Source organism: Podarcis bocagei, assembly GCF_964188305.1.
Source record: "Podarcis bocagei genome assembly, chromosome: 9".
Lineage (NCBI taxonomy): Eukaryota > Metazoa > Chordata > Lepidosauria > Squamata > Lacertidae > Podarcis > Podarcis bocagei.
The window spans coordinates 27,530,735-27,774,527 of NC_138134.1; the positions used below are offsets into that span (position 1 = coordinate 27,530,735).

At 43.7% G+C, this 243,793-nt stretch overlaps 7 protein-coding genes and 1 long non-coding RNA gene across 12 annotated transcripts; 1 reads left to right on the forward strand and 7 right to left on the reverse strand.

Annotated features, from left to right (window-relative positions):
* Positions 1 to 10,293: 10,293 nt before the first annotated feature.
* Positions 10,294 to 30,916, reverse strand: LOC308595063 (plasma kallikrein-like). The gene is made up of 15 exons (XM_081208948.1): positions 30,848 to 30,916; positions 30,225 to 30,283; positions 28,403 to 28,562; positions 27,876 to 27,979; positions 26,766 to 26,925; positions 24,649 to 24,758; positions 23,866 to 24,022; positions 23,369 to 23,475; positions 23,088 to 23,247; positions 22,853 to 22,968; positions 20,304 to 20,478; positions 12,921 to 13,096; positions 12,597 to 12,692; positions 11,804 to 11,943; positions 10,294 to 10,642 (listed from the first exon to the last, which is right to left on the reverse strand). The coding sequence occupies exons 2-15, from the start codon at positions 30,280 to 30,282 to the stop codon at positions 10,487 to 10,489; spliced, it is 1,875 nt and encodes a 624-aa protein (XP_081065074.1). The 5' UTR covers position 30,283; positions 30,848 to 30,916; the 3' UTR covers positions 10,294 to 10,486.
* A 1,485-nt stretch (positions 30,917 to 32,401) lies between these two features.
* On the reverse strand, positions 32,402 to 47,298 carry LOC308595053 (cytochrome P450 4V2-like). Of its 2 annotated transcripts, none has more exons than XM_081208923.1 (11): positions 47,031 to 47,298; positions 44,870 to 44,982; positions 43,241 to 43,326; positions 41,777 to 41,967; positions 41,092 to 41,161; positions 40,365 to 40,491; positions 39,541 to 39,732; positions 37,486 to 37,588; positions 36,039 to 36,173; positions 35,772 to 35,951; positions 32,402 to 35,152 (listed from the first exon to the last, which is right to left on the reverse strand). In XM_081208923.1, the coding sequence occupies exons 1-11, from the start codon at positions 47,239 to 47,241 to the stop codon at positions 34,992 to 34,994; spliced, it is 1,569 nt and encodes a 522-aa protein (XP_081065049.1). In that variant the 5' UTR covers positions 47,242 to 47,298; the 3' UTR covers positions 32,402 to 34,991. The 2 variants fall into 2 exon arrangements, with proteins under 2 accessions (XP_081065049.1, XP_081065050.1); XM_081208924.1 differs by lacking the exon at positions 47,031 to 47,298 and adding an exon at positions 46,862 to 47,022.
* A 4,335-nt stretch (positions 47,299 to 51,633) lies between these two features.
* On the reverse strand, positions 51,634 to 68,078 carry LOC308595161 (cytochrome P450 4V2-like). The gene is made up of 11 exons (XM_081209192.1): positions 67,330 to 68,078; positions 62,525 to 62,637; positions 60,326 to 60,411; positions 58,721 to 58,911; positions 58,361 to 58,430; positions 57,269 to 57,395; positions 56,262 to 56,453; positions 54,143 to 54,245; positions 53,023 to 53,157; positions 52,426 to 52,605; positions 51,634 to 51,997 (listed from the first exon to the last, which is right to left on the reverse strand). The coding sequence occupies exons 1-11, from the start codon at positions 67,655 to 67,657 to the stop codon at positions 51,825 to 51,827; spliced, it is 1,698 nt and encodes a 565-aa protein (XP_081065318.1). The 5' UTR covers positions 67,658 to 68,078; the 3' UTR covers positions 51,634 to 51,824.
* A 3,874-nt stretch (positions 68,079 to 71,952) lies between these two features.
* Positions 71,953 to 80,074, reverse strand: LOC308595050 (cytochrome P450 4V2-like). The gene is made up of 11 exons (XM_081208920.1): positions 79,843 to 80,074; positions 78,857 to 78,969; positions 78,262 to 78,347; positions 77,221 to 77,411; positions 76,801 to 76,870; positions 76,139 to 76,265; positions 75,388 to 75,579; positions 73,704 to 73,806; positions 73,207 to 73,341; positions 72,923 to 73,102; positions 71,953 to 72,523 (listed from the first exon to the last, which is right to left on the reverse strand). Exons 1-11 carry the CDS (start codon positions 80,051 to 80,053, stop codon positions 72,351 to 72,353), a joined length of 1,581 nt encoding a protein of 526 aa, XP_081065046.1. The 5' UTR covers positions 80,054 to 80,074; the 3' UTR covers positions 71,953 to 72,350.
* A 6,108-nt stretch (positions 80,075 to 86,182) lies between these two features.
* Positions 86,183 to 107,707, reverse strand: LOC308595052 (cytochrome P450 4V2-like). Its single transcript, XM_081208922.1, has 11 exons — positions 107,463 to 107,707; positions 103,527 to 103,639; positions 101,021 to 101,106; positions 100,320 to 100,510; positions 99,042 to 99,111; positions 98,385 to 98,511; positions 97,986 to 98,177; positions 90,215 to 90,317; positions 88,888 to 89,022; positions 88,598 to 88,777; positions 86,183 to 86,745 (listed from the first exon to the last, which is right to left on the reverse strand). Exons 1-11 carry the CDS (start codon positions 107,671 to 107,673, stop codon positions 86,573 to 86,575), a joined length of 1,581 nt encoding a protein of 526 aa, XP_081065048.1. The 5' UTR covers positions 107,674 to 107,707; the 3' UTR covers positions 86,183 to 86,572.
* A 12,159-nt stretch (positions 107,708 to 119,866) lies between these two features.
* On the reverse strand, positions 119,867 to 158,453 carry FAM149A (family with sequence similarity 149 member A). Its single transcript, XM_081209191.1, has 14 exons — positions 157,552 to 158,453; positions 139,857 to 139,967; positions 138,381 to 138,513; positions 136,402 to 136,544; positions 135,648 to 135,773; positions 134,917 to 135,093; positions 133,400 to 133,590; positions 131,885 to 132,039; positions 129,070 to 129,173; positions 128,555 to 128,776; positions 127,579 to 127,699; positions 126,423 to 126,551; positions 125,476 to 125,554; positions 119,867 to 122,253 (listed from the first exon to the last, which is right to left on the reverse strand). The coding sequence occupies exons 1-14, from the start codon at positions 157,971 to 157,973 to the stop codon at positions 122,180 to 122,182; spliced, it is 2,187 nt and encodes a 728-aa protein (XP_081065317.1). The 5' UTR covers positions 157,974 to 158,453; the 3' UTR covers positions 119,867 to 122,179.
* A 6,556-nt stretch (positions 158,454 to 165,009) lies between these two features.
* TLR3 (toll like receptor 3) lies at positions 165,010 to 242,843 on the reverse strand. Of its 3 annotated transcripts, none has more exons than XM_081208790.1 (6): positions 242,738 to 242,843; positions 176,797 to 176,953; positions 172,824 to 173,268; positions 171,438 to 171,629; positions 168,562 to 170,378; positions 165,010 to 166,728 (listed from the first exon to the last, which is right to left on the reverse strand). In XM_081208790.1, the coding sequence occupies exons 3-6, from the start codon at positions 173,262 to 173,264 to the stop codon at positions 166,500 to 166,502; spliced, it is 2,679 nt and encodes an 892-aa protein (XP_081064916.1). In that variant the 5' UTR covers positions 173,265 to 173,268; positions 176,797 to 176,953; positions 242,738 to 242,843; the 3' UTR covers positions 165,010 to 166,499. The 3 variants fall into 3 exon arrangements, with proteins under 3 accessions (XP_081064916.1, XP_081064915.1, XP_081064914.1); XM_081208789.1 differs by lacking the exon at positions 242,738 to 242,843 and adding an exon at positions 177,622 to 178,030; XM_081208788.1 differs by lacking the exons at positions 176,797 to 176,953; positions 242,738 to 242,843 and having other exon boundaries at positions 172,824 to 173,303.
* LOC308595177 lies at positions 166,302 to 188,578 on the forward strand. Of its 2 annotated transcripts, XR_014011859.1 has the most exons (5): positions 166,302 to 166,395; positions 176,922 to 177,175; positions 178,054 to 178,194; positions 178,981 to 180,000; positions 188,519 to 188,578. It is a non-coding gene; the product is annotated as an uncharacterized lncRNA (long non-coding RNA). The 2 variants fall into 2 exon arrangements; XR_014011860.1 differs by lacking the exons at positions 178,981 to 180,000; positions 188,519 to 188,578 and having other exon boundaries at positions 178,054 to 178,731.
* Positions 242,844 to 243,793: the final 950 nt, after the last annotated feature.

Sequence of the window (243,793 nt, forward strand, 5' to 3'; positions counted from 1 at the left end):
TTTTGTCATACCATAGATATGCATGCCAACCGAAAGCATTATTAAAACCTTCCAGATCCAAAATGTCTGTATTCTCGAGGAGCATCCATTCTTTCAGCCAGCAAAAAGCTGCTGCCTCATAATACAATTTTAAGTCCGGCAGGGCAAAACCCCCTCTTTCTTTAGTGTCTGTCAATATTTTAAATTTAATTCTGGGCTTTTTGCCCTGCCAGACAAATTTCGAAATATCTTTCTGCCACCTCTTGAAACATTCCATCTTGTCAAGAATCTGCAAGGTCTGAAACAAAAATAACATTCTAGGCAATACATTCATTTTGATCACTGCAATTCGGCCTAACATTGACAATTTCAAATTTGACCATATTTCTAGATCTTTTTTGATCTCTGACCAACATTTTTCATAATTATCCTTATACAAATTCACATTTTTAGATGTCAAATAAACCCCTAGGTATTTCACCTTCTTGACCACCATCAACCCTGTCTCCTCTTGGAATTTCTCCTTTTCCATATCTGTTAATTTTTTTCCTAAAACTTTGGTTTTTTGTTTATTCAACTTAAATCCAGCTACCTGGCCAAACTGTTGGATTATTTCTAGGACCTTTTTCGTACTAGTGTTTGGCTCTTGCAAAGTCAATACTAGGTCATCTGCAAATGCTCTTAACTTATAATGTTTAGCTCCGACCTGCACTCCTTTAACCTGCTGGTCATTCCTAATCATATTCAGCAACACCTCCAGAACTGAAATGAAAAGTAATGGGGAAATTGGGCACCCCTGTCGTGTTCCTTTTTCTATCTTAAGTTCCTCAGTTACTACATTATTTACAATCAATTTAGCTTTTTGTTCAGAATATATTGCAGCCATGCCATTCTCAAAACCTTGGCCTACCCCCATCCCGTGAAGATTCTTTGTCATAAAGCTCCAAGAAATATTGTCAAAGGCTTTCTCCGCGTCCACAAAAATCAGTACTGCTTTAGTATTTATATTCACCTCTAGCTTTTCCAAAATATCTATTATATTCCTTACATTGTCTGCTAGGTGTCTTTTTGGGAGGAAGCCTGCTTGGTTCTTATGAATCTTTTCCATCAGCACTTTTTTAAATCTTTTTGCCAAAATGTCTGCAAAAATTTTGTAATCCACATTAAGTAATGATATTGGGCGGTAGTTCTTCAGTTGAGTCTTTTCAGTCTCTGTCTTTGGTATGAGTGAAATATATGCTTCTTTCCACGATTCAGGTGCCTTTTTTCCCTCAAGGATCTCATTACAGACTTCTTTTAGTGGTTGAATCATCCATTCCTTCAACGATTTGTAGTATCTGGAAGTCAGTCCATCTGGTCCTGGAGATTTGCCCAATTGCATATTCTGAATGGCCGCCTCTATCTCTTGTTCTGTTATTCTCTGGTTCAGATCCATCTTACTTTGATGAGAGATTTTTTGTAATCCATATTTATCAAGGAATCTGTCTATATCTTCTTCATTTTGCGGGCCTTGAGTATAAAGTTTTTTAAAGTAACTCAAAAAGCAATTTCTAATTTCGTTAGGTTTAGATATATTCTTTCCATCCACTTCTAGACTTGTAACTGTATTTAATTTCTGCCTTTTCTTCAATTGCCATGCCAGAAGTTTGCCACATTTATTTGCTGATTCGAATGTCTTTTGTTTCATTTGCTTTATCTTCCATTCAATCTCTTGATTCATCAATTCCATATATTGTGTTTGATATAACTTAATCTCTCTTAAAATCTCCTGGGACTTTGGTTTTACTCTTAATTTTTTCTCTCCTTCCTTTATCTTTTCCAAAATCTTTTCTTTTTTCTCATTTTGTTTTTTCCTCTTTATTGAGTTTTGTTGAATCAAGAAACCTCGCATCACCGCTTTGCTTGCGTCCCAGATCACTCTTTTTTCCACATCAGCCCTCAAATTTATTTCAAAATAGTCTTTTAAAGTTTTTTGGGCCTTCATAAGGATCTCCTTATCTCGAAAGAGGGAGTCATTCATTCTCCATCTAAATTGACCAGTTGTTGTAAGTTTCATTTCCATCTTCACAGCGTTATGGTCGGAGCAAGTTTTTGGGCAGATTTCTACCTTCTTAATCTTTGGAGCCATGCCACTAGTAATCCAAATTTGATCAATTCTGGTCCAGGTCATCATTGCTTGGGAGAAAAAGGTTCCCTCTCTCTCCAGAGGGTTCCTTGTTCTCCATATATCTATCAAGTCCATGTTTTCCGTCATTTCAAAAAAGGTCTTAGGAAGTCTCCCTTCCTTAGAAACTGTTAGTCTTTGTGCCTTGTCCATGTTAGTGGAGACCACACCATTCATGTCTCCCATGATTATCATATTGTAATCCAAATAGTCCGTCAGAGTTTCATGAAGTCTCTTGAAAAAGTCAGATTTACCTTCATTTGGTGCGTAAATTCCAACAATCAAAAGTTTTTCTCCTTGTACTTGTATCTCCACTGCCAAATATCTCCCCTGCTCATCTTTAAACATCATTTTTGGGGCCCATTTCTCTTTTGCATATATCACAACTCCTCTTTTTTTAACTTTGTCTGATGAGATAAATTCTTGTCCTAGTCTTTTGTTTGTAAGTAATCTCCTGTGAGCTCTGGTTATGTGGGTTTCTTGTAGACATATCAAATCCAATTGTTCTCTGTTCAAAATGTGAAATACTTGTCTTCTCTTCAAAGGCCCATTGAGCCCATTACAATTCCAGCTAAGGAATTGCAGAGCCATCTTGTTATTTTTCTGACACTCCTCCAACAGCTCCAAGTTGTTGCTCTTCCTCTGATGGTGGTGGTTTGTGTCTGAGCGAGAGATTCAGAATGTCTAATGCTCTCCTCTGTTCTGCAATTGGGTCCACAGTCCCCTTCTGCAGGTCCTCTTGATTTCTTCCCAAAAATTTGTCTTTGTCTTGAATTGTCTTTATTTTCTCCTTCTTTCCCTTGTAATCAAAAGACAGTCCCTGTGGGAATTCCCACCTGAAGCGGATGGAGTTTTTCTTTAACAGAAGAGCTAAATCCTTGTAAAAGTTTCTTAAATCCAAGATATATTTTGGAATGTCTTTAAAAATCTGTACAGCTGAGTTTCCAATTTGCAAGGCCTTTTCAAAGTGTAGTCCTAATATTTTGTCTCTTTCTTCCTTAGATCTAAGTGTAATCAGGCAGTCTCTCGGGGTCTTTCTGTCCTGCTTTTTGCCCAGTCTAAAAGCTGTTGTAATTTTGAATTCGTCTTCCTCCAGATCCCAGCAGTCAGCAAACTCCCGTGTTAAATACTCCGCAAGGTTGTCACTTTCGTTCTCTGGGATCAGTCTCAATTTCAAATTTCTCTCTTTTCTCTGTAATTCCCACAGAGCCAAAGTTGCATCGTGCTCATGGACCTTCTTGGCAATCGGTTCTAAATTCTCTTGTGTCACTCCAGCGATAGCTCTCGCTTCTTCAGCAATTTTACGTGTAGTAGAATTTTCCTCAACCAATTTGTTTATAGATTCTGTGTTCTGGTCTAATCTTGCCGATATTTCTGTTAATTTTTGTGTGTTTTCTGAAGTCTGTTTTGTCAGAGACTCCAGGGATTGATTTATCTTAAGCAGGGCTTCTGTCACGGCTTCCATAGAGACAGCTGTCACTTTTTCTTGTCCTGTTGTTCCTGCAAGTCCGGCAGTTACGCCTGTGATTGAGCCTCTTTTCTTTGACTGTTGTTGCTGCAGCTGTTGCTGTTGTTGTTGCTTGGTCTTGGCTCTTGTGACTATCTCTTCTTGTGAGCCACTCATGTCAAGGTCGTTTCCCACGAGAGCTGTTCCCCACTGGAAAATTCCACTGTCTTAAGCCGTGCCAACCTTTACTTTACCCTCTAGGGGGAGCAAATCAAAATGGCCAAATGTAAAATGTCCAAATACAAAGGCAAAGAGAATATCCAAATACGTAGGAAAGGGAGACAGAGAAAAATTAAAGCAAGTGCAGCTGGAGGCTTGTAGCTGCAAATTGCCACAATTTCCCAGTAGATACTGTCTCGGCTTATTCTGATGTACTGTAGCCAGACAATGCAAAAACTTTGTATCACAGTGTAACTTTCACAGGGAAAAGTCAGTTCAGTGTCCTATTGTCCTAAAAGGCAGACCGTTTCATGCTCTTAGACAGCTGAGGCAGCAGAGGATTTTTCTTTTAAATAGATCATGCAGTTACCAAAGTCTCTTTTACCTCCCCTCTGCCCTGCTAGCTAGAGGGGAGATCTAAAGTCCAAATGTCAGGTTTGATTAAATAAGAACAAAGTCTTTAACGGATGCAGCTTTAGAGTTCCGTTGCTTTCACTTTCATGCAGTCGGGGGGAGGCAGACTTCCTTGATTTTAACCTCCCCGCTTTCAACCAAATCTCCAAATTTTAGATCCAAATAAAAGTTCCGTTTTACTCACGGGTTTTTTCTGTCCGTAATTTACAGGAAGGAATCGGCGCTCTCCACTAATGGCGACGCGGCTTCACCCTGCGGGCTGGGTAGCGATTCTCAGCACCGCGCTCCCCCGATGTCGTTCCAGAGCCTTTAAAAAGGCTCTTTCTGCGGTAAAGGGGGGGCGCTTTTGGTGCCCACCGAATCTCCTCGTTCACAGGCTTCCGCGCCTGTGATTTTAGGGGTCCCCCGCTTGCCGTAGCGGGACAGACCCGAACTCGCAGGGCAGTCCTTCTCCGGAGCTCGGAAAAAGGACCGCCATTAGCGCTGGCGCCGACCGGAAGTCTCTCAGAGGTTCTCCTTTTCAGAAGCCCTATCTATATTTTACAAACATGTGAAGGCATTCTCAAGGGTCATCAGTACAGCCTTGCTCCTAGATACAAATGCGCACGCTAGCTATGCTCCTGGGCAATGTGTCCCTGGTATAAGTTTGAAGCAGGCCTGCATACGTATGTAAGGACAGGAAGCATCATCTATCAGTCAGGGGCCCAGGACCCTTTCAGGTTGGGGGAGCCCTACACAGACACAGGCACTCTGCAAACTGATGCCAGTCGTACACCAGCAGGAGTGGAACAGTACTTGCTCACTCACTGCTGAGAGCCTCTTCACACATCTGTAATGAGTGCCTCCACTGGCGCTTAATTCTCAAATATGTAAAGACTTCTCATACTTGAGGAGGAAAAAGTGGAGGGTGTTGCCTTGGTAGTAGCAGGAGGGGAAATTGTAGGAAAAGAAGGGTATAGTGCTACAGTATTAAAGGTATAACAATAATTTAATGTTGTGAATTAAGCCGAATCTCTAAACTTTGTGTTTTAAAGATCACATTTGCCATACAAAATGTTTTATATTTTCCAATTATAGAGTTCTCCCCATAATTAATTTGTCCTTTCCAAGCAGCGGAAGTGGAAGAGAAAGGAAAAACACTTATTAGCAGCCTCTTAAGTGGATGAATCTATGGTGACAAAATACTCTGCCTAGCAGTGTTCCCCCCTCCCCCACAAATGCACAATGAGAGGCATCACCTCATCTGCCAGCTGTGGGGAAAATGAGATGCAATTAAGAACATTAATCACAGCTCTGGAAAAGGGACTCTCTTCATAAGGCACACTGCTCTTGCAGATGCGCATCTGCTGGTTACAATATTTCCCCACAAGACGCTGCATATTAAGCTTGCAAAGTGTTCCACACCTTGAAAAATATACACCCCACTAACATCACCAAGGCATACAGAGGAGGGTGGGTGTTTTCTCTATTCCCTCTCTATAATAAAAATGTAAAGATGACATTGCACAGCCCACGTTGGAGGATTTGCATTGCCTCATCATAATCCTGGATTTGCACAAAGTCGGCGGGGCAGGGGGGGCATAGAGGAGCAAAAGAGAAGGCAGGTTTCACAATAGCAATGACCGTGGCATGGGAGCAAGAAGGGAGGAACACAGAGAGGGGGAAGTGGTGGTCGAGGAGTGTATTATGAGTCTGTGGCCAGGTCTATAGCCTTTAAAAGTTGAAATAGTTTCTAAAATACCCTATCATTATTTTCTGAAATCTCCCACATTTCATAATGCCTGTGGCTGCATACACACCTTTCAGTCACCTTCAAAGCATATGGCTTTCCCCAAAGAATGCTGGGAAGTACAGATTACGCCTCACAAAGCTACAGTTCCCAGCACCCTCAACAAACTACATCATTAAGTCTTTGTTTTAAAGGTGCTTTAAATGTATAGTGTGTGTGCTGTCTCTGTCTCCAAAACAGAGGAATGTGAGGCTTAAACTTATGAATGCATTAAAATTTTGAGAAAGGCTGTTACTACCCATACTGTTTAATTGCACTCTTTCCACATGAAAAAAGGGTTCATGCAGCTGTTTCAGCAATTTTTGTGCAAAAAGAAAATTGCTCAAAAGACATTTTAATGACTTTTAAGATTTGATCTCTCTTAAAGAAAAGTTCTTTTGATGGCAAGGAAAGGTAAGCTTCTTTATTGGGAGAGAAACAATTTTGCTAGATTGGAAGAGACAAGCTAATTTAAAAGCCAAAATACTTTGAACAAAGGTTTGTTTTAGGCATGGATAGATTGGGGGGGGGGTGGAATGTAAAACAGTATTTTAGCACTCTCCATGGTACAGGTGTCAGACAAAATGTGCCTTTGAAGTCTAGTCAGTATCCTGTTATAAATCTGATTTCCTACACCACAATAATATATTCTCACTTGCCAGTATTAGAACATTTAGTTTTCTTTTTTGAAGTCTTTCTAGACTTTTAGGTTTGGTCCAAAGAACTGCACAAGTATGTCTGCACACCAAAGTGAGCGTTGGACTTCCTTTCTTGAATGGCAGCCTACCTTAATGGGTGGTATTTGATATGCAGAATAGGGGCAAAAGCAGTTTCCAAAATGGCAAGGTGGTCTTTCATTCAGCGATAGATTGGAACAAATAACAATCCAAGGGAAACCCTAGTTGCTGTATGCTCCAACTGAGCACTAGATAGAAGTTTTCCCCAGAAGAATGCAAAGTGTGGATAAGCCCTCAGAGGAAAAAGTCATCAATTCTGCTTGGCATGTCCAAGCACTTGGGGGCTCCTGGAGTCAATTTTGTGTACCCAAAATAGCTCTTTGCATCTCAGATAGAAAACAGGATTACAAATGCAAAATAATTAAAACAGTGACAGCCACTTAAGGCTGCAATCCTATGGCCCCTGGGAAGGTATCCTATGGGCCAAGGGGTACGTTGGAGCTCCCACACTGATGTAGAAGATGAGATTCACTGTCAGATCTCTCCATCCTGTAGCTGTGGAAACATGTGATGCCCTAAAGCTCTACCCTATAGCATGTATAAAACACATTTTCTTTACTAATGTACCTGAGTCCCTAGTTTCGTCATGTGTTTAGATTTTCTGGATGACTTTGTTGGTCGTGGTGCTGGCTGGCAATGAACTATATCTCTCATCTGCTGCCTCCATTATGAAATACTTTTGAAGAATAGAGACAAAAAATAGGCTTCTTCTCAGAACAGTGATCGAGCAAAGGTCCACACAAGGCAACAGGTTGCATACAAGGAAAACTGCAGGGGGTGTGTCTGAAAGCTACAGACAGCTCAATCAGCTTTCGAGTTATAGTATCACCAGAAGCAAGCAGCCTCACATCTCATCACAAAATGTGCCAGATAAATCCCCATAATGGGGAAACGAGGGCATTGTTAGTCCGTATCTGTAGTCTGCTACTAGCAGACTTGTTCAGAATACAGGTTTCTTTCATATAAAGGTAAAGCCGTGGTCCAGCCGTGGCCAACTCTGAGGTTGCGACACTCATCTCGCTTTACTGGCCGAGGGAGCCAGTGTACAGCTTCTGGGTCATGTGGCCAGCATGACTAAGCCGCTTCTGGCGAACTAGAGCAGCACACGGAAATGACGTTTACCTTCCCGCCGAAGCGGTACCTGTTTATCTACTTGCACTTTGACATGCTTTCAAACTGGTAGGTTGGCAGGAGCAAGGACCAAGTAACGGGAGCTCACCCCGTCGTGGGGATTCGAACCGCCGACCTTCTGATCGGCAAGCCCTAGGCTCTGTGGTTTAGACCAGTGTTTCCCAACCGGTGTTCCGCGGCACACTACTGTGCCGTGAGACACCGGCTGGTGTGCCGTGGGAGGGAGGCGGGCGAGAGGCGGCGGCGAGAGGCGGCGGTGGCGAGGATCCGCGTCGAGCCGGGGCGGCTCCGCGGTGGTCGTGCCGAGCGGCGGGGCAGCGCGCGCAAAAGGGAGGAGCACGAGACAGCGGAGGAGGAGGAGGCCGGCATGTCCGGGCAGCAGCAGCAACAGCAGCAGCAGCAACTCCCGGCGACGGCTCCTCCTCCGCCCGCTATCGCAGCCGCCGCCGCCTCAGCTGCCGCCGCCGCCTCAGCTGCCCTCGCTCTGCTGCCTCCTCCCACCCTGGCAAGGGGGAGGGAAAAAACGTTCATTTTTGTGCGTCCCTCCCGGCGTGACGCTGCGCGCTGACGTCACGGGGCGGGGCTTTAATGGTGGTGTGCCGCGAGATTTTTTTCCGGTAAGCAGGTGTGCCGTTGCCCAAAAACGTTTGGGAAACACTGGTTTAGACCACAGTGCCACCCACATCCCTTTCATATACTCAACACCAATTCCTTGTGCCTTTCTACATGATCATTCCCCCCCCCCTTATTTATATTATTTGTTTTTTGAATGGGATCTGAACAACTTTCCTCAAGATCAGGTGGGATGCAATACTTTCCCAATACCACCATATTTTATAACTGGAGAAATAGAATTTTTCACCTGCCAGTTTTTCCATTTCTGCAGCGTAGAAGTACTTCAGTAAGTATTGTTCACACCCCAGTCATCCACCAATAAAACCACCCTCCTCTCATCACAGGCTCAATTTAGATTTTTCCCCTCTTTAAATTTATTTGTAGGATTTCTCACCTGCTGGTCAAAGCTGGTTATTATTATTTATTTTCATTTTATTTCTTACCTGCCTTCACCATAAGGTCTGAGATCAGGTTACAGCAATGTAAAAATACAATTCTAAAAGCAACGAAAACAATTTACAATCAAAAGAATAGCATGAGCCCTAAAAACATATATCTCAGGTGTCAAAGGCCTGGGTAAAAAGTTGTGTCTTCAGCGTAGGACAAGAACTATGCAATGGAGAGGGAATTTCATAACTTAGGGGCTGCCACAGAGATTGCCCTTTTCTGGGGCACCAACAGCACCCCTAAACATATGAGGGTGTGGAACTACCCAAAGTGGTCTTTTACATACTAATGAAAAGCAACAGCTTCAGGAAGGAAGAAAGAGGAGACCTATGCTTGGCATACATTTCCCCCCTCCCATGAAAGTTCTGAACAAAACAAAGCTGAGTCTCATGCAAAATCCGATGGTCCACCTTTTGGTTAGTTATTTCTTATATAAATCAGTGCTTGGCTGTTGTTTTCCCCTCCCTCTGTAACTGCAGTTAGTGAGAGACAGCTTAGCTTGGAAAGGTAATTTAACAGTATCAAGAAAAATGAGTGGTTGCAGTGGATAATTTTTTAGGAATCTAGTGCAGTCCAGGGGAAATGTAATGCACCTATGGAACAGCTTCCCCAATGAAACTCACAGAGCACCTTTTGTGTGTGCCCCTTATTGGCACCAGGCAAATAACTTTTAATTCAACCAGGCTTTTAAATTGTGCCTTAAATCCAGGCTGTAGGTTGTTTTATGCTGCCTCAATGTAAGAACTTTTCTTTTCTGTATTTTGTCACTGATTTGATTCTCACCCTATATTGTGTGTTTAGGATTTTGTTGCAAGCCACCCAGGAGAAATGAGGCGGCGATATAGATCCAACAGAGCAGTCAACATCAGCATCATGGTGAAATCCATGAGTCTTAAATATTGCATTTATGGCTGAAATCATACTCTACTTTGTAGAGTTATGCTTGAAAAAACTCACTGAAATGCTTAGGTGTGGACAATATCCATGTAGGATATGTCCCAGAAGAAGAAGAAGAGGAGGAGGAGGAGGAGTTTGGATTTGATATCCCGCTTTATCACTACCCGAAGGAGTCTCAAAGTGGCTAACATTCTCCTTTCCCTTCCTCCCCCACAACAAACACTCTGTGAGGTGAGTGGGGCTGAGAGACTTCAAAGAAGTGTGACTGGCCCAAGGTCTCCCAGCAGCTGCATGTGGAGGAGTGGAGACACGAACCCGGTTCCCCAGATTACGAGTCTACCACTCTTAAGCACTACACCACACCACACTACATTTGTCAAGCAGTGATTGGCTCAAGTACATTCATTCCCATTTGTAATTTGAATACGCATCGGTCAGTTCCAATATGAGCACCAGGGTGAAAGGCATTTGCCACTTTGGGGGTTATTATTTTTATTGCATGCAACAGGTCAAATGAGTTCAGTCTTTGTTTCAACCCTGCTAATTAGCCTTTTCAAAAACCACAAGTTCACAGAACCTCTCAGAGATTTCTCAGAGAATTCTAGACCTGCTTGTCTGACATCATCTTCTGTCGTCTTCCATACGTTTAGGTCACTGGACATTTTTTTTTACAAGGCTTTTTCATGAATCCAGTCTACAAACTCAATTACATTAGTGTAAACTCCCGGGTGACCTGGACGAGCGCATCCCTCACCCCAGCTGGTAACACCAACCAAATACCAGCTTCCCTGATGTTCACATGAGAGAGGACCACCTGAATCTCCCTAGAGAGAGAGAGAGAGAGAGAAAAGAAACACACATATTGTCAGTATTTTGGCCATGTGAGAGTCCTGGTCTTGAATGGGACATCCAAATTAACAACTGCAATAGCAGCTCTTTTCCTGAGTATAAACAAACCACAACAGGGGCAGAAACATACTCATTAGAGTAACGTCACCAGAACTCAAAAATAATCTGTTCGTAATCTGTTTAAATGTAAAATGGTGGTAAATCTCAAATGCATTACATGTGCTGATTTCAATCCAATAAACTTTAATATTTTTGCAATTCAAACCAAGGGTAAATAAGAGTTAATTTATGTGTGGTCTGCAGAATTGGCATTAGCTAAGCACCCAAACCCATGTCATTTCTTCACATGTTCATTGTTTGATGCTACCTTTAATTTTTCAAAGGAAATGAAAATGACCTTCTTGCCAGGCAAAGGTACATGGAATGATTTTACTTTAACCCTTTAGTCAGTGCCAGCAAGTCTGCTCACTGCACCATATGTGTAATGGAGCCTTTTTGTCCCGGCTCATCTACAGAGAACAATATAAATCAGGACCCACCATATTTAATAGTTACACTGATTTCCTGAAAAGTGGGACAGAAATGGCCAGTTCCACTTACACTGCTACCAGCCAAAGCAGATGTTAAAGATTAGATTTCTCAAGTCATAAGTTAGCTTGCAAAGTAAATGGAGAGAGAATAGATGGTGCAGATTGGCACATGCTTATTTCTTTAACTATTCCCAGGGAACCATGGGAGAAGAAGAAGAGAAGAGTTTGGATTTGATATCCCGCTTTATCACTACCCGAAGGAGTCTCAAAGCAGCTAACAATCTCCTTTCCCTTCCTCCCCCACAACAAACACTCTGTGAGGTGAGTGGGGCTGAGAGACTTCAGAGAAGTGTGACTAGCCCAAGGTCACCCAGCAGCTGTGTGTGGAGGAGCAGGGAATCAAACCCGGTTCACCAGATTACGATTCCACCGCTCTTAAGCACTACACCATGCTGGGAGCTGTAGTAGGAGAAACAGCAAGGGATTTCTAGCAGGATCCTCATCACCTTCATTCACCAAACTACAATTCCCAGGATACTTTGGCAATTAAACTGGTCAACATTTGTAAATTACGTAAATCCTAGGTAACACAAAGGAGGCTGTTACCTTACAAGCGTCCCTGCCACCTTCTCTGTAGCCAGCACACATCATCTTGTCAGTTATCCTGTGTTCTTGGTATCGTGACTGGCATTCTAAATTGGATATTAGGGGGATGCGGACTTTTTGCAGGGTATCTTGTATCTCACCTACAGTGTTACAAATGATGGAAACAGGACACAAAGCAGGAAGGGGAGAGAGATGTCAACAATGTTGCCAATTCCTCCTAGCTCAATAATTTCCAGACTGTGTGTCGGGACTCACTAAATTGTCACAAGAAACTAGAAGCTCCCAGGAGCCTGAAATATCCACCCACCCACTATGTAGGTTGTCTGCTTTATCTGTACACATGCAGAGAATGACCGTAGATCAAGCATGCTGCATTGGCAGATGGTTGCCTTAGATGACCTTTGAGGTCCCTTCCATATCTATGATTCTATGCACATCTCTCGCATGTTTCTTTTCATGCAACTTCCACTGGTTACAGAACTGCTCAGCCTACACATCACTGGTGTGACTCCTTTGGGGAAATCAATTTGAAAACACTAAGTGCATCATTTCTAATATCAAATTAAGGCCCCACGTATATTACACATTTAAAAGATTTATATATTTGTAGGCAGTGCAAATTTGAAAGCTTCTAGATTGTGTATCAGTGCAATTGCTACCCTATTGGTCACAGGAAACCCTCCCCTCCAGAGCATCTGAGTTTTTCCCTGGCATGACTTCATCTTTTATGGATTCAGTATGATCATTTCCAAAGATAAGTATTTCACATTTCTTAGTTTTATTTTTTCAATACCTCTCTCTTTTGTGTAACCCCATCCAGTCACCCAGCAGTTGGCGAATTTTGTATTCATTCTGTCTTCAGATGGTAAGCATATAGGTTGCTGTAAAGCTGAATTTCCATTTAAAGGAAAAGTAAATAGTTAAAAGTGGAGGAAAGAGAATTCATTTAAAACTACATCGCATTCCTGTAAGAATGCCAATCGTAATTTTTACTTGGTTGGAACAATAGCTGGTTAAAAGCTACTGCAGTCAAGTTACTTTAGCTTTAGTGGTAGCAATGCTGAGTTCCTTAAGATAACATTTAGGATTTTGCAGTAAACTTAAAAGTTTCACGTACCACTGAAGTTCATCGGCCTGTCCAGTTTCATTAAAGCGATGTCGTATCCTGTCTCTGAATACTCATACTTAGGGTGGGCAATAATCTCTTGAACTCTGAAGAAGGGGGTATCTTCATTTATTTCTGACTGCTTCAAAATGCCCGCATAAACACGCCAAACATCTGTTACCAGAAGGCTAAGCAGAGAAACAATTTTAAAAGATCAGGCTTATTTAAAGCTTTGAATATGAGGCTGTTTTCCATTGATTTAGAAAGGCTAACCTAAGATCCATGCCACACAGAAATCCAGCTATTTCTTTGTGCTTTAAAGCACTGTATTGTATTGCATTCTTTTCATTTCTATTCTTGTAGCAGCTAATTCTCCCCAATACTCTTTGTGCTTTTTTTTGTGCCTCATAACATCTGGAAGCCATTTATAACATGCCCATGCCTTTCTTGAAGCCTCAGTAGTCTTCTTCTCATAACACATAAGAGCATGGCAGCACATAGCTCTGCTGGATCAGCCCCAGGATCTATCTAATCTAATCATTATAGTGGGGTAGCAGAGATAAAAATAATGCCTATATATTTCACATCTGGCAACCAATGCACCTATTGAAGTGCATACTCAATTCTGACCAAACTAAGCCTTCTATTTTTTAAAAAAATTTTAAAACCTTTATTTTTATTCCAACAAATAAAAACATCATCCATAAAAACAAAACAAGAAAAAAAGAGAAAAATAAACAAAACCGAAATCAGATTCCATACTGTTTAGATACTAGATACTAGAGCTGTAACTCAGTAATATATTCAGCAGTGTCTTTTGCTAACCGTTATTTCTACCTCACAGTTTTTATATTATACCTACTGTGATTTTGATGTTTCCTAAAATCGTCTCCATGTATGAGAGAAATTTATTCCAATCATTAATGAATTTGGTGTTTTTCTGTTGCCTGATCTTCTGTGTCATCATTGCTAAGTCAATATACTCAATTAACTTGGTTTGCCAGTCTCTGATTGTTGGGACGTTAGGTGTTTTCCAATTCTGTGCTAACAGTATCCTAGCGGCTACTGTTGCATACTGGAATAGGGTTTGGTCGTCTTTCTTGATTTCATCCCCCACCATTCCTAGAAGGAATGCCTCAGGCTTTTTAGGGAAGGTGTACTTTAGAATCTTTTTTAATTCGTCATAAACAAAGCCCCAGAACCTCTTTACTTCCTCGCAGGTCCACCACATATGGAGAAAATCTCCCTCTTTCTTCTTACATTTCCAACAGGTCTTATCCCCGGTTTTATACATTTTAGCTAATTTTGTTGGAGTGATATACCAACGGTACATCATCTTTTCCATGTTTTCTCGGAGTCCGACACAAGCTGAGAATTTCATATCCTTGTTCCATAGTTTTATCCATCTTTCATAGTCTAGGGGGGTATCCTAAGTCTATGGCCCACTTAATCATAACCTCTTTGACCTCCTCGTCCATAGTGTCCCAGTCTAGTAGTTGGTTGTACATTTTGGTTAAGAGTTTAGACTTCCCTTCTATTATTTCTAGCTGGAACTTAGACTTGTTCTTACTCATTCCGGCTTTTTTATGTTCATTCCATAAGGCATTAATTTGATGGAATTGTAGCCACCCCATTAATTTATCTTTTAGCTCTTCGTAGGGCCTGATTTCCCATCCTTTATCAGATCTCCTCAGAAGATCAGCATATGTCCACCTTTTACCTTCCATGTTTAATTTCTTAATTACTAGGATGTCGATGGGTGACAGCCACCATGGGGTGTCCTTTTCTACCAGTCTCTTGCATCTATTCCATACTTCCAGCAACGCCCCTCTTATAATATGGTTGGAGAATCCTTTATGCACTCTCCCCTTATCGTGCCATAAGTATGCATGCCACCCAAACCTGGCATCAAAGCCCTCCAAGTCCAACAGGTCGGTGTTATCTAAAACTATCCATTCTTTAATCCAGCAAAGGCATGAGGCCTCGTAGTATAGTTGCAAATTCGGGACTGCAAACCCTCCTCTATCTCTTCTGTCAGTGAGCAGCTTATATTTAATTCTGGCCCTTTTACCCTGCCAGATGAATCTAGACAGGGTTCTCTGCCAGTCCTTGAACATTGTTGTGCCCCTGACTACTGGGATGTTTTGAAATAAGAATATCATTTTTGGGAGGATACTCATTTTGATGGCAGCCATTCTCCCCTCCCAAGAGAGCTGTAGTCTACTCCAGCTGTCTAGGTCTTTTTTGCACTCTCTCCAAGTTCTATTATAATTGTCTTCCACCAGATTTATATTTTTTGGGGAGACCCAAATACCCAAATATTTAACCTTTTTCGATGTCTTTATCCCGGATTCCAGCTCGATTTTGTTTTTTGATTGTTCATCTACGTTTTTTATCAACATCTTTGTTTTAACTTTGTTTAGTTTGAACCCAGATAACCTTCCAAATTCCTCCATTAACTCAATGACTGTATTTATCCCTTTTGTGGGGTCTTCTATTGAGATTACTAGGTCATCGGCATAAGCCTTTACTTTATATTCTTTTGTACCAATTTTGATCCCTCTTATTTCCGATGTTTCTCTTATTTTGTTCAGTATAACTTCCAGGACCATGATAAATAACAGGGGTGATAGAGGACACCCCTGCCTTGTGCCTTTTGTGATCGTAAATGAGTTTGTCAAGTTACTATTAATGATTAGTTTCGCTCTTTGGTCTGAGTAAATCGCCCTTATGCCTTCTAGGAATGGCCCTCTTATTCCTGCCTTCTCCATGCATTTTATAAGGAAGTGCCAAGATACGTTGTCAAAAGCCTTTTCGGCGTCTATAAAAATTAAGGCAGCAGGGATATCGATCCTGAGTTCCAAGTATTCAATTATATTAACTACATGTCTTACATTGTCCTTTATCTGCCTGCCGGGCAGGAATCCGGCTTGATCTTTATGGATCGCTCTATTCAGATATTTCTTTAATCTATTCGCCATTATTCCTGCAAAGATCTTATAGTCGTTATTGAGCAATGATATTGGTCTGTAGTTTTTTATATCGAGTGTATCTGAATCTGCTTTAGGTATTACTGTAATATGCGCCTCTCTCCACGAATCAGGTATTTCCCCTCCTTGCAAAATGTTGTTAATTACGTTACAAAGTACCGGGGCCAAATATTCCTCTAAAGTTTTATAGTATTTTTGAGAGAGGCCGTCTGGGCCTGGGGCCTTCCCAGGTTTCATTTTCTTGATTAGGTCCCTGACCTCTTCCACCGTTATTGGTTCATTTAGGAGTGCCTTTTCTTCCTCTGACAGTTGTTCCCCTCCATTCCTTTCCAGATACCTTCCTATCTCATTTATATCTTCGTCCTCCTTCTTTTTGTACAAGGTTTCATAGTACTGGAGGAACTTTCCCTTTATCTCACTGGGATCTTCTATTATTTGGTCTTCCAATTTAATTTTATTAATCACACTTTGTTTTTTCCTTTTTCTCAGTTGCCACGCTAGCAACTTACCCGTTTTATTTGCCGACTCAAAATACTTTTGTTTCATCATTTTTATTCCCCATTCTATTTCTTGATTTAGCAATGTTGTGTATTGGGTTTGTAATAATTTGCAGATTTGTTTGGTCCTCACATCCCCAGGGTTTATTATTAATTTCCCCTCTGCTTCTTTTAATTGCTTAACTATTTCTTCCTTCTTTGCCTCTCTCAAATTCTTTCTATATTTATTCTGTTGAATCAGGAAGCCTCTAAGTACTGCCTTGCTTGCGTCCCAGACCACATCAATTTTGGTTTCTTTATTCAGGTTTAGGTCAAAATACTCTTTCAAGATGTTCTTTGCCTTACCAATAATCTCATCCTGTTCCAATAAGTAGTCGTTCATTCTCCATCTATATGGTCCTAATGGCTTACACTTTATTTCCAGAAAGATTGGGTTGTGGTCCGAGAGTGTTCTGGGCTCTATTTCACATTTCACCGATCTTATCGAGAGCTCTCTGGAGACCCAGATCTGGTCTATTCTTCCCCAACTCTGGTGTACTCCTGAGAAGTGCGTAAACTGTTTTCCTGTTGGGTTTTTAAACCTCCAGATGTCAATCAGGTCTAAGTTTTCTTGGAGATCATAAAAGGTTTTTGGGAGTTTCCCTTGCTTCCCTTTCCTTCTTTTTTCGCTTCTATCTATCTCAGGTTCAGGGACTCCATTCAGATCACCTAGTAAGATTAATTTATAATTTTCTAGTTCTAGTAATACTTGTTCCAATTTTTTAAAGAACTCAGTTTTGTTTGTATTGGGGGCATAGACTGATACTACATTAAATCTTTCCCCTTGATGGGTAATTTGGATCCCCAAGATCCTCCCCTCCTCATCTTTGCAGATTATTTTGGGTTCCAATTTCTCTTTAACGTAGATCACCAACCCTCTCTTTTTATTCACCTCTGAGTTAATAAACTCCATTCCCAACTTTTTATTAACCAATATATGTTTGTGTTTTTTAGATACATGGGTCTCTTGGCAGCAAACCACGTCACATTTTTTGTTTCTCAAAACTTTCTCTATTTTATTCCTTTTTAATTTCTCATTTAGACCGTTAACATTCCAGGTTAGAAAAGTTAAAGACATTATTAAAATTGAATATCAGGTTTATATCTGACTTTCAATTCCTTGTTTCTTCCTCTTCCTCTGTTTCCTCCTCTTCCACCACACCTTCCTCCTCTTCCACCCCTCCATCTCCCTCCCCCTCTCCCCTTCGCAGCCTCGCCTTCCCCCCTTCCTCGCCTCTCCCATCCCCAGCTTCCTTTCTGTCTATTACTCTGTCCTCCTTTTTACCGAGCTCCCTCTCGTATCTCCTCAGGAACTTTTCTACCTCTAATGGGCTAATCAGTTTAAATCTCTTGTCCTTGAAGAAGAAAGCAATTCCTTCGGGGAATTCCCATCTAAATTGAATGTTATTCCTTCTCAAGACGCCTATTATATGTCTGTATCCCTCCCTCTTACGTAGCAGTCTGACCGGAATCTCTTTCAGGACAATTATTGGTCTACCGCCTATTATTAATTTTTTATGATAGCTCATTTTAAGTATCAAGTTCCTCATTCCTATTGAATTAAACACTACTAAGCAGTCTCCGAGGGGTTTCTTAGTCTTGTTCTGGTATGTTCTCATTTTAATTCTAAAGGCGTTTTCTATCGTGTATGCAACCTCCTCCTCTTTCACCTCTAACCAATTTGCTAATTCCTTAATTATTTTCTCCTTAATATTCTCTTTCATTTCTTCTTCTATACCTCTGAATTTTAGGTGCATTTGCCTTTGTCGCATTTCCGTCATCGCAATATTGTCCCAGATCTGCTCCTGTGTCTTATTTAACTCTCGTATCTCCTCCTTCACTTTTTCTGTCTCCCTTTTCTGTTCTCTCATGTCTTTTTGAATTCTTTTGTTGGATTCCTCGAATGTCTTTGCTTTGACCGTTAACTCTTGAACTTTATTCGCAAGCTCCCCTATTGCTCCCTCTATTCTCCTATCTATCCTCTCCTGCATTTCCTCTAATTTATTTTCTATGTGATTTTCATTCTGTTTAAGTTCCTCCTTAATTTTTAGCCACAAAAAATCTAAATCTTTAATTTCTTCCTGTCTAGATACTTTCCTTTCACCTGGGGTCCCCCCTCCCCTTTTCCCATTCTTCCCCTGCATTTTAATCCTGGTTGCCCGTTATGTTTTTTTGGAGCTAATTCTCTCCCCTTGAGGGCTCACAATCTCCTTATTCCCGCTCTGTGAGTCCTTTCCGAGTAGTCTAACTGGTTATACCAAATGTGTAGTCCGAGGCCGGACCAAACTAAGCCTTCTAGAGCACAATATACTCCAGGTAGGTTAGTTTGGTCAGAATTAAGTATACACTTCCAGAGTTAACACTAAATACCAGGGGTCAGCAAACTTTTTCAGCAGGGGGCCGGTCCACTGTCCCTCAGACCTTGTGGGCGGCTGGACTATTTTTTTGGGGGGGGGACAAATTCCTATGCCCCACAAATAACCCAGAGATGCATTTTAAATAAAAGAACACATTCTACTCACGTAAAAACACGCTGATTCCCGGACCATCCGTGGGCCAGATTTAGAAGGCAATGGGCCGGATCCGGTCCCTGGGCCTTAGTTTGCCTACCCATGCTAATTAGATTACTTCTGGTAAATGAGACACCATAGCTGCTAGAGGACCATGAAAACTTGTGTCCCAGGCTTTTTAGACTTCTCTACCCATGTACTATCTGAAAACAAAGGGGTGCATTGGTTGCCAGGTGTGACTTTTTTCCCCCAGCCCTCCTACCCTACTATTAAGTTTTCCCACTAGCAGTCCAGTAATGATGCTCCACTGTCATGTTTTACTCCTATAAAAAGAGGGTTTTATCTCACATGCATTCAAGCTCATGAGAAGAAAAGCCAGGCCTACTGTGCATGCACTTACTTGGCTAGTTCATTTGCAGTTTAGGAGAAGGTGCCACCAGCTCCACACATCCATAGCCAAAAATGCCCTCACAGTTTACTAACCTAAGTGCAACACCCCACACAATGGTGAGAGAGGGAGAGCAAGCAAGCACAAGAGCAAGGCTAACACACACAAAGGGAAGCAGTTCACCTCACTCCTTGCATCCTGGATTAATGGGGAGGCACTCACTCAAACTACATGAGAGCAGGACTACCAACAGAAAGTGGGGAAAGCCACTCATTCCCACTTTTTCTGGAACAAGCAGCCAGAGAACAGTGGGAGTGCAGGGCAGCGACTCCATGCCATTCAACGGGCAAGAAAGGTGGAAGACGGAGGCTTGAGGCAAAGGCAGAGGCTCAGACAAAAGTGCCACCTCAGCTGGCTTGGAGGAAGCCCGGTGGGGGTGGGGCAGGGAAGGAGGGCAGGCAGCATCGCTAGGGGTTTGTGAGGCGTTGAAAGGGGTGCACAATGGCCAGCCACTGCATGGACACTCTATGGCCTCAGCTGTTTCTAGACTTGCTGCTGCTGCTGCTGCTGCCACCCATTCCTGGGTCTCTTCACATGGTTTTTCCCAGGCATCAGATGCCTGCAGAATTCAGCACAGAGCCGCTATTTGTGGGAAATGTGCCTTGTTGCTAGGCCACTGGTGCGACTGAGAAACATCAAACATAGCATGAGGGGCCATCCATTAGCATAATGGGACTTCTCCATCCTCCCCTCACAAACATGCATGTAGCAAACCTACTCCAGGAGGTTGGGGAACCTTCCGGAACAGATGGAGGGGTGGAAGGGAGAAACCAGAAGTCCCATTGGACTAGAGGAGTTCTTCTTGCATTGGACATAACTGGATCTCACCCACTGTTTTCAAGACTCATCCCTTGCAACTTAGAAACATTTAAACAATTCGGTTTTGCTTACTTCACAGAGGTTTTACTCACTCTTCTGTACAATGGGCTGCAGTCACTATCCATTGGTCACTGATGATTGCACCACCACATAGATGACTCTGAAGAGATAACTTTGCGTGCAAACTGACTTGCCAGGGCCATTCTCCAGAAGACGAATTTGTTCCTCCAACAATCCGTCCCATTGTCACAGATTGCTTCACACATTCTAAGAAAATACTTAAATCTCAACAATGTTTTTCTAGCACAAATAGTTTTTATCTCATAGTTTTTGTTTATTGCAACAGATCACATAGGTTGATTAAAATGATAAAACTTTGAAGTTTTTTAAAATAAATTTAATGATTTTTTAAAAAAATAAAAACTTTCTTTTATGCCCTCTCTCAAGGACTATATGTGGGCTTTTACCACAACAGGCATGCAAGTTCAGTTACACTGAGGCAAATGAATTGACCCAAACCTCCCAATGGTCTTCTAGAATTTTGTCACCACTATATTTCATCACTGATACTCTGAATTAAGATTATCCAAACTCCTAACGATTCTAGTTCTCCTTGTATCCACTAGGTGCAATCTTGTGTATTTCTCAGGCCTTTGTGGGATACATTATTAAGACAAAAGGACTCTGTGGCCTGTAACTTACAGGCAGAAGACCAATTCAATCCACCATGGAGTCCTTTCCCTTGTTTTCAAAGTCAAACTGGATGTGACTTTAGGAAATCAAATGCTAACCAGACATGACTTGGGACAGCCGGTCACTGACATCCTGATGCTTTCATTTTAACCAAGCAGCAGGTGTGGGACTGTCCCTTCCCACAAGGATTGGAGCAGTAGTGCAAAAGCAGAGGAGTGTTTAGTTCTTTCCCTGTTTTGTTTTTCCCGAATCCAAACTTAAACAAAGCTGCTGTCAACTCCAGTAAGGAAAGTGATACTTTTTGAAGGTGGTCTCCCTCACCAAACAGTAAGCTTCCCTATCAGAGCTAAGAGTTAAATGAAGAAACTGGAAAGGGTGAAATTTCTACTCCAGTGCAGGTATTCTCAATCAAGTTCACATATATTAGTGAAAATAAGTTATGAACGTGCATTGTGTTAGGAAAACAGCTTGCAAAAAAAATGTGCATTTGAATCAAAACTGAATGCAACATTCATATATTAGGAGAAATGTCACCTAAATGTTGATGAATTTCTATGAGGGGTTATAAATAAATAAGTGGCAAAACTGCTTTGGAAATGTGAAGAACTAAATTTCAAAATGGAAAAATAAGAAACTAAGAGAAATGGAAATGGAAAGATTTGTCCAAGCACAAATTAAGCTCTAAGAGGCCTTTTCTATGCAATCCCTTTTAAGAAGAAGAGTAAACACAAACCAGCAAACAGAAGCTGATGGGCACTTGATAGCTAGACAGAACTACCCCAGAAATGTTTGTACAGAAATGTTTGTGCAGAATGACCACAGAAGGTTCAGGGACATGAGCAGCATTTTGAACAGACAGACTCTGGTACATTAAACAGAGGAAGTATGCTTTACAAAGTTAGAAGAGATATCAGGGTATCTATCAAAAGTTGTTAATTCTTTGTTCCTGAACTGGGCCACAGTCTGTTTATATAGCCTTATGTTATTCTATATTGCTGTATATAAACTTACAGCAGAGCCTTGCAGATTAGAGACCTCAGAGGAGACAATATTGGGCAGATGAACAAAAATTCGTAGTGTTATAGACTTGGTTGTCTCAATGGTTACTTCAGTTGGCACCAAATAGGAATTATTATGTTATGCTTACCTGTCAAATTTGCTCATATGATAAACCATTGTGTGTCAGCCATCTGTTATAATGAAATACTAAGCACTACTGCATGAAAGCCCTTGTCAAATACTATTGCATGTCAGCTTGCAAATACCATTACAGTAATTACTGATATTTCAAACATAATAGGAGGCCAAGAAGGTGTAGCAAATTTCAATAAATATTCAGCAATCATTAAAGCAACAAAACAATATATGGGGAATAGCGAATATACAATAACGGAGAAGATAATTTTAAGACGGCATTTTGAAAGCAAATCTGTTTTGCCTCTGGTGAGCACCCAATAACTATGAAATGTGCCTAGACTAAAATTTAATTAATTAACTGGGAACTTTAATGGCTCTTATATAGGACAAAACCTTCAACGAAGCACATAAGAGGCCTGATGGAACATACCAAAGATATCCCAAGAGAAGTGGCTGGCAGGGTGGAATAGTGCTGCACTGCTATCATCCCAACAGCAGTGCTGCCAAAATTTAGCTGGATGGGGGGGTAGGGCAGGGTGGCAGCAAGGCTGGGTGTGCATGGGCACACTGGCAGATGTGCTTGATTGGTTCCACCAGAGCACCCACACAGGTCTGCCTCAGCACTACCCTCAGCACCATTCTGGTAAGCAGCAGCCATGCCACTGCAACACTTTGCCACCAGGCCGCCTGCCCCTGCTAACCTGTCTAGCATCTAGACACCCGTCTAGCTTCCACAGCCAGCCAGCCAGCCAGATGCTTTAAGAAGCCCACCTACAGAAACCTTAACCACATACTTCCAACTTTGACTCACCAAGTCTGTCTTTAACTTGACACAATCTTAAAGAATAGCCAGAAACCTTTCCCGTCTCAGTCACAATTTTATTCGGTGCCCCATTGGCAGTCATTCTTAGGTAGCACTTACATTTGCTATCAAGAAAAGAAAGGAAGGCGGATTCAATTTTCGAATATTGCTCAGCAAGGAAAAGTTTATGGGTAAATCTTAATATTGTGGGATGTTCGTTTGTTGATTTATTTCAGAAACTTACCCTTCTCGGTTGCACAATGTTGGGTCTGAATCGTATGTAAAAAACTGGCAGCGGACCGTGTCTGTGCAAAGTTGTTGGCATTCCTTGCTTCCTTTGGCATAGTCTGCCTTCACTTGCTCCCCCAGAAAGTTTAAATTGTTGTGAGCCATAACATGACAGGCTGCCATTTTGTTTGTAACCATTGCAAACAAAATAAAATAAAAACAGTGCGTTATCATGATAAGGGCAAGGAATTCATCAATCATGAAATTGTTTTGTGGACAGCATAACTTATGCATTACCTGGTGTAGCTGTCCGGCAGCTTAGGAGACTGAAACCTGACTTAACTCGTCTTTCTACAAAACTCTCCGGTGTGCCATTTATTGATTTCATCATTTGGCAAGTAAATCTAAAGCCAAAACACAAACACAAACTCATCAGTGATAGTAATGATTGCATACTGAAAGTGCTTCTAGGCCTCTTCAGCTGCATTCTGAATACATCATATCCTCTGATTCTGTAAACCAGGGTTTCCCAAACATGGGTTTCCAGCTGTTTTTGTACTACAATTCCCATCATCCCCAGCTAACACAGTCAGAGGTCAGGAATGATGGGAATTGTAGTGCTAAACAATCAGGTGAGTGGAGAAACAGGAGGCAGGCTGCCACATGCACACACCCCAGATATTCATTGACTCATCCACAAGGGCTAAGGATAAATATTTCAAAGAGATTGTTACAATTTTAAACATGTTATTAGGAAGCATGATGTCTTCAGACTACTTGATAGTAATACTCACTTTGGGTGTTTTACATCTCCATCACTATCATAAAAGGTAAAGAATAAGCAGACTGGGTTGTAAGTGCAAATTGTTCTGCATACAAAGGCATCAGGTGTCAGAACTCTTGCAACCGTAACACCAGAAAATTCCTCCTGAAAAATGTCCATCCGACACTCTGCACAGAAAATGAATGTGTATAGTCAAACACATCCATGAAATCAAGAAATACACACACATATAATATCACTTTGGTCTGAGAGTTATGGAGTCAAATTCTCCAGAATTTGTGTATTGTGACACTGTTTGACCCTTCATTCCCTGAATCCATATTCTCAACTCAGCAACAAAGCTCATTCAATGGCTTGTGCAAGTCATTATCTCTTAGCATAACTACTTCACAAGATTGTTGTGAGAATAAATTAGCAAAACAGGATAAGATTTGACTATGTTATAACTCAAATATGTTATTGGCACAATGGATAATAAATAACCTTTACTATAACCATTCTTTTTCATAGTCACATCCAAGTCATCATCTTGTGCGTGTCAGAGCCCTGCAATATTTGGGGCTCAAACTGGTGCCCTCCCAATATTGTTGGACTACAACTCCCATCATCTATGACCATTGGCCATGTTGGTTGAGGCTGATGAAAGCTTGAGCCCAACAACATCTAGAGGTCACCAGGTTGAAAATGGCTGCTGTATGGAATATATATTTATTTACACCTATGGCATTGTATCAAAACACCCGACAATATACTCTCCCTACTGTTTTCTTTTAATATATACATATTTATTTACCTGTATCGGCACCTTGACATGCCTTTAATGAGAATCCTGACATAACACCACTTAGATACCTTATACTGGTTGGTGTTCCCTTGGCACTATGCTTCAAGTAGCATTTATTGCTGAATGAGAAAGGAGATTTAAACTGTTAGCATGAAATAGGAACCCAGTCAAAGGAAAGGAAATAATTATCTAGCCTCAGATTGATTGTTTTCCAAATTTGTTGCCTTCCTCTATGTCAGGCATAGGTACCCTTTTTCAGCCTGAGGGCCATGTCCCCTCAAGAACAAACTTTAGGGGTCTGCATGCCAATGGTGGGTGGGACCAGAGAAAAAGGCATTCGACGCAATTGATGTGACTCTTACCTTTGTACAATCAGCTACATTCCAACCAAACAAAAAATGAGATTTTTCTACACAGAGAGACACAGGCACATCTCTCAGTCCTCAATCCAGAGAAACAAAGGCATAGTTCAGGGATATAGTCTAGTCAGGAAAAAACAGGCCAGGAAGCTGTAGAATGAAGCCAGGAGGGGCATGGTCAAGTGAGAGGGGCAAGCCCTGAGGAGAGCGCCAGATAGAGAGGCCTGCATTAAAGAAGCAAAATCCAGATAGTTGTATGTTTTGTTTGGTTAAATGCTTTACTAAAGGAAATGATCTAGAACCTGATCCATCTCCTGAAGTGTGGGAAATAGAGGGCAACTTTAAAAAAGACCAAAGCAGGTACTAATTTTGATTGTGTGCTTCTGGATTTTAATTGTTATTAGAATAGCAATCCACAAGCATCATCCAATTAATCACACTGACAGTGCTCTGAAGGTAGATAGGTATCAGAACAATGCTGCTATAAAATATTTCAGCATGTGAAGTCACTAAGAAACAGAGATAAATAAATGTACAAAATAAATGTATGGGGGTTCATCGTTAAGTTTTGAACAAGGAGGAGAAAAAGCACAAGGACTTGCCATTCTCTGTAAGGTATCTTGCAAACCGATTTGAGCAAGATATTTTTTCATTTCATTAAGATTAGTGAGTAATGCAATTCCACTGCGAACAATCTGTATTTGACTCCCAAAGTGCTGGGTCATTAGCACATTTAAATCCACAGTAGAGAATACTGAAACTGACTGTTCTGAAATAGATTAATTCAGCTTGTGCTATTGCAGACAATTTAATACCATTTTATGACAACAGAAAGTACTGTTAGCTACTGCAAGAAGGATGGATTTAGGCAGCAAACACTACTGCTAATGCAATCCTATGCATGTCTACCCAGTAGTAAGTCCAAATGAGATCAAAGGGGCTTGCTCACAGGTATACGGTTAAAGGATTGCAGCCTTAGGGTCTATACACCATGAGCCAGAGACCATAACTAATTTATATAATCTCAACATGGCCAGCACAATTTTATAAAAACTGACAAAAATACATGATCTGTACAGGAGAGCTTGGGGAATTTTCAGCAGATCTCTAAACTCAGAGTGCAGAAATGTGAGAATTGTCTTTAAATACTTCCTTTCATTGAAATTTTCTGGTTCATTGTGTTTTATCTGGATTGAATAGTATGCCATTCTCTGGTGTGATGGTTGGCAAGCCAACAACAGGTAGGCCATTGATTGTAGCTTGTTAAGGAGCAACAAACCCACAACCCCTGGTTCCATTGGAACCTGAGAACTAATTCAAGTCATAGCAGTTTCAGAACCAACTTTAACTAGATGGGGGCAGAGGGCATGAATATCACAGCCTAATGACCACGTTTATTACCCCAGAAGTAACATAAGAAACAGTATTTATACCCTCACACTAGTACAGGGACCTGAATCCAGGCCAAGGGCTGGCATAGCAGAAGGCTTTGATGCCATTATGTGGGGTGGGAAAATTTATGCAGCCTAAAGACCACATTGCATGGTGGCCAAATGCCAGGGGTGGGTAAGTGACAATTTGTTACCTTTAATTCTATGGGCAGATGATTGATCCTGGAGCAAACAGTCTGTGGTCCCTGTTTTCCTGCCTGGCAAAGGCATCAGAGTCATTGTAGTCCACTTGCCATATACAGAAAAACGAACTATCTGATCCATAGTACTGAGAAGTCCATTGGGTCCAATTAAAAAGCATATTGGCATTATTTACCGGAAATGTGCATTGTGAAATGAAGCTGTGGTGTATGTGAAAAAATGACAGTGATTCTCATTGGTGCATCTTTTTTGGCAGTGGTCATAGCTTTCTTCAGTGGTTATATTGTAGTTTTCTCCTCGCATATCCAACCCTTCATGGACTTCCTTGCTGCAAGCTGGAGAGGGGCAGAAGGACAACAGCAATCTGCAAATGCAGATGAACACCAATAGCAAGGCATCTAGAGGCATCTCTCTCTCCCAGCAACCAGGCATCAGTGCCGTACCCCAAGGCCCACACTGCTCTGTTTCAACAGTAAGCTTGAGAGGCAGAGGTCCAGACTTCAAGGGCAACTTCTAGATGCCAGTACTAGTCCCAAGGGCCAATCCCAATGCATCACACCTTATAAAGCCCAGGACCCAGATCCAACTTCTTAGTTACGTGGTCTTCCACTGAGCTGACAGCCTGTTCCCCCTAGATCTCAGAACTTGACAGCCTGGGAAGTAGATCCTACTCAGGTAGGGCAGCAATTCACATGTATAGCAGTAGTAGTAGTATTTCACAGTGGGATTTCCTTCTGAGTAAAGATGCATAGGAGCAGATCCTTATTTCCCCCACCCCACCAGGGGCCAAAGTTGAGAAGTAGGTGGTCCTAGCTATTTGTCAATCACCTGATGTCTCATTGATGTCAAGATTTTGCTTGCATGGTTTGAAATCATACCATGAAAGCAAAGGCATGGTGCTTTGCAAGCCCATTCGTCTGGTCATTGGCTCTTGTATGGGCCAGTGCATAGTGCTTTGCAAGCCCAGGGATCAAATGATTGTTGACACTTGCAGACCCCAGTGCACAGGACTTTGCAGACACCACTGATTAGCTGCCACTGCCTGAAAACCCCCTTTCAGCCAAGCCATGTCCCTACCTGCCCCATGTGTGACATCAGATATAGGGTACCAGGTGTAGGGCAGATGGGGAGGCCTGGAGGGGGGAATTGGGCCTTCAAGCTGGAGGTTCCCCACCACTGATGTAGACAACACTGAGCTTGATGGCTCAATAGTCTGACTTGGTATAAGGCTGCTTCCTATGTCCCTTTGGCTGCTTTGTAGGGTCTCCGAACCAGCAGACCTTACCAGTGACTCCAGGGCATTGTTTCCGGGAATGTCCAGAGATTACCCCTTTGGTGGGTATCCTTGGCAACGCTTGAGTATCAGTCTCTTTCAGGAAGCATGCAAACCTGACATTAAAGAAAGGAGAAGAGAAACAGATTATAGAATCATAGAACCAAAGAATTGGAAAGGACCCCTTCATTTATAGCGTGCATTTATTTTTCTTCCCCTTTATCTAGCTATTTATTTATGGTGTGGATTTCTGAACTATGCAAAAAGAAAAAAAGAAACCCCCTCCCTGGGTAAAAACAAACAAAATGAACCACCAACCGTCTCCTCCTAAAACTGTCCCCTACCGTTGAAATTCAATTACACCCAGCTTGGGATAGGAGGTACCTGTCTTGTTCGAGTATATTATTTCATTTTATAATGTATACAAATCAGAAAGAGCAATTATAAAAGCAGACAAAGGTTAATGTCACTTGTATATAGATGCCACTAAATGAATGAACAAATAAACAAACAAATCAGAGATGTAATGTGAATGTTACCTTCCAATATCATTCACCCAGTCTCCTGGAAAGTAGGAAAATAATAGACACTTTGGGTGATACGTGCACACCATTTGGCAGTAGTCTGCATTGGGAGCATAAACCTTAGAGATATCTCCTCCTTGAAAATATGTGTTTTCGTAGATTTCAGACACACATTCTGAGGCACAAAAATGCAAAATGTTAGCGTATGTTCATGGTACATAGTTGTTGCTGTTTTCCAAAGCAGGGGTAGATAGGCAGAAGATGGCTGATGTTAGGCTTCTAGTTGCTATTAAAAGCTTTTGCCATAGTCCTTTTTGCAATATTTTGCTTATTTCTGGTTGCATTTTATGTGTGTGTTTTTAAAAAACGAGTGAGGGTATTTTGTGCATTTTGTGCATTTTCTGAGCTCATTTTCAAATTGCAAGGTTTGGAGAATGGCAAAATCCAGCGGACTGTTTTGTTACGTTTCTGTACAGTGGGCCAGGGAATGCAAACCGGTTTTGTCAGCATCAAAGTGTGGAACAAATGAAATCCGCAAGCATCCCTACTTCAGCCACCCAGCCACTTTCAACCCCTGCACTTCAAGTTCTTTCCGTCCCATTGACCCTTTTCATTTATAAACCAGCTTTACATTCATGAGTTCCTATGAAGAACACAGGAAGTTAAAAACCATAGTCCCACTGAGCAAACAGAAACCCTTGCACCAATGGGATGCATCACACTGTGCTATTTTTAACACAACCCTATTTGTTAACCTCTACAAAACTACAGTTCCTGTTGCTCCTTTCTGAGTTTTTATATCAGGAAAAGTAGCCATGCCTTTATAGGTGGCCAGAGCAGGTGTAAGTAGACCATTATGTTGTGGCTGGAGTAGATGGAAGCTCATTGCTCCACCTCATTATTTATGAGTTGTAACAAATCCCCACCCCCAGTCAGCTCCAAGGCTAGCCCAAGACATTTTGCTGCCTGATACAAAAATAATATTTTTTAAAAAATGGCACCCTCCTCTATTTCATGCACAAAGACCTACTGAACTGGCAGTTAAATTTTTTTCAATGCTGGCAACAGAACAGCATCTGCCCCCACAGTTGAAAAGTTAACTTACTGGTGCGTACCCTCCAAGTGTCCAGACTTTCCTGGGGCATTCCCAGAATTGCCAAAACCATTTCAGCTTCTGATTTGATCCTGGAATGTCCCATTTTCCCCTCCAGCACTGTCACTGTTGGAAACTTTCCTAATCACAAAAGGCCTGTTTCTTTTTTTTCTTTTTTAAGTAGAGGGCAATTGAGTGTTTTAATCTACTGTAATTGCTCAAACCTAAATTCTCCAGTACAGTGGTACCTCGGGTTACATACGCTTCAGATTACAGACTCCGCTAACCCAGAAATAGTACCTCAGGTTAAGGACTTTGCTTTAGGATGAGAACAGAAATCATGCTCTGGCCGTGCGGCAGCAGCGGGAGGCCCCATTAGCTAAAGTGGTGCTTCAGGTTAAGAACAGTTTTAGGTTAAGAACAGACCTCCGGAACGAATTAAGTACTTAACCCAAGGTACCACTGTATAAATTTAACACTGTCCAGCAAAATTGTGAGAGAGGCACCATTAGTCACCACTGAAACCCCCAGCTTCCTCTGGAAAAAAGCATTGGAGGATGAAAAATACTTTGAAATTTGGCTACCCTAGAATTAATAATTCAGAGTATTTGGATTTCCTCCAGTATTATTTGTTAGATAAACTATTACCGTTCCACATTTTATTTTCTGAGCTTGGTCCGATGAAGTCATTTAGGTATATCTTTACAAATATTCACATACAAGAAGCAATCTAGAGGTACTTACTGCTAGAGACTGAAGAAATTAACAGAATGAAAGAACATGTTTGTGAAATCCATGCCATCCTAAAAAATAAATGCAATAAAATATTCAATGTCCATTTTAAAAGTGTGCTATAAGGAGGGATTTCTCAAAAGCTCACATTTCCAAGGTCTCAGAAGGAGTTTAACCAAATGGGCATCAAAAGTTGTCATTAACATTGCTCAGTAATTTCAAAAAGTATAGTGCTTTTATTATATAAAGATGAATAATTTTTGTTCCCATCTGTTTAAACTATCAGCTAAGATTTATTATAATGAGTTACTGCAGTTAGTGCTGTACTTTTATATCAGCCCATTGGTTGATTAAATACCGCAGCTTTAGTTAGATTTTTTTCTTAAGCATGCGTCTAACATTAACAAAGCCTTATTTCTGACAATTTTTTAAACAATTTTTAATATACGTTGTAAGCTATCCAGACTGCCTAGGGAAACCCAGCCAGAGGTATGGGGTTTCTTTTTATTTTTATTACTACTACTACTACTACTACTACTACTACTACTACTACTTTTGATTTGCTCCCAGCTATCTAATATAAGCCCTGAAGTAGATGTATATTTTATTTGAAAGCAATAAAGGAAATTCATTACCTGGAGATAGTTGCTGCACTTGTAACTTTTCTTTCTGAACAAATGCAATTTGCAGTACCCAAAAATGGGGTGGAGAGGGGGAAATGTACACATTCCACTTGTGATAAGTTGTGCTGCCTCTGCCAATGTTTACCTGCCTGTGATATTTACTTTTGAGGAAAGCTCACACAGTAAATACTGCTTCTGCCTTCTTGAAAGTGATTCTCAGCTGACGTAAGCTGACCGGTGACACTGGAGGGTTTTTTTTCTTTTCTGAAAAATGTCATTTTCTCTCCTTTGTATGAGCTAAGCCATCTGGTGTTTACTATGGGTACTACATTGCATTGGAGCAGGAACCAGCAAGCCACTCTAGTATCCCTGCCAAGAAAACACCATGAACAAAGACAACAGGCATATGAGTGCCTGGCGTGCTCTGGTCCATGGGGTCACGAAGAGTTGGACACGACTAAACGACTAAACAACAACTACATTGCATAGAAAAGGAATGCATCAAAATCTACAACATGGCTAGGCAAACTACGGCTGGATCCGGCCCAATCACCTTCTAAATCCAGCTCGTGGATGGTCCGGGAATCAGCATGTTTTTACATGAGTAGAATGTGTCCTATTATTTAAAATGCATCTCTGGGTTATTTGTGGGGTATAGGAATTCATTCATTTATTTTTTTCAAAATATAGTCCGGCCCCCAACAAGGTCTGAGGGACAGTGGACCGGCCCCCCTGTTGAAAAAGTTTGCTGACCTACAAGAACATTCAATATACATTTCTCACATATCCTCCTAATGGCACCTGCCTCAGACCCGCCAGTTTTGGCTCTCATGAAAGGGCAGCACAATTTCAGTCCTGTTCTCTCCAGACTGATCAATACAGTGGCACCTCTGGTTGTGAATAGGATCCATTCCGGAGGCCCGTTCGCAACATGAAAAGAGCACAACCCGCAGTGGCATGTCTGCACACACGTGGGTTGCGATTCGCTGCTTCTGCGCATGTGCGTGATGTCATTTTGTGCTTCTGTGAATGCATGAGCGACGAAACCTGGAAGTAACCCTTTCCAGTACTTCTGGGTCTCCGTGAGACGTAACCTGAAAGAACGTAACATGAAGCAAACGTAACATGAGGTATGACTGTATTTATCTGTATTCTGTTTAAGCTCCTCAGGTCTGCATTTTCTAATAATAATAATTTATTATTTATACCCCACCCATCTGGCTGCACTTCCCCAGCCACTCTGGGCAGCTTCCAACAAAATATTAAAATACAGTAATCCATCAAACATTAACAGCTTCCCTAAACAGGGCTGCCTTCAGATGTCTTCTAAAAGTCAGATAGTTGTTTATTTCCTTGACATCTGATGGGAGGGCGTTCCACAGGGCGGGCGCCACTACCAAGAAGGCCCTCTGCCTGGTTCCCTGTAACTTGGCTTCTCGCAATGAGCGTGTGGTGATCACACAGGGTCCCCGGACGTTTCACCATCTATTGATCCCTGTGCCACCACTTTATTTCTAGCTGCCACCACCCAGGCCCTACCTGGTACAATATTGAGTCCAATCAGGGTTAAATTGGAACATAAACTTCTGTTTATTTATTGCAGTTTAACAAGCGTGTGGTTTCAGAAATGGTATCAGTCAATTACAATCATGGGGTTGCCTATCCAGACCTATAACTTCCACTACCTGCTCTCACTCATTAAACCACCTCCCAGATATTTACTTGTCTTCCTAGTTTCTAACTGTTCCTGACTCAGCTTATTTCGCTACACTAACTCAACCTACCCACAGACTCTATCCCAATTCACTCCCACTCCAACCAACCACCCAACTCCCAATGAACTCCCCCCTTCGCCCCTCCCAGAGCTGGTTTTATAGTCCCTCTGACTCCACCCCCCTGGGTTCTGATTGGGTAACCTGTTTAACTATTTCACCTCCAGCATTCTCATATGTTACAGTCACATATGAGGGAACCGCCAGAAGGACGCTGGACCTCAGTGTCAGGGTAGAAGGATGGAGGTGGAGATGCTCCTTCAGCAGTCCCCATGTTTTGCATGGGAAGATTTATGATTGATTAAATTTTGGCCCAGTTCTTTGCAGAATCACCTCCCTCCACATCAGCCTGCTTATGCACCAAGGCTTTTTTTCAGCTGAAACTTGGTTCTGGCACCTCTGAGGTGGGAGCCTTTTGAGAAACAAAAATAGAGGCTATAAGCAGAGATGCCAAGGAGAAAGAAACTGAGTGACTCTTGCCCACTGGTATTTAAAAAAAAAATGCATAAATGTGTCGCTCATCTATTTCAGGGATGACCAGCTTCTTTATTCTCAGGGACCACTTTTACCTCCAGACATAGGAGTCTGAACAACCCAACCCCTGTCACAGGATAGTATTGTAAAGCTAGTCATCTTCTACAACAAAGATGGAGAGACTGCCTCCAGATGCTGCTCCCATCATCCATCACCACCAGTGATGGTATCTAGGACAGATGGGAGTTGGGAGTCCAATGGCATCCATGTGGTCCGGGGCTCCTCAACCCATTCTAGAGGAAAAGCCTTGGAAGTAGGACTGTAAGAAGGCATCGCTTTCCATTCAACCATCTTTGTCAAATGCAAGGCTGTTTCCATTCTACTGCAGTTCGCCTTCTGCCAAAACCTTTTATTCACCGTGCTATCTGCTGTGGCAAAATTATGTAACAAGCATAATTTATGTGACTATGTAATGTACATAAATTACGCTGTCATGATGTTATTCCATCCCCTTCATTTCAGTGCAAAGGACACAATGCAAATGGGGGGGGGAGGGGTGTAATGAATTCTGTATTGTTTGCAGACTGAAAGCAACAAGAACAACAAAACTGATCATATTCACTAGATGATTTCCATAATTTAACGCTGGCAATTTCCACTGTTTTCATCAGTATTTATTTATTTTTAGTGTCATATTCAGTTTTATTAAACTGATTTCAGATTTGAAATGTTCAGGAGGTAGGCAGCAAAGCAGTTGAATTTACACAGGTAACAAACAGCAATAAAACGAGTAATGGGTAAGAAATGGAAGCAGACACACAATGTAAACTTGTAAATAACTGTTAACTAGAGCTGGGTAATAGCTGTATAATGCAGCATGTATATGTGTATACATTTATGAACACTTTGGCCTACTGGCCATTTCTACCTTAGTTCCCTTAGCATTAAAGGTTCAGTCTCTTTTCTGGAACACTCCATGTTTCTGACATTCTTGGCCAGGTCACTTGCACTAAAATAAAAGTGTGTGTGTGTGTGTGTGAGAGAGAGAGAGAGAGAGAGAGAGAGAGAGAGAGAGAGAGAGAAGTGGACAACAGACCACCATGTATAACGATGCATATGTGTAAAATCCATTAACATTCACTTGGAAACATTGCTCAAGTAAAGTCTTGTGTGCTTTTTGAACAATTTACTTAGATACCATCTTCAGGCAAAATCACCATAGGATATAACACTTGATCTAGACTGCAAGGGACCTTATAATGTAATTGGGCAGGGGCAAACCAGAGGCTAAGCAGGAGCAGATCCTCCATCCTTTCTGTATGCTTACAAAACATAGGTCTAATTTTTCTCATATATTCAAGGTCTTTAAATATTGAAATGAATGAGGTTTTTTTAAAAAAAAAATTAAGCATACAGTGGTACCTCAGGTTAAGTACTTAATTCATTCCGGAGGTCTGTTCTTAACCTGAAACTGAGCTTAACCTGAAGCACCACTTTAGCTAATGGGGCCTCCTGCTGCTGCTGCTGCCGCGCCGCTGGAGCACCATTTCTGTTCTCATCCTGAAGCAAAGTTCTTAACCCGAGGTACTATTTCTGGCTTAGCGGAGTCTTTAACCTGAAGTGTATGTAACCTGAAGCGTATACAACCCAAGGTACCACTGTATTGCTCATCTTCTTTAGGATTAAGGAAAGTCAGCTAGTGGCAACCTAGGCTGAAGCCTACAAATTGCAAAGACAATTGGAATAACCCATCATTTGAATAATCATGTGCTTCTAAAATGCAGCTGTTGGCCTGTAATAAGCAACAACACAATCTTGGTTAAAACAATGAAGTCCAGGAAGGGTTAGGCAGCCTGAAACAGTTCTAATGCAAGGTGGTAAGGAATTTCCCTGAGGGTTCTTATTTTAACTTATTTTCTCTTTTTCAACTGAATCCAGATGCCTTTATCAGGACGAAGAATCAGTTCTCCTACAAGGTCAAGTTGATCACGTCGCTGTGCACTTTCAACAGAGAAGCGCCGTAGGATGGTGGCTAAAATAGTCTTTTCTTCCATCTGTGCAAAGCGCTGACCTGCAGAGGAATTGGAAAGCAATGACAATATACAATTAACTAGAGCAATAATACATATTTATTATTATTCAACATGAGTCATGTGACATTGAGGTCAGGTTCTCAGATTCATTTTTAAATCCTTAAACACTTTTCTGTAATTGTACAAAACCACCAAACAAACACAGAGAGGGTGAGGCAGTGGAATTGCAGCCATTGGAAGGAGTAAGTGAAAAATTGGAAGGGAAGGACTGATAATATTGATGTAGAAATAACTTTAGACTGAGGTGCATTCACACTATACATTTAAAGCACTATGATAGTGTTAACAAATCATGGCACACACACACCCAAAGAATCCTGGGAACTGTAGTTTGTTAAGGATGCTGAGAGTTATTGGGAGATGTTGATTCCCCTCACAGAGCTACAATTCCCAGAATTCTCTAAACAACTCGTAGCACCCTTAAACTACAGCTCCTAGGATGCTTTGGAGGAAGCCAGACTCTTTAAATGGATATGACACTGCTTTAAATGCCTAATGCCAATGTCTAAATAATCATCCCCTTTAAACACTCCCTGCCACTGACTGATGGCCCCTTTTTTTCTTTTCCAGATACAGATTTTTGACTCTCATATGTACCAATACAGTTCCTAGGCCCAGCGGAGAAAGGCACGTATGCATATGGGTGCCGTCCAGCCGCGTTCTCAGGGAAAAACCGCTCAGGTCTGAATTCCTCAGGCTCTGGGAAGACATCAGGGTCTCTGTGCAGCGCAAAAGGCAGAATTAGGGCATCCACCCCCTTTGGTACCCTGAATCCTCCTGCGAAAGAAGAGCAGATATTCATGAAATTAGCCCTGAGCTTATAGCCATAGCTCATCAAGCCAGAAACCCACTTGGACTACTTACTAATATAACATTCTTCACTCAGTTTGCGAGCAAAAAGTGGAACAGAAGGGAAAAGGCGAAGAGCTTCTTTAATAACACAATCCAGATACCGTAGTTGCTTCATGTCGTCCATTGTGACATGACGATCAGAGTTCCCTTATAAAACCAGTGGCAGCGAGACAAACATGTGTTATTTATAACCAGCAAAACATGCATCCTAACACTGAAGTTCTTACAGCTATTTTACATGGTGATGGACTAGGGGGCAATTTTAAGTCTAGATCAGTTACTTCCATAATTCATTTCTGTGCTTATTCTCAAGAAGTTAGCCTGGATAGCTTTAAGTCAGCACACTTTCCTAAGCCATGGGTTATAATAAAACAATACACTGACTCATCAAGACTTCCTTTTTGCTAACAGACACTGAAGCTGTGAAGACCACAGCACATCTTATATAGGAATCATAGAATCATAGAATTCAAAGGGACCCTGAGGATCATCTAGTTCAAACCCCTGCATTGCAGGAATATGCAGCTGTCCCATACAGGGATCAAACCTGCAATCTTGGCATTACCAGTGTCATGCTAAACAACTGAGCTAACCAAGGCTGGGCTAACTGAGCTGCCCAAGGAGATCTGGTTAAGAGAGCTACACCAATGGATGGCCATTACTGGGTGAATAGACAGGATCATATGCATCATGGATTCTATCTGCAGAATGATGAGTAAGCCAAGTCAGTGTAGGCCCCTCCAGAGAGGTTTCTTGTTTAAAGCTGTCCTCTGAGAGCTGGAATGGGGAGACTGTGGCCCTCCAGAAGAAGTTAGTGGAGTATATATCCCATCTTTCCTAAGCACTGGCCATTCTGGCTGAGGCTAAAGCAAGTTGGGGGTCCAGGAATGTCTTCAGGACCATAGGTTCGCCACCTGATTTAGAACAGTGGTGGGGAACAGGAACTGACCAGGGGACCAGACCCTTAATCTTCTCCATACAGATCAATTTTGAAAGTCAGTGGGGCTGCCCACCATTCAAAGCTCACAGGATCTTGCTGTAACTCCCAACCAGCCAATTGGCAATTAAAGAAATCTCCTTTGATGCCTGTTTGCAGATGCTGCATGGTTTCAAAAACTACATCTGCAAGCAGACATTCCCCCCCTGTAGACAGCATTGCTCTCTAGGAACTTCTTAGGGCAACCAATCCCAGCATTCATTCTCACTTTAAGCTCCCTCTGTAACCACAGCCTCACCTACTCCAGACTCTAAGTCACATAGGACATCAAATGTGCAGCAGGTGGGTGTGGTTTGAGGAAAAACAGCCTCATGGGCCTAAATGGGGTCTGTGCTGGGCCAAATTAGGCCCACAGGCCAGAGAGTCCCCATCTCTGCAATAGAGGAATCAGCATGAGCACATACCTAGAAGTAGCCCTGCATTCTAAACTTGCCCAGGCTTATACCCACAGGAAAGACTCACCAAAAATTTCATCTAATTCATGGTGAACCTTCCTTTGGGCTTCCGGATGACGTGCAAGCAAGTAAATACACCAGTTCATGGCAGCAGTGGTAGTATCATGACCCTTGGAAGAAAGAATTTAAGAGGTCTAACATGTTCTCACAAAAAATAGAATTCTTAACCATTATAATGATGGTCCAATCTAGGGCCCAAACAAGCTAGTTCAAATCCAAAATTGAAAGACACCAGTCCCATGCACAATAGTAAGTCTTTCAAAATTTAAAGTACTGTATATTGGGAATACCAGGTGCCAGGGGATCTGCCAGGCCTGGTCACTTCCCACGTTGCAAAGGCAAAATGACACTCCTGAGTCACTCCCGTAATCTGAAAAGATCTTGTTTGAACAGCTAATAATACTATCTAGCAATAAGACAGACATATAAACTGAAGCTTTGCTTCTAAGGTGCTACTTCATTCTATTTATATCCTGCCTTTCCTGCTTTCACACAATTCCAGAAAATGTCATAAAATTAACAATAGAAAATTTCATATGAAAACAATTTGTTGTATAAAAGCATGCTTCCTTTGTTGCTGATTACTCCATTGTAACTCACTCCAACTTCCCAGGTCTTAAAGAACAACAACGTTTGGAGATGCCTCCCACAAGACAACAGGCAGATCCCTCTTGTCTTTTGGGTGCCCAGTGAAGACCTTCCTTTCTCAACAAGCATTTTAAGTGGGGATCATTGATCCCGGTCTACATATGGATTTGTAACTGTTTTATATGTGATTTTTTAAATTGTTTGTATTGTTAAACAGTTCCAAGATATTTTAAAGGAAGGACTTCATAAATGGAATTGAATAATTAGTAAATAAGCAAGCATGCTTCAGTGCCTTTATAACCACCAGAGGGCAAATACACAACAATACTGCTAATTTTTTACCAGTGGATAAAGTCACAGTTTAATTACCGTATTTTTCGCCCCATAGGACGCACCTAGTTTTTTTTGGGGGGGGGGAATAAAGAAAAAAAATTATTTCCCCCCCAGGCACGGGGCTGGCGCGGGGGAAGCCCGAGCTTCCCCCGACCCCAGCCCCCAGAACAGCCTGCTATCCGCAAGCCTAGGGAGCCGCGCCAGTCTCCCCAGGCTTGCGGAGAGCTACGCGAAGCCCTGGAGCACTCTTTAGCGTGCCCCAGGCTTCGGAGTGCAGGCAGCTCTGCGCGCCCTTTGGGAGTGCAGGCAGCTCTGTGCAGCCCTCCGGAGCCCGGTGCGAAGCCGCGCCAAGCTCCCAAAGGTTGTGCAGAGTTGCGCATGAAGCCGCGCCGGGCTCCCGAGGGTTGCACAGAGCTTCATGAAGCCTGGAGAGCAAGAGGGGTCAGTGCGCACCAACCCCTCTCGCTTTCCAGGCTTCAGCGAAAGCCTGTATTCGCCCCATAGGACGCACACACATTTCCCCTTCATTTTTGAAGGGGGGAAAGTGTGTCCTATAGGGCGAAAAATACAGTATATGCACTGAACTACCATTAACAATCTGTCTGGCAACTGTGTGAGAGTTGCAACCAAACCAGCCACGCTCCCCTAAATCTGCCTCTGCATTGGCAGACCAACTCTGCACAACAAAAACATCTGCAAACATGGCATGAAGGCTGGCAATATCTGCTCTTGCAGATGACTGCAGTGCCTGGAGACAGACAGACAGGTTGTGCAACCACAGCAGTGACCAGAGGAGGAATGACCGCTGGGAGAAGCATAGAGAGAAGAAACACCATGGTGCATCTGCAGCAGCACAACCGGATGCCTTCACGTGCCCCAGCTGCAACAAAACATGTCTCTCCCATATCGGTCTCTACAGCCAGCACAGGCGCTGCGACCTTCCAACAGTTTGACTTCACCCCCAAAGGGACACACCTCCAATGTCTCCTGAGACAGATGGATGACCACCAAACTACCAAGTCATCTGATAAAAAGACCCTTGACGTCTTGTCTTTGTTCAAAGACCTTCACATACATTAGCTTGTTGTGATCCTTTAAATAGGGAAGGACAACCAGCACTCTTATACAGGGAATTCTGTACCTCAAACATGAATGTATCCACTTCCTCTCGAATGTCCAGGTAGTTCATCTTATTCCCATCATCATCAGTGGCATTCAGAAGCATATCAAGGAAAGCTCTCCTGACTTTGCGTCTGCTTTGCTCACCATTGCTGACAACATCACTTCCATGCTTCTCCTGGTTTTTTAATTCATGAGCTTTTTCTGCAATAACCTTAGACAGTCAAAACAAAACAAAAGTCATTCATTTCTCAGGTTGCATAATCCAATGTGGGTACTCCCTGCAGTGTCATATAAAGTGATAAGCTATCTCTGTTGCACCCTGGACCTAGCAAAGTGCATTGTGCTGACAAGGAAAAAATGAATATATCCAATTGCACCCAACTTGTCTAAAGCGCCCTATGGACACTGCCATGGGCAAAAACCTACTTCTGGGTAATAAAATCAGGATACAAGGCATTTCAAATATCTCTGTAAAAGCTGTATGGATGTAAATGCACTGCATGAAAATGGATGCCTGACTGAGTAAATCTAATGAAGGTCATCTTATCCCTTGTATCAAAAGAATTCTAAGTGACAACTCCTCACAGAGACAGTGATTTTAAGCTGAACTTACCTGTATTCTGAATTGGAAAAAAACCCACTAGGGAGAAATCGGTTTCTTAGCAGACCCTACCTTATAGGCATGTGGTGAAGATAAAATGGGAGGCCCCACATACACCTTGTGAACAGGCCCTGAACAGGACTCTTGAGCTGGGAGAGCCACAATTGTGAATATTAGCAGAAATCACTTTGATATTGGGGTCTATGAAACATCATGCATAAAGAGAAAATGCAACAGCTTACATTATCAGTAAAGTTATGAAGTATCTTCAGGGTCCTGTAATGTTCTCTTCCTTGTCGGAACATGAGGTACGAAAGGTCAGACCAGAACCAAGGAGACCTCTGTCTTTTATGAATCAGATCGGTCATCCTAGGGTAACAAGCAACAACACTTTTTAGAAAAGTGCTGCAAAGTACAGCAAAGAGCCCAGATTTCTTGCAACTAGGCTGTCATGTAAAGAGGCAGAGAAACATAGTTTACATGTGAAACAGATATGCCATGGCATACAGTTGTCGCCCCTATCGCCTGCAGGGTTAATGTGGCTTCGACATCAGCATTCAACCCACAGAGAGGCCACCTGCAACCCACCTCCAGAAAAGAGGTGCAGGGAGGAAGCTCATACAAAGCAGATAATAATAATAATAATAATAATAATAATAATAATAATAATAATAATAATTTATATCCCGCCCTCCCCAGCCGAAGCCGAGCTCAGAGCGGCTAACAACAGTAAAAAAATAATACAACATTCTAAAATCATTTCCTTTGAAGGTTTATCATGCAGACAGTCAAGTTAAAGCTGAAGGTTGTCTGCATCATGGAAAGGAAAGAGACTTTTTCTCTTAGTATTTGCAGACCAAGGCTCCATTGAAGAGGGGGGCGGGACCTGCAGCCCTTGAAATGTGACTAGAGTCCAACTACCACCTTTAATTCCCTGCTGCTGGAATAGATCATCACATTGACACCTACCTGTAGACAGCTTGGACATACTCGGAATCCTTATTCTGTTGTGCTCCTATGTTCTTGCCCATAGCTGTTTCTAGGAACAGGAGAGAAAGAAATCAATTAGAGAATCATTTGCCTACAAACCAAAGAGTGAGACATAAAATGAACACAGGGAGCAACCATATATCAAGTCATACTGACTTCCAATGGTTTTCCAAGTTTCCCAACCAGGGTGTTTCCCAGCCAGGATTTGAACCCAAGATCTGCTGCACTCTACCACTGGTCAGTTCATAGTCAAGTGTGTCTTGTACTAACACAGCACCACTACTACAGTAACTGTATCCAGAACTTCTCATTTCCTCCCATAGTATTGTGTGTTTGTGTCCCAATCATGACCTGTATTCAGACTGATGGCAAATCAAGAATTATTCAAACTGATCGCAATCTGTTATTTTATTTTCCAACTCCATCAGTGTATATTTTAAATCCCCGTTCTCCACTGGATTATTCAATCAGCATTTAAATGGATAACAAGCTATTCGTATTATGTAAATGTGCCCAATTTAGGAAGCGAAATGTAAGTAATATTATTGCAAGGTGAACAACTCTTCTGGTCAGATCTCACAAAAATGTCCACTCGCCCAACAAATGAGCAAGGATCTTTAAACCTCATTCACTGCAACACTTTGACAGCAGCAACTGCATTTACCACAGATTACATCAAGGGCACACAATGTGATGTATAAAAAACAATCAAATGGCTCCTTGTCCACATGCTTTTCAAGTTTCTGAACAAGGATATTGGCTTGTTCATTCATCACTTCAAGAAAATCATCTAAGATGGTGAAATGGAAAGTGGGCGTTAACATTTTCCTTCGGGACCGCCATTTGCTTCCAGTGCTGCAAAACAAAGACTTAAATATTATTTTTCTCTACACAAACAAATTTCAAAACAAAATGCATGTAATGTCTTCAAGCAGAACCAGCCATACAATATTGCAGTGCTCTTGTTCAGGTTTCCAGTCACTTCATTCTGGCTTGCCTCCAACTGGTCATTTCTTTCTCTAACATTCAGCCAACATTCCACAGTCACTGAGCATGCTCAGTCCTCAATGAGCTGTTTTCCCTTGGTTTTTTTTCTCTGTTTCATCCACCACAAAAAGATTTGCTATTGCAAACCCTGGGGTTCCCCTGAACCTGCTGAGACCACCCTCATTTGGGCTACATAAAGGTGTCATTTTGACCACATAAGGACCAGTGCTCCGTGAAATGAGATCACTAGTATGATATATGATGATGTTCATGCACTCAAACCCCCAAGTCATGGCTGTAAAATGCCAATTCTGGATTTATCAGTTATGAAGGGTCCCCTCTTAAGGCTTTTTCCTCCCACACTCTTATCTCTTTCCTGTTCCAGATACCAGGCAGAACTTCCAGTTCACTACCTCAGTGCCATGGAAGACTTACATTTCCATACTTAATACAGTCCTGAACCTTACTGTTTCAGAAATTCCTTCCCGTCAAAACATCTGTTTCCAACTTGCAACATTGCCTATTTCTCAGCAATTGGTATTTTAGACAGATAGAATGACCTCAAACCATCTACCCCTTCAGGAAGCATGTGCAGATTCCCTCAACCAGTTTTATGCTCCTTAACACAGGGGTGAGGTTCCAATTTTGCCCATGAGGCCACTTCTCAAAAACCAGACTCATGTTGGACAACTAGAGACATGGCTATAAATGAACCATCAGGAGCCTAAAAGTCAGTATCAATCAGCTGCTTGGTGCTGCCTTCAAGCCCATATAATAAGCTACACTACTGTGTTCCCAGTGAGGAACTCCGCAGGGCAGTTGACCTCTGCCAAAAGCAGGTCTTGAAGTCAGCACCTATTGGCTCCTCAATACTTCTTTGCTTGATTAAAAATTAGTTAGGGCCTCCCATCTGCAATAAATACCTCTGTGTACAAGGAGAGACCCTTTTCACACAATCAGTGGGATGTTGTGGGTATGGCCTATGACCTCAGTCTAGCTTCCATCTTCATACATTTATTAAATGTGTGGGGCAGGCCTTCAGAACAGGACTAATAGCTCAACCAGTACCGCACTCCACTTACACAAGGCGTGACAAAAGGGTTCACTGCCTCACCCATGTTCTGGGTTGTTTGTGAATTACCTTGTTAGAAGTCCTGTGCCCAGCCAAGGATGCAAAAACTTGTAGGGATCGGATTTTGTAATATGCTTAGAGCTACTCAATACAACCTGCCAACAGAAGAGATCAAGGGCATAAATTATCGACTTCGCCCTTCTATGCTATCTATTCAATTCGACCTTCAAAGTAAGTCAACTATCTGAAATAGATTCTATTTGAGTTCAAAGTGACTTAGTGATTTCGTGGGCTTGCCTAAAGTGGTTTGCAAGGCAGGTTTGCTTTATCTTTATATTCCGATGTTGATTATGCCCTGAGGTATGACAAATCCTGAAATCAGAAACTATATTCTCTAATCTGAATGCAAGTTAAGTTTGTTAGAGACTAATGGAGCTTTATCCCAGATATGTGTGCATAGATTTGCAAAACACACACTAGCAATAAAGCCCCATGAGACTCAATGGAACCTATTTCTGAGGAAATATTCACAGGATTGCACTGATAGTACCAGGCTGAAAATGAACTTTACTTGGATACACGAGCAATGTGTACAGCTCCATCTATCACCATTTTGATGTCTGCTCAGACTATACCAGGACACCAGATGAATGTCAACATTCTTTCCCTATTTTCTCTCTCTCCGTGCAATAATCCAAGGCATGCATATGACAGATTTAGGATTTTTCTCGCAAAAGCCGTTCATGACATAATAATGCCAAGGGTCAACCTAGAAAACCGCTACACAACTTGCAGTCCACTAAGGTAAGGTAGCCAAGGTGATGGATGATGTGTGTGAGGAAATGTGTGGGTGGGTGTGTCTACAGTTTTAGCAGACACTCTGGCCCTATTCACCACCCATTCCAGCAGATGAAGGGGGTGTGGTGGGTGTAGTCTGCCCCGGGTGTCACCACTGAGGGGCGTGACAAAATGGCAGGCGGCACTCACCGTGGGGCCTGCAGTGCACCCAAGCCACACGTCTCTCCTGGGAAATACATGGTGGCTTGGCGCGTGCAGGCTCCGCGTTGCCCAAACAGTCCGCCCGCTGCCTCCCCCTCGCCCCCCCCCAGCTGTAGGGCAGCTGAGTGGGATAAGGCAGGCAGACTCCAGATCCCCCATGGTGCGCCCCGCCCCTATGGGTGGCTCACCCTGCCCCTGGGCGCGCCACCCCAGGAGCCCGAGCACAGTGGCGGAGCTACATGCTGCAGCCCCCAGAGCGGAGAACAGGTGGGGGCGTGGCTGGCGCGTGTCCTGGGGGCGTGGCGCACTGCCTGCGGGGGCGTGGTGCATGTCCCGGGGGCATGGCGCACCACCCATGGGGGTGTGGCACACAGCGCAGGGGTGTGGCCCACCGCCCGCGGGGGTACAGCATGCATCCCGGGGTTGCACGGTATGTGGTGTGTATCCCGGGAGGGCGCGGTGCACGACCTGGGGAGCGGTCGCGATGGCACCCCTTCCCCTAATGGCACCCGGTGTGGCCCACTCCCCCCACCCCCACCTTCGTCCGCCAGCGCCTGAGCGGCTTCCTCCACCACTGGCCCCACCCACTGCTGACATGTACCCATTGACAGTTGAATCCCCGCAAATGCAACCCTGGGTGGAGGGGGGTGGGAGAGACTTCTCCTGCCCTGCTATGAAGAGTAACAATGGGAGACTCACCTCTACAGTATCTGGATGATATAATATTAAAAAGGGCAATGGCCCTACCCAAAGGAGTAACAGTGGTATATTCCGCAACATTTCAGTGGAACGTATCACCTGAGAAAAGGCACCTGGAAAAAACATGGATGCAGTTTGAAAATGAGAAAGTGAATGATCCCACATCCATGCTACTTGTTCTCATGAGAACAGCACCCACTCTAAGCTAAGATTAATAGTTACATAGCAGGAGACCCCTCTACCCAAATTAAGATTGCAAGAGATGAGGGGCAGATTCCAGCCTCCCACCTCCTGATGTTCACAGAGAACAATTATGTGAAAGTCTAAGACTATAGTTTACATTTGCTTAGAATTCATTTTGACCGTATAAATGATCCCCATTTATGAGTGGTTCCATACAAAGGGATGATTCCACATGATTAATGGGTAGTGGGGCCCCATTCTAACATTGCACTGGGTTGCTTGGCTCTGTCCTCCAACCTCATAACATATTGGGAGAACATTTGAGGGGAGATCTCATGGAGGCCCCAAGGGCTTCCAGTTACATTGCAAAGCCAACCTTGCTCTTGATACAAGGCAAGGTGTTGTAGTCTTGGGAGCAGGCAGAGCAGCACAAACCTGTTTCCCTTGACTTAACCCTTGACTTAGCATTGTTGATAAAAAGCCTCCTGACAATGACACCTTGTGTTGGAAATACCTGAAGATCCTGTTCAAATGCTCTTCTTAACTAATTCATTCCTGTTTGTTTGGTTTTTTTAAAAAATAATAATAATAATCATGTGTAGAAAATCTAAGTAGGACAGGAAACTGCTGTAGTTTCTTGCTGCAATTATGTTTACTGTCCTTTTTGCGGAGTTTTAATTATTCCATTGTGTTTTGTCATAGTTTCATATTGTGACTGCCCTGGGGATATACAGTTTCATGAAGGGCATGCAAATGCCATAAACTGATTGTTCAAGAGATATCTAAAAGTTTTGCAGTTCAACTCCTATGGGTCATGCCACACTATCTTGTAGCTTGCCTGTAGCTCAGCCCAAACATGCAGCTGTGAATACAAATGAACAGGGAGGGCAGAGGTTGTCAATGTGGTGCCTGTGGGTGGCCATGTACCCACAAAGCCCTTCCTGGTGACACAAGGTCCCCTTCTCTTCCCCCCCCCCCATGAAATTGGAAAGGATTCTGCTGTATCCGATAAAATAGGGGGTGGCACGGAGGTGGTGCCCACAATAATCTCTCCATTCAGCAAATGTGCCCACGGGTCCGAAAAGGCTGGCAACCACTGAAATAGTGGCATGAAAATTGAGTACCCCCACCCCACTCACAGTTCATTATCTACACAGGGCTTGTGTTCAGTACTGTAATGGAGAAGGGGCAACCTTTTGAGATGTTTCCAACATGCCTTAAACAGGTTTCAGGCGTTCTTTTAGATTTGGTTGGGATGTGGAGGATAATTACTTCCAATATCACCAGAGCTGATTAAGCATGCTACAAAATATGGACTTCATCCTATAGAAGATAATTGGCTCCAGTATGACTTGCCTACATATAACGGAGTTCTGAGTACTTCCTCATTAGCATGTTTGCTTTAGGCTTAAGGATTTCTTTAAATCTAACATTTTAGCTCTTTGGGGAACCACCAAGGATCCTAAACAGAGTATTCAGAAAAACTTCCAAACTCATTTTATGCCGCCCACCAACACCTCCTGATGCTGCCTCATTCTTCAATCACATGAGAGTTTCATCCTTCTCTTTTATTTCCTCCTTATTTTTTGAGATTTTTTTCCTTGGGGGTGACCTGCCCCACCCCCGCTTTTCTGTGTAGTTTCATCTGGAACAACTGAAGATACAGTATTTTATTCGATAATAAATTAATTGACAGTTGTGCTTTTTAAAAATAAAAATCAACCTGCTAGCTTGCCTTTTTTAATTCACGTAATACACTCACACAACTGCGGTAAACAGACATTGCACAAAAGGAAATGACTGGAGTACGTGTCGGTCGGAAATCCTTATTGAAATAAAGAGCAAAAGAAAAGGCAGAACCTCGGAGTAGGAGATAAAGTGCAGCGGGGCGCGGGTTTTCTGGTTCAAAGCGCTGCCTTTTTGCGCTGCTTGCGCGCATCAGCTGCCCGGAGGAGAGAGAAGAAGAGGGCGCCTTTACCTTTCCGATCGCGGTCAAGGAGCAGCGCATTGCCCAGCAGCGGGTACCAGGGACGGATCCCCGGGATGTGCTTCAGCTCCCTGTATTTCCAGTACTGGGCGAGCACCAAGCGGGCGAGCAAGACAGCCAGCAGCGTGGCGAGCGCGGCGAGCAGGGCAAGCGCCCAGGAGAAGAGCCGCGCGCCCTCCGGAGCCATCGCCCAAAAGCCCATCGTCGCCGAGCGCGGACGGCGTCGCTCTGCTCCGGGAAGCGGGACGTTTTGCTGAGAAAAGAAGCCCCGGGGCGAGAGGAGGAGGCGGAGCCGGCGAGGGGCAGGACTGCGAGAGGGGAGAAGGAGGTCACGGGAGGGAGAAGCGGGCAGGGCAGAGAAGGGCGGGATGCGCTCCGTCTCCGTCGAAACAGGATAGTGGCATGGAGGTGATAGGCGAGTATAAAAGGAGCGGGCATTTCTCAATACAGTGGTACCTCGGGTTACATATGCTTCAGGTTACATACACTTCAGGTTACAGACTCCGCTAACCCAGAAATAGTACCTCGGGTTAAGAACTTTGCTTCAGGATGAGAACAGAAATCGCACAGTAGCGGCGCAGCGGCAGCGGGAGGCCCCATTAGCTAAAGTGATCTTCAGGTTAAGAACAGTTTCAGGTTAAGAACAGACCTCCGGAACGAATTAAGTTCTTAACCCGAGGTACCACTGTACTGGAAGTTCTTGTGGCCTCTTGCGAACCAAGAACTCAACACTGATAAAGGTGATACCTTCACATATGAGTGTCATCTTTCGGTCTTTGTTTTCTCTTTACATTTCACAATGCCTAAATGGTTGAATAAATTAAAACTGGAAAAGTCTTGGCATGCATGGTACCATAGTAGCCATGGGCGTAGCCAGGATTTATGTTGGAGGGGGGAAGTAGAACCGAGTTATCTGCAAGGCGATTGGTCAGCTAGTTACGTATTTTTATTTACTTACTTGATTTGGGGGAGGGGGCAGCTGCCATGGGCGTAGCCAAGATTTATTTATTTTTTGGAGGGGCAGGACCGATGTGAATGGTCAGTTAGTTAAGTATTTCTATTGTTTTACTTGATGGGGGGCAGCTGCCCACCTCCCACTATGCCCATGATAGTAGCTTAAAACCAGTGTTTCCCAACCACTGTTCCGCGGCACACTAGTGTGCCGCGAGATGTTGCCTGGTGTGCCGCGGGAAAAATTAAAAAATTCGAAAGATTTTTTTTTTTAAAGTCACATTTCCGATTGGGGCGCCGTCACTAGATGACCCCTGGGGTTCCCTCCCTCCCGCTCTGCGCCTCCCTTCTCCTCCTCCTCCTCCTCCGGGGAGACCCTTCCTGGCTCTCGGCCAAGGCTTGGCGGCTGCCACTCACTCACTCGCTCGCCCACCCGTCCCTCCATCCCTGCACCCGGCCTCTCCCCCTCCGTCCCCGGCGCGGGGGCTGCCGGGATACGTAGTCCCCTCGCCCTTGGGCTCCGTGCCCGCGCGGGGTGCGCGAACTATGTTTCCCAGCGTGGCCTGGCGGGCCGGGTGTTTTGTTTGAAGCGCTCTTCTCCCGGTCAGTTAGTTAAGTATTTCTATTGTTTTACTTGATGGGGGGCAGCTGCCCACCTCCCGCTATGCCCATGATAGTAGCTTAAAACCAGTGTTTCCCAACCACTGTTCCGCAGCACACTAGTGTGCCGCGAGATGTTGCCTGGTGTGCCACGGGAAAAATTAAAAAATTCGAAAGATTATTTTTTTTAAAGTCAAATTTCCGATTGGGGCGCCGTCACTAGATGACCCCTGGGGTTCCCTCCCTCCCGCTCTGCGCCTCCCTTCTCCTCCTCCTCCTCCTCCTCCGGGGAGGCCCTTCCTGGCTCTCGGCCAAGGCTTGGCGGCTGCCACTCACTCACTCGCTCGCCCACCCGTCCCTCCATCCCTGCACCCGGCCTCTCCCCCTCCGTCCCCGGCGCGGGGGCTGCCGGGATACGTAGTCCCCTCGCCCTTGGGCTCCATGCCCGCGCGGGGTGCGCGAACTACGTTTCCCAGCGTGGCCTGGCGGGCCGGGTGTTTTGTTTGAAGCGCTCTTCTCCCGGCCATGGAAACTTCGGCGTCGTTGCGCCGGGTGTTGGAAGCGGAGGCTGGCGGGGGCCCCTCACCTGCAAAACCTGGTCGCCTCTCATATATTTCGTGCATTGCATTCATCGCCCGCTTTCTCCTCCAAGGAGCTCCCGGGGGCGCGCATGGTTCTCCCCGTGTTATCCTCGCAACAACAGCCCTGCGAGGTGGGTCAGGCGAGTGGCCCAAGGGAGCACCCAGGGATTGTCCTGGCCAGGTGGGGTGATTTGAACCCTGCTCTCTGCCCGGTCTTCGTCCTCATTTAGCCCCCACATGTGCATGACTGTGCATGACTGAGGTTTTCCCCCCTCATCTTGGCTATGGTGTGAGTCTGTGCTGTTAATTAATGGGGTTCTGCCTTCAGAGAAGATGAGCCAGCCCTCAAGGAGGTGATTATGTAATTTGCTAGCAATTCATGTCCCTCCCGGCGTGACGCTGCGCGCTGACGTCACGGGGCTGTAATGGTGGTGTGCCTCGAGATTTTTTTCATGAAACAAATGTGCCTTTGCCCAAAAAAGGTTGGGAAACACTGGCTTAAAACTCTGCACTGTCCTGGGGCAGCCAAATAGCACAGGCGTCTGGTCCATCTGGCTCAGTATCATCTAAACAGACTGGCTGCAATTATGCAAGGTTTTGGGCAGGAACCTTTTCCAGACCTATCTGGAGATGCCAGGATTGCAGCTGGGACTCTCCCACTGAGCTACAGCCCTTCCTCAAGTTCCACATAGCTGATAGCCGGGTATTGCCCTCATTTTGCAGAAGTCCTAATCCCTTTACTACCTCACATAGATGCTGAGGCAGAAGATCTGTGGAGCAGTATGACCACATCCGCTTCTATACCTTCTCCTTGCACTTACACACCCATATACACAAGTCCAGTGTGACATGGCACTTTAATTCACAATTTAATGCAAAAAAAATTGAATTTCTGGTGTGCGCTTGAATCCCTCTCATCATATATAGCAACTGTCTGGAAGCAGCCTTTATCTTCATCCAAGAAAAAGAAAATGTTTCAGATGGAGCTTTTGCTCATATAAAGGTCAAGAGACTGGGAAGGCGCCATCTGTTAAATTTCCACCTGTCAGGCTGTTACTACGCAGAGAATCAGGCATAAAGGAAAAAAGAAAACAAAGCAATGCTATTATGGTCACAGTTTTCTTACCTCATTTGTCCAAAAGTTTCATGAAGCTTAAAAGACTGCTATGTAACTTATAAATCTCTACTTACACAAACAGTTGGGACAGATTGTAATCTTCACCCTAGATCCAAAAAGCCAGCAGAGTATTTACCCAGTGCCAGGAAATCTTGGATACATCCATGCTTCGGAACCCATTTAATCCTTATCTCTCCCCTCTCTCCATGTATTAAAAGTTATATAGGGTAGCCATAAAATGGTATTATCTCCATTTTCAGCTGCTATGTGTCATGGGTCCTGTAGCACCAACTAGGAGAGCGCAGGAATGGCATGCATGGTCAGAAGAGGGGAGCAGAGGCAGACTGGACAGTGACTCAGATGAGGAACCCATCCCAGCCATCCCAGGCATCCCAGAAGGGAAGGGAGAACCAGCAGTGCCCATTGCCACATCACCTCCAGAGCAAAATATTTCTATGGTAGTTGAGGAGCTGACCAGCCAATCTGTGGAGCTAGCTGGCTCAAAGGTGGGGAGATAGTTTGGGGGTTGGATTAGAGTCCTGCCCAGTGTCAGGAATGCTTGGATACAAACATCATGCTCTGGAATCAATTTAATGGATGATTCATGATTTCTACCTTAATCTCTTAACTTTAAAAAGTAAACTAAAAATATTGGCATACCTGCATTAAAGTGAGAGGGTTGATTATAGTCTGCAAACTTCTTCTTGATTGGATACTGCCATTTCTTTATCTAAAGCAATGAACCACAGAACAGACAAAAGGTGGCTTCTCAACACCACATCGTGTTGGATGATACTGAGGTCACTTCCAGAGGACTTCTTTAATAAGCATTCACCCTGATTTGTTTGCAGAGAGAATTCTGGCGAGACAATGAGAATTCATCCAGATTTGTTTTGAGGGACATATTGGGTCAATCAAGTGTTATTCCAGGCTTTCCAGTGTGCTTTCACCTTCCTTGTTTTTTAAAAAAATATATATTTTGAGGACGCAGGCCTGTTTTACAAGAGCTCCAAATCAGCTTTAATTGTTCAACCTGAATTTGCTGGTATGAGATTGAATTCCAATTCAAAATGCAGACAGTCTGGCAGCACCCTGATGATTTAGATCCATTCCAAATTTCTCTCCATCAGGACAGAGGGGTTCCCAAATTAATTTTTTTAAAATCTCTCTAAAGGCAGACTTCCACTACATGCTAAGAACAGGATTCCAATTCTGGAAATCCCAGAAGCACAAAGCACAAAGCAGCCTCTCTCACTCCTGAAGTCTTGAAGTCTCCCTCTTGAGAAGGGAAAGGCAAACCTGGACTGCAGCTGTTTGCTTTCAAAAAGAAACACCACCACCTTGGTTAGTAATAATAACAATTTTATTATTTGTACCATGCGCATCTGACTGGGCTGCCCCAGCCACCCTGGGCAGTTTAAAAAATAAGTCATAGTCACATCAGGCACTCTGAAAAATCCTGCTATGAAAATTGATAGTCTTTACTGAAGTAGTCCCAATGCAGTGTGGTAAGGAATTTCCCTGAGGTTTCTTATTTTAAGAGCAGGAAGTCAGTCTCCTTTTCAGCTGAATCCAGATGCCCTTATTTGGACGAAGAATCAGTTCTCCTACAGGGCAGAGCTGATCGCGTTGCTGTGTACTTTCAATAAAGAAGTGCCTCAGGATGGTAGCTAGAATCGCCATTTCTTCCATCTTTGCAAAGCGCTGACCTGCAGAGGAGTTTAAAAGCAATTACAAGATGCAATTAACCATAGCAGTAGTGCACATTTATTGTTATTCAACACATCACACTGTGGTCAGGTCCCCAAAACTCAATTTTAAATTCTTAAACACTTAAGCATTTTTCTATACAGATGTATAATCAAATCCACCCAAACAAACAGTGTGTGGGGAGGGGAAAGCCAATGGAAGGAAGGAAAAAGTGGGGGAAGTGGAAGGCAAGGGCTCATAGTATTGGTGCAGAAATGACCTTTAGACTTAGGTGTGTTTGCACTGTCCATTATAAAACTAACAGCCATGGCTTTCCTAAAGAACTCTGGAGACTATGATTTGTTAAGGATGCTGAGAATTGTTTTGAAAGATCAGTGATAGAAGCATATTGTGCTCTGGAGTTTTGACTTTTGACTCTCACACATACCGATACAGTTCCTTGGCCCTGCAGAGAAAGGCACATATGCATACGGGTGCCGCCCAGCTGCGTTCTCAGGGAAAAATCGCTCAGGTCTGAATTCCTCAGGCTCCGGGAAGACAACATGGTCTCTGTGCAGCAAGAAAGACCCAATTATGACATCCGTTCCTTTGGGTATCCTGAATCCTCCTGCCAAAGAACAATGGATAGTCGTGAAAACTTCTCCTTGTAAAACCAGCCATGCTAGCACTAAGCTTATAGCCACAGAGCATCAAGGCATCAAGCTGCGATGGCTCCGTATTTGTAGAATGCTCTCCCCAAGGAGATTCAGCTGGCACCTTCATTATACATCTTTAGGCGCCAGGCGAAAACATTCCTCTTTAACTAGCCCTTTGGTTGATTGACATCAGATGCCCCTTTAAATTGTGTTGTGGAAGGAGGGACGGATTATTGGGTTGTTTTCGTTTTTATTATGTATTTTTTATTTTGTAGTTTTATGCTGTGAATCTTCCCTGGCATCTACAGGGTATAGGTGCCAGCAATTTGCTGCCAGCAAAATTTAATAAATAACGTAAATAAATAAATAAACCCGCTTGAAATACTTACTAATATAACATTCCTCACTCAGTGTACGGCCAAAAAATGGAACAGAAGGGAAAAGGCGAAGAGCTTCTTTAACAGCACAATCCAGATACCGTAGTTGCTTCAAATCGTCCATTGTGATGTTACGATCCGAGTCCCCTGATATGATAACAAGAGGCGGTTAGAGAAACGTGTTATTGATTACCAGCAAAACATGCATCCTAACTTTGAAGTTCGGACACCTACTTTTAAAGGATGGTGGAACAGGGGACATTTGAGGGACTAGTTCAGTCACTGCCATAATTCATGCTTAGGCTTAGGATGCAAGTCAGCATGTCTTCCTAAGCCAGAGGTTGAGATAAAGCATAAAAAGCGTTAGGCCAGCTTCCTGACCCCAGAACGGTGTTTTGTCAGCTGCTGAGGCTACTAAAGGACAGAGCTTCCAAGCACTCATAGCCCCACTCTGCCAGCAAAATAACTAACTAACTAACTTCAGTCTCTTTTGTTTTAGGTATGAGACTAGCTGCCATCCTTTTAGAGGTGGTCCCTTTTAAGAGAGCTAAACCAGTGGAGCATCATTGTCTGGTGAAGGGAAAGGATGCTAAGCATCATTGATTGTATCTGCCGAATGTTATCTGGGAGACTTTGAGAAATATGCCAAGCCAGAGTAGATCCCACCTACAGAGTTTATTATTTAAATGTTTCCTGTTAGACATGGAGGGGCAAGTGGGTATGATTTGGTGAAAACAGCTTCATGGGCCAAACTGGGACTCATGCTGGGCCAAAGGTACTGGACTTATATGAGCAGAATTCTCTGATCTGGCCTCGTACAGAGTATGAATAAATGAGCTTTCCACACCAATAAAATGTTTCAAAGTTGTACTGCAAGCTGTCTTTAAACCTGTTACAAAATACAATGTAAATACAAATCAACACATTGCTCTTAAGCAACAGGCGATTTGCTACAATTCTCTGCAAACGGAAATCTCCACAAAATATTTTATGCCGTTAAGCCTCAATGTTTTACAAGAGGTCCTCCACCTCTGCATTAGAAGAATCAATAAATATTCATGAGTACCCAGAAGTATTCCTGCATACCATACTTACCCAGGTTTATACTCACAGAAAAGGAAAAGAAACTTACCAAAAACCTCGTCAAGTTCATGGTGAACTTTTCTTTGGGCTTCTGGATGACTTGCAAGCAAGTAAATGCACCACTTCATGGCAGAAGCGGAAGTATCATGACCCTTGAAGGGGAAAATGAAAGAGGCCTAACGTTTATCAGAAAAATAGGATCCTCAGCCATTATAATGATATCCCAATCCAAGGCCTAAACAAAGTATTTCACACCCTCTGAAACTCACAGCAGTTTTTCTTAGCACAAATCCAAAATTTGAAGGCACCAGCCACATACACAAGAGTACCGTATTTTTCGCCCTATAGGACACACTTTTTCCCCTCCAAAAATGAAGGGGAAATGTGTGCGCATCCTATGGGGCAAATGCAGGCTTTCGCTGAAGCCTGGAGAATGAGAGGGGTCGGTGCGCACCGACCCCTCTCGCTCTCCAGGCTTCAGGAAGCTCTGCGCAACCCTTGGGAGACCGGCGTGACTTCGCACTGGCCTCCCAAGGGTTGCACAGAGCTGCCTGCATTCTGAAGCCTGGGGCGCGCTGAAGAGCGCTCCCGGGCTTCGCACAGCTCTCTACAAGCCTGGGAAGACCGGCGCGACTTCCCGCTGGGCTCCCTAGGCTTGCGGATAGCAGGCTGTTCTGGGGGCTGGGGTCGGGGGAAGCTCAGGCTTCCCCCACGCCAGCCCCGCGCCTGGGGGGGAAATAAATTTTTTTTCTTTATTTCCCCCCAAAAAAACTAGGTGCACCCTATGGGGCGGTGCGCCCTATGGGGCGAAAAATACGGTAAGTCTTGTAAGTGTTTGGGAGAAATTAAAACTGACATTCCTGAGTCACTCTCATATCTGAAAAGATCTTGGTAGGATGGTTAACACACCTATCTAAATACGAAACAGACATATACACTGAAGCTTGGCTTTTAGGTACCTTCATTTTATTTTATTTTATTTTATATGATATATGACATGTGACATGTGATATTGTTTTATTTTTATCCCACCTTTCCTGCTTTCACACAATCCCAAAAGTGTCATGTATAAAACAATTGCATATTTCATAGAAAAACAATCTCTTGTATAAAAACATGCTTTCCTTTGTTTTTGCCCATTGCATTGTAACTGATCCCCACTTCCCATGTCTCAGTCAACTGAAAACAAGAGTTCCTTTGGAACTGCCTCCACTAGACAGCAGGCAGATAGATCCCTCTTGCCTCTTTGGTGCCCACCGAAGACCTTCCTTTCTCCACAAGCATTTTAAGTGGGGATTTTTTTTATCCCCATCTATATCTGGATTTGGAACTGTTTTATACATTGTATTCTTAAATTCTTTGTATTGTTAAAGCACTTCTGAGATATTTAAAAAGGAAGGAATTCATAAATGGAATTAAATGATTAATAAATAAACAACCATGCCTCAGTACCACTATAACCACCAGAGGGCAAACACACACAACAAAGTTATTGGTGAATCAAGTCAGGTTTTAATTATACTCACTGAACTACCATTAAGCAATCTGTCTGGCAGCTGTTTGTGTGCAAGTAGTTCTTTGTTTTCTTTATTAAAGCAAATTAATATCAGGCAATGATTTATTTCATGCCCATGTATTGTTAATGAAATAAGATGCATCACTGAGAATTTATGCTCCACTGGAAGAGAATACCAGACTAATCGGGTACGGCAAATGCAAGCTTACCATCTAGCTAAGGGCAGCTTCAGATACACATTTTCTACAGCAAAGTTTTACATGTGTTAAATTAGCAAACACATATCTGAAACAATTATTTACAATTATTTTCTCTTAACAAGCTCAAACCAAGCCTAGGTACTTTTTTTCAGCACTAAGCTGAAGTCCATATGCTATGGCAGGTCCCATGTGTAGACATTTGCCTATAGCCAGAGATTTCTTGACTTATAGAACAGCCTCTTAACACTTACACCTCTCTATTTGGAAGTAAACACCATTGAGTTCAATGGGGTTTACTCCCAGATATATGGGTACAGGATAGCATTCTTAACCACCATGCTATAACAGCACTCTTGTACTCAAGTAGGAACCACTCCCACTACTGAAATTTATATTGGCCAGAGTTCTTGGTGTGCTTTTTTCTTAGCACTCTTGTACTGGGCATTCTATACCTCAAACATGAATGTATCCACTTCCTCTCGTATGTCCAGGTAGCTCAACTTCTTCCCATCATCATCTGTGGCATTCAGAAGCATATCAAGAAAAGCTCTCCTGACTTTGTGCCTGCTTTGTTCACCGTTGCTGACAGCATTGCTTCTATGCTGCTCCTGGTTTTTTAGTTCTTGAGCTTTTTCTGCAATGACCTTAGATAATAAAAACAAAAAAAGTCATTCATTTCTCAGATTGCAGAATCCAGTGTGTGCACTCACTGCAGTACCAAATAACATGACTAGCTATCTCTGTTGTCCCCTGAACCCAGCAAGGTCCGTATACCCAGTTATGAAGATGCATTTGATGTCTTGGCAATAACAAACTGTTGCTGGTGAGGCACAGTGGATAGTGTTGAACTGAAGCTTGAGTTTGAATCTCAACTCAGCCATGAACCCCAATAGGTAGCCTGAAGGTTGAGTCATTCTCTCGTAGCACAGCCTGCCTTGCAGGAATGTGGTGAAGATAAAATGGGAATTGCCACATGCACACTGTTACCACAGGGAAAAATATAACTGTGATGGGTGGATGGATGGAATCACATAAACTCCAGAAAATAGTGCTCTTCATGGCATGTCATCCTGGACATTCAGGAGCCAAGGGGTTAGAAGAAAATGGGTGTCACTTTGGTCCTGCCCCCCAATGTCTCTAAGCTAACCTTCGTTCATTGAATGCAAACGTGTGAAGGGAGCTTGGGAGCACAATTGCCTGAATACACAACACTCTTTGCAATCTGGAACACTGATAATGTGGGGATCCAGATTTCAGAAGCCTTGTAAGCGAGTTCAGGAAAAAACACCCTCAAGCCATCATTAGATGTTTTCCCTAAAGACACAAAGGCTGGGAGTGGAGAGAGCAAACTTTTGCCCAGCCTGACATGCTGTGAGCAGGGCTCCAAAGTCTGGGAGGGTCACAATTGTGAATACCTTTTGGTATCTGTGCCTATGAAATAGAATATTCAGCGGCTTACATTATCAGTAAAGCTGTGAAGTATCTTCAGACTCCTGTAATGTTCTCTTCCATCTTGGAACATGAGGTACAGAAGGTCAGGCCAGAGCCAGGGAGACTTCTGTCTTTGTTGAATCAGAACACTCATCCTAGGGTAACAAGCAACAAAGCTGGGTATATCCCTAAGAAAATGCAAAAAGTACAGGAAAGAGCCCAGATGTATTGCTACTAATCTGAGCAAATTAGTGTCATGAAAGACATGTAAAGAGAAATATGGTATACATGTGAAATAGATACACAGAGCCCCAGCTCAGGACATACAGCTTGGGCCGTTTTCAGGCCCTCCACTGTGCAGGTCACCTCCAGTGTGGATGGGGCTTCTACATAATCATTCAACCCGGTTCGTGCAATCCACCTCCAAAAGGAGGGGGGGGAGATTGTACAAAGCAGGCCTTTGCAAGTTTTTCATGCAGACAGTCAAGTTCAGGTTAAAGACAGAAGGAGCATCTCCACCCCCATCGTTCTGCCCGGACACTGAGGTCCAGCTCCGAGGGCCTTCTGGCAGTTCCCTCACTGTGAGAAGTGAGGTTACAGGGAACCAGGCAGAGGGCCTTCTCGGTAGTGGCGCCCGCCCTGTGGAATGCCCTCCCATCAGATGTCAAGGAAATAAACAACTATCTGACTTTCAGAAGACATCTGAAGACAGCCCTGTTTAGTGAAGTTTTTAATGTTTGATCTTTTATCGCTATTCATATTCATATTCATATTCTGCTGGGAGCCGCCCACAGTGGCTGGGGAAACCCAGCCAGATGGGTAGGGTATAAATACAAAATTGTTGTTGTTATTATTAGTAGACGTGGTGGTGGTGGTGGTGGTAGTAGTATTAATATTATTATTATATCTGCATGGTGGAAGGGAAAGGGCCTTTTTCCCATGTAACCCCCCACCCCACCCCACCCCTGTAAGACACTGCGGATCAAGGCTCTGCTTCAGAGATGGAAACCTGTGGCCCTCCAGATGCTGTTGAGACTCCAACTATCAGCATCCCTGACCACTGACAGGCCACAGGTTCCAAATCCTTGCTACTGGAATGTGTCATCCCACTAACAACTACCTGTAGACAGCTTGGGCATATTCAGAATCCTTATTGTGTTGTGCTCCTATGTTCTTGCCCATAGCTGTTTCTAGGAACAGAAGAGAGAGAGAAATCAAATGAAGACCCGTTCTCCTAGAAAGCACGAATGGGACCTAATTGGAGCAGAGGGCCCATCAAGCTCAGTGTTGACAGAATTTAAATGAACAACAAGCGATTCACGTTATTTTAAAAATGGCATGTGTCTAATTTAGATAAATTGTTACAAGAAGAACAACTCTTCTGGTCAGATCTCACAAAAATGTCCATTCGTCCAACAAATGAGCAGGGATGTTTAAACCTTATTTACTGCAACGCATTGACAGCAGCAACTGCATTTACCACAGATTACATCAAGGGCACACAGAGTAATGTATAAAGTGCAATCGAACGGCTCCTTGTCCACATGTTTTTCAAGTTTCTGAACAAGGACATTGGCTTGTTCATTCATCACTTCGAGGAAATCTTCTAAGATGGTAAAATGGAAGGTGGGTGTTAACATTTTCCTTCGGGACCGCCATTTGCCTCCAGTGCTGCAAAACAAAGACTGAAACATCAATGCCTTCAAGCAGGACCTGGAACAAAACATGGCAGTGTGCAGTGCTCCTGTTCAGGTTTCCAGACACTCCCTTCTTCCTCACCCCCAACTGACCATTTTTTTCTCTAACAGTCAACAGCCCATAGTCACTGATCATGTTCAGTCTCCAATGTGTTTTTTACTGGTTTCTTTCCACGTTGTCTCCCCATCCCTGCAATAAAGATTTGGCACTGGAAACCTGGGGGTTTCCCTGAACCTGCTGGTGCCCCCTTGCCTAGGCTACATAAAAGGATGATTGACCACATAAAGACTAGCACCTAGCAGACTGAGGTCATTAGTATGGTGATGTTCAAGCAATACACCACTTTTCAAATCTCATGGATCTCAATGCCAATTCTGGATTGGCAATGAGTGGTCACCTCCTAAGGCTTTTTCTTCATAAACTATTAGCTCCAGCCAGCAGCTGAAAACTTCCAGCTCACTGCAGATTCTCCCAACTAGTTTTATGTTAATACAGGGGTGAGGTTTCAGTTTTGCCCATTAGGCCGTTTCATTTTTGCCCTCACATCAAATCATAGAATTGTAGAGCTGGAAGAGACCCTGAGTATCATCTAGTCCAGCTCCCTGCAATGCAGGAATATGCGGCTGCCCCATATAGGGATCAAACCTGATACCTTGGTGTTATCACCACTGTGCTCTAACCAACTGAGCTATGCAAGGATACATGATGCCATCTGTGTGTGACAGATAGAGATGTGTCTGCAAGTAAACCATCAGGAGCCTTAAAGTCAGTATCAATCAGCTGCTTGGCGCTGCCTACAAAGCCCAACCAGTGGAGAACTCCATAGAGAGCAGCTGACCTCTGCTAAAAGCAGGTCCTGAAGTCAGCAGTACTTCAGTACTTTTCTTGAGAATTGAGCAAGGCTACACCCACCAGCCCACCTCCACAGTCCGCACACTCAATAGGACATGTGCAGGTGTTGTGTGGCCAGTGGGCTGTCATGGGTGTGGCCTGTAACCCCAGTCCCACTTCCTCCTTCACACATTCATTATACAGTGGTACCTCAGGTTACATACGCTTCAGGTTACATACGCTTCAGGTTACAGACTCTGCTAACCCAGAAATAGTACCTCGGGTTAAGAACTTTGCTTCAGGATGAGAACATAAATCGTGCTCAGGCGGCGTGGCGGCAGCAGGAGGCCCCATTATCTAAAGTGGTGCTTCAGGTTAAGAACAGTTTCAGGTTAAGAACGGACCTCCGGAACGAATTAAGTATTTAACCTGAGGTACCACTGTACATGTGTGGCAGGACTGATAACCCAACCTGCTCTGAACACACCAGCTACAATGTATCCCAAAGGGTAGGACAAAAGGGTACAATTCCCACTTATGTTCTGGGTCCGTTTACCTCGTTAGGAGTCCTGTGCCCAGCCAAGGATGCAAAAACGTGTAGATAAAGGGTTTTGCAAGATGCTTAGAGCTCCTCAACACTACCTGACAACAGAAGCAAGGAAAAATGTAACTTCTTGACTTTGCCTTTCTATGAATCTAACTTGAATCCCACACTCTTTCTCCTGATTGCCTGATGGACTTACTAGCTCCCACTGGTTGCTGGGTCACCAGGAGGTAGACCCAGAGCCTGTCCGCCATAGGGCTCCCTTCTACAACTTGCGCTTTCATTCTTTTACTTTTTAGACTACAGAGTGAGGATGTGAGGACCTGTGAGTGCACAGCTCACGCACACATCTGTTCTGAAAGCTCAAGCAATGTGTGGAGGTCAAAGGGACATCCCAGGTCACCTGAACTTGGCTCAGCTCATTCCCCATCTAGCGTATACCGGGAATTACTCATGTACTTTCAAATGTTCTTTGATAATTGCAAAAGCAGTTGAGATTCTCAGAAAGGTGCATGTTGCACTGAAAACCACATTTGGCATCTGTTCTTGGCTCCTGCTGCGTGACAGGCAGCTAGGGGCATCGTGTCATTTTCCAAGTGGAAGGCCTGCCTCCATAGGGAGCTGCAGACAGCAGCACAATCTGTCTCCATCATCATTGTCAGATGCTTCTTTCCCTGTGTCAACTCTGTTTCCCTATCACCATGTCCACCTTTATTTGTAAGACCAGTTTTAGCAGGATAATGACTCTGCTATTAAGATCCTAGCAAAAGGGGCCTGATTCCAGCCTGCCTGAGGGCCCTTCCTTCTGCCAGGAGAACCTAGTCTGTAAGCAGGTTGGCTAGATGCAAAATGTGGCAGAACTCCAGCACCTTTAATAGCTGTGTTGAAGAAGGAACTTCAACAGGTGTCCTGCTGGAATTTTCTCTTCTGTCTCACTCTTGCAAGTGCTGGAGATCTGCCCACCCTTGAGGGCTGCTGTGAACCCATCTTCAAGGAACGGCTCTCAACACACGTACCCCCTCTTTATTATTTCTTCATGTATTCCAGAATGTGGATTATAGGGCTAAAGCCTAGAATTCCAAGGAACACAGCAGCCATATTTCTTGCTCCCACCCATTCAGCCCATCTGCTTCAATCTACCTCCTTTGTTTGCTGTGGCTGGGAGGGTGTCAGCTGTGCTTCAGAGAAAATGAGGTGGGGGGGACAGATGATGGGACTGGGAGAGCAAATGTGGCTGCCCTTCCTTTTGCTGCACTGCATCATTTAAATCGGGAGTGGAGAGAACCTGTAGCCTTCTGGACTTTGTTGACCCCAACTCCCATCAGCCCCATTCAACATGGCCTATAGTCAGGAATGGAGGGAGGAGGATCCAAAAACATCTGGAGGACCATCTGCTTTAAAGCTCTTTGTCCAGCCTAAGTGGCAGCAACCCTAGACCTATTCCATGCGGCTGGCAGTTGCAAGTGATTTCAGTCCCTTTTAACAGGATCCAGTAATTTGCATTAAAACAGCTGCACTTGTCAAAATCCTGCCAAAGGAAGGGGGGAGGGACTTTGCCCAGTTTTAAAATAAATAAATAAATAAATCAGAGCAGATATTATGGCATTTGCTTTTTGAAAAACACCACCTCCACACTGTTGATGAATAGCACTCAGCTAAGAGCCTCAGACAGAACATCTGCATTAAGCATAATCCTCATGCTCATCCTACAAAATGAAGTGCAAGGTTTTCTTGAGTGCATGCACTGGAAAAACTATTTCTCTCTCTCTCATGTTCTTGGATTACAGTAGTATTTTTCAGAAGGATCCCAAATCTGATCTGGCACCTTTCTTTATATTTCTTAGAAATTAAGCCCTAGCGGCTTCCACAGGACTTATTCCCAGGAGTCTTTAGACTGCAATCCCCTCTGAGTCTATACAGAAATAAGTTCCAATGAATCTAATGGAGCTTGCTCCCAAGAAAGTGAGCAAGCCCCATTAGACACAATGAGACTTATTTTTGAGTAAATATTCATAAGAGTGCACCAGTGTGTGAAAGAGAATGGACAACTCTACTCTCCCACCCCCATTTTTGGCTGACACTTTGGTCCTATTCATCATCCTCTCCAGGCATGCACTGTTTGGCAGATTATACTCAGGGGGAGGTGGGTTTTGGTAGTGCTGCAGGGGAGCTCCCCAGCCATGCAGTAAAGTCTAAGAATGACAACCTCACCTCTACAGTTTCTGGACGATATAAGAGCACAACGGGATGTGGTCCTATCCAAAGTTGCATCAGTGGGACATTCCGGAAGGGTTCCATGGATTTTATCATTTGTTGAAAGAAAGCTGGGAAAACATGCATCCAGTTTGAAATTGAGGAATTCAATGGCACCACCTCTACGCTACTTGTTCTCATTTCACGTACTCTAAGCTAAGATCAACAGCCACACAGTAAGAGAACCCTCTTCCCAAATTCAGATTGCGAGAGACAAGGAACTGATTCCAACCTCCCACTTTCACATAAAGTTCTAATTTATATAGCATGCTCAGCCATTCTCATCTAAGAGCATATTCAGATTTGCTTAGAAATCAATTTGACCATATAAAATGAGGCTCTTTTATGGGTGGGGCACTGCGTGATTGATGGGTAGTGTGCCCCACTCTGATATTGCATACAAAATAATCCATATTTGATTATTGTGACCATATAATTGGAGAAAGGGAGCCAGAAGTAACTGTAAAGCAGATGGATCAAGAAGCAATAGATATGTCCTGAACAGACAGCCTCGGTCCTAAGTGATTTAAGTACAGATTTAAGTACAGAAGGTGAGGCACAAAGAAGTCCTGCTATATATACGTTTGATGAAAGTCTATCTAACTGGTCAGTCAATGTAGCCATGATAGAAGAAACCTAAGCAAATACATTCCTATCATGAAAGTTTGTGTTTCACAAATTCCTGAATAAATCCTGATCTGGCTTAGCTAGGTAAGATTCTAGAAAGGAATTGCAGCTAATTAAGAACTCTAAATTTTCTCTTCTCTAAAACAAGCATTTTAGAGCCAGTTATTTAACTAAACTCAAGCCTGTTTCGCTAATAAAAGCTTTTATTCAAGTGATGCCAACTGCAATCCTGGACAGGTGCTATAACAGGGGCAGCCAACCTAAGGCCCATGGGCCACAAGTGACCCACAGGGGTCGTTAACCGACCCACAAGCCACCCCCGAACTGAGCTGCCTACTCGGTGAGTCCCCACGTGCTGCACTAAATCGGTGCAGCGTGGTGTGGAGACTCGCTTCTGTGGCGCTGGAAATTGCCTCTGTGCATGAGCACACGCAGACACCAGAAATCATATCTGCACAGATGCAGACACTGGAAATAGCAGGCGCACACGCTCACACACACACATGATCCAGCCCACGGAGGGATTTCCGCTGGAGTGAACCAGCCCAGGCGAGATAAACCTTGCCAACCCCTGTGCTATAACAAGGTCTATTATGAAGGCAGATTCTGTATCTGTGGCCACTATTAGGTGTAATTGTTAACCTGCCCTTTATATACTGATTCAAGAGAGATTTCTGAATATAACATATGGAAGTAGGAACACTGAGGTTTAAAGAAAAAAAAACACCATTTCTTTGGAATGATAGTAACAGCTTTGCAACTCTTCTCGCACTAGCAGCAAAGATTAGAAATACCTTTGCTGTACAGTGGTACCTCCAATCTTAACCTGAACTGTTCTTAACCTGAAGCACCACTTTAGCTAATGGGGCCTCCCGCTGCCACCGCGCGGTACTACTTCTGGGTTAGCGGAGTCTGTAACCTGAAGCATCTGTAACCTGAAGTGTATGTAACCCGTGGTACCACTATAATTGTTTTGGTGACTCTGAGGTTGTGTGGACTGATGGTACTGCTGATTCGTGATATTATTTCTGTGTATGGTATTATTACTACGTTGGTATTAAGGCACATTTTAATGAATGAACTCTGGACACTGCACCTATCTGCTTGGCCCTTCAGCCTGAAGGGCTCTCCTCACTAAGGAGAGCCTTCCAGCAGGCACGGACTTTGGTACTATGGAGCCCTGAGCAAGGAAAACATTTGACATCCCCACCTAAGTTGCGTACCCATATAAATATACCATTATTATTATTATTATTATTATTATTATTATTATTATTATTATTATTATTATTATTTTGCGCCCCCTCGGCTCAGAGCCCTCAATCCAGCGCTGCTTCCCGTTTCATTGCGGGCCAGCCTTGCCCTGGCCGAGCAAGGTGAGGCGATGATGATTCCCCATTGGAGGCAGGTGGAGCAGCTCCAATCTGCTGCCCTTGGCCGGCCTCTCCATGAGGCAAGCAGCTTGGGGGTGGCGCCTCGGTTTTGAAAATGGCACTGTTACAACTTCGCCCTGCTCCCAAGGCGCAAGAGGGCGGAGCTGCAAGGGGAACGGTTTCCATAATAGAGCACCTGCAGCGCAGCACTGAAACTCGCGCATGCCGCCTCCGTGTCGCTGCTGTGCCCCTCTTCCCCAAGAAAGGAAAAGGCGGCAATCTCGCAGCTGTGAGCCAAGCAAAGCCCTTCATAGAGAGGGGAGCGGGCTTGGTTGGTGTTATGTACGGAGTTGAATAGGATCCAAAAAGCAGCAGTCTGATTGGTCCTAAAACAATAGGATTCAGAATGCAGCAGTCTGATTGGTCCTAAAACAATAGGATTCAGAATGCAGCAGTCTGATTGGTCCACAGGAGCCACCCAATCCAGCTCCAGGTGGAAGTGAATCCGCAACCAGATTGGCCTACAGGTGAATCCCGGAATTAGCCAATCACGTGGGGCCCATCGTGTAAATAATGTATATAAAGCAGACATTCTGGGGGAACTTCAATTCCTCCTCACCACTGTGAGCTGAATAAAGAGCATGAAATCCACTCTCAACTCTGAGTATATGTCAGTTGGCGGCTTCCTTTCTCGAGGACAAAGTGGCGCAGTGAAACAGAGGCTGCAAACGTGGTGGGGAGGCAAGGAGGAGGAACCCCGAGAGGTTCCTGGGGAGACGCTTTCTGACGAGCAGCTCAACCCAGGCAGAGCTTAACGTGGACCCTCATTTTCTGAGCCGGGCGAGGGATGGTGAAGACGAGCTGCTGGAGGAAAGCTGACGTGTTGGCTCGAGGGAGGAGAGCGAGAAAGCCGGGCAGGGAGGGCGTCTGAGGTGGAGCTTGAGAGAGTGCTAGTGCCTGAATGGGCTCACAGTGGAAACCTAAATGGGTCTACTCCGAAATAAGCCTGAAATATACTCAGAGTCGCAAAGTGATTTCATGCTCTTTATTCAGCTCATAGTGGTGAGGAGGAATGAATGAATGTCCCCTCACAGTATCTGCTTTATATACATTATTTACACAATGGGCTGCACATGATTGGCTAATTCCGGAATTCTACTGTAAGCCAATCAGGTTGTGGATTCACTTCTATCTGGAGCAGGATCGGGTGGTTCCTGCCAACCAATCATACTGCTGCATTGTTCTAGGGCCAATCAGACTGCTGCATTCTGAATCCTATTGTTCTAGGACCAATCAGACTGCTGCATTTTGGATCCTATTGTTCTAGGACCAATCAGACTGCTGCAGTTTGGATCCTATTCAACTCAGTACATAACAAAGCCCCACCGATTTGCCGTGTTGAGGGCGTTTGTTTTATTATTCATTAAATTCCTGCGGCAGAAGAGCGTGTGCAAGCTCACTGTTGCAAGCCAAGCTATGTCTACTTTGGAGCAAATCCCCAGGCATTTTGGCACCTGAAACAAAACCCATAAATAAATTGATTCCCTTTCTTTAATGTTTTGAAATCTTATCTACAAATATTACAGTATCCCTTTTAAAAAAACTGCTAAGTCTTTAATCATGTATCACGGGACTTTTTTCATTTTTGTTTTCTGCTAAAGCATAACACTGCTACCCCATGGGATAATAAACTGATAATAATGATGATGATAATTATAAGGATGGGTGCGCTGGATTTTAGCAATACAGTGGTATCTCAGGTTACATACGCTTCAGGTTACATACGCTTCAGGTTACAGACTTCGCTAACCCAGAAATAGTGCTTCAGGTTAAGAACTTTGCTTCAGGATGAGAACAGAAATCGTGCTCCGGCAGCGCGGCAGCAACAGCGGGAGGCCCCATTAACTAAAGTGGTGCTTCAGGTTAAGAACAGTTTCAGGTTAAGTATGGACCTCCGGAATGAATTAAGTACTTAACCTGAGGTGCCACTGTAAATTGCACACTACAGTAAATCTATAAATCATACCTGTGATTCTTACATTACAGGGGTGTTGGACTAGGTGGCCCTTGGGTCGCTTCCAAATCTACAATTCTGTGAAGAGGAGGAAATAAAATGTGCATTTCCCAGTGGGGAAAACTTTCTGTTATCCAACTCTGGACATCTAGCATCTGGATGATGATGATGATGATGATGCTTCTAGATAAGCAGGGTATATACAGAAATTACCTACGACCCCATTTATGAATTTCCAATTTTTCCCAAATTATGCTGCGCACACAAGATCACACCCTGGAATCAATATTCTCAACTGATCTGGAGTCCGGACTTTCTGGCACTGGCGGGATGAGGAAAAAGCTCTTTCAACAGTGCAATGTGGAATATAAGAGTAGTTCAGAGAATATTAAAGAAAAAATTACTCACACATCTGCAGTATAAAAAAAAAGAGGGATCGCTACATCAAAATCATCCCGATATTGCATACATGGAAATGGTTAAGGTGCGTTTCCGAGCAGAGACGGGGCATCTCACCTTACTGAAATTAAGATACATGGAAAGGCAGAATTTCAGCCACCTCCAGGGAGAAGATGTGTTTGGAGGAGGCGCAGGGAGGCTATTTCTCAATGCCTCCTATTTGTACCTTTCCAGAATGTGTCACAGTGGGCAGGTGAAGATTGCCAAAACCTAGTAGCCTATTCGATTTCTTTCGCCCCAGCTGCCTGGGAAAACTCCGTGCGCGCTTTCTCTGCCTGCCTGCCTTTTACCTTCCCCATCGCGTTCAAAGAGCAGCGCGTTGCCCAGCAGCGGGTACCAGGGACTGAGCCCCGGGATGGGCTTCAGCTGCACGTATTTCCAACACTGGTCCAGCAGGAAGCGGGCGACCCAGACGGCCAGGAGCAAGGCGAGCGCCGCAGCCACCCAGGAAAAGAGTCGATCGCCCTCCGGAGCCATCCTTGGCGAGAGCAGCCGAGCACGGATGGCCGGCCTCCCTCGGCTCCAGGGAAGCGAGTTGCTTGGAGAAGAGGCTCCAAGGTAAGGCGAGGCGGAGTCCGGGGAGGGGGAGGACTGGGAGAGCGAAGGCATCGCCTCCATCTCTCTTAAACAGTGAAGACTTGAGGGAGGGGTGGAGCCAAATTGTCAAGGGGGTGGAGTAACCCCTCTCTGGGGAAAATGTTGTCTGCCCTGGGGGCTTGTTAGCTTAAGAGAAAAGGCGTGCAACAGGAGAAAAGGGTATGAAATCAGTCCAGGGCCAGACCTGGCGGAAAGTGGACCTAGAGAAAACATTTTTCTTCTTCTTATGCAGCACTGGAGCACATCAAGGGAAGCTAAATGATGCCGGATTTTGGAGAAGCAAAAGAAAGTACTTCATACAGCACATAGTTTATAAACTATGGCCGTTGCTCCTCCGGGAGCCAAGGCTGACCACCAACCTAGGCAGCTCTGCTCAGCAGGTGATCAGGTTGCGAACCACCCTGAGATGTATGGATGTATGGCGGTATACAAATTTTAACAGCAACAATAACAACCACCAGAGACAGTGCCAGATTTACATACGGACTGAGCTGCATAATCGCCGGGGGAGGAGCTGGGCCTCTTGCCAACTTTTTTGAAAAGAAAAATTATTCGAGGTTATAAATTTATAAACAATTTTTGTATCAATGCTAAAATTTCAGCAATGTTCTACTTTCATTGAGTAGAAAAAGGAGAGAACAATGTTTTGCTTCTCATGATCAGATGCTATTAAGTTTGGGCCTCCCAAGGTCCCCTATTCCAGGGTCTCCAGCTGCTTTAATCCAGGGTGCTGGGCTCCTGTTTGCCTGCCTCTCCCCCCCCCCCACCGCACCATGTCTTCTTTAAATGTACTGTACAGTCATACCTCGGGTTACAGACACTTCAGGTTGCTTTTTTTCAGGTTACGGACCGCCGAAACCCAGCAGTACCAGAACAGGTTACTTCTGGGTTTCGGCAGTTGCGCATGCTCAGAAGTGCTAAATCGCACTTTGCGCATGTGCAGAAGCTCCGAATCACAACCCATGCATGTGCAGACATGCAGACGCGGATTGCGAACACTGCAGGTTGTGAACGTGCATCCCACATGGATCATGTTCGCAACCCGAGCGTCCACTGTATTGTCCTTTACTGCTGCCACTAAAAGCAGAAAAATTGGGGGTGGGGGTTGCATCAGGTCCCTGAACTAGGGAGGCAGACACTCTAATATAAGATAATAAAGCCGGAAAGGATTTGGGAGGAATTGGTGGGTGGATTAAATAAGTTGGCATTTCTTTATTCTGGGAATTACCCGGTATTGTGGCCGCTTGTGAATGAAGAATATAAGATACAATAAGGTAATGCCTTGGCATATGACTGTCACCTGTTGGTCTTTAGCTTACTACTATACTACATTTCGCAGTGCCTCGACATTTAACGAAATACAGTGGTACCTCAGGTTACATGCACTTCAGGTTACATACGCTTCAGGTTACAGACTCCGCTAACCCAGAAATAGTGCTTCAGGTTAAGAACTTTGCTTCAGGGTGAGAACAGAAATTGTGCTCCGGAGGCGCAGCAGCAGCAGGAGGCCCCATTAGCTAAAGTGGTGCTTCAGGTTAAGAACAGTTTCAGGTTAAAAACGGACCTCCAGAACGAATTAAGTACCACTATATAGAACTGGAGAAGTCTTGACCTGCATGGTTTCCATAGTAGCTTTTAACTCTGCACTGTGGCCTGGGGCAGCCAAGGAGCAAAGAAATCCACAGGCAGCCTCACTTAATGTGCACCATGTCCAAAGGTTCTGAAATGTATGAATAAAAGAGTGAAAAGTATACATCTTCTCCAGTGTGAGCAAGTGTGGTGTAGTGGTTAAGAGCAGTGTACTCGTAATCTGGGGAACCAGGTTCGCGTCTCCGCTCCTCCACATGCAGCTGCTGACCTTGGGCTAGTCACACTTCTCTGAAGTCTCTCAGCCCCACTCACCTCACAGAGTGTTTGTTGTGGGGGAGGAAGGGAAAGGAGAATGTCAGCCGCTTTGAGACTCCTTTGGGTAGTGATAAAGTGGGATATCAAATCCAAACTCTTCTTCTCATCCACTTCCCTACAGATTTCTCTTGATGAATGCTTTAGCTGAGATTCCTCCATTGCAGGGAGTTGCACTTGATGACCCTTGGAGGTCCCTTTCAACTCTACAATTCTATAAATGGACTTGAGTTTCAGAAAGAATTCTTGCTTTATCTTCATGTTTTCATCACAACATGTCAAAAAAAACTGCCTTGCACCAAGTCAGGATACTGTTCCATCTAGGTCAATATTGTCTACACTGACTGGCAGCAACACACCAGTTTCAGGCAGGAATATTTCCCAGGCTTATCTGGGGATGATGGACATTGAACCTGGGATGTCATGCATGCAGCGTGGATGCTCTCCCACTAAGGTACAGCTCTTCATTATTCACATGGCTGATAGCCAGGTGACAGAAGCCCTTGAATCCCTTCATTACCCTACATTGGTGCTCAGGCAGAAGATTTGTGATACAGCGCAACCACATCCACTTGTATTGCTTCTCCTTGCACGCCCATGCCCACATGAACACAGATATTTTAGTCCACTGCGACAAGAGCTCCTTAATTCACGTAACTGCACAAACCTGAATTTCTGGTACACACTTGAATCCTTTCCATAAAATAGCAACAGTCTGGAGGTAGCCTTTATCTTCATGCCAGAAAAAGAAATCACTGCAGGTGACGCTTTTGCTCACATAAAGATCAAGAGGTAGGGAAAGCTTCATCTATTAAATTTCCATGTTCCGGACCACTGCTACGCACAGAATCAGGCCCAGTGAAAGAAAACACAACCATGCTATTGTGATCATAGTTAGGAAAACTCATCTGTCCAAAGGTTTCATAGGAATGCATAATTTAGGAATGTCTGCTTACATAAACAGTTGGGACAAGTTGTAATATTCACCCTAGCTCCAAGAAGCAAGCGGAGTGTGCTCAGTGCTGGGAACTCTTGGATACACACACCATGTTTTAGAATCCATTTAATGGATGATTTGCAATCTCTACCTCACTTTCTCAACATTTAAAATTAAACCAAAAATATTGACTTACCTCCATTAAAGTGAGAGGATTAAAAAATATAATCTGCAGAACTTTCTCTTGATTGCATACTGCCACTCCTTTATCCAAAGCAATCAAGCACAGAGCAGACAAAAGATGGCTTCTCAAATCCTAGTCGACATAGTGTTGGATGACACTGAGGTCGTTTCCAGAGGACCTCTTTAGTGAGGATTCATCCTGATTTGTTTGCAGAGAGATTAGGTGAGATAGTGAGAATTCATCTTGAATTTGTCCACAAAGAGATTCAGAGACATAATGAGAATGCATCCTGATTTGTTGTGGGGAGATCCAACAATTGTATCAAGCAAGTGGCAGTGGAAGACAGGAGTGCCTGGCATGCTCTAGTCCATGGGGTCACAAAGAGTCGGACACGACTAAATGGCTAAACAGCAACAAGCAAGCAAGTGTTAACCCAGACTTCCTAGTGCAGTGTTTTTCAACCTTTTTTGGGCAAAGGCGCACTTGTTTCATGAAAAAAATCATGAGGCACACCACCACTGTGTGCGGAGAGGGAGATGTCAGAGCCCCGCTGCTCTCTATGGGGAATCGGATGAGAGCGGACCCCCTGTCCGCTCTCATCTGATCCCATCCGATCTGATCCCCACCCAGGACGGATGGAAAATAGGGTGGACACAGTCCGGCGCCCGCCTAGTGGGCAAAAAATTGACTTTTTTTAAAAAAAAAAATCTTTCGAATTTTTCAATTTTTCCCACGGCACACCAGGCAACATCTCGCGGCACACTAGTGTGCCACGGAACAGTGGTTGAAAAACACTGTCCTAGTGCATTTTCCTGTCATTTTCTTATTGCAAAAAGCCTGGTCTTTGGGGGTTTTCTTTTGCAATAGCTCCAAAACAGCGATAATTGTACCACCTGAATTTGCTGGGGTTGTATTCTGCCCCAAAATAGGAAGCACTCTATTTAGATCCATTCCAAATTTCTCCCCCAAATTGCAATGTGGTATTATTCACGATTATTTCTCTGGTTTGCCAAACCAGATCAAGCAAACACAGTGATCAAGTCCATCAAATCATTATCAGCGGCCTGTGATGACACATAGGAATTTGCATAGGATGCCTATAATAGTCAGAAGTAAAATGGCAAATGCAGCCCTTCACACAGAAAAGCGCAATGAGAGCTCTGTGACGCGGGTGGCTTGTTAAATGTTCCTGTGAAGCAACTATAGTTCCTGTCTTCATGCACTAGGTGGTGCTAATTCACCCTGGATCCAGGACAGGTGGCCCTGAGATTGCTGTGATGCTCATGTCTAATCTCTACTTCCAAGGTCTTTTATTATATTCATACATCATTAAAATATATTATATATATTATCAATATTTCTTATGTGCATACATTTCAAAATACAGGAGTTTTAAAAATTAAAACACACTGCTTTTTTTTTTTTAGGATTAAGAAAAGTCATATAGTGGCAACCCTGATTGAAGCCTACAAATCCCATATCCATTTGCAATATCCCATCAATTGAACAGGCATCAGATTTTGGATTGCAGCTGCTGGCTTTTAAAAAGCAAAAACACAGGTTTGGTTAAGAAAGAAGTCCTAGTAGCATTGGGCAGTCTGAAATGTCCTGCACTGAAAACCAACAGTTTTTACCCAATAAAAAAAAGTCCTAATGTGGTGTGGTAAGGAATTTCCCTGAAGTTTCTTGTTTTAAGAGCCAGAAGACGATCTGTTTTTCAACTGAATCCAGATGCCTTTATTTGGACGAAGAATCAGTTCTCCTACAGTGCCGAGTTGATCGCGTTGCTGCGTACTTTCAACACGAAAGCGCCGTAGAATGGTGGCTAAAATGGCCTTTTCTTCCATCTGTGCAAAGCGCTGACCTGCAGAGGGGTTGGAAAGCAATGACAAGATACAATTAACCAGAGCGATAATACATATTTTTTATTATTCAGCATGAGCCATGTGACACAGAGGTCAGGTTCTCAGGTTCATTTTTAAATTCTTAAGCACTTTTATAGTTACACAGATGGTGGTGGACTTACAGCCACTGGTAGGATTGAGTGAAAAACTGGAGGGATGGATAAATGATGTACAAATAACCTTTAGTTCTAGGTACATCTGCACTATACATTTAAAACACTATAATATTGCTAACAGTCATGGCTTCCCCAAAGAATCCTGCAAACTGTGGTTCATTAAGGGTGTCGAGAGTTGATGTTTTTACTCTTTTTTATCCTTTTTTGCTCTCTTTTTTATTATTTATTTATTCTTGTACGTACCAACACAGTTCCTAGGCCCAGCAGAGAAAGGCACATATGCATATGGGTGCCTCCCAGCTGTGTTCTCAGGGAAAAATCGCTCAGGTCTGAATTCCTCAGGCTCTGGGAAGACATCGGGGTCTCTGTGCAGTACATAGGCCACAATGATGGCCTCAACCCCTTTTGGTATCCGAAATCCTCCTGCCAAAGAACAGATAGTCATGAAAGTTTCTTCTTGTAGAGCCACCCAACACTGAGCTTACAGCCACAGCGCATCAAGCCATCAAGCCACTTGGACTACTTACTAATATAACATTCCTCAAGCAGTGTACGAGCAAAAAATGGAACAGAAGGGAAAAGGCGAAGAGATTCTTTAATAGCACAGTCCAGATACCGTAGTTGCTTCAAATCGTCCATTGTGATGTTACGATCTGAGTCCCCTGATAAGATAACAAGAGGCGGTTAGAGAAACACAACTTATTTATAACTAGCAAAATATGCATCCTTAACTTGATGGTCTAACAACTATTTTATATGTTGATGGAGCTGGGAACAGTTTGGGTCCACTAATTCATTTCTGTGCTTTAGGCTTAGGATGTAAGTCAGCATGTCTTCCTTTCTGCTAGCACACGGTCTGACCACATTGGAGCTGCAAAGATCCAAACTGGGATCTGTATTTGTGGGCCTGAGGTTCCCCAACTTGGTGTTAGAAAAGCTATGTGATATTTATGAGCACTTGTCTAGAAATAAACCTGCATCCCACACTTGTCCAAGTTTATACCCACGGGAAAGGAAAACTCACCAAAAACATCATCCAGTTCACGGTGAACTTTTCTTTGGGCTTCTGGATAACAAGCAAGCAAGTAAATACACCAGTTCATTGCAGCAGCAGTGGTATCATGACCCTTGGAAGAAAGAATTAAAGAGACATAATGTTTTCTATGTGAGACAGGAAGCTACAGTTAGAAGTGGATATGGAACAACTGATTGGTTCAAAATTGGGAAAGGAGTATGACAAGGCTGGATATTGCCTCCCTGCTTATTTAACTTATATGCAGAATTCATCATGCGAAAGGCTGGGCTGGATGAATCCCAAGCTGGAATTAAGATTGCTGGAAGAAATATCAACAGCCTCAGATATGCAGATGACACAACCTTGATGGCAGAAGGTGAGGAGGAATTAAAGACCCTTTTATTGAGGGTGAAAGAGGAAAGCGCAAAATATGGTCTGAAGCTCAACATCAAAAAACGCAGATCATGGCCACTGGTCCCATCACCTCCTGGCAAATAGAAAGGGAAGAAATGGAGGCAGTGAGAGATTTTACTTTCTATGCTCCATGATCACTGCAGATGGTGGCAGCAGTCACGAAATTAAAAGACACCTGCTTCTTGGGAGAAAAGCAATGACAAACCTAGACAGCTTCCTAAAAGCAGAGACATCACCTTGCCAACAAAGGTCCATATAGTTAAAGCTATGGTTTTCCCAGTAGTGATGTATGGAAGTGAGAGCTGGACCATAAAGAAGACTGATTGCCGAAGAATTGATGCTTTTGAATTATGGTGCTGGTGAGACTCTTCAGAGTCCCATGGACTGCAAGAAGATCAAACCTATCCATTCTTAAGGAAATCAGCCCTGAGTGCTCACTAGAAGGACAGATCGTGAAGCTGAGGTTCCAATACTTTGGCCACCTCACGAGAAGAGAAGACTCCCTGGAAAAGACCCTGATGTTGGGAAAGATGGAGGGCACTAGGAGAAGGGGACAACAGAGGATAAGATGGTTGGACAGTGTTCTTGAAGCTACCAGCATGAATTTGACCAAACTGCAGGAGGCAGTGGAAGACAGGAGTGCCTGGCGTGCTCTGGTCCATGGGGTCATGAAGAGTCGGACACGACTAAACAACTAAACAACATCAACAACAATGTTTTCTTAACAACAACAACAAATTCTGGGCCATTATATTGATGACCCATTCAAGGGCCTGAAAAAAGTAGTTCCAATCCTCTGGCACCTGCAACTGTTTTTCATAGCAGAATTCCAAAATGCACCAGCCTCATACACAAGAATGAATACTTCAAATTTTTAAGTGCATTGCCAAGACTAGGTGCCTGGGTCACTTCCCCTGTGGCCAAATGCAAACTGACACTCCTGAGTCACTCCCATATCTGAAAAGTTCTTAGTAGAATGGTTAGTACACCTATCTAGTTATGAGACATATTTTCCCTAGCTTTGCTTCCAGGATACGACTTTAATTTATTTTGTAATCTACCACTGCTTCCCATTAATTAGCTGATGAAAAGCAAGAGTCTTTTTGGAAGTGCTTCCCTCTAGGCAGCAGGCAGGTTGTCTTGCCTTTGGGGCACCCATTGTAGGCCTTCCTTTCTCTTACAATGCAATCCTTCTAACATGTCTACTTGGAAATAAGGCTCATTCAGTTCAATGGGATTGCACCCTTAACCACCACTCTACTCCAGCACTCTTGTCTACCTCAAACATGAATGTATCCACTTCCTCTCGAATGTCCAGGTAGCTCAACTTCTTCCCATCGTCATCGGTGGCATTCAGAAGCATATCGAGAAAAGCCCTCCTGACTTTGCGCTTGCTTTGATCACTATTGCTGACAGCATCGCTTCTATGCTTCTCCTGGTTTTTTAGTTCTTGAGCTTTTTCTGCAATGACCTTAGATAATAAAAACAAAAAAAGCCATTCATTTCTCAGGTTGCATAATCCAATGTGTGCAGTCCCTGCAGTGCCAAATAAAACAATCAGCTATCTCTGTTGGACTTAGCTATGTCCCTGGCTATGACCCTGGCTATGAAGACACACTTGATGTACCGGCAATAACAAAATGGTGACAGTGAGGCATTGTAGTTAGTGTTGGACTCAGGCTTGAGTTTGAATCCTGATTCAGCCATGAGATCCATTAGGTAGCCTGAATGTGGAATTCCAAATTCCAGGAGTCTTGAAAGTGAGTTTAGGAAAATACACCTGCAAGCCTTCATTAGATCTTTGCTCTAAATGTACGAAGATTGGGAATGGAGGGGGTACTGTCAGCAATGTTGGGGGCTGGCCCAACATGTCCCTTTGCAAACTTTTGCCCACACATGCCCAGGCTAACAAGCCTTGAACAGGGCTCTGGAGTCCAGGGCAAGGGGCACCATTGTGAATCTTAGCAGAACACACTTTAGTATCTGTGTCTATGAAATATAACGCAAAAAGAGAAAACTCAGCAGCTTACATTATCAGTAAAGCTGTGGAGTATCTTCAGGTTCCTGTAATGTTCTCTTCCATCTCTGGACATATGATACAGAAAGTCAGGCCAGAGCCAAGGAGACTTCTGTCTTTCTTGAATCAGAACACTCATCCTAGGGTAACAAGCAACAAGGCTGGGTCTATCTCCAGGAAAGTGATGAGAAGTACAGCAAAGAGCCCAGATTTCTTGCTACTAGGCTGAGCAAAGTTGAGTGCCGTGTAGAAAGGCAGAGAAAAATGGATGGCACGTGAAACAGATAATCAGAGTTCCAGTTCATGACATAGAACTGGGGCAGTACTCAGCTCCTCCACTGAGCAGGGCGTCTACATAATCCCATATAGAGATCTGATTGTGCAATCTGTTTCCAAAAAGGTGGGTGGGGATGAAGATCATGCAAAGCAGGCCTTTGCAAATTTATCATGCAGACAGTCAAGTTCAAGCTAAAGGCTATCTGCATTGTGGAAGGGAAAGAGTCTTTTTCTCCATCTAGCCCCTTGTAAAAGTATTTGTGGATCAAGGCTGTGCTGCAGAGATGGGGAACCTGTGGCTCTCCTGATGCTGTTTGACTCTGGCCACCAGTATCTCAGACCTTTGGCAGACTACAGGTTCCCCGTCCCTGCTGCTAGAATAATCACATTGGCACCTACCTGTAGACAGCTCTGACATACTCCGAATCCTTATTGTGTTGTGCTCCTATGCTCTTGCCCATAGCTGTTTCTAGGAACAAAGGAAATAAAAATCAGTTAAAGAATCCTGCTCCTACAATCCATGAAAGGTTGTGAAGGTTGTGGACTTTTCTTCACTGGCGGTTGGGTGGCCATCTGCCAATGATTCTTTAGCTGTGATTCCTTCATTGCAGGGGATTGGACTAGATGACAGTTGGGGTATCTGCCAACTCTCCAGTTCTATGAATTTATGATTTTTTTAAAAATAAAAAAAATGGAATGTGCTCAATATAGATGACAAACAACTCTTCTGTTCAGGCCTCACAAAAAAGTAAGTTCTTCCCGAAATTGAGAGGGAAACCTCATTTATTGCAACACTTTGACAGCAACCACAGCACTTACCACAGATTACATCAAGGGCACACAATGTGATGTAGAAAAAGCAATTAAACGGCTCCTTGTCCACATGCTTTTCAAGTTTCTGAACAAGGATATTGGCTTGTTCATTCATCACCTCGAGGAAATCTTCTAAAATGGTGAAATGGAAGGTGGGCGTTAACATTTTCCTTCGGGACCGCCATTTGCCCCCAGTGCTGTGGAAGAAAAACTTAAACATTATCTTTCTCTACACAAACAAATCTCAGAGCAAAATACATGCAATGCTTTCAAGCAGGACCTGGAACAGCTTTCCAGACACTCCATCCCACCCCCGTTTGCCCCCAGCTGGCCATTTTATTAGGTTACAGAGGTACTGAACAGGAGAAATAGAGCAGGATTGCACCCAAAGTCCACACACACAGCTGTGTATCTGAAAGGGGCCGCCCATCTACAATAGACGCCTCTGTACACAAGGAATGGCTCTTTTCAGTAACACACATGCAGGTAGAGAGTGGGTAGTGGGATGGATTTCAGGTGTGCCTGACTTGGGACGCAGGTGGTGCTGTGGGTTAAACCATAGAGCCTAGGATTTGCCAATCAGAAGGTTGGCGGTTCGAATCCCCGTGACGAGGTGAGCTCCCATTGCTCGGTCCCTGGGGCTCCTGCCAACCTAGCAGTTCGAAAGCACGTCAAAGTGCAAGTAGATAAATAGGTACCGCTCCGGCAGGAAGGTAAACAGCGTTTCTGTGTGCTGCTCTGGTTCGCCAGAAGTGGCTTAGTCATGCTGGCCACATGACCCGGAAGCTGTACGCCGGCTCCCTTGGCCAATAAAGCGAGATGAGCACCACAACCCCAGAGTTGGTCACGACTGGACCTAATGGTCAGGGGTCCCTTTACCTTTACCTATGACTTCATCTCCACTTCCTCCTTCACTCATCCATTATACGTGTATGGTGAAACTTGTGAACAAGATTCATTGTTCATCCCAGTACTGGACATGCCACCTATGCTGTGTTCCAAAAGGGTACACTCCCAACCACATTCCAGGGTTGCTTTTTCCTTTACCTTGTTAGAAGTCCTTTGCCTAGCCAAGGATGCAGAAACTCGTAAGGGCGGGATTTAGTAATATGCTTAGAGCTACTCAAAACAACCTGCCAAAGAGAGAGAAAATTTAAAATCTATTTGAGTTCAAAGTGATGGCTAGTGTTTTAGCAGACTTGACCACAAATCCCCCTAAGCTGTTTGCAATGTAGGTAGCAGCTCATTTGCTTTCTGTTTAGTTTCCCCAAGTTTGATTATGCCCCAAGGTATGCCAGATCCTGACATCAAAATGGTAAGGACCTCTACAGGGCCCTGAAGCCCTGCACTCTGACCATGGGAAATCATATTGACCAAAGCACTGTGCACCACACACACAAAATAGCAGGGAGCGGAGTGACTCCCACTGTGACCCCACCTCTTGATGGCCACATATTGATTCAAAACTACGACCCATATTTTGGGTTGGCTCTGTTCCTCCTACATTTTTGACTTACACTTTACCCCTGTTCACCACCTGCTACAGCACCACCCACTAGGCATTCTAAACCCAAGAGAACGGGGCCTTTGGTGGTGGTGAGTTCTCCAGCCCTGCAGAGAAAACTAAGCATGAGAGACTCACCTCTATAGTGTCTGGATGATATAAGATGACATAGGGCAGTGGTCCTACCCAAAGCTGTAGCAGTGGGACATTCCGGAAGTCTTCAAAGTAATTCATCATCTGCCGAAAGAAGGCTGAGAAGACATGCATCTGGTTTGAACAGGATAAATTCAGTGATCCCACCTCTAGGCTACTTGTTCTAATAAATTTATTGCAGAGTCTAAACTAAGATCAAAAGCCACACCACAATAGACCCCTCTTCCAAAATTCAGACAAGGAGCTGGTTTCAGCCTCCCACTTTCAAGTAAAGTTTTAATTTATGTAGCATGCTCAATCATTCCCATCTAAGAGTATATTTAGATTTGCTTAGAACTCAGTCTGACCATGTAAATGAGCCCCTTTAATAGGTGATTCCATACAAAGGGGCTCCACATGATTGATGGGTAGTGAGAGATTGATTATTAGATTAACCTTTTATTGGGGGCACAGGTCCCGCTACACCTCTGAAAAAGTGGCCAGTTTTGTCTTTAGAGAGGTAGTTTTAGTTTGTCGGGGTGATAAGTTAAATTCTTCAGGGGAGCAAACTCTTATCTGACAAAATGTCTGTTTCTGATCATCATTTTAACTGTGAATATATATATTTTTTTAAAAAATGTGTTGTACTCATCTTATCTTCTGTAACGCCTCTCGCTAAACAAATAAATAATGTTTGTATTGTACAGTGCTGAAATGGGGCGATAAAACGAAAAGCAAGGTCCCAAAACAACCACCGCAAGCGAGGAGATCCGTCTGGGAGGCGGAGGGCGGCTGCTTCACAACGCCTCCTATTTGTGCCTGTCCCAGAAGCGTCGCGTTGGGCAGGTGACGTCTGCCAAATCTCAAGAGAAGGGAGCTGGTTGCTCTCTCTCTGTCCCCACCCGCCTGGAAAAACTGCGCGCGCGTTTCGCGCGCTTGCCTTTGGCAGCAGGAGGGAGAGGGCGCCTCACCACCTGGCACCAGCCTTTTACCTTCCCCATCGCGTTCAAAGAGAAGCGCGTTGCCCAGCAGCGGGTACCAGGGACTGAATCCCGGGATGGACTTCAGCTCCATGTATTTCCAGTACTGGTCGAGCAGCAAGCGGGCGAGCAAGACGGCCAGCAGCGTGGCGAGCAGGGCGAACAGGGCGAGCGCCCACGAGAAGAGCCGCGCGCCCTCCGGAGCCATTGCCCAAAGGACCATCGTTGCCGAGCGCGGACGGCGTCGCTCTGATCCGGTAAGCGCTTTGCTCACAGCAGAAACCTCAAGGCGAGAGGAGGCGGAGCCCGGGAGGAGCAGGAGTGCGAGAGGGAAGAAGGAGGTCACGGCAAAGCAGAAACCGGCGGGATGGGTTCATTTCCCATTCACACAGGGCGGAGTGCACTCTGAAGAAAGGTGGCTGCCTTGCGGGCTTGTTAGCTTAGCGAAAAGGCCACGTGAGGTATAGACTCGTGCGAGGCCTGATATAGAGAAAGGTTTTTCTTCCCCTCTCATATAACACGAGAACTCGTGAATTTTGGACTGGCAAAAGAAAGGATTTCACACAGCGCGCAATTTAAACCGTGGAATTGGCTCCAACAGGAGCCATGGCTGTCCACCAACCTGGATGGCTTTAAAGGAGGACTGTGGGTTAAACCACAGAGCCTAGGATTTGCCAATCAGAAGGTCGGTGGTTCGAATCCCCGCGATGGGGTGAGCTCCCGTTGCTCGGTCCCTGCTCCTGCCAACCTAGCAGTTCGAAAGCACATTAAAGTGCAAGTAGATAAATAGGTACCACTCCAGCAGGAAGGTAAATGGCGTTTCCGTACTCTGCTCTAGTTCGCCAGAAGCCCCTTAGTCATGCTGGCCACATGACCCGGAAGCTGTACGCCTGCTCCCTCGGCCAATAAAGCGAGATGAGCGTCGCAACCCCAGAGTTGGTCACGACTGGTCCTAATGGTCAGGGGTCCCTTTACCTTTACCTTAGACAAATTCAAGGCTATCAGTGGCTACTAGCCATGATGGAGGCTGTGTTCGGCCGCCGTGGCTGGAGGCAGCATGCTTTTGAATATCATCTGGAGCAGCATATGCTTTTGGGTCCTGCTTGCAGGTTTCCCACAGCCATCTGGCTGCCCACTGTGACCAGAGGCAGAAGCATAGGCGTAGGCAGGGGAACAGGAGGGCAGTTGCCCCCCAAATAAAGTAAATAAATAAAAACACAACCAGCTGACCAATTGCATCACAGATAACTCTCTTCTGCTTCCCTAACATAAAGCCTGCCCCCCCCCAATAAATCCTGGCTATGCCCATGGGCAGGATGTACAGCGGATGCAATGAACCCTGCTTCCTCTCTCTCCCACTGAGACAGCCTGGTGAAATGGCTGCTTCCCAGGTGATAGTTGGGGGGAGAGGAGACCTGAAGAAGCTGGCCTGTTGCAGCAGAGCCAATGGAGTGAGCCCTTGTTCTTCTCATTTTCATAAGAACATGTAGAATATTCAGAGTCAGACCACTGGTTCATCCACCTCAGTGTCTACACTACTGGCAGCAACTCACCAGAGTTTCAGGCAGGAATCTTTATACTATCTGGAGATGACAGGCATTGAAGCTGGGATGTTGCACATGCAAAGCAGATTGGAATTGAGCTACAGCCCTTTTTTGTATTTCACATGGCTAACAGCCAGGTGACCTCTTCATCTTGCAGAAGCTCTGAACCCTACCTCGATGCTTAAGCAGATCTGTGGAGCAATGCAACCACATCCACTTTAATTGCTTCTCCTTGCACCCCCACAAACACTCTCCATTGTGACAGAGCTCCTTAATTCATTTACCGCAACTGCACAAACCTGAATTTGTGGTATGCAATTGAATGCCTCCCACAAAGCTTCTGCAGTCTGGAGGTAGCCTTTATCTTCATGCTAGGAAAAAAAGTAAACATTGCAGATGAAGCTTTTGCTCACATAAAGATCAAGAGATGGGGAAGGCTATTCAATTTCTACATCCGAGGCAGCGGCTGCACACAGAATCAGGTCCAGTGAAAGAAAACATGCTCATAGTTAAGAAATCTCATCTGTCCAAAGGTTTCATAGGGCTTAAAAGACTATTGTGTGACTTAGAAATATCTACTTATGTAAACATTTGGGATAGATAGTAACCTTTACCCTAGCTCCAAAAAGCTAGCAGAGTACGCCCAGTGCCAGGAACATCATGCACCAGAATCCATTTAATCTCCCATCTCTCTACAGATATTAAAAATTACTTAGGCTAGGTATGAAGATGGTATCTCCAGTTTCGGCTGCCATGTGTCATGGGTGCTACTGCACTAACTAGGGCAGGGCAAGAGTGGCAGTGGATCATCTCCGACCAAGGAACTCTTGTTCATTGCCCAGCTCTGGAAGGCACTCATACAGCAGTGAGATGTGGAGCTGTGTATGATGAATCTTTCTATCTTTGTGCATATAAAAGTCTCACCACTGTGGTCATGTGTTGAAATAACGTTCCATAGTCCTTTTCTAACTGTATATCCATTATTCTTAGCAGGAAAAGTTCCGGTTTCAGTTGAATGTTAACTTTTAAAATCTTCTGTATCAATGTATGTATTTGCATCCAATATTTCTTAGGGTGTTGTTTTTTTTACAATTCCACCAGGCATGATAAAATGTCCCTTCATATTCTTCCCACAAATAATTGCAACACCTTTGCACATTCTAAACAAATTCACCTGAGTTAGAAAGCGTCAATACATCTATCTATATCTATATCATCTCTATCTCTATCTCTATCTCTATCTCTATCTCTATCTCTATCTCTATCTCTATCTCTATCTCTATCTCTATCTCTATATCATCTATATCATCTATATCTATATCTATATCTATATCTATATTTATATCTATATCTATATCTATATCTATATCTATATCTATATCATCTATATACCATAGCACAATGTAAATCTTAGCCCTTTCATCCAACTTTGATCTCTCTGCTAGTTGTAAATGAGATAACCACTGGAATCTATAACCTTCCATTGTTAACCATTCCCTTGTTTTAATTTTACAGTCTTATTGACTCCACTCTAATAGCTCTTGATAAGTCAACCCCAAGGGTCAGCAAACTTTTTCAGCAGGGGGCTGGTCCACTGTCCCTCAGACCTTATGGGGGGGCCAGACTATATTTTTTTTGGGGGGGAATAAGAACTGATTCCTGTGCCCCACAAATAACCTAGAGATGCATTTTTAATAAAAGCACACATTCTACTCATATAAAAACATGCTGATTCCTGGACCATCTGCTGGCCGGATTTAGAATGTGATTGGGCTGGATCCAGCCCCTGGGGCTTAGTTTGCCTACCCATGGTCAACTGTTTCCCTATCGCCTCTTTTCTATATCGGCTCTGGATCCATTCCATTCCGGCTTCCGCTCTGGTCATGGGACCGAGACAGCTCTGGTCGCCCTAACAGATGATCTCCGCAGGCAGCTGGATCAAGGTGGGTCGGGGCTGCTGATTCTTTTAGAGCTGTCGGCAGCCTTTGACATGGTCGATCACAAACTCCTGGACCACTGCCTCACTGACATGGGGATCCAGGGCACAGTCCTTCAATGGCTGCACTCGTTTCTCTCTGGTCGGGGACAGAGGGTGGCACTTGGGGGGGGGGACCTGTCGTCAAGCCAGTCCTTGCTGTGTGGAGTGCCACAGAGTGCAATACTCTTCCCAATGCTTTTCAACATCTTTATGTGCCCCCTTGCCCAGCTTGTCCAGAGTTTTGGTTTGGGCTGTCATCAGTATGCTGATGACACCCAACTCTATCTGTTGATGAATGGCCGTCCTGACACACTGATCAGATTTTTGGAAGCTGTGGCTGGATGGTTACGTGGGAGCCGGTTGAAGTTAAATCCTTTGAAGACAGAGGTCCTTTGGCTGGGTCGGGACGATATGGGATTGGGGGGCAACTCCCATCTCTTGCGGGGGTGCAGTTAGTGCCAGCACCATCCATTAAGAGTTTGGGTGTAATCTTCGACACCTCCCTTTCCATGGAGGTGCAGATTGCAGCTATAATAAAGGCGGTGTTTTTTCATCTCCGCCAAGCTAAGCAGTTGGCTCCTTACCTCTCTTGCCCTGACCTAGCCACTGTGATCCACGTGACGGTCACCTCCAGACTTGATTATTGTAACTCACTCTACGTAGGGCTGCCCTTGAGACTGACCCAGAAACTCCAGCGGGTGCAGAATGCTGCGGCGAGACTCCGTACGTGGTATGTCCCACGAAGGACTTTGTGGTCTTCATACAAAAACATCTTGGAGGTCCCAGGCCACAGGGAGGTTAGGCTGGCCTCAACCAGAGCCAGGGCTTTTTTGGCTGCGGCCCCGATCTGGTGGAACGCTCTGTCACAAGAGACTACGGCCCTGCGGAACTTGATATCTTTCCGCAGGGCCCGCAAGACAGAGCTGTTCCACCAGGCCTTTGGCCAAGGTACAGTCTGACCCCCTCCTTTGGTAATCCTCATAGAATTCTAGCCCAGTAGTTGTCATTACTTTGATTCTGAATTGATTTTAGAATGTATTGCAATTAATAGATTGTGATTTTATGTAAACTGTGTTACTTTTACTGTTGTTAGTCGCTCTGAGCCCGGCTTTGGCTGGGGAGGGCAGGATATAAAAAAAATATTTATTTATTTATTATTATTATTTAAGAAGCTTATTGTGGTGAAATCCATGAAGGTGTCTTTGTACATAACCTAGATTCATATCTATTCCAGATTCTTAATACGGCACATTTAATGAAGTGATTTTTGAGATTCACATTAAGTTTATCATACCACAAATACCCATGCCAATCAAACGTTAAATCATGTCCTCCCAGTTCCAAGTGTGTTTTATTTTTCAGTGTCACCCAATACTTTATCCACACTAAGCAACAAGCGGCAAAACACAAATTCAACTCAGGTATGCCTAATCCTCCCCTTTCCTTTGCATCTTGCAATACAGTCCTACCTGGGTTGACCAACGCTTTGTGACTCAAATGTTTTGGCTCCCAAACTTTCTGCAGCCAATCGGAAGCTGTGCCTTGGTTTCCAAACATTTTGGAAGTCGAACGGATTTCCGGAACAGATTCCGTTTGACTTCCAAGGTACCACTGTACTTTAATTTTAACCCGTGGTTTCTTCCTGTGCCATAAAAACAAATAAAAACTTTTTGCCATTGTTTAAATGATAAATCATTAGTCAAAAATTTTGAAATAAAAACCTCATTCTAGGCAAAACATTCATCTTTATCACTGAGATTCTACTCAATGACAATTTTATCAGCTCCCATCTTGACCTGTGTTTTTTTTATTTCAGTCCATGTCTTAACATAATTATTTTGAAACAACATACAATTCATATTTGTCATAGTAATACCCAAATATTTTACTCCGCCCCCAATTTGAAACCCTTTCTTCTTCATCAAAACCTTCTGATCGTCTGTTGACATGTTCCTTGTCAATATTTTCATTTTCTGGTGAGTAACCTATAAGCCTGCTAACATACCAAATTCATTTAGCTCAACCATAAGAATATTCATTCCCTGTCGCAGATTTTCCAAAACTAACATGACACTTGAAGACATCTGAAGGCAGCCTTGTTTAGGGAAGTTTTTATTGTTTTATTTTGCTTTTAATTCTGTTGGGAGCCACCCAGAGTGGCTGGGGAAACCCAGCCAGATGGGCAGGGTATAAATATATTATTAGTATTATTACATGAAGTCATCATTATAAGTTTCTTTTCTTATCTTTACTCCCATAATTCTCTCATCTTATCTAATGTCTCTAAGCAAGACTTCCAAGACCAGGATGAAAAGTAGCAAGGGAAATGGACACCCTTGCCTTGTCCCCTTCTGTGTCTCAAAGGGTTTTTATCAGGTCCCTATTAACATTTATCTAGACTATCTGGAAGTATAAATCGATTTTACCCATTTAATAAAGTTATCTCCAAAGTTCATATCTTGCAATACTCTAAACAAAACAAAAATACCCATTTCAAAGGCTTTCTCTGCATCCAAAAATACCGAAACAGCTTGCCTCTCACTATGAAAATTCAGATATTCCAAAATATCAAACACATTTCTGGCATTATCTTTTAGGCAGAAATCCACATTGATTATGATGATTGAGAACCTGTAAAACCGTTCTTAATATTTTGGACAAAATTAATAACTTATAATCACTGTTCAATAAACAAATAAGTTGATAGTTTTTCACTAATGTCAAATCTTGAGCTTCTTTAGTTAAATGTTTCTGTGAAGCCTTTGAGTACTAGGTGGTCCTAATCCCATCTTGGTCCATGACAGCCAATAAGAAAAGATTGCTCTGGTGCTCAGGAGTAATTTCATTCATACTTTCAATTTTTATTATTATAGTCATACATCCTTAAAATATATACTTCAGTATCTATATTTCCCTACTTATGTGCATAAATAATGAATAAAGGAGTTTTAAAGAATAAAACAAATTGCTCATTTTCTTTAGGATAAGAAAAATCAGCTAGTGCAACCTAGGTCGAAGCCTAAGAATTACAAAGTCATTTGGAATATCCTATCAATTGAACAAGCATCACTTTCTGCATTGCAGTTGCTGACTTTTTTAAAGGCAACAGCAGAATTTTGGTTAACAAAAAGAAGTCCTAGTAGGGTTGGGCAGTCTGAAATGTCCTGCTGTGAAAATCAAGTGTTTCTTCTCAAGTAGTCCAAATGCAGTGTTTCTTATTTTAAGAGCCAGAAGACGATCTCCTTTTCAACTGAATCCAGATGCCTTTATTTGGACGAAGAATCAGTTCTCCTACAGGGCCGAGTTGATCACGTTGCTGTGTACTTTTAACACTAAAGCGCCGTAGAATGGTGGCTAAAATAGCCTTTTCTTCCATCTGTGCAAAGCGCTGACCTGCAGAGGGGTTGCAAAGCAATGACAAGATACAATTAGCCAGAGAAATACAGTAGTACCTCAGGTTACAGCCGCTTCAGGTTACAGACTCCACTAACCCAGAAATAGTACCTCGGGTTAAGAACTTTGCTTCAGGATGAGAACAGAAAATGTGCAGCGGCGGCACAGCGGCAGCAGGAGGCCCCCTTAGCTAAAGTATTGTCTCAGGTTTAGAACAATTTCAGGTTAAGAACGTTCCTCCAGAATGAATTAAGTTCTTAACCCGAAGTACCACTGTAATATTGTACATATTTATTATTATTCAGTATGAGCCATGTGACACTGAGGTCAGTTTCATTAAAAATAATTGAACACTTTTCTATACTTATACAGATGGTGATGGATTTACAGCCACTGGCGGGAGTGAGTGAAAAACTGGAAGGGGTGGATTAATAGTGTAGAAATAACCTTTAGATCCAGGTACAACTGTGCTATACATTGGAAAGTGAAGACAAGATAGAGTTAACTAGAGCAATAATATGTATTTATTATGATGTTTTAGCACATTTTTAATATTATGTTGGAAGCCGCCCAGGGTGGGCGGGGTATAAATAAATTTAGTAGTAGTAGTAGTAGTAGTAGTAGTAGTAGTAGTATTGCCACATGACACTGAGGTCAGGCTGTCAAATTAATTTAAGAATTATTAAACACTTTTCTATAATTATTCAGATGTTTACTCAAAATTACCAAGAAGGTAGTATGGGGGGGTGTATATAAAGCCACTGGAAGGAGTGTGTGAAATGCTTGAAGAGGTTTAGCATCATAAAATCATAGAATTGTAGAGTTGGAAGGGACCCTGATGGTCATCGAGTCCAACCCCCTGCAATGCAGGGATGTCAGCTAAAGCATCCATGACAGAAGGCCATCCAATCTCTGCTAAAAAACGAAACTCCAAGGAAGACGATTCCACTCCCTCTTGTGGGGAGTCTGTTCCACTGCCAAACAGCTCTTACTGTTCTTCCTTATGGATAGACATAATCTCCATTCATATAACTTAAACTCAGGTACATTCACTTCAGTCACTTACTGTTCTCAAGAGTGGTTTAACAATTTGTCGCTCTGCCTAGGGAACTTGGAACTATAGCTCTCTGGTGGAAACAGAGGTTTCCTGACAACTCTTAGACTCCTTAACAAAGTACAGCTCCCAGGATTCTTTGGGAGAAGCCATCACCATTTAAGATGGTGTAACATTGCTTTAGATGTGCAGTGTTGCTGGGGCTTTAGTAGATTACATAATCTTTCAGCTTTGCTGTTGGATAATCATCCCCTTTAGACAGCTTCTGCTACTGACTCATTACCCGCCCCCTTTTCCTTTCTAGAGCAATGGAGAAGGTGGAAGGCCTCACTGGGCAATAGCAGGACCACAGCTGGTCAAAGGGCACCGATTTGCCATCCTCTAGGACTGTCTGCCTGAGGCAATTACCTCAGGTTGTCTAAAGCTAGGGCCAGCCCTGACAACAACAATACATTTGTAGGCCTTGCTCTAAGTACAGTGGTACCTTGGGTTAAGAACTTAATTCGTTCTGGAGGTCCGTTCTTAACCTGAAACTGTTCTTAACCTGAGGTACCACTTTAGCTAATGGGGCCTCCCACCACGCGATTTCTGTTCTCATCTTGAAGCAAAGTTCTTAACCCAAGGTACTACTTCTGGGTTAGCGGAGTCTGTAACCCGAAGCATCTTTAGCGTGAAGAGTCGGTAACCTGAGGTACCACTGTACTATGACAAAAATCTCCCTTTGAAAGTTCAGTAATGGAAACATACTGTGCTCTGGAGTTCTGAAGAGATAGAAATTTTCTTTATTCTCATACATACCAATACAATTCCTGGGCCCAGCAGAGAAAGGTACATATGCATATGGGTGCCTCCCAGCTGTGTTCTCAGGGAAAAATCGCTCAGGTCTGAATTCCTCAGGGTCTGGGAAGACTTCAGGGTCTCTATGCAGTGCATAGGGCACAATTATGACATCAACCCCTTTTGGTGCCTTAAACCCTCCTGCCAAAGAAGAAGAGATATTTGTTAGTCTCTTCTTCCAGAAGCACCCCCAATAGTACTAAGCTTATAGTCACAGTGCATCAAAGCATTAACCAACCTGAATTACTTACTTATGTAACATTCCTCACTCAGTGTACGGGCAAAAAATGGAACAGAAGGAAAGAGGCGAAGAGCTTCTTTAATAACACAATCCAGATACCGTAGTTGCTTCAAATCGTCCATGGTAACATAACGATCGGAGTCCCCTGAGAATAAACGTGTGTTATTCAGACACCTATTTTAAATTATGGTGGAGCAGGAGGCATTGTGGGGTCTAACCCACTAACCGCCATAAATCATTTCTGTGCTTATGCTTAGAACCAGCTCATCAGGGCTTCCTTTTTGCTGGCATAAGGTCTGACCACACTAGAGCTGCAAAGACCACAGCACAAAAAAGCATGAGGTCTGGCTCCTGACTCCAGAATAGCTTTTTTGTCAGCAGAAGACATTGCTAGCCTCTGAGAGGCCACTAGAGGACAGCACTTCCAAGCATTCATAACTCTCCTTAGCCAGCAAAATAAAAACCATATTTTTGTTTTAAGCTTCAATTCTTTCCTAGGTGGTCCCTTTTAAGAGAGTTAAAGCAGTGCAGCATCATTGTCCAGTAAAGTGACAGGATGCAATGCATCAAAGATTGAACCTGCAGAATGTTACCTGGGAGCCCTTGATGTGCAGGCCAAGACAGTGCAGCCAATACCTAAAAGGTGTAATGTTTGGAGCTGGAGAGGAGATTGGCCTAAGCACTGGACCTTCTGGCTGAGGTTGAAGGGAACTGGAGTTCTAGGAAAGTCTGCAGGACCATAGTTTCCCAACCTGATTTAGAACAGGGATGGGGAACTGGATCCGACCAGGAGGCCAGACCCTTAATCTTCTCACCACCTCACCACTGGTCAATTTGGGTTGGGCTGCCCACCTTTCAGAATTCACAAGGGCTTGCTGTAACCTGCAATCAACTGCAATGGCAGTTACAGGAATCCCCTTTGAGGTCTACTTGCAAATATGCTTTGGATCCAAACCACTTTTGCAACCAGACTTTTTTCCTCAGCAGCCATTGTTGTTCAGCTGATGGCCACCGATGGAGAAACCCCTTGCATGCTTGGGAACGCCTTAGGACAGTTAATCCCAGTGGTCATTCACCCTTTAAGATGCCAGTTGTCCTCTTGTAACCACATCCACCTCAGCTCCAGTCTCAAAGTCACAAAGGACATCAGGTGTGGGGCAGGTGGGTGTGGTTTGGTGAAAACAGCCTCATGGGCCAAACTGGGATCTGCACTTGTGGCCCAGAGGTTCCCCATCTCTGTGTTAGAGGAATTATGCGACATTTATGAGCATTTACTTAGATAAACACCTGTATACCACATTTGCCCAGGTTCACTCCCAGAGGAAAGGAAAACTCACCAAAAATTTCATCCAGTTCACGGTGAACTTTTCTTTGGACTTCTGGATCACACCCAAGCAAGTAAATGCACCAATTCATGGCAGCAGCGGTAGTATCATGACCCTTGGAAGAAAGAATTAAATGTCTAACGTTTTATCACACACACAAAAGAAATCTCAGCTGCTGGCCCTTTCCAGGACCTGAACAAAATATTTCAAATCCTCTAGCACCCACAACCTTTGGTTTTGCACAAATCTAAACTTCTAAGACACCAGCCACATACACAAGAGTGAATATTTCAAAAATTTAAGTGTATAGGCAACAGCAGGTGCCAGGGATTCTTCCAGCTCTGGTCACTACCCATGTGCCAAAGGCAGACTGACACTCCTAAGTCATTCCCATATCTGAAAAGGTCTTCTCAGAATGGTTGATATGTCTACCTAGCTATGTTTTATTGTGTTTTTAATATTTTGTTGGTAGCTGCCTAGAAAGGCTGGGGCAACCCAGTCAGATTGGCTAATACAACAACAACACACACACTGCAACTTTGCTTCTAGGGTGTGACATAATTTTATTTATATCCTGTCCTTCCACTTAAAAAATGAGTCCTCAACATAGCTAACACTCAAAAAACAATCAGAACACATAAAATAATTACAAGCCAGAAAACAAAACAAAGCCCAGAAGCAGCATAGCAGAGCCTTCTCTGTCATGGCCCCAAAACTCTCTCTCTGCAGAGGTGCATCAGATGTTTCCATGTGAGGTAGCCACTGAAGATGCACCTCTTGCCTTGGACATTCAACTGATGAGCTATTATCATTAGGACCCCCCTACATTCCAACTGGGTAGCGCTGTGGGTTAAACCACAGATCCTAGGACTTGCCGATCAGAAGGTCGGCGGTACGAATTCCCATGACGGGGTGAGCTCCCATTGCTTGGTCCCTGCTCCTGCCAACCTAGCTGTTCGAAAGCATGTCAAAGTGCAAGTAGATAAATATGTACCGCTCCGGCGGGAAGGTAAACGGCGTTTCCGTGCACTGCTCTGGTTCGCCAGAAGCAACTTAGTCATGCTGGCCACATGACCTGGAAGCTGTACGCCGGCTCCCTCGGCCAGTAATGCGAGATGAGCGCCGCAACCACAGAGTCGGTCACGACTGGACCTAATATTAGGTCCCTTTACCTTTACCTTTACATTCCAACTGGTATACATATAAACTGGTTTGTTTATATGTATCTATTGGGTTGCATGGGGTGGGGTTGGTTTATTTGCTGTAATGTGCTGTGTTATCCCTTTTTAGATATAAACTGCCCTGGGACTTTACAGTGAAGGGTGGGTGTAGGAGGAGATGAAGAAGTCAACCAGCCATACCAAAATCAACAGAAAGTCCTCTGTACAAAATTGTCTTCCCCAGGTTGCTGAAAGATGAATAGTCGAAGAGGCATGAACAAATACTCCTAGTGGATAGAGTTCCACAACTGGGAGTGGGAGCTAGAAAAATTGCTCTTGTAAGCCCCAAGAAGAAGAAGAAGAAGAAGAAGAAGAAGAAGAAGAGGAGGAGGAGGAGGAGGAGTTTGGATTTGATATCCTGCCTTTCACTCCCTTTAAGGAGTCTCAAAGCGGCTAACATTCTCCTTTCCCTTCCTCCCCCACAACAAACACTCTGTGAGGTGAGTGGGGCTGAGAGACTTCAAAGAAGTGTGACTGGCCCAAGGTCACCCAGCAGCTGCATGTGGAGGAGCGGAGACGCGAACCCGGTTCCCCAGATTACGAGACTACCGCTCTTAACCACTACATCGCACTGGCATCCACAAAAATACTGCAAGAGGGTGCAAAGCAGGACTGGTGAGGGGCATTGTTTGGAGAGTCATGAACCCCTGACAGAGGGGTTTGCATGGACAAGATTTGGCCCACAGGCTTGAAGGTCCTCATTTCTCTTTGAAATGACCAGCTGTGGTCAGAATTATTATCCCCATACTGTAGTTACTGGCCTAAATGAGACTGAGTTGTCTACATCCAGCTAGGAAAAAGATTCAAACCGGAGATTTCCTGAGTTCTGGAAGTCACTTACTGTCAGGGAACTGCCATCGGAGGAACAGGTGGGGAGAGGGCTCACGGAGGCTGGGAGGGACTCAGCAGCGGAAGCAGGGGCCAGCAGGGGGAGAGATGGGTCTCTGGAGGAAAGTCTCACGAAGGCTGAGAGAGACGCAGCAGCTAAAGCAGGAACTAGCAGGGAAAGGGGAGGATCTCTGAGGGAAAGCGAGCAAGAGGGAGGGCTCAGGGACACGTCCAGCGAGAACAGTGGGGAGGTGTCAGAAGCTCCCATAGGGAGACCCATTCCTCGCCGGAAGCTGTCACGTCGTGAGTCCAGAAGACGTGTTTCCGTTAAGGAGCTTCTATGCTGGAAGCGCTTCCGAAAACAACCACTGTCGGAATCTGCAAGTGACTAGGGCAGACATGTCTGAGGAGCTCTGTCACACACAGAGGTTTGTGGAGTTGCACAAACTCTGAGGGACCACGATTTTACGCACAAGCAGCCCACCATCCCATCACAGCATTCCGACAGTCTTTGTAAGCTGCCTGTGCAGGAGAAGGCATCATGAGCGACCCAGCCGGAACCAGAGAGACAGGGGTTGGAGCGGGTCCAAGCTTGGAAGAAAGGTACCGAGCGTTGGAAATCCAACTGGCGCTGCAGACGGCGAGGCTTGAGGAGAGAAGGGCTCAGGATGCAGACAAGAAGGGGAGAGCCACCCAGTTCACCAGAAAGGTACCAGGATTGGTGCAGAAGTTTGGGGGGGACCCCAAGGACTACCATGCCTTTAGAACAGAGATGCAATATGCCCTCAATGTGCAGTTTGATGAATTCCCTGACGAGGAATCGCGAGTGGCTTTTGTGATTGGGCATCTTGAAAAAGGGGCGAGGGACTGGGTTAGACCCCTGATGGCAATGCACAATGACGTCCTAAAGGACACCATGAAGTTCTTTCGTGCAATGGATCTCATGTTTTCCAGCGATATTGAGGAGGGAGTGGTGCGCAGACAGCTAATGGCTTGCAAGCAGGGAAGCCGATCTGTCCGTGAGTACTGGACTGAGTTCACCATGCTGGTTCACAGATTGGGGTGGGATTTATCGGCGGCGCCCATTCAAATGCTATTTGAAGAAGGCCTTGCTTCGGCTGTGAAAGACGAACTTTCCCGGGGTCCTAGGGCGGATTCTATGGATCAGCTGACTAAATCTGCGCTGACCATAGGAGCGCGCCAGGAGGCGAGAGCTTTGGAGAGGCGGGAAGGGAAGGGGGAACGCTGGAAGGAGTTCCGCATTCCTGATATTCCAGAGACAACTTTCCCGCCGGCAGAGCCGATGGAAATCGGAACAGCGCGCGCGCAGTTTCAAAGCCCAGTGAGGGGGGAAAGAAGGAGGGAAAAGGCGCCCGGAAATGCTATCTCTGCCAACAGCCAGGTCACTTTGCCAGAGTCTGCCCCCAGAGGAAGGAATGGCAAGGGATGGTGGGAGCTGTTGAGGGAAGAGAGGAGGAAAAACCGGAGCAGGTAAAAGCCAACGCCTGGTTGCCACAGTCGGGGCACAGCAGCCAGGCCAAAGAGCAGTGAAAGTGCCCATGCCAGAAGCTCCTCAACCTGCCCTAGTGATTGAAGTGTCGCTAGAGCTGCAAAATGGACACCCCCTAAAGATAAAGGCGCTGTTGGACTCAGGCAGCTCCTGCAATTTCATGAGCAAAGAGTTTGCAGCTGAACACCAGATACAGACTATCCCTTTAAGCAACCCCCTGCAGGTGACCACGATCGATGGCAGGGAGTTGTTGGGAGGAGAAGTCAGCTTGCAGACCGTACCAATGATAATGAAGGTGGCAAGGCACACAGAACTGATAGCGTTTAATGTGGCCACCTTGGGAGGAGCTCCTATTATTTTGGGGATGAGCTGGCTAGCGTTACATGATCCGCTGGTGGGCTGGCATCAGAGAGTGGTTTCCTTTGGTTCAGCACATTGCTTAGAACACTGCAAAGGGGGAAAGGGTTCAGCAGGGGCCCAAGCCACCCTAGCAGGGACGGAAGTAATGGAGAAGGTGAAGGTACCACCACAATACGCAGATCTCAGCGATGTGTTCAGCGAGAAGGAAGCTGACCAACTACCCCCGCATAGGCCCTTTGACTGTCAAATCAATTTACTCCCTGGGGCACAGCTTCCTGTAGGCAAGTTGTATGCCATGTCAGGCAGAGAAATGCAGGAGCTAAGAGAGTTCATTGACAAGAACCTGAAGAGAGGCTTCATCAGAGAGTCCAAAGCAGTGGGAGGTAGCCCAGTGTTTTTTGTGGATAAAAAAACACACGGACAAGCCGAGACTTGTGTGTGACTTCAGGGCGTTAAACGCAGTGTCAGAACCCTTGGCTTTCCCTATGCCCAGGATTGACGACATTTTGACCAGGGTGCGGAAGGGAAAGATTTTTACAAAGCTGGACCTAAGGGGGGCGTACAACCTGATACGTATAAGGAAAGGGGATGAATGGAAAACCACCATGTTCACCCCTTTGGGGGCATTTGAATATCTCGTGATGCCATTTGGCTTACAAGCAGGCTCGGCGTGCTTCCAATCGTTTATGAACCACGTACTGGGGCCTTTGCTTTACAAGAATTGTGTGGCCTTCCTAGATGACGTGTTGGTGTATTCTGAGAATGAGGAGCAGCATGTGAGAGACGTCAGAGAAGTGTTGAGCAGGCTGCAAGCCAACAGGCTGTGGGTGAAACTGGAGAAGTGTCAGTTTCATACCAAGGAGGTGGAATTCCTGGGGTACCGCCTGTCAGACAAGGGATTGGCCATGGATCCCGGCAAGGTCCAGGCAGTGCTGGAATGGAAAACACCCAAAACCAAGAAGGATGTGCAGAGGTTCCTAGGGTTTGGGAACTTTTATCGTAAGTTCATCTGAAACTTTGCACACCTGACGGCGCCCATTACGGACTGTCTCAGCAGTAAGAAGAAATTTGTTTGGACTGAGGAGGCGGAGCGAGCTTTTGAGGAACTGAAAAGGGTCTTCGCCTCTGAAGGACAACTTCTGCATGTGGATTTACAAAAAAAGATGAGAGTCGAAACAGACGCATCAGACAGAGCCATAGGGGCGGTGCTTCTTCTGCAGCCAGGGAAGGAGGAGTCAGAGTGGAGACCGTGTGCCTTTTTTTCGCGAAAGCTGAACAAATCCGAGAGGAACTACACGGTGTACGACCGAGAACTTCTTGCTATTCATGAGGCTTTCCGGAGATGGAGGCACCTGCTAATTGGTGCACAACATAAGGTGCAAGTGTGCACTGACCATAAGAACCTAGAGTATTGGAGAACGGCGCGAGTGCTCAACCAACGGCAGTTGAGATGGGCCCAGGAGTTCTCCAAATTTAACTTTGAGATTTGTTACGTGCCAGGCCCAGAGAACGTTAGGGTGGACGCTCTCTCATGCAAACCTGAATATTTGGAGGGGGAGGGAGCACCCGAAGAAAGACATGTCATTCCAGAGGACCGCTGGGTGTGTGGGGTGGCATTGGTGGGGCAAAGGGAACTGGTAGAGGGAACGGTGCATGATGAATACGCCCAGGACAAACTCAGGGGTCTCAGGAGGGCGGGAGACAAACCCGGGGGTTTTGAGGAGAGAAACAGGGCGTTGTATTACAAGGGAGCGTTATATATACCTGAAGGTGATTTGAGGGAGAAGGTACTCAAGCAACTGCACGATAGCCCCACAGCAGGGCATTTTGGGCAACACAAAACCATGTGGCTGGTTACCAGGGAATTTTGGTGGCCCAAGGTCAGGGAAGATGTGCGGGAGTATGTGAGAGGGTGTGACCAATGCCAGCGAGCCAAGGGGGAGAGGTGAGCACCGGCAGGGTTATTAGAACCACTACCCACACCTGAAAGACCATGGGAAGCAGTGGCAATAGATTTCATGACTGATCTGCCAAAGTCCAGAGGGAAAACAGCCATCATGGTTGTGGTAGACCTGTTAACCAAAATGGCCCACTTTATAGCCTGCTCACATGCTGTCACGGCAGAAGAAACCGCTAAATTGTTTGTAGAAAATGTGTTTAGGTTGCATGGCGCCCCCTTGAGGGTGGTTTCAGACCGTGGGAAACAATTTACTTCCAGGTTCTGGAGGAAGCTCATGAGCTTACTGCATGTAGAGGTCAATTTTTTGACTGCCCGGCATCCTGAAACCAACGGGCAGGCGGAAAGAGCCAATGGCATCCTCCAGCAATATTTGAGGTGTTATGTGAATGACAGAGAGAATGATTGGGTGGAGAAGCTGGCATTGGCAGAATTTGCCTACAACAATGCGGAGAACGTGTCCACGGGGATGAGCCCCTTTTTGGCTAATTACGGGTGCCATCCCCGGGCTTTCCCAGGGGGGGAAGGGGAGAACTGGAGCGTTCCAGCTGCCGAACAGTTCGTAGAAGAAATGGAAGCAATCCATCGCCAGCTCCAACTTAACTTAGACAGGGCCAAGGAGGAATATAAGAGGCAGGCAGACAAAAACAGAAGAGAAGGTGAAACCATTAGGGTGGGGGACCAGGTGTGGCTGTCAACCCAAGGGTTACCATTCAAAGGGGGTTGTAAGAAGTTAAGACCCAAAAGACTGGGCCCATTTGAAGTCACGCAACAGGTCAACCCAGTGGCTTTCATACTCCGCTTACCGAACCACATGAAGCTGCACCCAGTTTTCCACAGGTCGTTGCTGTCACCGTATAAAGGGGACAGAGAAGGGAGGGTCACTCGGGGACCAGCAATGGAGGAAAGGGAACACAGCTACCATGTAGCGGAGATCCTCGATTCCAGGTGGAAGGGAGATCAAGTAGAGTATTTGGTAACGTGGGAAGGGGAACCGGAGTCGGAAAACACCTGGGTCATGGCAGAGGATGTCAATGACGAGGTTTTAATAGAAACTTTTCATCAGAGGTTCCCACGTAAACCTCAGCCAGTGGCGAGGTTCCGGAGGGAATACTTTGCCACCACCGACGAAGAAGAAGAGTTGGAGGGGTTCACAGATTCCGAGGAAGAGGAGGATTCAGCGAGCCGGAACGGCGACCGATGGAGGGAAATGTTCGAGACGTCTGAAGATGAAGAGGATTCTTTTCGGGGTTTTACCTCCTCACCGCCCAGAGGAGAGGGAATGGGCGGGGGTGAAGGGGGTCCTGGAGGGGAGGTGGATGTCAGGGAACTGCCATCGGAGGAACAGGTGGGGAGAGGGCTCACGGAGGCTGGGAGGGACTCAGCAGCGGAAGCAGGGACCAGCAGGGGGAGAGATGGGTCTCTGGAGGAAAGTCTCACGAAGGCTGAGAGAGACGCAGCAGCTAAAGCAGGAACTAGCAGGGAAAGGGGAGGATCTCTGAGGGAAAGCGAGCAAGAGGGAGGGCTCAGGGACACGTCCAGCGAGAACAGTGGGGAGGTGTCAGAAGCTCCCATAGGGAGACCCATTCCTCGCCGGAAGCTGTCACGTCGTGAGTCCAGAAGACGTGTTTCCGTTAAGGAGCTTCTATGCTGGAAGCGCTTCCGAAAACAACCACTGTCGGAATCTGCAAGTGACTAGGGCAGACATGTCTGAGGAGCTCTGTCACACACAGAGGTTTGTGGAGTTGCACAAACTCGTGAGGGACCACGATTTTACGCACAAGCAGCCCACCATCCCATCACACTTACAATGCAAACCTCATACAAGGTTCAATGAGCTCTATGGGGTTTACTCTTGGGTAAATGGGTAGAGTTCTGCAACCTAAACCAGCACTGGGCATTCTATACCTCAAACATGAATGTATCCACTTCCTCTCGGATGTCCAGGTAGCTCAACTTCTTCCCATCGTCATCGGTGGCATTCAGAAGCATATCGAGAAAAGCTCTCCTGACTTTGCGCTTGCTTTGATCACCGTTGCTGACAGCATTGCTTTTATGTTGCTCCTGGTTTTTTAATTCACGAGCTTTTTCTGCAATAACCTTAGATAGCCAAACAAAAAAGCTGTTTATTTTTCAGGTTGCATAATCCAATGTGTGCACTCCCTGCAATGCCAAATAATGCGACGGTTGTCCCCTGAAATAAGTGATGTGCTGGGTCAGTGCACTGTTAAACTGCGATAGATGGATGAATGAATGAAGGGAATCAAACAAACTACAGGCAATAGTAAGGAAAATATAGCAGCTTACATTATCAGTAAAGGTGTGAAGTATCTTTAGGCTCCTGTAATGTTCTCTCCCTTCTTGGAACATGAGGTATAGAAGGTTAGGCCAGAGCCAGGGAGACTTCTGTCTGTGGTGAATCAGATCGCTCATCCTAGGGTAACAAGCAACAATGCTGGATATATTTCTAGGAAAGTACCATAAAGTGCATGAAAGAGCCCAATTTGTTGCTAGTAGGCTGAGCAAATCAGAGTGACATGTAGAGATGCAGAGAAAAGTGATTCACATGTAAAACAGAACCCAGTTTGGGACCTACAGCCACAGCAGTGCCCTGCTCCTCCACTGCAAAGATGCAGTGTGAATGCAGCTTCTATGTGAGCATTCAACCCACATAGAGGCCCTGAATTGTGCTATTCAGCTCCAATGAGGGGCAGGGAGGAAGATCACACAAAGCAGGCCTTTGGAAATTTATCGTGCAGAAGGCTATCTGCATGGTAGAGGAAAAAGACTTTTTCTCCGTGTAGCCCCCAGTAAAAGTTTTTATGGATTAAGGCTCTGCTGCAGAGATGGGGAACCTGTGGCCCTCCTGCTGCTGTTCGACTCCAGCTACCAGCGTCTCTGATTTCTGACAGGCCACTGGTTCACCATCCCTGCTTCTAGAAAGGAGGTCACCTTGACACCTACCTGTAGACAGCTCGGACATACTCGGAATCCTTATTGTGTTGTGCTCCTATGTTCTTGCCCATAGCCGTTTCTAGGAACAGGAGAGAAAGAACTCAATCAAAGAATCATGCTCCTACAAACCAAGAACAGGACATAAAAGGGAGACCTTACTTCGAGTCACACACTGGCCCATCGAGCTCAATGCTGTCTACACTGACTTCCCAGGTTTCAGAGAGAAGTATTTCCTAGACTCATCTGGGGATGCCAGGATATGAACCCAAGGTGCCCTGCATGCAAAGCACTGAACCATATGGTCAAATTGTAGTACTATTGTACTACAGTGGTGCCTCGCTAGACGAAAGGGTTTTTTGGTTTTGCGTTGCTTCGCTAGACGAATTTCCCTATGGGCTTGCTTTGCAAGACGAAAACTTCTTGCGCTTTTTTTTTTAAAGCCACTTGAAGAGGCGCAGTTGCGACGGACTGTGCTTCGCAAGACGAAAAGACCCACGGAACGAATTCTTTTCGTCTTGCGAGGCACCACTGTAATACCACACCTGTGGTCATTGTCTCCTGGGATTCCCTTTTGGTCCCATAGTATGTGTTCTTGTGTCCCAGTCCTGACCTGCATTCGGACTGACTACAAATCAACAGTGATTCAATTTGATTACAATTTGACAATGAACTATTTCCCTTCTCTATGAGTGTAGATCAGAGGTTTCCAACCTTTTTGAGTCCGCGGCTCCCTTGACCAACTACATTCTTTCTGTGGCGCCCCTGTGGGGTTCAGGAGCCCAGTTATGTGATCCCTTGCTTGCAGAGCTGGCAGCCTCTCATGCTTTTTCAAACACCCTCCCTTGTGGAATGTTCCCTCAGCCTTCTCTCTCCCCTCCTGCAGCTGCCGCCCCTGGTCTCTGAGCTGCCCCCCACCCCAAGTATCCCTGGGCAGCCCCAGAGGCACCATTTGCCTGGGGAACTTGTAGCCAGGGCTGCTGTAACCAACAGCCACACAAGCCTTTGGGAGGCAGAGACGTGAGAGGGCATCAGAGGGGAAGAAAAGATGGACGGAGGCCAGTGTTGCCTGCAGTACCCCTGACCATCATTCAAGGCACCCCGGGGTGCCATGGCACACAGGTTCAAAACCACTGGTGTTCTCCACCGTGGATCACTGAATCTGCATTTAAATGAATAACAAGCTATTAACACTGGAAAACAACACTTCTGCTCAATTCTTCCAGAAAATGAGCAGGAATGTTTAAACCTCATTTATTGCAACACTTTGACAGCAACCACAGCACTTACCACAGATTACATCAAGGGCACACAATGTGATGTAGAAAAAGCAATCAAACGGCTCCTTGTCCACATGCATTTCAAGTTTCTGAACAAGGATATTGGCTTGTTCATTCATCACTTCAAGGAAATCTTCTAAAATGGTGAAATGGAAGGTGGGCGTTAACATTTTCCTTCGGGACCGCCATTTGCCCCCAGTGCTGCAAAACAGAAACTTAAATATTATTTTTCTCTATACAAACAAGTCTCAAAATGCACACAAGTCTCAAAATGCATTAATGCCTTCAAGCAGGAGCTGGAACAAAACATTGCAGCATGCAATGCTTCAGTTCACTCTATTCCTCCTTGCCCCCAGCTGGCAATCCTCCCCGCCCCCCAAAAAAACATTTTGTTAAAATGAGTTAGCACAGTTACTAAACAGGAAGAAAATGGAGCAGGACTGCAGCCGAAGCCCCGTCTCCAAAGTCCATATTCAGCACAGCATCTGAAAGGGGCCTCCCACCTGCAGTGAATACCTTTGTGCACGAGGAAGAGCCCTTTTCACATATTCAATAGGGCATGAGGAGGTGGACACATGGAGTTGGAAGCAGAATGTGTTGAGGAGGACTAACAGCTCAACCAGTATTGGACACACCAGCTACACTGTGTTCCAAGGGGTGCAACAAAGGGGTACACTGCACACCCATGTTCCAGGGGTGTATTTTCCTTACCTCGTTAGAAGCCCTGTGCCCAGCCAAGGATGCAGAAACTTGTAAGGATCGGATTTTGTAATATGCTTAGAGCTACTCAATACAACCTGCCAACAGAAGAGATTAAAAAATGTAAATTCTTGACTTTGCCCTCCAATGCTATCTGTTCAACGCTGCCTTTGCTATCTAAAATATATTCTAGTTGAGTTCAAAGTGACAGCTGTTGATTTAGCAGTCTTAGCAGCTCCTTTGCTTTCTCTTTAGATTCCAGAGCTTGATTATGCCCTGATGGTGTGGTACGTCCTGACATCAGATTGGTAATGAAGTATTTAAGATCCTTCTTAACTTCACACTTTAAACCTGTCGCTGGACAAATAAAATCCTTCTAGGATGGGCTGTTGTCTTACACCACCCATAAAACACTCTTAGCAGCTTCTAGAATTCTAATCTACCTCTCAGGAAATCAAAACCAGGCTGCCCTGCCTAGTTTAATCCCACTCTAATAGTTCAACAGTATCTGCCCACAGACAATCCTTTTGTCCAGCATAAGTGGTAGAAACCTTACACCCAGTCATTCCTTGAATCTGGCAGGTGGAATTCTTTTTAATCCCTTTAGCAGCTGCCATTGTCAAAATCCTGCCAAGGAAAAAACCCTCCACCTCCACATGTAAAAAAATACATCCAAACAGATATAATGGAAAATGCATATCACTATAATAGGATTTACTTAAAACAACAACTGAACAAAGATAACAGCACTCTGCTGATGTTTTCAGACTAGTGGATCATTAACAGAATATCTGCATTAAAAACAATCCTCGCGCTGATAGTACAAAATGAAGTTCAAGGCTTTGTACAGCTCAAGCTTTACATAAGCAATTTATCTCACTCCTGTTCTTGGGTTGCAGAAGTGCTTCCAATTTAGCAGGATCCAAGACTAGATCCAGCAACACTGATTATATTTATTAAGAATTAAGTCCTAGCAGCTTCCACAGGACTTACTCCCAGGTAAGAATGCAGAGGACTGGTGCCTTTAATATGCAATTGCATCTGAGTCTTTTCAGAAGTAAGTTCCAAACGGTCCATTCAAGCTTTCTCCCAGGTAAGTGTGCATAGGACAGCGGATGAACCTAAACAGATACCCACTACTGAGCAAGCTCCATTAGAAACAATGGAACTTAAAAGATGGAGAGGTATATAAAGCATGTGATAGAATGGCAACGCTATGGCTGTTGGGTTACGTTTATCTTCATGGGGACATGCTGAGCAAACCCGCCTTGGAAGACGAACAGAGTTTTTAGGTTATCTTCTCCAATGAAAGGCAGCTGACTGAGTTCTCATTCAGACTGCTTTATGAAGGGGGTGGTTTATTTCAAAGGTGCAGCAGCATTCCTCTTTTTTTACAGGAGGTATTCAAGGGTAAGAGGGACATGGGTGGCACTGTGGGTTAAACCACAGAGCCTAGGACTTGCCGATCAGAAGGTCGGCAGTTTGAATCCCCACGACAGGGTGAGCTCCCGTTGCTTGGTCCCTGCTCCTGCCAACCTAGCAGTTCGAAAGCACATCAAAGTGCAAGTAGATAAATAGGTACCAGATGGGAAAGTAAACGGCGTTTCCGTGCACTACTCTGGTTCGCCAGAAGCGGCTTAGTCATGCTGGCCACATGACCCGGAAGCTGTACGCCGGCTCCCTCTGCCAATGAAGCAAGATGAGCGCCACAACCCCAGAGTCGGCCACGACTGGACCTAATGGTCGGGGATCCCTTTACCTTTATTCAAGGGTAAGCAGCACTGTCACCTCTTTGTCGTTGCTGTTAAAAAGTGTGGCACTTACTGTAACAACTTCATGGTGAGTACCGGCACCTATTTTTTTCTAGAATAAAAGCACCATGCAGCAGGATCACATACTGTGATCCACATCCTGTCCCAATGATGGAATTAGGCCTGGGAGGGCTAGCTCCCATCCACACCAAACAATTTTTTCTAAGCCTGATTGCAGTGTGGAAGGCAATTTTCAGAGAGGTGCAGCAGCTGTGGAGGAAAAAGTTAACGCTCCCCATGCATCCTTCCCCTACCCTTTGGGGGGGGTGAAATTACACACATACACCCTAGGAAAACAAACCTTGGGGATGGGATCAGGAACTAAGGGAAACTTGTTTTCCTAAGTCCAATTGCCCCATGGGGAGAAGAGGGGCAAAGAGGGGAAGAGAGAAAATGAGAAGGGGTGTGTGTGTCAGAGAGAGAGAGAATATGCAAATTAACAAGAGAGTAGAAGGATGGAGTGAGAAGCGTATGCGAGAATAGAGGATGGATGACCAAGGTACATGCTTGTGCAATGTGTGTGAATGGATGGTACATGAGAGAATGGGGTGGCTCTGCTCCCACTTTGGCCCTATTCACCATCCTCTTCAGCCCCACCCACCACAGGTATGCATGCACCCCTTGGCAGTTTATTCCCAAGGGAATGTGGCCTTTGGTGGGTAGGAGTTCTCCAGACATGTAGTAAAGACTAAGAATGAGAGACTCACCTCTACGGTTTCTGGATGATATAAGATAATAAAGGGCAGTGGTCCTACCCAGAGCTGTAGCAGTGGAGTATTCCATAACAACGCAGTGTAATCGATCAACTGTTTAAAGAAAGCTGGGTTGGGAGGAAGGAAATGCATCAGGTATGAAAATAAGAAATTCAATATCCCACCTCTATGCTACTTGTTCTCATGAGAATAGCACCTACTCTAAGCAAAGATCAACAACCACATAGCAGGAGGCCCCTCTTCCTAAATTCAGATTGCAAGAGACAAGGGTCTCCTTCTAACCTCCCACTTTCACATCAAGTTTAAATTCATGTAGCACGCTCAATCAGTTCTGGTAAACATCAGAAAGTATAAGAGCACATTTACATTGGCTTACAACTCATCTTAACCATATAAATAACCCCTCTTCATGGCTGATTCCATATAAAGAGGCTCCCCATTGTTAGTGGGTAGTGGGCCCCACTCTGGCACAGCATATAAAATAATCCTTATTTGATCACTGTGACCATGTAATTGAAGAAAGGGACCCAGAAGCAACAGCAAATCAGGTGGCTCAAGAAGTAATAGATCTGTCCTGAATAGAACAGACACCCTTAGTCCTTTAAAATGACGTGAGTGCAATAGATGAGGCAGGAGATGTTGTAGCCCAGCAAAGAGGTCCTGTCATATAGTCTTCTAATGAAAGTCTATATAACTGGCCAGCTGATCCAGCCATGATAGGAGAAGCTACATCTGCACCTCTGCAAATACAGTCCCCATCCTATAACGGAGTATTAACCATGCTTGTAAACGATTTTGCTAAAGCTGATTCAGTTGAAACAGAGGCTGAAACCCCTTCATTGTATGGTGTTTTACATTATCAATGTTTTCTGTTTATGCAAACAGCAGATAATTTATTTCACAGAATGTGGGTGTTGCAAAACAAAGTTCCAGGCCCAAGAGCAACAGCTGGCACTCCAGTTGGGTAAGTGGAGAGGGGGATTTTGACTGGCACTTCACAGTCAGGCTAGCCCTTATTAAAGAAACTGGAGAAAGCGAAAATGATGGATTGGCGGACCATCAAGACTGGGCTCAGTGAGTTCTCTTCAGATTCAGCAACCAAACAATTAAATGACATTTTCCAAGGCTGGAAAAAGAATTCATACATTGTGGCAAATGTGACAAAAGAATGCCACATTTTGTATACAGAGAAGAACAGCAGCAGTTCACATTTCTAAGTTTGGTAGTTGTAAAAAAAAATATGTCTACTACGGTAGGCAGAATATTCAGCATTGCAGAATTGCTCAGGAGGCAAAGAATGTATAAAAGAACACCTTTTTTGAGAGTTGGATAATAATACTTCTAAAATATTCTAACCATACCAATTTACTCAATTCCCAAGATAGATACTTAAAGTATTTGATTTCCTGCTCTTAATGTAGCTACTTTATGTAACATGATCTTAACACACTTTGTTTGGAAACACTTTGATTCACCTAGGAGATTTCATGTAACTATTTTGGAAACCGCAGTGCTTACTTTTAAGTAAAACAGCATTCAGTTGAACTTGCTCCTAAGCCCTTTGCAGGTTCTATGTTTGAAGAAGGAATCTCAACATGAATAGGGGGCTTGAAGCTATATACATATCAGCTCCCTTTCCCAATGCCCCTTTCTATGCACCAGCCTTGTCCACAACATCCCTGACCTCCTCAAATAAAAAAAAAAGAAGCTTCAGGCATGCAGGTTCCTAACCATAGGGAACATTTTTAATGCATTCAACTCACTGTACTGAGAACGTCCTTTAAGACATATCCACTCAATTTAGGAAAACCAAGGTGCAAGAATGTTGAGGTACAGTAAATGAGACCAAAACATAAGAGGGGAAGTTGAACGCAGCAGTCCCATTTTCATTGGGGCCAGTACACAGGGGGATGTTGATGATACTTTCTCTCTCTCCTGGCATCTGTCCGTCTTGGGAGACAATGGAACTGTGCGCCTTCGGGGGTAAAGTCAAACCGTTGGAGAATTACAGCACCTGCTGTGGTTGTAGAGACCAATACAGGAGGGACATGTTTTACTGCAGGCAAGATAGATGAAGGCATCTGATTTTGCTGCTTCAGGTGCACCGTGGCATTTCTCCTCTCTGTGCTCCTCCCAGCAGCTATTCCTCCTCTGGTCACTGCTGTGAATGCATGACATGACTGTCTGTCTCCAGACACTGCAATCATCTACAAGAGATCCCAACACAATGGGGTTGGTGCTGCCAGTCTTCACGTCACGTTTGTAACACAGAGTTGGTCTGCCAATGGGCTGGGTGTCTGTAGAGCAGATTCTTGGGGGTCCTGCCATCTTCCATTCTGTGGACATGACCAAGTCGACAGAGACAGGAGTGCAAACATGCTGGGAACATGGGCCTGGGAGAGCACATGTTTGTTTGAGACTCTGTCCTTCCATGTGACTCCCAAAATATCCCTGATGCAACACACGTGGAAGGCATTGAGGCATCACTCCTGGCAGCTGTAAGCTGCCAATGACTACCTTCCACAAAGCAGTGTGCTCAACATGCAAGCCTGGTAGACCTTCATATTGGTCTTAGACATTAGCATCACATTCTCCAGTAACCTTTGGGAGAGGTGTACCGTTGACATAGCTGCCTTGCCAATATGCTTGTCCAGCTCATGGTCAGTGGAGAGGTTGCTTGTTATGGTGGAACCCAGGCAAACAAAATCACCTACCACTTCAAGCATGTGGCGTGGAGTGCTGGTGATGTTCTAATCCAGGATGGGGAGGCCAAACTCCATGCACTTTCTTCTCCTGTTGCAATTCTCTGTTCAAGAACAATGCCTGAGAGGCCTCTAAGAAAGCTGCGTTCCAATACACAGTTAAGAGACAGCCAGTGCACTAGGTTAGTTCTCACTGGGGCTGGTGGGGCAGAAGGCGGGGAACCCAACTGTAGTTGGAGTCAGAGCCAATGACAGGCAGAGGAAACTCCCTCTACTTTTCCCCTTATCCTCATCCTCCCTGCCTAGAGCATTGTTGGCTGCCCACTCTCCACCTTAGAGCAGATTTATGCCACAAGGTGCCATAGGAAGGCACTGGACATAGTAAAAGATCCATCGCATCCTGGTCACTGTCTCTTCGAGCTCTTGCCGTCGGGACGGAGATACAGGTCGATGAAGACAAGAACGAGTCGTCTTAAGAACAGCTTCTTCTCCAGAGCGATCTCGGCCCTGAATGGGAAGCCCGGACTTTGAAAGTCATCTAATCTCCCTTGCTGTATTATATTGTATTGTTTAATTAGTGTTTTTATGGAGCAGTCAAGTAATTTCGTTGTCCCCGAAGGGGGCAATGACAATAAAGATTTAAAAAAAAAAGTTTTGGAAGAGAAGCCCGGAGACTTATTAGGATACCCCCAATAAATTATTAGAGGGGGCACACCCCCCCCCCAAGTTGGTGGGCATTGCCATTTGAATGATGCGTGCACGCCTTATCTTTTGATCAATTATGTAAGGCTGGGCTTACCTGGGCCCTCCCAATATTTTATTCAAGTTGGCACCCCTGTTCACAAGTGCAGCGTGGAATACAAGAGAAAAGTTTAAAGAATATTAAAGTAAAAACCAGCCTTTCCGGGAAAGCATAAACTCACACATTTGCAGTAAAAAGATGGGTGGCTGCATCTCAGCCACACCTCAAACAAGAACATGACAGTGGGGCATCTCACCTTACTGAAATTAAGAGATACAAGGAAAGATACAGTGCCTGTATCTTTTCTGTGCCTATCCTAGGAAGCGCCGCTCCCTTGTGTATTGTTCGCCGCTTTTAGTATACAAGTTCGATCGACAGACGCTTCTTTCCAAACCTTGAGAAACCAGGCTACTTTCGTTTCCCCCCTCGGAAAACTCTTGCCAAGCTTTGCAGCCGCTCCCCCCCCACCCCCCCGTCGGCCTTTACCTTCCCCACCGCGTTCAAAGAGCAGCGCGTTGCCCAGCAGCGGGTACCAGGGACTGATCCCCGGGATGGGCTTCAGCTCCTTGTATTTCCTGTAATGATCGAGCACCAAGCGGGCGACCCAGACAGTCAGCAGCGTGGCGAGCGCGGCGAGCAGGGCAAGCGCCCAGGAGAAGAGCCGCGCGCCCTCCGGAGCCAGCGCCCAAAAGCCCATCGTCGCCGAGCGCGGACGGCGTCGCTCTGCTCCGGGAAGCGGATCGTTTTGCTGAGAAAAGAAGCCCCGGGGCGAGAGCAGGAGGCGGAGCCGGCGAGGGGCAGGACTGCGAGAGGGGAGAAGGAGGTCACGGGAGGGAGAAGCGGGGCGGGATGGCCTCCGCCTCCAGTCAAAGAGGGCAGGCGGGGGCTTGGAGGAAGAGAGTCACGGGGGTGGAGAAGGGTTGCCGCCCTGGGGCTCGGTAGCCGAGCGAAAACGCGAGCAAGAGGCGACCTGGGGGGAGGTCTGAAGTCACGCCAGGCCTGAGGAAATGGATCGAGAGAGAAGTTTTACTTCCTCTTTTGTATAACACTAGAACTCGTGGACACCCAACGAAGCTGCGTGTTGGGAGGATTTAGGACCAGCGAAGGAAAACATTTCCCCACCCATGAAGAATTGGCTCCCGCAGCAACCATGGCTGACCACCAACCCGGATGGCAAATTAGGCAAATTCATTCAGGATGCTGGACAGGGTGGGTCATCATTGGCCTGGACCAGCAGGCTCTTCTTAAAGACCTGGTCGCTTGTGGCGTGGTGGGAAATGTGGACGTTTTTATAATCAAGGTCCTCAAGGCAGCCGTAAGGAGCACAATACCCTATAGAAGGAGCGTGAGTTTCCTGGGAGTCCCCTGCATTAAACTCAGACATGCTTTCTTCTGACTGCAGGGCTTCCCCTTTGTAAAACACCCTGAGCATTAAGCAAGCACATTTCAGCCAGCCGGAGTGCAAGCTTTGGCTTTGAATTAGCAATGCAAACAACCGTGCAAAGGAACCATTTAAACTGCTAGCCTAAACCACCACCGGCTGATCTCCGAAGAATGGATGCTTTTGAATTATGGTGCTGGAGGAGACTCTTGAGAGTCCCGTGGACTGCAAGAAGATCAAACCTCTCCATTCTGAAGGAAATCAGCCCTGAGTGCTCCCTGGAAGGACAGATCCTGAAGCTGAGTCTCCAATACTTTGGCCACCTCATGAGAAGAGAAGACTCCTTGGAAATGACCCTGATGTTGGGAAAGATGGAGGGCACAAGGATAAGGGGATGACAGAGGACCAGATGGTTGGATAGTGTTCTCAAAGCTATCAACATGAGTTTGACCAAACTGCGGGAGGCAGTGGAAGACAGTGCCTGGTGTGCTCTGGTCCATGGGGTCACGAAGAGTCAGACACAACTAAATGACTAAACAACAACAAAAAACCACCACCACCACAAAAAGGAAAATAGGCAGCCTCTCATTAATAATTTCCAGCACTCTCTGACTTCCTCAGTGAAGGGGTCGCTAACCTTTCTTTTGCCGATGGCCACATTCACACTTGGCCCCAGCCTTCAAGGGCTGCATGCCACCTACAGAGAGAGTGGGGATAGAAACAGAAGTAAGCAGCTTTCTCTTCTGTGGACAGCACCGGGGGGGGGGATCATTCCTCTGCTCATCACATGATCGATCTGATGACCAGGGAGGAGGTGATCTGTATTCTCATCAGGGTGCTGGACTGTGCATCACCACCAAAGTATTGTCCTTTCGCTGCTTCTACAAAAAGCCGTGGGAGTCCAGAAAATTTGCTTAAGGGGGGCTCTATCAGGTCTCTGAACTGGAGGGGTTACACACCCCTACAGGACAATAAAGCTTGACAATATTTAAGAGGATTTGCAGTGGCAGGATTGGGTGGGGGGAATGAAGAGTGTACATTTCTTTATACAGTGGTACCTTGGGTTACAGACGCTTAAGGTTACAGACACTTCAGGTTACAGACTCCGCCAACCCATAAATAGTACCTCATGTTAAGAACTTTGCTTCGGGATGAAAACAGAAATCGTGTGGCAGCAGCGAGGGGCCCATTAGCTAAATTGGTACCTCAGGTTAAGAACAGTTTCAGGTTAAGAACGGACCTCACCTCCAGAACGAATTAAGTTCTTAACCCAAGGTACCACTTTACTGGAAATTCTTGAGGCCTCAAGAGTGATTAAAATAATTCTTTAACATATGAGTGCTATCTGCTAGTCTGCTGTCTCTTATGACATTTCACAGTGCCTTGGTATTCAACAAAACATATAACTGGACAGAACTTGACCTTTATGAAAGAAAAAGTGGCAATGTTGTTATGATCATAGTTAAGAAATCTCATCTGTCCAAAGGTTTCATGGGGCTCAAAACGCTGCAGTGTAACTTAGAAATACCGACATATGTAAACAGTTGGGACAGAATGTAACCTTCGCCCTAGATCCAAAAAGCCAGCAGAGTGTGCCCAGTTCCAGGAAGTCTTGGATTCATCCATGCTTCTGAACCCATTCAGTCCTTCTCACTCCCTCTTCATGTATTAAAAGCTACATTGGGTAGCCATAAGATGGTATTATCCCCATTTTCAGCTGCTATGTGTTATGGGTGCTGTGGCACCAACTTGGACAGCGCAGGAATGGCATGCGTGCTCAGAAGAGGAAGATGACTCCAAGGTGGGGAGCGGAAGCAGACTGGGTAGTGACTCAGATGAGTAACCCATCCCAGCGCTCCCAGGCATCTCAGAGAGGAAGGGAGAACCAGCAGTGCCCTCCGAAGCCTACCATTCCTATGGTAGCTGAGGAGCTGACCAGCCAATGGGTGGAGCTAGCTGGGTCAAAAGTGGGGAGACAGAGTCCTGCTCAGTGTCAGCAACTCTTGGTTACACACATCATGCTCTGGAATCCATTTAATGGATTGTTTGTGATCTTTACCTCAATTTCTCAACAATGAAGATTGAAATAAAAATACTGACCAACCTGCATTACAGTGAAAGGATTAGTATTAATTATACTTTGCACAATGTCTTGTTGATTGGCTACTGCCACACCTTTATCCAAAGCAAGGGTGGGCCTTAGGTGGAGAAACAGGAATTACGGTATGACGTCCTGCTCCTTACCAACTTCCACTGTTGCCATGCCACCACACTGCCACCATCACTGGAATGCCCTGGCTCTTGCCAAATTGCATGCATTTCTTCTTGTCTTGTCTGCCCATGGGAAGATGAATAGAAACACTGTGTGCAAGAATGCCCCAGATCTCACTGATATTGGCAAGAGCCAGGGGATTCCTTAAGGTGTCCCTACTCATCTTCTCTGTCCACCCTTGGTGAGAGGGTAGAATACTCTGCAAGGCAGCGGAAGCAGGGGGGGAGGCACCGCCTCTTGTGCTTCCACTACTTGAGACAGATGCTTCACCCCACCCCATTGGCGGGCCGGTTCTTCCCTGAACACCCAAACTTTGGCAATCCCTGTGCACGCAAGCAAAGGTTGCCAAATCAGTGGCGTAGCGTGGGGGGTGCCAGGGGGGCCAGCCGCACCGGGCGCAACATCTGGGGGGGCGCGCTCGCTGCCTCCGGAGTCCCCGAAGAGCCTCCGGCGCAGGCTGTAGCGGAGCCCCATGTCTCGTGGAGCCGGCGAGCTGTGCGCGCGCCCGGGCTGAAGGCGTCCGGCAGGCAGGGGCTCTCAGCCCCGTGCGTCAGGGCCGCGGAGGACACGCCAGGCAGCCCCTCCTCACAGCCCCGCCTCCGCTGCTGCTGCTGCTGCTGCTGGGCCATGTTGCATTTTCCTCGCCTCTCTGCCCCCCTCCTCCTCCGGGCAAGCGGCGTGGTTTGGGCGGCAGCGCCAGCGGCAACTCACCTCAGATCAGCAGGTTAGGGGTTGGGGGGGCGCAAATTACTTGCCTTGCCCCGGGTTAGGGGGCGCAAATTACTTGCCTTGCCCCGGGTGCTGACAACTCACGCTACGCCGCTGTGCCAAATCACTATCAGTGACCTGTGAAAGCCAGTGCGTTACATAGTAAATATTGACATTATGCAGCTCAACAGCTGGAGATGTCAGGGTGTAGGTCAGTTTGCTTTATCTGCATGAGAAAGAGTAGACAGAGAGAGAAACCTATAAGCTTCCCTGATGGCCCTTCTTCTGCTGACTTCTGCTGAATGCAACCTGTTGAGGTTTCATCAGCTTTTCATTAGTTAAATGCTTTCTTCCAGCTAAAATGTTTTAGATCCAGCATTCCAGTCCTTTCCTTGACCTGCTAAGGTGTGTTTTTGTACACTGCATATATGAAGGAGGATCTTGAGAAATTCCACTAGGACTTGACTGCTTGCACCTAGATCAGTCTAAGTGTCTGGTTCACTTTCTGGGTACTATTGTGCAACCACACAACGACCTCTTAATCACCATCTTATACTGGAAAACAGTGTGCACAACCCCACAGCTCCAGCAATCACCCATAACGCACAACAGAATGGCTAAGTCCTATGATGCAGTTGCATTTGCCCTTATTCTTTGGACAGGAGCCTCACACCTAAACTATTTGTTGTATGCGTTCTTCAAACCAGCCAGTGAAGTAATGAAAGAGATAAACAAAGCCAAATTGATAGGTGCAGCTGACTACAGCCTGATACCCACACACAGCCTAGCACAGCCTGCCCAACCTTGCTGTTTTGAACCACAACTCCCATTAACCCCACCCAACGTGCCCAACATTGGGTCAGAAATGATGGGAGTTGTAATCCAAAATATTTGGAGGTCACAAGGTTATATATCGTTAATCCTAGCCAAGTATACACCCTGGCATGGGACTCAGGTGATAAATTTGTCCTCACACGCAGTCCACTAATTTAAAAATCCAGATTGTTGAGATTTCAATAGCGATATAAACCTGGTGTTTAATTCCTGCACCAGGAATCAGATGCTAGCTCCGTCATGCAAGCACACAAATGAAGCCACACGTTCAGGAATTATTTCACCTGCTCATCCTCGAAAACAACATCTGCCAAGCAAACATCAGTCTCTATGCAAAAATAATAAATGCACAGAAAACATGTCAAAAATGGTAGCATTCAGAAACCAGTGGTTGAATGTTCCTGTTTTACAGTACACTCTGTTTCCTACATGAAAGCCACATTCTACAAAAAGATAACTCCCAGGAAAAAAACCTGTGGTGTGAACTTGCTGAACAAGAATGTATCAGTAAGTTCGAACTACAGTGGCACCTCGGGTTAAGTACTTAATTTGTTCCGGAGGTCTGTTCTTAACCTGAAACTGTTCTTAACCTGAAGCACCAATTTAGCTAATGGGGCCTCCTGCTGACACCGCGCCGCCGGCGCACGATTTCTGTTCTCATCCTGAAGCAAAGTTCTTAACCTGAAGCACTATTTCTGGGTTAGTGGAGTGTGCAACCTGAAGCGTATGTAACCTGAGGTACCACTGTATTTGTTTAGGCCTCAATCAAGGCCAAGTTTCTCTCTGCATGTGTGTGTGTGTGTGTGTGTGTGTGTGTGTGTGTGTGTTAAAATTAATATAGCATAGCTATAAAGATTGTATCACCCCCAGTTTCTGCTGCCATGTGGCATGTGTGTTGTGACACCATCTAGGGCAGGGCTGGAGCTGTCATTGCAGAGGCTGGATTAAATGATTCTCAGCAGTAGAAAAAGAGGTGCTGGAACTCACAATTAATGCCTCCCTTGTTCTCTTATAAAGGCAATGGCACCAACCTGAGAGGTGCTGGAACTCAGTTCTGGCATGTTCTATCCTTATAAAAAAAAAAGCCCTGATCCTCTGTGTTTCTTCCAACTCTACAATTCTATGAACAATGGACCCCGCTCTGCACCTGTAAAAGTAGAGCAGAGGAGGCATATCAAGTTCTGGGACAAGTTATGCCCGTCTATGTATTCTAGTCTCTGCCAATGTACCTGTTGAACTTTGTAACCTGTACCCTGAACTGATGAAATAATCACATTCTGAATTATAAAATAAACTTGGGGAATTTCCCAAGCCGAGAACTCGGGTCTTTGGTCCAAGAGTGGGAGGCAGGACACCACGAATGGTCAGTCTACTTACCCTGTTAAACATTTGAAGATACCAAATCTTTTTGAAGTGCCGTAAAATGTTTATGCAGTCATGTTTTAGATAATAGTAAACAAATTACTGGTTATGAAATTCCTAAAATAATCAGTTAAATCTTCTTTTAAAGTAATTGGAAGGAAATGTGGATAATAAAATAGTCCCTTCTACATCTGTATTAACTGCAGCTAGAATGTGCATCTCAACCTATGGGAGGAACCTGTCCACCCTTGTCTGAATATATTTTTGGGGTGGGATGTAGCTACAATGTATAAGCTTATGAGAAAAGAAGTATTGTTTAAAATCAAATGTATAGAAAAATGGACATTTTTTTTTATTTCCTTAGAAGGGGGAGATAGTACAGAAGCTAGACAAACTAGGCAAACCTTTCTTTCTTTGTTGTGTCCCAACAATTTCTAATACTCCAGAAGTAAAATAGAAGGAGATTAAGGACAACTCTCCGAATAACTATTTAGAAATGCTTCAATTATGCAACTCCAAACTAAACAGAAAAACTAATTGAAGAGGCATGCTCAACATCGTAATACATGTCTAACATACCTGGTTTGGCCTTAATTTGCCATAATCCAAGATAAACACTCAATATTTGTATTAGGTAAGTAGCAGCCTAGATCCTTTTCTAATTAAAAAGTTAGCTATTACTCAGAGGATCTTCTTTTTCAAAAGCAGTGTAAGCATACTTTAAACGTTTTAATATTTCATTTAAAACCCAGTCTCTTATCCATATTGCAAATCATTTGGCTTTACATTATTATTAAGTATGTCATGGTCTATTTTAACAGTAGCGGCGCTCATTCCTACTGGTTGCAATTGGTACCTCTTTATTTGTGCTTGACGATCACCAGCATATCATGTTCCATCGGTTGCTTTCTGTTCCCCTTTAGTGTACTTTTTCTGCTGCTGCTCTCTTATTTTCTAAAATTATTTTAGTAAATAATTATTTCCTTATTATTTCTGTAGTTTGCCCTTCCTTCCTTTCTGGCAACCAGAATGAATTGTTCTTGTGGTTGGTTCATCTGAGATGACCTAGAAGTTATCGTATTTTTCACTCTATAGGACGCACCTTGTTTTAGAGGGGGAGAACAAGAAAAAAAAATCTCTCCCTCTCTGCACAGCGCCCCTTCAGCGAAGCGGCAGGAGAAATGGCCCCTTCCATTTCTCCTCCCGCTTTGCTGAAGGGGCAATGTGCAGAGAGTGAAAGCTGTGCAGCACCTCACCAGTGAAGCGAAGCCAGGAGAGCAAGAGGGATCGGTGCGCACTGACCCCTCTGGCTCTCCTGGCTTTAGCGAAAGCAACCCGAAGCCTCCAGAGCGCAGTGGGACCTCCCGCTGCGCTCCAGAGGCTTCAGGAGGCTATCCCTGAAGCCTGGAGAGTGAGAGGGGCCGGTGCGCACCGACCCCTCTGGCTCTCCAGGCTTCAGCAAAAGCAGCGCGAAGCCTCCAGAGCGCGGCGGGAGCACTATCACTGCGCTTTGGAGGCTTCGCGTTGCTATCGCTGAAGCCATGGAGCCTGCATTCGCTCCATAAGACGCACACACATTTCCCCTTAATTTTTGGAGGGGGAAAAGTGTGTCTTATAGAGTGAAAAATACAGTATTTTCTGCAATAACCTTTGCAAACACTATTACACAGCAAGTGCCAGAATGATAAATGTGAAATGTGTAAATGTGTAAAGTGCAAAGGCTTAGGTACGTCTCCTGTTGTGCAGCAGCCGATGTCCAGGCACTCATTAAGAATCCACCATATAGTTATCTTACAGAACTGTGGTATACATGTCTACTTCAGAAGTCTTTTTGGGTTTAATGGGGCTTATTCTCAGCTAAGTGGGTACAGGCTAGCAGCCTAGGATTCAGTTGAGAATTGACATTGGGGAAAACAGAGTTCTTATGCTTTAAACAGCTGCATCTCCAAGATCAGGAGCAGCAGGTTATAGCTGACTTGCCATGGTAAGCCTGAGGTTTTTGGTTGGGTCAGTCAGAGGAGAACTAGTAATTGACTGTACTATCTCACCTTTTGTGTTATGCCAAGCAACCCACGGCAGCCATTTTCTGACTGTCTCCCCCAGCTCTCAGAGCATTTGAAATGTGCCCACTTGTCCAAAAAAAGGTTGGAAAGCTCTGGCGGTTTAGCTTGTCCAATTTCCACATAAAGCACACAGAACACTTGTGCAGTCCAAACTCTGGTCTCTCCTATATGAAAGGTATACAGACATAAAATGTATGATGTGCTCAGCGCATGAAGAGTTGTTGCTGCACCAAAACCAACAACAACAACCCTGATATGCTCCATTGACTGAACAAAGTGGGATAAATTATTCTGTCCCACTCCTTCTTCCCCAAAAACACTGGTACTTGGGATCAGGTGGTGAAATTAATTAGTAGTGGCTTCAGGACAAACAAACAAAACTCCAAAAATGACAATGTTAAACTATGGAATTAAATTTCACAAACTCATAATGGACACCAGCACATATGACATTGGATATTAACAGATAATTAGTCCTGTAACAATGGGGACGAATCTGAAATTTTCTGTCGTTTATTGTTGTAGATCATGGCATTAGTGCAGTTGGCATAACTTTTCATCTTCAGTTGTGACAGTCTTTATCAATGGGGGTGGGGAGAGAGAAGAAAGACTGATGATTCATGACAGCCAAGACATCCTATCAACAATAAGATGACTCCTGAATTTTTCCAGCTCAACTTCAAGGTGAAAGAGGTGCTTTTCTTCCATACTTCTGCTCACTAGGGCATCTTCTGAAAACCTAGGCAAGATATAAACAACCAAACAGAATTATCAAGGGCAGTGAATGCCTTGCATACATTTCTCTGCATACAGATGGGAGACTGTGAGCCCTTTTAAGTGTTCAGACAATGGTAGGGAGAAAAGCAGCTATAGATCTTGTAAGTATAACCAGGATGGGTATCCCACATGGTTGGCCTCTAGATCCTGTAGGACTACAACTTACATCATCCCTAGCCAGCATGGTCAATGTTTAGTCCAAATAGCATCTGGAAGGCTGCCCCTGGTGTAACTTTATTCCAGTGATTATCAAGACAGCTTGCCTTGCATTTTAGGAGACAGAAAATTAAAAAAAGGAGTAGAGTTGGAGTGGCTCTCGTGCACAGTAGCAGCAGACGCCCCTCTAATACACTGCCTTTGTCATCTCACTGTTTTGTGCATTTGATATTTCCCTCATTTTTCTAGAGCCTCCCAAAAAAGGCAGAGTATGATTAACATGCAAGTCACAGGCTATTGCTGCTGCAACCAGACTGCTCCCTGAATTTAGAGATAAAGCTGCCTTTTCAGCATTTCCAGTTTCTTTCTCAGTTAAGAAAACAATTTGCAGATAGGCAAACTTTGCCTTCTCCAGTTATACAGCCACAAATACGTTTTGAATACCCGCCCCGCATCCTGCAAATACATTTCTCATCCATTTCCTTACCTTTCCATCTCCGACATAGTTTAATGGAGTTGTTATTTGTTCTTCAAATAGAGTGGTACCTCGGGTTAAGTACTCTAATTCATTCCGGATGTCAGTTCTTAACCTGAAACTGTTCTTAACCTGAAGCATCACTTTAGCTAATGGGGCCTCCTACTGCTGCTGTGCCGCCGGAGCACAATTTCTGTTCTCATCCTGAAGCAAAGTTCTTAACCCAAGGTACTGGGTCTGGGTTAGCGGAGTCTGTAACCTGAAGCGTATGTAACCCGAGGTACCACTGTACAGCATTTGAAGAAAGCATGCGCTGCAGGTGAAATAGAATGGCAGTTTGTTCAGCCCCCTTCAAAATTTCCAGTAAGGAGATCAAGCCCTAAAGTTCCTCCCAGTTTCTGGCTGTTCCCATAGCCAGCCAAGGAGAGTTCATAAAGCACACTTGGAACAGAAACTGTTTCTGTTCCAAACATTGCAAATTTTGGACAAGATGGACTGTTTCAAGAAATGGCAGAGAGATATCTCGAGATTTGTCTGGCAGGGCAAGAAACCTCGAATAAAATTTAAGATTTTTACTGATGCTAAAGAAAAGGGGGATTTGCCCTGCCAGACCTCAAACTTTATTATGAATCAGCCGCATTTCGTTGGCTGAAAGACTGGCTGCTTCTTGAAAACACGGATGTCTTGGACTTAGAAGGTTTTAATAATGTTTTTGGATGGCATGCATATCTGTGGTATGATAAGGTCAAAGCACACAAAGCTTTTAAAAACCATATTGTTAGGAAAGCATTGTTTAATGTCTGGGTGAGATATAATGATTTGTTGGAAAGTAAAACACCAAGGTGGTTGTCACCAATGGAGGCCAAGGCTCTGAAAAAAATTAATATGGAGACAAACTGGCCAAAATACTGGGAAATTTTAGAACAAGACGGAGATAGATTAAAGCTGCTGAGCTATGACAATTTAAAAACTAAAGTACGAGACTGGCTTCATTACTATCAAATAAGGGAGGTTTATAATTTAGATAAGAAAATTGGTTTTCAGGTGGAAAAGTCAAAATTGGAAACAGAATTGTTAGATCCTAAAACCAATAATTTATCAAGAATGTATAACTTGCTGTTGAAATGGAATACACGAGATGAAACGGTTAAATTTGCTATGATTAAATGGGCACAAGATGTTGGACATAATATTATGTTTGCTGATTGGGAGCAGTTATGGACCACAGGTATTAAGTTTACGGCTTGTAATGCCTTAAGAGAAAATATAATGAAAATGATTTACAGGTGGCACTTAACCCCAGTCAAGCTGGCAAAAATTTACCATCTGCCCGATAACAAATGTTGGAAATGTAAAGAGATGGAGGGCACATTCTTTCACCTTTGGTGGACATGCCCAAGGATTAAGGCCTTCTGGGAGATGATTTATAATGAAATGAAAAAGGTATTTAAATATACCTTCCAGAAGAAACCAGAGGCTTTCCTCCTGGGCATGGTCAGCCAATTGGTGCGAAGGGAGGATAGAACCTTTTTTATGTACACCACAACAACAGCAAGAATACTCATCGGAAAGTACTGGAAGACACAAGAATTACCCACCCGAGAAGAATGGCAGACGAAAGTGATGGACTATATGGAACTGGCTGAGATGACTGGCAGAATCCGGGACCAAGGAGAAGAGTCGGTGGAAGAGGATTGGAAAAAATTAAAAGTATATCTTCAAAAATATTGTAAAATTAAGGACTGTTAGAAAGGTGTTGGAAAAAGAAAATTAGGTAGTTTTGGTAGATATGAGATAAAGGATTAAGTAAAAATGAGTTGATGAATGTGATGAAAGAGTTGACGTTAAAGTATATTATTTTAAATTAAATTATTTAAAAGAAAATAAGGTTGTAAGGATTTGCTGAAAAAAACTATTTGAATTAGAATACAAAATTGGGAGGTGTGAGGAGGTCAAGGAAATAAGTAAAGGAAGAAAGCTATGTAAAGGATTAATCTGTTTCTTTTTTTCTATAAAAATTCTTTTTTTTTAATTGAATGTATTTTTATATCCTTTTATTCTCTTTTTCTGTTACTGTTGCATTCTTTTTTATATTATGTATTGTTCTTTTTTCTTTTTGAAACCTTAAACTTTGAATAAATATTATATATATATATATATATATATATATATATATATATATATATAACATAAAGCACACTTGGCAAGACACTCAATGGAGCACTGAATTACAGACTCTTCAGAGCTAATGAATTATTGCCCAGTACAGTCCTCTCAGACCAAAAGAAATGGAAGCAATTCACAGAGCTGCTATTATGTCCTGCCAATTTAAAAATTAAATCACTTCTTATTGGAGGAGCTGGATAAAAGTATTTGAACAAAAGTGGCTCTTGTTTTCAAGAACATTTTAAAAATAAATGTGCTGGAGAACAAGACTGATATGCTTATTTAAACATTTATTTTAAACCAGCATCTGCTACGGGGACAAGTTCTAACTCATACCTTGGAGACAGTAGCAGGAAAGGACAAAACCACTGCTCAAAAATTTTTCCTTCAATCATGTGACTCAAGCTGTTATAAAAAGCTTTCTTGACCACTAATACAGTTTGAATGCAACCTGGATTTTAATCCTGGGTTCAGCAATGAAGCATTCTGATCTAGTCACATGCATTTTATATAAGTAAGACTTGCGTGAGTGAGTTGGCCAGTCATTTTTAACAAACAATGTTTCTTCCCATGCGTACACTACAAACAAACTTGTGGGCCTAGTCTTTTGGCTAAATGGCAAGAGTTATCACTACTGTAATGAAAATAGCAAGTCCTCAAAAACGGTTCCGTACACATTTCTACAGATTCATTGGCTCATGAAGCAAATTTTTATTAGGGTTGCTGAAGTACTAAATAAATCAATTCATTTTACATTAGCAGGTGACATCAAAGAAGTTCAGGAAGGAAAAACTCAATAAACAGAATATCAGTTGCAGCCCAGAAAGTGGGCTAAGTCCATGAGGATCTATGATATAATTTTGCTGCTAATTCTTTCTGAGAACAAATCCATCTGAGCTATTTTACAGTGCTTGATGTATTAATTACTGGTAATACGTGATGGTCAGCCCTCTAATTATCCTTCACAGGGTGACATGCCAAATTAATAACAAAGAGAAGGTAGAAAAATGCAACAATGGTAATCAACAACAAATAACGTATGATTAAAGATATAAAGATACATACATTAACATAGAAATAACTTTGCAATTCTTCCATTTTGATTTCCACAGTTAGTTTACACCTCAATATATGTACTTTACCGATTTTCATATTTTTGATTATTTTACATATTAACTATGTGAATTAGGGTATAGGGGAACTTATTAAAATGATGCAAAACGAAATCAAGGTACCTTTATGCAGTGTGCATGCACACTAACCCATTTGTTTTTCTCAATCTAGAAGCATTCATGTTTGCCCCCAACATGCTGCTTTCTGTCTAGATCAGGCATCCCCAACCTTCGGCCCTCCAGATGGTTTTGGACTACAATTCCCATCATCCCTGACCACTGGTCCTGTTAGCTAGGGATCATGGGAGTTGTAGGCCAAAACATCTGGAGGGCCGCAGGTTGGGGGTGCCTGATCTAGATTAATTCCAGATCCTACTGTCCACCAGGGTAGGAGTGGCTACTTGATACACATTTGAAAACCCTCCTCTTGGTTAGGTTATCCATACATTTTCATCCCTTTACATGCCCCAGGTGAATGGAGAAGAAAGAAGTTATTGCTCTCTTGGTATATATGCCCTACCATGTCAATGGGCAGGTGTGGGTACCTCTGGCTTCAAATGGACACACTGTGGAGTAATGCACAAGAAATATACAATGACTTCTATTTTCAGAATGAAACTAAGTTTCTCAAAAAGTGCTTTTGGGTGGGGGGCAAAAATATGCAAAATATCTAGATTATGTGTAGACCACATAGAATAAACAAGTACTCAAATCTCCATTGATTTCAGAATAATATATTGTGTCTATGCAACAGTAATATATGGCCAAAGGTTCTTAATGCAATTGCACAAAAAGGATCTTGATGGGATTGCATCAATATTTGTTTTTTCATGGTGTTTAATCAATGTGCATTAGCTAAGTTTGTGCATGAAGAAAATATTTGAACCCAAACTGCAGCAACGTATGCCTACTTCACTTCCAAAATTAATTTTAGAGATTGCCCAAGCTAAACCAGAGAGAAGGGATAGATTTTTCTTATGGAACCATAACAAAAAGAGTCCAGGAATTAAATCTGATTATCATACTCTTCAAGGGTTTATAGACTGCATTGCTACAGCTGAGCTAAAACCAACTCCAACTGTTTTGGTGTCACTTTCATTCCTGCGTAAACAATTCCTGGTTTTTGCAGTGTTTGCTTCCTCAAAATTTCATTAGAAGGAAATGTGTGAAAGCCCTGCTAAGGTTTGTTTTAATGGCTCTAAGTTGTTTTAATGCCTGTGCAACACACACACACACACACCCCACCAAACTTGTCTGACCAAGATCACAGAAGCTCCACCAAAAGAACCGAGGCAAAGTCTAGCTCAAATTCCTTAGCATGCTTCTCTGTGAAAAGAGTACCCTTCCTCCCAAGGCTTCATAGTTCTGTGGGCTAGCTCAGATAATTAAAGACCAGCCTCTGAGGGCTTTTACACTGAGCCCCAGAACTTTGATGAAAAACAGGGAAACTATTTAAATTTTGTGCAATTTGTTTAGCTGCTTTATGAAAGCTTCCCTTGTTCGCTACAGAAAAAGAAAAGGAAAGCTAATGACAATTTGGCTCAGCTCTACTTGTACCTGGTCCACAAACAAACAAACAAACAAACAAACAAACAAACAAAAACAGAACAGAACCAGGAAGGCACTTTCTTTTAAACTTGACTTCTGCCTTTAGAAAAAAATTGGCACCAATTCATATTCTGTTTTCCAGATATATGCCACTGTCTTGATGCGCTTGCTAATGAGTCTTTGGTGAAACAATTTCCAAGCTGGCTGTATGCAGAGACACAGAACACTAAGGCACAAAACTACAATACTGGAACGCCATCCCTTCTGATAATATAGTTGGGAGTATTGCAGAGTCCCATAAAGTACAGATCAGGTTGGTTGGTTGGTTGTTTTTGCCTTCTGCTATATGTTATGAAGCAACTTGAAATCTTCTTCTAGATACAGGTGGATTTCTCTGGAATGATTTGGCATGGAACTGTGAACCTGCAAGCAAAAACATTAGTAGGTAATATTGAGGGTCAAGTGGATACAGTGCATTTGAAACAAAAGGGTTCATGCTCAAATTCTTTTGGTGAGTGACCTCTCCTAGCCTTGTTTTCCTATCAGTAAAATGGGAACAGTAGTGTCACAGGAAGCTGATCGAAAAATACACAAGTTGAAGCCAATAATATGTTAAGTACAGATCAACTATTTCAGACAGAGCAGGGATGTGTTTTTGATTTTGGACTGACACCCAGTCCTATGCAAATTAGGGGCAAGAGCATAGGAGAGGTAGGAAGGGCCTGCAACCTCATATAAGGCTTGTGAGCAGAGAAGCCAAACTTGCTATTAGGGACCATTGGGTAACAAGTCCTTGTTTGAGGTGCGCGAGTTTTCATTCCCCACCAGCTGTTTCTGGGGGTGCATCCTTTCTTTCCCTATGCATGGTAATAGCAAGAGCAATCTCTCTATTAACGTTCATTGGGGATAAGTTCAGTGTTGCAAATGGGAGAAAGAAGAGGCTTGCCAGCCTGACAGGTAATACCCTAGGTGAGTTCATCAATTAGGTTGACTTCAATCACCTTGACGAACTTCTTAATGATAACTACCTGATCCACACCCTTCCTGATCCCTGCCAGAGGATTTCCCCAGCGTTGGCACTGCCTTCTTCCTAAGCCACTTGTTTTCTCGATTCCACATCTTCTGCAATCCCCAGTCCTTCAAGTTTCTGCCTCATTCACATCATTGCATTTTAGTCTACTGTCAAATTGGTGCGGGATCTTTCAGCCAGGCCAACTCTCCCCTCTTCCCCCTTAGCTTTCTAACCTTAGGGGCCAAACTACACAATGCATCATGAGAAAGCACACCAGAGGTGTTTTTTTTTAAAATTGCAGGAATGGGCAATCCTGATTTTCACCATGACAACATACACAGAGGGGGACTGTTCACGTTTAATTCTTCAGCCCCAACCACAACGCTGATATGAACCAATGCCCCCCCAATGCTGCTATTACTGTATTTTTCGCTCCATAGGGCGCACCGGACCATAGGGCGCGCCTAGTTTTTAGGGGGGGAAATAAAGGGGGGAATTATCCCCCCCAGCCCCAAAGAGCAAAGAAGCCAAGACAGCTGTCTTAGCTTCCTCTTTAGCCACACGCAACCTCTCTAGCCAGGAGAAGCTGTGCGCAGCTTTGTTCTTAGCCGCGGGGCTGGCACGGGGGAAGCCCGAGCTTCCCCCGACCCCAGCCTCCAGAACAGGCAGCTTTCTGCAAGCCTTCTGAGCCCGGTGGGAACTCTCGCTGCGCTCAGAAGGCTTGCGGAGAGCAGGCTGCTTTCCGCAAGCCTTCTGAACCCAGTGGGAACTCTCGCTGCGCTCAGTAGGCTTGCGGATAGCTGCCTGAAGCCCGGGGAGCGCAGTGGTAGTTGGCGCTGTGCTCCCCAGGCTTCAGGCTGCTATCCGCAAGCCTTCAGATTGCTCCGAAGGCTTGCGGATAGCTGCCTGAAGCCTGGAGAGCGAGAGGCTTCGGTGCGCACCGACCCCTCTTGCTCTCCAGGCTTCAGCAAAAGACTGCATTCGCTCCATAGGACGCACACACATTTCCCCTTCATTTTTGGAGGGGAAAAAGTGTGTCCTATATAGCGAAAAATATGGTAACTTTGGAGGAAAAGTCCCCATTTGCACAAATGCTGGGAAGGGCAGGTGTTGAACTGCAAATGGAAGGATTTAACCACATCTTCCTGAGTGCTGTGGTCCCCATTAAAACCATGCTCATTATTATTTTTTAACACTAAAACCCTTTTTCTAATTTAGCATCTCCTGCAGCTCGACTCTCAGTCTGCCTGCCTAGCCAGAGCACTGTTTCTGCTTCTTGCCAACATGCAGCTACTACCACTTGCAATCTCAAGCCCCCCACCTCACCAGACTGCTCTCTCACCAGTCACTAGGCTACCCCCATTGCCCTTTCTCACAGGCTTCTGCTGAACCTTAACTCAGGTTCTAGTGAGCCTGCTGCCTATGTCTACCCACTTTCTGTCTCTTAGCATTTTACCCAGTGTCCTTTCTAGTTCTCAGAATTTCTGCCTGTGCACTGCGTTCCCTCTGTCCCTAGACCTTGCTTGAGAGGTTTTATTAAAATTCACTACCCTACAAGGACAATCATGGGCAGCAGGAAGTTGAATACTTCTGGGGATATTTTGTTATTAAAAGCAGTCTGTGCAGGTGCAAGGAAATACATTATTTCACGTTTAATAGATAGCTAGGCAACATGAACTGATGGCGAACTTCAACACAGCAAAAAAAAGTGTGTGTTTTTCTGCAAGGATTGTCACCTTTCACTACATCACCAAAGTTAAAGAAGGATTGTTTTTCAGTTAATTTACTTTTTACACTGAAGAAGAGTTTCCATTTCTTGTGTATTTCACAAACAGAACAATTCTGGAGAATATGCTTGGGCTAGGAGGCATTGTAACCTGGTATGAACAGTCATGCTACATGTACACATGATGAGTTTATGAGATCTTAAAATAGCAACAACCAATTTCTGTGGTAGCCCTCTGCTGGCTCTCTGCTAATACTACAGCTGTACAAGAACCAGTGACTTAGTCTTAGATGAATTAAGTATAGCTACAAACTCTTGAAAAGAGCCACCCTAAACATCTTCACTTGGGGCTCCAACTGAATAATGGGGTTTACTCAGGCTGCAGTAGTGAACACTAAGTAAATAGTTGCTTTGCAAAAATTGACCAATTTATTGAAAGTCTATGGCCAATTTATCAAAAATCCTTGATTGTACCAAGGAATAGAAATTAGTATAAATCCAGTAAAGAAGGGGCAGGGAGCATGTGGTCCTTCCAAATGCTATTAGAGTCTAACAACATCTGGAGGGACCACATGTTCCTTGGAACCTCACTCATCCCCAGCCAGCATAGTCAATGAATGAGGATTATGGAAATTTTAGTCCAACAACATCCACAGGTTCTCCATCCTTGCTGCTCCACTAAATTTTGCCTGCTTCTGCACCTCTTTCATACAGAGGCAAACTAGAATAAAATGGTTTACAGCATTTGTTTTTTGGGCTCAACTTGTGATGTAGAATACAATGCTTAATGCTCATTTTACCCCATTCTCCCACAAATGCTAATATGCTGAAACTGAGAATCACAGTTCTGAGGGGATTGGCATCTTGTGCTACAATCTTCTTTTCTTTAATAAAACAGAGGTCTTACCTGTCAATACCCCATGACCTGTCCACATTTGATTAGCAAAATCCATAGGAGTCAATGATATTTTATGAGGTGTATCTGACTGAAAGAGAAAAACAGATTTTTAACCTTTATAGCATTCGCGCCCCCCGCCCGCCACAAGTCAAGGGCAAACAGTGACTATGTCTGCATACACGCTTTATTAAAGCTCATTTGGAGTACATTCTTTCCCTTAAATAATTCTGAACCCTGTTGTATACCCCCACCGAGAAACAATTCCCAACAACCCTTAGCAAATCAGAGAGCCCAGAATTATTTGAGGGGAAATGTGCTTCGAATGTCTGTTAAAGATACAGCGTGCATATAGCCTGTGACATGAAAAAGAGCTATGAAGATGTAACTATTCCACAAGGAGCATTGAAAAATGTCCAATACTAATTCCACTTTCCTGTTCAGCACTAAAGGCAATAATGTGGTTAAACAGTGAGCAAACATTCAAATCTTTGCAAGTGGGATATTCTGGCTTTGGATCATTCTCCCACCCCCAACACCACAAAACAGGGTGTTCATTCCACACACATGAACACCACAGCTTCTCAACATTTGGTGTCATTTCTTATGAGGCTGGGGTGTTTTTTTTGGGGGGTGTCCTTTCTTTTTTTCTAGAAAAAATCAAGCACCTGTAAAACAGGGTTGTCCCAAAGTGTAGAGTAACCGCAAGTCAGCTAAAAACTCTGTTATGCATGGTTAGCATGGTTTGGGCTACAAAGCATGAGAATATAAGACGTTTATTTGTATCAAAGGAATGGTATCTGGAAGGCAGGAAATAATTCCTCCCAGAATTGCAAGACTGCATACAACTAAGCACATAGGAATAATCTAACACAGTTTAACAGGGAATAAAAGAGAGGTATCCCCGCCCCCCAATTCCAGTTTCTTATGAAAAATCTCAAAAGCTTTCAAATACCTACCCGAAATGTGTGAGTAGTATTGGGTCTTGAAAACTGATCTATTATGACAGTTCGCTCTCTAAGTGGCCGCCGTTCTGCACCATCAGGTACTGCGCTGGAAATTCTGCTATGAGGATACCTTCCTTTATGCTGGAAAATGTTTGGGGTAGGGTTGAGAAAAAGAAGCAAGTCCATCACTGGGAAAAGTGTAAATTATTATTAGCAGAAGTATGCTTTTGCTTTTCAACTGATTATTTATTGTCTTCCCAAAAGCTAATTTTCCATTAGTCACGAAACACTGAGAAAAGAGCTTCTAAAACTATTTACTTAGGCTTTTTTCAATTGGGTTTCAAATGGATTAGAAGAGACAGATACAAGCAGAATTAAAAAGGCTAGAAAGGATCTGCAGCTCCTGTCTGCATCTATTTCTGGAAGAAGCAGTGGGGTGACTAGCCCCAGAGAAGGCAGCAAGGGTCTTCTCCTCCCTGCAGTTTTTGTTATTTTTTCAATCGGTGGTGAGGTTGAAAAGTAAACAATTCCATCTTTTTTCTGGCCTTAGTTTACCATTCACAAGGTTGGAACAGCTGTTCGCTTGACTTATGCTAAGGCTGCTATGACTTACTTTGACAATTCATATCCATAGTGCTTAAACTACATTGTAATATTTGGCAATGTAGTTCCAATTCAGGGAATGCAAGCTAGATATTTCCCAACAGGAAAATGGGTAGCTGTTTAAACAACACTGTTAACTAAGTTGCCAACAAAGAACAAGCATATGGTGCAAAAGTGAAGCAATTAAAACACAAAACAAACTATCATGCGGTAACTATGTGCAACAAATGAAGCAATATGGATAAGTGTCAGTGGAGCAACAAATTGAATAAAGATCCTTGAAAAGTTACAGAAAAATACATTTTGCTGAAACTATTAAAAGTTATTACGTTGTGCTGATTTCATGTAGAAGTTGTAAGTTAGAATGAGAGAGCATGATTTTTACAAGGCCACTCAGCAAGCTTCATAGATGGAAGGAGAATGGAACCTAATTTTATCATTTCCAAGCCCAGCAACTAACAATTGTACTTGCTTGATTAGGATTTAAAGTGCTCCAATGACAATACTATTAAATTCTCAATCGAATTCCTAATGGTATAAAACAAAGAATGACTCTCTTTCTTACAAAGCCTAGCTGCGATCCAGGAACGGAAAGATATTGCTCAACGGCATCTGATGTAATCGGTGGCAGCTTGTTCCGGGCTGTAGGCAGAAGTGGAGAGGACAAGCGATCTAAGGCAGTACATCTGTGGGACAAAAATAAGGATACATGAGATTATATTTATTTCACTTCTCTCCATCACTGCAGGATCTATTCTTAATTATCAAGGGTGATCAAGGACCTGGAAACGAAGCCTTACGAGGAGAGCTTGAAGGAGCTGGGTATGTTTAGCTTGGAAAAGAAGAGACTGAGAAGAGATATGATAGCCATCTTCAAATATCTTAAGGGTTGTCACATGGAAGAGGGAGCATGCTTGTTTTCTCCTGATCTGGAGGGTAGGACTTGAACCAGTGGCTTCAAGATACAAGAAAGGAGATTCTGACTCAACATATAAAAAAACCTTTCTGACAGTAAGAGCTGTTCGACAGTGGAAGAGTCTCCCCCAGGAGGTTGTGGAGGTTTTTAAGCAGAGGTTGGATGGCCATCTGTCATGGATGCTTTAGCTGAGATTCCTGCATTGCAGGGGATTGGACTAGAAGACCATTGGGTCTTTTCCAACTCTACAATTCTAACAACAACAACAACAACAACAACAACAACAACAACAACAACAACAACAGAATTCCTGTTAATTAGAGAGATATAGTATTATGTTCTTTGTGAGAGACAACACATCCCTTTAAAATATGATGTTCTCCCATATTGTGTTGATGCCAAAGTCATACCACTGCTCATGTTTCCCATTGACTGTACATGCTATTTCCCCCTTAACTGTCAAATGGAAACATTTCAAAAATGTTTTTAATGCACACACAACTGTCTCAGTGCCTGTTTCTGAGATGCAACCACAGGGTGGTGAAACACACCCTAACTAACTCCCATGCTTGAGCTTAATATGTCGCTAAGGTCACGGCAGTGAAGAACAGAAATGAAGCCTCACAGTTTTGTCCCCCTAAGGACTTCATCACTGTAAACATTGGGGGTCTTTGAGCGCAGAGGATCTGTAGCTATTGACGGTAGCCTACGGTGGCCTGCTGTTTTTCTAGAGGATCCAAGCAATACTCGGGAACATGAGAGAACACTACTGTCAGGAATTCGCCCCAGCCGATTTCGTGCTGAGTTAACACTGGAACCCACTTGTGGCTTGTCTTCCTGTTCATTCCTGAAAAAGAGCAATTTCAGCAACTGTAGTTGCCACTTATATAAGATTCAACCCTTCTGCAGCCTGCCCCAAAAGCCCTTTCCCCCGCAGAAGAGAATATGCAGCTTTAATTATATTTTATATTTGAAATAAAATAATTTCACCAAGGCCCAAAATTAAAACACATAACATAAAATTGAATGTTGACTTCAGAAAGGCTTCATAGAACCGAATGTTGAGGTATAGATTGAAAAATAAATATAGCATGCACTGTGAGAGTGAAATGTGATCTCATAAGTCTTTGCAACACATACTGTATCTTTTCTGTTAGCCCAGAGTGCCTCTGTTGCAGTGGCTTGGCTTGGATTGTCATGACACCATTTAAATCGCTGTGTAAATTGCTGGGAAACCGGTGGATCTAAGGAAAGCAACAGAAGCAAATCACTTAATGTTTTCGAGGTAATTTATCAATATGTCTGAAGGCCTAAAACATGTGCAACATTGTGGGTGAAGATGGGCAAAATTACCTAATGCAGATGCTGAAGAACATTTCATCCGATGCAAAAAGCATGTATGAAAACATGAAGAAGAAATGGATGCCAATTCTATACTTATCCCTCTCTCTTTTTACACAATAACACAGAATTACCCTACAGGGCAGGTCTTATTATAAATAATAACAACTACTAGTGTAATTTTGTTGAGACATATCTACAGTAATACCTCTGGTTACGAACCGTCCTCCTTACGCACGCTTCAGGTTACGAGCTCCGCTAACCCAGAAGTAGATGCTCCTGGTTGCAACCTTTGCCCCGGGATGCAAGCGGAAGTCATGCACCAGAGGTGTACACACAGCAGGAGGCCCCATTGGTGAAAGCACGCCTCAGGATAAGAACGGTTTCGAGTTGAGAACGGACCTCCAGAACAAATTAAGTTCGTAACCAGAGGTACCGCTGTACAGGCCACAAGTAACACATGAGTTATCTTGCACATGTTGCAATCAATAATAAGAATAATTATTAGTAGAGAGAGAGATGTGCACAGGAGTGGGTGTTTAATTAAATATCAACCTGTATAGCAACTGCTGCAAAAATTTCTTGCATCATGTTTACATGCTTGCATCTTGATTACATGAGTACTTTCTGTGCCAGCATCAATGGCCCTGAATGGAAATATGGGAACTATCCATGAGCAACAGATGCAATAGGCCTCAGATGCAATATGTTATGAGAGTTGGCCACAGGCTATGTACATGCTATGTCGAGAATGTGAAAACTCTACTTCTCTTTCAAATCAGAACCAGTGAAGGTCCTGTGTGAGTGCCTGGAGGCGGCTGGAGCTTGGATGGCGGCTAACAGATTGAGGTTGAATCCTGACAAGACAGAAGTACTGTTTTGGGGGGACAGGAGGCAGGCAGGTGTGGAGGATTCCCTGGTCCTGAATGGGGTAAATGTGCCCCTGAAGGACCAGGTGCGCAGCCTGGGAGTCATTTTGGACTCACAGCTGTCCATGGAGGCACAGGTCAAATCTGTATCCAGGGCAGCTGTTTACCACCTCCATCTGGTAGGCTGAGACCCTATCTGCCTGCGGACTGCCTCGCCAGAGTGGTGCATGCCCTGGTTATCTCCCGCTTGGATTACTGCAATGCGCTCTACGCGGGGCTACCTTTGAAGGTGACCCGGAAACTACAACTAATCCAGAACGTGGCAGCTAGACTGGTGACTGGGAGCGGCCGCAGAGACCACATAACACCGGTTCTGAGAGATCTGCATTGGCTCCCAGTACGTTTCCGAGCACAATTCAAAGTGTTGGTGCTGACCTTTAAAGCCCTAAACGGCCTTGGTCCAGTATATCTGAAGGAGCGTCTCCACCCCCATCGTTCTACCCGGACACTGAGGTCCAGCACCGAGGGCCTTCTGGCAGTTCCCTCACTGCGAGAAGCCAAGTTACAGGGAACCAGGCAGAGGGCCTTCTCGGTAGTGGCGCCTTCCCTGTGGAACACCCTCCCACCAGATGTCAAAGAGAACAACAACTACCAGGCTTTTAGAAGACATCTGAAGGCAGCCCTGTTTCGGGAAGCTTTTAATGTTTGATGTATTATAGTATTTTAATATTCTTTTGGAAGCCGCCCAGAGTGACTGGGGAAGCCCAGCCAGATGGGCGGGGTATAAATAATATATTATTATTATTATTATTATTATTATTATTATTATTATTATTATTATTATTATTATTATTATTATTATTATTATTATAACTGGAGCCTTCAGCATTACTAAATACATATGATAGGAATTCACTTTTTTTTTTTAGCTGTGTGGCTCAAGGACTGCAACGCATTGTGTCAAGGAAGAGTGCCAAGCAGAACCAGAGGTTTGTCTTGATTGTGTTTACGTATACACACAAAATAAACACATGTACGTACAGATCTAAAAAGCAGCTGCTGCCTATCAGGAAGCCTAAAGGCTAAAAACAAAAGGCCAGTTGTGGAATGCTGAAAATCAGTACAGTGGTACCTCGGGTTAAGAAGTTAATTCATTCTGGAGGTCCGTTCTTAACCTGAAACTGTTCTTAACCTAAAGCACCACTTTAGCTAATGGGGCCTCCTGCTGCAGCCGCGCCGCCAGAGCACAATTTCTGTTCTCATCCTGAAGCAAAGTTCTTAACCCGAGGTACTATTTCTGGGTTAGCGGAGTCTGTAACCTGAAGTGTATGTAACCTGAAGCGTATGTAACCCGAGGTACCGCTGTATATGTCATACAACCAGTGCTTTTCTTCTGGGTACACAGTACCAGCACCTTCCCTCCCGCCTGCCCCAAATGTTTAAAGTGTGGTACTTAGCTGTTACTTACTGTAACAACTTCATGGTGAGCGGTGGCACCTTTTTTCTTTAAAAAAAAGCAAAAAGCACTGCATACAACATCTTAAGGACAGCAGAGGTGTGTGTTGAAGTGTGGCTGGCATGCTAAGAGACCTTGGCTGGGCATGGTCACCGGCCACCGAGATAGAAGGAATGAAGAGGAAAACCTCACAGAGGGCCTGGGGGCTGGAGAAGTTGTGTGCTGCTGATAAAAAAGAAAACAGGATTTCATATGCTGACTAATGCCAGCTGGTTGGAAGATATTTTACCTGTGATGGGACAAAATGCAAACCAAGAGATGTGCCTCGAGCCTCTGAGCCTCTTGATGGGGGCACACTTGATGTATCCATTGCAACACGGGAAATGGATAGGTGTGGTAACTTGTTTCCAGTAGCTTTCAATTTCTCCATCTGTTTTTCATTCTCTAGTTCATCATTAAAAAAACAAAAACAAAAAAACACACCCAAATTTCAATCAGACATAAATGTAAACATTTGCTTTAGCATAGTAAACTGGTAAATATGTAACAACTTTATGCACAAATAATGCTGGCTGCCTCCAAACTACAGTTTGGAAATCAAAGCAAGCCTTAGGAATACATGTTCCTCTTACCATTTCACGCTCATCTCAGGAGTCAGTGCTAACCATAGGCCCATTTTACACATGCTCAATCACATGTGCACAAACCATAGTTAACACACATCATGGCCCCCAGTATCGTATGTGAACTGGGCCATGAAGACCAATACTGAAATATGATACCATACATATGGATATGTTAGCACAGACCATCTCTACTGCTGCACACCACCTCAGCCTCTGAGCAGTGTGAGATTCCAGGACGTCCAGGTGCTTACCCTGGATTCGTGTTTCTTTTGAGAATGAGACACAGAGGAGACTGCTATGTGGTTTATTTACACATACAGTGGTACCTTAGTTTACGAACTTAATCCGTTCCAGAAGTCTGTTCTTAAACCAAAGCGTTCTTAAAACAAGGTGTGCTTTCCCATAGCAGCGGGGGACTCAATTTACAAATGGAACACACTCAACAGGAAGCGGATCATGTTCTGCTTCCAATGCAAAGTGCACAAACCAAAACACCTACTTCCGGGTCTGCAGCGTTCTTAACCCAAGTTCTTCATAAACTAAGCTGTTCTTAAACCAAGGTACCACTGTATATACAACCTGAGTCTACAATGGAGGGTTCACAGCATTAACGTCCCCAAAAAGCCTCGCTTCCCCCATATCCACAGCTTCAGATTCAAACACTTCCTTTCTTCCCTTAATGGCCCATCACCCAGGCTATCACTTCAACAAGAAGCTAGCCTGGTTTACATTTTACCACTTGCTGCATCCAGGAGTTAGGAGGGTCTCGACATACAGTCAACTCCCCCAGCCCCTCCCACCACCATAATTCGTAACAATACATTTCTAAAACATATTTAGAATGCGTTGGGACTCCTGAAACCACAGAGATCATATAAAGCATCCATTTTTAAGAATAAATAAAAAAATTCCTTCCAGTAGCACCTTAAAGACCAACTAAGTTAGTTCTTGGTATGAGCTTTCGTGTGCATGCACACTTCTTCAGATACACTGAAGAAGTGTGTATCTGAAGAAGTGTGCATGCACACGAAAGCTCATACCAAGAACTAACTTAGTTGGTCTTTAAGGTGCTACTGGAAGGAATTTTTTTATTTTGACTATGGCAGACCAACACGGCTACCTACCTGTATTTTTAAGAATGTTTTCACAAATGGCTTTTCCATAAACATTCCAGTTACCTGTGACAGACGATTCCCAGTGTTTCCTTATTAATTCTTCCAGTACTTGAATTACATTCTTCCAGACGTGATCGAAAACTTCCGCAACCACAGCATCTTTGATGCAGGCATTGGGGGAAATAGGAGGAATGCCATGTTTAACCCTCTTTTGGGCAAGCTGATATATCTTTTGCTCCAACTTTTCATCATCACTAATGATTGAAGCAAATTGAATCTTTATTACCAAGCACTACTAACTATTAATAAAAAAACAGTCTATTTCTAATTACACAATCCTGTTATATAAAAAAGGTGGGACAGTGCTACTTCAAATCTGCCAAACAATGAGCATTAATTATGTAATATTCAAATTCTACAGGGCTTTAGGGATGCTTACTACGTTATATGGGGACGCGGGTGGTGCTGTGGGTAAAACCTGTGCCTAGGACTTGCCGATCATATGGTCGGCGGTTCGAATCCCCGCGGCGGGGTGAGCTCCCGTCTTTCGGTCCCAGCTCCTGCCCACCTAGCAGTTCGAAAGCACCCCTAAGTGCAAGTAGATAATTAGGTACCGCTTTATAGCGGGAAGGTAAACGGCGTTTACATGTGCTGCGCTGGTGCTGGCTCACCAGAGCAGCTTCATCACGCTGTCTCCGGACAGCGCAGGCCCCCGGCCTCTTAAGTGAGATGGGCGCACAACCCTAGAGTCGGACACGACTGGCCTGTATGGGCAGGGGTACCTTTACCTTTACTACGTTATATAAAAAACCTATGACATGTCTACGAAATGTACATAAAAAAGCATGGATCTATGCTCATGTCAAATGTGTTTCTAGCCACTGGGTCATACAGATTAGCCCCAACCCCCTATTATTTGATCACAGACTACTCATACAATCATAGAATTGTAGAGTTGGAAGGTACCCCCAAGGGTCATCTAGTCAAACCCACTCCAACAAAAGGCACATGTGTGCTTAAATGTTTAGGGAAGTTTTTAATGTTTGAAGTTTTATTCTGTTTTTAGTGTTCTGTTGGAAGCCGCTCAGAGTGGCTGTGGAAACCCAGCCACATGGGAGGGGGATAAATAATAGAATTATTATTATTATTAATGTGACTGTTTTTATTTGGAGAAAAAGCAAATTTGGAATGTGCTTCTGATCCAGACTGGGGGCTCCACATGGGTTTTCTCCTAATAATTGCTCTTTCCTGGCTTTTTTTTTTTAAATCTGAAAGTTGTTTACTGCAAACAGCAACTTGGGACCCAACAGCAGCCTGGTAGGGACCATTTTCAGCTGCAAATTGGTACAATGGTACAATCTGGATTGGAAGTCCACAGCAGTTTGGAGACCTAGGGATTTTTCTTTTGTAACCAAAATAAACAGCAGGCAGGTTAAGTACACTAGTTTAAACACATGACTAATGTGGTGCGGAGTCCGACATGATAGTATTTGCCATTCTATAATAAATGAAACAGTTCTTAGAAATAAATCTGGTTCTTTTCAAAGTGCATTATAATCCATTAAAAATCAAACATTTACAGTTCCTTGTTGTCGAATGCAAGATACTCTTCAATTTTTCCTTCTGCATCATAGATTTCTTCTTCCAAGAATGAATATACAGGTGATTTCGCTATAGAAATTTCTGGTAATTCAGAGCTGAATGCCTTCTGCACTGGAAAAGCTGCAGGAATCAGTTTAGAGCCTGAGATGCATAACCTAAAACAGCAATTTTAACACAGAAGGGGGAAAAGGTACAAAAATAAAATATACACTAATCTTTTTATAGGAAAGTAAAATTAAGCAATTAAAGCATTTTTTTAAAATGTCACAAAGCAAAAAAATACAGGCTAGAAAGACAGCAACTATCTCAGATTTTTCAGAGATGTCTTCCAGTGGCTTTAACCCAGTCAAGAAATCAGAATTTTTCCAGGTAGAAGAAGAACAGGAGGATGTTGTAACTGTGAGAAGCCATGGGATTCTTTTGCTAATCACCTACAACAGGCGCCTGAGCACTGCTTTGCAGACCTATATCCAGGACAAATGTCTCATGTTGCCAATAGTTGTCCAATGTATTATTTAACCAAGAAAATGGCATAATACACAGTATGAGCTTTGCATTAAAGATCAAAGCTTCAGAAATAATGGCTGTTCATTTCGCTAAGGCACTTGCATTCATATTCTGGGAATATGTAAAAAAATGTGCATTTTAATAGAAAACAATGTCAACCAAATAGAAATAGGAATATGTTTGCATTAAAATAAAAACTTACTCTTTCATACTGTTGGTGATTTCACTCAGAGTAGGTAAGGACCTGGAGTAAACAGAGCTGGCAGTTCTGCCCTGGTAATGCTGAAAGCCCTCATCTTTGGGGAAAATAAGCTGTTTTCCCAAAATCCTGCATAAAAAGAACAAATATAGGGTTGGCTAATGAAGTGAAAAGAAAATGCAGATACACGCAACACAACTGAACCAACATTCTTTCTTTGAAAAGCACTCTGTAGCATAGGAAGCCAGAACTTTAAATAGTGTAAGTTAATGTCAATCTAATTCCCCCCCACCCTTGGGAATCATAAAGTGTCAATTCTGCTCTATGCCGATGATGTAGTTTTGTTATCTCAGAATAAAATCAGACTTAGGATGATGCCATTCTACTGGACAGCTGTGTAAAAAAGAACATCTAAAAATTAACTACGATAAAAACCAAGGTCACTGTATTTGGCAAGAGGACTACCAAGTCCAGGTGGACTCTAGATGGTCACACCCTTGAGCAAGTACTCAGATTTAAATATCTAGGATTACTTATCGATGGGAAGTAATCATGGAAACCCCATCTGGAAGCAATCAAGCTAATATCTGGCCGTTCTACTGGGCAGCTATATAGGTTCTTCCATTCAAAGGATGGGCAGCTAATCAACTCACAAGATGCTCACTACGCAAGCCAACACATAAGCAGCAAATAAAGTGCATATTTGAGTGAAAATGCTTCTAGAAAGAAATCATTTAATCCACATGCATAGACTTGCCTTAAGTGAAGTGATCTGTTAGTCCAATCCTTGCATTCTGCCTTTAGACTCTCCGTTTGGGAACTCACTTTGCCTTCAAACAACATTTCATCCACATCCCAAAACAGCTGATGAACTCTTTGTGTATTAGCTTTATCAAATTCCTGGGGAATTTTAGGTTAATATTTTCAAATAATATTTCTATACATGTTTGAAGCTGAATAAAATTACATATTTGTCACTGTAGTTATTTAGGAAAAGTCACACATCTTTTAAATAGTGTTATTATTCAGAGAATGGAATTCCACCAAAACAGGTGAGGCTATCCTTCTTTGGTCTGGGGTTGGCCAACTTTCCAAGAGCTACGTTTCACCAAACATGTTACCTCTATCACTCACCACAAATGCAAGTGCACAGCACACCCTCTCTCACACAGCATACTCATATGGACATCACATGCACATCACGCACTCAGGCACACTTACCCCAAACCTCCACCAATCCCAGCACTGTGATAAGAAGAAAGATGAGGATGGGTGGACTATTCTTCATCCCTAGCACACTGCTGTACTGGGGAAGAAATGACTCTGGTTGGTATTCAACTAGGTTTTATTCAGAGAAGACCCAATGAAATGAATGGACCTAATTTAGTCCTGTTCATTCATTTCAGCAGGTCTGCACTGGTTAAAATTTAGTTGAATGCCCCACACATCACGGAGCTGGGCTTGCCAGTGAGGTTTGAACCTCTCATCTCTGCCTGGCCCTATGATGTGGTATAAACCACTTCTCCTAGTTCACTGCTGTGATGGGAAGGAAGATGAGGGCTGGCAGGTTAATAATGCAAATGGCTTCATAGGCCTATGAGCCCGCAAGTATGTCACTCCTTCGCTATCAAAGAAATTGGGCTCCAAATAGCATGATCTTATGGACAGTAACCTGCATCACTACTGCAGCTAGCAAAGCATTCTTTATTTGCAAAGGAAGGAAGAATCACCTGGCACTGCCCCTGGCTGTTAAATTCTTCCTGTCAGTGTTGAAAAGGACTAGTTTGCATTGGCAAAACAGCTTCTACAAAAATGCTTTTGACCATATGAGGAGACGCGTGGTGTGTGCATGGGGGGTGGGGGATAAACAGCATGGGGAAAGGAAACATCAACTGTTCAGGTAGGTTTGGGGCAGCAACACCTGCTTCAGGACAGAGGTGCTCAGATTTGGAATTTGAAGCTGAGGTCTTAATTTGCATAGTAGCAAGTTCCTTGAAATGACCTCAGCAAGGTTTACAAGAATCTTTCAAAGTGAAGGTAAAGGAGAATGTGAGAAACAAAACAGATTCATAGTAAAAAAATAAAAATAAACAGCAGAAGAGGGTGAGGTCACAATTGATATCAATGATGAATACTAAAGTAAAATATTTTAATTTAGAGTACAGAAGAGCACTGAGCAGGGGTTTTTTCTGTTGGAACTCAGTTCCGGCACCTCTCAGGTGGGCACCATTGCCATTATAAGAGAACAATTCATGGTGAGTTCTGGCACCTCTTTTTCTAGACAAGTAGCACTGGGTCTGAGCATTAAAAAATATTGGTTTAGATCACAGACCGCTAATCCATGGTATTCAAGACTACAGCTCTCATCTTCTAAGACCACTGACCATGCTGGAGGACCAGAGATTAGCTACCCCTGATCTAAATCAACCATATTTGCACATGGCTGATCAAGATCACAGCACTGAAAGAAGCACGCAATGCAGAAACAGTGTTCAGTAAGGAAGGTAAACAATAGTTTTGCAAGCCTGGATTATTCCATGCAAAACAACGTTAAGTCTCAGTATAGTCAAGGAAGTCACCAAGCAGAAAACTAGTTTCTAACGTAGCCGAGTATAAAAATTGACCTTGATTTCCAGCTAAGTGCAGTGGAGGACAGGACGTAATATAGGCAAATAAGGACTTCAGATTTTTTTTCAGGAGAGGATACACAAAACCTGTTAATAAATGCTAACATACATCATCTCTCCAGGAGTAAACAGAGCTTCTTTCAGTAGATGGGCCAGTGGTGCAACTCTGAATCCCAGACCAAGAATTATTCAAGTCTGTTGGTGTTGTCCGTCTGCTTGATGAAAGTGACGAAACAGAGACACTGTGGATGGAAAGACATTTCAAAAGTAAGTCATGGCATCATGGTTCATTAAGAAAGAAAGCAATTGTGTTTCATTAAGGACTTTGTGGACATGTGTTTCATTAAGGACTTCATTAAGGACAAAGACTAACTCCCCACCCCACCCCAGAAAGCCCTAAAGAGCAGCAATAGTAGCTAGCAAATATAAAATGCCATTGATTGACTCTTGTGGGCAGAAGGTCAATATCTCATTCAAATATACTGGCAAAATTTAAATATGCAATTCCCCGTACAAAAAGGTGAAGCTCTGTTTAGCATTAGGGTATGAATGGAAAAACTGTGGCGCTGCAGACCAGCTTCCAATTTCCATCAGCCTTAGCCAGAATGGCTAATGATTAGAGATGATAGGAACTGCATTCCAACAATCACAAGACTCTTTATGGTTTTGTTGGTGCATTGGCAGACATACTTAATTGACAGACATACACAAGGCCACACATTTATACAGGTGAAAAAGAAAAGTAAGAGCCAAAGGCCAGCAAATTTTTTATACAATCAGCTGTTGATATTCAGGCACAACTTCTTGGAATATTCCAGTCTGTACAGTGAAACCTTGGTTGTTGAACGTAATCCATTCTGGAAGACTGTTCCGAAACGTTCGACAACCGAAGATCAAAGGTTGGTCAGCAAAATCAATGGAGAAAAAAGAGAAAAACTCCCCAGAAGCCATTAGGCTTCCAAAACTCATTTGAAAACCGGAGCAGTTACTTCTGGATTTTCAGCATTTGGGAGCCGAAACGTTCCAAAACGGAGGCATTCAGGAACCAAGGTTTGACTGCAATTAGTTTCCTAGGTTGGGGGGAAGGGGTTGTTGCAGAACCTTGTTAATAAAATGAACACTTTCATGTGTAGAAGATTTGCACTACTCTCCCTTTAGACCATTGTTCTGGCCCATTCTTCTTACTTAAATTAAAGTAACCTTGAGCATTCTTTCCCCACCACAAAATCTTAAAGAAGAATGATTTCAGCAGAAAATGCAAGTCACAATACCAAAAGCTAACTAGCATTCAAACATCTTCTTGGGCTCATAAAAGGAAATTGTGCTATCCCTAAAGAACTTACAACCTTTTCCCCCCCTCCACTGAAAGCTGAATGCCACAATACAAAATACTTTTGAAATCCCCCAGTTTCAAATTGCCATGCTATAATGTGGCTAGGACAGGTGCTGCCCCAGAAATGCTGCAATGCTGTGATCTCCAAAATCAATTTCTACTCTCTCTCTCTGTACACACACACAATTTTATCTTATTCTTTTAACACATACTTATGTTGTTATTCAAATAATGTCAGACATAAACACATACAATGTATATTTATCAATGGCTTCTTGCACGCTTTTGGTAAAAGGTACTGGAAGGCCATCCTCACTCTTTCCTTGGAAACAGCGGTCTGCGTCTCCTTTAGATAGTCCTTTTCTGGAAGAAAAGAAGGGGGGAAGGGGAAAAGAGAAACCAAATTAATTCAATTTTCTCGTATGTAGTTAAGATTTCAGCTCTTGTCCCCTTCTGCCAACACACATTCTTCCTAATGTCAACTTCACTGTGCAGGAGTCAGATATCAAAATATATTAAAATTTAAGAGAGGTTTATAGTCATAGGTGTCTACAAGTTCCACCTTGAATCCACACAGGTGTGTGTCTCACTGGGTACTTACTTACCTATGGCAGTAATAGGAGACTGGGGTTCACATTTGAATTGCACCCTACATATACCGTATTTTGCGCCCCATAAGACGCTCCGGCCCATAAGACGCACCTAGTTTTTTGGGGGGAAAATAAAGGGAAAAAATTATTTCCCCCCCAGGCGCGGGGCTGGGGCAGCCCGAGCTTCCCCCGACCCCAGCCCCCAAACAGGCAGCTCTCTGCAAGCCGTGGGAGCCCAGCGGTGGTTCCCGCTGCTTGAGGAGAGATCCGCGAAGCCTGCAGGTGCTGGGATCAGCGCTTGCAGGCTTCGGGATGCCTGCAACTCTCCCCAAGCAGTGGGAACGTTCCCGCTGCTTGGGGAGAGATCCGCGAAGCCTGCACGTGCTGGGATCAGCGCGGGCAGGCTTCGGGATGCCTGCAACTCTCCCCAAGCAGTGGGAACGTTCCCGCTGCTTGGGGAGAGATCCGCGAAGCCTGCGCGTGCTGGGATCAGCGCGCGCAGGCTTCGGGATGCCTGCAACTCTCCCCAAGCAGTGGGAACGTTCCCGCTGCTTGGGGAGAGATCCGCGAAGCCTGCACGTGCTGGGATCAGCGCTTGCAGGCTTCGGGATGCCTGCAACTCTCCCCAAGCAGTGGGAACGTTCCCGCTGCTTGGGGAGAGATCCGCGAAGCCTGCACGTGCTGGGATCAGCGCTTGCAGGCTTCGGGATGCCGGCAACTCTCCCCAAGCAGTGGGAACGTTCCCGCTGCTTGGGGAGAGATCCGCGAAGCCTGCACGTGCTGGGATCAGCGCTTGCAGGCTTCGGGATGCCGGCAACTCTCCCCAAGCAGTGGGAACGTTCCCGCTGCTTGGGGAGAGATCCGCGAAGCCTGCACGTGCTGGGATCAGCGCTTGCAGGCTTCGGGATGCCGGCAAATCTCCCCAAGCAGCGGGAACGTTCCCGCTGCTTGGGGAGAGATCCGCGAAGCCTGCACGTGCTGGGATCAGCGCTTGCAGGCTTCGGGATGCCGGCAACTCTCCCCAAGCAGCGGGAACGTTCCCGCTGCTTGGGGAGAGATCCGCGAAGCCTGCACGTGCTGGGATCAGCGCGCGCAGGCTTCGGGATGCCTGCAACTCTCCCCAAGCAGTGGGAACGTTCCCACTGCTTGGGGAGAGATCCGCGAAGCCTGCACGTGCTGGGATCAGCGCGCGCAGGCTTCGGGATGCCGGCAACTCTCCCCAAGCAGTGGGAACGTTCCCGCTGCTTGAGGAGAGGTCCGCGAAGCCTGGAGAGCGAGAGGGGTCGGTGCGCACCTACCGCTCTCGCTCTCCAGGCTTCAGCGAAAGCCTGCATTCGCCCCATAAGACGCACCCACATTTCCCCTTCATTTTTGGAGGGGAAAAAGTGCGTCTTATAGGGCGAAAAATACGGTAAGCATTTAGCATACCATGTATTCATGGCTACAGACTGTTCTGCTAATACTGCCTCTTTGGAAGCTGACCATGTGAAAAGCCATGTATTATAGCCTGCCCTGAATCACTTATAACATAGGACTTGTAGTAGGCAGGAATGCCCCTAGTCAGCAAGAGGGCCACTTTGAGAAGTGAGCAAGAGGCAGTGAGACAGCACCATAACCCCCATCTCCACTCCCTAAACAGGCCTACCAGGATAAAAGGTACTCAGTCTGTCAAGGAATTTTGCAGAACACTTTAAACTTTGTGTTTACTGTTAATATGTTACTGCCCTTAGTAAAACTCTGGCAAAGAGAGAGGAAAGAGGCAGACTTCAGGGAAGCTGTCCTGTGATTGCTAGATTCTGTTTATGCCTCTTTTGAACTGTAGGAGTTGTTCTGCATTGATAAAAGGTTTAATTTCTTCACATCACCCCTGACTGGGGGGAAAACACCAGCCAATTCCTGTAGCCAGAGCCACTTTTCTGAAAACCTATTTTTGTATTTATATTTATTACTAGGGGCTATCAGTGCTATTTTTCTAGAAAAATAGGTGCTGGAACTCACCATGAACACCATCCTGGTACTTTTAGAATGCCAATGGCATCCACCTGAGAGGTGCCGGAACTGAGTTCCTGGGATCTACCCCTGAAAAAAAAGCCCTGGGGATAGTTATGGCTAGTGAGTTCCGGCTGAAAAAAGCCCTGATTTTACCAAATGAAATGGGCTTGGGAAAGGAAATAGTGTTGTGGGAGAAGGTAGAGGAGAGGGGGTATTATTTGGTTGTTTTTTGTTCTTGTTTTTATTATGTATTTTGTTTTTTGTCTTGTATTTTTCTGTTGCAAACTTCCCTGAGATCTACGGATGAAGTACAGTACACAAATTTAATAAAATCAACAAATAAATAGTTGAAAATTGTAAGTTCTCCTCCCCTCCCTGCCCCGCCTTTGCTACAAAGCCACTTCACATATTATAAGAAACAAACCCATGGGTTGGGTTTTTTTTAAAAGAAAAAAATCCATGCAATAAGGGAGCCAATCACCAGTTTCTTAAGCCGTGTAGATATGCCCCTTCCAGTGAATCACTATTTTTTAGCATGTGCACTTCTGAAAAATAAAATCTTGTGACAGTTTAAAAGGAAGTCTCTTTTCTTAAAATACAATAAAGTCCAGTGTAATACATAATGAGTTTTCACAACGTCACTATTTAGATGAAAATCTTGGCTGTTTTCTTCCGTGAAGTACAAGTTTGACTATTCATTCACTCATATTATAGTTAATGATCGACAAATTCTTCCAATGAACATCTGAAAGGAAAATCTGGGGCCTGCCACTTCCTTATAAAAGGCATATACAGCTTGGAGGTGGGATAATGAACCTGAAATCATATCCCTGTAATAATATACTTTGTGACAGTAGTACTATATAGGGAGCCCAACAATTTTAAAGTACAGGAAAAGGTATGGAAATACAGCACCAGAAATTCATTCAAAATTACTCCTGCGGACAGGCAAGCACATTGCACTTGTTATGCTTAGGGCGTACAGGGTTTTAAATCAGTACTTGGTTAGGATGGCTCACATTGTAAACATTTCCCCAAATGTAGCATAGCCCCACCTTAAATTCAATTTGAAATAATAATAAAAATAGAGCATTAAGAATACTGTACAAATGCAATGGAGGAAAGACTATTTTTCCATTGCACCATTAAAATATATTTACATTTTAGTATTTCCAGTGTGTTCATTTTCTTCTGCACTGTATTAGGGTGTTTACAACCCTATCTGGAAATGCAGCATTTACAAGGCACTACAACAGAAACATAGGAGAGCCACACAATGCTTCCCCCGCCTTCCCTTCCCTTCCCTAATTCTGCATAAGGCTAGTGCACATTAAGGCCGAGTTTACTGCTCTGAATATGAGTAGGTGGATGAGCAAACGGTCAGAGACCCATGAGCTGAGAATATGCATATACATTTATACCCATCTTAAGCCTCATCCCTTCTGACTTACCCTATAATAACCAGCTCTGGCTCCGGTTGTTGCTCACGTTGCTGAGGGTTGGAAGCCACAGACAAATGGCAGGGGCAACGTACCCCGCTAACAAAGTGCATGAAAAAGCACAGCCGGAGAAGGCTCTCTGTCCCTCCCTCCTCAACAAGCTCTGCTCGCTCCCTTTCACAAACACACAGTGTCGTTTCATTTCAGCACATTGTCCTCCATCTCCCTCTAGGAGAGAGGTGTGTGTGTGTGTGTGTGTGTGTGTGTGTGTGTGTGTAAGAGGGGAGGAGAAAGAAGGGAGGTCTTTCAGTACTAAGCTGCTCCCAGAGGCTTTGCTTCTGCCTCATGCTCTGTTCCTAGTGCTTTTCAAAGGGCTGCGCTTCCCAGATATAAATGCATCTTGTGGAGAACAGCATTCCAAAACAGCTGCATTGAAGGGGAAGGGGGAGTGCAATAATGTACAGACAAGCAAAATCTACCAGTTACGTTTTTGCTACAGCGTCTGCAATCTGAAAGGGTGTGTCTGACTTGCACAATAATGTACTTCTGTCACAGTGTTGATTCACAATGCATTCGTCTGATGCTGAGAAGACATGGATATCATCTACTACTGTCTAGCTGGAATCATATCCTGAGTCTGTCAGCAAGCAGCTTGAGTAAACAAAGGCAGCAAAACGTTATTTAGCATTATACCGTTATTTAGCATTACACAATTTCTCCTGGTGTTCATTCCTTTCTGATCATGCAAAATATTGTGACAGGTTCTGGACCATGGCATGCATGAGAGAGAGAGAGAGAGAGAGAGAGAGAGAGAGAGAGAGAGAGAGATGGGGGAGGGGGGTTGGAGATTCATGATGCATCTTCCTGCAGCCCTTCATTGGAACTGAGGGGAAGGGTTTATAAAGTCCTGTGTCTGAAATGCCAGGTTTCCATCCAAACAGTCATACACATCAGAAAATACAGAAGTGGGGAGATTTGGTTCTTTTCAAAATTGTGCAGTTCATATATATTTCCATTCCTTGCAGGTAGGAGAGAGGTAGGGCAGGTAGAAGTTACAGTTTAGATGTTAAGATGTTACAGCTTAGATGCACATCACTGGGGCCTAAAATGGGCATTTGCCTGAGATCAAAACATGTATAATTAGTACATTCATGTACAGTATTCCCTAATCACAGTCTGAAAAGGTTAATGTGCTTAATACATACCCTATTTTCAATGCATTATCACAAATCCACAGAAATGTTGTGGACAACCTGAATGAAATTTAGACCACAATTTAGGAACCCCTGCACTAGGGCAACAGCTATTTGATGCACTTTAAATGCACAATCCTCAAGTTCTGTTATGCTCTTGAATCCCTCCCACAAAATACTGACAGTCTGGAGGCACCATACGCAGAGTTTGCTTGCAACTGACGGAATTATATACCAATACTATTTTTACAGATGTGGAAGATCACAGTGGACAACTGGGGAACCTTATTCTAGGCTACTCTAAGGGCAAATGATAGTATTATCAAAAAGAGTTCTAGATGTATAAAAGAATGCTACCTCTGCAGGGGCCCATGTACCGTATTTTTCACTCTATAAGACGTACTTTTCCCCTCCTAAAAAGTAAGGGGAACTGTGTGTGTGTCTTATGGAGCAAATGCAGGCGGGAGGCTCTGCTCAGCGCTCCCTTTAAAGAGATTGTGGAGTGTGTGTCTGGCTCTGCGGGGCTTTTCCCCAAGGAGGGAGAAGGGCTGCCCTTCTCAGGGAAAATCCCCCAAGAGCCTCACACACACTCCGCACACTCTTTAAAGGGAGCGCGGCTCTTGGGGGAGCCTTAGCTGAGCACAGCCTCTCCCGGGCAGGGGATGAAGGCTCCCCTTGCCCGGGAGAGGCTGCACGCAGCTATCCCATAAGCCAGGACAGCCAGCGGGATCTCTGGGCAGCGGTCCTGCTTGCTGTCCTGGCTTCTGGGATTCAGAATATTTTTTTTCTTGTTTTCCTCTTCCAAAAACTAGGTGCGTCTTATGGTCTGGTGTGTCTTATAGATCGAAAAATACGGTAGTTGGTGATGCTAGGGGCATGTGAATATACTCAAAATTTTTCCTCTGACTTTTATTTGCCACATGAAAGGAAAAACACATCTACATCTATTTTGCTCCTGCGGTGCAGGTTACATGAAGAGGACAATTTTTGATTGGCAAAATGGCATAGTGGAGAAAAGATTAAATACTCCACCCCTCTGCTGCTACACGAAAAAAACTGGCAGTCTTACCACCACCACCACCCGCCACTGCATTTAAATTTATTCATTTTTGAAAGCAGCTGTAATCCGTGCGCTGCTCTGGTTTCGCCAGAAGTGGCTTAGTCATGCTGGCCACATGACCCGGAAAAACTTTCTGTGGACAAACATTGGCTCCTTCGGCCAGTAAAACAAGATGAGCGCCGCAATCCCAGAGTTGTTCACGACTGGACTTAACTGTCAGGGGTCTTCTACCTTTTTATAATCACAGCACTTCAACATCATGCATTGTTTACATCATTCCATTAGTTTCAGATAGAATAAATGTTAGCAGCACATCCAAGTAGTACTATCACCCCTGAAGAATTCGGTCCAATCTTAGCTCTTTTATTAGAATGAAATTGAGAATGTTACTTGATGCCCCAAAGCTAGAAACAATTAAAAAATAATAATAATAAATCTATTACTTGGCTTGCTTGCTAGTGCTTAAGCCCATTTCATGAGGAGTGATGCTGTTATATTTTCTATTTCTTCAGCAGAGGACAGTTTAACTCTACTGCAGAGTTTGTTCAGCCTACTTGTGCCCATGTGTTCCACCCTTGTGCCATTCCTTTCCCCCAGCCCTGCAATAATATCCCAGGAGGTATTCCATTAACCACTGTTTCCCAGTACATCTGTACCAAGAAATGGAATGTTATCAAGTTTGTAACAAGCCATGAGGAAACTTCAGACTGGTTTAAGATCTTGGCTTGCTCCAACAAAGTTTCCAGGTTGAGCTAAAAAAGGGAAACTACAGTTAAACTATACTCAAACTAAACTATAAATGCCTGACATATGCGCATCCAAACCATGCCATCATGCCTTGAAAATACGTTTTGTTTTCGGCAGCCATGATGAGTTTACACATCACCACTAGATGTCGCCATTAATTAGATTGTTTACACTATAGTAATTCTAGTTTTCTTCCCTTGTCCTGTTTCATTGAAATAAGCATACCTTGTCTGTTATTTGTTAACCTTTCACACATTACGGGCAATTTAGACATTCAAGCAATCTGTCAAATAAGAAACCTATAGAGAGGGTTCCGGTCACCTTTCTTTCTTGTCTCTCTTCCTAGGGTAATATCTCTCCCCACTCCCAACCCCTCCCCCAGCATGTAGTCATGCAATTACACCTTTATATTACACAATTCCAGATGCCTTTGTACTTAAACAAAACCAACCTAGCATATACTATATACAAATTCTTAATTCATTCTATAGATTTTAATCCAGTTATGCTACTACAATCAAATTCAAGTTCATCAGATAAATACCATACATTTTTTTAAAGAAGTAATCATAAGCCACTAAATCAAATCCAGAATTCATAAACAATATAAATATTCATTAATTATGTAGATAGATTCCTTCAGGTCAAAACAAGTCATTCAAGTATTTGCATGGCATTCATGTTTTAATTTTTACTTCCAACATGTTGCTTCAATCAGTTCTAGGACTAGGTTCATCTAACCCATTACCATGCAAATAAATCAGTCATTAAAATATATTTTTATGTTCATGTAGCTATTTCCCAAATTAAAATAAAACCCAGCTGTAGAATCAAGTACCGTATTTTTCGCTCCATAAAGACGAACCTAGTTTTTAGAGGAGGAATGCAAGAAAAAAATATTCTTTAAAGGGAGTGCTGAGCAGAGCCTGTATGCATCCCAGGCTCTGCTCAGCGCTCCCTTTCATGAGTCGCGTGGAGCGTGTGTCACTGACGGGCTGCCCTTCTCCCTCCTCAGAGAAAAGCCCCCAAGAGCCGCACACATGCTCCGCACAGCTCTTTAAAGGGAGCAAGGGTCTTGGGGGCTTTTCCGTGAGGTGGGGGAAGAGACTGAGGGGCTCCCACAAAAGCCAGCAAGAGCGGGATCAAGACTCCCTATGCCCTGAAGAGGCTTCGCGCAGCTAAGCCAGAAGCTAGAACAGCAAGAGGAAGCGCCGCACAGCGATCCCTCTCACTGTTCTGGCTTCTGGCTTAGCTGCGCAGCCTGAATTCACTCTATAAGGCGCGCACACAGTTCCCCTTACTTTTTAGGAGGGAAAAGGTGTGTCTTATAGAGCGAAAAAATACCTCTATCTCAAACTTTTATTAATTAGCACATCCATCAGAACTCGTGTGCAATCCAACCCCTCGTCACTGACTTAATGGAGTAGAAGGACCAGCACACCATTCTAGTTTGTGGTGGGAAGCCTTCTTCCCATTTACTCCAGATCTTCTGTTGCTGCCTTCAGAGTTCCTCGGCATTTGTTGTTGTTGTTGTTTAGTCGTGTCTGACTCTTCGTGACCCCATGGACCAGAGCACACCAGGCACTCCTGTCTTCATTGCCTCCCGCAGTTTTGTCAAACTCATGTTAGTAGCTTTGAGGGCACTGTCCAACCATCTCGTCCTCTGTTGTCCACTTCTCCTTGTGCCCTCAATCGTTCCTAACATCAGGGCATTAATTAGCAGCAAAGCAGATGCTTGTGTGTTGCTCACACCTGTTCCTCATTCCCCCCTCAGCTGAGATGCTAAATTATGCTACTGCAATGTGGATGGGTTCAAAGCATTACCCAAAGATAATCATAGTTCTCCCATAGCCACCACTTTGGATTCCAACAGAAATCAAACATACTCTTTATCTTTCCAGCTTGCAGTTCTTCCAGCTTTTGGCTCACATAACAGGCCTTGTCCTTCCAACTAACTATCTGAGTTGATGGAGGGGCTGCCTCATCCAGATCCACTTCCTTTGTTCCTCCCTAATGGCCCATCACTCAGGTGATCACCTCAACAGGAAGGTAGCCTGGCTTATATTTTTACACTTGCAGGTTCCAAGGGTTAGCCTACTTTCCTGCACCTCAAACTCATAACAAAAGTTAATTATGATTAGCTATACTTCAGTTCTGACAGGAGCATATGTATTAAGAAAGAATAGTGTCAATGGGGGGAAATGACTGCAATGTATTTTGTATATAAATAATTTATAAGTCAAGAAAAATGCAATCAGCTTAATTAACTGTCACAAAAAGGAGACTAATTAGTATCTTGGTAGAGGTGTTTTATTTCTTTGGGATCAGATAGGAAGCATTTACTATAACAAGATCAAGTGTCCCTGAAACAGAAGGGATGGAAGGTTGAATAAAAATCTTGGAAATGGTCCATGTGCCTCTAAGAATGGTAAGAATACAATCTTATAACAAGGCACAAGCTGCAGATAGCAATAATCTCTCCATCATATTACTGGTTATATTATATAAGACCTTGTAAACATCGATCCCTCCATTATGTAAAGTAAGGTGGGCTGGAATTAGAAGCAGGATCCTTTTGCTATAGTGCCATTTGAATGAAATCTAACTGATGTAACTGTTGCCAGAGAGCGCTGACCTTTTTCCTTTGAAATTTCAGCTTCTAAATTACAACCCGTGAGTAAGACTGTTTAAAAATCAGGAGATCAAAGGTTTGGCTTGCCTTTGATCGACGCAGAGAACTTGAATTTGGCACTGAAGCGGGAAGGCGCAAAAAGGAAGTCCGTCTTCCGGTTTTTGTAAATAGGATTAAAGCAAAGACTTTTGAAGCTAGAGCTGGAGAAGCAGAACAGAGGAGTATAAATTTTAATGCCAGATACAAGAACTCCCTCTTGGAGTGAGGGGGAGAAGGAAACTTTGGACTTAAGGATCAAGAAAAAGTGAGGAAAAAAGACCACTGCCTAACCCCTGATACGGGTCTGCCAGAGACAGTGAGAAAGTGTTGCACCGCTTATAAATATTTGTAACTGTTGGTGAATACTCTGCATGTGAACTGGAAAGGACTCCTTGTAATTGTTGCTTATTATTGAACTGTTGCCTGTTAATGAAAAAGTGAAAGTCAAAAAGGGCAGGACTGCTTTTGGAAAAGTTGCCTTGAAAGTAACATTGTTGCCAAGGTGCTCCCCTAGAGGGATATAGCTGGGGATTTTGCCTGGGATATAGCTGGGGATATAGCTGGGGATTATGCCTGGGATATAGCTGGGGATTTTCCACTACAGCTGGTTTAGAAACTTTTTCACCAGAAAGGAAGCTTGAACTGTGTGAGTGACCTTGAATTCTAAAGATAAAGTAATGGATCAGGAAAAACCCCAGCCTACAAGGATAAAAACTATATTGCAGCGATGAAGACAATCAATAGTAACACCCCCTGTCTTAGAAAGGGAGGATACTGGGCAGCCTGGAGCAAAGGCTGAAGAGACATTAAATGCATCATTAGACAAAATATTTGGAGCCTTGGAAAAATTGTCAGCTAAAATTGACTTAAATACCACAACTATTAGCTCCAATACTCAGGCCTGCAGAGTTATGACAAACTTAAAGAGAAGGTGCGAGACTGGTTACACTATTTTCAATTAAGAGAGGTTTACAATCTGGATAAAAAAATTGGTTTTCAGGCAGGGGCGCCGACTTATAAAAAATATTGGGGGAGCCCGCGAAAGCTCATGAATAATTAATAAGCTCATGAATATGCAGATAAAGTGGCGCCGCTTCCTCGTGAGCGAATAGAGGAGAGCGTGCTGCGCCTATTAATCAGCTCCGAAGGAAATTGGGTGGAGCTTTTGCTGGGGAGGGAGGGCAGGAGGCATGCAGCCCGACCCTGTGCATTTTGGGCTGGGGGAGGGGCGGCGGTGGCGCTCTGCTGGAGGGGTGCCCGAGATTATTGGGGGGCAGAGCCCCCCCAAACAAAGTTTTGAGGGGGCTCGGGCCCTCTCAGGCCCCATGGAGTCGGCGCCTATGTTTTCAGGTGGAAAAATCAAAGTTAGAAACAGAATTGTTAGAACTCTATGCTAAGATACTTTCAAGAATGTATAATCTGCTGTTGAAATGGAACACTGAGGAAGAAACGGTAAAATCTGCAATGATAAAATGGGCACAAGATATAGGACATAATATTATGTTTGCTGACTGGGAGAAGTTGTGGACCACCGGGATTAAATTCACGGCATGTAATGCCCTAAGAGAGAATATTATGAAAATGATGTACAGGTGGTACATGACTCCAGTCAAGCTTGCAAAAATATACCATTTGCCCGATAATAAATGTTGGAAATGTAAAGAAGTTGAAGGTACTTTTTTTCACCTTTGGTGGACGTGCCCAAGGATCAAGGCTTTCTGGGAAATGATATATAATGAATTGAAAAAGGTATTTAAATATACTTTCCCGAAGAAACCAGAGGCCTTCCACCTGGGCATAGTTGGCCAATCGGTGTTAAAGAAGGATAGAACTTTTTTCATGTATGCTACAGCAGCAGCAAGAATTCTCATCGCAAAGCATTGGGAGACACAAAATCTACCCACCTTGGAAGAATGGCAGATGCAACTAATAGACTATATGGAGATGGCGGAAATGACTGGCAGAATCTGAGATCAGGGAGAAGAGTTGGTGGAAGAAGACTGGAGGAAATTTAAAATGTATTTGCAGAAATATTGTAAAATTTTTGAATGTTGAGGACATTGAAATGAAATTGCAGGGGTTTTAGCAACAAGGTAAAATGCAAGATTGGATTAATAAATAGATAGACTAACAGGACATGAATTTGCTGAAGTAACTTTTAAAAGGGATACAAAAATGGGAGACGTGAGGGAGTCAGGAAAATAAGTTAATCAAAGAGGAGAAATTAAGAAGGAATTTTTGTCTTTTTATATGTGTTTTTTTTCTTTTCTTTTTTGTGTTTCATGTCTGTATTTCTGTATTTTGTAATTTTGTATCTTTTTCGTTTTTTGTATTTTTCTAAACTTTTTTATGGATAAAACTTAATAAAATATTATTAAAAAAAAAAACAAAAAGCAATGCCCTCTTAAGCACTTGTAAATTTTGGACAGAGTAACAAGTTTTATACGCTTGGCTTGGCTACTGAAAATATTTATCATGGTCTTGTTTTATGAAATATGTGCTTTCCCTTGGAAGAAGTTTATTGGAAATGTGTTAGTAGGGATGTCGTTTGCTGATGATCTTTCTAAAACTGTTTATTTATGGTCCAACTATGTCACCTTACATCTAATGTAGAGATGTAGGGATTCTGGAGCTACTTTAAGAGAAAAGGCAAGGAGGAAGTTATTACCAGCAGTTCTAAAGAGTATCTACCATACTGTTAATCCATACTGGAATGCTGACACTGCTGTTATGTTTTGTTTTATTTTATTTTATTAATGCCAGAAATCAGGTCAGAAAAAAGACGGGAGACCACCACAAAAATTGCTGGATACAATGAGTTGGCATCAATATCATCTGGATGCTCTGTGAAACCGGAATGAACAAATTTTGTCTATTCCAGGCTAACTGCCTAACATAGAAGCAGCCGATATTGTGCTCATCCTCATAAGAACCTTGAAGTACAATTAAAGTGGTTGCTAGACATGAGACTTCAACAGAGGAGTCTGGTGCATCTGCTACTCACTCTTGTAATAATGCAGATATAATGAAAGGCCTTGCTGAGTTTTCTCAAGTGGATTTATTATTCAGTTTCCAATGAATTCTATGCTGCCCTTGCAAAATAGCACATCTCACCACCATTTCCTCCTCCTCTATAATCATTCATAAAAGAAGAATACATTTTAAATCTTCTTGCTGCTGTCAAGAGGATGTGGCTTTCGCCTATATTTTGGAAGCAATATTTTGGAACATTGTGTTGTTTTTGTTTCTGAACAAAAGGTTTCATTCAGTGCTAGCCCCCCTCAGAGTAGAATTATTATTATTATTATTAATTTATACCCCTCCCATCTAGATGTATTGATGTTAATGGAAGGGACAGAGCAACGGGAAGCTACAAAGCCATCCTCCTCGGGACATAGAGCTTTATATATGAGACAGGTTGCCAACAAAGGTCCATATAGTGAAAGCTATGGTTTTCCCAGTAGTGATGTATGGAAGTGAGAGCTGGACCATAAAGAAGCAGTGGTTTTAATATACTCTTGAGTATAACTTAGTTGAATACAACCCAGTGCTCATTACTAAGCTATGCAAGACTCTTAGTGACCAGACTCCAGAAATGCATCAGTGCCCTTTCCTCTCTCTGGCAACTACCCTTAGTCCTGACCAGCACAAAGATTCTGAGTTCTTTGTGGCCTAGGGATGTAGGAGAGATGTTTGCCATGTCGTCTTCAACAACCAGGGGAAGAACGGAATTACCCCTCCTCCCTCTTATCTGTAATTCAGAGAACTTGGGGAAGGGTGTTTTTCTGTTATCACTGGGTCTTTTTGGAAGACAGAATCTTACCTTGCTGACATCTGCAAAAGCTCAGCACAAGGAGATAAATCACACACCCTTCAGGAGGACTCAGAAGAATGGGTCGATGGCAACCACAAACAAGGGCTGGCAATGAATAGACCATGCCAAAATCTGTGAATCCCTGTTAGCAACCAAATCAACAAGGCAGAGCTGTTTTGTTCATTACCAGGGAGCATTTACAATTGAAAGCAGAAAAGCTGTGCAAAACATGTCTGTTGAATAGAGGAACGAAACCTCAGGAGTAACATTACCGGAAAAAATGCATGCACACAAGCACATTGTAATCGCATCAGCTATTCCCATGATGCTCACAACATTTGCTTGCAACTGACTTTCACTCATCAAAACCAAACTTGCGGCATGTCTAGTGGTCTTTGTTTTAAATTTTTACTTTATATTCCACTTTCCTATAAACATTTAATTTTAAATACATTACTCCATAACTACTGCAAAATAGCTTTTGTCAGCAGTGTTTTCCGTGCTCTTTCACAAGGCCTTCCATGCATATGATGAAACTGTGAATTTGTTCACCAATAAGGTCTTCCATATTGGAAATTTGTACATATTGGATAGCAGCAGTCTGTGATCAACCTATAAATCTGGCGAACATGAAGTTATATTTTCCCCTGCACCAGGCACCTGCATCTAATGGCCTAGTTCACAAGTGCATGCAGATCCCTTGATGATGACTGACTGTCTGAACTGGCTCCACTCTGAAACACTAAATCTGAGGTGACACAAGATGGAAATTCTACCTATGGCATTTGACCTGTATAGGGTCATTTATACATACAAGTCATCACTTGATGCTTTGAGATTTCAGATGATGAATGTGCAAGCATGAACTGGCCCAATGCCTCCAATAGCTATTTAGAATTAATTCACAAGATGGCTTTCACATGTATTTTCAAACTAGGTTAACTACTTCTGCATCTTGAACTTACCTACGGTGACTGGGCAAGCAAATGGGTTCATGCTCCAAGATCACCTGCATACATTAACATCAGCAATTAGAATTTTCTATTTGGCCAATGACACACCAGGAATCAATCTGGGCATATGGCAAACACATTTCCACAAGTAATTGAAAAAAATCGAATTCAAATGAAACTAACTGGCAATATACTCTCAAAACTTTTGTGTGAATTTATGGTTAATTACAATATGTCTTAAATTTGAATTGAAGTGCCTATTGACAAGCTACATTATTTTTTCAGCTTCAGTAAATTGCAAAAGGCCTTTCCAGATGTTTTCTTAACCAGAAAACCCAAGCCCTGCATGTGGACTTCTCATCGGCGACTCTTGGCTGCGGTAAGGCCTGGGTGCTGACCAGATGGACATTTGGCCTGATCCAGCCATGCTTCTCTTATGTTCTCATGAGGCAATGCATTTCACACATGGCTGAATAACAATTGAAATAAATAGCATATTCTGGAGTCTAGGTAAACTTGAATTGGAACTCAGGGTAAGGAGGCTGCAATGATCAATATTTTATTAGGGTGTTTCTTCTAAAAGCTTAAGTGGAAATGTCTAATTAAAAAAATGCTAATGTGAAGGTATAGCCTTTCCTCTTCTAAGAGGCATATCTTATTCCCTCTTATGTATCTTTTTCTTTTCTAAAAGGCAGACAATGCAGGTTCACCACATACCTTCCTAATATGAATAAAATATTCGGTTTGCTATTAAACATATGCAAAGAAACTCAGCATCAAGAGAAGCATGTCTGGAGATGTTAAATACACCTTAGCAAATGTATGGTAAAACATGTATAGTTGTCATCAGGAGACCCAACTTTTAATGTTAATTAGTGTTGTAGCTGTTAACACTTGCTAGATATATTTATAGATTATATAAATCTGCAAAGATATATTTCCAGGGCTCCGAGTGGAGGGCATTTGCCATACGGCATGGCTGAGGCTCATTTGGGGAGCCCATCGTGCTCCCGCATGGCCAGGGGATGGGATGGCGACCTGACACCACCCTCTCTGGCCACAATGGACCTTTCAGGTATGGGCAGGCAGCACCCACAATGCCAATTGGGAGCAGGGGCATGAGAGCTGTGCTCAGCCTGCCCTGGCTTATTTAAGGGAGTGGCCAAGGGCAGGCTGCCCTCTTGGTTGACCGTTAAAGGGTTTTCTTATTCATCCACCCACCCAGTCTGTTAGGGGCCCGCCCAGTGGAGGAGTGGATGAGTTGCATATGGACCTTGCTATGGTTTACTCGGATGCCATATTTGTGGCCAGGGAGAAATTCTCTCCTGCAAGCAAATTGGCTGGCTTGCAGGTTTTCACCTACTTCATAGCAACTGTCACAACTTTAAAGGATAAATAGCCTGTTAGAGGGGTCCTGGAGGGGCAGCTGTCTGGGAAGCCACAGGGAGACCAATGGGCCAATACACCTCTCCCAATGGTGGCCTATGCAGGTTTGAGACACCAAATCCATGTTGGGGGTGACTCCTCATGGGGCTCCTAAGCTGCCTGATGCTGGATACATGCCCAATGCCTTAGCCAAACCTACTATTTCGCATAATCAATAAAGTTGCAGCCTAATTGAACCCAGTATCAGTCTCTTGTGTCCATACTTTCAGCCTCCCTTGCACCAGCCACTAGGGCTGGGTGGTATCTGGTTTTCAGCATCTTGATGTATATCAACAGCTAAACATAGTGATATACTGATACATCATGAGGTCTGAAATAAGAATCGAGCTATGTAGCATCATTGGCTGGCTTCACACTTTCCCCTGCATTGTTATTTTTACTGGTGCCTGCTCTTGTGATTCGCTGCCCATTACAGGAAGCAGGGGAGAGCTGAGCCAGCAGAGTTAACAGGTGCTGCAGGAATCAAGAGCAGCGTTGGCTGGCTTCACAATTTTTCCCACATTGTGATTTTTGCATAGCACACACACAAACATACAATGATTTGTGCTATATCTCCAGGTCAAAAAATATGAAACCGATATCATGATATGGACATCAAATCTTTTTTGGACCATATATCGATATATTGCCCAGCCCTATTGGCCACAGTTATCATGTGCCTTTGGTGACAATGGGTGCCTCCAAATTCATATGAGGAACATAATACCGCAATAACCATCTTGTTAGATCAGAGCAAAGGGCCCACCTAGATACACCTTCTGTTTCTGACACTGGCCTGTCATAGGCTTCTATGAAGCTCTGTAATGGAACATGAAGGCAACAAGTTTCTCCCATTTGCTCCATGACATGTCAATCAGGAGTCACAGTGCCTCGGGAGAGTGATAGCTCTATGGAGATTGGTCCTGAAACACAAACACGAGGGTACGCAGGCACAACCTCCAGAGCAATTTCACAAGCAATGTTTTAACGTCTCTAGTGTATCACTTTTGAAGCTATTGATGCAACAATACAAAATGGAAGCAGGTCATTCTTTAATTTAAGTAAAGGTTCATTGACTGTTTTTTTTAATCTGTTGAAAATTGACATTAGTAACTGTGGGCATTTTCAGATATGAAATTAAAACTACTTTTGAGCTTCACTGCCTTTATCTATACACACATGTCAATGCTAAAAACAGTAGAAAGAAAATGGATGAGAGCCGTTTTTATTCTGAATTTATAGCCTAGCCAATAACTCTGAAATGTTTTCACATGAGCAGTTAGCGCTCATATGTTGGTCACAGCACACAGAATTTCTCTCCCACATTAAAAGCTTTCATACAGGACACAGGGCAGGAGAGACTGAAAATTGTTTTATACCATATTGCCTTCAAGTATGTTGTAGAGCACCTTTAGAGCTATGACTGGCAGGTAGGGTCTATATGTGTAAATGGAAGAAGCTTAAATGCACTGATCATATATAAAAGTAATTCAAAACTCTAAACCAGGAACATACAAAACACATTCTTTTACAGCTCTATCAATTCCACGTTTACTTGTAAGTAAGCTCCACTGAGTTAAATAGGCCTTACTCCCAAGTAAATGAACATAGAATAGTATCCATAGGAACTGTGTAGGAAAATATCCTGCAAGTTGGGAACTAGAGTATGAGGTTTATTCAAGATGAACTGGACCACCAGGAAAAATGAGATCTTGCATTTGCAGTCTTAGAAATAACTTAAAACCTTTCTCCAATTAACAAAGCAAGCAAATCCCTCACCACCTCAAAAATACAAAGCTGTCTGTCTCAAAATAAAAAGGTCTATACAGCCTCTGTATTCTCTTATCAAATGATGAAGAAGTTACCACCTTCTGTATCTGATCAGAAACGCAGGGAAGCGGAGTTAGTGTCTCCTCGACCCTTAAGGAGAAAATGCCTCCCTTGAGAAGGCAACCAGTTGGCCAAGTAGCTACAACCACCCGGAGATTATGTTACCGCAGGGTAAAAGGGTCTGCATTTCCCAGGGCGCCCCACCAGGCGGGGTCCCCGCGACTCCCACTTGCCTGGGCTCCGCTGCCTCTTCTGGGGGGTCGGCGTCGGGCGCGCCCTCCTCGCCGATGTCGGGCAGAGTGACGAAGAGCAGCTGCTTGCCCGCGGGCGCTGCCCAAGCCCCGGGCTCCCTCGGCAGGGACGGCGCCGCCGCCGCGCGCGGAGAGCTGTTTCCTCCGGGGGACTTCGCCGCCGCCCCGCCGGGAGCGCCTCGACTGGCTGCCGCTATGCTAGACGAGCCCCCTGCGGGCTGCAAGGCGGCGGGGCGAGAGGGCAGAGACCCCAGCGGAGGCGGAGGAAGGGGCAGCAGCGCCTTGGGCTGAGGCGCGCTGCTGGGAGAGGAGGCGGCGGTTGGCGAGTAAGGCGGAGACGAGGAGGAAGAGGGCTTGAAGAGTTTGGCAAACACGGTGCCCAAGTCGAGCACCGCCACCTTCATGGTGCCGCCTCCGCCCGGCCCGAGGAGCTTCTCAGCGTCACCTCAGACACAAGCGGCGAGAGCGCCGCCGCCGCTTCCCTCAGGGACTCGGGGAGCGAAGGAGCGCCTTCTTTCAGTCAGCCGCACGCTCGAGCGACGAGGCGCGAGACTCCGCCGTCAGAAGGCGGGAGAGTCTCCTGGTCTTGCGGCTGCCTGGGGCCTGCCTCGCTCGCTGGTGCCGCCGACGGAGGGCGGGAGCGCCCGTTGCTAAGCTAAACAAAAAAGCGAGCGAGGCGCCGGCAATTGGGCACTTAGCAGCAGCAGATGCTTCTGCAGCCGCGCGCGCCCTCACCGAGCTCGAGGCGTCGGGAAGGAGGCGAGCAGGGAAGGGGCGTGCGCACGTCGGCGCCACAGCTCTGCCAAACCAGAAACCGGCAGGCTTGGGCGGGAAGCCCTGTGGGCCCGCTCTTCATTCCTCCCCTTGTAACGGCAAGCTTTCTCTGGAGGTACTACTTCCCATATATTTTAAAGTACATATATGCCACCTAGTTTCAGCCCGGTGCTGTGTAGACATTTCCTTAGAAGTATGTAAAGCTCCTTGTGAAGGAAGGTGAGGACAGGTGACCTCACCTAGGCCCGAAGTCACCCCCCCCCCCAAGCAGGCTCAAAGCTTTTCAAAATCATTTTCTCAGCAGCTAAGCATCAGAAACATTCTGCTTGCTGTAACTAAAAAGATTGCAACAAGGTAGAGAACAGAGCCCATTGTCTTCTCAGGCCTTTCTCAGAACCACATTGCAACTTGCTTTCTCTCCGGGAACCATGTCAAAGCACAAGAATGAAACAACTGGAACACACTGAAAACCCCCTCACCCCCTTTCCTGCCAAGAGTCCACAATAGTCCCAAGACAGCTTTCTGTACATGCTCAGGAACCTCAACATGGGGCAGGACTCCTGAGGGAGGAGAAAGGAGGAGGGAACTGGAAAGGGGTATATATGCATGTGCACAGGACTGTGAATTGCGTGCATGCTTTTTGTGACTTATCATACTTGCTCCTTCTACCAGTTCATGGATGGTAGAAATAAAACTTTTTCTCTGAAACTATTCCTTGAGTGTCTGTTGACTCCCACTTCCCTTTCCCAGGCGCAATATTTTTCCCACCCGAGGGCAAAGCCTCATAAGGCTACATTTGGAGCTCAGTAAAAGGCCTAATTCTCACAAGAAGCAAGTGACGAGGGTCAGCTGTTTCTCCCTTCAGACTGCAGGTGAAGGGCTGGGATGTCTGAATATGTTCTTCCCCTTTACAACAAATAACTCTCTGCCTCTAGAAAGCCATATGCCTCAGCGAAGGATCCCAGCCAAGCCTTCTCATTCATTAGCAGACTTGTAAGGAATGTACTTGGAGAAATATTCTAAGAATGTGAGGCCTCATCCTGAGGCCATACAGTGGAGTCTGCCTGTTTACAGTGGTACCTCGGGTTACATACGCTTCAGGTTACATACGCTTCAGGTTACAGACTCCGCTAACCCAGAAATAGTGCTTCAGGTTAAGAACTTTGCTTCAGGATGAGAACAGAAATCGTGCTCTGGTGGTGCAGCAGCAGCAGGAGGCCCCATTAGCTAAAGTGGTGCTTCAGGTTAAGAACAGTTTCAGGTTAAGTACGGACCTCCGGAACAAATTAAGTACTTAACCTGAGGTGCCACTGTACTGCTTAAATCTGTGAGATGTTCCCATTCTAAGTGTGCCACAAGGTTCCAACCCTTCAAATATATTTTATCGGATGAATTTGGCAAGAGTCGGTTTGAATGTCTGTCGTTTCGGGATTGGGTGTGTGTTTTCAGTGAGCCCATTTTTTTTTTGGCTTCAGCTCCCTTCCCTGGGTACATGGATCTGTAACAAACTTTGTTGCCCCATGATGTGTGAAGAAGTCACGGGAGCTGTTTACACATTAAAAAATAATATTCATACTCAATATCTATGAAGAAAAAACAACTTTTATGTAAGTTGCATATTATTTAGTATATCAATGAATTATTGTGTATGATGTGAAACAAATGACCTAGATTAAAACACATCCAGCTGTATTTAAGTGCCATAGGAATAGAAAACTGCTAAGCATTTCGCTCAGAAGTAAATCTGAGTTCAGCAGAATTCATTTCCCTAGGAAATGTGTTTAATAGCACAGTTCTGTGCATTTTTACTCAGAAGTACGGCCCACTGTATTTAAAGGTAAGACAGACAGTGGTTTAAGAGTGGACCAGTGGGCAATTTCTGTTAGACCACATAATACCAACTGGTTGCCTGGATTATTGAAAAGGATGCTAAAAAAGTTAGACCTTGGTCTAATTCAGGTGGTGCTTACATTCTTAAATTATAATTTTCAGGAATACTCAGCAGATTAGTTACACCTTAATTCTGAATAGAACCGGATCATGTATTTTTGGTTTATAAACTTAAAACACATAATTGGATTTTGGTTTTTAAAAAGAGTAAAATATGCAAGACTGATCAGCAGAGTATTGTTAAGAACTGCATAATGCATTTATAGCACGTCTTGACAACTAAACTGCGACACAAAAAATGTGATTACCGTGATTATCTAACAAGCTTTATTTTTCAAGAAAACTATTTCTTGTGCTGTGAAGAGAGCAAAGCAAACTCAAATTTCTAGAAAAGCTTTTTTTTTTTAATAGCGGGAATCTGGTCTTAGAAAAGAACCGCCTTAGAGAAACATATTAGGGAAACAAGATTTGACTGATCTGTATAATCAGTTTATTGTACAATAAAGATTCAGTGGGTCCAGGGCAAAGTTAGATGTGACATTTGTGCTATTACCAATTAACATGCAAGATTTGTTTCTTTGTAAATCGCCACTAGGAGATGGGGATAGACAACTAGAGACACAAATACCTCCCATTCTGGCATCTAGTGGTACTGATCTCTGTAAATGTGAGAGAGCATCCCATTTCTGGCTTTCAATATTAAAGCTGCATAGGAGTGTACCTAGGGGTTGGTTAGGTTCGCCCCTGCCAAGGGCATAGTCCCAGAGGAATGCAAAACCACATGTCTCTGCTGTGGATCGGAGTCTGCCCACCTGCTCCATTGCTGTGGCTGCCTCAACAGAGCAGTGCAAGGGACTGTGGCAGGGGGCATATAGCTCCTTGCCAGAGAATGGCGGAAGGGAGCCTAGGTATGCCACTGAATGTGCAAATAGTGAACTGATAGTGTGAATTACAGTGCACTTCTAAGTATGTTTCCTAAGAAATAAGTCCCACAGTATTCAGTGGACATACTTCAAAGTATGCACACCCAGGACTGCAGCATTGGCCATCATACATGCGTACAGTATGCTTGCAATGTGGCATGTGAAAACTCCACACAGTTGATCACAAATACGCTGCGAATTTGTGGTTGATATAGCCCACCGTTTCTGTCTTTCCTTCCCACAATCTCAAGATATTGTTGCCTTTAGTAGCCATGGCCATTAGCTGTGTGCCTCTGTGCAACCAAATGCAGATATTGTCTGTGCTGCAGCTGGCTGCGCATTCAGATGCTATCTTTCTTCCTTTTTTATAATAATATTTATTGCTTTTACAACAATTTAAACACTTACAAAAGAAAAAACAATACATTATAATACAAAAACACTACATAAAAATTAACAAAACAAAACAAAAACAATTTAAAAACACATCAAAAGAAAGAAGAAGAAAAAAGAAAAAGAAAAAACTTCCAATATCTTATCTTTCTTTCCCATATTTCCACGGCCTCCTCACACCTCCCTTTTTGTATTCCACTTCTATTAATTATTTCAGCAATTCCTTACCATCTTCCCCTGTTTTCTATCCTATAATTATCTTAACACCTTTTAACCTTATTTTCCTTTAATAGTCTATTAATCTATTTATGCTTAATTCCTTATAACATTTCTACTGAAGCCATATAATTTCATTCCAACATTCTTCTAACATTCATTAATTTTACAATATTTCAGCAATTCCTTACCATCTTCCCCTGTTTTCTATCCTATAATTATCTTAACACCTTTTAACCTTATTTTCCTTTAATAGTCTATTAATCTATTTATGCTTAATTCCTTATAACATTTCTACTGAAGCCATATAATTTCATTCCAACATTCTTCTAACATTCATTAATTTTACAATATTTCTGTAAATAGTCTTTAAACTTTTCCCAGTCTTCTTCCACCGACTGTTCTCCCTGGTCTCGGATCTTGCCAATCTTTTCCGCCAATTCCGTCTAGTCCATCAACTTCATCTGCCATTATCCAACACTTCAGTGCTTTTAAGAGACAGCCATTCTCTCAGCCAGCAAAAAGCAGATGATTCACAACAAAGTTTAGGTGTCTGGCAGGGCAGGTCCACCTCCTTCTTTACCATCCGTCAATATCTTAAGTTTTACTCGAGGCTTCCTGCCCTGCCAAACCAATCCAGGAACATCCCTCTGCCACCTCCTGAAACAATCCCTCCCATCCAAAACTTGCACTTTTTGACACAAAAGCAACATCCCCACCACAACAGCTCGGCCCAACCATAACAACTTCAGATTTGTCCATATTTCCCAATCCCCCTTCTCTTCAATCCAACGTCCTTCACAGTTGCCCTTAAGTAAATTCACATTTTTGGCGGTCCTACTGACCCCCAAAAGTCTCTCTTTCTCAGCCGATGTTGATCCTGTCTCCTCCTGGAGCTCTGTCGAACTTTCCTTTCCCAGTTCTGGTGGGGTTCTGATCTTCAAATTCATCTGTTTTTCTTTAAGCTCCATCATAACAAATGTCAGCTTATATTCGTCAAGTTGCTTTTGAATGTATGGGGCTCTCTCACACTCCAATTGTGTTGTTTTACATTCAGCAGCAAAGGTTTTCTCCCTGACTTCATCCACAGTTTGCAGTATTAAAGTAGATTCCTGTGTCAATTTCTGGGTGGTTTCTGTGTTAGTGTTCACCTTTTGTCCCAGATTATTTAAACTTTCTACAATTAAATCAATTTTATTATTTGCAGCATCCGCTTTCACATTCATCACTTCTGTTTTCTTATGAAGCTGTTCCAGCGAGTCATTTATTTTCAATAATGCGGCCACTAAGGCCTCTTCTGTTAACATTTCATCTGTTCTTTCCTTTCCATTTGCCATAACACTTAAGAGATTCAAGGTCAATCCCAGAGTCACACAGTTTTTATCTTGCAGCTGGAAACTCCCCTAGCCCAGCTCTTATAAAGTAACCAATTTCAGAAACTTCCACTAGGGGGAAACAGTTTCTATTTATAATAATCAAGAATGTCACCTTTAAGCGCAACTCGTACAATCCAAAGTTAGTTTCAGTTTTCAGTTACTTTATTACTCCTTTTTAGAAGCAGCTGGAGACAGTAGAAACAATATATCTCTCTTATTTTGCTAGCTGTCAAGGAACATTCTAAGTGCTGTCAATGGACATTCCAAAACGTCAGTCCTACTGGCAGCCCGTTTCCAGGGTCAGAGTGGCAGTATTTTAACTCTCTTTACTCTCTCCTGCAGGCATACTCAGTCCACAACTCCCCCCCCTTCTCCTGCCTCCAAGGGGGATTTTATACTCTTTGCCGATGGAAATTTAATCTTTTACAAAAGGCTTTCCAAGACTTCAGCTTACAGACTCCTTACCTCAGTCTATTTACAAATAGGGAAGGCGGACTTCCTATTTTGAACCTCCCCGTTTCGATGCCCAATTAAACGTTTAAAATCCGATTCTCCCGTATCTGCTCTACTCACGGGTAATTACTTTGGAGTCAAATTGTCCACAGGAAAAAGTCAGTGCTCTCCAGCAACAGCTATGCATCTACGCTCCGTGAAAGAAGCAGACGATTCGAAGCACCGCGCCGCTCACCCCACGTCGCTCCGGGTCCCCAAAATCGGGTTTCCCCGCAAGTAGGGGAGGCGCAAATGGTGCCCACCGAATCTCACGTTCACAGGCTTCTCCCGCCTGTGATTTTTACGGGTCTCCGCCTTCGCCGCGGCAATACAGACCCAAATTTCCACGGGGCAAGTTCCTCCTGATCAGAGGAACTCCGCCATTGCCGGAGGCACCAACCCGGAAGTCCAGATGTCATCTTTCTTCCTACTGCTGATTTTGATGGAAGGTGTATTTCATTCATTGTGGCATTCTGAAATCCCTAACTGGCTGGCAGCATTTACTTTTACTCTCCAAGCAGTTTGCACAATAATTCACACACCCATAAGGAATGTTTGGGAGTGTAATTGTAGGAAATTTACCATAGTATCAATATTCAAAACTGCCTGAAACAAAATTAAGCCAGTTAGCCCTTCTACATGACAGCATCCAGGTTTTTGACACATTTCTTTAAAGTTCAAAAACCCAGGAACCGTATAAATACAATACTCTATTTATCAGGCTAAACTAGCCAAATAAAGCTAACCTAGCCAAATGTTTATGAAAACATTTTTCACTGCATTAGTTCAGTGTGTTCAGAATTCATGGATACATTTACTTTTGTTTTCTAACTAATAGAACCATTTTATTGCAATTTATACTCAATGTGCAAGTTCAACCTTATTGGCCAGCTGGAATTTTAAAAAAATGCACCCCAACCATAGGAAATATTGGAAACAGTTACTTTTGACATGGTCAAGGCCTTGGGGTGCCCAGCAGATTCTCCCTGCTCAGTGGATCTCAACACATATTGCTCATAAAGCTCCTCTAAGTTTCCCAAAACAGCTTTGTTATGTGGCATCAGAGAGGCCTCTTTTCAAGTACTTCACTTGGGTGCCTAAAACTGGTGACATGATTCTCTTGAGTACATGCTGTTTGTTTTATTCTACCAGAGGAATTTAGATCTTTATGAGCTCCTCTTTAAATAAGAGAAAGTATAATCTACCTGGAAAGAAACCTGGCATTACCACCTTGAAGCCTCCTCAGCTTTCATGGTTTAAACTAGACAAGAGAACTTGTCACTTCAAGTGAAAAGAGGATCAGAAAGATGAGATGAGCGCATCACAATGGCGATAATCCAATTACTGTAATTAAGGAATCGTCACATACCAGTTCATCTGTAAACAGGATCCTTTATTTTCAACTTTAGATCTTCTGAAAGCGTCCCTTCAGACACAATTTTTATATATACAAAAACTATTATTATTTCTTTAAAATTTGCCCTTTCCCCTAAATTTCATAACAATTTAATTACCAAAACTGCATATTTTTAAAAATCAAGTTTATTCAAATAGAATATTTACAACCTGTCACTATGTACCAATACTGGGGGAGTTTATTCAAGTATATATATTTTTAATATATGTGCATGTAGTTACTGTATGGTTTGAAATATGTATCTTCTTAATCAGGTCATAAACAGGTCTTCTTGATTAGCATATATTTAACACTGAATCTGAACAGAAAGGAGAAAAATATAGTGAAAATATATAGACTTGACGCTGTCCTAATGAGAGTCCATAGGTGCTCCCAAAATTGTGGCTTCTAATACCGAAATAAATATACAAAATATATTGAAATGAATATACAAAAATGAGTTTCTTTAGTAACAAAATAAGAGACCCTGTGTGGTAATGCCTGTTTTCCCCAAATTTGTTCACACTGGATTTACTAAGGGACCATAGTGATAAAGTAATTGAACTTATCTCTTTCTTTTTGGTTGCCCTATTTTGTATGTGCCAAAGCCAAAGAGATTGAGAAGGAATCCCCTTAGTCCTACACACATACGGACACTTTGATAACCTGTACAGTCATAAATCTCTACTCTGTTGAGCGAGCTGATCACTCACACCTTTTGTCTATTCCAGGTGATTTGCTAGATGAAGCATGAATCAAAATGTAGAGTAGGCAGGGGTACTCATGCGTGTTTCCCAGAGAAAATAAACAATAAACAACTAAGTTTCACACAGAGTGGACCCACTGAAACCAATGAACATGAGGTTGGATCCATTAATTTCAGCTCTGTTCTGAGTAAAATAGGGAGGGGGAGGGATAAGGAGAAGAAATGAGGTGAGTCAGCACTGAAAACTCAGAATGAAAAACTACAGAACATTTTTTTAAACAAAGTTTTTCAACAATACAGATACATTATTATAAACCTGTTAACTTTATATGCCTATTAACTATCACAAGGGACACAGCCAATTCACCATATATTATTTAACTGTCATACCATTATCTACCCTAGGCATCAAGCCTTATCTACACTTTCTGCCTCCAAGCCCTGTATCTTCCAGCAAGAGGTATCAAGACCGCCTGCTGTAGAACAACTTTTCTCCTGTGGGAAGAAGATACAGCAGAGGGCGTTAAACAGAACTCTCATCTGGCTGGGTAAATGATTTCCCCTTCAAGTGCCTGTCTCCTCCTATGGGGTGATGAGAAGGGATGTTGAGGCTACTATCTCTATCCTCTAGAACACTTTGGAAAGTTCTACATTCATTAGGTAACAATTTATATTTTTCCTGCATTCATATTATATATTTTGGGTAGCATTTTGACTGCTAATTCAAGCATACAAAATAATTTACTGTAATCCTTTTTAAAATGTCATAGTACCCTGCTACTAGTTTTAAGTGCCAATTTTAACTGCTGGTAAAATGCACCATGACGGTCTTTCTGTACTGGCCACTCCAAGATGCAGCGAGATTTGAACATCGCTCTTCGTAAGCAGAGTGCGTTTTTCAATTTGTAATCAGGAATGTCATGCCGAAAAACTAGAATGATGGAATCCCGACTTTGTTCAATGGCTTGCTGTATGGCATGATACACTTTGAACCTGGACAGAAGACAAAGGGGATGAGAGCTAATTTGGGACATGACAATATTTCACTTACAAATGTATGCAAGCACTCATTTTCTCTTACGATGTAGTGACTCTGAGTCAATGGTAAAATGCTAACAAAAACAAGCAATGTTCACAAAATAGGGCATGGGTAGGCAAACTAAGGCCCCGGGGCCAGATCTGACCCAATCAGCTTCTAAATCCAGCCCGCGGACGGTCCTGGAATCAGCGTGTTTTTACATGAGTAGAATGTGCCCTTTTATTTAAAATGCATCTCTGGGTTATTTGTGGGGCATAGGAATTCATTCATCCCCCCCCCTCTAAAATATAGTCTGGCCCCCCACAAGGTCTGAGGGGCAGTGGACTGGCTCCCTGCTGAAAATGTTTGCTGACCCCTGGAATAGGGTATTCAGGTGCTCTTGTTTTTAGCTGAGGATATGATTATAATTGCACTCTACTTATGGTGCCCATGGTTCTACCCCATTGCAACCCTGTGAGGTACAGGTTAGGCTGAGAGGCAGTGATCATTTTTTCCATGAAAACTGTTTCCAGAAGTGTTGAGATTCTGCCATGAACCGCATGCAAGCAATTATAAAAGAGAAGTCAAGGACAGCTTGGGAACAACCTGCAATTGCTTTGAAGCCACATTTGTTTTAAGTCACAGCTTCTTCATGCCACAGCCAGTCAAGGATCTTGCAACAACCATGCAAATGTTATGATGCCCTGTAGCTAATACGTTTTGGCTATGTGACAAGACCAAATAATTTGGACTGAATGCCAGAAGCATTGCCCTTACTCTAAATGCATGAACACTGCCACCTCTGTTTGCAACTTTCCCTAAATATATGAGTGTTCCCACCCCCCGCCAGCTTGTGACCTCTCAAACCCTAGTTGCAAGAGCAAATACCGTATTTTTCGCTCTAAAGACACACCAGACCACAAGACGCACCTAGTTTTTGGAGGAGGAAAACAAGAAAAAAAATTCTGACTCTCAGAAGCCAGAACAGCAAGAGGGATCGCTGCACAGTGAAAGAAGCAATCCCTCTTGCTGTTCTGGCTTCTGAGATAGCTGCACAGCCTGCATTCGCTCCATAAGACGCCCACACATTTCCCCTTACTTTTTAGGAGGAAAAAAGTGAGTCTTATAGAGCAAAAAATACGGTAGTTATTATCCTCAGGGATGTTTCCCGATTCTCGAGTCCTGACAATCTGAGTGCCTGACAATCTGAGTGCAACATATGGATTGCCTGCCAAGAGACTTAGTACAGTGCAAGATATTATCACCTATTCCTGCTCACAAAAGGAAGAATGGATTTAAGGCATTTGAGACACTAAGAAAATACATAAGTTCAAATCATTATCATTATATTGTGCTTCCAGTTTTGAGTTTGCAACAATTTAACCATTTATTTCCAATTTTATAATTCATTTTTTCCTGTACAAGTGTGCTTGCAAAAGTACAGCCCAGAAGGGGATCAAGCCTTTGTGAGTGTCCTAATAAAATTCCCCAAAAGCTCAAAGACCTTGTTAAGATTTGCATCACCTTATAAGACGTCTACCACTATCTTCTCCTTTCCCAGCCTCTGAGGGCCCTTACAGAACATCTTTTCCACCTGGGGACTGGGACAGAACCTAGAAGTCCCAGAAACTGGCAGGAAACTGCCACTGCATTCATCATTTCCCCCAAAGAGACAGCCCCAAAGATTCTTTGACTGGGAATCACACCAATTTAAAGGTTTGAAGCTAGTTTAAGATGGTAGTGAAGACATGCTCTAAAAACAACAACAAATAAATGGAATGTCAGTTATTAAAATAATTTTAGCTTACCTTTTGCACCATGGATCTTTTAAGAGATGTTCAGTTACAACAAATATAATTTTCCTGCTCCTTTTTATACTGTCGATGATTGCTTCAAATTCAGATATCCCAGCTTCAAAATCTCGTTCTTCCAAGCAAAACCTAATTTCTGGTTGACTGTTTTCTTCAAGAGGAATAAAGTTTTTGGACACCCAGTTCCTGTCTTTTTTGGCATGAATGATATAGGCATCATAATCAAACTGTAGCAGTGGCCTGTCTAATTCCCTGTGGCCAAAGACTCTGTTTACGGTCACACTCCAGATAAATTTTATTCTCCACCCTTCAAAGTGGACGAGTAGGACTACAAAGATGAGGAGCAGTACCAAAGAAGTGCTCACAATGTAGACCAATTTAAAGGGTGCACTATCACATGGTGAGGTATCAAACTGTGTAATCCTGTTAGCATGATATTTAGAAGGGGTGTTGCAGATATAATTATTTAATCCTTGGATATATGTTATGCTTCCATTGAGCCAATTAACAAACCAAGCTATACTGTCACAAGTGCAGTCGAAAGGATTGCCCTCCATATTTATTTCCTTCAGATTTGTGAAAATTCGCCCAAACACTTTTTCGTCAACAGCTGTGATAAGGTTCTTCTCTAGGAAGAGTGATCTCAGAGATGCCAGTTCATCGAAGACAAACATTGGAAACAAATTAAAGTTATTTTTTCCGAAATTCAAGCTTCTTAATTGAGATAAGCCATTGAAAGCCTTTCCTGGAATCTCATCAAAGCCATTGGATTCCAAATCAAGTAGACGCAGGTTTCGAAGACCTCTTAAGAACAGAACAGGGCCATCTGGGTTGGCGTGCTTCCACAGTCGATCCAGATTATTATGCTGCAAATCCAGAATTTCAAGCTGGTGGAGTCCATCAAATATCTCCTCTCTCATATTAGCTATGTTGTTGTTACCAAGATCTAGGATAGTCAAATTGCTTAACTTACGGAATGGTGAGGGAGAGATGGCAAGATTACTGCAACCAACCTTTCTGAGTCTCAGCTTTCTAAGGCTTGGAGTGAAAGTGAACGATTCACTTGTCAAATTCAGATGACTATTGTAAGAAAGATAGAGAGTCTCAATATTACTGAGACCTTGAAATTCATGGCCAGTGAGGTCCTGCTTAATATTATTTAAACCTAAATCCAGAGATGTTAATTGTCCCAACCAAGAAAAGGCACCAGCCTTCATATAAGTGATTCCACATTTTGTTAGGTTGAGAAACTGCAATGAAGAATTAGCAAGAGATGAAAAGGTTTTCTCTGTTATTACAGTCAGATTGCACTGGCTTAAACTCAAGTTTTTCAAATTTTCTAAACCTTTAAATGTATTAGGGGTAATTTCCATAAGTTTATTGCCATCCATAATAAGGCACTCTAAATGTTTTAACCACCGGAAAGCAGAATCATTAATTTTTTTTATATTAGAGTTTTCCAAATTCAGATAATTTACATTGTGCAACCCATAGAGGGAATGAGAATATATATATCTAATATTATTATTCATTAGATTCAAACTCTTTAAATTTTCAAAATAGACAAAAGAACCATTTTCAATGCGAGACAAATCATTTTTAGATAGGTCTAAAATTGTGAGGTTTGTTTCTTTCATTCCACTGAAAGTTGAGTTGGAAATCTGTGAAAGCTGCACATGGCTCAGTGAAAGATTCTGAATTCTTGTTCCTGATAATTCAGAACTAAGATTCTTTGTGTGATCAGGTCCCAGTGGAACATTGTTAAGGAGAAGACCATAGAGATTACCAATAGCACGGAAACAACCTGGATGAAACTAGAAAGATACAAAACAATGGGGTTACAAAAACAGTGGCTGCATGAAATTAGCCCTGGACTGAAATATTCAGCTAATTCTGTTTCGGGATGTGTGTGAAATTGTGACTGATTAATGGCACAATTTTGTTGGGGGAAAACAGTATTTGTCATAATGTAGCATTGTTCCCATTGGGCCTTTCTGTAAGGGTGCACAGTCTACAAGCACCATGCCACCCTGGGGGCCCCTTTCTTCCCATATCACATCCAGCCTGCAGGAACCCAGCCCTCAGATGAAGAGAGACAAGCAGGTTGGCAGGCACATGCACAAGACCACAACCACAGATGTTCTTCTGGAAAGATGCTCTAGCCATTGTGGCCTGTGGTTGGGCCTCTGAGCTTACTGCCTTCCAGTCTTCTCTCTTGTTCTTGCAGTAGTAACAGCTGGATCACTGTGGGCTGCATGAAAACAGTCCAGCTGCCATTGCCACAAGGAAAATGAAAGAGAAAACTGGGAGGCAGGGCTCTTTCCAGACATTGTCCAAAAATTCATAGTAATTCTAATTCTTTGCTTATCTTCAACTTGTTCATACAGTGGTACCTCGGGTTACATACGCTTCAGGTTACATATGCTTCAGGTTACAGACTCCGCTAACCCAGAAATAGTACCTCGGGTTAAGAACTTTGCTTCAGGATGAGAACAGAAATCATGTTCCAGCGGCTACAGGAGGCCCTATTAGCTAAAGTGGTGCTTCAGGTTAAGAACAGTTTCAGGTTAAGAACGAATTAAGTACTTAACCCGAGGTACCACTGTATTTAGTTTCAACTCTATGTAAGCTGTGTTCCCTCTTATGCAAAAGGACATGCTAATCAAAATTCTTTAAGCTGCCAATCATATAAAGAAAACAGTGAATATATTAGTATTTTTACCTATAAGGTATTTAAACAACTACTCATTTATCAAATTCATTTTTAAATAACACAAACCAGTATTATAGCCTGCTAAGGTTATCCTAACTGAATACAACTAACATCTGTACAACTAACATCAATAAAACAAGTCCAGTTGTATGACATTTACCTGCATTGGGGGGTTTGATGACAAGTCCAGTTTTTTTAACGAAGAGTTTCTAAGAAAGTCTAGGTCTTCTTTCCTCAATTCAGTAATTTTATTCTGAGACATCACAAGTTCCTGAAGACTCTCCAGCTGTTGCTGGGAGCCTAGTCTGGGAGTACTTAAATGATTGTGAGAGACATCGAGCAAACTCAATTTCTGAGGAAGACAAAGGAGGAGAAAGTTATGTCTTTCCCCTCATCTCACAACTGACTGCATAGCTTTTAAACTCAGTTTTACACTGTCTGGTTAGAACATGTCAAACGATGACTACAGCATGTCTGAAACGCTGTTTCAGATTGCATTAAGTTTTATCAGTTAACGCTATCATCCTTTTAAGCTTGTAATCCTTAGGTGTCATGAAATAAAATATAATAATATAATAATATCATGGGAAAGGATGGATGATATCTTTATCCACTAAATGTATTTCAATACTATAGCTTTCAAACTTTCTTTTTGCACAGGATACATGGGGATTGTGCTTAATTTTCTCTTTTTCTCTGTGTGTGCAAAGAATTTACATTTGTATTCACAAATGACAAGTTCAAGATTCCTCAGGAGAAGTCATGAAAGGTGAAACTAATTCAAATGTGCTAGGTAGACAGGTCCTAGAAGTTTGTATGTATTTTGAGTGAATTTAATTCTAGGATTTCAGCTGGATAACTCAGTTGGTTAGAGTGTGGTGCTGATAATATGCCAAAGTTGCAGGTTCGATCCTGTAAGGGATAGCTGCATATTCCTGCATTGCGAGGGGGCTGGACTAGATAATCCTCAGGGTCCCTTCCAACTATATGATTCTATGATTTAATTTAAACCATAGCTCACCAAAACTTTCAATCTGGATGTTTTAAGGTCCAGTGGCTCGTCCTTGAACCCGGACAATAAATGGTATGCTTTCAAACTGCTAGGTTGGCAGAAGCTGGGACAGAGCAATGGGAGCTCACCCCATCACATGGATTTGAACTGCCAACCTTCTCATCAGCAAGCTCAAGAGACTCAGTGGTTTAGACCACAGCACCACCCGTGTCCCTTATAGGCTCTAATGACAAGGAGGAGGCATATATAAGAGCATTTATTTCATTGTGTACTCATCTTTAGGTTGAATCCTGGAATCTTTGAATAAAGGATCTCAGGCCCATCTGGAAAATACCTCTATTTGATAAATTGGATAAGTGCTGCCAGTAAAAAATAACTAACTATTAGCCAGACAGATTGATCCATGATCTGGATTTTGTGTAAGGCAACTACTTACTGCCATGTCTTACCCACCCCTCTTCCCTGCTGATCTGAATTTGACTCGGCCATCATCCAAGTTCATGTTCAAAATCACAGGTGAAATTTGCTTCTTACCTTCAGACTGATGAAAGGCTCATTTTTTATTTCCAGTATATTGAATCCCAAATTAAGTTCTTTCAGATTGCCACAGTGAATAAAAACATCGTCAGGAAATTTATGCAGCTGATTATGTCCCAGCTTCAAAACTTTTAACAAAGGCAAATTCAAACACAGTTCTTGGTGCAGTTTAGAGATGGTGTTGAATCCTACATCTAAGTAAACAAGCTGTCCATACTTTGTAAGGTTTGCAGGTGGAAGCGTTTTTAGCTGATTATGGGAAAGATCCAAAACTGTTATGTTGGTTGGGAGATCAGAGGGAATCTGGGTCAACTTTAAATGACTACAATCTGCTGTATTATCTGTAATTTTGCAAACACTCCCAGCTGATTCACAGTGAACCCAGATGGTCAAGAGGGTGAAAGACAAGCATATCCAATAAATAAAAGGCTTCCTCATTTTCCTGAAAAAGAAGACGCACATTTAACATTAATGTTTGCTTTTCAAAAGATAAATTACAGGCTGAAGAAATGCAAGTAAGGCTCAATAATTTATATTTCTGAGATACATCATCTAACCTACAGCTGACAACCCTAACCCTACCATCCTTTGTGTCTTAAATGATCACATATGGAGAAAGTTGAATACTGGACATATAAATGAAAGGGAAGGAATGTTTCCTCTCCCTTATCCATCTCCATGGTTTGCTCAAATCTGTCTCTTCCCAAGCATTTCCTCCAGGTGAGATGACAGGTAGGAAAGCTGAGTAAGGTCAGGCCATACCAAGGAAATGTGTTCTCTCCCTTGAGCAGTTTGGCTTCTAGAGGAGGTCAGTAGGAAACACGGGCTGGATGTGCACCAAAGAGCAGAAACGTAAGTGGTGACTTAGGAATAGCTTTTAGGAAAGCATGTATGGAAAACAAAGAGAAATTGTGAAGAAGCAAAGGAAGGGCCTTCCCCCCTACTTCTTTGGTATCTCTTCTTGCCCCTCAGGTAGCACAAATTAAATAAGATTGGCTAGGTAGAAAGCAGCCAATGTTTTTGACAGGCCCCTTTCGTAGGGATACGGTTGTGTGTACAAAGCCTTGGTTCAACTGCAGTGCTGAACAAAAGGAAAGGAAGTATCTTAGGACATTTAAGCAAAACAATTGCTGACTTTGATTTTCTCTCACACACCAGATCCCACTGGTGCCTTGCTGGGTATTTTGACTAGCAGGCTTAAGCACTGGCACTGGCATAGCCAGGGTGGCTTACAGGGGGTGAGTGTGTTGCCTGATACTGAAAGAAGGAGGGGGGGAATTCTATACAAAAGTGCTTTTAACAGTTTGACATCTGCTTTTAAGTTCCTCTCCTTGTTTCATGGCCACAAGTTTCAAAGTTCTGTTTATTAAAAAAAGATCCTAGTGTTAACCTTGATGCAATATTCTTATACCCCAAATGCTTTTAAAAAAGAGACTTATCATGCTGTTCTCTGCGTACCCTTTATACCTTTGAAGCACATTCAAAGCAATTTCCCTGCTCAAAGCATTCTGGGCATGGTAGTTTGTTAAGGGTTGCTGGGAATTCCAGCTCTGTGAGAGGTAAACCACAGTGCCCAGAATTATTTGAGGGAAAAGAATGTATTTTAATAACTTGGAGCAAAACTGGCTTCCTTTGCACTGGGTATAATCATGGAGTTCTGCTTATCTGAATCAGAATTTATGTCATTCTAAAAGACCGTCAGCACCTTACTGGAAAACAGGCTTGCAAGCTACCAAGCATGTTCACTCATCATTTCGTCCTGGAAAGCCAGGACTGTGTCCCCAGGGCCACTTCTGTACACAATGGAGGAAGCAACAGGTCCTGGTTTTGCACTAATCTTTTGTCATTCACATCATGGACCAGTCTGGGGGAGAGGGGTTAGGAAGTGGAGAATATAGGACCACAAAAGGGTAGAGTAGCTGTCATGGCAGGGTAATAATAATAATAATAATAATAATAATAATAATAATAATAATAATAATAAATATGCAATAAAATACAATTAAAAATCAACATGGATGTTTAACATGGCGGGTGTGCTATCTTCTGTCTTCAGCCACAAATCCACAGATATAATGCAAACCACCTGAGTGAAGTGGATCACAATTTTGGAAACCCTAGTATAAAAATCTGAGAAATGAAGTAGGGGGCTAATGAAACAAATCCGATGTAAACTGGAAGGGTAGGATGGGACCTACCAATACTTTTCATTGGTACCTTATCTGTCTGCAAGGCACACTTCCTGCTTTCTGGTGCTTGTCTTTGGTAAATCACAGTCCCTAATTTGCCTTTAAAAACAACCACAACCCAGGACTACCCTTCCACTATATTAGTAAGCTGACCATAAAAAGGAAACTGTTGGGACTAGCAACCCTGCTTCAGAAGCCAGTGGCTTTTGCAAACTAAAGGCTGCTCCAGCGCACCTTGCTTATTCAGCATTCATCCTGATTGGCGAGACTATGACCAGTCTGTACTAAACCCTCACCTTGATTTGCTTTTTGGAGCAGTTATATAACAATGCACATTCATACAGATTTGCTTGAGGGGTGTTAACATGTCTCCCTGCTAATCATTCACTCAACCCACACTTTTCAGTGCAATTCCTCCATCACTTCCCTAACAACAACAACAAGTCCATTAAATAAAAAAGTGGGTTTGTGGCACTGGCAGTGACGTAGCGTGGGGGGTGCAGGGGGGGCCGGCCGCACCGGGCACAACATCTAGGGGTTAGGGTTAGGGGGCGCAAATCCACGGGTTAGGGGGCACAAATTACTTGCCTTGCCCCGGGTGCTGACAACCCACGCTACGCCACTGGGCACTGGGTCAAACATAGCACTTTAGTTGTGCAAACCTAAATTTCCAATGTCTTCCTCAAAATAGTGTGCAATTCCCCCTGAACAATTCCTCTTAACAAGCGGGGCTGCCAGTTTTTCAAACCTCCAGCACTTGGGACCGTTTAACCACAATTGTGAGCTGCAGGAAGCCACAACTGAAGCACAGTAGCAAAGGATTGGTTAGTAAGATGGCAACACTCCACCAGCAGGCAGAAATGTGCTTTCAGCAGTTTGTTACACTGAAAACAGAAGGAAGGATGGCCATGGAGTCTTTGCTGTATACTACTTGTCACCTGCAAAATACTGAAGGATCTAACAAGTGGAGAGAGCCTGAACAATTGCTTAAATATGGACTGAACTTCTCCAGGTTATACCAGAGCTGCAGCTATGAACCCTGAAATCTGGAACCTCCTCAGCTGAAGCCTTTGCATGTTTTTATTCAGAAGTAAACATCCCAGAAGCAAACACTGATTTTAAGGGGACTTATGCACTACACTAGATTTCACTACCACAGATCATGGGAACAAGACCCTTGAAACAGGTTAATATAAATATTGCAGATTACAGTATGGCTAGGATTTTCATGTTAACCTTTGGGAAAACTCTTTTCTTCTTTAACGATCTACTTCTTGGGACCTGGGAAGGGGCTGGCTCTTCTTCTTGATTTTAATCAAAAGACAGCTCTTTTTCTTGTTTTTAATCAAAAGACCTTGATTTCTGGCAAGGGTGGGCTCAAATTGTATATCCACACCGCTGCCCAAACTGGAGAAAGTTTGAGCAACACCAGACTATACAGAACATACCTTCCTAAACTCTCAAAACAAATACTTGTTTCTTTTCTGTGGAGTTACTGCAGAGAAAACGTGTATTGCTTCCTCTTCTATTTTTATTCCAGCTTAGTTTGCTTTGAGGTCTGCCAAAATTGCTACAACGTTCTAAACATCCCTCTTTGAATGCCGGTTTTTTTGTTTGTTTGTTTTTGCGCTCCAACTAGAATGCAATGCTTTTTAAAAAATTGCAAGGCTGAAACTGAGTTCAGCCATGAATGAAGGGCCTGCAGGAGGCTGGAACGAATGAAGGAATTCTGTTCTGAAAGCTGGCCCACAAAAAATAAGTACCATGATAATTATACTTACTTTATATTTCTTTGCAGCCTGATTGTTCTCCACTCTGTTCAAGCAACTTCAGAGGCTGATCAACACATTCCTGGCACTGCAGCTCTTTGCTAACTGTCTCCAAAACTTTCTCTTAAATATACCAGGAACTCAAAGAGGCCTGCACAATCTGACTCATCTGGAACAAAGGAAAGAAGGCAGGGCACTGGAGTGGCAAGAAAAGCAGGAAGAAAGGAGCAAGCCTCCTACTTTCGTTTTTCCACCTCCTGCTCTGCAAACTTCAAGCACAGCCCATCTGTTTGGCTCACTTCCTTGTTCTCCTCTGCACTTAGAACTTTCAGATAGCACATGTTAAGTGACCCACAACAAAAATTTCACCCTTGAAGATTTGCTTTTCTTGGTAAAGCACATTTGCACACACAAATGGAGCATGTTTTTAAAGCATGCTGAGGATTATTATTGTTATTTAGATTTCTTACCTGCCCTTCACCACAAGATTCCACGCTGGGCTCTGGCAATTTAAAATTCATTATTAAAAACAGTTTGAAACAAATTACAACCACAGGAATAAGATACGTATCTCTGCTGTCAAAGGCCAGGTTGGATGGCCATCTGTCATGGATGCTTTAGCTGAGATCCTTGCATTGCAGGGGGTTGGACTAGATGGCCCTTGGAGTCCTTTCCAACTCTACAAGTCTATGGTTCTATAACATAGGCATTACAACCTTTGTAGTATACCTATTAATTTTAGGGGACCCCGGGTCCCTCAAATATTATATTGGGGTGGCCCCTAGAAGTTGGCAAGTACCACATGAACAGGGCTATCATTTAACCTGGTGGCCTCACCTGTGTGTGCTGCAGAAGCCCACCAAGGAATCCATCGTGCAGTTGAGAATATACAATGTCAGGCTTCACATTCTATATGTAGGAGTGTCCAGTTTAAATAAGGAATCAGCATGTGCAGCACCACACGGTTCCATTCTTCATTATTTCCCAGGATCATGTTTAAATGAGACTAGAGCCAGTGTGGTGTAGTGGTTAAGAGCTGTAGACTTGTAATCTGGTGAACCAGGTTCGCGTCTCCACTCCTCCACATGCAGCTGCTGGGTGACCTTGGGCTGGTTACACTTGTTTGAAGTCTCTCAGCCTCACTCACCTCACAGAGTGTTTGTTGTGGGGGAGGAAGGGAAAGGAGAATGTTAGCCGCTTTGAGACTCTGGGTAGTGATAAAGCGGGATATCAAATCCAAACTCCTCTTCTTCTTCTGCGACTTTGCAGGGCCGTTGCAGCAAGGTGAGGTATGTCGGATGGACTCAGAATCCATATTAATCCACACGATGGCTTGATAGGAATAAGAAAAGCAAGTTGTTGACAGGATACCTTGATTCCACAACAGCTTAGGAAAACCTAGGAGGCACAGTATGCAACTGTATTTGTACCATGAATTCCCCATTAGAATGTGTGCCACATAACTGTGGCCTTCACCCAACACTGTTCTGTAGCCCTAAACTGAATCACTTCACCCAAGGTGGGGGTTGTTTGTTGCTTGTTTTTTTGTTTGTTTATTACAAAAAACGAGAAAATACAGGAGATCACAGCTCTCCATTCTCTTGGCCAGCCTGACTCAATTTCGCCGGCTAATTGGAGGGGGAAGAGAGATTTTACTCTGATACTAAAGCTGTAATTGATTAATCTACCACACATACCTGTAATGGATAGAGATGATTAGGCCATGATTATTCCTTAAGAGACAACATACTACAGCTAGTTTGATTGGGACCAAAATTGTAACAGGGGTGAGTATATAATGTATGTATTATGTACTTTTTTCTGTTTTTATATTGTGATTTTATCTTGTGAACCACCCTGAGAACTGTGGGCATAGGGTGGTATACTACTATTATTACTACTAATAATAATTCATTCCAAAATATGAATGTTCAATATAAAATAGAAGGTAAAGCCTGTAGTTATTTTAAGCTAATAATAATAATAATAATAATAATAATAGTAGTAGTAGTAGTAGTAGTAGAATAAGTTCTTTCGTTTCCTTGCCTAGCCCCTCAAGGCAGAAAAATGAAAGAAGTGTATAAGGAAGTATCTTTTGTATGCATAATAATGTCTGAATGTTTTCCTACACACTCATAAAGAACTTCCCACTTTTGTCTAGTTTACCAGTTTGCGGTGGGCTTTTTTTTAAAGCAGTATCAGGATCACTTCCCATTTGAGGCTGGATGAACACGGGCAGTTTGTATTCATGAACTGGGATCCACATGAAGTGCGACATAATCAATTCCAACATTTAACTGTCATTTTTCTGAGTGTATTCATCTCATGCTTGGGGAAAATGTGGCTATCCTAGCAAGTGACCTCATGATGGGGGAAAGCAGGGGCAATTATTCTGCATATATGGCACTTGTCATCTAACTGAGATTTCAAGGCTGCATATCCCTGCCTTGCAAGGGATTGGAAGAGATGATCCTCAGGGTCCTTCCAACTCTATGATTCTATGAGATATCTTTGAGGAAGGCTCTCAAATTATACAACCCTCTAGTTTTTCCTTTCATGTTGAGAAGTTGTCTTCAACTGCTGAAGGGTCCTCCATGGCCATGTTTCTTGAGGTTGCAATGGTATTATTAGAAGAGATCAGCAGTGCCTGCTAGACCTGGTTGAGGTCATGAGGGCATTGCCAATGGGGCCACTGAGCATGGCTAAGGTGTACTAGTTTTCTCCCTATCTTGCAAAGATACTGTGAAAATTAAAGAACTGCATTGTTACAAATACTTAGTACCTTACTAAACTATGTGTCAGGAGTGTGTGTGGGAGCCAGGCCCTGTGACCAGTAGGACTTTGCAGGACTGGAGTCTTCCTAAGTTTGTTCTGAAGAGGCAAGGCACGGCCGCACAGCTGAGGCCAATTGGTAACTCACAGCACCTGGTGGCAAGAGCCAGGAAGGGATATAAGGTCAACATTTCCCTTCAGCTCTTTGCCACAGCAACACGTTCCCTGCCTTGCTGCATTTGGCTCCTTGACTCCTTGCTTCTTGATCCTCGGACCCCTGACTTTGTGAGTCTTTGCTTCCTGACCCATGGCTTCCTGACTCCTGGCTTCTGGACTCCTGTTCGTGCTCCTGCTACCACCCTGCCATCTTTTCCCTGGTCCCGACGTCCCCAGCTGGGACTTTGATCGCCCGTGAACCGGACCGTGACACTATGTGCTATGATGGTAAGCTATGAGATGCCCTCCTCCCCCAAAAAAGTCTGCACACACTTTGGTATTCAAATGAATTTTGCTCAGAGTAGACCCGCTTTTAATAACCATGACTGAGTTAGAACTATTAATTTCAACAGGCTGCCCATAGTGTGTTGTGATCAGAATAATAATGAATGAGATAACAAAAGCATCCAGCAACACACACAGGCTGCAAGTCCTAAGCCTAGTACTGCTATAATGATGCTGGTGGTAACATTGGTTAACAACATCTCCTCCAAAGTAAATGGAAAACTTAGGAACACACACACTTAGATGCAAGTCTTACTTCACTACTATGGTGGTGCCAATGTGATGATATTGCTAAAAAACATCTCTTTCGAAGAAAATGGGATATTGTGCAAAGAGTACAGGAGAACAACGGAAACATTGAGCAACACACACACACACCACTCATTTCAACAGAAACCTCCAGAATTACCTCTTCTCTTCCACCTTACCAGCTTTTCCTCACCTCACGCATGTATTCTGCTTTTTTTCTATAACATATTTCCCTGACTTCCCCACACCTCCCCTTCTTATATTCCAATTCAAATTGTTAATTCAACAAGTTCTTATCCCCAATTTTTAACCTTTTTATATTTAGTTCAATTTAAAAAACCAATTTTACAACATCAAAATTTATACATCAGTGCTCATTCTTAAATCTTAAATCCTTTTTCTAAAGTCGACCCAAATTCCCTTCCACGAATTCCCCACTTATCATACTAATAACAAAACAGAATAAAAAGAAAAAAGACGGATTATAATTATACACCCTTTGGATCCCCAAACCCCACCCCATCCCCTTTCCCGGTTTCAATCCCCAACAAATGTCCATCAGTCTTAATCTGCTATCAGCCTGGAGATCTCATGTCCAAGGCTCTTAATTCTCTCTCAGTTCCTCTCTGCTGGTTTTTTTGATAGTCCTTGGTATTAAACACCAAATCTCGGAGACGCTCTGGCCCGATAAGGACAATGTTTCTTCCAGCCAGACCTCCATACTTAAAAGTGGAGCCCAAATCTTGTTTCTTACTCCTTTCAAGTCCAAATGTCCCCAAAGCTCCAACTTTCACCTTAATCAAATTTGTAATCCTTGGGTCTTCAGATCTCCACATAAGGAGATCTCTCCATTCTTCAATCTCCAGCTCAGACCAGATTTTCATCATCAAGTTCTTATTTTCCTTTATAACCATCATGTCAGGCCTCTGGCTCTCCTTTGTCATCTGCAACATTGCATCTCCTCCTTCCTTTTCCTCAGAAACAACATGTATCTCTTTCTCCACACTCTCAAAGTTCTCAAATTTCTCCTCTTGTCTAGCTGCATGAACTTCCTGGATCAAGTCCTTATCAAATTCAATGAATTTGTTTACTGTTAAGTCCAGAGTTGCAACGTTGGTAGCCAAAACATCAATTTGGCCTTGTAACTTTCCCAAGAGAAAAAAAACTCTGTCCAATTTAGCTTGAATTTTCCCTCCTTCAGTCATTCTTGTAATGTCCCAAAACCCCCTCTAGAGGGATTTTGGTTACTTAGTATTCCTTCCAGTTCAAATCCAGAAATCAAGTTAGTTTGTATCAGTTTTTCCTTGTTTTCGACAAAATATAGCCAAATTGTAACGAATATAACCAGCAGAGACAATAGAAAACCAAGTTCTCTTTTCCCGTCTTGACAGCTAATTTGACAGCTGTCAAACTCTTCAATATCTCTTCAACAGGCTCTCTCACGGATCACTCCCGGGTCCAGGGGGGGTGGCACTTCAGCTCCCAAAATTAGCTCTTATCCTCCAGTAAGATTACTTAAACTGCCAAATCGTGAAATTAATGTCTTTACCCAATAAAAAAGAAAAAACCCTCTCGACCTTAGTTAGCTGGTCCTTGCTTTAGATTATATACAAGACGGGGAGACGGACTTCCTGTTTGCGCCTTCCCCGATCGTGCCTAATTAAAAAAAAAAATTCCTTTACAAATCCAATTTCCGTACTACTCACGGGTTGCTGCTTTAAAATCCAATTGTTCACAAGAAGAAGTCAGTGCTCTCCGACCATGGCATGCGGCTTCACTCTGCAGGAGAAGCAGTCGACTCTCAGCACCGCGCCACTCACCCCGTCCCCCGTTCCGAAGCCTTTAAAAAGGCTCCTTCACGGGTTGGGGGGCGCAAATGGTGCCCGCCAAGTCACCAGGTTCACAGGCTCTCACACATGTATTCTGGCATAAGTGTGTGGTATGCAATCCTACCCATAGCAGACCCATTGAAGTAAATAGACATGATTGATTTAGGTTCATTAATTTCAAAAGGTTTTCTCTGAGTAGAACTTAGTTGAGTACTGCGATGAATGCTCCAAACACAAGTGCAACGCTCCAAAAGTACGTGCAAAGAAAGTTGTACAGGATAGCTCCAGAATTCTTTCTCATTCCCATTCCCCTACTTGGGGGGGGGGGATAGGTTTTCTATGCAAGCAAGTGCCCACCTTTTCTCACAACCATCTTGGCAGAGGAGGAAAGATGTGCTATTGCATAAATGGATTAGCCACTATTTCTGTCGCCTTAAGTTTTACAATAAAAGCAATGGGCTTTACAGTAACTCCTGCATAAATGAGAAATCCCCTGTACTACTCGTACAAAAGTCTGTTGGCTGTGAGTTCTGATACCTTTTCTTCTAGAGGAAAAAAAAGCCCTGTTTGCCAATCTGTCTGATTCTAATGTGCTGTCAGTGTCATTCTCTTGATTGTGGTAAGAAAAGTGTACAAAAGAAAACAAATATTAAAAGGTGTCTCCCAAACCTGCTGAAAATGGGGGGAGAGAGAAAGAGAACAGAAAAGAGATTTGCAGGAATGAGAACCAGAAAATGGGGTAGATAGGATGTAGGTAAATATACATATGTAGTTGCTTGTGGATGATGTCTGAAATCCTGTGCAATACCTCCATCTAGTGGTTTGCAAACAGTGCTATGTGTCTACATAATATTTACATGGGTGGAAATAATGGCAATCAATTACTGTGCAAGTACAAACTTGTTTATGTCTGCTTAAGAGCTTAACTGAAATTTCTCAGGAGAGCTTTTCCTGAGCAGTTTTGTTTTGTCTCTGCCCCTCCTTCAAAAAAGGCAGTTCTGCACAATGATATTCTCTAAATATCTGCCACCTTTTTTGTGGAAGGAACTATTTCCTCCCTCCTACCTGTTTCCCCCCCCCCCATACCCTGGAATGATAGTAGGGCAACATTAACCTCTCCGTATGGGAAACCCCTGCAGGCAGACAGTTGAGTTGTGTATCCACAGCAGCGACCAGAGGAGAAATGTGCAGAAAGAAGAAACACACAACTGGGCACCTTCCTCTGCCTCGGCTGTAACAAAACATGTCTCTCCCGTATCAGTCTCTACAGCCACAGCAGACGCTGTAATTCTACAACAGTTTGACTTCACCCCTGAAGATACACTTTTTCATTATATCTTGGGATAGATGGATGCTACCAATAGTAGGTCAGGGCCATTGTGGTAAATGCAAAATGGAGGCCAGACTACCAGCATAGCTACCAACAACACACACCCCCAAGAAAAGCTTAGGAAAAAACAAAGATGTACTGTTGTTGATGGTATTGCATAGACTCAAACTGACAACCATTGTATCTACTCTAATGAGCTTCTGTGCAGTCAGTGAGAAAACATACCACAAATAGATTTCTAGGAATTCAGTATAAGCACAGGGCCTTCAGATGTGCACCTAATTTCTCACTGACCATGCAGCCCAGCCTTTGCCTCACAGAGGGAAAAATAGAAATGGTAACAGGAGAATTAGTGGCACTTTCACAACATGCTTAAAGAGGCTCCTGCTTCAATCAGTCTTGAAAGGAGAATGTAAACATCTATATTGGCCTAAAGGCTCATTGACAGTACAAGTGCCCGAACTCTACTTGTGCATTACTATGCTCAAGGATTTATTTCTGCCGGTATTTTTAAGCAAAGTGACCTGATTTGCACTTCTCATACACATTTCACAGTTCTCTCAAGTATTGCAATACAGTGTTTGTCTCAAAATAACAAAAAATGTGTGCAAGAATGTGTGTTTTAGATTAAAATGCATATAAAATGCCCATTTTAGGATAAAATGCATAGAAACATGTTTATTTGGTGCTAAATTGTGCAGATCCTCTGGAGCAGATATAAAAAGCCCCATGCACAGAAGCAGCCTTGAGAGCATGATCTATGCTCCAAACAAATATTGAAGCTCAGGAATAAAGAAGCCTGTATTGACGGGGAAAACAAACTCAATCTGTATTCATTCTGGAACCGACTAACTCTGGGTCTGCAGAGGTAAGCACCTCTGTTGCGTTGTATTTCATTTCATCTCATCTCATTGTTGTCCCTTGAGCTCTTGGTACAAAGGAATTTGCAGCCCACTGTTCTAATCTAGAACCACTAGATGGCAACCTTAACTTTGCACAGAATTTAAGCATGCTAGCGCGCGCGCACACACACACACACACACGCACACACACACACACATATCAAACAAACCTGAGGATTTTGTGAATACAGTCGTACCTTGGATCTCGAACGCCTTTGCTCCAGAACGATTGAAACCCGGAAGTGAGCATTCTGGTTTTTGAACAATTTTCAGAAGCCGAACATCCAGCACGGCTTCTGCGGCTTCCAATTTGCTGCAGGAGCTTTCTGCACCCAATCAGAAGCCGCGCTTTGGTTTCCAAATGTTTTGGAAGTTGAATGGACTTCCAGAACAGATTTTGTTCGACTTCTAAGGTACGATTTTACAAGCAGTAAATTCTTCAGGCCAAATAAATTTCATGTTCAGAGTCATACTGAATGGAAGTTTGGCATTAATTTCAGCAGAAGAAGGGCTAATACTTAAGAACTGTAGCAACACAAATATAATCCACAGATGAAGTTTGTTGAGAGCGATTTCTTTCCCTCAACCTTCCCCTACCAGGTGCAATCTTTCTTTCTTTTGGACTACAACCACCATCATCCCCAGCAAATGTGGTCCCAATGGCTGGGAGAAACGGATAAAATACCCCTTCTGCCCCAGAATCTGAAGTGGTCAGTTTGCATAAGCCTTTGCACGGTGCCGTTTTCAGAAACGAGATACAATATTTTGGACAGCGAGGAGCTTAAAAACAGTAGTCTCTCAACAAGGGACCAAATGTTCAATCTCTGTCTTTTTTACACACACACACACACACACACACACACACACACACACACCTATACTGCAGCACTTTAGCTCTAAAAAGCCTGCTGTATTGTATGTTGTTAATTTGAAAACAAAATGGTGGCTGGGCAAAGAGACTGGGAGGCAAAGGTGGCCAGGTCCAAAGCTAGAAGGTGCCAGAACTCAGGAGTAAAAATAAGTTAGTGGCCTTAGAATAAAGTCTTAACTCCTTTACTCCTTAACTCCTACTCAAGGTATCCTTGAGAGCCAGTGTGCTGTAATGGTTTAGACGAGTGTTCTCCTAGGACCTTGGAGACCAGAATTTCAGACCCTGCTCAGCCATGAAGCTCCCTGGGTAACCTTGGGCTAGTCACTGCCTCTTAGCCTAACCTATCTTACATGGTTGTTGTAACGGCAAAATGGAGAGAGGGGAGAACAGTGTATGCCACCTTGATCTCTCTGGAGGAAAGTTGGGGTGGAAATGCAACAATATTAAAAATCCAAGGAACATCAACATAACTATATAACATGAACTACTACATTCAAACCACATGAAGAGCATCACAAAAAGCAACAGCTGTTATACAGCCACTAACTACTTCAAGTGTACTATACAAATGAGTAGCAGCTATCTAAGCTCTTAAAATGTTTCCTTTTAAAAAATAAATAAATTTTATTAAGGGTTCTAGAAAAAATATATACAAAACTTGATATATCTTCCCATTTTTTAACCAAACCACGGCTTTCCGATAGATACAATAAAAACAGCGAAGGTGGGGGAGAGTAAAGAAGGGGAGAAAGAAAGAAATATAAAGAACAGAAAAGAGGTTAAAGAGAAAGACAGAAAAATAAGAGTCAGAAAGTAAAGAGCTTCCCATTCTTCATCTGTCTGCTATATTAAAAAAAAAAAATCACCTCATCCAATCCATTATAACACCCCACAAGCTCTTAAAATGTTTCCAATAGGAGCATGGAGGGAGAGCATTTTGTCTAATTCTGATAAAGTCTCAATGTTTTATATTTATCTATGTATATAAATTTGTTTTATTTAGCAGTAAAAAAACCAAAAACCTTCCCAAAGTGTTTTGCAAAAAGATACATACAAAATATAACAGTATATTAAAACCAACTAAACCAACAATACTTCTGTTAATTTAAACGTTGCTGAAACCAGCACAAAGCCCACAATAAACTGCTATCAACAGACCACACCAAAACCATAAAACAGTACAATTTCTAATGGTGAATCATTTTGTGTATTACTAAGAACAATGGAAAGAGCCACACTTCTGAATAAGTTAAGTATCAGTCTTGACATCTAGGGGGACCCAATCCTTGTCTATACGTTCATTTAAAACACTAGACTGTATTTCATCTAAGATGCCATCAGAACTGCACGCATAAGTAGATCATTCTTATCTATGAATACAGCAGTGAAGTGAAATGTTGCCTCTCTCTCTCTCTCTCTCTCTCTCTCTCTCTCTCTGTGTGTGTGTGTGTGTGTGTGTGTGTGTGTGTGTGGTTGCACTGTGCATGCTGTCAAATGGAATAGCTGTCGGAGCAAATTCATTTGAGAGCTTCAAGCCTCGAAAGCCTCCATTTACAACACAATGCATCCCATTTTTGCTGACACTCTTATGGTTGTCATTCTTCCCTACCCTTCCCCATTACTGCTAATACAATCCTATTTTCCCTTGTCTAAATTAAACTGTAACAAACTGATTGCCAAGAGCACAGGCCAAGGTCAATGCCCAGAATATTAAAACAGGAGGAAACTAATCTCAGCCCTCACTCTAAAATAAAATGTTATAAGAAGCCTGTGGGTGTTTATTCAAAGCTAAATTCCACTATGCTCAGTACACCTTCCCCCAAGAACATTTTTATAGGATTGCAGTCTTGCAGTGCAATCACATGCATGTGCATCAGAGGTAAGCCTCAATGGGCTCTGTGTGGCTTACTTCCAAGTTAGGGGCTGAAGGATTGCAGCCATTGTCATACTAGAGTTAGAAACACAATTTCTACCTGAATCTTCCCAGCTCCTATTCCATGAAGAACTTTGGTTTACTACAAAAACACAACAAATGTGTCTTTGTAAATGGGCATGGCACCATGTGCCTAAAACGGCAGGTTTTTTCTTGCTACAGATGCATGCTAATCCACTCCAGCATGGTTATAAACTGAGTATTGGTACCACATTTTTCTACATGTGTCCATGGTAGCCCCTGGTAATGCTATCCTGCCTCACAACATATGAGCAAACCCAAATATTAGTCACAGAAAGCAGGGGACAGACAACACCCCCCTCCATCCCATATCACTTATGTTTCTACTTAATGATAGTTGTTATAAGGCTTATAACAATAATCTATTAAATTGAGTTATGGGCTCTAGGTGTTGAACACAAAATTATTTATCCCCTGTAAAAGCAGTAAATATATGTCCTGTGCTTACAATAATGCAAGAGTTGCAGTTGTATCTTGGAAGTCGAACAGAATCTGTTCTGGAAGTTCATTCAACTTCCAAAAAGTTTGGAAACCAAAGCACGGCTTCTGATTGGCTGCAGGAAGCTCCTGCAGCCAATCAGAAGCCACAGAAGCCCCATAAGACATTCGGCTTCCAAAAATAGTTTGCAAACCGGAACAGTCACTTCCGGGTTTGCAGTGTTTGGGAGCCAAACCGAGAACTAAGCTGTTTGAAAACCAAGGTACAACTGTATTAGGAAGTTTAAAGAGTAGCCATAGCAGATGCTTATAAACACACTGCATTGTTTTTTATTTGTTTTTTATTATGCAATCTACAGTCAAATCCTGTTCCAAAGTAAATCCCACTTAAAAGCCAATGGGACTAATTCCCAAATGAGTGCATCATTATGGGCCAGGCCTGCTACTCAGAAGTAAACCCAATTAAATTCAGTTTAAACGCACATAGGCTTGCACTCTTGGAGTTTATCTGAGAATGGGTCACTGTGCCCCTCCTGGAAATCTGAAATGGCACCTCTGTCAGAAAAGGAATTCTCCTTTTGCACATTAGCCTTGCCATCTCTTGCTTGGTAGAGAAATACTGAAGTGAAATGTCTCTGTGTGAATCAATAACCCCCATGGTATGGTCAAGGTCAGCAAGACCAACACTGGAGTGGATTTGCTGAGCTAGCGCTGGGTGTGCAATTTTCAGTTGCGTGGCTAAACAGTTTTCCTGACATCCCCAGTTTTCTCCTTCTAAGTTGTCAACACTTTCGGGGTTGGAGAAAATGCACAGAATATGCTTCTTTGAACCAGCCCTGCTTTTTCCACTTCATTTTCTGACACCCATAAATGTGTGTACCTCAACAGATTGATGAATTATGCACCAGGGAAAAATGATAATAAAGGAAGTGAAGTCTTCATTTGCATCATTCCAGTAAGTTACACAGTGCTGTACTTTATCATTCGGGTCACATGAAAATGAGAATTTCAATGTCAGAAGTAAAGACCACCAGTATAGTAGCTGATGGGACAATCAAGAATGTCTGAGCATCAAGATTTTCCGAAATGACTGAGATTGACTGTACTGTGACTTTTTATAAATAGCTTTCCAAGATAATTCTATATAGGACCAGGAAATGATTCTTTCTCTAACTCCTCCCCCCCTGCCAATTGTCTAGTAACATTGGGAGATGTGGAGTTGGTGTCTTCTTGCCTTTCTCTGCAAGATGTGGCTTGGATCTCCTGCTTAAATCACCTTAAGCTATTTAATAGTTGTTCAGTTTCCTGCTTGTGACAACCTTAATCTGAACTGCAATTGCAAAGGTTGCCCTGCTGGGCAGCTATTGTATTGGGTGAGTCTGCCTTTGGGCAGAGGTTAGACTAGATGCCCCCTGCCAACCTCTCAGATCCTGGCCAGCATGTCACCATACCCCAGCTAGAGATTATTTTTAAGAGTGTTCTGGAATACTTCCAGAAAAAAAATATATCCATGGCATCTTAAGTCAAACTGACCCAGCCTACAGCTGAACACCGGATACTGTGAAAACTGTAGATTTGAAAACACTTTGAAGTGCTCTTAGAAACATGTTCAGTCTTAGAATATTAGACTCGACTGATCTGGAAAATGACACTTTTAATCATTCTAAACTACACCATTATACTGTTGAAATGCTGGCATGATATCATGCTGTGTGATGTCATAATGAAATACGTATCAGTGAGCAAGCTCCTATGTGCTTATCAAAAACTTCTAGATGTCAGGGACTGGTTGGACGCAGAGGAATGGTGGGAGGAACCAACTGGGGGAGCCCCCAAGGGAAGAAGGCTCAGAGCCTGGGTTGGTGGTGGTGCGAAAATGATGAGTGGTCAGAAGAAGACGGGGGGGGGAGGACGTGTTGGAAGCTCAAGAAGTAACAGGACTTAGTGAGCTGGGAGAGTCTGTGTCAGAGAGAAGTCCAGAATTAGAGGCAGAAGCTGAAGCAGGAGAGTGGGATAAGGGAGGCCAAGAGAGAGAGATGAGTCAGGCTGGTGCAGAGTCACAAGTGTCTCTCCCTCTTGTTGTGACGAGTTCCCCTCCCCCCCCTTGTCTCCTGGAACCAGAAGAGGCATGAACAGAGCAGAGGAGAGCTTGGGTTCACACAGGCACAGTCTCTGATTGCTTGGAAACAACCCTGAAGAGGAGGGAACTTAGACAGTTCCAGTCTCGGCAACTGATCCATGGGGCAAGACCTACTAGGGATGAGCTGCTGTGCTCATTAGGCCCGACACTCCACCAAGTCTGTGCGGATTCTGTTCTTGCTAATAGTTAAATCTAACTTTGAACAGTGTGATTTAGTGCCGACTTAAATGTAGCACATTGATACCAAAACATGTTGATGCTGATGGAAATGCTTTAGATCAGGTTTGAGGAAGCTTTTTCAAGCTGAGGGTCACACTCCCTTCTGGACAACCTTATGACGATCACACAAAAGTAGTGGGTGGGGCCAGAGGCAAAAATGGGTGGAGCAATGTATGTAAATTTTACTTTTGTATACACTAGGCCAGTTTCTACACACAGCCCTCTATTCTCCATCCAGACCCACATGAAGCATCGTCAGAGCCCAAGGACACTCATCAGCCAGGCAAATATATTTGAGTCACAGTGTGGCCAGTGATGGCCTGGGAAGACTTCCAAGGGCCAGAAAGAGAAGCCTAGAAGATGTCGTCCTCTGCAGTCTAAGGCGAAATTCAGCCAGGATGTAGGGCAGGGCAAGGCAGTGTTGCTGCTGCGAAACACAGAGCTCTAAATTTACTCCAGCAAAGAACAAGCTGAAACCGAACACTTACATAGTGATAGAGTCAGTTACAGCCTGATTAGCACCACCTGTACTGCAAGATGCCATTTGGCTTAAAGGGACCCAACCTTCTCTAGTAACCTCTTGCGATGGAGCAGGGGAAGCTTAGGTATCCAAGGGTCTTGTACAGTGTAGTCCACAGTCAGTGGATCACAGTGCCACCTCCTTGGGACATGGATGGTCCTGCATGTTCTTCCCTTTAAGGTTCAGAGTCCTCTTCTATACCACTCAACCATGAAGGATCCAACTCCTGGTCATTGACAGTGGGTCATATCTGGCCTCTGGTCCTAAGGATTACTCCTCCTCCTTTAGACATGATATAAATAATAGTGCATGAACAAGAATATTAGGCAAAAGAAAAGCTGTTTGAATACAGTTAAATTTGGGGAAAACAAGAGACTTAAAATACAACATTCCTGTTGGTTGGAGAACTGACGGAACTCAAGAGGTTGCAGCTAGCACAGAATGCAGCTGCTGGATTGGTGAGATGGGACCATGCCATCACCAGTCTTGGAAGTTTAGCACTGGCTGCCGGTGAGCTACCAAGTACAATTTGAGGTGTTAATACTAGCCTACAAAGCTGTAAATGGCTTGGGGCCCAAGTACCTCAAAGGGCAACTCTGCCAATATCAACCAGCTTCACAGCTCTCCCATTGAGGCAGTCTTCAGGCCCCATGCAGCTGCTTTCAAAGTAAACAAATTTTACAAGTTGGTCTGGCTGCACTCCTGGGAGCCACAGCAACAACCAGGTTACTCCAGCATACTTGAGGGTACGTGCTAACATAGGGAAATACTTCAGGAGGTAGCAGCAGGCTAGTAAATCGAAAACTAAATGACTTTTTCTCTTTCTTTCTTCAATGTGTCACAGTAAGTCAAGTCAAATTCCACAGAATTTCCAAATAAAGGTGCTTAGAATCACTGAGCTGCCATTAAACTGTAAGTAAAAGTCTGAAGGACAGAGTTTAAAAGTTACAACATCTATTGGTTAAACGAAACCCAGCACTTGTGAATAACATACCTAAAACTGGAAAACAAATCTCACCTGGTCATCTTTTTTCATCAAAATTGGCTCTGTATGGTATGGCCTCGTACACTTGCTTTGCAGTAACTGAAAGCTCAGACTCACAGTGGAAGGCTTGTGACCTGCCCTTGAGCCATGCAATCAAAATTCCTTCCTTTTGTTACAGGCTGGTACACAAAACTACGGTTGCACAATTAAGCCATTGAGCTAAGATTCATGTCAAAAGGATGGAATTTGGACGCTGTTCTCAAAGTGTCTGGCTTTGAGGTGTTTTGCATAGCCCTTTACAAGGCATAGCAACTATGCTCCAGTAACTTAGAGACAACATTTTCCAGCCCCCCCCCCCGCCCCCACAGATGCACCTGCATAGAGGACTCTGGAAGTAAGAAAGTAAGACTTCCAAACAGCTGCACTGCAATATCTCCTTGATTTATGAACAAAATGTGTGCTGATGTGTGCCTCACATTCACACCAACACCATCCTGCACAATCTTAATACCTATGTTGTCAGTGTTGCAGCAGCTTTAAATTGTTCCTTGACACCAAGGCTTTTGGCACAGATCCCTGTTCCTAGGCCCTTCTGCAACTGAGCTTAGAACTTAGCATGTGTACCAGATAGAATTGCTTCCCTGCTTAGTCCTGACTCGTAATCTGGTGAACTGGGTTTGATTCCCCACTCCTCCGCATGCAGCTGCTGGGTGACCTTGGGCTAGTCACACTTCTCTGAAGTCTCTCAGCCTCACTCACCTCACAGAGTGTTTGTTGTGGGGGAGGAAGGGAAAGGAGATTGTTAGCCGCTTTGAGACTCCTTCGGGTAGTGATAAAGCGGGATATCAAATCCAAACTCCTCCTCCTCCTCCTCCTCCTCCTCCTCCTCCTCTTCTTCTCCTTCTCCTTCTCCTTCTCCTTCTCCTCCTCCACCTCCACCACCACCACCACCACCACCACCTCCTCCTCCTCCTCCTCCTCCTCCTCTTCTGCTTTTCCTCTGTGGAATTTAAAATGTAAGCTCCTTGGGACAGAGACTTGCCCTCTTATAAGCTGTAAAGCAGGGGTGGGGAACCTCAAGTTCGGGGGCAAATGCAGCCTTCCGTGACTCTCTGTTCCACTCTTAGGACTTTCCTTTGTTGTGCCCACTTCCCAGGTCACACCTCTCAGCAGCCCTGCTCTGTGCCCTCCTCAGGCGCTATCTCCAACTGGAATGGTCATGTCTTTTGCTTTCTTTCATGGAAAATGAAATGATGGGGGTGGGGGTGAGTGAAAATGTCTCAGGCTTTTGGGTAGCTGGGATGTAGGGACATCCATTGTGCTGACCACTCTTGACTTTGACCCTGTCCACCCCTGGAATTGGGCCGAGGAAGGTTCTCTGTGAAGTAATGCAACCCTTGGGTTGGAAAAGGCTGCCGCCCACCCTGTGAAGCACAATGGAAGAAGAAGAAATGCTAATGGGCTGGTGATGGGGGAAGAATCAAAAAGCCTTCTCTGTGTTTATCAAGTGTGTTGCCAATCCCTGCTTTACAGTGTACGAGAGGGCAAGTCTTTGCCCCAAGGAGCTTACACTATAAAATTCCACATAGGGAAAACAGAAAAGGGCAAAGGAAATGGAGGCAGGGCTAAAGAGGCTTAGTCTTCAGCAATTACAGTTTGGAAAAGTCATATCCCTCTGTACATTGTGGGAATGCCATTGCAGCTTCCGGCACTACACACAACTGGTTCCCATGTGCAAGTTAATCATTTGATAACTGCAAGCAGTGATATGGCTGAGAGAGTGACCAATGACAAATAAAAAACAGACACTGTGCTTTTCCATGGAGACTGTTCTTCTATTCAGCTATGAGTCATCCAGTGTTGAATAACCTGGTGAATAGAATCCTTGTAATGCAGATGCAGATGTGAACCTGCCTTTACTCTTTGCTTTGGTAAATTACTTGCTACTATAAACCGGTGATTGGGACACGGGTGGCGCTGTGGGTTAAACCACAGAGCCTAGGGCTTGCCGATAAGAAGGTTGGGGGTTCAAATCCCCACAACGGGGTGAGCTCCCGTTGCTCTGTCCCAGCTCCTGCCAACCTAGCAGTTCAAAAGCATGTCAAAGTGCAAGTAGATAAATAGGTACCACTCCAGTGGGAAGGTAAATGGCATTTCTGTGCGCTGCTCTGGTTTGCCAGAAGTGGCTTAGTCATGCTGACCACATGACCCGGAAGCTGAACGCCGGCTCCCTCGGCCAATAAAGCAAGATGAGCGCCGCAACCCCAGAGTCGGTCACAACTGACCTAATGGTCAGGGGTCCCTTTACCGTTATCTTTATAAACCAGTGATTAGGTTTGGGCAGTCTCACAGAATACGCATGAGAACCTGTGCCCTGCCAGACATTGTTGGGCTCCAGTTCCCATCAAGCCCAGCACCCACGTCCAATAGTAAGAGATGATGGGAGTTAGAAACCAACATTTCTAAAGCTGCAGGTTCCCCATCATCCCTGGCAAAGTGCAAGCGAGAGGACTGCAATTCACTTAACATGTGATTGCACACAACATTCCCATAATGTGCTGCTTGTGCACAGAAGGTTCTAGGCTAAGGTCAACAGACACATGTTGTCCCACCACAAGGCCTTACATCATGTGCAACTATTTTTCATTGTTAGGGAACATCACAAATGCATCTTTATGAGAAAAGAGCACAAGAGAAAATAGTCAGTACAAATAAGGTTTGGAAATGGGCAACAGGCAAAGAGAAGCATGCCAAAACTTAAGGCTGCAAATGGAAATGTACACTAACATTCTGACAGGCAGCTACATGAAAAGAAAATGGAAATAAAAACACTGCCATGTTCAGGAGAGTTCCCAGGGAAAGAGATTAATTTTGGAATAACAAAATGTTGCTTCTTGGTCTTTTGAAGGAATGACATTTTGATTTATATTATGTTGGCATCTGTGTATGAAGCACAGGGAGGGGGGTGAGAGAGAAATTAATAGGGAAAAGGTATCTTAAGAAATTCCTGAATAATGCAGTACTGCTTGGTAAAAGCTTTCTTTTTCTTTTTCTTTGTGATGCATAAATATTGATTTAGTATTATGTACAATTATTCTAAGCTCAGTTTTCTTAAAATTAGTGCCATGAATATGACTTACATAGATCAGCCAAGACATCCATATTCAAAAAGTGCACAGACTTCAAGTAGCCATTTAGCCTTCAAAAACAATTGCAGGTTGGCCCATTAGAAAGGAAATGGAAAAGTAACAAAACCCCAAAACAAGTATTACTATGATACTTTTTTTTTAAAAAAGTAAACAAAATTAAACCTGTCAAATATTGTCAAGTGGCAAACAAGGCTGTCAAATATCCTGTTTAGATGTTATCCCGATGCCCTGACATCTTGGTGGAATCTACACACACATAAAAAACGCTGTGAAAATGCTTTTTTAAAAAAAGTGTTTTGAAAAATACATTGAATTTTCCATAGTTCACTTTCGCCATCTAGTGTCATATTTGTATATTACACTTTACAACACACTTAAAATGTTTTATTTGCAGCTATATAGCTGAGTCCCTAATAATAATAATAATAATAATAATAATAATAATAATAATAATAATTAATAATTTATTATTTATACCCCACCCATTTGGTTGGGTTTCCCCAGCTACCCTAGGTGGCTCCCAACAGATTAAAAACAAAATAAAACATTAAAAACTTCCCTAAACAGGGCTGCCTTCAGATGTCTTCTAAAAGTCAGATAGTTGTTTATTTCCTTTTAATCTGATGGGAGGGTGTTCCACAGGGCAAGTGCCACCAGTGAGAAGGCCCTCTGCCTGGTTCCGTGTAACCTCACTTCTGGCAGTGAGGGAACTGCCAGAAGGCCCTCGGAGCTGGACCTCAGTGTCCAGGCAGAATAATGGGGGTGGAGGCATTCTTTCAGGTACTTGGCTGAGGCTGTTTAGGGCTTTAAAAGTCAGCACCAACAAGAGTAGTAGGAAATATTTTGAAAGCTACCTAATCACAGTGGGCGAGACCCAATATCAGTCATACTCGGAGAAGCTGTGGCGTAGCGTGGGGGGTGCAGGGGGGCCGGCCTCACTGGGCGCAACATCGGGGGGGCTCGCACTCGCAGCTCTCTGCCCCTACCTGGATTAGGGGGCGCAAATTACTTGCCTTGCCCCGGGTGCTGACAACCCACGCTACGCCACTGCGGAGAAGGCCTACTGAAACTCTGAGTATGATTTCCAATTAGATATCTCTAGATTGTTGGGTTACTGTGAGGAAGTCCTAGGTGACTTAAATATCTATGCAGAGGCTGTTACTGGGCTGCCTCAAAACTCCATGGCTTCCACAAATGGGTTTCTCTCCAATAGCCATCACTTCAACACACTGGACAGGGTACACCCTTTGTAGTATTTATCCCAAGTTATATGAGGAATAGACCAAAGGTGGTAGTGGTGTGCATTCATTGGGCCTGTTGAACCTTGCACTGGAAGCAGCAATTCCTGGTGGGCCCATTGGGATGGCCTGCCCTTGGAAGCTGATGGAAAATGAGGTGTTCTTGACTGCTCTGGGGGATTTTCCATTGGTGAAAGCTGAGGATTCTGTGGAAACCCAGGTCTCCCTATTGAATGGCAAGATGAGACATGCTGCTAACATGGTCACTCCCAAGAGTCCTCTCCAGAGTTGGGGAGCCTGAGTGGCTCCTTGGTATTCTAGCAAGCATCTGAAGCAAGCTGAAAACAAGCAAAAATGGTGTAAGTCTCACATTGAAGTTGACCAAACATTGGTTAGTGCTCATAATCAAGCTAAGCATGTGGCAGCAGGAGCTACAAGGAAGTCCCATTTTGCAGCTTGCGTTGCAATCTTTTGTCATGAGCTGGCAAAATTATTCTGGATACTTTGGACCAGGCATATGCAAACTCGGTCCTCCAGATGTTTTGGGACTACAACTCCCATCATCCCTGACCACTGGTCCTGCTAGCTAGGGATGATGGGAGTTGTAGTCCTAAAACATCTGGAGGGCCAAGTCTGCCTATGCCTGCTCTGGAGGTTACCCATTCCTACCAGTGCCATCCTACCCCTGAGGCAAAGTAAAGTGACCATGTCAGACAGCAGGATCTACAGAGGCAGCAAAACCCAATAAATATATTTACTCCCCTTTAGTTCCTGATGTAGATCTTCACTCACCCCTTCCCTGGTGGGGAGGGTGGGGCGCCATTTTGTGGTTTGCCTCAGGCGCCAAAATGTCTTGAACTGGCCCTGCTCCCACTGTGGGGGGAGGGCCCTCTGGAGCATTTGAGGGCCCATTGTGATCAACTGGCTTTGCAGATAAAGGCACTCAGCTTCAGACTGATCTTGATTCTGCAGTGGCTGCAGCTCGGACTGAAGTAGCTAGTGCCAGAATCAATGATGCGTTATGGGATCAGTTCCAGCTTATACATTCAGCTGACATTAACAAGGTGCTGGTGGCAATATCCACATGCCCTCTTGACACCTGTCCCTCCTGACTTATTAACTCTAGCAGAGGAGTCTGACTGCTGGGTCCAGAACATGTGTGTATATGTGTAAAATCAATTGTGTGATCTACATAGTTAGGCCCAGCAGGACTTAGCCAATTTCCCATGGTAAGCATAAGGAAGTTTGTGCACCCACAACACTCTCAAAATTTGAAATATACCACTGGCCCAAAAAGGATGGCGCCCGCCCCCTGTATGTTATCCAGTATATTATCATACAGTACTCTGTATTGGAGATATGGTCCATCCCTGATTCGTGCACATGTATGATCCCTGCATGCCCAACTGTACACGTGGAGAGTTCTCCTCCATGCTTTCAAGAACTCTGGAAAAGCAGGGTTCTCAAACACACAGACAGTTCCCCCCCCACCTGTATAGTTGAACATAGTAACAATAGTGAGGAGGTCTTTTTATAAAGTCCAGTGCTCATGCATAAGTTTAGGGGGCAGAGCCTAATGGGGTGTACAATCAAAACAGTTACCACTATATTGTCAGCACATAAATAACTGGAAAGGATTGTGGTTGATTAACTTTTGGGGCATAGCAATTCTCCCAGAAATGTCTGCTGCAACAGCAATAGAGTTTATAAAATTTTTAGTACAACTACAATTCTAAAGAGTCCTAGTAAAAACAAGATGGCCTAGTCCCAAGTCAAGGTATCTAAGATTGCGAGTCTGTTTCTCTCTCTCTCTCTCTCTCTCTCTCTCTCTCTCTCTCTCTGTGTGTGTGTGTGTGTGTGTGTGTGTGTGACAAACTGTATATTAAACAACCATAGAAAGATTAGACCAGCAAAACTGTTGCCCAGTGAGATTTGATCAGAGAGGTAGCTTAGCGAGAGAGCTCTTAACTGTGGCATGAAAAGGTCAGTCTGAAAGTGATACAGGTCTATTTCAGGACACTCTTTCTTTTTAGCCAGGATCACTAGAGCACTTGTATTATGCAACACATGATAAACCTGTAAAAACACAAAGGGCACAATCCACCAGGGACTTCTCCTGTGCAAGCTTCACTAAAATGAATGGCTACGGTGCACCATCCCTACCATGAACTGCAGCCCCCATGCTCTTTCTGTACTTTGTCAGTGGAAATTACTGCAGACACAGAATGCTACCCACAAATGATAATTGATAGAGAAATTTCCCGTCCTCCCCACTTCCCAGTATCTTCTTCTTTTACTCTTGACAATGTAAAGGAAAGCACTGGGTAGAAACTGGATCAGATTGATTAAAATATGTCTTATTTGCCAGTAGTGTTCTAGCAGGTTAGCCATGCAGCTAAAAAAAGAGAGTCTCATGGCAGTTGAAAAACTAACAATGCAGTCCTGTATACCCAGGTATCAGCCCTGTTGACTTTGATGGGATTCATTCCCAGGGAAGTATGCATAGGATTGCAGCCTAAAGCAATATATTGTAGCATAAGGTCTCCTGGTCGTGGGGCCCAGCTGTCAAAGTAGTCTCTGGTCCACAAAAGCATACTCCGCAATCCATCTGTTAGCTTGTTAGACAGTACAAACATGGAATGCTTTGGTTTAGCCTGCCACCCACACTTTATTACTACTTCCCTTGCCTTCTCACCTCATTCCCAGCCCTGCCACACTCAAGCATTTGCAACATCTGCACTAAAACAGCAGAAATAGAGTTGTCAAAATTCACCCCAAGGAATGATCAGAAAGTTGCTGGACGTTAATATCCCGGGTTTAAAAGATAAGCAGTGATTATTCATTTTTTGAATCTCTGCTGCTGAACGGTGATTAACACGTCGTTAATGAGCTAGAGGCTCTGACAGGGACAGCTCTCTCTAAGGATGAAGCTGGAGTATCTCCTTTCACTCAGCTGTACACTTTGCTCTGTGGTTCCACGGAGTCTTACACTTTGAGTCCCATCTTCATGCCAGTGACAGGCTCCCTCTATGCACTTGGCCATATAAGGCCCACCTCCTCTGCACCTGTCTCACTCAAGCCCTTGTGGTTTGGAACATAAAGGAGACAGGCTGCCTTGGGCTTTTTAGCCTGTGGACTTGCGAGGCTGGCTGGGAGCTGGGGAGAAGCATTTCATCCCACCCAGGAGATCCAGTCATATTTGCACCACCCCAACATAGCCTGTCTAGCCAGTATCCCCACACTAGAACATTACATAGGCAACTAATGGAGGGCTGCATGAAACAGCAGAGAATCTATTATTAGGTAAAAGGGTTTAGCAAATTCATTCCATAAATCAGCTGAAACCACCAAGGCATTTAAGTCAAATTCTGAAACAAGTTCTAAAAACAGCATATATGAGAAATAGACTAAAATAAACACATCTGTCCCCAGTCTCTGACTATGCAGCCAAATAAAAATATCTTACATAATTTCAGGGGTAAGCAGGCACCCGGAATGCTTCTTGAGTGCCCAGTACGTCTGCCACACAGGATAATATTCAGAAGCTGCTCTTGGCTATAGTACACAGAATTCAGAGTAGGATACGGGGAGAGTCACTAAGGTATATGGGGACCAAACCAAACTTCCGCATCCCTGAAAATATGTTTATTTTAATTTAACACATCGCTCTGTCATTCTGCCCTAAGCCAAGTCTTCAAGACAGTTTTGCGATATAGCAAAAATAATATAACATAAAATCCATACCAATCCAGTTAACACATGGAATCTTTTGAAATGAACAGCTGTGCAGTAAGCAGTCAAGCACATCAACATCACTCACCAAGGGAAGGTTAGAGTTAAAAAAAGTCATTCTTTCTATGAGAGTCCCCCCTCTTCTTGCCACAATCCCCTATTCCCAATCCACTACAAAACTGCATTATATGCAACTGAAATCATTCCACACTCTGTTGTTTCCCTTGGGTTGTGTTTAATGGTGATGCTCAGCTGTTTTCAGCAATACCCCCCCCCCTCAACTGCAGCCTCACACACTCCCATTAAATTTGCTCCAGGGAGTTGGGGAACCATCCAGCATAGATCTGGGAGACAAGTGGTGGATCCAAACACAGGGGGGGGAGGAATGCTATAAATAAGTCAGAAATTAGATTGTTACAAGAAAAGAAAAAAATCTCTATGAAAAATCATGTTTTAAAAATCCCTGCTCTCTGGCGCCATCTGGTGTTGCATGTTTATAGCAGGTTCAAAGCGCTGTTTCTTTACCAATGTAGCTGAGTCCATGAAGTGCTGCAGGGTGAAGGAGGAATCACCAAAAGCAGCTTCCCTGTTTGGCTGATGGATACAGCTTGATTCCCCCATTGTACTTGATGTTGATCTTCACTCACCCCTTCTTTCCTGGTGAAGGCGCCATTTTGTAGCTCACCTCAGGTGCCGAAATGTCTTTGGCTAGCCCTACTTCTGAAGTGAGCCCTTCATGTCCTTCTGTTTTGAAGTCTTCTGCTTCATCACCTGAAGAGGATTCTGATCCCTGACAGAAGGAACTTACTATATGCGGAACTTTAGCTCTGTGTGTCTTTTGTACCTGGTCTGGTTGGAGATTTTGAGGTTCTAGTAAAACACAAGTGTTGAATGTTTTGTATATTCTGGAAGCCACCCGGAGTGGCTGGGGGAATCCAACCAGGTGGGTGGCATACAAATAAATTATTATTATTATTATTATTATTATTATTATTATTATTATTATTATTATTATATAAATCTAAAGTCTGCCCACCCATAACTTTGCTTAAGTTATTGTACATAGTGGTTAGGATGAGAACTGAGACTCCAAAGACCTATGGGATAAACAGAACAGGAGTGTGCACTGTGGAGATGGGAGGAAAGAAGAAAAAGCAGGTGTTTGATGGATATAGTGCAGAACTACCCTTTCCCCCCCCTGCCAGAATGCACAGCAGCATCCCAAAGCAGTTTGAGTCAATATGTGTATATACATGAAACACAGTGCTAAGGTTTACAGATACTGTATATAAAAGCATCTTTGTACTACCATGCGAAATCTTTTGCTTTACAGTCATCAGAATGCCTATCAAAGGATAAACACGAGAAACAGTTTCCCTTCAAAATTATAAAATGTAGAGCAGATTCAAGTGAGTAACAGCTTCATGACTCATTGCCCAAGTGGGCAAAGACAACAATGAAAAAGTACACGATTTACCTATTTAATATTGAGGACCAGTTACCAGAAGCATGCAAAAGAAAACAATAGCAGCCATTTGCTGGCTTGTGATCAGTCAAGAGTGTTTGCTCAGAAGTGGGCAAATTTGTGGAGAATTTAACACATGCAATTGCTGGAGAGCATTCCACATTGTTTTTAAAGCATGTGTATATTCAAAACGTTTAGCGGTAATAGTTAATTTTTAGAAGTGAGATCTTGAAAGCTCTTCCTACAGTCCCAGATGTATGGAAGAGGGTTACTGTACTCAGCAATGCCAATGAGGAAATGCAGTATCCTCATATACACATCAAAGGTGCTTTCTCATTATTATTTCACCTGTTCCAGAACTGAGAATTGGCACTAAAATTAGGTTGTGGACCTTCTGAAGCTGGATATATCACTCCTTGCAAGTGGATATACTGTGTGTGTGTGTGTGTGTGTGTGTGTGTGTGTGTGTGTGTGTGCTGGGTGCAAAAGCAAGCAGAGAGAAAGAGACAGCAGTGAATTCCAGTGTGGCACAATGGGAAAAACGGGTACAGCCAGTGAAAACTGAACACAGCCTGCAAGTGTGAGGGCAAACACAAGAGTAATTGTGAATAAGTCCACTGAAGTGAATGGCTTAGCTGTACATATTTCTGGACTGTATATGCCCAAACATGCATACAAAGAAAAAGGATGATAGGAAATGTCAGAGAAAGATTAGGCCTTTGGGACTACGTATGGCAACTGAAATTGAAAAAAATGCAACCAATAATTTACAACCACCAGAGACACAATGACAGAAAAGACAGAGTGTGAAAGAAAGACCAGCGTTGGACACCGAGAAGGAAAAAAGATGAAAGTATGTGGAAAATCAATAGGGAAGGGGGGGGGAGGGGATGTACGAGGAGAGACGGATAAAAACAGAAGAGAAATACAGGCAGAAAAAATGAACACAGAATTTTTTTGACATAGAAAAAGTTATGTAAACACAGCTACTTCATCCAGTAAGGATACAGTAGATTGGTGAATAAAGTACCCAAGTCAGGATGTGAGGTAACAACATCAACAATAATAATATATAACTTCAGTAATATCTAAGGTGTGACCACACTTGGAATATTGTGTACAGCTGTAGACCACATTCACATCACACATTTAAAGCACCATAATACTACTTCAAACATCCCCCGGAGAATTCTGGTAAATGTGGTTTGTTCAGGGCCCCTTTTCCCCTCACAGAGCTGCTGTTCTCAGAGTGGTTCTCCTCACAAGGAACTCTGGAAATTGTAGTTCTGAGAGGGGGAAAGGGTTCTCCAAACTACTTTCAGGAGCCTTAACAAAATATTATTCCCATAATTCTTTGGGGGAAGCCATGACTGTTTAAAGTGGCATCAGTGTGCTTTAAATCAGTGTTTCCCAACCTTTTTTGGGCAACGCCAAACCTGTTTAATGAAAAAAATCTCGCGGCACACCACCATTACAGCCCCGTGACGTCAGCGCGCAGCGTCACGCCGGGAGGGACGCACGAAAGTGAAAGTTTTTTCCCTCCCCCTTGCCGGGGAACCTCCAAGCTTTGGGGGTGGGAGGAGGCAGCAGAGCGAGGGACTGAGGGGCGGCGGCAACTGAGGCGGCGGCGGCTGTTGTGGTGGTGGCGGCGATAGCGGGCGGAGGAGGGGGCGGCGGGGCTTGAGGAGCCGTTGCCGGGAGTTGCTGCTGCTGCTGTTGCTGCTGCTGCCCGGACATGCCGGCCTCCTCCTCCTCCGCTGTCTCGCGCTCCTCCCTTTTGCACGCGCTGCCCCGCCGCTCGGCACCACCACCGCGGAGCCGCCGCCGCCTCTCACCGCCCGACTCGCCCGCCTCCCTCCCACGGCACACCAGCCAATGTCTCACGGCACAGTAGTGTGCCGGGGAACACCGGTTGGGAAACACTGCTTTAAATGTACGGTGTGAATGTGGCCCTCATAATCCTACCACAAAAAAGATACTGTAAAGCTGGGAAATGTTGAGAAAAGGGCAACCTAAATTATCAAAGCAATTCTATTGTGAGGAAAATGGTAACACCTGGAGATTTTTCTGTTACGGAAAAGGTGAGCAAGAAGGGTGTATAAAATTATGTGGTGAAAGCAGACAGAAAAGTTTATCTCTCTCACACACAAAGTAAAACTCAGTGATATCTAGTGACTCATGATGTTGGAAGATTTAGGGCAGACAATAAAGGATTTCCCCACACAGTGTAAAGCAACTACAAAATTTGCTCCCACAAGGTAGTCACGATCACTCAATACTACCTCAAAAGTATATGCATAAAAATGATCTAATGGTTTTTTTAAAAAAATAATTGATGCCTATGATCATTCTCTTTTTTATAATTTTATTTATAGTTTTCATTTATATACATTTCAATAGTTTAACAATAGTTCTAACATTTCAAACCTCAAATGCCTTCCTCCCCTTTCTGTGGTTCCTTAAATTTTATCGTTTCCTGTGTAAATTAACTTATTTGCTTATTCATCTATTTTGATTATATATTCTTTTGAAACTGTAGGTTATTACAGTAATCATGCCAATGTCTTTATCTGTTTAAAATTTGTTTGTAAATATTCAATAAACCATTTCCATTTTTTAAAAAATAAAAAGTTTTTTATCTTGATTTCTTATTCTTCCAGTAACTTTTGCCATTTCTGCATAATCCATAAGTTTATGTATCTTTTCATTTCTTGTCCTTTTCTTTCCATTTTTGGGCAAATAACATTCTTGCAGCTGTAGTTGCATACATAAATAAATTTCTATACTGTTTGGGTATAATTCCCAAGAGAAAAGCTTCTTCTTTTTTAAAAAAACGTTAGTCCATTATCATTCTCAGTCACTTAAAAGAGTACAGTGGTATTCGTTCTGGAGGTCCGTTCTTAACCTGAGGTACCACTTTAGCTAATGGGGCCTCCCTCTGCCGCCAGTGTGTGATTTCTGTTCTCAGCCTGAGGTAAAGTTCTTAACCCAAGATACTACTTCCCGATTAACGGAGTCTGTAACCCAAAGTGTTTGTAACCCAAGGTACCACTGTACTTTACAAGGCTTCTGGGCTTTTCACATTCCATCCCTTTTCAACCTGCCAGTTTTTTAAACCTGGATTTCCACAGATTAAGGCAATTCAGATATAATGGACTAGATCACCACAGTACAAAAGGTATCGCTATCAAGTGTGGAATGGAAAGCATTGCACAGGGCAAGATTAAGCTCTCTCTTAATGAAAATTTTGAACGGATCATATCATTGTAATCAATCAAGGGAATTGCTCAAAGTGAAGGCTGCCACCTCCTTGTGACATACCAGGCACTTCAACTGGTGTTAACCTCACTTTCTTGTCTGTAAAGAGAACAGCAATTATTTGGTTTAGCCAACCTTCACCTAAGAGGAGAGGAAGAAGGATGAAGAAAGGTATAGAAAGCTAATTCAGGACTAGTTCTCAACTTAGTTTTAAGGTGGAGTTTTCTTATAAGACCCAGGACTTATGTTACCTCAACAAATTGGTTGTTGACAACTGTTACTTTTTATGTTGATGGCATAATATAAAATTTAAAAAAATAATGAGAAGGGGGGGGGGAGAGAGAGAGATAATGGTGTTATAATTATTAATAAAAACACTCCTAGGCCAGAAGGATAAGCAGCTATCTTATCTTTAAAAGACATCTGAAGGCAGCCCTGTTTAGGGAAGTTTTAAATATTTAATGCTGTATTGTTTTTAACACTCGATTGGGAGCCACCCAGAGTGGCTGGAGAAACTCGGCCAGATGGGTGGGGTATAAATAAATTATTATTATTATTATTATTATTATTATTATTATTATTATTATTATTATTATTATTATTATTATATTATTTTATTAGTGGTGCCTCGGGTTACATATGCTTCAGGTTACAGACTCAGCTAACCCAGAAATAGTGCTTCAGGTTAAGAACTTTGTTTCAGGATGAGAACAGCTGCTGCGCGGCAGCAACAGGAGGCCCCATTAGCTAAAGTGGTGCTTTAGGTTAAGAACAGTTTCAGGTTAAGTACGGACCTCCAGAACAAATTAAGTACTTAACCTAAGGTACCACTGTATTTATTTCTGACAGATAAATGTCCACCCAGAACACACTGGTAAATGACCGTAATGCCCATTCCGAATTTCAGGAGGAGGGGGGGTTGCGGGCAAACGACCCCGCCCACTCTCATTCCCGCGAGGCTGGCGCCAGCCTCGCGGAGTCAGGGAATTCCCTTCATTTGCATCCCCCCGCAGCGCCAGCCAATCGGCTGGCGGCGGGGGCGGGGCCTCACAGAGGCCACTTAAGGTCGGGGCAGCCCTCGGCTCGCCCCTTTCTCCCCTAGCAGCTGACGTGGTTTCTTCGCTATCCCGCTGCTGTTTGCTGTGCTCTTTCGCCTCGTGGCTTTTTGTTTTTACCTCTCTCGCCTTGCGGCTTCTACCTCTCTCGCCTATTGGTGGCTGCACGGCTCACCCCCTCACGGGACTCCACAGGCTTGAGCACCGCCGGACCAACGATCGCTAGCGGCGGATTTACCTGCTTCGGGGACACCGCTGTTTTTCTTTTCCTTCTCACGTCGCCCGCTTGCCGCGCTTCATCAGCTGAGTCTACAGCACTACGCCAAATCTTCGCTGGAGGATCATCGTTAGTGAGCTGCTTCAGCGCTCACTGGAGGTTCAGGGCGGAAGCGGGGGAGCAACGCGGGAGGCTGTGTGGGGTCGGAGCGGGCTCTGAGTTTGTGGCGCCGGTGCGATCTTTTGTCTACACCTTCCTCTATCCAGCTCTCCCTGCCAGGCGTTAGGTTCGCTTAGATCAAGGACTGCTAGTATTTCTCCACAGCGGCAGTTAATACTCTGGCGTTCTGGTTGCCCAGGCAACGACCTGGCCGGGCGCCATTTTGGGTGCACCACGTGGCTTCGGCGGCGGCCATCTTAAGTGAGGCATCACTGGCCTGCGAGCTCAGAGCCTCAGCGCTTCTATTTGAGCCTTACTTGGGGATTTTCCGGGCTGCGCTTCTACTGGCCTTTATCGTTGGGTGTTCTTTTTCTCTCCACAGTTCGGTTACCATTTTATTCCTTCCGCAGCCTTCATTTCGCTTTTTTAGCCTTGCAATTTGACCCCCAGCTATTACCCCCTTGGTAGCCTTTGCATCTCTGACCTATGAGCACTGAGCCTCAGCGCTTCTAATTGAACCATCCTTGGAGATTATCTGGGCTGAGCTGCCACTGGCCTTTATCGTTGTGTGTTCTCTTTTCTCTCCACAGTTCTGTTAGCATTTTATTCCTTCGATAGCCTACATTTCGTTTTAGCCTTGCAAGTGTTTGACTGTTATACCCCTAGCTATTATCCCTTTGGTGGCCTTTGCAGTTTATGTAGCCTTTTATTCTCCGTGCTAATTCTGAGACAACCTTCATGCAAATAGCTATTGGCTCCTAATAGCCATTTTAATTCCTTGCTGTATCTGAGGGAATCTTACTTCCTTGCTATAACTGGTGCAACTTTATTTCCTTTAATTTTATTTCAACCTTATAACCCTTGCTTTTCTGGGGGGAGGCAGGCCAGCTTTGACTGCAGGCTCTTCTAGCGTTACCACAGGAACGCGTGTGTTGTGGCACTGAGGGTTTCCTACTGCTGCTGATTAGCTAGTTGGTTTCCATAGAAACCCCTATTGTCTCGCCTGTAAGCAGGATATCTTAAGACTAACGACTGGTAATCAGAGCTATTGTTCCTTGCCAGCTTAATCTGGCCCAGTCTTTTACAGGTCTCCAGCCAGCTACATCAGGCTAGTTTGTATATATAAATAACTACTCACACATATAGGAATAAATAAATAAATAAATAATTATATAATAAAACAAAAACAAAACAAAAGAAAATAAAATAAAATAATAATAATAATAACAATAATAATAATAATAATAAAATAAAAGTATAATATATATATATATATATATATATATATATATATATATATATATATATATATATAAAAACAGATATAAATAAACCAGTCACTCGATTGGCTTCTCCCTCCCTGAGGCGCGGCTTTCGGCTTGCACATGGAGAACAACAGCAACCCCCAGCAAGCTCAGCTTGGTAATGCCTTAATGCCAACAGGCTCTGGTAACCCGCAGGTCGTGGCTCAGCTCGTTTCTGCGCTGCAAGCATTCTATGCGCAGTGCAGAGCACCTATCACTCCCTCCCCGAACATAGTCGAGTTGACACAAGATTGCATACCAGACACACCTCCCAGCCAGCAGGGGCAGGATGGTCCGTCCACTAGCGCGGCTAACGTAGTTGAGCAGGCTCCCAACAGGCCACGGACGCGCTTACAAACTGCCAAAACTCAAAAATCTAAGTCAGGTCCACCAAAAGGCAAGGCACCAGCTAAAAAACCTAGGTCGAGCGCACGAAAGGCCAGGCCAGCGGTGGCCTCTACATCGGCCCCGCGCCAGGAGGTGATTGACGTTCCCAGTGTTTTCCAGGATAACCCTAGGCAACCAAGCACCTCGGAGGAGTCGTCTTCCGAGGAAGAGATGCCCCCTCAGCAGGTGGCTGCTGCCTGCGACCCGGCCCCCCGTGACGAGGCACCACGGAGCGGAAAGCGGAAGGCGAAGAAGAAGCATCGGTCGAAGAAAAGCAAGAAGAGGGACACTTCGGACTCCGAGGAGGAAACAGGTACCTCTTCATCAGATGGGGATAGTGACACCCCTATGGAGACATATTGGGGGGAGGGGGAAGAAGTTGGAGCTCCCCAGTGGGTGCACGAACGTAGGGCCAACTCGCACAGGAAGGCATTTAATGGCACACTTGATTGGAAGGACGGGGCCCTGGTCCCAGACGTTAAGGTCTCTACCAACGCGGCTACTGACTTTATTCTGGGGAACCACCTCTCTAAGAGGAAGAGGAACAAGATTTTGAATGGCAATTACGTTGATATGTTTTCCTTGCTGCCACCTGCCCAGGTAAAGGGAAAAGGGGAGAAAATTAAGTACTATGGGAAAAGGAGGTATAGGGTACCCCGGGTAGAGCGATCCTTTGAGAATTGGCTTAATGGCTATCAGGTGTTTATGGCTGTGGTTTCAAGTTGTTATCCTAAGAGGGGCGCGCACCTCGTGTCCTACCTGGCTCACGTCAGGAGGGCACGGGAGCAGGCAGGTGATGAGGCCGCTCTGGCGTATGATGAAGACTTTCGGAGGAATGCCTCGCTACTGTCTTCAACGCGCTGGGACCAAAAGGACAACAACTGCTGGTTCGAACACGTGGGGCCCAATATCGAGAAGAAGACCGCTCTACAGCCTAAAGCTGGTAAGGTGGAGACCCAACGCCGTAGACAGTGCTGGGACTTCAACAAGGGTACCTGTCAGCGCGTTACCTGTAAGTACCTGCACGAATGCGAGAGGTGCTTAGGCGGCCACTCTGCAGTCAACTGCTTCAAAGGTAGGCAGCAGCCCTTTCGAGGGGCCAGGGGTCACCTCTCCTGGGGAAACAGGGGTGGCTCCGCGGGACCTGCAGCCTCCGCCCAAGGGCCAGCTGGGGCTCGGTACTAACACCTCCCTAGCCCTTGCGTGCTCTCCGATAAAATTGGAGCCCTTGAGAGCACTCTTGAAGTTCTATCCAAATAGACGTGCGGCTCAACTACTTGAGGAAGGGTTTTCTGAAGGTTTTAGAATTCCGATTGCGTTTACACCCAATTCCAGTTGCCCCCCTAATCAGAAATCAGTGTTAGAAAGGCCTGACATCGCGCTTAAAAAGATACAGAAGGAAATTTCAGCTGGCAGGGTAGCCGGTCCATTCGCAACTCCGCCTATCCAGGGGCTTCATATCTCCCCGCTGGGTATTGTCCCAAAGAAGGCCCCCGGGGAATTTAGAATGATTCACAACCTGTCCTATCCCAAGGGATCTTCGGTTAATGACGCCATTCCACAAGAAATGTGTACAGTGAGGTACTCTTCATTTGACCAAGCAGTGCGGTTGGTACGGAGCTTTGGCAGGGGCGCCTTCTTGGCAAAATGCGACATCGAGTCAGCATTTCGCTTACTCCCGGTTCATCCGGAAGACCACCGCTGGTTGGGTTTTAAATTCCAGGGAGCATACTTCATTGACAAAGCCATGCCCATGGGCTGTTCTATTGCTTGTGCTGCGTTCGAGTTTTTCAGCACGTTCCTGGAATGGGCCCTAAAGTTTAGAACTGGCTCTCTAGGGGTGGGTCATTATCTTGATGATTTTATTTTGGTGGCAAGTGAAGCTGGGGAGTGCAGGTCTCTTCTCATGGCTTTTGAGTCCTTAGCCAAGGAGCTGGGGGTTCCTTTGGCAAGCGAAAAAACGGAGGGTCCGGTCACGACCATGACCTACCTGGGGATTGAACTCGATACCGTAGCCCAAACCTCGTGCTTACCAGCTGACAAATTGGTTGCCCTGAGGGAGCTTATCGGCCAAATGCTGCCTTTAAAGAAGGTCACCTTGAGACAAATTCAATCTCTCCTGGGGCACCTCAACTTCGCTTGCCGTGTAGTTTCCCCCGGCCGTCCCTTCTGTGGCCGCTTAGCTAAGCTGTCCACGGGTTTGCGGTCACCCCATCACAGGGTGCGCCTTTCCAAGGCAGTAAAGGCGGACCTCCTCGTCTGGTTGCAATTCTTGGATGGGTTCAACGGTATCTCGCTTTGGCAAGATACCTTGGCGCTTCAGTCAGATTTCCAGGTACATTCGGATGCGGCGGGGTCCCTGGGTTTTGGGGTTTACTTCAGGGGCCAGTGGTGTGCACAACGTTGGCCTCCCTCCTGGCAAGGTAAACCAATTCTACGAGACTTGACATTCTTAGAATTCTTCCCCATTGTAGTGGCAATCCACTTGTGGGAGGACCAGTTCAGGGACCGCAGGGTCTGTTTCTGGACGGACAACCTAGCGGTCGTTTCAGTCTTGAATAAACAGTCATCACATTCTCCTAGGGTAGCTTCCCTTTTACGGTACTTTGTCCTTTCCTGCCTGCGGTTGAACCTTCACGCTTCAGCCAAGTTCGTCCCCGGTATTGATAATAACATTGCGGATGCTCTATCTCATTTCCAGATGGAACGCTTTCGCTCATTGGCGCCGGATGCGCAGCAGCAGCCGCAACCATTCCCGGAGCACCTCTGGAATATTGGCAACGAGAAGCAATAAAGGGAGTATTGTCTGCGCTAGCGCCCTCCACCCTGAGATCGTATAATAAGGCATAGCTAGACTTTACATCCTTCCGCATTAAAAAGGAGCGGTTCAAGCCAGGCAGGCCACCGTCCAAGTCGGAAGTCATAGAGTATTTGGTTCATCTTAGAGATCTTGGTCGTGCCCCCAAAACTCTCAACATTCACTCAGCAGCGATATCCTTCTTTTCTAAAACCTTGTTTTCTGTTGATCCCTGTTCGCTTTTTGTGGTACGGAAGATGCTTGAAGGCTGGCGTAGGTCCAGGCCCCACGGCCTGGACAGGAGAAGACCCATAACTCTAGACATACTCACCCAAATTCGTAGGAAGCTAAGGGCCCTGTGCTGGTCAAGATTTGAAGCCAGATTATTCTCTGCAGCGTTTTCCTTTGCTTTCTTTGGCGCCCTACGCATAAGCGAAGTGGTATGTGAGGCCATCTCAGACTCTAAGGGGCTATTGCTGGAGGACGTAACCGTCGCCAATGCACATGTGTTAATAAAAATCCGGAGCTCTAAGACGGACCAACTTGGTAAGGGAACCTTGGTCCGCCTTCAGGCGACTCAGAAGGCGGGCCCTTGCCCCGTTAAGGATGCCAGGAAATACCTGTGTGTAAGACCAAACTCTAATGGCCCCTTTTTCTTGCACTCAGACGGTTCCCCCTTGTCAAAACAACAGTTCATGAGGGTCATGCGGAAAGCAATTGCCGCCATCGGGCTTCCTCAGGAGGAGTATGCCGCGCACTCCTTTCGCATTGGGGCGGCGACCACCGCCGCCCATATGGGTTTACCAGCTGAGAGAATTATGGAGATGGGGCGTTGGAAATCTAATGCATACCGGGCTTATATACGGAAGCCCTCCTAAATTACCCTCAACCCTCCCCTCAACCCTCCCCCGACACTCCTCCTGATCCGGTTCTTCAATTTCTCATTCCAGGTTCTGATGTGGTTCGACTGTGGGTTATCGGCCACAGCATTGTATACTGGGCTAAACGGCGTGCTGAACACAGGGGCTGGGATACTGAGCTACGATTACCCACCAGGGTGCAACTGTCATGGATTACTAGGAGGGGTATGCGTTGGGAGGAGTTCCTCCCAGCAGTATCCAGGAAAATCGCTGCTGAGGGTCCTCCCACGGCCTTGGTCATCCAGCTGGGCGAGAACGATCTGCCTTATAGAAAAGGTGTAAACTTGATGTGGAACATTATCAATGATCTAGAACTGCTGAGGGCTTCTCATGGAAACATTGCGATATTTTGGTCTTCCTTGCTGGAAAGGCGATGTTGGCGAGATGCGGAGAAACCTGTTGCCGTGAATAAGGCAAGGAGGCTTGTGGAGCGTGCGGTAGCGCGTAGGGTGGCCTCGTTGGGAGGACGGGTCATCCAACACCCATGCATACGATTTGATAAGGAAATGCTTTACCGCTGGGATGGCGTGCATCTATCTGATGCTGGCAATGATATTTGGTTGGCGGATATTTTTCAAGGCATTAGGGATTGGTTACAGGCTTGAGGGTATTGGCGGCGAGCCGGCTTACGGCTCGAGTGGCGGTAGGCATTGGCCGGGGTATTGGAGTATATTGTCATGCAAATGAGGTTGGGTGGGGGAGGAACGCCATCACCTCCCCCAATGCTTGAAGGGTAGTTCGTTAAAGGACTCCGAGGGGCGACGCCTCGTCCGAAACCTACGGAGGCTAGGGCCTAAAGCGCGCCCCCGAGCGGTAACCCCTCGGGGAGCGCCTAGGGATACGCATCTCGGGTGGCTCCCCCTGTTGGTGTTTAACCCTTCCCGGTCAGACCGGATAGTCGGTTAGGGGCCAATGCCTAAAGCCAATACCCTTCTTACCTGTAATCAATAAAGTTGTGGCCATTTACGCCCATTAACCTAAATTCTGTGTCCGTTGTCTTTATTTATTCTACAGTGGGGGGGGAGGGATTAGCCACGCAATGCCCATTCCGAATTTCAGGAGGAGGGGGGGTGGCGGGCAAACGACCCCGCCCACTCTCATTCCCGCGAGGCTGGCGCCAGCCTCGCGGAGTCAGGGAATTCCCTTCATTTGCATCCCCCCGCAGCGCCAGCCAATCGGCTGGCGGCGGGGGCGGGGCCTCACAGAGGCCACTTAAGGTCGGGGCAGCCCTCGGCTCGCCCCTTTCTCCCCTAGCAGCTGACGCGGTTTCCCACCCACCCACCCGCCCTTTAGTTTTGCCACTGACCTTGCTATGGGCTTCGGCTGGTCGCCGCAAGGGGCCTGGTAGGAATTTTTCCATTTGGCTAAATTGGCTGGTTTTGGTGCCACTTGGTTTTTTCGCCTACCTCGTAGCAAATCGTCACAACTCCCTTGGTTTTGGCGGTAGGCATTGGCCGGGGTATTGGAGTATATTGTCATGCAAATGAGGTTGGGTGGGGGAGGAACGCCATCACCTCCCCCAATGCTTGAAGGGTAGTTCGTTAAAGGACTCCGAGGGGCGACGCCTCGTCCGAAACCTACGGAGGCTAGGGCCTAAAGCGCGCCCCCGAGCGGTAACCCCTCGGGGAGCGCCTAGGGATACGCATCTCGGGTGGCTCCCCCTGTTGGTGTTTAACCCTTCCCGGTCAGACCGGATAGTCGGTTAGGGGCCAATGCCTAAAGCCAATACCCTTCTTACCTGTAATCAATAAAGTTGTGGCCATTTATGCCCATTAACCTAAATTCTGTGTCCGTTGTCTTTATTTATTCTACAGTGGGGGGGGGGAGGGATTAGCCACGCAATAAAAAGACTTGACTTGACTTGACTTGACTCTAGCTAGATACCTGATGCTTTTTGAGCAACTGATGTTCTCCAATAGCAAATGCAACCCGCCCCTACAAAAAAACCATTAAATCAATACAATTTAACCTTTAGGGAAAAAATACCCTATTTTAACTCTGAAAACATGGTAGAAAAAAAATGGAAATAAATTATCACTATGATTTTAAAATGTGTAGAGTATTAAAAGAATTTCCATATATTTATCTACTCAGGTTCAATTCTGGAGAACAGCACTGCAAAACCCAGAGAAGTGAATGTTTTCGTTTGAGTACTGCTTCAGAAAATGTGAATGAGGTAGGTTCACCTTTGAATGCAATCTGAATCTAACTTCTCCCCAAATTTATCCATACCTCAGAGTAACTCCTATTGAACCCAATGGGGTTCTTACTTTCTTTGGCATGGATGTGCTACTGGTATTCTGATTTCCTAGTCACATGTTTGTAAGGCTGAATCCGTTCAATTGTTGCTAGGTGGCAGCACACTCATGGAATAGGATATAAACCAATGGGTATTTCTGCACTTCCACAGGCATATACACCTGTGCACCTCTGCTTTTTTCGTGGAAACTGGGAGTCTGGAAACTTCAGCAGAGAGACATTGAACTACTGTGGGAGATCTTAAAACAGTCACCTTAGAGAAATGCTGAGGTGTACCAAAGCCATATTAAGACAATTTCATTTTAAATGGATTGTGTGCAAACACAAAAGTATAGGGAAAACCTATTGAGGCAGACAAATGTGGACCAGTTACCAGCTTAAACCAAGGTTACACAATTTTTGCCCAAACAAATATGTGAAAATGAGTATACAGGCACCAGATGATGAGGAAAGAGAAGCCCTTGGAAGGATGAGCGTGTGAGTCACTAAAGGGCCTGGAGCCTATTTAATTCTGATCTGGCTTTCCAAGTGCAAGGCAGCTCAGATTCTATGCAGGACGAAGAATAAAATCACCAGCTATTGCTCATTTGCATATGTCCTTGTTTAAGTGCATCTGCCACAGCTAAGGCTGCCAGGTCACAACCTAGAAATCCTGCCTGTCTCATTAACAGCTCAGCAGCTGCAGAAGAGTATGTAACCACAGCTTCTCCTGTCCTGCTCCTCCAATATCCAGGTCTCATTGCTGACCCTGCTTGTCTATCTGCTCTGGGATTAAGAAGATAGTGGGAGGAAACTCCAGCTTGCATCTTCCTTATTATTGCATATTTATACTGCCCTTCATCACAAAAAAGGAGGCGCACCTAGGTGAGGTGGTGGTGAAAAGAGGGGACAAATAAGGAGCGAGGATACCTTGCTCAGTCATGGATTGCAATTTGCAATATTCATGCAATGAGGTTATTTAAATCAGGAAAATAACTTTTGAATCAGAAAAGCTACACCTCTGAATAATACTACAGTGGTACCTTGGGTTAAGAACTTAATTCGTTCTGGAAGTGTGTTCTTAATCAGAAACAGTTCTTAACCTGAGGTACCACTTTAGCTAATGGGGCCGCCGCTGTGTGATTTCTGTTCTCATCCTGAAGCAAAGTTCTTAACCCGAGGTACTATTTCTGGGTTAGCGGAGTCTGTAACCTGAAGCATCTGTAATCCGAGGTACCACTGTAGTAGCTGGAGAAAGGGCTATTTCTTAAACATTGTGTGGACCCTTGGTCTGATGCAGCAGAGCTCTTATGTTCAGCTGCTGGGACATGGTGCAGAGTAGGAGAAAAACAGCCATGGGAGAAGAAGCAGGACTTGAGTGTGTGTGTGCAGGTACTGGAGAGACAGGAGAAGAGCAGGACGTGGGTCTGCTGAACCAAACTCTCAAGACCGGTTGTTCAGACTCTGGGTCAGAGAAGAAGAATGCTGATCCAGAATTAGGGATAAGTGAATCTGTCTTCTTTGGGTTTCTTTCAGTTTTGGCTCTCTCCATTTCTCATTTCCCCATCCTCAAGTTCAGTTCTCCACCTCCGTTCACAAAAACTCAACAGCAGTTGAGTGCAAATTTCTTCTAGTATTCCTGCCTTCATATGCAATTTTGCAAATTTACACATTTTCACAAAGCAATTTTCCCACATATAATGTCTTTTGTATGCTGTTTTCAAATGCGTTTTATGAGCACTCATATTTTCCACACATTCCTTGGCTGCAGAAGTGCCTTGCAAATTTAGAGAAGTGCAAATTCCAAAGAATGGCTAAGCATATTGGTTGACATATTCGGTTGGCATATTGTTATGGAAAATGTGAATGTGGCAGGACTGCCTTTAAATGTGAACTGAATCAAATCCTCTCCCGCCCCCCATTCCTAACCCCTATTTCCACCCACCACAGGGTGGGTTAGGTAGATTTCACCAGTAAATGCAGTCTGCGTCTCCCCCATCCCTGTATATAAATGCATTCATTTGCTCTGTGACACGTGATATTCAGGAATCCAAATGAGGGTATTAATTACACAAGTCTGTTACCAATTCACATAAATAGATTCATGCAGAAAAGGAATGACTTTGACCCTCAGCTGCAGAATAGTTATATAAAGTAATTTCTTATTAAGAGCTTAATCCGTAAGAATTTATGAGGAGTTCTGCTAGGTTTGTCTAATCTAGACTCCCTTTTCTAAGATTGGCCAGTCTGGTGTCATGCCCACAAGGAAGACAAGTCAACAGAAGCCTTTACCTACTGCTTGCTCCCACCACCTGAAACTTAGAGCAGTGTTTCCCAACCTTTTTTGGGCAAAGGCACACTTGTTTCATGAAAAAAATCTCGAGGCACACCACCATGCCAGATGGGGAAAGGTCACTTTTTACTTATGTAAAAAAAAATAAAAAAATAGTAACTTCCAACGAATTCTGTAGGTCTTGTTTCTGAATCATTAAAGCTGCATTTGGGAAGGATTCGTAAGGGCGCACAGCAACTCAGTCCCACCAACTCCACAGCAGGGTTCTCAGGTTCAGTGAAGGGCTCCCTCAGGGGGGCACATATATACACCTGGGCTCCCGAAAAGCTACCGCAAGAGCCCTTCAGGAGTTCACATAGCGCAGGCCTGAAGGCTGCAGCTTCCCACTTAGCATCCCGCCAGAGGAGGAAACCTCAAGTGGTCGACCTGTTTTTTTCCCCTCCCGCCTCCCTTTTGGAGTGCAGAGTTTTGAAGGCCGGCATCAACTCCGTTTTCCCGGATACTTCCCGCTCGAACCGAGGGCTGGGTGAAGCAAGGGCGGCGCTGCGCATTTTACCTCCACGGCGCAGGGGCTCTGGCTCGCCTTCAGCCACCGCACGACAGCGCTGGCTGCCACTTCGTCCTGCAGCAACAGCTCCAAAACAGCCCCATGCCCACCTCTGTCCTCCTCTAGCACTACCGCGCGGGCGAGCCTCCGGGGCGGGCGCACAAGGAGCGTGGGCGCCACCCCTCGACGCCGTCCCAAAAGCCGCCAAAAAGCCCTAAAAAAAGAGGAGCAGCAAAAAAAACACACCACACACGGGGGGCGTGTTCTAATTCGCTTCTAACTCCGGGTTAGAGCGCAGCACGTGGAGGATGGGTGGGGAAAGAGAGAGGAGGCGCACTGATAGAACGCCAGGCACGGGGGCCGCCAGGGAGAGCCAGCGCGCGCCCCACCCCGGACGCTCGCGGCCACCGCCGTCTCTCCCTCCCAGGGAAGGCGGGATTAGAGCAAGCGCCCGGGCAGCAAGAAGCGCGCGCGCGCGCGCCGGCCCTGCCCTGGATCCCTCAGAACCGCCAGTCTCTGGGAAAGTGGGCGTGGCTTCAGAACTCTCAGGCAGCAGCGCCCGCCGCCCGGCAAGGCTTCCCATTGGGAGGCGCGAATGCTTTAGTGGGCAGGGATTGGCGCAAATATAGGCAGGGCGGGCTGAGAGGAGGAGCCGCCGCCGAGGAGCAGCGGCACCAGCAGCGTTTCCTCTCCCCCCTCCCCTCCCGTGTCAACAAGCGGGGCGCCTGCGCCGGGGGTTTGCGCGTCAGGCAGGCAGCCAGGCAGGCAGACGGCGAGAGCCCCGCGCTGGGCGGCCTCTCCTCGCCGCCGCCACCCCGCCTCTCGCCGCCCGACTCGCCCGCCTCCCTCCCACGGCACACCAGGCAACGTCTGGCGGCACACTAGTGTGCCGCGGAACACCGGTTGGGAAACACTGACTTAGAGGTTTACTCTAAACATGGAGACTTCACTAGACTCATGTAATGTGCTTTATATGGGGCTGCCTTGGAAGATGTCTCAGGCACTCCATTTAGTTTAAAGCAGATTACTAATTGGGACTGTCATTAACTCTGACCATATCATACCAGTACTTTGACAGCTGCACTGTCTCCTGGTTTATTTCCAGGGTCAGTTCAAAGAGCTAGTTTTGACCTTTAAATCTCTTTCACAGCTTGTAACCATGATAGCCATGTGAGTGACCATACATTAATTTTCCTCTTCCTAGTCCCTTTGCCATTGGAGGTGTGTCAGGTGGCTATTGGAGAGAGGGTCTTTTCAGCGGTAGTTCCCCAACTTTGGAATGCTCTCTCCAAAGAGGCTTGCCTGATGCCTATCTTTGGCATGAGGTGAATATCCTTTTCTCCCCCTCCCCCCGACACTCTCACTTAAATGGCACCTGTTTGGTTTGTGGTCTATGCTTCCTGTTTTAGAACTACTGCTTTTAGCTTGTGGACACAACAATTGAAATTTATATTTTATCTCAAATCTTGAAGGGTGGGATAGAGATGTTCATAAGAAGCTGTTAGGACTGGTCGTTGTCCTCTTCAGATCACCACACAAATGCTTCTTGTTCTTTTATAACTTTTTATTGCGTATTAACAAAACAATCTTATAAACGGTTCTTAACTTAAACAAGGATGTGGACAGGCTGCTTGGACGCGTGAAACCAACCACCTGTCTCCTTGATCCTTGCCCATCCTGGCTAATAAAAGCGAGCCGGGAAGGGCTGGGTGGTGGGCTCTGTGGGGTGGTGAATACTTCCCTCTGTGAGGGAACATTCCCAGATCCGCTGAAAGAGGCGGTCATTAAACCGCTTCTTAAAAAACCATCTTTAGACCCGGCCAGTATGGCCAACTATCGCCCAGTCTCAAATCTTCCATTCTTGGGCAAGGTGATTGAGCGTGTGGTTGCTGAACAACTCCAGGCACGCCTGGAGGATGCGGACCATTTGGATCCCTTCCAATCGGGATTCAGGCCTCATCATGGGACTGAAACTGCCTTGGTCGCGCTGGTTGATGATCTCCGGCGAGCTAGGGACAAAGGTGAGAGTTGTTTCCTAGTTCAGCTGGATCTCTCAACGGCCTTTGATACAATCAACCATAACAACCTTCTGGACCATCTAGAGGGGCTGGGAGCTGGGGGCACTGTCATACAGTGGTTTCGCTCCTTCCTCCTGGGCCGTGTTCAGAAAGTGGTGGTGGGGGATGAGTGTACTAATAACAATAATAATAATAATAATAATAATAATAATAATAATAATAATAATAAATTAACTATTATTCCTCAGAGTCACTTATTTCAGATAACTTCTGCTTCTCTGTGACCAGCCACTCTCAAAATGTCGAACGCGCCCTTCCTTTCACTTTCCCGCTCTTTTTTCTAACCTCCTCACTAGAGCTGGCTTGTATCTCCCCTCCTTCGAATCTGAGCTAGAACTTAACCCTTGCCTTTCCTGGGAACATCCTGTCCCTCCCTGTTGTTCCTGTTGCTCTCTTCTATTAGATTCACTGTTCTCCTCCCCCCTTGGGGAATGCTTCCCCCCCCCCAGAGAAACTAGAAACTTCTAACTCTTCCCTGACAAGAAGCATAGCTCTCATGGCTCATAGTAGCTGTTGAGAGGTATCTGTGGACGTGTTGAATTCTTTCATAAAAGCATCAGCACTCTAGATCATTGCATCTTGGAAAAAATGCACAAATTCTATGCTCTGTAAGGCACTGCAAAGTGGCTGCAGTCCCCAACCATGTATGGGAGCAAAGACTGCTAGTTCTGGCTACAGTTGGAAGAGGCTAGATTTCTAACAATCATCATTTTACCAGCTGCATCTCTGGGTGTAGGCCTCTTGTGGGTGTGCATTTTAAAGTTTTATCAGCTAACTGTATAAAAGGATTGAAGTTCTGACAAACCTGGAAGATTTCTAAGTACAGTACTCTGAACTTACTCCTCCACAGTACCACAGTACTGAATTTAAGCCTAGTTTCTAAGGAAACTCCCATATCTTGCTTCTCTGTAACATTTCACAAGATGATCAAACATTCCACCTTTAACTCTGGAGGCAGCAGAAGTCAGGTAGAGTAGAATTTGTGCACCCAGAAAGAGCTGACTTGCCCTGTGAAGCTTTAGATTACTGGCCTAACATTTCCCCAAGGCTTTCCTAAAGGAGCAAAAGCCAAATGTATGGTGTATTTCAAACATATGGACTTTATCAGGCAGGCAATCTGTTTTGTTGCTACTGTCTGTCTGCCACGGCTAAGCTAGCAGATCTGCAATTACATATTTTACATATTAGTGTTGGCTGGTGTTTCAATCTGACTGCAAAGATCACAACTCAGTTCCTCTTCATTTAGGAAACAAGGTGGCCAGTTCTAACTATGTGAGCAGATTGGAAAGGGCTAGATGTGCAGCTGCTAAGATCCATGTCGTTTCCTTTCCTTACCTCCAGTCATTTTCTATCACCCAGACTCAAATCACACTGCCTCCAACTTCATAGTCCTCCACTGACCTTCTCTCACTGTCCCTCTGCATCCTGGATTTCTACATTTCTTTGGATGCAATGCAATTCAACCATTCTCCTACAATAGCATCTGACCCATTCAAATCTTCCTCTATACTATATAGCATGCCACTTCCCTATAAACATTATAATACTATACTATATGTATGAATTACTAAACAATACTATACTATACAATATACTAATGTCAGTAATGACTTTTTAATGCAGTACCACAAATCATTACCTTGTGTGATGCTGCAACAAATATCCTGGCAAGAACCGATTCAGGCACATGTAAATTGTGATCCATCTTATCAACCACAGCCTATCAACCATATATTGTGTCCCACTAGGTGTTCAATAAATTTTGACTTTTTACAGCCTGCCTTGTTAGGACTGCAAAAATGGGGAACGGTCAGCCACCAGGGAGGTGGCCTGTGCTTTGCTTGATGAGTCTGAAGTTGCACAAATCTCGTCCAAACAGATCAGCTCATTTGCACTTGTCCAGAAAAGAATTCGTCTCTCAGATGATGACATAAAAAATAGGTTAGTCGGGTGTGATCTGTCTTGGACATACCTGCATAATTTGTGATCTATTAAGTCAACTATAGCCCAACAGTCACATATTGTGCTGTGGTGAGTGGTTAAGTTCTCTGTCTTCATAGTTCCAAACAGACAACAAAAATAGGAGATTTATGCAGGTACTGGTAGGCCACCATATATGGCAAGCTACATTTGGCTTGGGAGAAATCACAGCGCAGGCCTGTCCTAGATGTTTTTCTTCAACTGGTATTCAGAAGCTTTATGTACTAGTAAAGCAAATCAACGCACTCAGGGTGGCCAGGATAGCTTCAATGTGTTTATTGTGCAACATAAGCTATTATCTATTACTATCAAAGGTTTAACACCGTAGTATTTTCCAGATGAGATATCAGAACTTAGAGCACAAGTCAAATAAGAACCAAAACACAGAACACTGCAAAAATATACTAACAATCAGTGAAAGGAGTTTATAGAACCAGACACTGCCGTGGCAAGAAACAGTTAATATTTTTTCTGTAGCTCAGATACACTAATAGAAAGTCTTGCCCCTGACCAACAACCAGAAGATAGCAATCTTAATCAAATTGGAAATAGGGCATATTCAGTGCAGTTCTCTCGCTGCATTGAAAGCATTTGAGGTTGCAGTAACATAACAATCGATTCAATGTGTATTTACTCAAATACCACTCTTTTTAGTGGGGCTTGCTCTCAAGTTGCTGTGCATAAAATTGCACGCTTAGTGAAATTTTAGTCTATTTTAAACTTATGTCAAGCACTTTTGTGTGTTCACATATGTATGTATTAACATTTCAGAAAGCTAGTGACAAAATAAATGAAATGCTGACTTTTGGGGACATTCTAACATCTTACACTTTTGCTTTGCCTAATTACTTTTCAATAAATTTGGACTTATCTCATGGGATACTGGAATATATTATTTACCATTCAAGCCATGTGACATACATTGCTGACATTTACTGGTAAGTCTCAAGGCCTGCCAGATAACATTACCTTTAGCCAATGCCTGAATTTGCTTTCCAGTGAATGTGGTACCTAGGTAAGCTCCGGCTGTTCTAAAAGCTTCTTACTAAAGGAATGGGCAAGCTCTTTTGTAACATTTTAATAAAAAGGCACTACTGTTGGGAATTAAGAAACAGATGTTTAATGATTAAAATTATGCCAGCTAAGATAATTTGGAAGTAAACACATGTTAGGTTGATGAAGTCATCTAGGAAGGGGAATGCGTGTTTGCTAACATATGTTGAAATCTTTCCTTTTTTCTTGAAGCTCATCTAGCATGAATAAGAAGGAAAATTTAAAGAGACATGTAGCTGCCAGTATTATCATTCCCCCACTGTTTTTAAACTTTAAAGCCATTTTCTTACCTCTTAAGTCATCTTCATTTGTAAAATGTGAGGTACTGTTTATTAAATTTTCTGGACAAACTAGGGGCTTGATGTGGGCCTCTGGTTGATCCAATCAGCTGCAGCATGTGCATATTTAAAATGTTGAGATTTCATTAGATACAGAGCAAGTGAAGATGGGTAGCAAACAGAGAGTTTTACATGCAATTTTATTGGGGAAGTATTGCCAGGGATCCAGGAAGTTGGCAGAAACAGCTACTGTACAAGCAAGCAACCAACAGGTCTACTGAGAGACTGGTGACCTGCAACATCAGTGCTATGTTTGTTTTTCTGCCTGGGGACATATAGAAGTAAACCTGCAGCAAGTACAAGCTGACATCCCAGCTGGAAGAGAATATACAAGGGCTTAACATATACCTATCTATCAGCAGAGATGCAGAATTTCTAGATATAGCACAGGAAGTGTTTTTAGAAGGACATGGGCAATCTTGAAGGAAAAGGAAGGAAACACAAGAGGACAGCACAGGGAAAAGCACCCCACACAGGAGCAAAATAACCAGATTCTCTGTGGCTGATTGCAGGGCCTTCCAATAGACAATGTTTTCACCACTGGATCAATAACAGTTACTGTAGACTGCACCAAGGAGAACTCAGAGGACTCTGAATAGAAGGAACCATGCAGTTGCTCCAAAGAGGAGATGTGTGGTGGCAACTGGTGACTCCCAAGCACCCTATCTAAAAAAACTCAGTTGGATGAATAAAGACTTCTCTGCTGAGCTCAGATTTAAAAGGGATGCTTAAAGAAAATGGAAGGAGGAGCAGACCAGCAAGGACAAATATATAGCCAGAGCTTGTATAGAAAATGTCAACAGAAGGGCTAAGCTCAGAAAGGTCTTAGGCTTGTAAGAGACATTGAAAACAAAAAAAGGGGGGTTGGGTTGTATTTTGAGCAGTAAGAGGAACAAGGCACACTTATTTATATTAATTCAAGTTGCTTGGATTTTTGTCTTTTTGGTTTTCAATAGTTTTATTATGTAATTCAATATCATGAACAACAAACTCAACGGGATGTAAATAAGATAAAATTCAGTGCAACCTTCAGCTTATCGAAACAAAGAAGTAGATAGGCAAGTGGGTGTGTTGTAGGGTACGACTGCGTATTTTAGGTAATGAACAGCAAAGAATAAAGGTCTTATTGCTCTGTATTTCCAGGGACCAAAAGTATGCTTTCATTTGTTAGGTTACAAATGGGCAGACAGAAAGCTTATAGATTCCAAAAAGGGGGCAGTCCAGTCTGGCCCTTGTACATCTACATCATCATTATCGAAATAAACGAAGTCTTGCCAAGTGTTCTGAAAGGAGTCTGTGGCTTTGTGATTTCTTAAGGTCGTTACTGTAGATGGTTTTTAGTTGTCCTGTAACAGCTAGGTTCCAGGGCTTTTCTTTCAAATGTTGGATGGTAACTCCGACTGCATCTTCCTAGTGTTGCGTGATAGTGAGATGTTCTGCCACCAACATGCAGTGTATCAAGTCTTTTGAGGGATCCTCTCAACCTCACCCCCCCCCCAAGAAAGCAGCAAAAAGACAAAGATGTAGATCTTTTAAGTCACTTTGATTCTTGCAACAGGAAACAAGAAGGTAAATATGAAATATGGCCTTTCTAACAATGTGTGGCAGCTTGGGTTTGTTAATTGCTATACCCTCCCACATTTCAAATTTTATATAAACCACTTACAGGATTTTGCTGATTAAACAGTATATAAATCCTATCAAATAAATAAATAGATTCAAAAGTCATATCCTGAGGTTTAATAGTATTTATTTCTCAGATAAAACATTCATATTTTATTTAAACTACAATTAATATATCTGTTAGAAGGAAGTGGATTGATCCAGTAAAGTTTTCTTAACTAGTTGGCAGATAGCATTTTTTTCATGTTATTTTTCTGATTGTTTCTATTTTTATAAAGCTTCCCATTTTTTAGTAAATAAACTAAAAAAATGCATTTGCTTTCATGATGGCTTGTTCATTTAAAAGCTACAACAACAATGCCTCAAACCAATACAGTAATAGGCAAGGCTATTTTTGCTTAAGCAATGCTCTGTACAACACCTGCTGAAATGGATTAGCTCCCCTTATTTAACAGTTTCCTCTAGCGTTTTTAAAATAGCCTTCTTAATATAGTCTGTTCTCTGTTTTTCATTTAAGGGTGATTATACTAACTCTCCTTAAAACGGATCACTTCAGCACTGTGCCTAATCCTGTTCAGTCGAGTTATTTTCCAGAATGCAAATACAAAGCTTTCTATTGTGAAGTTATCAATACTGTTGGTTTGTCGCCGTTCCGTTTCCCCACAGCCTTGGAAAATTAAATATTAGTCTTGTCTGCTGAAGTCTTTTTCGGAGAGTGGGGGGTGGGGGTGGGAGGAAACAGTATTTTTAACCATCTCCTCCTAACCTGCCAACGTTCCCTTAGCTGCTAATTCTCTCTGACACAGACAGACAGATATCCCTCGGGAAGCATGTTGAACACACTGAAGGTTAAGGCCAGAGAAGTACAATGAGCTCGGGGGGCAGCCAATCACATTTGAGGAAGCTCTAAAGATCTGATGCCTCTGGACAAATAGTACAGCATGGAACTGACTGCGCATGAATAGAACATACATGTTGCTGCAAGTGCCTAGACTACTGGCAGAGGCTACCAGGTGGATCAGATAGACGAGAAGGGGCATCACCACCACTGTATACAAGCAGGTGGCACATTAACTTGTTTCATGCCAGCTAGCATCGAGTGAGCTGTCTGACTGCAACGTTTCTCAGCAGCTGGAATGCTGTCATTTCAAGGTACTGGCACCTTTTTATTTGTTAAACCAAAACCTTGTTCTCATTCAAGGAGTGATTTGATATATATATATATGAGGCTGCATGAAGCTGAAAAGGGGAGATCACACACTCCCTCCCCAAGCATGCTTTTTCTCCTGTGCTAACTGCTAAGTTGTAACAGGTTTGTTTCCCCCCTGTGGCTACAGCCAGGGTAGGATTGTCCAACAAGAGAAACACACACACACACACACACACACACACACACACACACACACACACACACACTATATTCTGTTTCTGTTGATTAGCAGAGAGACTTCTTTTCAGCCATATCAGATACAGAATAGGTTGCATACGTCAGCTTGGTTTATTGTTCCTGTTGCTTCTGTTATAACTTGGTTTCATTTGCTGCACTGAAATGGGTATTTGTTACAGTTAGATGAGCAACAAAAAGGAGAGAACTAAAAGCTAATCTTCCAGCCGTGTGTCTAAATTCTTTTTATGAGAAGAAGGGAATAACAGCTGTGTTGGGGACTCTCTTCCAACAATGAAGCTTAAAGTTGTGGCATGGTACTAACCCAGCCTCCCCCACCCCACCCCCCACCCCTTCCAGATGTTTTGGACTACAACTCCCACCAGTCCTATCCAGCACAGCCATAGTGCTACTAAACAGTTCTGTTTATCAGTATAGCTGTGCTCCTCCAGGACATTGATGTTTTATCCAATCATGTGACCAGCTGGTGTAAAACATGAAACAATGTCCTTCAGTTTTCCTGAGGGATAGTAAAAGATGGCATAGTGATTAGGTTGATAAAATGAAAACTCTTTCCCTGTTTTAAAAAAGACGTATCTGTAGATGTGAACTGTAGAAAGTTCTTATTCTTTTGCTTCCTGTTTTCCTCCTGTTGTCCATCAAGAGCAATTAACAGTGCAGCAAGTTAGAATTTTATCCAGTGCCCTCCGGGGCTATTGTTGGCTGCTCTAGACTTTTGAGCCTAATGAATCCAGATGCAATTCGGCTATTAATGTAATGAGTTCTCAATAGTATGTTGTCTCATAAATTAAAATGCCATTGGGTCCTCAATAAATAATTACAGCCACTGTGTTGAAGGGCACATTTGCATGACAGCGGTCTGCACTCTGGGTTCAGGCCCTTTTAACACACCATCTGAAACAAGGACACGTACCTGGGAGGAAAAACTTGAGTGGCTTCTCCATTCTGGGCACCTTTCTTAATATATATATGGGAAACCAGCCTTGCATACTGCATAGCCAGAGTTTTATTCCTATCCACTGTGGATGGTGGGTTAAGCTTTAAGATGTATACATATTAAAAATGAGTGCAACAAGCCCTGAAATAAGCAATGCAGGAGGTAACATGTTAGTCCTCCTGAAACCAACTATCACTACAGCAGCTTAAGGCTGTAGTCCTGGGAGTCACTTTCCTGTGTGTAAGTCCTACTCAGTCAAAGGGATGTACTTCTGAGTCGAGTTACATAGGACTGGTATGTGGTGTGTTTAACGCTGCCAAATTTGTCTAGGAGGATCCACACATCACTTAAGCTACTATTTCTTGCTTCTCATACAGAAGGAGTTTTCAGGCCATAGCTAAAAGGTAGAGTTTACAAAGATACTTTTTTCCTATGTGCAGATATATATAGCTGGTTTTCAAGGATTCAGATAGGGATCTCTCCAAATCCAGTACCTGAGATCATGTTGAGTAGAGATCTGGTGAATTGAATGTGAATGTTTCCATGTGCAAAGCATGGGCTCTGCTACTGAAAAACGGTTCCAATGCCAGGGGGACGAAAATAAAAATGCATAGGACCAGGGTGTAAATTACCTTATATGCATTTGCATGGATTAATTGAAAGCTCACCATTTTACAGTATAGTTTATAAACTTCCTAAGGCTGCAGTCCTAAACAAGCTTAACAAGGCTTCTTTAAGCACCATGGGGTTTACTTCCTTCAGGCATGTGATTCTTAAACAGCGTGTTTTGCCTTCACATATATAGAGCAATGTAAAGTTGCATTCTTTGTTTTACCAAACTGTATGACACAATCATGGTATACATGGGATGAAGACGCCCTTCTGACATAGGTGTTGCTGTTTACCTAGATAGGCTGTGGAGGAAGCCAGAGCCATGCTGTTGCAGAAAGAGGAGCACTGTACTGGGGGTGCCAATCCAACTGGAGAAACTGCTCAGCCTTACCCCATCACCCTGCCCAAGCCTTGTCCAGATAAGCAGGAGTGATGCTAGTGTCAGGAGGGCAGCTTTGTCCCACCATAAAATTAACCAGTGCTATTTTTCTAGAAAAAGAGGTGCCAGAACTCACCATGAACACCATTGTTCTCTTATAATGGCAATGGTACCCATCTGAGAGATGCCAGAACTGAGTTCCAGTGAGTTCTGGCTGAAAAAAGCCCTGCAAGTAACTGGTATGTTATATTACAACTATCCAAAGCCATTGGTAAAAGGAGAGAAAGTGATAACTATCTCCCTCAGTGGCCATTTCACCTGGATACAAAAGAGGGACAGGTGAGACTAGTTGGCCAAACGGCCTCCTCCATTGGCTCTGTTGGAACCAATCACCATCAGCAACAATTCCACCTGACTGCAAAAGTGGAAGTGGTCGTATAGTGAGGCCTCCTTCATTAGATCAGCTGGGACCAGATCACATTTCTCTCCTTCCAACCCAGAACTGTCTCATGTAGCAGCCATGGAAGCAAGGTATGCTTATTTTTTTCTCCCATCCTTGTTCCTTTCCCTTGTTGTATGGCACTATTGAATTCTAAGCTGCTGCTATAAACTGTGGGTGCATTGGCATAAAATTGATACATAACTGTTTATCATACACAAGAAACAAACTACTGAAGGGGGTTGCAAGAAAGAAAGGAAAGATGGAAAATTAAGGTATTTGTGACATAAACAAAATGCTGTGACATGGACCCTGCAACACACTCAATTATATTAGTTATATATTGTTAGATTGACAATTATAAGATAGCATCTGTATTATCCAGGGGAATGGATATTCATAGTTGCATGGAGATATATACCGGTATACATAGTGTGAGAGAGAAGTAGATCGAGCCATTGTTGGAAAGGTTCTGTGGATCACAGACCTTGAATGGTGTAGGCACCAACCTGTGGATCTACTCCTAGAGTCCTGATATGACAGATCTTCCTGCTCACATGTAAGTTTCCTCCAAGCAGACATCTGTGCTGATGTCCAGGAGGCAGAGCTAGTGGTACGTCCTAACGCAGGGGTGTGGCCCCACTCCTTGATCTACTCATGAGGAACACTTGGCCCTGAATCTATCTCTGGTCTTCTGGTCTTACTTCTAGAATAAGCTATATTTTACAGTCTGTAGCCAAAGTATTCTATGAGATTGTTGCTGTAGAATATAGGTAACCAATGTGGTGCCTTCCTGGTGTTGTGGGACCCCAGCTCCCATCAACACCAGTAAGCATGGCTAATGGTCAGGGATGGTGGGAGTTGAGTCCAGTAACATTTGGAGAGTACCACATTAGCTACACCTGTTATAGAAGGATTTTAGCATTGCACAGGGCACCACTGAAATTTGGGAGTCCAAAGTCCACTACTGCCACATGGAATAGGCAAAGGGGTGGATACAGTGTCAAAGGAGTGGGGTGGGTCAGTTGTGGGCAAGTTGGCAAAAGGTTAGGTAGGGTTGGCAAGCAAATTGTGCAAGCCCATAGTAGCAGCCCAAAGTGTGTGTGACGGTTTGTCAGTGTGTGCACCTTATATGGAAACGAATATTTTATAAGTGTTAATGATTTGATTGCTAGATTTCATGGATTTGTATTGCCGATAGTTGAAAACTGCTCTGGGGTGCATTTTGCGGCACCCCCCCCCCCCACCAAAGTAAACTGGTTGTCTGTTTATATAACACATAAATGAAAGAACGTGGGCACAGAATCCCAGCTTTGACATTTCTATGGAACAAGTGGTCTAGCTCAGAGGTGAAGAAGAATTTCAGCTTGCTTTTGATTCGTTGTCTCTCCCCCCCCCCCCCCAGTTTCATTTCCTAATAAAGAAAGTATTCCCTGGCGAAGTTGTTCTTTTTTTTTTATAAAAATTTTTTATTGCGTTTCTTTCCATAGGTGAACACATTTGTTTAAACAGCAATATACAAGAAACATTTTCTATATATATAAAGAAAAACAAAGAAAAAAGAGAAAATCATTATAAAAATTTTTCGACATCTTTTTGGACCTCCTCACATCCTCTCAGCATTGCGTTCATCCTTCTAACCAATTCAGCAATTTATTATCTTATTTCCCAACTTATTATACCTTTGTATTCATTATGTTACCAATTTCAAAAATTTGTAATTTAGTCTTGACACTCTTAATAAACATAATGTTTTTGTTTCTAATTTGTCTCATTTTTTTTCCCCATCAATACTTACTTTATCATTTACTTAAAATAAAATAAATTGCAGAAGCATAACGTATCTTAATCGTGCGCAATCTTAACATTCAAACAACTTATAATGTTTTTGCAAATAGTCCTTAAATTTTTTCCAGTCCTCCTCCATTGTTTCTTCGCTCAGATCTCGAATTCTGCCAGTCATTTCTGCCAACTCCATGTAGTCCATCAGCTGCGTCTGCCAGTCCTCCAGTGTGGGTAAATCTGGTGTCTTCCAGAACTTTGCGATAAGAATCCTAGCTGCAGTGGTTGCATACATAAACAAGGTTCTATCCTTCTTTGGCACCTTCCGGTCCACCATGCCCAGAAGAAAGGCCTCTGGTTTCTTAGAAAAGGTATATCTGAATACCTTTTTCAGCTCATTATGTATCATTTCCCAAAAGGCCTTTACTTTCGGGCAGGTCCACCAGAGGTGAAAGAATGTCCCTTCTGCCTCCTTACATTTCCAACACTTATTATCAGAAAGATGGTATATTTTAGCCAACTTGACTGGGGTCATGTACCACCGGTATACCATTTTCATACCGGCGAAGTTGTTCAAGTGGGTAAATGTCCGCTCTAAATCGACAGTGCTGCATTTGTGGTTCGCTTGCTTACATAAATCCCTATCTCTCCCCATCCCCGTTTTCCGTAGTGTAAAACCGAAACCATGGTAACAATTCTCATCTAGCTTGGGAACAGATATCTATCTATCTACGCACATATATACATAGGCTAACGAAAGTGGTAGCTATATACCCCACTGTGTTCAGTGGAACTTTTTTCTGCTTCTATCCTCCCTTTATTGGAGGCTTAGCTTGTAAGCCTTTGACATGTAGTGTTTTCCCCATCAACGCATGACAGCTAGTATTGCCACATTTTTGGTTGGTGCTCCTCAGTCTAAAAGACAAATGACAAGCAGATATTTGGCAGGTTACTACCCTCCCCCCATTCAGCCCTGCAGCTATTCAAGACTTTAGGGCAGGAAGCAGTTATCACTAATAGGGTTCCTAACCACCATTTTCCTCAAACATATCCACCATAACAACAATTGCACTTTTATTTATTTCACAAGATTTATATACTGCTGGAGTGTAAGCTCAAAGCAGTTTATAAAAGCAACACAATAAAAATATCAGTAAAAAGAGTAAAAAACAACTACACAATTTGAAAGGATTAAAAACAAACAAACCAGTAAGCAAATAAAAATCATTTTAAAACACATGTCCACATTCTACATGTCTGGGTTTGCTTACACAAAATGCGGGGGGGGGGGGTCAGTCCTGTCAATGATGGACTTTGAACTTTCAGATTTCAGCAGTGCCCCTTGAGAAGACAAAATTCAGTGCCACCTGCCTGGCCTCCCATTCTAAGTCATTGTTGCAGCACCCTCTCGACTTGGCACCCAGTGTGGGTGAACCGGTCATGCTTCCTTAAATCCACCTCTGGTCCTATTGCATGAGCAGAGCAGACCTCTTTCTGTGCACGCAACAGCTTAGTTCAATGCAGCTCTATATGCTGTGTTGCTCTGAGTGAAAAACTTCCTGCGCATAGAAATTTAGCAAGCCAGGGAGAAAGTATCAGCCTTAGACCTCCCTGACATGCCATTTTGGTATGTTCAGGGTGGTTTTTAATGCAAAACCATTCAAATATGCAGGCCCCCTACCTGGAGTGGTACAGGCCAGCTAATCGTTTGATTCTGCTGGGTCTACAGCCCCTTTCAGGCATAAAGACACGGAACTGTGGTGACTTCTTCTGTGTGTTTGGAGCTCTGGTTTTCTCAGGTTCCAAAACATAGGGATCCCCTCCATATATACAAGGCTCCCCACTGCAAAGAGTTGCCTTCCCAAAATGGACAGGGGCGGTGAGCTAGCAACTGAGGAGAGTTTATGTAAACTGGTCTTTATATGCTAACCTGGAAAAAGAGTAGTGTGTGATTCTCAAGATAGACTACAGACTATTACTTTTAGAGCAAAATAATATTCGGCAGCAAAGTAAGGAATTTGGGGGGGGATTTGTGATAAAATGGCCTGTGTTTGCAGACACAGAGAAAAAGAAGATATGAAACTGTTGCACAGCACAGTACAGTGGTACCTCGGGTTACAGACGCTTCAGGTTACAGACGCTTCAGGTTACAGACTCCGCTAACCCAAAAGTAGTACCTCGGGTTAAGAACTTTGCTTCAGGATGAGAACAGAAATTGCGCGGCAGTGGCAGCAGGAGGCCTCATTAGCTAAAGTGGTACCTCAGGCTAAGAACAGTTTCAAGTTAAGAATGGACCTCCAGAATGAATTAAGTTCTTAACCCGCGGTACCACTGTATTTAGTAGTTGAGGTAACCCTGCATTATTTCTGGAGACAAATGGCAGTGACCCACTGGGTACCAGCTGCCTCTGATTTCCTTGAAACTATGCTACATTTTCCAATAATCACTCTCGTGTTTCCCCAGGGGACTGAAGAAGTTTATTCATTGCCTGCTTAGAACACTCTAATTGCTTATCACAGTTTCCCCCATTCTGCCAGTTTCTGCTGGACACTCTTGATACAGCACAACCATCAATAAATCCCTCTATTAAAAGTCTGCTTATCCCTTTGTGGGGGGAAAGTTGTAACCATGGCAACGTTCTAATACCTCTGTAACAGTCAGAGGCTCCTCACAGCAGTTGTCATCGTGTCCTTGAATTTATTTTATTTTTTTCCTCCCATTGCTATAACTTCATCTGTCCCCCCCCCCCATTCTTTTTGCTAGCGCTGTTTCTAAGTTCCGCCTGGTCTTATTCCAACCACCAAGACATTGCCATGGGGGGGGGGTCAGCTATGCCCTTTTGTATTCTCCATTCTGTATGCTAGCAGGCACATCGAGTGATATACACAGAAGGGCAGGGGGGAATTGCACTGTGAGAGATGCACATTCCAGCACTGGTTAATGAAAAGGCAGGGAAGCTGAAAACAGGAGAGGAGTCTGAAATGGCAGGTGTAAGCCCAACCCTACCATTAGGCCAAGTGAGGTGGCTGGCACAGGTGATGGGAATCTATGAGAGGAAACAACTGTGTGGTTTTGGAGGACAGAGCTGTATGTACCATAATGGCTTGCTTTGCATTTTGTAAGCTAGTCTGCTGTCCTCAGGTACAGCAAAGGACACAATCCGATTGCCAGTGTTGCTGCTCTGGTATGTGGAAGAAAGCCTATATTACACACACACACAGTCACAATCTGCATGGCAGTTTGTGGCGGGGTCTGACTCCAGATCCCCCACTTCAAGTAAAATCAATGTACCCAGTCAAAATGTCTGCTTAGGGCTTAGGGCAATATTGTCCACATCATACAGTCATGACTGCTCAATCCCTGAGGGAAAACCACATTTTCTTGAAAGGCTCTAGATCAATTGCCTATTGGAGGAGGAAACTCATATTTCTACACAAGACATGCCACTGAGCCTGAGGGTAGATGCTTATGCCAGCCAAACTCTAGTAGCTTTTCTTGCAAAGACTGATGACCCAAACACTATGAAATTGTGCACTTTAAGCCAGTGTAAAGTTCCTTCCACAGCATGAAGGGGGATCTCTCCACCATCTGGCGCTAGCGCTAGAACCTGTCACTAATCCATTGCAAGAGCTTCCTTCAGGACTGCTTCCCTGGTTCTCTGCTCCAGCATCTTTATGGCCCAGCAGTGCCACGTATGGACTATTATGCTGCTTTTCTGGAAATCAGGAAGGAAAGGGGTCCATGTTGTGCTATCCCACCAGATAACAGCTTTTCAGCTCCTGCAAAGCCATGTGTGAGCTGGTCCTTTAATATTCCTAGTAATTAGCAGAAGCTTTCATGGAGCTGCTTCGACACATACATATTTATTAGTTGTTTATTCATAAGGATGGAATTCCCCATCACAGATCAAACACCAGAGATGGAATTTCCATATCATCCTACATGAGCTGAACCATGATAATTTCAAGCAGAATCAGTTCACACACATTCCTTGATGAATTACTGTATTGAGTAATCAAGTGGTGTATGTGCATTTATAAACTAGCCTGTCGGGGAAATAAGCTATAAGAAAATAGGCTGTGAAATTTATATGTTTTTCATATTTTTATGTTTGTTTTTTCTTTTTTGTTTGTATAAAATTGGAAACTTTAATAAATATCTTATAAAAATATATATATAAACTAGCCTGTAGATGTTCTGAGGAGGTGTTTCACGGTACCTGTTTGCTGCTTAAAATATATCTGTAGTGTGGTTCATTTCACAGAACCATAGTGCTGTAGGGCCTTGTATGCCTCCCACTCAGACAATCTATTACTATATATCATGGAAGGACTAAGGAAGTCTTCAGATTACAGAAGCCAATAAAACAAAAGGGAGGAAGATGTGCAATTTCCTTACTAATGAGAATTACAAAAGGCAGCTGATACTGCTGAAGAGTAGAAGCACCATGCAGCTGTCCCTTAAAAAGGTCAAGAATGTAGTTTGTAGCTAGGCTATAACTTCTTAAAGCACCTTCCAATATAAAGGCTAGGGACATATATCTACTTGTGCAAGCTGACTCGCAATCTGATGGCTCAGACATGTAGATACACAACTGCTACAGGCTTACAGAACATATTTATGAGGACTATACATCTGAAGGTTTTCTGCAGCTATTGTCATCAGTTATTCACTGACATACAGATGGCTTATTGCATAATAGGCCTTATTCATTTCTAAGCAAGATATTATGGTGACGTTCCCCAACACCTGCAGAAGAGAGAGAAATTATCTTGTTTCCGCATATGCCAGTAGTTGTTGAGCAAGTGTACAATAAACCTCACAGCAGTTTAACAAAGTATCTGACTTGCGTTGGGGTGGTGTACTAACTATTCACAATGTAGATCCATGAAAAAAGCTTTGGTACACAATCACAGGATCTTGTCATGGGTTTAGGTTAAGTGCACAGCAGACCACACACTTCACAGGCAGAAGTTATGCTAAAAGGAGTCTTCCCTTTGAGGGCAGAGGTCATCTGAACACATTCTCCTGTGGCCAAGCCAATCACCACCACTACAGTGAATATTGTATGCTGGACAGAGCTCAGGCAAAGCTTGTCTGAATGGCTATGGGGAATTGAAGCCCGAACTCAGGCTGAGCCTGAGCCTTGCGAGCTGTCCACAAAGGGAACTGTCCACAATGGGAACATTTAGAGCCACTTCTATGTGAATGTGCTTGATATCGGTATGTAAGTCATGCAAAAAAAATTTCTCTTGTGGTGGGAAGTGCAACTCCAAGTGACATTTTTTAAAATCAATGCATAGATTTCTTACAGCAAAAATGAGCAGTTCGTGGCACATTAATGATACAGGAATGCTTAAAACTCTGATTTTTTAAATTATAGATTTTAAAAATCAATTCTGGATGACACAAGAATAGAAGTCTTAAGGGCCCATTTAAACAGCAAAATGCCAGATCAATAATGTTATTTTTAAATGAGGCATTCAAGAACTAGAGGATAAACACCAGTTTTGCATTTATTAGACTCCTGCAAGCAATGCCACCAGATTCCTTCCATCAGTACAGGTGCATCAAGCTTGCTGCTGTGCCTCTTGTTTCCATAGGTAAAAGGAAATAAGGCCTCTCATAACAGAATTCTCCACTTCCAGGGTTTGGCTTATCATTGGCTGCTTGGTTCCTACCGAAGGGCAGCACATAAACGATTTGACCATTTTGGGGTACATATTACTGGGGGTTAGATCATTAGGTTGGTTGAAAGGGAATTCAGTAGCCATGGAGTCAGAAAAGCATGGGATTTCGAATTTAGGCATATGGATAAATAATGACAAAAATGTAGGAATTGAATTGAATGGGGTGGGGGATTTATGTTGGAAGGCCTGTGGGGTGGGGTGAAGGCATAGATAAAAGGACATGGGTGGGTTGTGATTTCGGAATTTTAATCAATTATAAAATGTATATCCTAAGCCTCAAGGAGGCTCAGAAGATATGGGAGAAGGTAATCACAGAGAGGAGAAATTAATTTTTGCACAGGTGTCTTTTCCTCAAATATCAGCGTCTTTTGGTCTGTGTCCTTTCTGTGTAAGGTAACATATAGCTCTGTATTCAGTCACTTATCATAGCAAAAAAGAGTAAGTTCTTGTAGCAACTTGAGCATTGATTTCTACACTACTATTAATTTGTTTTATCCCACACTCTAAGGTAATTTCTTTTTTTAAAATTCCCATCTTGCATTTAGTACGTTTTAGTGCACAATTTATAGGTTACCCAAATAACAAGGTTCTTTCCAGAAGGGTTACAATCTAAGGCAGGGACAACAAAGATGGGAAGAGGCAATGTGGCCAGATGGAAGTATTACACAAATTGGATGTGCAAGGATTAAGTGCTAACAAATTGCAGAGAAAGTAAATCTAAAGTGAGTGGGTCAATAAAAGGTTTAAGAGGAAGTTGACTTTGATAATGGGTTGACAGGCAGAGAGGAAAGTAGACAGAGAAGGGGAGGCTATGTAGAAATGAGAAGTGGAATGCTAGAAGACTGGAGAAGAAATGGTGAAGGAAATGGGAATGGGAATGGCAGATTAAACTGAAGGAGATAGAGGAAAAGAAATTATTGTTGGGAAGCAGAGAGTGAGGAAGAAATTTACATAGTCAGAACGTAAACTGGAGATCCTTAAGTGGAATTAGAGGAGCATTGAAATTGATGTGGGAAATGACAGGGAGAGAGCATTTTTAAATAACTGGGTACTTGAACTAGGACCTCTGTGGTCCGAAGAGCCTACACTACTCAAGGAACAGACCCCTTTGCACCAGGGATGAAATCCCCATTTCAGCCCATCAGCCTAGGCAATAAGACTGCAGGGAATTGTCAAGACAGGAGGAGGAGTGCTAACATCCAAGGCAGAGATTTGCCCCTTCAAGGTCTTCCGCTGCTCAAGGATGAAATGGCCGCAGATGTATAAAAGGCTTTATTTCACCTTTAGACTTTCTTTTTGGAGCAAGTTGTTCTCCCGGAGCTTTCCATGGTGCTGAAGCTAGTGGGCTGCCTTGCCCTACGATCCTCTGTGGGTTTCTTGTTAAGGTCAGGCCAGCAAGATGGTATTGGGGAAATTATGAAATACAAATTAATTTTTTATCCCCATCCCCTTCACTATGTTGTTGGTTCATAGATGAATACACTTTTATAGAATACATCGGTTAGAAATTAATTCAGAGTTTGTTATCAGCTGCCTGTTTAGTGATAGTTTTCCATTTTTATGCTATTGAAACACCTGCCAAAGATGACTTGGTTTAACATGTTCTGAGCTTATTAATAATGAAAGTTGATGCTGCAAATTCAGACTTAATGAAGGAGGCAGATATTAGAGCACTTTATGGAAGTCTTGTGGCCAGTAATCACATCAAGCCCATGTGAACTGGAAGAAGTGCAAAAATATAGGTATGTTGTATTAATTGCCTTCAAAATATAATGCTGCTTGTATCTATGCTAAGTGAGCTGAAATAAAAATGAGTAACTAAGTAGTGGTAAAAATAATTGCAATTATTTTTATTATTTTTATTTTTTTCATAAAGGATGGCTTTGTGTCTAAGTTGCTGGCTCTGTCTTTGGCAAGAGGTTCATCTTTACTTAAGGACTCCAGCTTGTTTGGCAGTCACTGACTCCAACAGAGTGGGGTCAACTATGGGTCCACTATGGCTTCTGAGTTAGAGGAGGGCAACGTGACAACTTCAGACCAGAGCAGTAGTGGCATAATGAAATTCTTTTGCATGTGTACTTCTGGTTGATTATGTACATCTGGTGCTGGCCCTGAGGGCAATTCTCTTTCCCACTCTGAATCCCCAACCCTCATCCTCAGATACCCCCTCTTCAGATCCCAGAGTTATGAACAGATGGGAATTTTAGGCCAGCAACATTTGGAGAGCTACAGATCCCATCACTGCAATAAACGAAACTTGTGAATGTTTCTGTGGTGCATGTGCACACACACACCAAAATAGTGAACCTGTCTCACATGGGAGTCTAGTCAAGAGGAAAACATATGGACAGGACCTAGGACAGCTCCAAGGGGTCATGCTAAGGCAGATATAGCAGATGTTCTCTCTGCAGGGAGCTAGAGCCAATGGAAGCCTTATGGAGGCTGACCAAGCCTAAAATATGGTATGCTCCATCTGGCTGGCTGCTTAAGGCACTTGCCTTATTTGGTAGCCTTTGATTTCTGTGATGCTGGGGAGGCAGAGATTTTTGAAGAAGAATCATCCTCCAAGTCTGGATGGTGGAAAAGCTGTGTCCTTTAGCTGGAAAGGCACTGAATAAGGTACTGGTGGTTATTCCCCCATGGAAGTAGTGTGAACATCCTCCTCTTCGGTCCTTCACCACAGTCTGCAAGGTTGACAGGTATGGGGTCATGACAGCCAGTGGCAAGACCAATAGAAGATGTATCAATTGACTTTATTATGTAGTCTTCTGCTAACCCCCCTCTGTAGCGGAGGAACTCCCTGCATGTGTGCCATTTCAATTATGTCTTTATTTACTCAAAGCTGATGGGGCCATTGCATCCCTAGTTATAGTTTTTCTCTGTGAATTAACATCCAAGTGTAACTGACTGTAGCAACATTTTCATGACATTTAAAAAATGTCAAGGGGGAGCTGTTCACTTGATGGGAATGGTATTCATTTGCATTGTTTTTCCATAATTACTGTTGTACTCTGACAAGGAAATGTGAAAAATAATGAGCAGAGACTCACTATAAAATAAATGATATACTATTATATAAACTGCCTAATCTGTTATTATCATCATCATCTATTTAAATAAAAAGAAATCGCCGAGAAGGCAAAATTTTTGTTTTCAGTAAAATGTGGATACTTCTACATGGATGAAATCAATCAAAAAATGGGACATTCCTGAGCTTTTTACTTGTGAGCACTGGTCAACTTCTGGTGGTAAAGACACTGAATAAACAAAGAGAGAGAAACTGGCTTCAAGCTACTGCTAGTTAGAGCTGTGTACCAAACCTGACCAGATCCTGAACTGAATCTAGATGATTTGGGTTGACCTGGGATTTAGTCAGATAGGATTGTGGCAATCCTGGATTACCCCAGGTTGGATAGGGTCCACCCAAAGCAATCTGTGGGTGTCAAAAGTGGAAGGGGGGATGATATAGCAGAGAAGATGGGGGAGATGCACAGACATCTCCTCCCTTTCTCCTAACTGCATGTTAATTAGGGTTTAAAATCCAATTAAACATGAGGTTGGGAGGGGGAAGAAGGAGATGTACACAACAGTCTCTGTGTGCCTCCTCTCCCCCCTCCCTGGACTACATCTTTAATTAAGGTTTTGAACCCTAATTAAACACTGTGGAAGGCCCCTGAATCTGCTCAGAGCACAGATCTGGGTTGGATCAGCTCAGATTAGATCAGAGCCACTCTGAAACACTGGATCTGCACTGATATAGGATTGGAGGGCTGTGCACAGCCCTAGCATTTTTGCATGACTACTGTGATTTTGGATAGACCACTGAATGCTTGCTACTTTCTGTGATTGCTGAGAAGAATGCTAAACAATGTAGATTTTGATCCGATCTAGCCAGGAACTTAATCCAATTCTTAAGCAAAATGGCATACTCTGGATCCCCCAAAATTTATTAGTTGTGCCCTGAGGACATTCTGAATAAGCACCATTATTTTATAAATGTAAAAGACATCAGTGGACTACTACTGTATTCAGTGAACTTTTTACAAGGTTAGTGCTAGTGCAAGGATTTTTTGCAAGGATTAGTGCCGCTACACTATCCACAGACCTGTTCCATAGGGTTGGGGAGGAAATCCTCAGCAAGTTTAAAGAGCACAGATGGGGAGGTAGGAAGAATGTTCTATCCTGCAGGGCAGGAAATCATTGCATCAACAGAAGGTTTACCTTAGCATTATGCTGGAAATAATATTGGGATTCTAATTTTCTGTTGTAGAGCACACAAAATGCTGGTTTTCAGAAACCCTAGCCTAGGAAACTGCAGCGAAAGTGAGCAGAATTATAAGAGAACCCCTTCTTCAAACTGGGAAAGTGTAAAATTCTGGCTTAGCTAACTTTGACCCCTTGATTTGCAGCCCTGTTCAGAGGCGATGAAAGGGGATCCCTTTTGACAGCTTGGGTGGACAAATGAGAAGAATCTGGAGAACAATGGGACAAGAAAGAAGTTTTGGGTAGGGAAGTACCTGCACTGTCTGTTCCTTATGATAGTGTGGGCAGCTGATCCCTTTCTTCCACAAAATGTATTCAGGACCAGATGTGCTCCCCCAACCCAGCTAGAAAGCCACGTTCTCACTATGTATTGGCTTTCTATATCCTCCACTATGACATTTTCCATTATGTCGTCATGATGCCAAGCCTGATTGGCTACATGGCCATCTGAAATCTTTACATTCAGAGTATGATCCCCAATTGACTGTGATTGTGTTGTGAGGAAGGAGATCCCCAGTGATAGGAAGAAGTGACTGGTGCAAGCAACAGCCAACAGGCATACACAAGATAAGCATTTGGCAGTCTTTGGAGAAAATGTATAACTTCCCCCCAAAAGCCTCCTTTGCATACTGAAAGAGTTTCCTAAGGACTTTCAGTGCAGCTGTACTTGAAATTAGCTGTGTCTCATCGAAAGAAGATGAGCTGATAGGTCTGGGAGTTCAGTGAATCAATGCAAAACAGTATATGACACACAGTGATCCCTGAACAGGGGGCATTGCTGATGCAAAGAGCTCTCTGTGATCCGCAAAATCACTCAGGCTGCGAGAGCCTCTTTGACCCTAACTATTGTGTAACTGTTTTACTGAGTGTATCCTTTCAGAACACATGCTGCTTCACGTGTGCTTCCTTGCCATAGAATACCAGGGATACTTTACAAAGGTAGAAATGGCAATATTTTGAATGGAGGTGTGTGTGGTTTTTCTTTTCTTTTTTTTTTTAAAAGCCCATTGAACAAAGTTGGATCAGTTACAAAGCTCATTGACTGAATAGTACACTCCTTTCACAGCAATTGTGCACCATTTGACTCCAATTACATCCCAAAGAGGTGTGTAAGGCATGGCAAAAGTTTTTGTCCTAGGGAAGTTACCCAGGGTTCAGGGATAGTAGTGCCTCTGTGCTGCAGTAAATTGATCTTCCTTTGCTTCCATTAAGTCCACCAATGAACAGGATTTGATTCTCCTCACAAATGGTGGGAACTGGCTTGACTTCAGATTTTTATCTGACCCGCTTTGTATTTTTAAAATATGCTGGCGGGGGGGGGGGCACTGAGAGAGATTCTGGGTGGTAGGAGAGACTCTTTTTTTTCAAAATCCTGTCTAGAATACAGAATCATTTGTATTTGATGGGGATAGAAAACGACTGGTTACCCAGTCTCCAGGTGGGCAACGTTTGTGGCCCATCATAGCAGGCCCCCGGCTCCATGGAGAAAAGTCCTCACCATTGGAGCCTGACTGATGAGGAATTTTCCCTGCCCCCCTCTGCAAGAGAGGGTGAGATGGCCCACTATCCTCAAGATTTAAATTAGCCAGTTAGGTGGCCAGAGGGGGTGGTGCTTCGGTGATGGACCAGAGTGCAGCAGTCTTCACTCCGATCCACTACCCAGCTATATAGGCCGGCTGCGCCCTAGTTCAGGATTGCAGTGGACCGAAGAACAAAAAGGAAGCAAGTTTTTTGAAGCTCAAAAGAACAAAGAAGCAAGTTTTTGAAGACCGAGCCACAAGGAATGGTGAGGGATAAGGCATAGTCTCCGTAGTGGAGGAGCAGCGTCCACACAATCAGGAAGAAGCAAAGAACATTGTGGGACAGAAAAGAAAAATTCTACTTTAACAGGGATAGAAAATAAGTAAAAGGCCTGAAGACATCCTGGCCCACTTCACATAGTGAACCGTTGCTCCCACTTCATTCTTCCCCTAGCAGAAGTGAAAGCCAGAAATCAGGATCCCTGGCTCAGCATTGCCGCCGAACCAGAGTTTGTGGTTTGTTTTGTTTCACATGAATAAACATTGGCTTAACATCATGGTTTGTCTGCATAGGCAGTTTGCATGGAGCAGACATTTTCCAGGTTGGGGGGTCATTCTGCTAGATAATTGGTTAGTCAACTCCATCCACCACATCACTACATTTACTTCTCCCAAGAAATGGGCCATCACCCCAACCCCATTCCGGCTTTTGCTTTGGAAACATTAATTGTGGGGGAGAGGAAATGGACCAACTTACTATTTTGCTCGAATGTCATCTTCGTATTTATTCCCTGATGACATTCCAGGCTATTATGTTTAGCACTACCTCCTTTCTTCTACCTTCTGAATAAGAGTGAAAGACTCCTCAAAAAAAGAGGACTTTTTATCTAGGACCCCTTCAAATATGACTTACTTACCGTTTGTGTAAGTAAGCAGAATAAGCATCCTGCTATCTCAGTCTGCGAAGCAGTTGAGACCTGGACTGGACTGGGGGTGAAGAGGGCACATTTGCTTGAGAAGCTAAAATAAGTCATGGCAGGTGGGGAGGATGCTGACTGTGTGGAGTTTCAGCCTGCCTGCTGGGTTGCCAGAGAAACCAGAGATGTTGCTACTGCAGAAGCAGTAGGTAAACCAACTGAGATAAAGGCCTGGGAGGCAGGGATGGCAAAGAAAAGGAAATAGATAGATGGAGGAGAGGAAGCATAGCAGATGGGAGATGGCACTAGGTACACCAGGGCTGGGAGAAAGCAACTGTAACTCAGTGAGGGATGGGCAAATCTGTCAATTTTGGTTTCATTCCATTTCTCATTTTTCCAGCCCTAAGTTGAGTTCTCCCCATTTCCACACCAGTGTGTGATTTTCCTCCACCCCTATGAAAATCCATCAGCATTTTAGTGTACATTTTAAAATGCAGTGTTGCCAAATATACACATCTTTGCAAAAGAATTTTGCCAAATACAATGTGTGTGTATTTTCACTGCTATATGCATTTTCATGCACACAATCCCTGGTATATGCATTTTGTATACCCATTACCTGGCTGGTGAATTGCCCTGCAAAATTGAGAAAAGTGTAAACTGAGTTCTGGCGAGTTCCAGCTGGGGAAAAAAAGCCCTGACCATCCTTAGTATGCTTCCCAATGCCATGACTCAGGTCAGAGAGGGAAAGGGAGCAGTTATTACTGAAAAATATGACAGTTAAAAAATACTTTCTGTTTGTCTGTGAAAGGCAATTGCTGCTGTGGTTTTTTTTAAAAGAATTGATTGAAGGTGGAGTGATTTTCCACTGGGACTGTGATATTGTGGCAAGGTTAGCCCTTTCCTCCTCTCGCCATGGTACCATCAAAAATCATCCCATTGCTGCTGTCATCCTCAGAAGTGAAATTTCCATTGGCACCAGTGGAAGGTTCCCTCCTGGCATTGCTTAGAGTCAGACTGTCCTATTCAGGAGATGAAACAGTGCAGTCCAAGGAGAACAATTTCCTTCAGCACTGATGAACCCACTCCTTTATGCAAGGGTTGGGATCCTGGCCCAGTCATCATCATCATTTATTCAATTTATACACCACCCTATACCTGGAGGTCTCAGGGTGGTTCACAAACAAGACTACAACATATAAAATCAAACTAAAAACAATAACCCAATAAAAAAACAAAAAAGAACCACATTCTAATAGGGTGTTGGATGTCAATAAGATCAACCAAAGGATGTCAATAAGATCATCATCATCATCATCATCATATATTATTTATACCCTGCCCATGACTAACTATCCTTGGGAAAGGGCTGTTGTTCTACTGCTAGGCACATAGAGTCCAAAACATGCAAAATGGTGGTGGTCATGGTTGTATTAGTAGTGGCAAGTGGTTAGCTCATGCAACCTACCTCACATATTCTTTGAACATGTGGAGGGCTATCAGGCTCCTCTGTGGTGTGGCAAGAAAGATAGTTCAGTCTGTTGCTAATATATTCACTACAAAAGAAGAACTCCGCCTCAACTGCTGCTTTGGATTTCAATAGCTGTGATTCACTTACAACCAATAACTGTTTTCCTCTGCAAAATCCTCTTTCTCATTAAAGAGGTACAAGCTTTTGTTTGATTAGCCTAAAGTCTTGTGATGTCCCTCACCATGTCTAATTCCCCTTTTCATTAACAACGGGAGCATTTTGCTATCCCAGTCCATTTTTGCTACATGCATCTGCCCTGCTTTCCTTAAGGACCTTGTTGATTTCATTTGTTCGTAAAGTTATAGCTGGCAGAAACTAAATCTGGATGTTTTGTTGTTCTGTCTCAGGACTCCTGCAGGATCAAAATGGATTAAAGTTACCCTGTAGATGCAGTTGTGCAAATTCAGCATTGTGAGAGAGGATGAGAATACATGAAAGCCAACAGTTCCAAGGGGGGGGGGTATTTGAATGGGAAACACACATGTTTGTTCTTAGACAGTGGTAGACAAAACTAAGATGAAATGCTGCTATAATTGAACATGGCTTTGGGGTGAAAGCACATTCTAAGGGAAATGTACTGGCACATGTTGGTTAATACAACAGTACTGTAGCTTTGGACTTTATTAAAACATGACTAATTCCAGCTCAGCTGGGCTGTTCTCAGTCTTCCCTGTGTTTTGGCAATCAAAACCCCCATATTTTCCCTAGATGACTTTGAACTGAAGTGCATTCATCATAAAGGCTAAGCTTCTGTTGTTTGCAAATGAACACTTCAAATAATAGTTGTGGGCAGAATCCCTCCTTGTATTTGAAAATAAATTACCTACTATTGAGTCGAGCAGTTTGTGATATCATTTTCAGAATATCTCTGTGTTTCTAACTGATGCAAAACATAGCGTTGACTAATCTTTTAACTTCTGAGTCCTTCCTCATTTAGGATCAGGACCCACCCTCAGGTTTGAGTAAATTATAATTAGAGCATAGTTGGAAAAC

What these genes read in the sequence shown, in the direction of transcription:
- LOC308595063 (XM_081208948.1), bottom strand. Translation starts at nt 30,282, where the DNA reads ATGGCATGGATTTCACAAACATGTTCTTTCATTCTGTTAATTTCTTCA. An exon ending in TGGGTGAATGATATTGGAAG is followed by an intron (nt 27,980 to 28,402) that starts GTAACATTCACA and finishes CTTTAATGTCAG; the next exon opens with GTTTGCATGCTTCCTGAAAG. An exon ending in ATGTCAAGGTGCCGATACAG is followed by an intron (nt 24,023 to 24,648) that starts GTAAATAAATAT and finishes TTTTCTGTGCAG; the next exon opens with AGTGTCGGATGGACATTTTT.
- LOC308595053 (XM_081208923.1), bottom strand. Translation starts at nt 47,241, where the DNA reads ATGGGCTTTTGGGCGATGGCTCCGGAGGGCGCGCGGCTCTTCTCCTGG. An exon ending in ATCATCCAGATACTGTAGAG is followed by an intron (nt 43,327 to 44,869) that starts GTGAGTCTCCCA and finishes TTCTGTTGGCAG; the next exon opens with GTTGTATTGAGTAGCTCTAA. An exon ending in TATGTCCAAGCTGTCTACAG is followed by an intron (nt 40,492 to 41,091) that starts GTAGGTGTCAAT and finishes TTGTTACCCTAG; the next exon opens with GATGACCGATCTGATTCATA.
- LOC308595161 (XM_081209192.1), bottom strand. Translation starts at nt 67,657, where the DNA reads ATGGAGGCGATGCCTTCGCTCTCCCAGTCCTCCCCCTCCCCGGACTCC. An exon ending in ATCGTCCAGAAACTGTAGAG is followed by an intron (nt 60,412 to 62,524) that starts GTGAGGTTGTCA and finishes TTCTGTTGTCAG; the next exon opens with GTAGTGTTGAGGAGCTCTAA. An exon ending in GAGTGAGGAATGTTATATTA is followed by an intron (nt 52,606 to 53,022) that starts GTAAGTATTTCA and finishes GTTCTTTGGCAG; the next exon opens with GAGGATTCAGGATACCCAAA.
- LOC308595050 (XM_081208920.1), bottom strand. Translation starts at nt 80,053, where the DNA reads ATGGTCCTTTGGGCAATGGCTCCGGAGGGCGCGCGGCTCTTCTCGTGG. An exon ending in ATCATCCAGACACTATAGAG is followed by an intron (nt 78,348 to 78,856) that starts GTGAGTCTCTCA and finishes TCTCTTTGGCAG; the next exon opens with GTTGTTTTGAGTAGCTCTAA. An exon ending in TGGGCCTAGGAACTGTGTTG is followed by an intron (nt 72,524 to 72,922) that starts GTACGTACAAGA and finishes ACCCCTCTGCAG; the next exon opens with GTCAGCGCTTTGCACAGATG.
- LOC308595052 (XM_081208922.1), bottom strand. Translation starts at nt 107,673, where the DNA reads ATGGGCTTTTGGGCGCTGGCTCCGGAGGGCGCGCGGCTCTTCTCCTGG. An exon ending in TGGATACATTCATGTTTGAG is followed by an intron (nt 90,318 to 97,985) that starts GTATAGAATGCC and finishes CTTTCTTCCAAG; the next exon opens with GGTCATGATACTACCGCTGC. An exon ending in TGGGCCCAGGAATTGTATTG is followed by an intron (nt 86,746 to 88,597) that starts GTATGTATGAGA and finishes ACCCCTCTGCAG; the next exon opens with GTCAGCGCTTTGCACAGATG.
- FAM149A (XM_081209191.1), bottom strand. Translation starts at nt 157,973, where the DNA reads ATGAAGGTGGCGGTGCTCGACTTGGGCACCGTGTTTGCCAAACTCTTC. An exon ending in TTTACTCCTGGAGAGATGAT is followed by an intron (nt 136,545 to 138,380) that starts GTATGTTAGCAT and finishes AAAATTCCCCAG; the next exon opens with GAATTTGATAAAGCTAATAC. An exon ending in CTGGGAATCGTCTGTCACAG is followed by an intron (nt 132,040 to 133,399) that starts GTAACTGGAATG and finishes ATGATGAACTAG; the next exon opens with AGAATGAAAAACAGATGGAG.
- TLR3 (XM_081208788.1), bottom strand. Translation starts at nt 173,288, where the DNA reads ATGTGCGTCTTCTTTTTCAGGAAAATGAGGAAGCCTTTTATTTATTGG. An exon ending in AGCCTTTCATCAGTCTGAAG is followed by an intron (nt 171,630 to 172,823) that starts GTAAGAAGCAAA and finishes TGTCTTCCTCAG; the next exon opens with AAATTGAGTTTGCTCGATGT. An exon ending in AAAGATCCATGGTGCAAAAG is followed by an intron (nt 166,729 to 168,561) that starts GTAAGCTAAAAT and finishes TCTTCTGTCCAG; the next exon opens with GTTCAAAGTGTATCATGCCA.